This window comes from Ovis canadensis, chromosome 11, assembly GCF_042477335.2.
Source record: "Ovis canadensis isolate MfBH-ARS-UI-01 breed Bighorn chromosome 11, ARS-UI_OviCan_v2, whole genome shotgun sequence".
NCBI lineage: Eukaryota > Metazoa > Chordata > Mammalia > Artiodactyla > Bovidae > Ovis > Ovis canadensis.
The window spans coordinates 31,085,032-31,368,241 of NC_091255.1; the positions used below are offsets into that span (position 1 = coordinate 31,085,032).

The 283,210-nt window shown below is 48.2% G+C and overlaps 9 protein-coding genes, 1 long non-coding RNA gene, 1 other non-coding gene and 1 pseudogene across 25 annotated transcripts; 2 read left to right on the forward strand and 10 right to left on the reverse strand.

Annotated features, from left to right (window-relative positions):
* Positions 1–6,899: 6,899 nt before the first annotated feature.
* Positions 6,900–61,197, reverse strand: YWHAE (tyrosine 3-monooxygenase/tryptophan 5-monooxygenase activation protein epsilon). 3 transcript variants are annotated; one of them, XM_069603110.1, is made up of 7 exons: positions 58,887–61,197; positions 41,056–42,028; positions 18,742–18,941; positions 15,316–15,422; positions 14,465–14,671; positions 12,283–12,419; positions 6,900–7,856 (listed from the first exon to the last, which is right to left on the reverse strand). In XM_069603110.1, the coding sequence occupies exons 2-7, from the start codon at positions 41,117–41,119 to the stop codon at positions 7,804–7,806; spliced, it is 768 nt and encodes a 255-aa protein (XP_069459211.1). In that variant the 5' UTR covers positions 41,120–42,028; positions 58,887–61,197; the 3' UTR covers positions 6,900–7,803. The 3 variants fall into 3 exon arrangements, with proteins under 3 accessions (XP_069459211.1, XP_069459212.1, XP_069459213.1); XM_069603111.1 differs by having other exon boundaries at positions 41,056–41,485; positions 58,887–59,634; XM_069603112.1 differs by lacking the exon at positions 58,887–61,197 and adding an exon at positions 9,457–9,503 and having other exon boundaries at positions 41,056–41,824.
* On the reverse strand, positions 53,343–79,955 carry CRK (CRK proto-oncogene, adaptor protein). Of its 2 annotated transcripts, XR_011259799.1 has the most exons (4): positions 79,561–79,955; positions 71,757–72,122; positions 58,887–62,540; positions 53,343–54,724 (listed from the first exon to the last, which is right to left on the reverse strand). XR_011259799.1 is itself a non-coding variant. In XM_069603114.1 (3 exons), the coding sequence occupies exons 1-3, from the start codon at positions 79,799–79,801 to the stop codon at positions 62,403–62,405; spliced, it is 915 nt and encodes a 304-aa protein (XP_069459215.1). In that variant the 5' UTR covers positions 79,802–79,942; the 3' UTR covers positions 59,928–62,402. The 2 variants fall into 2 exon arrangements, 1 of the variants encoding a protein (XP_069459215.1); XM_069603114.1 differs by lacking the exon at positions 53,343–54,724 and having other exon boundaries at positions 59,928–62,540; positions 71,587–72,122; positions 79,561–79,942.
* On the forward strand, positions 69,828–69,900 carry TRNAE-UUC (transfer RNA glutamic acid (anticodon UUC)). Its single transcript has one exon. It is a non-coding gene; the product is annotated as a tRNA-Glu (tRNA).
* Positions 79,956–86,054: 6,099 nt separating the features above from the next.
* LOC138414820 (geranylgeranyl transferase type-2 subunit beta pseudogene) lies at positions 86,055–87,437 on the reverse strand (annotated as a pseudogene).
* A 2,973-nt stretch (positions 87,438–90,410) lies between these two features.
* MYO1C (myosin IC) lies at positions 90,411–114,429 on the reverse strand. 3 transcript variants are annotated; one of them, XM_069603033.1, is made up of 32 exons: positions 114,149–114,429; positions 106,240–106,395; positions 106,002–106,117; positions 105,172–105,370; positions 105,011–105,091; positions 102,983–103,162; positions 102,795–102,893; positions 102,462–102,575; positions 102,310–102,381; positions 101,811–101,930; positions 101,645–101,727; positions 101,327–101,432; positions 101,130–101,210; positions 100,803–100,894; positions 99,030–99,124; positions 98,902–98,948; positions 98,705–98,785; positions 96,761–96,866; positions 96,553–96,670; positions 95,581–95,694; positions 95,429–95,505; positions 94,859–94,927; positions 94,679–94,763; positions 94,422–94,581; positions 94,070–94,153; positions 92,942–93,035; positions 92,788–92,843; positions 92,534–92,669; positions 92,383–92,453; positions 92,197–92,294; positions 92,024–92,123; positions 90,411–91,671 (listed from the first exon to the last, which is right to left on the reverse strand). In XM_069603033.1, exons 1-32 carry the CDS (start codon positions 114,221–114,223, stop codon positions 91,645–91,647), a joined length of 3,192 nt encoding a protein of 1,063 aa, XP_069459134.1. In that variant the 5' UTR covers positions 114,224–114,429; the 3' UTR covers positions 90,411–91,644. The 3 variants fall into 3 exon arrangements, with proteins under 3 accessions (XP_069459134.1, XP_069459137.1, XP_069459135.1); XM_069603036.1 differs by lacking the exon at positions 114,149–114,429 and adding an exon at positions 113,187–113,583; XM_069603034.1 differs by lacking the exon at positions 114,149–114,429 and adding an exon at positions 107,774–108,290.
* On the forward strand, positions 109,988–112,156 carry LOC138447359 (uncharacterized). Its single transcript, XR_011259806.1, has 2 exons — positions 109,988–110,116; positions 110,663–112,156. It is a non-coding gene; the product is annotated as an uncharacterized lncRNA (long non-coding RNA).
* Positions 114,430–116,655: 2,226 nt separating the features above from the next.
* INPP5K (inositol polyphosphate-5-phosphatase K) lies at positions 116,656–136,133 on the reverse strand. 4 transcript variants are annotated; one of them, XM_069603068.1, is made up of 12 exons: positions 135,727–136,133; positions 133,528–133,635; positions 133,096–133,204; positions 129,719–129,835; positions 129,201–129,376; positions 128,488–128,599; positions 127,736–127,845; positions 119,985–120,168; positions 118,991–119,128; positions 118,672–118,755; positions 118,398–118,502; positions 116,656–117,971 (listed from the first exon to the last, which is right to left on the reverse strand). In XM_069603068.1, the coding sequence occupies exons 1-12, from the start codon at positions 135,771–135,773 to the stop codon at positions 117,912–117,914; spliced, it is 1,350 nt and encodes a 449-aa protein (XP_069459169.1). In that variant the 5' UTR covers positions 135,774–136,133; the 3' UTR covers positions 116,656–117,911. The 4 variants fall into 4 exon arrangements, with proteins under 4 accessions (XP_069459169.1, XP_069459171.1, XP_069459170.1 ...); XM_069603070.1 differs by having other exon boundaries at positions 133,096–133,197; positions 135,727–135,909; XM_069603069.1 differs by lacking the exon at positions 118,672–118,755 and having other exon boundaries at positions 135,727–136,114.
* Positions 136,134–137,126: 993 nt separating this feature from the next.
* Positions 137,127–172,773, reverse strand: PITPNA (phosphatidylinositol transfer protein alpha). The gene is made up of 12 exons (XM_069603104.1): positions 172,479–172,773; positions 168,520–168,550; positions 163,911–164,056; positions 160,542–160,633; positions 155,838–155,845; positions 154,684–154,758; positions 152,937–153,020; positions 151,671–151,748; positions 151,392–151,502; positions 150,230–150,352; positions 140,526–140,594; positions 137,127–139,602 (listed from the first exon to the last, which is right to left on the reverse strand). Exons 1-11 carry the CDS (start codon positions 172,496–172,498, stop codon positions 140,550–140,552), a joined length of 813 nt encoding a protein of 270 aa, XP_069459205.1. The 5' UTR covers positions 172,499–172,773; the 3' UTR covers positions 137,127–139,602; positions 140,526–140,549.
* An 11,988-nt stretch (positions 172,774–184,761) lies between these two features.
* On the reverse strand, positions 184,762–225,368 carry SLC43A2 (solute carrier family 43 member 2). 6 transcript variants are annotated; one of them, XM_069603059.1, is made up of 14 exons: positions 224,705–225,368; positions 223,134–223,351; positions 214,736–214,943; positions 212,921–212,976; positions 211,739–211,815; positions 198,654–198,746; positions 196,931–197,064; positions 196,645–196,847; positions 196,130–196,276; positions 193,237–193,375; positions 191,464–191,596; positions 188,379–188,452; positions 187,052–187,175; positions 184,762–186,392 (listed from the first exon to the last, which is right to left on the reverse strand). In XM_069603059.1, the coding sequence occupies exons 2-14, from the start codon at positions 223,291–223,293 to the stop codon at positions 186,231–186,233; spliced, it is 1,710 nt and encodes a 569-aa protein (XP_069459160.1). In that variant the 5' UTR covers positions 223,294–223,351; positions 224,705–225,368; the 3' UTR covers positions 184,762–186,230. The 6 variants fall into 6 exon arrangements, with proteins under 6 accessions (XP_069459160.1, XP_069459158.1, XP_069459161.1 ...); XM_069603057.1 differs by lacking the exon at positions 224,705–225,368 and adding an exon at positions 224,226–224,323; XM_069603060.1 differs by lacking the exon at positions 224,705–225,368 and adding an exon at positions 224,226–224,309 and having other exon boundaries at positions 196,130–196,273.
* Positions 225,369–230,260: 4,892 nt separating this feature from the next.
* Positions 230,261–241,796, reverse strand: SCARF1 (scavenger receptor class F member 1). 2 transcript variants are annotated; one of them, XM_069603048.1, is made up of 11 exons: positions 241,389–241,796; positions 241,090–241,151; positions 240,721–240,822; positions 239,347–239,872; positions 237,370–237,588; positions 236,842–236,970; positions 235,844–235,947; positions 235,106–235,226; positions 233,717–233,841; positions 233,484–233,630; positions 230,261–232,833 (listed from the first exon to the last, which is right to left on the reverse strand). In XM_069603048.1, the coding sequence occupies exons 1-11, from the start codon at positions 241,604–241,606 to the stop codon at positions 231,977–231,979; spliced, it is 2,610 nt and encodes an 869-aa protein (XP_069459149.1). In that variant the 5' UTR covers positions 241,607–241,796; the 3' UTR covers positions 230,261–231,976. The 2 variants fall into 2 exon arrangements, with proteins under 2 accessions (XP_069459149.1, XP_069459148.1); XM_069603047.2 differs by having other exon boundaries at positions 233,484–233,593; positions 241,389–241,697.
* A 1,638-nt stretch (positions 241,797–243,434) lies between these two features.
* On the reverse strand, positions 243,435–246,671 carry RILP (Rab interacting lysosomal protein). Its single transcript, XM_069603118.1, has 9 exons — positions 246,355–246,671; positions 246,188–246,281; positions 245,993–246,099; positions 245,659–245,904; positions 245,245–245,390; positions 244,738–244,860; positions 244,004–244,093; positions 243,666–243,752; positions 243,435–243,634 (listed from the first exon to the last, which is right to left on the reverse strand). The coding sequence occupies exons 1-9, from the start codon at positions 246,580–246,582 to the stop codon at positions 243,526–243,528; spliced, it is 1,230 nt and encodes a 409-aa protein (XP_069459219.1). The 5' UTR covers positions 246,583–246,671; the 3' UTR covers positions 243,435–243,525.
* Positions 246,672–247,334: 663 nt separating this feature from the next.
* PRPF8 (pre-mRNA processing factor 8) lies at positions 247,335–278,121 on the reverse strand. The gene is made up of 43 exons (XM_069603019.1): positions 278,032–278,121; positions 277,726–277,836; positions 277,034–277,202; positions 273,054–273,218; positions 272,749–272,967; positions 272,402–272,614; positions 272,064–272,189; positions 271,865–271,970; positions 270,569–270,759; positions 270,321–270,440; positions 270,045–270,234; positions 269,793–269,912; positions 269,548–269,682; positions 269,080–269,209; positions 268,509–268,705; positions 268,205–268,411; positions 267,912–268,075; positions 267,356–267,482; positions 267,062–267,254; positions 266,603–266,790; positions 266,211–266,449; positions 265,849–265,995; positions 265,476–265,686; positions 265,169–265,285; positions 256,145–256,392; positions 255,865–256,044; positions 255,528–255,663; positions 255,276–255,445; positions 254,820–254,949; positions 254,556–254,702; positions 254,195–254,355; positions 253,697–253,888; positions 252,838–253,075; positions 252,573–252,701; positions 251,556–251,669; positions 251,299–251,472; positions 250,859–251,052; positions 249,755–249,994; positions 249,515–249,656; positions 248,410–248,550; positions 248,148–248,287; positions 247,843–248,045; positions 247,335–247,669 (listed from the first exon to the last, which is right to left on the reverse strand). Exons 2-43 carry the CDS (start codon positions 277,823–277,825, stop codon positions 247,515–247,517), a joined length of 7,008 nt encoding a protein of 2,335 aa, XP_069459120.1. The 5' UTR covers positions 277,826–277,836; positions 278,032–278,121; the 3' UTR covers positions 247,335–247,514.
* Between the last annotated feature and the right edge of the window lie 5,089 nt (positions 278,122–283,210).

The following is a 283,210-nucleotide window of genomic DNA, read 5'->3' on the forward strand; positions in this document are numbered from 1 at the left end:
ATAGAGCTGCTTTTTTATGGGAAAAAGCTCTCTTTCAACGTTTCCTAAAGACAGTCCAATACACATATAGAATATTTTCCTATTTTTATTTGGGATATTATTTTCTATTCTATTCTCATTAACACTGTATGTAAACAAGTTCCTATATTAGCATAAATGTTTTCACTTTTTTTAACTTCACTTTTTTAAAAAAACAGCAACATAGTACACACAGAAAGGCCACACAATTCAAGCCACATTGATGGGTGTTTAGGTTATTTCTAATTTCCTATTATAATGCCTAAGTGAACATATTTTGCATATATTTGTAAATAAGGATACACACACAAGCAAAGGGTGCATTCATTTAATACTTTTTGTCCAGTCTCAGGATCTACATAAATCTGTTAGAATTAATGTTAGTTTAGCAAGGTAATAAAATACAAGGTCAATATATAGGCAGCAACATCTGGAAAATCAAAAAGATTAAATACGACTTAAAATAACATGAAATCAATACCTAGAAATAAGTCCAATAAAAGATATCACACCTCTACACAGAAAGTCACAAAACATGGAAATTTCCTGGTGGTCCAGTGGTTAGAACTTGGAGCTTTCACTGCCAGGGCTTGGGTTCTATTTCCGACGGAGGAATCAAGACCTTGCAAGCTGTGTGGCACAATTACAACAAAATACAACCCACAAAACACAGGAAAAAAATAAAAGATCTAAATAAACGGAATAGACTGTGTTTATGGATTAAAGAACATAATTGTGTGAAGATTGTGTGAATTCTCCCAATTTACAGATTCAATAAAATCCTCATCAACATACCAGCAGGTGGTTGTTGCTGTTCTACTACTGAAATTATCAAGTTGATTCCAAGGTGTATATGGAAATGCCAAGAGCCAAGAATAACCAATACAATCTTAAACAACAAAAAATGGAGGACTGACATTACCTGATACTGAATTCTTTTATACCTACAGTGTTACACAGGCACTAGGAAAAGACCAATGGAACAATAAATGTTGCTGGATCAGTTAAATATCCACATGAAAAATGTTTAACACCTTATTACCATGCACAAAACAGACTCTAGGTGCTAGATCTAGATACGACAGGTCAAAGATTGCTTCTAGAAAAACAAGTTTAACAATCTTGAAGTAGGTATTTATTAAATAGGACACATAAAGCATTTACATTACAGAAAAACAGATATATTGGACTGCATTAAAATTAAGAACTGCTCAAGACATCATTCAGTTCAGTTCAGTCGCTCAGGCGTGTCCGACTCTTTGCGACTGCAATCCCATGAATCGCAGCACGCCAGGCCTCCCTGTCTATCACCATCTCCCGGAGTTCACCCAAACTCACGTCCATTGAGTCAGTGATGCCATCCAGCCATCTCATCCTCGGTCGTCCCCTTCTCCTCCTGCCCCCAATCCCTCCCAGCATCAGAGTCTTTTCCAATGAGTCAACTCTTCCCATGAGGTGGCCAAAGTACTGGAGTTTCAGCTTTAGCATCATTCCTTCCAAAGAAATCCCAGGGCTGATCTCCTTCAGAATGGACTGGTTGCATCTCCTTGCAGTCCAAGGGACTCTCAAGAGTCTTCTCCAACACCACAGTTCAAAAGCATCAATTCTTCCGCGCTCAGCTTTCTTTATAGTCCAACTCTCACATCCACACTTGACCACTGGAAAAACCATAGCCTTGACCAGATGGACCTTTGTTGGAAAAGTAATATCTCTGCTTTTGAACATGCTATCTAGGTTGGTCATAACTTTTCTTCCAAGGAGAAAGTATCTTTTAATTTCATGGCTAAAGTCACCATCTGCAGTGATTTTGGAGCCCAAAAAAATAAAGTCTGGCACTGTTTCCACTGTTTCCCCATCTATTTGCCATGAAGTGATGGGACCAGATGCCATGATCTTAGTTTTCTGAATGTTGAGCATTAAGATACTAAAAAAGCAGGGCACAAAAAGGGAGATAACGATAGTAACTATGAAGACACACACTAAATATATAGATATTTCCCCCCAAAATATAAAGATGCCCTACAAATCAATGACAACCTACAGAAAAATAGGCAAAGATATCCAAATGTCCATAATCACATTAAAAAGTACTCAGTCTCATTAGTCATCAGGAAAATAGAAATTAAACCCAGAATAAGATATCCACCAGACGGCTACAACTAAAAACAGTGACTATACCAAATGCCAGGGAAGATTTAGAGCAACTGAGAGTCTCATACACTGCTGTAAAGCAGTAGTGTACTGTCAAAACAGTACAACCACTTTGGAAAACTGTTTTGTACTATCTACGAGGCTGAAGCTATGGTTTTTCCAGTAGTCACGTATGGATGTGAGTTAAGACTATAAAGAAAGCACCAAAGAACCAATGTTTTGGAAGTGGTGTTGGAAAAGACTCCTGAGAGTCCCTTGGACTGCAACGAGATCAAACCAGTTGATCCTAAAGGAAATCAATCCTGAATATTCTTTGGAAGGACTGCTGTGAAGAACTGACTCATTGGAAAAGACCAGACGCTGACGCTGGGAAGATTCAAAGCAGAAGGGGGACAACAGGTTGGATGGCATCACTGACTCGAAAAACACTGAGTTTGAGGAAGCTCTGGGAGTTGGTGACAAACAGGGAAGCCTGGTGTGCTGCAATCCATGGGGTTGCAGAGTTGGACACGACTGAGTGACTGAACGGATGAGGCTGAACACATATATTCTCTATGACCCAGCAATTCCATTTTAAGATATTTATGCAACATTAATTCATACACATACATATCAAAAGACATGCACAAAAATCCATAGCAACATTATTTGTACCACCTCAAAACTGAAAACACCACAGAACAGGTAATGGTATACTAATGTAACAGAACACTATCATACATGGCCATGAAAATACACAGGCAATGATATGTCCTCACCCCACAAACCTAATGTTGGCGGGGGGGGGGGGGGGGGATAAGCCTTTTCATTTATATATGTCTACCATTTACATTTAAGTTTCAAAACCAGGAAAAATTGATCAATAACAATGATCCAGATACTGGTTCTATTTGTGGGGATAAGGGGGTAAATTAAGGAACGGGCATGAAGCAGTCCTTTATGTTGGTCCTGTTGTCATTGAACGGTGTGTTCCCTTTGTAAAATTAAAATTCTAACATGTATCCTCACAATGAAGTATTCTACAAATCTGATCTTTGCTAACTATACTCTTACTCAAGGTGAAATTGGAATCTCTTGTTTTGGCTTACATTTCCTTAATGATCAATGAATGATGTTAAGTGGGAAAAAAAATGTTTTTAAAAATTCCTAAAATTCTGCTAAAAGCAAATTCTGAGGGAATTCAGCCAGTACTGTGGTCTGTTAAGGCTACAAATGAACCACTAAATAACGGAAAAGAAGCCTTAGGTGCTAAAACAAGGCCTACCCCAACTCTACAGAATTCTAAACGGAGGAGTGTCTTAGTGGAAGACTCACAAACCATACAGGACGGAAGCACAAGAGCTGAGCCTTTCAGCACAACTGAAAAAAGTGGTCACTGATAGCTTTAGACAGAGGAGTGCTCCTGGACATGACTCACAATGTATGGGTTACACAAGCACACATCCTTAACATCAACTGTGTGAGAAACAAATGCCTAAAACCCAGGAACTTTTTCTTACAAAAAAAAACCAAAACAAAAACAAAACACAGAAAACTTAGGTTATCTGGAAAACTCAGTCACAGCACTGCAGCAACCTGATGACCCACAATCACTACTTATTATCTGTTTGGACTATGGCTCTACTTGTCCAAGCTAACTTATTTTAAATTGGAAGAATGGCTCCACTTATACAAAAAAAAAAAACAAAAAACCCCCTAATTTTTAAATTTCTAAATTAAGCTACTAGGAAAAAATTAATCTAGTCATTAACACTACAGCTTAATTTCTACTATAGCTTTTCAAAAAGGCATGTATCAGTTGCAAACCATATACTGATCTCAGAAATTAAAGTGTATTTCAATAAAACATTAATAGCCTAAAAGAAAAAGAATACTTAAGGGTTATGAGCATGGGCTCTTCAGTCATACAAACCAAACTCTGAATTCTGTTTGACTACTACTATCCGTTTTCCTATTGGCAAAATGCAGATGGAAAACTCACCTGACTAAGGACCTATGCACTACCTACATTAGGTATGCCTTGAACACAGCTGATACTCAGTCTTAGCTGTTAGCTATCAGTTATCAATCACAAGTCTAGGATCCCAAAGAAATGAGCGCTACATGACGACAGCGTTTAATTTTGCTGATCTGGGTTGGATCCATTATCACCACTTCCTCTAAAAGCTCACAATTCCTTTTCACTAGTGGCGTGGGCAACAGGGGGAAGGGGCAAGATGGGTAGGGAATTTAGAGGTACAACCTATATATGTATATGCGCTACGCTAAGTCGCTTCAGTTGTGTCCAACCCTGTGCGACCCTATGGACAGCAGCCCACCAGGCTCCTCTGTCCATGGGATTCTCCAAGCAAGAACACTGGAGTGGGTTGTCATTTCCTTCTCCAATATATATAGTCAACACTGTAACTACAGATGGGAGTATAACCTGTGACTATGTTGCACATCCGAAATTCACATTATAAATCAACTATACCTCAAAACAAAAACAAAAAACCACTCCAGTGGGGAAGAAGAAAATTTTAAATTCAAAGAAAAGCAATTCCCTAGTGAAGCTTCCCAGAACCTTACCAGGGAACCCAGCGAACATGTTAAAAATTTCAAAGATTCATCTTTATTGCAAAATTTTCAGCGTGCTCACCCCTCTTAGTATCAATACCATAGCAGCTAATTGGGTATTTTTGTTTTTTATAACTCACAAACAGCATTCATCTGGAGCAAGAGTGGCAGTGTTTATACTACTCCATCAAGACGCCCTTACAACAATCTAACTTAAAATTCATTCTAGTCTAACTAGAATTGCAACAAAACTAGATTTTCTTTTCTGGCCACCCATCTCAATACCCAAGCAGGGGTATAAACCCATTTACTGTTACTACTAAGATTTCAGAAAACCTCTGGGTTTAAAACTTCATTTTTAAACCAAAAAATCATAATTAAAAGATTAATCACATTCAAGTTTGTAACGGTCAAGTTCCTATTTAAATCAACTGATCCTCACAGATGACTAAACCAAGAACTGAAAAACAAACAACACTGCACCTTCCCAGACCAGACACAGGAAGTGGCATGACACTGCCACACTTCTGCAGTCTCCACACTTGACTGCCTTCCAGTCTTTGACAGGATCTTTCTGAAGACCGATAACCAAACAAAAGTCTCCTTCTGATGTCTCTTCATTGTTTTCTTTGGGTGGCAAGCTCTTTTTCCTCCATACCTAAACTGTTAGGTCACTGAAAATGCTCACAGCATCCTGAATTTGCTGAATACCTAAAACGAAGTCTACATAGGCAACCAAGGAACTCTTACACTTAGCAAATTCATGTTGACAACTCAACTGAACAGAGAATCACCTCCACAAACCAGACTATTTTGTAAAAAGATTACCTATTGGTTCATGTGAACTCTTCCAAGTCCAGGCATCCACACATTAGTGTGGGAGCAGCCTGCAAAACCCTGATTAGCAGCTTCTTTAAAAATTTGCAGGAAGGGTTTTACAAATTCCTCTAGTGTTGGACTGAAATGCAGCATACAGTTGGCAAAAATACTGCTGGAAAAAGAACAAATCATCTGATTAGCTCTTGGAGGTAGCTCCAGAGAGCATAATTTGTATGTGATCACCTCCAACTATCTGATAGAAAAACAACTCACAAAAATGATTGTTCATTCTACATACTTATTTTAATAGGAACTACTAGTACATCACTCATCTATTAATTTCCCAAGTCTTACCGACAAAGAACTTAAGTCCAAGAAACACTTTTGGTAGATCTCATTTAGCAATGAGTTGAGCACAGTGAAGCTGGTACTCTCATATGTTGCTGACGTGGCTATAATGTGGAATAACTTGAGGGAAGATACTGGGTTGGCCAAAAGGCTCATTCGGTAAAAATAAGACATATTTTCACCAATAACTTTACTGATCAATGTAGTCACTAACAGAATCAATGTTTTGGCCAACCCAATAGTATTTACCAATTGCAAAGTTGTTTTTTAACACAGGGAATCTAGAAATGTTCAGATACTGCACAGGCAACTATTTAAGCAGACCATTAACAAAAACATTTACTGCAGCAGGATTTACAAATGCAAAGCTGGAAATAAGCTCAATGTTCAACAGTAGTCAACTCCACCCCCACCCCCGCCAAATCAGGAGTACATCAATGAGACAGTCAAATGAGATCAACCTCAATGCCTGACATAAAATGATCTATATTAAGTATCTGTACACACTGTTGCATAAATTCTCAAAGATATTACTTACATCGAGTGTTTCTAATAAAGAGGACCACTGTACTACTATTTCACCATGTGTACCTGTACTACTGAGAATCTATTTAATTCTTCTCTATTCCTGCCACTCATTGGGGCAGGCGGAGAGTAACCCCAGCCTTCAGTTGTACAACTCCAAAAATCGCATGTTAGATGATCCTTAAGTAATTTGGTATTATAAACAAACATTGGCACTTTAATGATTAAAATAAACATCACATTGTTACCTGATTTAGAGGACGGGATACTTGCACTATTTATACTCCCTGTTCTTCAGAACCAGGTTACATACAGGTAATTTTCCCCCCAGAAACATACATCATTTTTGGGAAGCAAGCGATTTATAGAAGGAAAAAAAAAAACAAAACGAGATCTTCTTCACATTCAGGCAAAAACTATAATCAATGTATTTAGACTAGAGATTTTATTGTAGAAGGAAAAAGGATAGAGGCACAATAATGTTTGGCATTTTTAATTTAGGTTTGTTTTATTTAAGTTTAATGTTAATCCATGCTGTGTTTCAGTAAGAACAATACAGATTCTGTATCTGTGGCTCCAGTCAGATATCCAGTAGTACAAATTAGCTTCAAGTTACACATACTGAACAAAAGAGGTTGAGCGAGCGAAGGAGGGGAGGGGCGGGGCCCTGGGGGAGAGGGGAGGAGAAGAAACAAAGAATTGAACACGCATGCAGGCTTTTCCATACCACCTTCAACGCTAACCTGCTTCAGAGGGAGAGTAAAAGTAGGCAAGAATGAGCAGCCACGGATTGTTGAACTGTTACCAGCACCACGCTTTTCAGCAACATTTCAGCAGAGTTTGAAACACTTTTTTACAGCAAAACCATTACAACAAACTCTCCAAAAAACCTTTTTACCACCTCAAGCTAACATCCAATTAAGTTTAAACATTGGTATAAAATTCAATTTAAACAATTAGAAAAAGGGAAAATGATACCACATACACCAATATAGTGTGATTAACCTTTCTCTTAGATGCTTGCATCATGTAAAATTCTAATGGCTTTCGAATGTAATTTCCATTTCTAATGGTGATCTTGCCACATCTGGCAGGAGACAATACAGTAATGCTGAAAAAGCCTCTATGCAGTCCTGTTAGTGTTCTTAAAGAACCTAAAAGCTGGGACCAGTAAAATCCACAGAAATTCACTCTTGCCTTTAAGAACTTTTGAAAACTGTTTAAAAAAAAAAAAAAAAAAACCAACAGGGCAGGAACCTAAATTCTGAGACCAAATGTAAAAGTCAGATTTGGTGGTTCTCAGTGACAATGGGGGAATTTCCAAGAGGGATGGGATGGGAAGGTCTAGGGTGGTCAGAGATGGTTTCTCTTGTTGGCTTTTATGTCTCACTGATTTTCATCTTCCACATCCTGCAGCGCTTCTTTATTCTGCTCTTCACCTGCAAAGAAGAATGACAATTTATAACCTACTAAACTAGGTTGCTGTGGGGACAGACAAAGGTATCATTCCAAGCATAAGACTCCTTATATTTAATACAACTGGTATAAACACAGACAGGCAAAGGACTTCTACCATCCTTGACACCTTAGATGCCTAAGCCAAGAGGTGCTGCTGGATCAAGGTCCTGAATGATCACAGGATGAAAAAAAAAAAAAAAAAATTTGATGCATAGTAAAAGTCAATGTTTTTATGCTAAAAAAGCTCTTAAGTAGACAGCCAAGGTAACCACATTATTAAAATGATTTTCAAGCTTTCATGTATATCTTGAGTCAAAATACTCTTTCTCAATAACCTCACCTCTTCAAGAACCAAGAGTATTTTATAAATTTTTGCAAAATCTAATTGATCTGAAGGTTCATGAGAACTGAGCAGTAAAATGATTCAAAGGAGTTGGAGGATTCTGCTTTTGTAAATGAATATTTTACACACTTTGTATCTTGGACAATTGCACCAAACCATAAACCAAATCTCTCACACCAGAGTGGAACAGCATGCTCAAAGTAAACCAGACCACTGAGGTTATTAAAGAAGGGCATTTGGACCAGTTCTCTCATGCCACTTTTCTCTCCCCTTTGAACATGATTATTAATTAGCCTGAGGAATTTCAACTGCACTATGACATGCAATCGAAAGCCAGCCTATTCACCAGTCATCTACCTATTAATAAGCATAAGACAGCCATAATAAGGAAGCATGCAGGCTTCTGCCAAAAAATAAACAGATAAAAGTTAAATTATTTTGTGCTGTAATAAACCATTAAGTCCTAAGTAGTTACTAGTTTGATCAAAATAAATGAAAAATCAATTAACTAATCCAACAATCACGATACTTCAGATAATTCATCCATTCACACTGCTTGTTAAATTACTCATTCAGAATGGAAAAATGACACTAAGACCAGCTCCCTACAGACATAAAGCAAAACTCTGAGGAACACTTTTAAATGGTCTTGTCTTAAAGACCTTGATACTGTAAATGCTGTCATTGCAGTAAGGGTAAAGATAGTTTTAGTCATTTAAACATTTTTTTTTGTGATAAAAATGTTTGCAATTTATTGTTTTAATAAAGTATTTAAGGTACATAAAGATTTTTTGACTCACATTTAGAAAGACATGCAAAGAAAAGACAAAAACAACCATTTACTGAGGGAAGAAATGATGGACCACCCAATTGTTCTCCCAATGAACAATAATGTATTCAAACTTAAGAAATGATAAGAACATTCACACTCATTTTCAACAGCAATACACTGCCAAAATACGGTTAACATACATCAATAGAGCACACTCTTAATTTACTTATAAGCAACCACTAGATTTGCCAAAAGTTCCAAGTAACTCTGGCGTAAAAACATTGTCAAAGAAGTCACACTCAACCAGAAGTAGACAGGGGTAGCAGATCATAAATGTCTTAAAAGGTTTTGCATCCTGGGATGTATAACAGGCAGTTTTTTAAGCAACAAGATGATGATATGCAGGCATGATTAGTGAAGAACCAAAACTAAAAGCAGAATTCACTGTGCCATGATGATGACTTACAAAGTAGAGTTTTTAGGAAAGGAAGAGTTGGATTTTCCTTTAGGAATCTATATTGTAAGGAGAAAGGGAGGGAGAACAATCATATGAAAGCAACATTACAAGAAAAATAAACCAAGAGCAGGACAAAGGAAAACACCAATGATTTAGGGGAATCAGATTTCAGAATCTTACTTTGTATGAACTTCACTCTAAGAAATAATCTGTTCCTTTTTAAGAGGATGAAATATCCTCTTAAAAGGTATACAGAAGGGGGAAAACGTTTCCTCAGATATGTATTTCCTTGCCCAGTTTCTGGATTGGGAAGGGAGAAAGGGAACAAGCAGAGATTCCTCTCTATGAACATGTGTATTAAACAGTCCTCTGATCATAGGTTCAAAGAAAAAGGACTGAAATTGCTTGATGAGAAAAAGTGGTGCTCCCTTTAAAGAATTATGTTTGAACAGACCCAGACAGACATTAGCATTCTGCAGGCAAAAAGAATACAAGCATGTATAAGAAAAGGTTTGTGAACAACACAAATTTCATTGATTTCTTTGTTTAGAAACCCTCAATTCAAATGGTTTTTTTATACCACTTTTCACATTTAAAGTAAAAAAGGAGAAAACAATCTAAATAATCCTTCAACTAAGTGCAAGTAACATCCTAACTTCATAACCCAAATTCTTCTCATTCAGCATTGATTCTAAATCACAAAACCAACGTAACATGTAATACCTTACACCTTTTAGCAAAACTGGCAAATAATTTTCTAGTATCAACAATTTGTAATTTCAGACAGCTTGTTTATTTTGCTAAGATTTCAACAGACCACTTGAATTTTTCAAGATAAACTATGTTTCCTAATTCCAAATATTTTGTAACACACCTCTTAAAAGGAAAATTATCTGTCTCAATGAAATTTAATTAATTGGTCGATCTATGAAACCATAAGGAATTGATGCAACTGAATTTCACTAGTTTAAGTGTTTAAGATTAAAGAGAAATCTACCCTAAAGTGTAATTAAACATTTTGTACAAAGAACATTCCCAACTATGAAAACATAGTAAATTTAAAGATATTTTATTTTTAAATAATCCATTTAATAAAACATGCTTGATAACCAAGAAAAAGAGTATCTTTGATTCTGTATAAATGGAATCACAATCTACCTTAATCGATTCTTGGTTATGAGTGATAACAGAAAATCAGACTTTTTTTTTTATTTTTGGAATCTAGCAACTTTACAGAAGGTGACATCTGTACCAAATAATGTGTCCAAAAAAACAACCCACTTTTCAAAATCACCTTTGTTGTTGGTGGTATTTTTCACCCTCAAAAAATATCCCGAGAGATCAAAGAGGTATAGCTTACTTTAGGTCAATACCGCTTACCAAACTCTCCACATGCTTTTTCCTTTTATCCCCTCAAACAGGCAGAGAGATATTAGTCTTCTCTGAGCTGGGGGTGACTATGAAGAGTCCACAGCTATCTGGCCATTCTTCTTAGTAGTTATTGTTAGAATACAATAGAATTTAAAGCTGGAAGGAACCCCAGTCATTAGTTCAGAGATGGTTTAGTTGGTTTTGAGTCCCACAGATAGTGGTTGCCTGCAGTGCTGTGCTGACGAAAAGTAACCTGTGACTCCATCTGGCTTTGTTGGTGAAGTGCGCAAGTAAGTCACATGCACCACAAATCTCAATCCAAAGCTCGTCAAGTTCTAAATGGTTCACAGAGCTACTGCATTTTAGCAGCAGTCCCCCCTAACTCTCACTGACCGTAAGATAAGATAATTCTAAAATCTGACTCTGTCCTTTCAGTGCCAATCTACATTTCCCTGACATCCATTTTCAGAGACATCTTTAAAAAGTTATGTTTCCAAATACAATATATGTTGGTCTGACCAAGAGAAACTACATCTAGCCTCAAGGAATACAAAACATGCTTCAGTTTGGGTAATATACTTTTAAAGGATCTGTAACTAAAAATGACAAATGTTGTTTCCACTCCCTGTATCACCAGAGCCAGTTACAAACACTCTTATAATTATCATGTCACACTAGTTTGGGTCCATCTCCCCGTCCAGTTCCCCCACCCTTTCAATGATCTATCATGGGTAAAAACAATTCTTTAGAAATGAGTAGAATAAAATATTCTTTAAAATCAAGAAATGTGGCAAATTTGGTCCCTTACAGATATCTGGAATAATCATTAAGCACCTACCCTACTCCCAACCACAAGATTAAATTTTATAAAATGCTCTAGTAACTATTTACAACTGCAACTTCTAGAAAACAAAGAGACTATATCAGATCTCTTAAATAAGGATCTATATGAGCAGGGTGTTTCATCTGTTGTACAAAATACAGAGGGAAATTAGTCTTTTTTTAGATAAAAGATTTCCACACAGAAAAGATACCATAAATATCTACTTATAACCATCTAAGTTTTAAAATGAGGATTGCCACTCAGCCAAAACAGTGACAACAACAGTAAAATATAATTAACCTTAGATCCCTAAAATTGAATCTGAGGAATGGTAATATGAACTGCTTCCTCTCCATCTTTCAAAACTGACAGAACAGAAAACTAAGTTTAGCCCATGTTATGACAGGTAAATCTTTAAATCTTTGATTATTAACAAAACAGGCCTTTTACATTATTATCTTACAGACCAAAATGTAAGGCTGTACTTTGATACCATTTCCTGTAAAGGTAATAATTAAAATTTGATAGTTTGGAGGGTAGGCTGAGTCTAAGTTATAGCATAATGTAAAGAAATCCCAATTTTCTATGAGTAAATAGATCCAACAACTGAAAGAGACACATTTTAACTTCAGTCTCCTTACCATCACCCTGCATGTCTGAAGTCCATAGTGTCAGATTATCACGTAACAACTGCATGATAAGTGTAGAGTCCTTATAGCTTTCTTCACTCAGGGTGTCCAGTTCTGCAATTGCATCATCAAAAGCTGCTTTTGCCAACCTACAAGAATTCACATAATGTATTATGAAAAAAAAAGTCTGAAATAAACTAAACAAGTCCAAAAACAGATTCTAGAAATGACATAGTTAAATCTCAGTCATGTCTTTAGTTATCACTACTAGACACTATTAGACACTGAATGCTTCGCACTGCAATGCTTTAGGCACTGAAAACAGGTGTCACTAATGAAACTCCTTTTTAAATTTTGTAATCCAGCAACTGTGCAACTAGTGAAACTTGTTGGAGTTCCACTTATTACTATGCTTCTGACAAGCAGACCCAATCCCATCCAAGCCACCATCAAAATATATGCATGTGAAAGGTATTTCCAAATTCTAGTCACTTTAACTTTATTTAATACAGTTTTAATGCAAAAAGAAAAAATTCTGGGACAGTATCTCACTATTTAATCCAATAAAACTTAAGGTTAACACAGCAAGAAAGAAAAAAAACCCACAAAAATGAGATCATATAAGCCATTTACTACAGTTAAGAAACAAAATTCACCTTTACTTTTTGAGTACTGGGTACTATGTACATCAAGTGATGCTGGTAACAGGTAGGAAAAAGAGCAAAGAGACATAGTATGAGTCCACAATGAACTTTTTAAAAACACCTAAAATAGAGGGAGTGACATAAATAGCTACTATAACATAAAAATGAAGTGCCAACCTAGAAAAGTACTTCAGGGACCCAAGAGGGTAAGCAAATTAGGAAGTCATACTTGAACAATCTTAATGGGTAGAAAAAGCACAAATGGCATACTTCACATTAAAGCAGAAGCACGGAAAGGACTTAGGTTGAAGCTGTGCGTTCAACGGCTAGACTAGAGAATGGCAATCAAAGAGTCAACCAATACTATCCCTGAACAGCCATAGCTTCTTCAGTTAAGATACATTACCTGCTTGGACTCACTCAACTAGCCATTTAGAAAGTTTTTAGATGAATTAATATTGATTTTTCATTCAAAAGAATCCACCTGACAGCTGAAAAATCTCTTCTTTCAGGGAATATCTGATTCCTACATACCCAAGAACACCGAAGTTATTTTGTAATGCGTACTCCTATTGTATGATTTATCTAAAATAGGCAAATTCATAGACAGAAAGAGATTATCAGAAAATCAGACAGAGGTGGATATAGTGTTATTGTTTAGTGGCAAATTTGTTTCAGGTGATAAAAAAGTTTTAGAAATAGATGCAACAGACGATACTGCGGGTGTATTTAATGTCTACCCACTCCAGGACTCTTGCCTGGAGAATCCCATGGACAAAGGAAACTGGCGGGCTTCCCTGGTGGCTTAGTGGTAAAGAATCTGCCTGCAGTGCAGAAGGAGACCTGGGTTCAATCCCTGGGTTGCGAAGATGCCCTGGAATAGGATATGACAACCCATTCCAGTATTCTTGCCTGGAAAATTCCATCAACAGAGGAGCTACTGTCCAAGGGGTCAGAGTCGGACATGACTGAGCATACATGCACACCCACTTAATGTCACTGAACTGCACACTGAAACACAGAATGATAAACTTCATGCCACGTATACTTAAATAAAAAACCATGCACATATATTCCTTAAATTTATGTATCAAAATTGGGAATAATCTGAAGTATAAATGGGGTAACACTTTTAAATATATCAATAAGATGGCAAACTTTACAACAGAAAATACAACACAGTATGCATACTAAGAGCGTAACTATATTGAACAGGAGACAAAGACTGAAAGCTAATATACAAAATTAAAGATAATTCTATTATGAAAATCCCTCATTCCTTACTCCTACTCTGTAACAAGATTCTTTTCACTCTACCAATCAAATTTTTCCTCATCACATAATTATCCTAACTACTATCCTAGTGAACTGAAATAGGTCTATCTTTGTATCATCCAAAACAGTTGTGTTAAGAGCCAAAATTCTTCATTACAGGGCCAAGTCAAGGAAAGCAGCCCCAGGGAACAAGACAGAAAAACAAGCAGCTATTTTTTGGGGGGGTAACCTTTTTCACTTTCACAGTCAAGTTTTTTTTCTCTTTAGAGACTTACCTGCAGGCACGGTCGGGGGAATTAAGAATTTCATAGTAGAATACAGAAAAATTGAGAGCAAGACCTAAGCGAATGGGATGTGTTGGTGGAAGTTCTGTCATTGCAATATCACTAGCAGCTTTATAAGCCACTAGGCTGTTCTCCGCAGCCTCCTTCCTGTCATTTCCTGTGGCAAATTCAGCCAGATACCTGTGGTAGTCCCCTTTCCTAAAGCAAAACAAAACAACAACAAAAACACAGCATTTAAAGTTGTTAAAAATTTTTCTCTATTACATAAAATCAAGTTGTGATAAAAAACATGAAACAACAGATGTATATATTTCAATAATTCAAAAACTTTCAGGAATGACTCAAATTTCACATTTCCAAGTATAAGCAAAATCCTAGAGAAATTAACTGAAAACGTTAAAAAAAATCAACAAATTTTATCACTCGATAGACCGGAATTAAACATAGAAAGTGGTTACAAAGAACAGCACAACAGTTTGTTAATGAAATGGAAAAAAAAAAAAAACTATATAAAATGTTAAGACTGTGTAAGGCATTGCTTACAGCTAGTGGGTATCCCCCACACAAACAAATGAATATATAAATAGGTTAACATAAAATTTAGTACATTTTTTATAGCTATTGTCTGACTATCTTAAATGTAGTAATACTGACTGTTCTTAGCAGTGAATTTGCAAATGAGTATTCAAAAACTAAGTCTTGAGAATCACTCCTCTTAACTATCCTTCCAACATTAAATAGAATGTTGAAAAATCTATATGAAAAATCGATGATTCTAAGACAGCTAACATTTAATCTGATTTATTTAATCTGATTATCTTCCCTTCTAGTATAGGACCTACATTTTATAATAGAAAACCTTGGACTCGCCAGTGTTAGCTGCTGGAATGAGGTGTTTGTCCAGTACATCCAGAATGTCACAACAGATTAACTTTAGCTCAGTCTCAACCTGAAAAATAAAAGGAAGTCAAAAATTATTTAAGAAATTACACAAATTATCACATTCTACCTCTGGTTTTAGAGAAAAGAACCATATTAAAGAGAACATATATATCCCTCTCCAAACCTCCTTTTCCACTCTTGATACAAAAGCAGAGAAAACCTGTCTCCGGTTCTGTGAAGTATTTCTTCCTACATGCCATTAGTTAAGTGATTGGGCGGGGTGGGGGTGGGGGTGCGCGACAACTCACAGTTCAGCTATAGAAGACTGTGATTACTATTTACTGAATGCAACATATTAACTAGCTTTTTTAAAAAAACTAGCTTTTGTCTCCACTTACATGGGAAAACAAAGATCACCATATTTGACCAAAGATAACTAACTTAAAGAACTTAGAAGCAGAGTGAAAACCTGAACCCAAGTAGGCTGCATGGCTAGGCTCACAGTTTCTAAGGGATGGAATAAAAACTTAAAGCCAGGCATTCTGCCTCCGCGACTCACATTCCTTAACCACTATTATAGTGAAAGTGAAGTCGCTCAGTCGTGTTCAACTCTTTGCAACCCCATGGACTGTAGCCAACCAGGCTTCTCCGTCCATGGGATTTTCCAGGCAAGAATACCGGAGTGGGTTACCATTTCCTTCTCCAGGGGATCTTCCTGACCCAGGGATCGAACCCGGGTCTCCCGCACTGGAGGCAGACACTTTAACCTCTGAGCCACCAGGGAAGCCCAACCACTATTATGCTCAACTGTAAATCACCTTACTGATAGATCCATAACCAGCTACGACATCAAAAGTCCACAGACTGAAGTAAACACTGCCACTCATTTCAATTCGTTTATCATGCCAAAAACACATACTACCTCTTAACACACATATACATTCTTCTCTCAATTTTGTTACTACAATGTCTTCCCTGGTGGCTCCAACGGTAAAGAATCTGCCTGCAATGCAAGAGTCCCAGGTTTGATCCCTGGGTCGGGAAGATGCCCTGAAATCCACTCCAATATTCCTGCCTGGAGAATTCTGTGGACAGAGGAGCCTTAAGGGCCACAGTCGATGGGGTCACAAAGGGACACAGCTGAGTGAATAATACTTTTACTCTTTCACAATGACATTGTTTAACCTCTCCAAATTCATTTTGTGCCCTCTGCAACCTTCTTTCCATTGTAAATAATTCTCCCACTAATCTTCTATAATCTTACTGATTCTAAGTAAAACCAGCTCTCTCCTGAATGAACTACCTTCTTTATGGCTTTTCAAGTAGAGATAGATTGCTCTAAGAGGAGGATGACTTCTGAATTCAGACTCTTAAGTCCTCACTGACTCAGGATGACTGTTTTAATACTCCAAACCCTTCCTCCCTTGGAAGCTCCTCCACTATGTTTTAAAATGTCAATTTCTGTCATCAATAGATCTCTGCAGGCCCTTCACCCACATTCACTAGTATCTACAGCTAACCTCTCCAATTCCTGGTATCACACATCAAGGCATTATCATGTTCCTTTCAATGTAGTTCTTGATCTCAACTCCATGACCTTTATTTGTGCACTCTTAACTGTGCTATTCTAGCCTGGAATTTTTAAGTTCCAATATTTTACTACTGGATTACAACTTCTTTTTTTAGTTCCTTTACTCCTGTTATTTATACTTAGAGACACATCAAGACCTCCAGTCTCTTTTCTTTCATCTTCTCCCAATTTATCAGTTCCTCTCTTTGCTTCCTACTTCCTTTCCTTCTTACCCCAAATCCCACAATCTAGCACACAGACTTCTCCCTTCAGCACTCTCAACCTCCTCCTTTCCTCATCCCTCTGAAACACCAACCTGAATACCGACAATCTTTAGTCTTCGTTCCAATGTGTTTGAAGGTAATGGTCACACTGGTACCAGCTCACCACTTTCTATGTGATCCCAGGTATGTTAATCACTCAGAACACCCGTTTTTATCTAGGAACTAGAATAATATCTACCCTTTACAGGGTCATTTAAAGATTAAATACAGTAACTTGCACACATATTTTGTAATTTAGAAATATCTCATGTAAGTCAGCAAATACTGTTTCCCCTTTCCCTCTATCCACCAAATTCACTCCATGCTAACTTTGTGACAGTTTTTTTAATTTCTCCCACTGTATTTTTTTGTTTGTTTTCCACTGTACTTTTAAAAGTGTGTTTAGAATCAGTTTCTCAACACTCAACGGGGGGGGGGGGGGGGCCTACTCTATGCCTAATAGGATGCTTAGCAGTAACCTCATCTCTACCCACTGAAGTTGTGAAAACCAAAAATGTCTCTACCAAATGTCCTCTGAGGAGCAAAGTCACTTCTGGTTTGAGAACCAGTGCACTAGATTAAACTTTCTTGACCAAAAGCCACAGCAAGAAAAACACTACACATCAGTGTAAACCCACATATAATATCTGAGACAATAAATTTACCAATACCTGACACCCTCTGATATTTTCTATTATAAAAACTGACTAGACCTATCTTCCATAAGGATATTAACTGTCTCATTTTTGTACCCATATTACCTATCAACTGATGTACATAACAGGCACATGAATATTGGTTAAGCTGTCCAGAATGGTAATTTCAAGGTACTCAATGAAGTATTTTGTAGTCACCACAATAGAAATAATGATTAAATTAGTTGTCTACTTGTGTGGTGCTCTCTGCAGCTTTCAGGAAAAAAAAAAAAAGTCTTCTCTCTCCTAAAATACTGTATAGCCTCTAATTCTCAACCCAGATGAGTAAAAGATGTAAATCCAGTAAAATATAAAATATACACTACACAGGTATACAACAATGTGTGTACTAGGCTAAGGTCTAAATAGTCTAACACCTCAGACATCAATCTTTGGGCTTCCCTCACAGCTCAGTCAGTAAAGAATCTGACTGCAATGCAAGAGACCTGGGTTCGATTCCTGGGTTGGGAAGATCCCCTGGAGAAGGAAATGGCAATCCAGTCCAGTATTCTTGCTTGGAAAATCCCATAGACAGAGGAGCCTGGTGGGCTACAGCCCATGGGGTCGCAAAGAGTCGGACATGACTTAGCGACTAAACCACAGGATATGACAAGATATGTCTAGGATATGCAGGCCACCCAGTAACTCAGACAGTAAAGAATCTGCCTGCAATAGAGGAGACCCAGGTTTAATCCCTGGGTTGGGAAGATCATCTGGAGAAGCAAATGGCAACCCACTCTAGTATTCTAGCCTGGAGAAGCCCATGGACAGAGGAGTCTGGTGGGCTACAGTCCATGGGGTCACAAAGGAGTCAGAACACAACTGAGCGACTCTAACACTAGGATGTAACAATCTCACCATTTGCCGATATTCCCGAATCATTTTTAGTTTGTCTTCTCCTCCCTTGTTTTCTTCTTTCTGTTCAATGCTGCTGATTATTCTCCAGGAAGCTCTTCTAGCTCCAATCACATTTTTATATGCAACAGATAGGAGGTTTCTTTCTTCAACTGTCAACTCCACATCCATCCCTGCTACTTTCTTCATTGACTCCACCATTTCTATAAGTGAAAAGAAAAATCAGACCTTAGAAACTAAGTTTTGTTAAAACATCCCTATCACAGTAAATCTTTTTTTCTGTCCAGCTAATGTAAAACAAAAGACACATTTTTTAGCAAAATATTGCTTTCACAATCATCAAACTAGCATGAGCAAAAAAACTAAAAAACATGTAAAAGACAAAGTAAATTAAGAGCTCAGAACAAGAGGATCTAGAATATAAATTGTATGGAACCAAAATGACTTCATATAGTACCAAATATAATTTAGTATGGCTTGGAGGCATCTCTCTCATGTAAGTAAGACAATTAGGCATGTACACCTAACCCATTTCCTAGTAAAAGTAATTCAGCTGGCCATTTAGGACAAAAGTTTTAAATTTACAGGCTCTAAAATGCATTTTCTCTCAAATTATTTCCCAACTAAATAATACTGAATTCCTACCCCACCCCCCCAAAAAAAGTCATGGGAGGAAAGGGCATTCATTTATATAGCAAACATATAGTGAGCATTTTCGTTAGTCACAAACTTATCTTTGGATTTTCCAATCCTTCCTCCTTTAGAAGGGGACTGTCCACCACCTATGAATTCATTCATTTGGGTGGTTTTTACTTGTTACCACTAGATGGCGAGCAAACAAAGGGGCCCAGATAAACATTGGGAGATCTTGAGTACAGGGGGAAAAAATGTAATAAAATGCATGTGAATGCAAAGGAAGAACCAAAATCCCCTCAAGAAACACTAACTGAACAAATAATTAATGAAGGGACTTCCCTGGTGGTCCACTGGTGGTCCAGTGGCTAAGACTCTGTGCTCCCAATGCAGGGGGCCCAGGTTTGATCCTTCATCAGGGAACTAAGATCTGATACGGGCAAAGAAATAAATACAAAGAATTGCAAAGAATTAAACAAATATATTAATTAAAACTATGGTTTTGAAAATGACTAAATGTCGTTACCACCATGTGACTTCCAACTTTACAGAGTAAGAACTTTTGGTAATGAGACACAAGGATCTGCATTTTACAAACATCCTTAGCATACATTCTATGCATAATACATAATAAGTATATGATGAAGATGGTGACTTTATGAAACACTGCTTAATGATATACTAAATTATGTGTAATCCCACAAAATGATGTTTTCAAAAATTGTATTTCCAGGAAGTATATCAGGGAGTTAATACAGTAAGTTAATACAAATATTAAGATGGTATGATCTCTAGAAAACAGTGTAGTTTCTTACACCATAAACTATACACATGTCCAGAGCAACTTTATTTATCACATTCAAAAGGTGAAAACAACCCAAATGTCCATCCATACAATGGAATACTACTCAAGAATAAAAAACTACTGATACAAGTAACAGCATGGATGAATTTAAAAAACACCAAGCTAACTGAAAAAAGCCAGACCTAAATGGACTATGATTCCACTTAAATCGAGTTAAGAGAAAAAACTGTAAAACTATAAAAGGAAGTGGCTATCAAGACATGGGGGTGAAGTGAGGGGCTGATGAGCAAAGGAGTACAAAGGAAATTTTGGGGAAATAGAATTGTTCTATGGTGGTTACACAACTGAACACATTTACTAAAACAGTTTTATGTGTAAACTGGGTATATTATAAAATCTTACTTCAATACCGCTGAATTTTTTAAGGCGATTCTGAAGCTTAAAAAAAAAATACCAGAGCATATACGGTAATAAGACCATTAATTCATTGTGGGAGCCTGAGAGCATTCACTTGAAACATCCAATTTTTTTTAACCACAGCCATGGAAAAATGACTGTGGCAGTGTTTAGGAGTTAAGGGGTATCATTTCAAGCTCACTGCCACACTAGTTCTCCAACAAAGCAATTTAAAAAGTAACCTAGGGCTAAGGTAAAGGTAAAAGCTAAGGTTACTAGGTAAGGAATCCACCTGCCAACGTAGGAGACACTGGTTAGACCCTGTGTGTTCCAACTATGGAACCTGTGCGCTAGATCCAGGGAGCCACAACTGCCAAGCTCTCTCACTGCAACTACTGAAGCCCAAGCACCCTAGAGCCCATGCTCTGCAACAAGGGAAGTCACCAAAATGAGAAGCGCAAGCACCACAAACTAGAGTAGCCCCTTCTCCCCGCAACTAGAGAAAAGCCTGTGTAGCAACAAAGATCCAGAACAGCCAAATATATATAAAATTTTAAATAAAATTAAATAAACAGTAACCTAGCTACACCAACAAAGGACAATAATTCTTTTAAATTACAGAGCTTTACAACATTATATATGGAAAAACATTACTAAAATATCTAAAAATTTGGATTCCCCGGTTAACTCAGCAGTAAAGAACCCACCGGCAATGCAGGAGATGCAGGTTCAATCCCTGGGCTGGGAAGATTTCCCTGGAGAAGGAAATAGTAACCCACTCCAGTATTCTTGCCTGGAAAATCCAAAGGACAGAGGAGCCTGGTGGGCTAGAGTCCATGAGTTCGCAGAGAGATGGACATGACTGAGCAACTACACAACTATATATATCTATGCCACACTTTATTCACCCGTTCAGTTAATGTACTTTTGTACACTGACTTCCCACTTTTTAGCTATTATGAATAATGCTCCTATAAACATTCATGTAAGAATGCACACAAGTCTCTTGAATATATACTTAAAAACTGACACTATAAATAGGGTCAGCAAGTGAGGATGAGTCTAATATCTCCATAATCTCACCAACACTGGTTAGTTTCCTTTTTTTTTTTTTAAAGTCATCCTAGTGGGCATCAAGAGGTACCTCAGATTTTGATTTGCACTTCCTTAATGACTAATGATGCTGAGTATCTTTTCATATGCTAACTGGCTATTTGTACATGCTCTTTGGAAAATATCCTTTTGATGCTTTGTCAGTTTTTGAGTTACCTGCTTTTTAATTACTGAGTTTAAAAGCAGGGAATCCCTGGTGGTCCAGTGGTTAGGACTCCAAGCTCCCAATGCAGGGGACCTGGGCTCAATCCCTAGTTAGGGAACCAGATCCCACATGCTGCAACTTAAAAAAAAAAACAAAAACACAAAAAAACCTACATGCCACAACTAAGACCCAGGGCAGTCAAATAAATTTAGTTACTTTTTAAAAGCCCAACAACTACTCACAGCTCTTTGCCTTCAGAAATGTCTCCATTCCAGGAGGAATAAGACTAAGGGTAGCATGAATAAGAAAAGGAAAGAGCTTCATGATGCTGCTAGAAGTCTTACAACCAGTGCTTTGTATCAATTTGTGCAAATTATGACTATAGTGAAATTCTCGTAACACTGGTGTCATCCTTAACACCTTTTAACACTTAGCATCCGTTTAACACCAGCAATAGAAACATAATCCTAACTACAATACACCCCCACCAAACCATGTGAAAACCCTATTTCTCCAAAATTCTAGACTAGTCACACCCTTAAAACCTCCAACAGCAGAGGATTAACATTTGTTGTATTCACATAAACTTCTCAAACACAATTAGCATTTCATGAAATCACCTTTGCAGCAACTATTTTTATCAATGAGATCTCAGCATTTCTTGCACGAAGGGAGGCTGTCAAATCTCTCTGCAGCAGATATGTTCACAATTTATGAACCAGAGAACAGCAATTTCACGATCAAATCACTATTTGTGGAGGCAGAGTTGGGTACATGAGGGGACTCTTGTACAATTCCTGGGACTCTTGATAGTTAGAGGGACAATGGGTAGCTGACTGAAAATCCCCACTGTTACAGAAACCCTGAAATATGTAATCCTCACAACTCAAAGGACGTCTGAACCAAATACTAAGCTTGTTTTGTTCCAGGTCATTTCTCCTTCATTAACAGCCTAGTCCATTACACTGAACCAGCTTGCCTCTGTTTGTTACTGACTACCCTGCTGTGTGCACTAAACCATTTCAGTTGTGTCCAGTTCTTTGCAACCCCATGGACTGTAGCCCTCCAGGTTCCTCTGTCCGTGGGATTATCCCTGCAAGAATACTGGAATGGGTTGCCATTTCCTCCTCCAGGGGATCTTCCCAACCCTGGGATCGAACTCTTGTCTCTTATGTCTCCTGCCTTGCCAGGCGAGTTCTTTACCACTAGCACCTCCTGGGAAGCAGTAAATGCCTATACTACATTCAAATAATATTCCCAATTAACAAGTCTACGGAGAGACTCATAGTATTATATGATCTGATCTTGAATCCTGTACATGAAATGACTAAAGACCAAAATTCTTTCATAATACAAAGTCAAGGCATCTGGGTATATTCTGAGAACTTGGTATACCGTATTCTAGAAGCCTTATGGATTCATCTGCTACATATTATTCAGAAGAGGCACAAAGTATGTGAATGTGAAGGCTATAGACTTGTCTTTTATACGGAAAAGTGACAGGCTGGTGGAAAAAAAAAAGGAGGGGGCAGGAAATAAACCCATCAAAGCAGTCTGTAACAGAGGATAGAAAAGTGTCATTTTAAATAATAACCAGATTTGATTTCCAATGGAGAGCACCTTAGGGTATAGGGTATGTTTACAGAAACAGTCAACAGGGGAAAAAAATCCAGCTCTTTATCTATTTAAAAGACTAAGATGACCTACCACTTCACACCCCTTAAGATGGCCACTATTAAGAAACCAGAAAACAGGTGTTGGCAAGAATGTGGAGAAATTGGACCCCGTGTCCTATTAGTGGACATGTAAAATGGTACAGTTGCTGTGTAAACAAGTATGGTGGCTCCTTGAAAATTTCTGAATAGAATTACCACATGACCCAGCAATTCCCCCTTCTTGGCAAATACCGAAAACAACTGAAAGCAGGGTCTTAAAGGGATATATTTGAGTATTTTTATAGCAGCATTATTCACAATAGTTAAAACATGGATGCAACCAAGTGTCCATCAATGAATCCATCAATTAATAGATAAGCAAAACATAGTATACACTTGCAATGGACTATTAAAAAGTAAGGAAATTCTGCAATATGCTACAACAGAGATGAACATTGAGAACAGTATGCTAAGTGAAAGAAACTAGTCACAAAAAGACAAATATTGTACAATTCCACTTGTATGAGATACTTAAATTAGTCATAAAGTATAATATTAGTTGCCAGAGGCTGAAGGGAGAAAGTGAAGTTACTGTTTAATGGATAGTTTCCACTTTACAAATGAAAAGAATTATAGGGGTGGATAGTAATGGCTACACAAAAATATGAATGTATTTATTTACCACCACTGAACTATACATTTAAAAATAATCAATATGGTAAATTTTGTTATTTTGTGTATTTTCTTTCTCTCTCACACATACACTAGCCCACACACACAATGAAGATAAACCAAGTAGCTCTGTCCCAAACTCTGTAGTCCCCCTTTCTCAATGAGAAGTAATCCAAATGACAGACATGATGATAATAGCAGAATTTCAATTAACTGGGGAGTGGTGAAAAGAAACACCTCCATAGACCCAACATGAGAATAAACTTAAGACAATAAATTTATTTCTAGCTTACATGAAGGCAAGCTTCCCAAATCACCATGTCAAATGGAAAGAATGCAAAGTTATTTCAGGGGTGATGCAGAACTATCATGGGGAAAGCCAGAGGGGAAAAAAGCAAAGTACCTCTGCAAATTGTAAAACTGTAAAATTCACCTTGTTGTAATGATAAAAATTCACCTCAGTAAAAATCTCTCTAGACCAATTTTTAATTATCAGGCATGGCTGTTTGAAATCATTAGTCTGGGATCTATCAGAATGTATTTTGTATGTATATATCTGAACTAACAGGCGTTTACGCCAAGATACATTAATATTTCTATTACACAGAGTACTTTTTCAAAAGAGAAAGATCTATTGTTAAAAGTAGCAGTGTAGGATCTGTACTTTTCAATATAATGCCACCATTTCCCCCTATTTAGCTTTTTTACTTTACCACACAATGACTATTATCTTACAGACACTTTACAAAATAAAAATCTGAAATAAGGATAATACAATAAAGAGAATCACCAACAGAAAAAGCCATTCTTCACTAAATGAGAACAGCAAGAGGGAGAGAATAAATATTTCAAGTAATTTCCAAATTGCTGAGAAAAAGTTTTGTTTTGTTTGACTGTGCTGCATGGTGTGTGATCTTAGTTCCCCCACCAGGGATCAAACCCACACTCCTGCTGTGTTAACAACTGGACCGCAAAGAAGCCCCCAGTGTCAAACAGTTTAAACAGTTTAGAACATTCTCATCTTATGATTATCAGGGAAAGGTAGGATATATGAAGATAAATGGCTCTTGTACCATACACAGAAAAAAAATGTGTGTCATCTGGGCTAAGAGAGGGAAAGAGAACACCAGCAAAGGAAAATCTGACGTCTGCGTTAGGGGGAGGGAGAAGTTCCCAAATGAATAAAAAGCAGAAAACCAGACTTGTATCAGCAACAGTATTTAGAGAGTAGCTAGACTGAGGACAAAGAAAGAACTAAAAAGCCTAAGATGAAAGAGCTCTAGTTGGCCAAAGAGCTTAATGTGATGAATGTCTCCCTTAAAATCTCAATACTTAGTTCTGAAGAGATATGGTTTAGAAATTAAGGAATGAAAAGAAGGAACTCCACCACAGACTCAGTTTGCACAAAAAGGGGAAGTGTTATACCCTTTAATTATTCATTCACATTGAGGCATGCCAAGAATGCAAAATGATCTTCATATGACAGCATGTATGTACTTAACCTAACAGCCAAAGGATGGTTTTATTCATCTTTAGAGAATCTGGCATATAATCTTGAGACAGATCAGCCTCCCCTAAGACTTTGGAAAGCAGAGAGGCCTGGATGTAATCTAGTTAACATCTCAAAACTGAAAGTACAAAGAGAAAGTCAACATGTTTTCACACGAACTGCAACTGATAATTCTGTATTCCCAAAGGATAGAACAGGTGTGCTTGGGAACCAAATTATTCTCCAAGTCTCAAGAGCCTTGACACAACAAAAGTTTCCTTCTCACTCAAATGTTTGGGTGAGGCCACCATCTTTAAGCTGTACCATTTGATACTTCAGGCTTCACTTCAGCCTTGGAACTTCAGTCCAAGAAGCAAGCGGAGAAACAGAAGAGATCAGGAAAGGGCTCATCACTGTCTCTATACAGTTTGACAGACAAAAATTTCTGCTCACGTTTCACTGGCCAGAACAACTCACATGACCTCACTGCTGAAGTACAAGAGGCTGGAAGAAGCGGGGAGGGCACACCACAGTGACTCAATATAGCTTTAAAGAAAAAGCCAATGAAACCACACTAAGATTTTTTAAAAACTGTCAAATCAGACATTACTTATAAAAGCATAGATATGCATTGGAATTACAGGCAATTAATTAATGCAGATAACAAATTTTGCCTATGGTTAATGACAACAGAGACAACAACTTAAAATTTCCCAAGTTAAATTGTTACTGTATTTGATAAAAATAAGTTTCAAGCGTGTTGGGAAAAAAATTTCCAAGGTACTAAATCTAAGAGGAATTTACCATATACTGCAGATCTTTAAGTAAGAGTCACAGAAAATGACCAATTTACATAAGAAGCAGTCTTTACTCAGATACTTCTGATCTCATGAAACCAATGACAGTATTTCTATAGAGTTACCTTTGTGAGAGGTTTCCCTGGTGGTCCAGTGGTTAAGAATCGTCTTGCAATGCAAGGGACACAGGTTCAATCCCTGGCCTGGGAAGATCCAACATGCTCAGAACCCACTAAGCTCGTGTGTCACAACTACTAAGTCCAGGTGCTACAACTACTGAAGCCTGTTTGCCCAGAGCCTGTGATCCACAAAAGAAGCTACTACAATGAAAAGAGTAGCCCCCACTCTCCACAACTAAAGAAAGCCTGCATTCAGCAACAAAGACCCACCACAGTCAAAAACATAAATCTATTTTTTTAAAGGAAGTTATTTATGTGAATGTCCAGGTATTACGCTGTTTTCAGATGATCTGATGGACTCATAACTTCTGTGAAGTTTCTATGATTCATTTCTTGGTAGCAATGACCATTAATATTTAGGAATATACAGACAGAGCCAAATTTTTTCTAAAACTATCCTTTTCCTGTGTCACAGTGACAAATACACTACTGGCACCAACAATTATGTACCATAGAGCATAGAAAAGAAATTTGACTTGCGTAATTTTAAGGACAGGTATTATCAGCTAACCATCAAACAAAGTCAGTATTATCCCTAGGGAACATGGTTTTTGACAGAGCTATATTTTCATAAACCCATCAGATTAAGCTGGTTGCAAAATATATTCTCAGAAAAAAAAAAAAAAATATATATATATTCTCAGAAAGCAAAAGTGACTTATATTGGCAATTGAACATTAAAATCCCTGCTGAATTTGACAATTTAGTTTTACCACTAATAATTCAGCTACGTCACAAAGTCTGTGATACATCACTTTAAAAGGTTTTTTGCACTTTTATGTGTGCTTCCAAATCACTAAAGAGTTCTATGTGGTGCCAAAACACAACTTAAGATTTTACATTACTCAAAATAGTAACTCAGTCCATTGAAAAATTCTTAACTGGGAACTCCCTGGCAGTCCAGCGGTTAGGACTCCATGCTTTAACTGTCAAGGGGCTGGGTTTGATCTCTGGTTGGGAAACTAAGATCACAAACTACATGTTGCAGGAAAAAAAAAATCTTTTTAATTCCAATAGTTAATGTGGAAAAGATCTAAAAACACAACAAGAAGCTAATGTGTAGTTTTAGGAGTCTTCTATCACTGACATGTTCCTAGAGAAATAAAAAGCTACAGTAATCCCTAGTTACCTTTCATTAAAACTGACCAAAATTATCGACACTTATCTTACACGTATTAAGAAAAAAGTAATCTGAGTAAACTGTTTGGTCAAGATTTGGAAGCCAATCCCGGGATTTTTCTTTAAACAAAAGCTCAAATGGCTTAAAGCAGACAGAATTAAAAATGTGACATCTACAAGTTCATTTTGTGTTGAGTACCAGGAAACAAGCAGGATGCTGAAAACAAAATAGGGGGTCTGGGAATACTCTCAAAGGGGTCTTATTTTATTCTAGTTATCATTTTCAATATTCTTGTCATAGCTACATATAACTTTGACCTACGTCACTCAACCTTTATGAACCTGTTTCCTCACCTGCAATTTGGAAGATAGCCACCACTTACTGGGTTATGAGGGTTAAAACGAGATTGCATCATTAACTCCCTGGCACCTAATAGGTAGGAACTCAATAACATGTTAAAATCCTTTTCTTTGTTTGCCTCTTGTAAGATTTAAAAACAAAAAGGAATCCAGGAGGATGTAAGCACTTGGAGTGTTGACAAAGCACTTGACACAGTAATGAGCTAAATAAAGAACACAGAACTTAGTCTTAACGGCATTTAGAATGGAGAATCCTTTCCAAATGGTTTTCAATTTACTTCACTCAGATCCTCCAGAGGAATCACTATCTTCATAAACAATAAGACTTTAAACTTCAAATGACTCCTCAATCCATGGGCTGCAGAATGTATGTTGTGTCAGCAGGCATGAAAACACTGTTAATTTCAGACTGCATCTCCATCAGAGCTCTTGGGGGACCAGGTGCATTGTCAATGAGCAGCAATATGTTGAAAGGAATCTTTTTTCTTAAGCAGTAGGTCTCAACAGTGGGCTTAAAATATTCAATAAAGCATGTCGTAAATAGACACGCTAAACATCCAGGCTTTTTTGTTCCATTTATAGAGTGCAGGCAGAGTAGATTTAGCATAATTTTTACAGGCCCTAGGATTTTCAGAAATCAAGAAATGAGGACTGGCTTCAACTTCAAATCACCAGCTGCATTTGTCCCTAATAAGCATATCAGCCTGTCCTTTGAAGTCAGGCATCGACTCTCTTTTTCCAGTAGAAGGCTATGAGACATGTTTGACACTGGTCTTCAAAGTTCTTCCACAGTAATTCAGTAACAACTGCCCACAGACGTAGTTAGCCTGATAATACATCTTTATTGGCTATCAGCTGGCCCTCAAGTTCCAACTGATGTTTCCTTCACCAACAAAGTAAATCACTGACTCCTAAATCTTTTGTTTCAGGGTCCACTTCTTGAGAAACTCAAACTAAGAAGCTGCAGTTGAAGAACATCATCTATAATCCTTGATACAGGAAGTGCAGTCTGCAGACAAGTAACATCAGACATCAGCTGGCTTATGAAAAAGCAGAATCCCATCCACCATCACAACCCTCTGGCTATCATCTCTACTTAAAGAAGACCTCTGGGTGATTTGTGTACCAATTAACGTAAAATTCAACGGTCTATAAGGATTACTCTTTCAAATTTGCAGAGACCTACTTTATGACTGCATAATGCATTTTTATAAATGTTTTATTTGTGCTTGAAAATAATGGATATTTTCTTACAGCTGGGTATATATTTTATGTCCTTTCATTCAAGCTTGTTAATTGTGTTCAAAGCTTCTACATTTGTTTTTGTCTGCCTGACTTACCATTTACTAAGAGATGTTTACTGAAACCTCCCAATACAGTAATAGGTTTGTCAACTTCTTCCCATAGTTCTGTCAATTTTTACTATATACACTTTGGAGCATTACGTGCATTGTTTTATACTCTTGCTGAATTAAACTTTCTATCATTACAAAAAATACACACAGAACTTAAATCTAGTAAGTAAAGCCTCTCGTATAATCTGGCTTCATTTTTTTTTCTTTCTGGCCCAGACATTTCCATTGTTAGGCCTCATATGCTTCAGCCCATATCGTACCTTTGATGATACATCTGAAGCAATCCCCCTCTCCCACCATCCAAATCTTATCCACCCCAATGAGTACCTCATCTATTAAAACTAGGAAAACTAAAAGTGAAAGTGAAGTTGTGTCCGACTCTTTGCAACCCTATGGACTGTAGCCCACCAGACTCCTTCATCTATGGAATTTTCCAGGCAAGAGTACTGGAGTGGGTTGCCATTTCCTTCTCCAGGAGGAAAACTAAACTCCTAGTAAACTCCTTTATATTAGGTATCATAAATTATTTTATCATTCACAAGGGCGAACATTCCTAAGAAATGTTAAATAAATACCTACTGATTAAAAAGTACAATGAAAGAAAAAAAAGTACAAGAATGGTATATAGGAGAAATCTTTAGGAATGACTGTGAAGAGGAAGAAGTGAACTCCTAATCCTATCAACTAATCAAAACATAGTATGAAAATACAGAGGCAGATACAGGGGAAAGTGACAGAAATCAATAAACTACATTAAATTATGGGGAAAAAATAGTCAGAGGTCCATGCAGTGCCACTCAAAAATAAGAATTGACAATTTTTTTTAAAACTTGATAAAAAACTATGCAGTATTACCACAGAAATTTCTCATATTCTCAAACTCAGGGTATATATATATATATAATATGTATAATATAATAATTATAATTAAATTATATTAATGATTATAATATTTATAATATTTAACTCTGGAAAAATGGCTGAGAAAGCCTCTGAGAAGTGAGCTCTACAAAGTCATCTAGTCAAATCCAACTATATACCTGAAGTCTGTATTACAGCTGAGTACCCATCAAATGCCTTTAATTTTTAACTTTTTTAAATTATGAAAGTTCACGGGAGACTAGAAAAAAAGAGGACAAGCTTACACATAGTTCCATTATATATCAAATGCTGTAAGAAGCATTCTCAGTGACCCTAATTCAGCAACATGTTTGAAAAATGATCTCTTCCAGAGGTTCTCAACCCTGGCTGTACAGTAAAATCTCTTAGAAATGTTTCCTTCCATAAAGGTAGACTGACAAAGGTGAACAAATGAGAAATTTTAAAATTTTCATGTTAGACTAGTTGAAATGGTCCAATTTTTATTTTAAAAACTTTTTTTATATTCAAAATGTTTTGTTGAGGGAAAAAGGTACATGGCTGAATAACATACGTAATAACTTTTCAATGAAAGAATGTAGCATATTATGTATATATACTATAAATACATGTTTTAGGAAATTTTACACATCTCTGAAACCCAGATTTTTCTTAATCAATAGTATGTCATGATGTAGTTAGCATCTTTATTACTTTATGTAAATAAAGTAATACATCTTTTACAGTTGTAAAAGATAAAGGAAGAAGGACCGTATTAACAGTATATATTAACTGTTGGAAAGAGGAAAAACTGACTTGACTTAGCAACTGGTCTAAACCCAAGGTCAAAAGACCCACCTGAAAAGCCAAAAACCAAAAAAACACATGAAGAGAAACGTCGTTATCATTAAGTTCCTAGAGCTTCCAAGCTTTAGTCTCATATCAAGAATTTATAAACAGTAGTATTTTTTCATGCTCAACACTGTTTAATTTCTTGATCCCTTGATTAAATAAAATACCATGTGAACACACTCAATGGCCACATGAAAAAGCTAGGGATTGACAAATTAAGCACTAGTTAAGACTCCAAAGCTAGAAAGAAACAAAGACTCTCACAATGGGTAATGAGAAAGGAGACACTTCTTTAAAATATAAAACAGTAAGAAAAATTCCAAATTAATAAATGGAATTCTACTGATTACACTTCAGGAATCATACTATATAATCTAATGAACCCAAACAGTCTCTTACAACTGAATTTTACTGTGCAGTGAAACACTGAGACCAATTCTTGTCTGGAAAGAACAATGAGGGTAGAGTCTTTCTAGATTCGCTTTATCCTTGACAACTAGCAAAAAAAGATGAAATTCCATTAATGTTATTTGCGGGGAAATGCAGGATTTTATACACCTCTTCTCCAACATGATCAAAATACCCAGAGTCCCTCTGTTGCATAGTTCCTAGAGAACTAGGTGACAGTGCTGCACTGAAAGAACTGCAAATGCAACAAATCTGAATCCATTATCCTGAGGAAAACACAGACCTAGAAAGGGGAAATAGGTAAAATCAGTTAAAGTACAAAAAGCAAAACCAATCTCTGAGGGAAAATATTCACAGACACTCCCTCACTAATCCTGGTGCTTCCTTAAAAGTTGATGTCACTTGGGGTATATTGAGGCCTCACCTTGCAAGCCTTCCAACCACCACTCACACTATGCTAAATTATATAAAATAAATATAATTAAGTGAACCAGTAGCTCAGCTGACTGGAGTAAAACCAAAAGTTACAGACACAATCTCCAGCTGAAATTAATTTGTTTCATAGCTACTTTCGTCTCTCTCCACTAGAAAATATACTCAAACCTACATACTATACTCTTCTCTCCTTCCTACATGAAAGGTAACAGAATTAAGCCAAAAGACTGTTCAAAGCAACCTCTGAGTCATCAAATTAAAATGTAAGGAACAAAATAGAGCAGCTGGCTTGAACTAATGTTTACATACCTATAAATATGAAAGTGAGTGGAATATCAGCCTGGAAATGAAAAGACTAGCTGAATCTCAGTGATCCCCTACTGCTGTCACTTTTCCTAAAGTTCTTAATCTTTATCTGTAAAATGGGTAGTACCTTCTCTGCAGGGTTGTTTTTGAGGACTGAGATAATGGTAAGCACCTGCAATAGCTGCCAATAAATCACAGATGGTATTAATATAGAATTTTACTATCACAGTCCACAAAAATAATTTTGAGGAAAACTTTTGTTAATACCACTTAACTCTAGTTAATTAATGAAGAAAAAATGTAGCTTTCTACAAGAGTCTTTGATATGGGACAGGAACCAGAGCCAGATATAATGATGCCTTACAATTATACCGAACACCAGTGTTGTTATTTAGTAACTCAAATTAACTCTTAATTACACACGCTAACAGAAGAATAATTCTAAAAAGCATTTATATAGGGACTTTCTTGGTTGTCCAGTGGTTAAGAATCTGCCTTGCAATGCAGGGACACAGGTTTGATGCCCGGTTGGGGAACTAAAATTCCACACATGCCACGGAGCAACTATGCCCATATGCCTTAACAACTGAAGCCACAACTACAGTCCTCTCACTCTGACTAAAGGTCCCGCATGACACAAAGATCCCATTCTGAGTGCTGCAACTAAGACCTGTCTCGGCCAAATAAATATTTAAAAAAATAAAAGCATTTATACATTCACAGCAAAATAACCCCCTTGAAAGGACTTTTTGTCTATTTTGTTTACTGATGAATCCCAAGTGCCTAGCACATACTCTGAATACTAAGGCTTTTCAAAACACAATAATCTTGACACTCAAATGTGTACCATTTTTCTTATTCACGCACCAGCCTAAACAGAGAAGCCTCTCACTCTAAAATTAATTTTTACCTTCTCTTAAAAAAAGAGTAAAAAATTTTTAGCCTTGGGAATTCCCCTTTCACTGCCAAGGGCCTAGATTTGATCCTTGGTTGGGGAACTAAGATCTGATAAGCCATGCAACCGGTCCAGTAAGAAAAAACTTACCCTTTAAAAAATTTTAAACATTTCTAATTAGTTTCTGGTAGGTAGATAAACAAGACATCCTTTTACAACGATTTTACAATTTTGACTGCAGAAAGGTTCTCTCTCCCATTACTCTCAATATTGATGAAGGGGGAAAAAAATCCCTCTTACTCTACTCAAACAGATTTCTCCTCTCAGAATTTAAGAAGATAATCCCCTCAGGCATGCATAACATGTCTATCTGTAGCAGAACCAAACAGATGAGGTGAAGAGGAGGTACAAACAGAAAGACTGGGGAAGTAAATGACCAAAGGTACACATGGGAGGGGAGGAAAAAAAGATCTCAAAGTCTAAATTTTTCCATAACTTCTGCAAAATTTCACACAAATCTTAACTTTCATAGTAATGTATTTTTATTTTATTTGGCTGCCCCGGGTCTTAGATGTACCACGTAGGATCTTTAGTTGTGGCATGTAGGATTTAGTTCCCTGGTCAGGAACTGAACCAATGCCCCAAGCATGGGAGCTCAGGGTCTTAACTACTGGACCACCAGGAAGTTCCCAGCGTTAACTGAGGGGGGTGGTGGGGGAGGGAGGAGTCTACTCTGCATCAAAAAAATTTTGTAATAATACCTTTTGACAAACTTATAGAAGCAAAATCATAACTGTCCTATGTGATATTTTCATAGTCAAAGGGCATATGTTTTGAAATTTTCATGGTAATCCTATCAAAATGTTTACTAATCTATAATTTAACCCATTATGAGCAAAGTAATTAATCACACAAACTCTTAAACAGGACACATTTCTACAACACAAAGGAAATCACAACAGCCATTCAAAGTCCTACTGTATCTTCAAATAGCTAACCACCAAGGATTTAGTAGTATTAATTCATAGCTTTCTTTTATCAGAACCCATTCACTGCCCAAGGCTTACACTAAGCCTTTAGAATCACTTCTCATGAAACTGGTAATAATTTTTCCTAGTCAGTAACCTGAGATTGTTAACATAGAAATATTTTTAACCCTGATCTATTTTTTTTAAAACTATGGAACCTTTCATCCCAAACCCATACACAACAGGTATTGTATTTGCTAGGTAGATCAGTATATCCTCCTGGATATTAACCTGAAATTAATATCAAAGAACTGCCAGGAAGTCCCTCTTACTTCCCTGGCAGTCCATTGGTAAGGGGCACAGGTTCCATCTTTGGTTGGGTAATGATCGCACATGCATGATAGGGCCAAAAAAGAACTACATGTCAGCTCATAATGGCCAAATAGCTTTATATCGCTTGAGAATAAATTTGGACAACCTTCATCTTCTGGATATGCAATTTTACAGAAGAATTAAGATTAAGGATTTTATTTTCAAAACCTTTATACAAATATAACTTGGACACCAAATCCATGAGAATACAGTTGCTAAGTATAACTCAAGAAAGGTTATTCTCTAATACATCTGTATGTAGTTCTGCAGCAAAAACATTCACATCATCTCTGACAATGGGTAATATAAAGTCTTCATAATTAATACTACTACCTTATAATTATACACTGTAGTGGTTCAAACCCCCACAAGTTCGTAACACCCTGTAAATTAGCAAGCAAGGTAGACACTATTAATTTCCATTCTACAGATGGGGAATTCAGAATGATTCCAAGGCCTCTGCACTATACCACATGTGCCAAAGTATGAAAGTCGTAATTCTCATAGTAATGTGTCTCCTTGAAATTTTACACACAGTTTAACAAACACATTTCATACTGCTTTAGCTAGATAAAATCCTGCCCTAATCACAAATCAATAACCGATCTACCCAGCTACTGTAATGGACCACTGGAAGAAAGACAATAAATTCAAGATTAAATTTCAAAAAAGATAAATCAGCATAATGATCATGCTTTCTAAACTATTCAGGATCTGGTGTTCTAAACATAACAGTCATGACAAGACTCAGGTGAAGACTTTAAAAATGTTATCTGGGCGACTTCCCTGGTAGTCCAGTGGCTAAGGCTCTATGCTCCCAATGCTGAGGGCCTGGGTTTGATCCCTGGCCAAGGAACCAGATTCCACATGTTGCAGCTAGGAGTTCGCATGCTGTAACTAAAGATCCCCTCTTCCACAACTAAGACCTTGTACAAACAAATAAATCATTTTTTTTTAAATGTTATTTGGAGGAGAAACTTCTGAACATAAGACAGACGCTGCTGTTAACACCTAAGGCAAGTATTTTTATACACAAGTCTAGCTCAGAGTAGACATATATAAAACCAACACACTTGGCTTTGACACTATCAGTCAAATTGACTAGTTGGTATGCCAGCAAGCTCTATTTTCAGCAACTACCATATCCATGACTTTTCTAGCTCCTATTTGGGGGAAAGGGGACTGAGAGGAAGAAAGCTTTCACTTTGCCTTTGTCAAATGTTCTGCCAAATGATAACTTCACTGGAAAGAAAACCAGTATTACGGGGGTTCAGATCTAAGGTCTTGGTGGTAGAGGGATGGACAAAGCTTCAGGAACTTTCTCAATGAGACAACTAGCAGCGCAGCAAGAAATGGTCTTAATTAGGATGATCATGGTATTCCCAAGTGGCTCAGTGGTAAAGAATGCACTTGCCAAGGCAGGAGACACAAGAGATCTGGAGTTCAATCCCTGGGTAGGGAAGAAATCCTGAAGCAGGAATTAGCAACCCATTCTAGTGTTCTGGCCAAGAAAATCCCATAGCCAGATAAGCCTTATGGGTTACAGTCCCTAGTATACCAGAAGAGTCGGACACAGCTGAGCGCACACATGCATGCACACACACACACACACACACACACACAAATGCACACAGGATGATCACAGGCCAAGTTTGCAGCTCAAGACAACCCATTCCAGCACAATTATGAATTTGCATCCCTTCATTCTCAAGGTATGTTGATTTGGATTATAAATTATGATGACCCCTTTATTATTATGGCAGTTGTTATCACAACTTGGTAAACTTATATGAACTTCTGAAACTGTTTCTAGGAATGTGACACGCATGAGTATTTCCTGAGCTCAAATAGTAAAAGTTATTTGAACCAAGTTGTCAGCTTCGATGTATCAGTATGTAACTGCATCAAACTGTTAACTCACCATTTCAAAACAGTAAATACATAACTTTGTTTCTGTTTCCCACTACCCCTTAACAGATTCTGTTTGACAGCTAACTAAGCTACTATTTGGAACATTTGTGAATCATTTGCCAACCTCTCTACCCTGAGATTTCTGACTGTGTCATTAATTTAAGGGTTGCATCCATTACGACTAGGGTGAGGGGCAGACACCTTTTAAAAGTACTTTATAGAAATGCATGGCACTAAGCTATATCCCAGTACAGACATTGTGATAAACCAGAAAATTTTTAATACCAACACTTAAATTACCTACAATCTCTCACTGTAGCTTCATTCACTGTGCCTTGTTTTTGAAAGAAAACAAAAGGTTACAATGGATATTAGTCAAGTCACAGATAACAAGACATATTATGTGAAGTAACTGCTTAAAAAAAAAGAATACTCCCTTCCCCCACAAGGCATCACCTGATTTAGTTTCACATAGGTCTTTTGTGAGTGGCTCAGGAGAAATAAGAGTACTGGCTGGTCTAAAGGTCAGACAGACACTTTGCTATACACTTGCCAACTAGTCATGAGATATAGAAAAAAAAATTTTTTTTAATCACTAAATCTCAAAATTCTCTTTCGTGGACATAAAATATAAATAACATTACCTACATCAGTATTACATGAATTACAAAATTTAAAATTTTAACCTTTATCCTATACCTGTCATTACTGTTTAAATACACACACTTTACTGATATGTAAGGCTGAAAACTTCTGCAAAATAGGCCTTACAGACCTTCAAAGGAAAAAATAGGTGCTTTCAGATCAACTTCTTAAAGTATTTGAAACTGATTTGTAAAATTAGATACATTAATTTACTATGATAAAATCTCACTTGCTTTATGAGGTTAAAGTCATGAAATTTTTAAAATATTTCATACTTCCTTGACCAACCTATTAAGTAACTATGAAAAGACTGCTTGTTTGTATGGGCTTTCAGTGGGTTTGCTTGTACTAAAATCCAAAATTCGCTCAGTTTGTGTTCTTCCTCATACTAGAATTCAAATTGAGACCTTTTCATACAAAGGTGAAGAGTGCCTAAAAATGCCCACAGTAAGAATTTACCCTATCACCATCTCAAACTGCAAAGATTCATAATTTCATTCTATCCCATAGTTTTGTAAACAAAATAGACTGAAATAAGGTCCAACGTGCACAATGCTGTACTGTGCACAAACAAAACTACATATAGTGTACGTGCACAGAAGTATCACAAAAGAGCAACTACTTTAAATACAAAGACCAAAAGGAGGAGGAATTTTCTAACTGCATTATCCAACTCTGTTTATGATTAGGTAGGAAGAAAAAACATATTCAATAAAGTTAGTTGAAACAGCAACAACAAAAATTACTTATAGTCAAAGGATTGATAATTAGCCTGTGCTTTTAATCTCATTACTAAGTTAATTTACCCACCCTTTTTCCCTAACAAGCTGGACATTAAGGAGTTGATTGAAAAACTGCACCCCATCCCTCAGAATAAGTCAGAGATGGGGTCTGGTGTCTTAAAAGGGGTGCTCTCAAGCACTCAGAATAGATGCACTCCTGGTATTGCAGTCACAGAGTGAATCAAACCTAACCCATCAAAATTTTACCCCTACCTCATGTGGAGCTAATCATCACAGGGAGAAGTGAGGAAAGGACAAAGCCAGCGACTACCCCACAACCCAAATGTAGTTTATGCAGACCCCTCTATTCTCAAAAAATGTAAAAAGTACTCATTCCCCCACCACTATCCCTCATATGGTTCATTTACATGATGCAAAGTTAAGACTTCAGGAATGCTAAAAGATGACCCGCTTACTATGGCTATGAATGATATAAAAACTGTCCCTGACACTACTGTTGTTATGTAACAGAAGGCTAGATTTAATCTTGAAAGTCGACCGTCTCAGCCCCAAACTTCTGTATTTTTTCTGTCTGCAATTTCAAACTGTCCTTTTCCTGAAGGCAGCTTAGTTCGTCCTCCAGTACCATTAAATTGTCTCTATCAATCGATTCCAATTCTCCAAAAAGTGTAGTGTTAGGTTCAACATAATGTGCAAAATAAAAACATAAAGTACTGCAGAAACAAGAAAAGCCAGTATTTATACCCAACTCCTCCAAACCAAATCATCAAATGTATTTTTCACCTTCCCCATACTTGATAAATTGTTTGATAACTAAAACCACGGAATCATTTTTTGTTGCCACAAACAAAACTGAATTATTACACCCAATTAAGGAATGGACACAGGTACAGACTGATTCCTAATGACTGTCTTCCTCCTCCTTTCCAATGAATCCCTTCCAATTTTGTGTCTAAAAATCAAAGGAGTTCCGCTACCTGGTAGATCTTATATCCCACCTGTCCCTCACACCACCTTTTGATCCTGAAGGACACCTCTAACAGTTAATCAACGTTAAGGATGTGGCTCTACAGTCCTGTGTTGAATAAGCAATTAAGCCTTTGGTCAAAAACGCTCAATACTCAATTCCAAAATATGATTTCACACTGAACTGTCACTTACTTGAAGTTACCCAAACAGTTTTTAAAACAAGTTCTTAAAAAAAAAAAGTGTAGTGTTAGGTTCAACATAACGTGCAAAACAAAAACATAAAGTACTGCGGAAACGAGAAGATCACCTTTCTGGCGACCACAGCAGTTTTACTCAGAGACGAAATCCCTAAACAAGAGAAAACATTCCAATGTAATTTCGAGTTTCTTCCCAAGGGCAGTGATAGATTAAGAGGTGAACTTGTTTGGGGCGAGAGGAAAAGAAAAAAACTTTCATTACAAGTACACCTACAGCTGTTTTGACTTTTAAATACCGACATAAAGACAAATCTGACCTTGAGCTGTACTTCCCCATCATATCCCCCTACGACTAACAAGAATCTTGTTCAATACAAAGAGCAATTTAAAGATTTATGAAACGAAATTTAGAGATCTTTACTAAATTTTGAGTTCGAGCTCTTTCCTCCTAATTTTCAAATTCCCAAATCCTAATGAATGACACACATGGACTAGCCCTGAGGCTATTCACGTGACCAAAGGCATTCAAGTAAAGTCCCCACGCCAGCATTTTGAAGTGGCTTAATTCAAGATCAATGACACCTGAATCCAGCCATATCTCATCCCACAACAGCATTAAAAACGTAAAAACCATATATATGATTTTTTGTTTTGATAATGCTAGTTTAACGGATGTGGAGTCAATTCAAGTAACCAGGTCCAAAATGGGGGGAGGGGGACCCAAGTCGGGAGGGGCAATTTAAAAAAGCAGCAGTTTGGGACTGACCGAACAGACACAAGGGCCATCTCAATAAAGTTCTGAAAAATGACTATGGCACCTTTAAAAACAAAGGAGCAATGAAAGGAGAAAAATTGTTCAAATCTGTACATAAAACCGTTTATTAAAAATGGAGGGAACAAAACAGGATCTGCCGAGATCCCTTACGTTCTTAATAGAAAAACCCAAGTCGCTGCTGAGTACCTTGGGACTGGTAAAGATCCCCAACGAAGGAAGAACACACATTCTAAGCCAGGGGAGTCAACCGAAATAGCCACTAAACGTTATTTGAAAACACTTTATTTTTCACCAGGTCATTCCATTTGTCATAATGCTGCGTATGAACAGGAAAGTCACCATTTTTAAATACCGGTGGACTGAGGCACAGGCATGGGAAAGGCACCGAGAGCGAGCCAGGGGCTCCTTGTTTCCTGTTCCACGTTCTACAGTTTACGGAAAATGCTAACAGAAACTTCGAGCTCTCCGGGCTAAGTCTGAGGAGAAGCAGCGTGAGGGACGTTTCTCTAGAGCTCCCTAGAAGAAAGCGAGATTGAACGGGAAACCTAAAAAACGCCACTACAAGGTGTGCCGGCCTAAGGAAAGGAAATCCGATCGTAGCATCTCAGCTGGCCTCCGCCCAAGGATGAACTGCAGTGATTCCCACTCTCTCCCTCCTCCCCCGACCCCCGGCTAAGGCTGCCCCCCACCACAAGCCCGGAGAAGCCCTCGGCTCGTAAGGGTCCTCCTTTGTGAGACTCCACAGCCGCCGCCCCACATTGGGCCTCCGGGGAAAAGCCACCGCCCCCACCCGCCATATTTCCCTGAAAGGCGCCCGCGCTCCAGCTCCCGGTTGCCACTCTCCCCCATGTGGCGGGTGTTTCTTCCTTCATCACGCCACCCAATTGTTCACCACGTCCCAAAACCGGCCCAGAAGCTCCCCTGGGGATTGCTCGCCCGGAGACAGCACCCGCCATCTCCTCCCCCTCCCCCGCCCCAGGACTCGCCCTCCCCCCCAGCCGCCATTTTACAACCAACTCCTCCACCCCATGGCCTTGGCCTCCTAGCTCTCCTGTGTTTGCAGATGGGGACGCCCAAGGGGTCAAATTCCTGGGCCTGGAGCTTCCTACCGCTCTGGGAGCCCACAGGCTATTTCCTGATTCCCGAACCCACGTCCCCGGGCCGGTCTCGGCGATGATGCCGCCATTTTGTCTCCCGCTCCCAGCCTCTGTGGGCGGCGGCAGAGGGTCCGAGAATTCCAGCCCCCCGTTGCCCCCCCAACTCACCGTCGTATCGCTCAGCCTGCTCGGCGAGCTTCGCCTGGTACACCAGATCCTCCCGATCATCCATAGCGGCAGCGGCTCCGGCAGGGTCTGCGCGACGGATGGAAGCGGATAGCGTCTCCGACTCTCAGCCTCTCGCTCCGCGTCCGGGCAGGAAAAATGGCGGCGCCTCAATCCGGGACTTCCGCCTGCGCACGCGGACAACTGCTCAGCTCTATGGCAACCGCTCCCTGGCAACTGGCGCGGGGGGCGGATCCGGGTGCTCCGCGCCCGAGGACGTTAGACACAGCTAGCCGCCCCTCCTCCGAGAGCTCAGCGGCCGCTTGAGGCGGGAACTGCTTCTGCGGGGAGGGAGAGCGCCCCGAGGGAACGAGGGAGGCCAGGTGAGGCCGGCCTGGACCGCTCCAGAAGAACGTGAGCGGCAGAGCCTGGACTGCGGGCAGAGAAACCAGAGGCTGTGAAGGTTTTTGTAATGACAAGCCATCCTCTCTGAAACTGACTCCTCCTGTTTTCTCAGCCAAGCTCAGCCCTGGGCCTCATTCAGGGCCCTGCTGTAGCTGATAAGGGAAGGTCCAGTTTTCACACTTCACCTTCGCACGTTGCAGTCTTTTTCTGTTCCTCTCCCTTGGCCTTTTTTCCCCCATAGGCCCACCATGGGGTAGGAACAGAGAAGTTCTTAGAAAAGTCTGGTCTGGAGTCCAAGGTGCAGAAGAGTAGGGCCGAGATCAGAATGAGATCCAGAAGGCAGGAATGGGAAAGAATCCATTGGTCTGTACTGCTTCCCAGTGGATTCCTAGCACCTTGTACTGAATACAGTATGCGGTATGTTGCAAGACTAAAGCTCAGGTAATCAGAACGTAAAATGTGTGGTAAAGTCTGCAATAAATGTAGAATAAGGAGACTTCCCAGGTGGTCCAGTGGCTAAGACTCCACACTTCCTGTGCAGGGACCCCGTGTTCCATCCCTAGCCAGGGACCTAGATCCCACATAGGACAATTAAGATCAGTGGCAGCCAAATATGTTAAAAAAAATTTTTTTCTAATTGTGGAATGAAAAGGTTGAAACTAAATTATGAAGAACCTTGGATGGCAAGCTGAAAGGTTTGCACTCCAGTGGGCACAAGGAAGCTATTTTTTGATGATTTTGCATGGAGGATGACACCATAATTATTTTTTAAGATGATTATTAAATATTGTATAGCAGTGATTAAAGAACAGGATAAATTATCAGGCTATTACATTAATACCACTGAAAGGTCATAGATGATAGCAGTGAAAATGGGAAGGAAAGGACAAATAGGAATAGTACTTCAGAGGGAAACCACAAGAGTTTGTAGCTAATCAGATGTGAAGATATTAGGAAGGGAAAAATATTAAAATTAACCTTCTACCTTCCCACCCTGAGTCATTGGGATAAGAAGTGGCAGTACCATTAACCAAAAAATAAGAGACTTAGACTTCTCTGGTGGTACAGTGGATAAGAATCCACCCACCGATGCAGGGGACAAAGGTTCAATCCCTGGTCTAGGAAGATCCCACATGCTACGGAGCAACTAAGCTCATGAGCCACAACTACTGAGCCCACGCTTTAGAGCTCATGATATGCAAGGAGAGAAGGCACCACAATGTGAAGATGGTATATCAAAACAAAGAGTAGCCCCCTACTTGCCCCAACTAGAGAAAGCCCTCGAACAGCAATGAAGACCCAGCTCAACCAAAAAAAAAAAAGATAGGAATGCTAGGAAAGTTTACTGATAGAATGCAGAGGAAGATGAGTTCCTTTTATTACATGTTGGTTCTAAGTTTTTCAAAGATCACTCAAGTAGAAATAACAGGCATGGAATTGGAAAGGGGGACTGGCATTTCAAGCTGGAGGAAGGCTACAGATGGAAGCAGCTAGAGAATGTGTGGAGGAGGAACAGGACAAGCAAAACCTTGAAGAATGCTTGCTTTTAAGTGATAGAAGAAATCAGAAGCCAGCGAAGTTCAGCTCCTTAAGCCCCTTCACTTTTGTCTTATAAAATGTCAACAGTAAATGATTAAGGGTCAAAAAGATCTGGACTCTAGCCCTAATTCTATAACTAAATAGATATGTGACCATCAAAAAGTTATTTCCACCTCTGAGCTTTATATCAATCTACAAAGTTAACTGGAGACCTTATGTTAGGCTACAAAACAAGTCTTAACATTTAAAAGACTGAAACTACACAAAGTCTCATATTGAAACTAGAAATCAATAAGAGAAGGAAAACCAGGAAAATTTCAAAGATGTACAGAAATTAAATAACATTCTGTTAACTAACTGATCAGCCGAAAAAGAAATCACAAGGAAAATTAGAAAATACCTTGAAATGAATAAAAATGAAAATACAATATACCAAAAAGTATGAAATGCAGCAAAAATTGTGCGAAGATGGAAATTTATAGCTGTAAATGTCTAACTTAGAAAGAAGGATCTATAAATGAAATGGGAGCACTGAACGTGAAATAGAAAAGTGAAACTAGATAAAAGTTAATCACATAGTCCAGTTGCTAGTTTATGTTTTCCAATTTCTTTTTATGTTGTCAAGCCTTTATCAAGTGAAGAAAAGCTTTTGTGTATATACATATATAAATATTATGTAAAAAATACATATTTTAGAAAATTTATGAATTTTTGCCTAGCTAAAAAATTCAGGACATTTTTATTCCACTTGTTTCACCAGAAATAGAATGCTAGATTTCTAATTTTAAAAATAGATATGCAACAAGCAACAAAGGATTACTGAATAGCACAGGGAACTATAGTCAGTATCTTGTAATAACCTATAATGGAAAATAATCTGAAAAATAATGTGTATAACTGAATCACTTTGCTGTGCACCTGAAACATTGTAAGTCAACAATACTTCAATAAAATAAAGAAAAAAAGATCTAAAAGAAATGAAAGATGTCCTTATTAGGTAGCCTTGAGTCATTGGTCCTACATTCACATACTTCAAAGCTTTATTAAAAATATCTGGATCCCCATGAAGCCCTGCTGTACCCAAGTTTACCAGGAGATCTGGGTAGGAAGGGAGTTGATGGGCTTCATCATTTATAAAATCAGGAGTACTGATAAAGCTTTGAAATCTTCTAGTTCAGCGCCTACTCATGGTCATCTTTAACCAGCTTTACTTGGAAAGAACATCAGTCTGGTTGTAGATTTTAGCAAGCTGCGTCAAATGGGAACCTGTGCTGTCCTGCCGGCATGAATAAATGCACCCGTGAGATGCACACTGCCTGCACCGGTGTTCCTGCCTTAGCCCCGTGCCCATCGTGCTCTGAACACACCGTTGTGATGCAGCAGGTCTCACTGAGCCATCCCATCCTTAGGGAACCTGAGGGATTGAGAAGTAAATATCTCAATTAGCAGGCAGGAGTTAGGGATCAGATCCAGGCACTCTGGTGTTCAATAAATATGCTAAAGGTGGGGGATAAATGGGAATTTCGATTTGGAATTTATAGATACTACTATATGCAAAATAGATAAACAAGGACCTACTGTGTAGCACTGAGAACTATATTTAATATCTCATAATAACCTATAGTGGAAGAGTCTGAATATATATTAAAGTTATATATATATAATTGCTTTGGCTTTGCTGTACAGCTGAAATATTGCACATCAATTATACTTCAGTTAAAAATATATTTGTTGCAACTTCCCTGGTGGTCCAGTGGTTAAGACTGCCTGCTCCCAATGCAGAGGGCATGGGCTCAATCCCTGGTCAGGTAACTAAGGTCCAGCATACCACACAGTGCAGCATATGTGCATGAAAGTGACCTAAATAAATGGAAGACAATCTGTGTTCCTGGATCAGAAGATAACCGTATTGTTCAGATAACATTACTACACAAAGTGGTCTACAGAGTCAATGCAATCTCTATCAAAATCCCAATGGCATTTTTTGCAGAAATGAAGTGAAACAGCTGGATTTGCTGACCTTTAGAAATCTCTCCATGGGCTTCTCTGGTGGCTCAGTGATAGAGAACTCACCTACCACTTTAGGAGAAGCAAGTTTGATCCCTGGGTCAGGAAGATTGCCTGGAGAAAGAAATGTCAACCCACTTCAGTATTCTTGCTTGGGAAATCCCATGGGCAGAAGAGCCTGGTGGACTACAGTCCATGGGGTTGCAGAAGAGTTGGATACTACTTAGGACTATACAACAAGAAATCACTCCCAGACACGTCAGAGCAGCTAAGGTGATGGGCTCTTCTTCCTTGGCTTCCACAGCTCCGTATCACCTGTGCAATGGGAATAGATTACTCAACTTCTTGACACCTCAGTTTTCTCCCCTGTAAAATGGCAATGGTATTTCCTTCACACTAATAAGAACCAAGTGGGAGATTGGAAGAAAAATGATACTCAGTGAATGTTAGCTATATTTATTAATGTTTCTATGGTTCAAGCTTGAGTGAGAACCAGAAGTTAGTGTCATAAAATACAAGTGAAAAGAGTTCAAAAATAAGGGGTGGTGGTAAAATGAAATTTTGCAAAGACATCAAGATTAGCACTGAGAAAAAGCCACTGGATATAGGAATGAGGTCATTACTGACCTTCATTCAAGAACAGTTTCAAAAGGGTGTTGGAAGCCAGACTGCATTTGGTTGAAGTACAAAGACAATAAAGTGGAAGCTGTAAGTGTAGGGTTCTCTTGAGAATAACTGTGAAAGGGTACAAGGTGATTATTTAATTGAGGTGATGACCCCAATAGGGGTGGCCAAATAACTGATTGAGTAGGTTCCAGGTTTGCAAAACTCACCCCACCTTACAAAGCCATCTGTGCTGCCAAGTTGACCACAGAACACGCGGAGATTAAGAGTAACATTTTTTTAACCACTGGGTCTTCTCCCTTGAACACTGTTTCCCACGACTGACTAAAGTCTATATGAAGGTGACACTTCCAAAACTGCTGAAAAGGCAGAAATCTTAAACCTTAGATCGATTCTCTGATCACATTGCCTGTTCTCTCAACTAACAGAACTAAAAGGGACAGAAATATAAACATAAAGGCAACAAAAATATAAAGAGAAACACTTCTGATATAGCACCTGGGATTATAAACAGATAAAAAAAAAAAATCATGGTTCTCTACTGAGGGTGGCCCCCGAGGTATGGCACTGCACTTCTCACGCTGCTGTGGCGATGGGCACTCACCAACATCACCAGGTCAATCGATCACACCCCTAAATAGAAGTCTCCCAACTTTATTGAAAAGTCTGCTTTAATAGAAACAAGATCTGTGGTAGTGTACTAACCACCACAAGAAGGAAATGAGACGTTAAAAAATATGATTAGTCATTGCCTCCAGAAGCTTGAAGTTTAGGACTTATTTTCTTTTTAAAGGTATGGTGTTTTTATTTGTAAAAATAAGTTACTTTTATTTTATACTTTTTTTACTTTTTTTACTTTTTTACCATATACATACACACACACATATATATAATCTTTACATTTTGATATAATAAATAGAATCAACTTTACAGTTTAAATCCGATGAAAAATTCTCACAATATATGGTTAAGTATAAAAACCAAGAAATACAATCACATATTTAGCATTATTGCATTAGTAAAAATACAGTCATACATGGAACAAAGATTAGAAAAACACATTAAAAGAATGCTAAAATAAACTTTGTTTAGGGATTACAGATGATTTATTTTTAGCTTGTTTATTTTCAAAACTTCTTGAATTATGTATTACTTTTACAGGCTAAAAAAGGTGAACTAAAAGAAATAAAAAAATAATTTACTGCTACAATATTGTTAGGCAGACTGCTTTTTCCCCTTAATATATCATGGCCATCTTTACAATAGTATCTATGAAGATACCTTATTCTTTTTAATAGCTTTATGATATTCTCTTAAATCAGTGTTACATCATTAACCAATCCTATATTGATTAATATTAAACCTCTTTAAAATATTTTGTTTCTACAAATAATATGCAAATCCCTATCTTTACACATATACAAGGATATTTCTAGAAGGGAAATAATTAAGTCAAAGAGTATGCACACTTTTTTGGTAAATTTTATACCGATTTATACAAACAGAAAAGGGTACAAAATTTAAGTGCACAACTGAATGATATTTCACCAAATGAAAGTAACTCACATAAACTGCATCCCATTCCAGAAGCAGAATATTGGTTAAGGCCCAGAAGTCTCCTGTGTATGCACACTTTTTATAATTTTTACAGTTGTTGTAAAATTGCTTTTCGAAAATGTTAAATGAATCTACACATACCCCAATAGTATTTGAGACTGCCTGGTTCTTACATCCTCTCCAACAGAGGATTTATCATACTTGAAATTTTTGATAGTTTGGTAGGTGAGATGAGAATTATGTCTCATTAACTTGCCTTTTTGGGGTTTTAATGAGGTGGAGGATTTTGTGTTTTTCTATAAATTGTCTATTACCTTGTTCATTTTTCTATTAGTTGTCTATTTCTTATTGTGTACAGGAATTATTTTATAGATGCTACCCCCTTTGGTTCTTATATATGATGCAAATATTTTCTCATTGTCATTTGTCCTTTATGCTGACTTTTAAACTGAAGAAGTTTCAAACTTCAAATATTTTGTTGTCACATCCTTCAGTCTTTTTCCTTTTGGGCCTCTCAGTTTTGTATCATGCTTTAATGGTCTTCTAGACATTCAACAGAACAAAAATATCCACCTGTTCTTTCTTCCTGTTCTATTATAATTTTGCTTTTAACATTTAGATCTTTAATATATTTAAAATTGTGTGTGTTGGAAAGGTCAGTTCAGTTCAGTATCTCAGTCGTGTCCGACTCTTTGCGACCCCAGGAATCGCAGCACACCAGGCCTCCCTGTCCATCACCAACTCCCGGAGTTCACTCAGACTCATGTCCACCGAGTCAGTGATGCCAGCCAGCCATCTCATCCTCTGTCATCCCCTTCTCCTCCTGCCCCCAATCCCTCCCAGCATCGAAGTCTTTTCCAATGAGTCAACTCTTCGCATGAGATGGCCAAAGTACTGGAGTTTCAGCTTTAGCATCATTCCTTCCAAAGAAATCCCAGGGCTGATCTCCTTCAGAATGGACTGGTTGGATCTCCTTGCAGTCCAAGGGACTCTCAAGAGTCTTCTCCAACACCACAGTTCAAAAGCATCAATTCTTCGGCGCTCAGCCTTCTTCACAGTCCAATTCTCACATCCATACATGACTACTGGAAAAACCATAGCCTTGACTAGACAGACCTTAGTCGGCAAAGTAATGTCTCTGCTTTTGAATATGCTATCTAGGTTGGTCATAACTTTTCTTCCAAGGAGTAAGCGTCTTTTAATTTCATGGCTGCAGTCACCATCACAGTGATTTTGGAGCCCAAAAAAATAAAGTCTGGCACTGTTTCCACTGTTTCCCCATCTATTTGCCATGAAGTGATGGGACCTGACGCCATGATCTTCGTTTTCTGAATGTTGAGTTTTAAGCCAACTTTTTCACTCTCCACTTTCACTTTCATCAAGAAGTTTTTTTTAGTTCCTCTTCACTTTCTGCCATAAGGGTGGTGTCATCTGCATATCTGAGGTTATTGATATTTCTCCCGGCAATCTTGATTCCAGCTTGTGCTTCTTCCAGTCCAGCGTTTCTCATGATGTACTCTGCGTATAAGTTAAATAAGCAGGGTGACAATATACAGCCTTGACGTACTCCTTTTCCTATTTGAAACCAGTCTGTTCCATGTCCAGTTCTAACTGTTGCTTCCTGACCTGCATACAGATTTCTCAAGAGGCAGGTCAGGTGGTCTGGTACTCCCATCTCTTTCAGAATTTTCCACAGTTTATTGTGATCCACACAGTCAAAAGCTTTGGCATAATCAATAAAGCAGAAATAGATGTTTTTCTGGAACTCTCTTGCTTTTTCCATGATCCAGCGGATGTTGGCAATTTGATCTCTTAAAAAAATCAAAAAACCTAATGCTATTATTTTTTTGTTCATCATTTCTAAGATTGAGGGGCTTCCCTGGTGGTCCAGTGGTTAAGAGTCTGCCTTGCAATGCAGGGGACACTGGTTTGATCCCTGGTCTGGGAAGGTCCCACATGCCTCAGGGCAACTATTGAGCCCACATGCTGCAACTACTGAAGCCTGCGCACCACAGAGTCCGTGCTTTGCCACAAGAGAAACCACCACAATGAGAAACCCACTACAACTAGTGAGTAGCCCCCGCTCTCCACAACTAGAGAAAGGCCTGCAGATCAATGAAGACCCAGCACAGCCAAAAATAAATAAATATTAAAGTTGATTTGAAAATGCCGTCTTTACTATATGCCAAATTTTCTTATATCTGATTCTAAATGTATTTAGAGCTGTTGATCCCTTATTTCAAAGCTACTACTCATTGCAACAGCTCAAGAGCAGTGTTTTCGTATCTGGTATGGTAAGTTTTCGCTACAAAATTTCACTTATTTTGTATTAGATGAACTGAAGAATTAACTTTAAAAGTTCTCCCAGGATTTACTTTGATTTTGATTGAGGTTGCCCTGAGTTTATAGATTAATTAGGGGAGAATTAGAAATTTTTTCAACAATGAGTCTTCCCACTCAAGAATATATTTCTCCCACTTTTTTCAAGTCTCTTTTATACGATCTTTTTTTTCTTCATCATGATGTGTCTTATAGGATCTTAGTTCTCCAACCAGGGATCAAACTCTGCAGTGGAAGCTCAGAGTCCTAACCACTGGACCTCCAAGGGAATTCCCTCTTTTAAATGATTTTATTTATATAGTTAGATTAATAGAGATTTATAGAGATCTTACAAATTTCTAGTTAAATTTATTTCCAAATATTTAGGAGGCTATTGGTGTCATAAATGATATCAATATTATCATTTAATGGGCATTATTGCTGAATTCCTGTTTTTAATGGGAGTATCTCTAGTATTTCACCATTAAGGGTGACCTGATAAATAGGTTTTTGAAAATCAAGTTAAAGAGATCCTTCTTCTTGTATTTGTTTTAGCTGCCTTGGGTCTTTGTTGCTGCCTGCAGGCTTTCTACATCTGCGGTAAGCCTGGACTGCACTCTAGTTGCAATGCACGGGCTTCTCATTGCAGTGGCTTCTCTTGCTGCGGAGGACAGGCTCTAGGGCGCACGGGCTTCAGAGGCTGTGGCTCTCAGGCTTAGCAGTTGCGGTGCCTGGGCTCGGTTGCCTTACAGCATATGGAATCTTTTTGAACCAGGGCCTGAACCCGTGTCCCCTGTATTTGCTGGTGGACTCTTTTTTTTCTTTTGGCAGGCAGATTTTCAACCACTGGACCATGAGGGAAGTCCAGATCCTTCTACCTGTAATCTGGCAAGAGTTTACTTAAAATCAGGGTTGATTTTCACTGGATGCTTTTTCGGGCTCCATTTTTATACGTATATATTGAACCCACACCCCCTGCAAAGGAAGCACACTCTTAACCACTAGACTGCCAGGCAAGTCCCATCAGGCTCCATTTTCAGGAACTATGGTTTCTTCATTAATTAGTACATATAGCTAATTGTTTTAATAGATTTCCTAATATGGAACCATGGTTGCAATGCTGGAATAACTTCTCCTTAGTTATATACATGATAGGCAGCCAGTGCCTGGATTTCATGGGGACACGTGCAAGAGTTCTTTGGCAGGTTCTCCAGGGGTTACAAGCAAGTTTCTTCAGCCCAGCAACTTACTGCTCTGCCCATTTTGTCCTTAGGAAAATACCCATGATCTTACTAAATCAGAGTGTATGCCAAAATAGGAAAGTATGGTGGCTCCCCGGAACCTTCCCTCACTACTGCCGTCTGCTCAGTCCTCCAGTCCAGGGCCCAGAGAGGCGTGGGAACATGAGCCATCCATCGCATCAGCATCCCTCTACTTCTATGGCTGATTCACGTCAAGATCCTGCTATTCTCCTGATCACTTGTAAGACCCATCACTTCCAAACCTCTCAAGAGTCCATACACAGGACTAAAAAAGGATTATTGTAAAAGTGGCTTGAGGCTAAGAGTATGTTAGAAGTTAGGTCTATACTTTATGCCATTCAGCAATTATTTTTTAAATTTAATAAAGTAGGTTTAAAGACCAGCTTATCAAAATGCTAGTATAAAATACAGTCAAATGTCTGTCAGATCTGAGGAAGAATGCTTTTTCAGCACTGAAAGGAAAAATTGACTATTTGAATAAACAGTAAATCCAATAAATAAAATATGCACAGGATATAACCTGATAATTCATATACGAGGAAGGTTCAAGGGGTAAAAACAAAATGGAAAGATTAATTTTTACTAGTAATAAAAAAAGTGATTGAGATATACTTTTTGACATTTTTAAATTCTTTAACTGAAAAACTAAACTGGGGTAAAATACACGTAACAAAGTTAACATCTTAACCATTTTTAAGTATACAGTTCAGTAGTGTTCAGTACATTCACAATGCTACTGGAGATATACTTAACAGCATACTAAATTATCTTTAAAATTCAATGGTGAGCCACACTTTCTAGTTTATTCTGTTAGCAGTGTCGAAAGTTGATAAATATCTTTTAGAAAGCAATATAATTATGGTGGTAACAGCCATCATCCAGTAGTCCTACTCCTGGGAATTTGTGCTAAAAATAATTCAATTGAACCAAAAGGCTATATTCATATCTGTGACTATAGCAAATTATCACAAGCTTTGTCATTTACAACACAGATTTACTCTTTTATGGTTCTGGTGGATAAGAAGTCCTAAAATCAGCAGGACTGTGTTCCTTCTAAAAGCTCAAAAAGAGAATCCACCTTTTGCCATTTCCAACTTCTATAGTCTGCCTGCATTCCGCTTCCTCCATCTTTGGAGTGCTTCATTGCAACTTCTGATTCCATTGTTAAATCTCCTTTTTTTGATTCCTCTTGAGTCACTCTTATGATTCCACTGGGCCCACCAAGATAATCCAGGGTAATTTCTCAGGTCAAGGTCTTTAATTTAATCACAACTGCAAAATCCCTTTTGTCATATACGGTAACAAGTTCCAGGGATTAGGATGTAATCCTGACAAAACGTGGTCCACTGGAGAAGGGAATGGCAAACCACTTCAGTATTCTTGCCTTGAGAACCCCATGAACAGTATGAAAAGGCAAAAAAATTGGACACTGAAAGATGACCTCCCCTGGGCGGTAGGTACCCAATATGCTACTGGAGATCAGTGAAGAAATAACTCCAGAAAAAATGAAGAGACAGAGCCAAAGCAAAAACAACACCCAGCTGTGGATGTGACTGGTGATGGAAGTAAAGTTCAATGCTGTAAAGAGGAATACTGCAGAGGAACCTGAAATGTTAGGTACATGAATCAACGTAAATTAGAAGTGGACAAACAGGAGATGGCAAGAGTGAACATTGACACTTTAGGAATCAGTGAACTAAAATGGACTGGAATGGGTGAATATAACTCAGATGACCATTGTATCTACTGTGGGCAAGAATACCTTAGAAGAAATGGAGTAGTCCTCATAGTCAACAAAAAAGTCCAAAATGCAATACTTGGGTGCAGTCTCAAAAATGACAGAATAATCTCTGTTCGTTTCCAAGCAAACCATTCATTATCACAGTAATCCAAGTCTATACCCCGACCAGTAATACTGAAGAAGCTGAATTGAACGGTTCTATGAAGACCTACAAGACCTTTTAGAAATAACACCAAAAAAAATGTCCTTTTCATTATAGGGGACTGGAATACAAAAGTAGGAAGTCAAGAGATACGTGGAATAAAAGGCAAATTTAGCCTTGGAGTACAGAAGGAAGGAGGGGAAAGGCTACCAGAGGTTTGCCAACAGAACGCACTGGTCATAGCAAACACCCTCCTCCAACAACACAAGAGAAGACTCTCCACATGGACATCATCATGGTCCATCACCATGGTCAATACTGAAATCAGATTGATTATAATCTTTGCAGCTGAAGATGGAAAAGCTCTATACAGTCAGCATAAATAAGACCGGGAGCTGACTGTGGCTCAGTAGAAGTGCAGAGTTTTATCCACTAGACTACCAGGGAAGTCCCTGGACCGTTTGTTTTATAGACTATCTCACATCCGGGATTTGTTTCTTCAGCTCTTTGTGGTGTTATGTAACTTGTTCCTCTATTCTTCCTATTTTCTGTAAACTAATAGCTGGATGAGAGTCAGGTTCAATTTTGGGGGGTTTGAATACCTCAGAGGTGGTGCTTGTTGTGAGCTTCCTGCTGTACCACATCAGAGACAATGTCCTGTTTGCTTTTAGTGATGCTCACACTTAAGAGACAATGTTTTTACAATGGCTTTATTAAGATATAATTTACATACCATAGACTCCACCCCCTTCAAGTATACTATTCAATAACTTTTATCTATTTACAGTTGTACAACCACTGCCACAATCTAATTTTAGAACATTTCCATCACATTAAAATGAAACTTTGAACCCATTTTGAGTCCATCTCCATTTCTACTCTCAGCCCCAGGCAATCATTAATCTATTTTCTGTCTCTGTAGATTTGCCTTTTATAGAAACAAATCATATTTTGTGTGCTTCAGTGTTCTGGTCTCTCTGTTAACTCTCAGTTGGTTTCTGAACTCAATTCAGACATGTGAACCTAAGTCTGTTTTTTCCTTGCTCCTGGTTCTCTCAATCCCTCACTCATTTTGATCCACTTCTAAGAACAAGTGCTTTCTTCATTTTCTTGCCTATTTCTATGCAAGAAATTTCTTCAGCTCTTCATATTTCTAGGCAATATTTCTCGTGCTTTCTTCATTTTCTTGCTTTGTGCATTTTGTGCCATCTCATGTTCCCCAGTAACCATTTCTCTGCTACCTTAGGTTGAGTATCCAGGGCCCTATTAGCCCAGAGGGAAATTTTGTAAGACATGAAAAAGTAAGTGTCCTTTCCACATGGATGCAGCCCTAGGGGCTCACTGCTTAGCAAGCAAAATGTACCTTTGAATTTAAAATGGTGCTTCTTGCAGGCAGACAAAACCAAGTCAGGGACTGCGACTGTTTCTTAGCTACCACAGTACAGGCTGGATTTCAACTTCACTCCTTGCCTGGTGTGTCCTTGGGAAAGGAATCGCCTGCACATCTACACGCAGCAGCACTGTTGGTTAAGATGAGATATTCAGCTAGCTCTCCTTTGTAACAGTAAATAGAGGTTTACTCTTACCCATTCAACATATATTTGCTGAGTGCTTTCCATGTCCTAATCAGGAGAGATGCTACAGATAAAAGTTAATCAAGTGGACACAGTCCCTTTCCATATGAAGCTTCCTGTCACTCTTCATTCTCAGTGACATTTTTCCAAGTGCCTTTCTTCCCAAACAGTTCCCATAGCCCAGTTCCAAACACCTACTTTAGCAGTACTAAAAATCATGATTACACAGGCAGTGTTCAAATTACAAAATAAAATGAAGAAAAACTATGGACATTTGGGTATTGACTCACCCAGTGATGATGCTTCCTAGTAATGTGTGCTTCTTCACATATTTTAGTCAAATAGTTTCTTTGGGGTAGCTGTGCATATTCCAAAAATGGCCGGATTTGGTCATTCTTCCTATATCCACACCCCTTTGCAATATGAACTTTACAATTTCTCCCATCAAGAAGAAGAGTCTATTTTTTCACTCCTTGAATTTGAGCTGGCCTTGGGACTTGCTCTGATCAAGAGAAGGCAGTGTGTTATAGACATTGTGTTGGTTCTAAGGCTAAGCCTTAAGAGGCCTTGTGTGATTCCATCTGTTCTCTTGGAACCCTGTCAATAGCCATGAAAACCAGTCTGGGCTACCCTGTTGGAGGATGTAAGATCACAGGAAGCAGAGATTAAACTCTGCTGGCTGAGGGCCATTCAAGAAACAGCCAGCCCCCAGCCAACTGGAAGCTAGATATGTCAGTTAGATCAGCCCAGACCAGAACTGTCCACCAGAACCAAACCGAAACTAACCTGCAGAATTGTAAAATAAAGGATTGTTCTAATTCACTATGTACTGATGCGGTTTATCCTGCAGCAAAAGCTAACCGACACTGTAACCTTGAATCCCTAGGAATATTACTACCCGCCGCTCCCACCTGACTTTTGATGATATCTAGCCCACCCATCCTGAGGTCCATTCTTTTGTTCAAAATACACACTCTGGGTATCTTGCTGTGTGTCAAGCAGGGCTGGGTGTCGGAAATATGAGATATCTTGGACTTGTGACAGATACATGCACAGGCAATTTCAATTCAGTGTGACAACTGTAGGCATATATTGCCAAGAGAAGACATGGAACAGAGAGATAAGCCAAATTAGAGTGTAATTAGTGTAACTGAAGGTGAGACAGATAAAGACTGTACAAAAGCCTTGAGGGCTGAGCAAGTGGATCGCTCAGGTAAAGAAAGGACACAGGACGCTTGGGGCTGGTGCACGGGGATGATCCAAAGAGATGATATGGGGTGGGAGTTGGGTTCAGGATTGGGAACTCATGTACACCCATGGCGGATTCATGTCAATGTATGGCAAAACAGTATTATAAAGTAAAATAAAGTAAAAATAAAAACTAAAAAAAAAAGGATACAAACGCAGCATGGCTAGAGCTCAGAGTAGAGAAGGGAAAGTGAGAGGAGAGGCTGGAGACAGGAGCAGGAACTAGAACATAGAGAGCTCTGTATCTTCTGTAGAGGGAATATCTGCTGAGGGAGAATATAATCTATTATAAATTACAGAAAGCTCACTAAGGCTGCAACAAACGTAACAAAGGGGTTGGAGGGGCCAGAATTAGAGGCATTCTAGTGACGTTTTAGGTCATCCAGATGAGAAACACTGGCAGTCTGAACTAAGGCAACAGCAGTGGGGAAGGAGATAAGTGGACTGATTTTAGATGGTCAGGAGTTAGGACTTAGCAAATGATTACAGATGGGATGAACTCTCCAGAGGAAGAATAAAAGATGGTCTCTGGGTTTTTGGCTTAGCCAAATGGTGCCATTGAGACAGGGGATATGGATGAGGGGCTGATGGGGGAAGGGACAATGAATTCAGTTTGGAATATATTAAAGAGTTTGAGGTTCCTTCAAGATCTCCAAAAGGTGTTCACTAGGCAGTTGGATATATCTAAGACCAGACAATATTCTATTCATTTGTTCATCATTGGGGAAAAAAAAAAAAAAATAGCAGGTGGCTAATAGTTGAGGAGCTTAGGGACTAGAAAGTGCCTTGAAATGGAAGAACCAGGGCTTTGGGAAGACAGTGAGAGAACAGAAAGGCTAGAAAGTAGTGATCAGAGAGTAATATGTTTTAAGATTCCAGGGATATCACAGTTTAAGATAATGGATTTGAGGTGGTCAACAAAGTGAGAGGCCAAGGTGATGAAAATGGTAACCCCAGATGACAGCAGATCTTGGCAAAATGAAACACTGAGAACCAGATGACCAAAAATAAATAAGAAATTTGACTGGGACAGCAAAGACAGTAGGAAGCCTAATAGGTTGGTAAATCTTCAAGATGAGAGTCCAAAAATGGGGGATGTGTGGTCAGAGAAGACTCAGGACAGCTTGAGGATGACAGTAATAAAATGAGAGGTCATCAAGAAGCCTTACATTTGGGACAGTTAGAAAGATGACAAGGGGAGCTCTGGAAGGAGCTGCTTGGCCCCAGCTGTCCTGGTATGGATTGTTTTTGCTTCAGAATTCAATTTCCCTGGAGGAAAGATCAGCAGCCCTGCAGCAATGTTTCTCTAAAGGGGAGACCAGGGATAGAGTTGCCAGGTTTAGCAAATAAAAACACAGGATGCCCAGTTAAATTCCAATTTCAGGTATTACATAGGTCATACTTACACTAAAATATTACTTATCGGGTATCTGAAGCATCTTATTTCTACAAAGCTTTGGCATCATGTGGCCCTAACACTCTGCCAGATGGTCAACCTCTCAACTATTCAATTCACCTCCCTTGTATTAGTTGGAGTAGGCTAGCTAATTCAACCTTAAAACATATGGCTGAACAAACGTTAATTTTGTCACCAGGCTCCCCAGGTCGCTCAGATGATAAAAAAAATCCACCTGCAACATGGGAGACCCAGGTTCAATTCCTGGGTCAGGAAGGTCCCCTGGAGAAGGAAATAGCAACCCACTCCAATATTCTTGCCTGGAGAATTTCACGGACAAAGGAGCCTGACAGGCTGCAGTTCAAGGGGTCACAAAGAGTCAGACATAAGTGAGTAACACTTTCACTTTTTCAAGCTGGTCATCAAGCCAAGGTGCCCCTCTCAGTGTAGTCACCTTGAGCTCATGTGGATGAAGGCTTTACCCTGGGTGTCATCTCCATTCCTGCCTGATAGGAAGAGCATGGAGGAGCTCCTAGAGGAGCTATCTAGAGGCCAGGCCTGAAAGTGGTGCAGGTGCTTCTGTGCACAGTCCATTGACTGCACTCAATCACACGGTCATGTGTAATGCAAGGGAGCCTGGGAAACAGTGTGCACAGGAAGAGAAGACTATGGCTTTGAGGGAGCAATCTGCCACACCCCTTATATCAGTTTATCCATGGATTCCCTAGGGATTAAGATATCTGGATCAATAATCTCTGCTTGAGAACAGGTACCCACACATAAACCATATCCTAACTGCTACTGAAAATGCTGATCAGGGACAGAGTTAAAGATCATTACATGCATTCCTTTTTCCCTAGACATCAGGTTTTTTTGATAGCTAAAAGCGGTACCTATCAAACAGATCTCACTAGAAAGAAGAAAGTCAACCCTGTTGGTCCAAATTCTAGCTGCTAGCCCACCAAGTTGTGTGTTTTATCTTGGCATTATGATGCAACAACTCATGTTATCCCCTGGTTCTTCCTTATGCAAATGTTGGTTGCTGTGAAAACAAAAATGCCTGCCATTGATCAAAGGGCAGAGCTTGCTAAGGAACAAGAGATGACGAGATGGTTCAGGCATAAACCTAACCCTGCACACGTTTATTTAACAAGGGATATAAGAAACGGGCAACTTCTTATTGAAAAGAAAAAGTCAAAGTAGAACTTGATTCTAGTAAGAGAAAAGATGTGGCCAAAGAATTTACATAAACTGTTTCCTCTGCTTGCACTCTTTTTGGAGGATGGTACCTGGCTTTTTTTTGTTGTGGTATCATAAGGCTCATAAAAGGATTTGGGCCTCAGACTTGGGACACTTTTGTCTACTTTCTACCTACTCTGACATTAGAGGGGCCAATGCAAGGAGATCCAACCAGTCTATCCCTCTAAGTGATCCATTCGCCTCTCCTATGGGGGGGAAAAGCAAAGCAAAACATGAAAGCACTGGAGATCTCAAGGCTGGGCTTTGTCAAGCATTTCACATTTCAGAAACAGAATGACCTACGGAGTTCGGTGTTACTTTAGCCAAAATTAAAAATGAACCTACGGCCTTGGACCATACCCAAGACCAGGGGTGCTGGAGAGAGCAGCTGAGAGGTAACCAGTCGGGTCCCTATTCCCCAGACTCAAATCCTGCCAAGGAAAACATTATTCGATCAACAAATATATATTTTCTGCTGTGAGTCAGGCTCTGTCCTGGGCTCTGGAGATGATGAACAAGTTAGACGTGGCTCCTGTCCTGAAGGAACTGATTTATAGTCTAAGGGAAGAGGCGGAATAAAATCAGAGAAAGAATAACAATCTGAGAGGAGTGCTGAGACGGGACTTAAGAGATCAGGGAAGACATCTCTTGACAAAGCAGCATTTAAGCCAGAACTGAGTGGAGGCAAGTTAAGCTTGCTTTCAACCTATATCCCAACAGAATCCTTAAGTCTTGCTCTTTGAAACTCGATTCTTAATAGCAGTTCTTCTTGGCCCCCTACCTTATCTCCCCATTTCTTTTTCTTCATATACGTAGCAGCCGAGTTCCAAATTCTTAGCTTCCTCCTGCAAAACTTTGGAAGACTATTTTCATATTTTCATCTGTGGACAGGGCCACTTCTCTCTTCACATCTGTAAGAGGAATAGACTTTAATCTGAAGATCAGGGTCACAAAATACAAGACTGTTATGAGTACTCCAGGCTATGTAAAGAAATCCAACTCCACCTATCACAAAGATTTTATTTCTAATTGATAAAAAAGTGGAAATATATTTAAATCACCTTGCTGTTAAGTGTGTGTACAGCAAACATGGCTCCCTTGCAGTGGCTGCCTTTATTTACCTCTGGGTTGATATTCTGCCATGTATACAGCAGTAGCTAAACTGTTCATTTGGGTTCAAGGCAGAATACCCGCTGAATGACTGACCACACTTGTCCTTATCATCTTAGAACTGCACTATCCACAGGAACATAAGAATAGGACGTATAAAGTGACCTTTTTAGGTGTATATATCTACACACTGTGCATATGCATCTAAATATACATGTGCTTTGAGAAAGCATCGGAAGAACAAACTGTTTAACTTTTTAAATTTATAAATTATCTACACTGAAGTAGGATCACTTACATAAAAAAAGGGGAAGTTATACTGAATATCTCCCCTAACATTCTAAAAACCTATTGTGTAACAGCCCACTTCTCACTTGCTTTATGAAGACCCCTACCACAGCCATATTTTCTGTGAACCCAAGTGTGATTTGGTATTACCTGCTCACATCATTCCAGCTTTCCAACCCTTATATAATCATTCTTCTTATATTCCCCTCAAATCATTATTTCTGGACTTCTGGAGACCCTTCAAAGTAACACCAATGATTGATCCCATTTTTATGAGTACCCACAGTGTGTGTAATTGTTTATATGATTTTTCATAGGCTGTTGAGTACTACACACAACTCTGACTCCCTAAGCATAAAAGATTCAGCTCTTTTGTGAAAAATATTCAAAGATTGCTTTCTTCAAAAGATCACCAAGCCAAACATTTGGCCATATTTTTATTTACTACATATACTATAAACATATACAATACATGCTACAAAAAAAATTTTTTTTAATTGAACTGTCAAGAAAGTGTATAGTGTTATAATACAATGGCACATGTTTCATACTTTATTTCAAATTGGTTTGCTTATCATCCATTTCAAACCTTTAATAGTGAAATGTTACTTATGGATAATTAAAATTATCTATTTGCATTATTAACAATAAACAATTCCAACAATTAATAAGAACTAACCATGTCAAATATTAGTATCCAAAAAAATGGGTTTTTGCAGAAATTATTATATAAAATATAGCAGCCAATTTCGGTTTATTTTGCTCAGTGACAATGTACATATGCACTTGAATAGGATTCTTGCATTTGCTTTTGGAAGATACTTATAAGAAGTCCTCTGAGTTCTTAAGGTCCAATGACTGCCAAACCCAGCCAAAACCAACCCGACAACTCGTGTAATGGCTCTGGACAACCGATCACTGAGAAAGTCTTCTGATTCGGGTAGAGCTGCATGTTCCACCAAAATTACACATGAGGAAGAGAGACATTACAAGCCAGTATCAAGGTCAGAGGCGAAAAAAAAACACAAACATTCAAATCAGCTGTGACAAAGCTTTTCTACAAATATTTTAGATGTCATACTTTCAGGAAAACAAGACTTAATGTGTATTGGGTTTTACAGTATCTATGCTCTAACTGAAAATTTAAGAGTCATCAGATGGAATTAAATCTAGTATTGCAAACCTGTCCATTCAACATTATTGAGCACCCACTATGTGCATAGCACTGTGCCAACATTTTCAAAGTTGAGTATTAATGTCTTTATCAAGCACTATCTTAGTGTGAGGTAAAAATATATTAAATTAGCGTCAACTCATTAGTTTGCTTGTGGTAATGTATGTAATCCTGTGCCAGCTGGCTTCCCTGTGCCATATAATGAGCTTCTGCACACCTCGCATTCCCTCTCACAATCTGTATGCCGGCTGTGCCAGGCACGGTGCTAGTCACGGGGATATCATGATTTGGCATACATTCAATGAATGCGAATTAATCTTAACCTAGGCAAAACAACTGGAAAAATACATTACTTTTCTAACATGAGGCCCAAAGCAAAGAACACGGTGTTTCTATTGGTCACATCACACCACAGACCAGTAAGTGCCTCTAGACTGGGAACTAAATTTGAAAAAGTTTCATACGGTAGTCTAAATAGCCTACATCATTTTTGGTCTCAGAAGTCAATTCTTTGGAGCCCCTGACCCTATATAAACCATTCCATATTTAAAAGGGTTTGTAAACTAAAACACAAAGAAAAAGAACCCCAAGTGAAGGCAGTTTATAACATAGTGTGTTTCAAGCACTATTCTGGCCATATGAAACAAATAATACAGAAGTAATTCATGATTGGTTCAAACATTTTTCAAAGCACTAAAACCCTATCCCCAAACTCATGTAATCTTAACTTGATTTTTATACAAGTTGTACATAAAGCAAAGGGCAGAATTTGGCCCCCCAACCATCCATGGAATATTCTAAGTGATTGGTCCTTCCACTCCAAGTAGAAGCCAAGAATTCCAAAAAGTCCCCTGACAGAACAATGGCACTCAGGAGAACGGCATGCTGGGTCCCATTAGCCAGGAGTCCACTGAACTGCGGTAGCAATGTGAACCTACTGTGACCCCTCGAGGGATGGCAGAGAGCTGGGAGTTTGGCTGTCCACGCAGTGAATCCAATACTGGCTTAAAGCTATGCACTGAATAAAGTGCTCTGCACATCCTGCTTATCATCTGGAATGAAAATAAACACTTATCTTGAGAATTAACCTATCTGCAGGTTTGGGGAAAAGGAATTACAAGGCTTGAAAGAATCCCAAGAAAAAGTATGAAGCATTGACTGGGAAGGAAGACAAATGCCTCTAGTAGTGTCCTCAGAATTCTCAGGATTTGAACTGTCAGAATGAGTCACACAATGGTCATGTTCCATAAATGAAAAAGCAATCCCACTGGGTACTATTCACACGTGCATGATTACTTCATGGGGTGGAAGGGAACAGTCTATTGCCATTTGACAGCATGGTTTCAGAATGAAAACCAAACCATTGAATAAATCAGGGTAAGTGGTGTGCAACACTTCTCTCCCGTCCATCAATTTTCCACAGGTTGATTTGTATTGCCTGAGAAAAGGGAGGCAAGATGCCGCTCCTTTCAGATACACTCAGGCAACGGTGCTACCACCTAAAATCACCAATTCAAAAGTTAACACACAAGCCCTCCAGTTTCGTACCCTGAATATGGTAAATAAGACCAGGGATGGAGTAGTTCAGTCTAAAAAAGATCACAGGCAACAGAATGCTTATATAAACTAGACTGCTTTGACATCTGTAAGAAAACTGTATAGATGGCAATTGGAAAAAAAAAAGATTGTTCCCATCTGTCAGCAAAACTGTTTGTTGAGCTATACTCAGCTGAAGTCCTCATCGGGATTCTGTTGATCCAGCAGACGGACATGTGTGAATGGGAAGTGACCTCGTTTGCCATTACACTCCCCTTCCCACTGACCACTCACATTAATCTTCGTAACCTTTACCAGCTCACCGACCTGCAGGAGGAGAATAAGGACAGCACTTTATTTCCAGTTATGAATGCAAGCTGAAAAACTCCATTCTCTGGTTAGCCATACCCTGCCCATGTGATTGCTCTAGGGCTGATATTACAGAAATGGCTATTTGCTGCCTCCCAAGCCCCAGCCACCAGACCGATTACTTATGGTTAATGCAGGCAAGAGGAAGAAGTGATTTTAGTAGTGCAGAGAATAACAGAGTACAGAAAATAGGAGGGATGCTAGAAAATGACCCCTTTTGGAAAGTTCAAGTGTCTCTGGAGCAGCAACCCTACCTAGGATGATCTATAGGCCCTGTCTTTGTACCCACTACTCTTAGCTTCCTGCCTGGTCCACACTGGCCCTCCCCTCTCTGGCATAAAGCAGTGGAATCCCCTAGCCCACTCTTAGACACACATCCTGGCCTGGTGTTGCTTGTAGAGCAGAAGGCAATCAGAGGAAGCATACTTCATTTGGTCCCAGAAAATGGAAGTGTTCCCATCACCGTCCTACCAAGGCAAGGCTTTCCCCACCTTGGTACAGGCCAAGACTCCAAATTCCATCAGCTTCCTGAAAGCCTCAACCTTCTTCAGCTAGTTTTACTTGGCAGGCCACTGCCTGCCAGTCCCCACCACTACCCACCCCTAGCAGGTACTGACAGACTTTGCTGCTCCCTCAATGCCACCTGGTACCGGTTCCTTAACAGTAGGAGGACATCGTGTTTCTGCTGTTACCAAAAGTTTTCCTGTTGCAACATGAAATATTTTTGACAATCTAGGATATACCTGTATCTTACTATGAAACTTAAAAGACAAGGTGTTTGATGAATGGATTCACCCTGTAGCAAAGTATTTAACAATGGTGAGGTAAGTTCCCAAATGTCACTAAAGAGCTTTATGACTCTCCTTGAATTATCAACATCTGAGTTCTGCACATGCAAGTGGTTTATAAACGTTACTGTTCATTTGGTTTCATTAATAACAATATTTAACTCCCATAAAGTACTATAGTGCTTTATATAAAATAATAATCATATAATCCTATAAAATAGGAATTCATTTTACATATGACATTCAGAACAACTACATGTTACATCTGAAGTCACAAAGCCAGCGACAGGGCCGAGATTTGAGCCCAGAAGTATCCAGCTCCCAAACCCACTTATGGTCTTCCACTATATTAAGAACTTTCAAACTATGCTCCCCTAGCCCTGCAGGTTCCTTCCCTAGGAAGGCCTGCAGGCTGACTACTGGCCAAAGCCAACTCAAGTTTAGGCCAGGGCCTTCTCTTAAACCAGCCTGATCTCACTCACAGAGGAAATAGGTTACCTACTGACCTACCTACAGTTTCCTAAAGAATTATATGAAAAGCTTAGAGGCCTAAAATGGCTGCAGGAATCATAAGATGCTGAGAAAAGGAAGAGAGAAACCATGGAATATTAGGGAGACAAGGGATAAGATACAAGGGTGAAAAAAGACAGCAGCTTGATGGGTTGATGATGATGAAGGCTGATGGGGAAAGGTGAGGAGAGAGGAAAATGACACTGCATATCTGTCTTTGCAAACAGATCCAACTCCTATAGGCTCTAGCACCCAGGGTTCTGTTTATTACCAGCAATCTTCCGATTCAATTCCTGATATCTGAGCAGACCAACTATGACAAGCAAAAGTTTTCAGTCTTTGTAGAGGAAGATCTGAACATCACAGGAGAAGTTCCTTGGTGGTAAAAACAGTCTGGAAGACTTCTTATATCTCCAATTCTAGTTCTCAAGACTACCTTACTGTTCTCATCTTTTAAAAATTCTTACAGTATTACAAGAAGTTAGCCTCTATATAAACTCCGTAACATGTAACTATTCCTTAGTGAATTTTCCTCCTTTCTGACCTGTTAGCCACCTTGACTCCCCAACCTTCTCTCACATACACATACAACACGTTACTGGAATTAATGGCCCTGCACTGCTAGCCCCTTGCTATGTTACAGTAAACTTTATTATAAAGTACAACGCTCTTCCCTCTCATTTTTATTATATACTCATGTTACACTCAAGTGCTATTCAGATAGCTGGACCCAGAATAAGTTCCTGACCTTAAGAAAGAAAAAAAAAAAAAACACTTAAAGGAATAGGTATGCTCGTGTCAAAAATTTAAACTGCCACTCATGGGACTTCCCTGGTGGTGGCCAGTGGTCAAGACTCTGCTTCTACTGCAGGGGCATGGGTTCGATCCCTGGTTGGGAAACTAAAATTCCACATATAGGAAAATAAATAAATAAATAACCTTGCCACACATGTTAGATTCTCCTCCAGATGAGGAGCAAGTGGCCAGTTTAAGAAGCTGGTCTGATGCCATTCTAGCTATCTGAATCCATCATTTTACTGATATTAAACACACAACCAAGGGACATGAGGGAACATTCTGGAATGCTGAAAACATTCTATACTTTCACCTGGGTGGTTGTCACATAGGTATATGCGCATGTAAATTCACTGATCTACATACATACTTCGGATTGGTACATTCTACCAAATGATTTCATAGCTAAATAAAAAGGTGAAAAGAATGTTATGTTTCTCCAGCTTTTCTTTGTTGCTCAGTTGCTCAGTCGTGTCTGATTCTTTGTGACCCCATACACAGCAGCATACCAGGCTTCCCTGTCCTTCACTATCTCTCAGAGCTTTTCTAGGTGTTTTGTAAAAGATGGGTCTTCAGGATACAAACTTAAGTCCACTACTCTACTTGACACCAAAACCCAGGTTTAAACACCTCTCTTTAAGACTGTCATTCTAAGAATAAGATTGTTGTTATTCTTAAACATTCAAAGTGCTGTCTCAAACCATGCCCCAAAGAGCTCTAAGCGACAGGTAGTTAAAATGTGGACCATCCACCCTCTCCATGTCATCAGTACCACAAAACCACACTAGCTTCTCCACAAGAGAGCAAAACCTTCTGCTCTGCCCTCAGACCATTCTTCCTGCAGAGCTCTAAATGAGAAATAAGTCAGGGCTCCCGTACAGCAAGATGCTAGGAGGGAGAAGAATGGAGTGCAAGGTAGGCCTTTGGACAGCATCAGGGTCATCTCTGACACACACTCTCTTGGTTCTACCCTGCAGAGAAAGACTCAGGAAAAGCAACCATCTTCTGGAATCCAGAATCTTTTCTTTTTAGTTGATTAGGTTCTTGGCAGAAAAGTCCAAACATCAAGGGGTGAAAGAAAGGTCGTGTCATGACTCTGAAATGATTCTGATTTTTAAATGGGTAGAAGAGGAAAGCTGTAAGCATTTAATAGGCTAATTAACCTGCCCAAAGTGGCCTTGAAGTACAAATACTTCGAGGTAGACCTTATTAAAATTAAATACCAATGCATAATACCCTATGGTTTCTTTCTCCTGAAACAGTCAAAGCACATAGGGAGTCTTGGGGTCAAGAAGGCAAAAACATGACTATCTTTGAGAAAACATAAGGCCCTCAAGTTCCCACCGTCTGGAAGATGGTGGGTATGGAGCCTAAGGCAGAGTGCAGGAGGGGATGGGGCAGCCTGGGAATACGGCACTCCACTAAGTGCAGTTCTTTCTCCAAGTCAGAAGTGACACCGGAATTTGTGGTCCTCTCCCTGTCAGGCAACAGCACTCTAAAGCAGAGTGCCCTCAGGCAAGACCAGGGAGGGTCAGGGGGATGCACACAGGTTTGAAGCTTGGTGCACTAACGCAAAGACAAAGAAAGCGAGACTGAGTGCCTGCCCTGGAAATGCTCCAATTTTAAGACACAAAGGAACGTACCTGCAGTAGTAACTGTAGTTCTCACATTACTGATTTCAAAATTCACGTTACAGATGGAAGAGAAAACCCTCATCTATGCACTAACGAAAACGAAAGAACTTCTAAAGGACCCGAAGCACGACAAGGCAGTCAACCTTTCTTCTCATGAGGCAGACTCCACTAACACCCTGTAAAGGAGAGACTGGTGATTCTTTCACCACCAAGGTACTATTTTAGTGCCGAGTTAGTTCCTTGTCTCTCAACCCTATACCACACCCTCAGGAGTAAGTCTGCAAGTAAATCATGGCATCATCTGTAAAGAGGACTGAATGTAGTTACTTTATTTTCCTCACTCCCAGGGAACTTAATGAACACTCACCTTTACCAGTGAGTTCCAAGGACAATTAGAAAAAATATGACGTCCAAATGGCATTAATTTTTGGTGTTCCCTAAACAGGAGACACCAGAGACTGTGTGACCTCCCCTGCCGGCGCAACCCCAGGCGACTGCTTTTCTAGTTTCTATCCCTGCTGTCTAACAGGAAAGGCATCAATAGCTGCCAGTGTTTCTTTGATCCAGATTTGCTGCATGATTCCTGTAAGCTCAGGGCAGGAAACACATCTAACTCACTTTATGTAAATAAAGCCAGGGAAACCAAGTACTGAGACAGACTACAAGGATCTTGTTTTCAAATACTTTCAAACACACCAAGACACATTTCAAGATTTGACTGAAGGAGGGAAAAAGGGGTCAGCAAACTAGGTGGCCCGTGAGCCACGTCCAGCTTGCTGCCTGTTTCTGCGAACAGTTCTGCTCTAACTCAGCAAGCTCAGGTGCTGTTTGTCTATGGCTGCTTTCTCGCTACAGTGGCAAACTGACAGAGGCTGCATGGCCTGCAAAGTCCTTTACAGAAAAAGCCTGCAGATCCCTGATCTGAGGAATACGTAATATTTAGGGCCCATCTAAAATCTCTAAAATCAGTGAAGACAAGTGAGGCCAATTCAGTCTTAATGATTCACTTGCCTCAGAGATGGACTGAAATGCCCATGGCTCATATTCGTGGATCATTGCAGGTCTTTGAGATTTAACTCGTAGGTATGCTTCCTGATGTCAAGCAGAAGCACCACACTGAAGACAGGTGTTACCCTGATTGTAGTCCAAGTCCAAAAAGATTTTTCTGTAGCTCAACAACTGATAGTAACTAAAACTAAGTTCCCCATCTTCTTGATGAGAGGTACACAGAACAGGTATATTTTAGCTCAACTTAAGGAATTTTCTAAGAACTAGTACAGTCAACAGGACCAGAGGTTCCCAAACTGAAGAGTCAGAGGCACTGCAGCAAATTCTGAGGGGTCCCACCAAGTATTTTGTATTTTTGAGGGAAACAGCAATACCTGATGTCTGTTATGCCATGTGAACTACTAACTCAAAACAGTTAACAATTTTGATATCAGATTACACTACATCCCTTTCAAAGATGTCACGTCTTTGCAAAGCTGGGCTTTGGCAGTTGCTATGATAAAAATCAAGTACGTTATGAAAAAACAGGTGTGGAACAGGAAATGAAGGTGGCAATGTTCCATATGATCCCAAGGTTTGAGAAACTTTGCTATTTAATGGGGGGTTAAGTAACTGAAACTATTTTATTAAAATGAAAATATTATTTTCTTTCAATTATGTTTATTATTTTTTCAAGTGGGTATGAAGTTATTACATATATAGCCAAGACCTGTCATGCAGTTCTTACACTTCCTAATCTCATTTTTTCTCTCTGGAACAAAGGGGAAATTAAGATCTTCACTTCACTTTTCCATATATAGGTCAAAAGGCCTAAATAACTTAAGGTTTCAGAGCTCTACATGGGGAGATGTAGAGTTAATATGGTCACTGCTGCATATAATCAGGGACCCATGGAACTTTACGTCTTCCCTATCTGCTACCAGAAGAACAGGTTCACACCTAAGTCCACCTGAAAAGCTCCTTGGTTACTCAGAAGTCTTATCTATCAAAGGCAAGAGGCCAGGCTGAATCAGAAAATGGAAGTTACATGATAGTACATTCCAAGATAATGTGATTGATCTGGACAGTCTACAGAGGCATGAAATAAACTTTAACACCTGCAATTTACAAGATAAGATTCATCACTATTCCAGCTCCCAAGGAGCCATGACTCATGAAACCAAAACCAATCAAACAGAAATCTCAGATCAAATCTAAGACCAAAAAAGTAAATGGTGCCTCTGCACTGTTCTAGTGCTACTTCCAGTGTTTCTCCTTCAAAATACATTTGTTTAAAATCTGTCTTTATTAGAAGCTCCAGGATGGAACAGATGGTGTCCTCCTGGTTCAGTTACATTCCCCCAGAGTTACAGTGAACCAAGGAATACCCTTACTTTGGTTGTTTGCTAGAATTAATGCCTTCTTTCCAACAACCTTCATTCCTACTAGAGAAATCTGACGGGTGGGAAAAGAGGAAGTAGTCATTGACTTATATTCTACTGGAGGACTCTGGTCACAGAAAATATACCATGCAGGAAACATCCATCTATAAGGGGAGGACAGGTGGATCCTGAACATACTCTTTAAGTACAGAAACCCTTCCTTCAAAAAAAAAAAACCTTAGAGAGACACCGATATATAACAGTAAAAACAAAGCTGCTTTGACTGAGAGAGGTAACCCAGAGCGTTGCATCCTCAGCTACCTTCTGGGAAATACTAGGAGTCTGAACCCTTATTATACCTGGGGTTCTGTCCACTTCTAAAATGCAATGATTTCAACATCAATTTCAAGTTAACCGTAAAACTTCACTGAAATGTGCCTAGCTTGTCTACAGATCTAAACCTATAATCGGTCAACTACAGCAATGAACTTTTTTCTCATCTGAATGCGAAGGTCAGAAAGTCAGAGCTTCCTAATCTTATCTCCTGGCTTCGTCTCCACAGGGACTAGGCATCAGCTCCTATGGAAAACCAGAAATAGGAAAGGAACACTGTCTCCCGGCACGGAGAGCACACGCGAGGACATGCTGCCAGTTACAACACACAAAACTGACGGGAGGGCAGCATCACCACTACGAAAGAGAAAGTGCCCCACATGCGATCTGGGCATGGCTGAAAAGGCCACTGTAGATCTGGACTCCTCATATCTCCAACTAGTTTAAACAACCCATTCGATCCATCTCTTATTTTTTTTCAATAAATGAATAGGGGTATCTAAGGTCTTTTCTAGCTTTAGATTTCTGTGATGCTAAACTTACATGATGTTTTCTTAAGTACATAAGGTGTTTTTAAAGTTATTATTTGGGGTACTTGTTCTAATGTGAAAGAGGCTATCATCATCAGTCAACACATGTGGCTCCAAACTAATACCCAACCAAAAAAGGAAACTTAGTGACATCATAAAGCACTCTTCTACTTTAGTCTTTATTTCACAAGATTTAGGTTTCACAGTAGGAGACCAGCTCAACCATTTTGGAGCACTAAAGCCTCTAATTAAGGCAAGCATCGTTGGGGCAAACAATTCTGGGAATTCCCTGATGGTCCAGTGGTTAGGACTCAGCATTTTCACTGCCGTGGGCCCAGGTTCAATCCCTGGTTAGGAAACTGCTGCTGCTGCTGCTGCTAAGTCAGTCATGTCCGACCCCGTGAGACCCCACAGACGGCAGCCCACCAGGCTCTCCTGTCCCTGGGACTCTCAAGGCAAGAACACTGAAGTGGGTTGCCATTTCCTTCTCCAATGCATGAAAGTGAAAAGTAAAAGTGAAGTCACTCAGTCGTGTTGACTCTTAGATCCTGGAAACTGCTCAGTGAGGTCAAAACCAAACCAAACCAAACCAATTTTCTTTGAGAAAGGAATTGCAAATGGAAGCAAAATTAATGTGGTAACTATTCTCTCCTGGGTGCTAGCTAGCTATTCCCACACTCCAGCCCGGCTAACAGGGCCTGCAATATGCGTCCAGAGTCACAGCTGTCACGGGCACAGCACCAGCTTGGCTGCTGCCGTCGTATGAACTTAAATGAAAACATGAAGCTAGAAACTTGTTTTCCTTATCCTCCAAATTCTAAGTGGGAAAAAGCAGTGTGACCTAGACAACATATAATTCCTTTCTCATCAAAAGCAGGACACAATACTTTTCAGTCACAACATGATCTCAAAATATACACATTTTAAAAGCACACATTTTTTTCAGTCAAACCTGTAGACCTAATCCTTCTTTGCACCCACTCTTCAGAATGCAAATGAAAAATTTTAAATCCAGTAATATCAGACTACTTCAAATAAATTTCAGCTTACTGTACAGCCTTTTACTTAGGCAACTCCCACTCCTCACTGTATAAGCATGATCCAAAGGATTTTAGAGATTTCCATTTACAAAAATATATTAATACTTTAGCCCCTTCTCTGCTAACCTGCACCCCTGAGTAACTTCAGCCTATGCTCATGAAATTTAGCTACTTGCTTAAAGTTATCATATCTGAAAGGCTCTGAAAGACAGGAAAGCATGCCACTTCTAGCTTTTATGCTGAACCACTATCTCTGCATAACTCAGAAAGAAAGGGAGGGAAGGAGGGAGGAAGAAAGAGAGGAGGTAAGAAACAAAGCTGTGAGCACTAAAGACGAGAATAAACAACGTGATGGCTGGCCAGAGGAGATGGGCTACCGAGGACAACTATTCACCAGTCAAGGTGAAAATTTACTCCTCAGGAGGAACTGGTTTCTCGAGGATAAAATGCAGCAAACAACCAAGACCAAGTAAACCTGCTGCTTCTTGGAACTGACGCTTTTGAGTATCTATCTCATTATACCTATACAATTAGTCATGGTAAGAAACCCCAAGCCCCCTAAAGTAAAAACACATTTCTATAAGAAAATTCATTTAAGTATTTTGATAGAGACCACTTATACTCAAATTTGTGGAGCCCACTTATTTTAGATAATGATAAACAGAAAGAAACAGGTTAGAATGTAGATGAAAAAAAATATTTTAGGTTAATTCCTGTGAATTCAGGTAGTGTTATTAAAGAAGTCAAAGTATGGTTTAGTAAATCAATCAGAACATTCAGTTATACAGTTTTAAGCTCACTCATTCCAAAATAGGTTTTCTATAAAAAAGAGAAAACCCAACATTAAGTGCCAAGATCAGTACTTAATGGTAAAAGTACCATTCAACATCTATAACAATGTTACAATGCTGCTGCTTATATTCAGCATTCCTACAAAGCTCTAAGAGGTCTGAAAGGGAGACCCTGTAGCAGATCTCTTCTTTCTACATTTTGCACATTATGTACCTCCAAAGCCAAGGCTGTCTTGTCGTAGGCATTAGGGACTCGCTTCTGGATTACCCTGGCATAAATGGGCCCATTCTGGAGGTTAGGGAGCGGAGTGTTGACGCTGGGTTGGGCATAGGGCCCAGGCTCCGGCCCACCCAGTGGCTGTGGGTGGGAACCCTCCTGGTTACCTCCAATCAGAGCCGATACTGAGGCGGAGGCAGGTCTATACTTCTCCACGTAAGGGACTGGAATCATCCCTCTCTTGCCTTCGCTGTCCTCCGCATTCCACCACTGCTCTTCAGGCTTATCCCGGATTCTCAGGATGTCTCCTTTCTTAAAGGGAAGATCTTCTTCATCATTCCCATTAAAGTCAAAGAGGGCTCGTACATACTCTGCCTCTTCCTGCCTGATAATCACTCCACTACCCTGCCTGGATCTGGAAACTGGTTCTATCAACGTTGTAGTGTCCAAATAGTGTATTTTGTAGAATTCCAGTAAAGCAGGCAATGAATCAAATTCTTGATCTCCTATTCGGAGTCTGGAGGGACTCACCCCTAAAAAAAAAACAGAGCAGGGTATTATTGAAAGATATACTGGAGATGAAATGCAGATTTTAAGCATCTCCCCGTACATATTTACTCAATATTTAACCAGAAAGAAAGAGAAGGAAAAAAATCATCTAAATAACCCCTTCTCCTAACAGTAAACTAAAATCATACTTTGTAGCTCAAATGCTCCCTGGGAAGAAGGTGAGCGATCACTACCTGCAGCAGAGAAGAGACAGAGGCTGTGAGAGAGCAACCACGCCCGTCATGACAAGCTCACATATCGGACCAAAGACAGAGCACCATGGAAACCTCTTGTTCATTCTCCCAAAACGTTCCGTGGCTATTCCATTTGCAGAGTACAAGGGTTCAAGGCTGTGTTAGTCTTCTTTTTCTTTTCAACCTCAGGAAATGTAGCAACCTCTCAGTTTTCATAGGTCCCAGCAGCTATCCCAACGAGGTGGGATATTTTATTCTCAATTTTTCACTATGCAAACAATGCTCTTATGAGTGCTTTTATTAATGAACATTTTTTATTACCTCCTTAGGATAAACGTCTTAAAATGCAACTGCTGGATCAAAGGGTAAGAACACCAAGATTTATGTTGCCTGTCGTCCAAAAAGTTTTATGATTTCACACTCACACCAGTGGATTATGAGTTCCCATTTCCCCCATGTCCTTGCCAGAACAGCAGGGATGTCTCTTCTTAAATATCATCTTTGATTGTTTGATGTTTTTCACATTTATTGAATATTTGTACTTGTTTTGTGAAAATTACTTGTTCGAGTTCTTTGTTAAAGAGAGGGCCTAAACTACCCTCACCACTCCTATTAAAACCAGTCAGTCAAAACAAAAACCTAGCCAATCCATCTAAAAACCCTTTGCTGTTAACGCTGCGAAACAGGAACACTGCGGTAGCCCAGCTGTCTAAATTGCTTCGCCACTCTAAAAAATGAGACCAAATTATTTTGTTCCGTGTTAGACAACACTCTGTCCAGATAGACCAGAAAAATACATTTAAAATTCTCTAGTGGGGAGAGGTGAAGTGATAAACTTTGGAGGTTAACCAAAAGTCCTCAATACAGAATGTATACTCATGAGTGACTTCTCTTTCCACCCATATGAAACAAAGGCCGAGACACAATGTAGAGGACAGATGCACATTTCTTACATTGCAAAAGTCCATCTGTGGAATTCATGGCTATAAACTAAAACGAGTTAATAGCCCACAGTCAGTAATGTTGGCTGTCTCTCTGACTCAAGATGTTGAAATACATGCTCATACCCAGGATTGTCCATCTATGGCAAACACTCCTCAGACACCAGCAGAATGCAACCCCAATAGCTCCAAGTGCAGAACTGGTGACTGGAGAGAGGATTTTGGTTATGACCATACCAGAGCACAGTGGTGCTACATTCTGGAGTTTCTCTTCTCTAAAGCTCAAAACTGATGGGTAATAATTCCTACTCCAGCCTGGTAAACAAGGAAGACGCATGGCTACCTCATCTATCACCTCTAGGCTACAGTGATCCTTCAGGCCTGTGGAACTATGTGAAGGACAGAGTCAGTGTGAGCTCCAAGAAGACCGACTTTGTACTGCCTGGTCAAGAAAGCCTTAAGGGCAGAGTGGTAGGGAGAACCTTCGAGAACCTGGCTTAGAAAATTGTCCTGGTGACACCTAGGAATAAAAGTTCCCTTCCTAGAATTTACCCAACAATACGCCAAGGTACAAATGCCAATATGGCTTTCACTAGTCACCCTTTAGGGACCGTGTTCATTAATAATGAACATAACTCTCAAGTGAGGAAAAGTTACATGAAAATCTGTCCCCAGGTTTGAGAAACTCACAGCACAGCTGCGCATACAAATGCAAACACAGTGTGGCTGGTGAGCAAGGAGCACAGCAGCGTGTTTCAGGAAGACTTCTTCTCCCCTGGCATTCACTCCCAATTGGGGATGTACTCTACAAAAATCAGTGGCAACAACAAGCTATGTTTTAAGATAGAACAAAATTACTATAAAAGAATAGCTCCTTCCATTCCTGAATGGTTCGTTCTTTCCTTCTTTCGTTTTGCCACATTGGGAAACTTGCGAGATCTCAGTTCTCTGACAAGGAATTGAACCAAGATCCCAGCAGCAAATGCCTGGAGTCCTAACCACTGAACCACCAAGAACTCCCTCTTTTCCTATTCTAATGATGTTATAATTATTCCATAGAGAAATACCTGTTTTTGTGTACCGCTGCAGCAATTACATGTTATATATATATATGGGGCAATCAAGCTTCAGGAGAGGAGGGGGAACAAAATATACATACATAAGTTCCAGATAAGCCCAAACCTCACCACAGCTATGTGCTCCGGCTCCTTTTCCCTAGTTCATCTCTTTCCAACCACAAACAGCTAAAGCCAGGAAATAGAAGGGCGGGAAAGGAAGGAGACAGTCAGTCAGTTTAGAGAACAGAACCAACAGCAGAGTTCTCCGAGCTGGGACTTGGAAAACCTCACTGACTTGTTCTCCATCAAACCTGTGCTGGATTCTAAATGTGCAGTTATGAACATAGTCAGCAATCAGAATCAAGGCAGTCAGAGCTATCTTTTAACCAACAGAGCTGTACACGCTCAACTCATCACTTCCAAGCATGTCCGCCCTCAGGTTACAACAGTTTTTACAATCCCCTGAGAGTTTTATGAAGAACACCCAAGAGCTCTGGGGGCTAAACAGGCCAAGGCACTTCTGGCATGGGCATCGCCACAGTGGCTCCATTATCAGTCTCTTAACCTCACACTTCCTCTCCTTTCCTCTTTCCTAGATTCTCATTCCCTCTCTTCTTTCTCCACTGCCTATGGTATTCATAGAGATTCCTTCAAAGCTCTTACCATCTGTCCACTACAAAAGACTAACAAGGCCACTGACTTCATTTGAGAAAGTATCCTGAAAAAGCTCTAAAAATGGTGGATATCCGCATGTGACTTTGCAGATTCAGACTTACAAAGTTTGAAGAATTCAGGCTGTGGTATTTCTAGCTATCTGAATTGTTATTTAACTTTTGACAGGGATCTACATAATAATAATTTCTATCTAATAATAGTAAGTTCCTAAAAGTAGCTGGTATATTATAGATGCCCAATAAAAGGCCAATCAGCTTAATTATACACCCCCCCCCCAAAACCTCTGAACACCTCTGTAAATTTTCAATTCTTCCCAAAGAAGATTCCATAGAATCTCAAGATGCTTCTCAAAAAGTTCTGTGGTCAGACTGGTTTGAAAAAACCACTGTCCAATACCTGCCTGTCTAGAGTCATAATTTCACATGAACATAGGGAAGGCTTAGAGAAGTCTGGCGATAAATAAACGCACTTTCTTTTACTACAGATTTTTTTGTGGGGGCAGGGTCTAAAATCTTTTAAGTAACTCACTAAAGAACTCCTCATAGAACCACTGAATATCTTTAACTCATTAAAGAGTAAATCATGAGGACCAGGTTTGAGAACTACAAGGATGAGCCAAACAAATGAAATAAATGCTGGATGTTCAAAAAGGCAGTAGTGGATAAGAGGCAGTCCCCTAGGATCTCCAGAAGTGGCCTGGCCCAGCACCACCTTGAAGAGGCAGCACAATCATCACCCTAGCATCTGCCTCCACTCCCAAAATGAGACAAGTTTCTATGTTCCCCTCACCCACTAGGGCCAACAGGTAGGAGGTTCTGGGCTGAGCAGGCAATGGAAGCCATCGTCTTGTTTCCACACACTGGCTCCAAGGCTCCTTCATACTGCCTGATGCACCCCCACCCAGCACTTACTCCTTCAGACATGCTGTGAGCCTCTCAAAGCTGAGAATTGTTTTCCATTCTGCTTCAGTTTTTCCCTCTCCACCACATCTGTTAATATACCTAATGGTAGTTCCATTCCTAAGCATTTAATATACTAAAACTCATTTAACCCTTGAAATAACCCTGTCAGTACTAATTCCCCTCTTTCACTGATGAGGAAACTGAGGCAGAGAGAAGTTAAAGAACTTGCCTATGGTTATATGAGCAGTAAGCAGAAGATAAGGAAGGTTCAACGGAGAAGGCAATGGCACCCCACTCTAGTACTCTTGCCTGGAAAATCCCACGGATGGAGGAGCCTGGTAGGCTGTAGTCCATGGGGTCGCTAGGAGTTGGACACGACTAAGCGACTTCCCTTTCACTTTTATGCCTTGGAGAAGGAAATGGCAACCCACTCCAGTTTTCTTGCCTGGAGAATCCCAGGGACGGAGGAGCCTGGTGGGCTTCCATCTATGGGGTTACGCAGACTCGGACACAACTGAAGTGACTTAGCAGCAGCAAGGAAGATTCAAACCCAGACTTCAGAACACAAGCTTTGAACTATTCTCCCAACTCATATTTACTGTTTTATCGACTGTTTATTGGACAAGGTCTAGTAAAACCTCATGTTCAAGAGGTAAAAACTAGTGGATCAATCAAGGATTGCAAAGTCTTCCCAAGAGGTACCCCTGACAGAGTGTGACCAGTAGACTTGATCAAGCCCTGCCCTATGGCCCTGGGGCACAGTCAGGGGACTTCAGGCAACGGCAGCACTGGCAGCCTGTGGGAGCTAAACCCAAGGTAAAACAAGCTGACTGGAAAAAGTGGAGAGTATCTGGTCTATTGTGTTCATATACCTCTAAAATGTATATCTGAGCCATTCTGTACAAATTCATCCTATGCATTATGCCCACAAAATACATTATATAATCCTAAACAAAAAGCTCAGTTACCATATTTAATCTGGCAGATAAGGTTACTAAAAACCTCTTCATCACTGACTCTAGATAGCAGCTGCATACCGCCTGAGCGCTGAAGCCAGTCTCCTGTCACCCTTTCCTTTGGTCTTTATCTAGGCCATGCCACGCGGCATGCAGGATCTCAGTTCCCCAACCAGGGATCAAATCCATGCCCCCTACAGTGGAAGCGTGGAAGTCCCTCCTTTCAGTCTATAAACAGAACCTGGGGCCCAGAACAGACTCAAGTGTTGAGGCTTCAAAGTGCACTACTGGGATCTCAAAAGTAAACTGGCTTTGACAGAAAGCAGTGCAGTATAACAGTGTCAGCTCTCAGGCCACAATTCCTAGGTGCAATTCTGGCTCAGTTGCTTACAAGCTGCGTGACTTTGCGGCACTTTACGGTATCTCTGACTCTGTTTCCTCATCTATAAAATGGAAATAGTTTAATAAGTGGAGGTCATAGTACTTTCCTCACTGGACTGTTATAGACAGTAAATGAGACAAGGCATATAATGTACTCAGCAAAGTGCCTGGCACAGAATAACCAGTCAATAAATGGCAGCTATTAATACTGTATATGCCTCTCTAAAATTCAAGAAATTCTTCTGTGTGGCTTCAAAAGAAAAGAGCTTCATGGGGGGAGGGGGAGAACAAAGATTAAGTAATCTTTATAAAGACAGCAACTGAATCAACTGTCCTATGCAGAAAATAGGGTACACGGCAGAAACAAAAAGGACCACAATGCCCATGAACTTTCCACACCCCAGCCACAAACTCTGGCAATCCTCACCTTCTCTCTGGGGCCAAAGATCTGAATTCATATCTGTTAACGAAAAGGTGGAGCTCAACATTAAGGTAACAGCTGAGATTAAAGTTATTAACACCAAGACGTGGGGAAAGCTCAAACAAAGCTGTGTGTTAGTCAGGTCGCATCCAACTCTTTTGCAACCCCATGGACTGTAGCCCGCCAGGCTCCTCAGTCCATGGGATTCTCCAGGCAAGAATACTGGACTGGTTTGCCATTTCCTTCTCCCAGGGATCTTCCCCACCCAGGGACTGAACCTGGGTTCTCCTGCACTGCAGGCAGATTCTTTACCATCTGAGCCACCAGCAAAGCCCCTGCTGCTATTTCCAAATTTTTCAACCAACAAAACACACAGAAGGTTGGGAACTTGAGTTTCAGTGACTGTCTGCCATCATGTCACTGCACAGTAATGCAAAAACCCAGACATCATGAAGGTGGTAAAAAGTAGAAAATGTCTGGTTTAGAGTAAACACATTCCCACCTCATGTTATAATGCTATTAAACCAACCAGGCTGAGAAAGACCTAGAATAATTTGTAAGCTTTATGATCCCTACGCTTTTTTAATTGGTATGTGTTAACAAGAGATTATCCCATTTCATTTCTGGTCAGAGAGAATAACCCCAAATTAGGACTCTCCTAAAAGAGCAAGTCTGCAAAGGCTGGTTCCAGAGTCTCTTAATTCAGGTGAGACTGGCCTGAATCTAGTCTCATGTGGTCAGGATTAAACTGCTTCCACCTGGAACAGCGAGGTGGCACTAAGACTCTCCGCACTGTTACACAGATAACAGTAACCTCAGAATTACTCTGTATACCACAAATCTCAAGTACCAAGTGCACAAATCCCCTTAACAACTCCAGTGGCCTGGGTGACTGTCATATCTCAACCTTTAGCAAGGAAGATCCAGTGCAGATCATTTAAACTTTCAAGAGAGTCACTTCAGTGGGATCTGTTTTCAACATCTAGAAGACTCAAGCCACAGCCCTCAACTTACTGAACAAGGAGAGGCCCTGGAGGACAAACAAGACTGATAACGTTCGAGTCCAGGGAAAAATGAACTTCCATTCACTTTCAGGGAAGGGACTGTTTCCACTGGCTTATTTCTGAATTATTTCCTGAAATATAAAAATAAAAATCTTTCCTCCACTGATTGCTTTGAAAACTATAACCCCCCTCATTGTGGAGAACAGTCTCTGGAAGCTCAGATCTCTTGGACACAGACAGCCGGACATCAGCTTATTCAGGGTTGGTCACAGAGGCTTTTCTTCTATAACCAAGGCACTTAGCTCACCACCTTCATCCTCCGCGGGGGAAGAGGAAGGTAAAAGTATTTTGGAAAAATGCCCAAGAAAGGAAAAAGCTGGCCGGTTTCCTGAGGGTGTCTCCATCCCTCTCGGCCAGTATGTGGTGACTTCCTACCAAAGGCCACCAGGGGAGTATGGCCAAACCCGGCTTTACAACACTGCAGGAAATGTTTCAAGCCTAAAAAGCCACTTGTAGGATTATCGGATTCATTCCCGGCACCGCTGCCAAGTGATGCCCCGCAGTGCCAACATCCTTCTCAGCTCTTTGTCCCCACGTTGCCCGGCTGTGCTCGGGCGCTAGCCCCACCCTGGGGCCGAGGCAGTTCCCCTTCCCCTGGGCTGTCCTCCCAAGTCACACCCAGAGGCCTGGGTCAGCGGCTCCTCCTCCCCCACACACTCGCGCTGGTCCGTGGGAGCGAGCCCCGGCAGAAGCTGCGCCCCGGCCACGCTCACTCCAGCCCTCTGCCCACGTCCCTCGTGGGGGTCAGCTCTCGAGGCGCAGCCAGCCAGGCTGGGGAGTTCCGCGGCCCTCACCCCCGCCCCGGGCCTCCCGTCCCGTCCGTCCCTCACCGGGCGGAGGCTGGGCGGGCGACGGTGGCACCGGCGGGCGCGGGCCGCTGCTGTTGATGATGTAGTGGGAGACGCGCGAGTTCTCGGAGACGCTGAGCACATAGTCCCCGGGGCTAGTGCTCGAGTCCCGCACCAGGAACACCCCGTGCCGCTGGCCCTGCAACAGCGCCACCGCCTCCTGCCGACTCAGCCGCCCCCAGTACCAGCTACTCCGCTCCTCCGAGTCGAAGTTGCCCGCCATGGCCACCTCCGTGCCTACACGCTGGGCCGCCGCCGCCGCCGCCGCGCGCGCCCCTCCAGCCCCGGCCCCCGCCGCCCAGCGGACTGGCTCGGGTCTCAGCCTCACAGCAGCGCCCGAAATGGCGGCGGCGGCCGCGGGCCTTCCCCACCGGAAATGACGTGCTCCTGGCCCCCGGGAGGATGCCGGGAAGGGGACCACCGCCCGCCATTGGGAGAAGGGCAAGTGACAGATCGTGAGCGCACTGCGCATGCGGCCTCTTGGGCGTCGCCGCCTGGCTGGGACTGGGACTGCAGAGGGTGAGGGGGAGTCCAGGACCGAGGGGCGGGGCTTCAGCTACCAGTAGGCTGTTGGCGACGCGGTTCTTTGCTCCTCCAGGTTTCAAGTTACTGGAAGGCCCAGGCTTCTAGGCAGCGACTAGGGTACAGAATTAGAGCAGAAAAGGTGATGTGGCCCCAGGGCCTGTGTTTCCTGAGATTGTCTTTTTCTGATGGTTCCTCCAGCTTCTCCCCACGCCTGCTGAAGTTCTTGTTTTCACTGATTCATTCAGCAAACAGTTGACACCACATTTGCCCCGAGGGTGCAAAGGTCATCAAGGGCGAGCCCTTCCCTCACCTAATTCGCAGACCAGTGGGAGAAACCAGGAAACAGTCTATGAAGAAGGCGTGCCAAGTGATACGATGGGGAAGGGGCAAGGGGCTTTAGGAACACATAACAGAGCCCCCTAATCCATTCTGTAGGGGAATCCAGGAGGGCTTGCACTGAATATTGAATGGCAATCAGGGAAGAGCATTCAAGACAAAGGGGACAGAGTGTGCCAAGCCAGGTGGAAGTATGGAGTTCCCTCTGTTTAGGCTCTCAAGACACCTACCCAGACTCTCTAAACTCTAACTGTGGCCATGGGTAGCCTCGGCTCTCCCTGCTGTCAGGACCATTTATACCTTTACATCCCATATCTATTTTTGTATTCCTGTGACAGCCTGCTCACTGGTGTTCTATAGTCTTGCTGCCCCTAATTGTATAGCACACATCTGCCAGTTTGCACTTTCTCAATTATAGCTCTGAGTCAGCTGCTATTCTGTATAAAACTTTTAACAACCTCCAGGTGTTAGAACTCCCCATTTACCTCACAGCATACAACCAAGCCACCGTCTCATCTTCACCACCTCTACATGAACCTTGTGTTTCTTCTCTCTGGAATGCCCCTCCACTCCTTTTGGGATCTCAGTGACAAAAGTCTCCCCTTTCCTGACCATCACATCACTCCCTCTCTGTATGTACAGCCCTATTTCCTTATTATCTTTATTATGGTTCTTAACCACTGTACCGTAATCTTTCATTTACAAGTCTGTATGCCATGGTAGACCTCAAAGGCCAAGCATCTACTGTAGGAGGCACTCCATAATCATTTCGTAATAACAGCTAACATTTATTCAGGAAATAGTACCTGCCAGGCATAGTGCTAACTGCCCTTAGATGGATCATTTCATTTAATCCTATCAACAACCTTATGGATTGGTCCCATTTAACCAATGAAGCTGAAATGATGCTGAAGCTGAAACTCCAGTACTTTGGCCACCTCATGCGAAGAGTTGACTCACTGGAAAAGACTCTGATGCCGGGAGGGATTGGGGGCAGGAGAAAGGGACGACCGAGGATGAGATGGCTGGATGGCATCATGGACTCGATGGATGTGAGTCTGAGTGAACTCCGGGAGATGATGAACAGGGAGGCTTGGCGTGCTGCGATTCATGGGGTCGCAAAGAGTCAGACACGACTGAGCAACTGAACTGAACTGAACCAATGAAGCTCAGAGGGGTTAGGTGACTTGTCCAGAGATAGATAGCTGCTGTTGGGATCTGGGATTCAAATCCTGGAAGGAGACGAGAGCTATGATCACTCTGCTGTGTCCTCAGACTTCTGAGGATAGGAAAGGCAGGAGATGGGTGGGGAGAGTAGAGGAAGGATGGCAGAAATAAACATTTTTTAAAAATCAGTCAGCCCTGGGTTTTATGGTCTTCTATGAATAACACACCTCTTTCAGACCCACTTCACATGCCCCTGGGCCTGCTCTGGGAAGGGGTGGAGAGCAAGGGCATCTTCCCTGATGTGGGTGACTCATCAGGACCCTGGCTTAGTCACAGCATGTCACCACAAGCCAGCAGAAGAAGCCAGGCCAGGGTGAAGTCTGGTCCTTTGGGAAGAGAAGTGCCTGCTTTTCATTTCCCCAGGATGACTGGCCTTTGGGGCAGGACCTTACCATGGACTGCCATGGGGGTCTGAAGCAGTGCCTCTAAGCCCCCTTTCTAGCACACATGGCATGACAAAACAAAATACCTTAAAAGAGAGAAAAAGAAAGAGGAGACGAAAAGAAAGAGGGAGGGAGGAGAGAACAAATCATAACTAAGCTGAAAAACAGGCAAGGATATTGGTAAGGAGGGGATGAAAAAGTGAAAGTGTTAGTCGCTCTTTGGAACTACATGGATTGTAGCCCGCCAGGCTTCTCTGTCCATGGAATTCTTCAGGCAAGAATACTGGAGTGGGTAGCCATTCCCTTCTCCAGGGGAACTTCCTAACCCAGGAAATGAACACGGATCTCCTGCACTGCACGCAGGTTCTTTACCGTCTGAGCCACCAGGAAAGGAAGGGATGCCTAGCACCAGGCAGCCGTTAAGTGTATTCTGCCTCGGATCACAGAGAACCTACAAATTCAGAGGCCAGTGAGGTGGGAGCGGGAGTGGCCTTGGGACAAAAAAAGGGCAAACGCTACTGCCCTTCCCTCCTTTCTCTTCTCCTCCTCCTCTCCCCTTAATTCAGAAAGATTTACAGCTAAGGTGGTGGCTTTTGCCCCTTGATAAGTCTGAGATCTGCCCTACAAAGAATGTAAAGAATGTGACCTTCTTGTGCAAGAAGATGCTCCTGGAGTTGCCTGAAGGAGCAGCAGAGATGAAAGGGGAAAAGAAAGAGAAGGCTTCCCTAGTTCAAGAGAAAACCACATCAAGGTCCTCCACTCCCTCCCCTCTAACCGAAGAAAGGCGTTCCTGGGAATTCCCTGGCTATCCAGTGGTTTGGACTCTGTATTTTCACTGTGGAGAAAGGCACTATTTTAGCAAAGGACCAGGAGCAGGGGTTCAAGGATCTATTTGCCTGCCTGTGTCTGTGTCTCCTAAAGTCATGAGAGTTGCCTCATACAGCTGTGCAAGTTGTGCCCTGCATAATTCAAGGGTGCTATATAAAATGAAACCCTCCGGAGTTGGGTTACTCACTCACTTTTCCTTTAAAAAAAAAAAAGTATTCCTGTAACAAAATTTGCTATATACAGAGAAAATGGCAGTATCACCTTGAAAAATGTGTATGAGAGAAAGGGAGAGATAAAGTTTGGTATATGTATAGGCACCATTTGTACTGGTGGGAAAATACATTTCTGCCTAGTTCTCATCCACAGATGGAGACAAGTAGAGAGAAAGGAGACAGAAAAACTCCCAAGTCTCAAGAAAAAAAAAAAAAATTCCCAAGTCTCTGCTGGAGTTTTTGAATTATGAAGAAGAGAGATTCCCCACCGCTCACCCCCTACCAGTGGGTAGCCCTTAGTTTTGCAAAGACAAGGATCTGTCTTAAGCTATGCAAAGGTAGGATCTAGAGGCAGCTCTGCAGAGGGAAGCCAAGAGATTGCAAGGCAGGGGGAGGGGAGGAGAGCATGCTGGGAACCAAGGCAGGAGGTGGGACCTTCCTTTTGTTGTTGAGTCACTTAGTTGTGTCCGTCTCCTTGCAACCCCATGGACTACCTACAGCATGCCAGGCTACCCTATCCTTCACCATCTCCTGGAGTTTGCTCATACTCATGTCCATTGAGTTGGTGATGCCATCCAACCATCTCGTACTCTCTCGTGCCTTCTCCTCCTGCCCTCAATCTTTCCCAGCATCAGGGTCTTTTCCAGTGAGTCAGCTCTTCACATCAGGTGACCAAAGGATTGGAGCTTCAGCTTCAGCATCAGTCTTTCCAATGAACACCCAGGACTGATCTCCTATAGGATGGACTGTTTGGATCTCCTTGCAGACCAAGGGACTCTCAAGAGTCTTCTCCAGCACCACAGTTGGGAGCTTCCCAGAGAGGTCAGTGAGATATTCCCTGGGGCGACGACATGCTTCAGGGCTTTTGAGACTCATTCATCTGCTTTGCTTCAATGTAAGTCCCTCTGATTGTCCCACTATTTAGAAGAGCTGCTCACACAGATACCTTTGCAGGGAGAAATCAAGGTGTCTGGAGTTCCCTGGTGGGCCAGTGGTTAGAGCTCTGTGCCTCCAGGGCAGAAAACTGGGATCCTGCATGCTATGTGACATGGCCAAAAAAAATAAAGAGAGAGAGGGAGAGGGTGCCATCTTCCTTGTCTCCATCTTCATGGAGCTGAGAAAAATCGCAGACATCTGAAGCAGGCGAGATGCAAGTGTGCCTGACTTCTCTTCTGCTCTTCTCCTCCTGCCCACTCCTTTCTGGCCCCACTAACCTTTCTCTTCCCCTTTGCTTTGATTTGCTGTTCTCTCTACCCAGTCGTCTGTGGTCATTCCCTCAGAGATCTCCTTCCTTGGTCTCTGCTCCCACGTTGCTTCATCACGGAGACCTTCCCTCACTCGCCCATCCGACACTGCAGACTGCCTACTCCACTTTCCCCCTCCCCCTTCTTTGCTTTGTTTTCCTTGTACTCACCTTCTCATTATACAGATTTGTTTCATGCATTGTCCTCTCTTCCCTAATATGTGTAAGCTCCATAGGAGCAAGAATTTTGGTCTTTTTGCTCCTGTTGTATCTCAAGCGCCTGGCAGAATGCCTGGCACGTAGGCCTTATGTGAATGTTAGTTGAATGACGAAATGACTGAAAGGAGAGTCCAGTGGAGTCAGATTTAGCTTCCTGTAATTGGCAGGTGTCTCCTGGCAAGCACTGCCCTTCCCGCAGGAGGTGAGCTGGGGGTGCACAATGTTTTTGGTTACCTCTCAAAAGGATAGGTCTGTGGCTGCCTCTGGACTGAGTCGGTGACCTCACTCTCCCATGTGCTTCCGCTTGCTAGAGGAAGGCATGTGGTTACAGCTGTAAAGCTGGTAATTGCACCTATCCGTTGCTTATCTTATCTGTCCGCTCCTTGGTGTCAGCTTCTCAGGGCACGGTTCCTACTGACAAGAATGGACAAATGATTGTGGTGCTTTCATTTTTCTGTAACTTATTTGTGGGGTGGTGTCTCAAATCTAGGTGTGGTCACAGGATGGTGTGAACCCTGATACAAAATTAGTTCAGTTAGCTTCAGTCGTTCAGTTGTGTCCGACTCTTTGCTACCCCATGAACTGCAGCACGCCAGGCTTCCCTGTCCATCACCAACTCCCGGAGCTTGCTCAAACTGTTGTCCATTGAGTTGATGATGCCATCCAACCATCTCATCTTCTGTTGTCCCCTTCTCCTCCTGCCTTCAATCTTTCCCAGCATCAGGGTCTTTTCAAATGTGTCAGTTCCTTGCATCAGGTGGCCAAAGTACTGAACTTTCAGCTTCAACATCAGTCCTTCCAATGAATATTCAGTACTGAATATTCCTTTAGGACTGACTGGTTTGGTCTCCTTGCAGTCCAAGGGACTCTCAAGAGTCTTCAGCACCACAGTTCAAAAGCATTAGTTCTTTGGCGGTCAACTTTCTTTATAGTCCAACTCTCACATTCATACATGACTACTGAAAAAAACATAGCTTTGACTAGATGGACCTTTGTTGGCAAAGTAATGTCTCTGCTTTTTAATATGCTGTCTAGGTTGGTCATAGCTTTTCTTCCAAGGAGCAAGTGTCTTTTGACTTCATGGCTAAAGTCACCATCTGCAGTGATTTTGGAGCCCCCCAAAATAAAGTCTCTCACTGTTTCCATTGTTTCTCCATCTCTTTGCCATGGAGTGATGGGACCAGATGCCATGATCTTAGTTTTTTATTTTTATTCCCAAATTTCAGCCATTTATTTTTGTTTCACCTTTTAATTCCTATGGGGTTCATCAACTCTTTATCAGTAATGTTCTGACAAAGACCAATTTACATTAACTATAGTTATATACAGCATATCAAGGGAGTACACAGGAAAATCAGAACACAAGACTTCATCAGCTAACCAGAGTTCAAGTTTGCTCTTATGAAGACATACAAGAAAACAAATACACTGAAGCATAAACAAAACAAAACAAAAAAATCAGAGTAACACATTCCCGAAGGAAAGATACAATAAAGATCTTAATTTATAATATGCATAATTATATAATTTATTAAAATTAATACAACTCATGTACATAATATTAACATGGTAGTCATTAAGTTTGTTAAGCACTTCAACTACTGAAATGTTAAAACACAATGAAAACTGTATTAACCAACTTCTCCATCAAGGGATCTAACCTAGCTCACTAGTTCAGGCTGAACATTCACTCTCCAAAGTACTTCAGGCATGCAAAAAACAGGGCTAACAGGTTTAATCTGTTCTTCTCTCAAAAGTGACAATCCAGCAATTCCAAACAGAGTATGAAAAGGATCTACCATATCTCCTGGCCTATCTGCAAATCCTCCTGTTTCCTCATCTTGACATGGGAGGATGAAACTGCAGAGTTTTTCTCTATCAATCCAATGAAGCCTTTCAATTATCTTTAGGAAAGCCAACACCCACCATGAATAACATACGTCTGGTTACTTCTCTGGGCCTTACATTGAATCTGCCTGATGGAAGCTGTCGTTCACAAAACCACCAACCGGGTAAATCAGAATTTACTTGGTGCAACTGACTAGTAATAGACAAGAATCCTGCCCAGCATGGGATTCAGAACCTGGCCTGCAACCAAATCCACCATCAAAGTTCATACATGATAAATTCAATTGCCTTTTCCACATTAATAGCATCCAACTTCCCCAATAGAGCCAAAGTTGCCATTGCACAAAAAGAGAATCTCGTATCAGTTTTCCCCCAAGTATCTCCAGCAAAAGCACCATCTTCTTTCTGTAGACTCTGAACATATTCCACAACTTTATTTATGTCAGTAACATTAATACTATCATAGAGAGTAAGTATCTGAACAGCACTAACAGTGTACAAAAGATGAGGACCACGTCCAATACTAACACTTATTCCACCACACTCGTGTTGACAAGACTGAATACATGTCAGAATTTCTTCACTATTCATGCAGTGTAGTTGTCCGATGAGATCTAGGTCAGACCCCAATAGATGACACTCATTCTCAGATACTCAGACACGCAATATTCATAATCATCTTTCTTTGAGCCATAGGATACAATATAATTTCCCTGCTTCTCCAGTAACAGGGTGTCAGGTGCATCTGACTGAATAATAACATCCTTCTGCCATGTACCCCTATCCACTCTCCTACTGATGTATCTAGACAGCAATACAAAACACGTCCACACTCACCATAACCCTGATCTTGGTTTTTCTAATGTTGAGTTTTAAGCCAGCTTTTTCACTCTCCTCTTTCACTGTCATCAAGAGGCTCTTTAGTTCCTCTTCACTTTCTGCCATGAGGGTGGTGTCACCTGTGTATCTGAGGTTACTGACATTTCTCCCGCCAGTCTTGATTCCAGCCTGTGCTTCCTCCAGCCCAGCGTTTCGCATGATGTGCGAGATAGTCATATGTCATGTGATATCTTGTTCTTTGGGGACTTCTGTCCCAGGTGATGAATCTAAACCCCTCAGTAGGTAGCCTGACTCCTAATTAAACCTTTCATGACCTTTAAACCCTGCCCGAGCCATTGCCATTCCTCCTCCCTACAAAGCCGCCTCCCTTTGGGGAAAACAGCCTGCGGAGGAGCTCTGTAATTGCAGCTTTTAACACTTACTCCCTTTCTTCCGGGGGCAGCATTCTAATTTTCAGGGAAATCATCTCTCCCTAGTCTGTGTCCTTGAGGTCAGATGTGGTTTGTGCTTCTGTCTAGAGGGGGTTCAGGCACGTGACCCAGGTCCAGTAGGCATATATCAGAATGAGCTCCGCTCCGAAATTACACCCACTGGGGAAGGGGAGAGCACCTCATCCAAGCTGGTCCACTGAGAATCAGCTCTGAGACTTTCTTTTTCATTTTAATTTTATTTATTTATTTTTGACTGTGCTGGGTCTTTGCTGTGTGGACTTTACTATAGTTGCAGCACGTGGGCTCAGCAGTTGTGACTCCTGGGCTCCAGGGCACAGGCTCAGTAGTTGTGGCGCGTGGACTTAGTTGCTTTGCAGCATGTGGGGTCTTCCTAGATCAGGGAATGAATCCATGTCTCTTGTATTGGCAGGCGGATTCTTCACTCACCACTGAGCTACGTGGGAAGCCCCGCTGAGACTTTCAAATCACTGAGAAAGAGATACTTTCTGTTTCCGAGGCTGAATTCCCAAAGCTGCTGCCACCACACCCAAGGGGAGAATGGGCCTGAGAATGAAGCTGCCACACACGTTCCTTAAAGTGAGCACCTGGAAGCCGACCCAGCCTGGGACTGTTAGGCTGCTAACGCTAATAGATGCCCTTTTCTGCTCAAGCCACCTTGCATTTGGTTTGTCATTCGCAGGGGAGTTCATAGACTGTCCTTTGAGATGGATGACCTCAAATGTCATCTTCTCTGTGAAGTGTTTGCAAATCCTCACCCCTACCTGAGTCAGTTTCTCACCAGTGTGCCCTTGAGGCCTGTACTTCCCAAATGGGCTGTGTTTCCATCTGCCAGCCCTGCCTGCGGGGCTAAGGGCCACATGGCAGGCGCTGTGTAATGTCTCCCCTGCCCCTGCCCCTTGGAAAGACCAGGTTGAGTGGCCCTTCCACAGACAGTCAGTGAAAGAGCAAGGCCACGTTGCAGCTACTGACCACTCCTGCCCTTTTCCCCGGGGAGGGAGTCCAGCCTCCTTCTGGGGACAAGGCAAAAATTATGATAATACAAGACCCCTGAAAGGATAGTTAGGGACTTTAGAAAGGTCATGAACACACTGTTCTATTCAAAATGGATAACCAATAAACAAATGGGACCTAATTAAACTTAAAAGCTTTTGCACAACAAAGGAAACTATAAGCAAGGTGAAAAGACAGCCTTCAGAATGGGAGAAAATAATAGCAAATGAAGCAACTGACAAACAGCTAATCTCAAAAATATGCAAGCAACTCCTGCAATTTAATTTCAGAAAAATAAACGACCCAATCAAAAAATGGGCCAAAGGAGTAAAGAGACATTTCTCCAAAGAAGACATACAGATGGCTAACAAACACATGAAAAGATGCTCAACATCACTCATTATCAGAGAAATGCAAATCAAAACCACAACGAGGTACCATTTCATGCTAGTCAGAATGGCTGCGATCCAAAAGTCTACAAGCAGTAAATGCTGGAGACAGTGTGGAGAAAAGGGAACCCTCTTACACTGTTGGTGGGAATGCAAACTAGTACAGCCACTATGGAGAACAGTGTGGAGATTCCTTAAAAAACTGGAAATAGAACTGCCATATGACCCAGCAATCCCACTGCTGGGCATACACACCGAGGAAACCAGAATTGAAAGAGACACTTGTACCCCAATGTATACCGCAGCACTGTTTATAATAGCCAGGACATGGAAGTAACCTAGATGTCCATCAGCAGATGAATGGATAAGAAAGCTGTGGTATATATACACAATGGAGTATTACTCAGCCATTAAAAAGAATACATTTGAATCAGTTCTAATGAGGTGGATGAAACTGGACCCTATTATACAGAGTGAAGTAAGCCAGAAAGAAAAACACCAATACAGTATACTAACGCATATATATGGAATTTAGAAAGATGGTAATGATAACCCTGTATGTGAGATAGCAAAAGAGACACAGATGTATAGAACAGGCTTTTGGACCCTGTGGGAGAGGGAAAGGGTGGGATGATTTGGGAGAATGGCATTGAAACATGTATATCATATATGAAATGAATCACCAGTCCAGGTTCGATCCATGATACTGGATGCTTGGGGCTGGTTCACTGGGACGACCCAGAGGGATGGTATGGGGAGGGAGGAGGGAGGCGGGTTCAGGATGGCGAACACATGTATACCTGTGGTGGATTCATGTTGATGTATGGCAAAACCAATACAATATTGTAATTAACCTCCAATTAAAATAAATTTTTTAAAAATGGATAACCAAGAAAGAATAAGAAAAACAAAAACAAAGATAGATAAATAAAATGGATAACCAACAAGGACCTACTCAGGGTACAGAACTCTGGAACTCTGCTCAGTGTTACGTGGCAGCCTGGATGGGAGGAAGGTTCGGGGGGAGAGTGGACACATGTATATATATGGCTGAGACCCTTTGCTATTCACCTGAAACTACCGTAACATTGTTAATTGGCTATTCCCCAATACAAAATAAAAAGTTTTGGGGAAAAAAAAGAGTAATATAAGACCCTTGGTTGCCTTCTAGGGGGTCGTCTCCCTTTTATTTATTATTTTTGGCCTCATCAAGTGGCCTGTGGGATCTTAGTTCCCTGACCAGGGACTGAACTCATGCCCCTTGCAGTGGAAGGGAAGTCTTTACCACTGGACCATCAGGGAAGTCCTTCCCTTTACTAACATTCACAAGGAGACCAACATTGGCAAACACATATTGCTTTATTTAGTGTTTCTCTGGACTGCAGAAGTGTCAGCAGTGGGCTGAGACCCGCAGAAGGGCAGAGGCAGCTGGGCAGCCCCCAGGCCCTCTGGGGAGTTGGGGGTGGGGGTGGGGGAGAAGCAGCAGAAAGAGGTGATGCCCCTGCAGCTCCTCCCAAGGCCAGCCCCTTCCCCAGGCTCCCAGGAGCCAGTGAAGGCCCTGCGTCCTTAACCTGGAGCCAGAGTATACGGGTAGGGTGTTTGTCATCCTAAGGCATGGACTCAGGTGGGCGCGCTCCTCCCACCTGGTGGCCCCCAAGGCTGATTGCTGGTCAGGAAGCCACATGCACCCTTAAGACATGAGCCTGTTTCACGGGGCCCCCAGTCCCTGGGAGACGCAGTGAGGTGTGCTGAGGACAGTCTGGTTTTGCCCCAACCTGCTGGATCACCTTGGGCAAGTCCCTTCCCCTCTCTGGGCCTCTATCTCTTGCTCCGTCACACCAGAAGACTCGACTAGGTGATCTCCCAGTCGTCCAAATCCTCTGCTCTGAGAGTCCCCCCTTTACTCCAGGATGTCCTCAGGCTGGGCTGATATTAGAAGGGCATTTTTAAGGCTGGACGGAGAGGCAGGCAAGGGTGGTTTTAGCCCCCAGGGGGATATCGGAGTGGGCTACAGGTGGACAGGCAGACAGACAGACAAGGTGCCAAGGGAACGGGGAGGAGAGGGGGACCTGGGCAGGGAAGAGGGCACCAGGGCCCATATCGCCCACCCTCTCGGCGACATTCCCTGCCCTGCTGAGTCAGGGAAAACACATCCAGTGTGTCCTGGCGGTGGTGGGGGTGGGGGGTGGGGGGTGGGCGGACAGGGCTGGGGGAACCGGTGGGAAGATGGCTTTTTTAAAAAATAGTTTCCTATAAAGCATCAAAAAAATCTCAGAGAAAAATCTCAGCAAAAGTTCCCTTCTCTCAAATATTTGGCATTGGCAGTGGGGCTGGCGTGGCTGCCTCTGGCCCCGGCTCTTCCTATTGCTGTGGCCCGGCCTGGCCCACTCCTGGGGCAGCTTCCTGCGCCCCTGCTGCCCCCTCGAGGGAGGGCCACGCAGGAGGCGGGAGTTTGTCGGTGGGCTTCGAGGTGTCCCTGGGTCCCTGTCTGGAAGCTCGAGTCTTTGGCAGCTGGAAGGGAGGAGGGGATGAGCGAAGCACTGGGGGGCGGGAGGGGTCCAGCAGGCGCCTTCATCACCGCGAGTTCAGCCGCGGAGCCACCTGCGGGCACCAGGGGAGAAGCCCAGTGGTGAGCAGGAAGCAGAGGTGCTCCGGGCACTGGTCTTCGTGAGTTAGACACCTGGTAGCATACGCTGGGGCGGGGAGGGGGCAGGTCCGGAGGCCTCGGTGCTGGAGACTCAGCCCTTAGATCCTGCTGCCCCAAAGAGAGTGGGCCTCTCTCCCCATGCTGCCCTCTTTATGACCCTCTGCACTGGTCTCTGGCGCTCAGTGGGCAATGGGATGAAGGGTGCCCTCTGGATCGAGACCCACAGGGAGGTGCCCAGGCTCTGTCCAGGACGGCCGAGGGAGGAAAGCCTGGCCCCCAGAGGCTCTGCCCCGGCCCCACACTCACCACAGCCAGGTGCCCGTTCTTGGCCTTGGTGATGAGCAGCTCTGAGCCGGGTGTGAAGTCAATGATGCCATCCCTGCCGGGCCCCCCTGCGAACGTGATGCTGCAGAGAAGCGGGTGTGTGAGGCCTGCCCCCTGCGCGTGCACGGCCCGCTCAGCAGCCCTCCCTGCCTCACCTGCCCTGGTTGATGTTGATGTTGTTTACTCGGTCAGCGCTGAGGGCCGTCTTGGTCAGGGTCTCGATCACGTGGTCACTCTGTAGCACCACGTCCCCCTGGGGGCCCACACAGGGACGGGGTCAGGCCCTGCCCAGCGCTTAGAGGACCCGTCCCCTCCCCGCCTCCCCAGACCCCGAGGGGCACCTTCTGCTTATTGTCCTCACGCTGCACGTGGAGCACAAAGAGGCTGTCACTCAGGCTGCTGACAGAGATTCCTGGGGGGAAATGGCAGAGGTCAAGGATCAAGGAGCAGAGCAGGGCCCCCTCTCTGGACCCAGCCTGGACTTGGGCTCACCGGTCAGGTTGGTGTACTCTATCCTCTGCTTGACCTTGGCGTCCTCCACGATGACCACGGCATTGGGCGTCAGCAGCAGCTGCCGGGAGCGCGGCTTGTAGCCCTTGCGGTCGTACTTCACGACGGGCACGGCGTACTGGGGACAGAGGGTGGGTGAGGGACCTCCTCACCCCCTGCCCAGGCCCCGACCCCCACCCACGCAGCCCTTGGGCAGCTGAACTGTGTGGGACTGAGGGCTGCCGGCAGGGTCTCACCTGAATGGGCTCCGAGCCCAGGGCCTGCAGCACTCTGGGGTTGATCTCATCTGCACCTGCAATCCAGATAGGGGAGTGAAGGGGGCGTGAGCGGACGAGAGAGGGGACCAGGCTGCTGATGGAGGGTTTGTGCACTGGAGGGGTGGGGGCTCACCGAGCCGCGTGCTGATGAAGAGTCTGGGGACACTCTGGGGGTAATTGTCCTTCTTGCCCTTGAAGATCTCACTCGCAACGGCCTTTTGCTGCAGCTGAGGAGACACAGCAAAGAGGGCGGGGGATGTCAGAGAGGTGGGGCCGTCACAGCACAGCAGGAGCCTGCTGAGACAGGAGCTGAGACCACCTCCCTCACCCTCTCTCTGGCCCTCAAAGCAGGAGGCTAAGCCCTGCCACCAACACTCCCCTTCAGCCCCTTCTCTTACCCCCATGCCCACCAACCGAGGCAGAGGCCTCTCCAGAAGGGTCATGACAGTGCTGTCAGGGTCCAGGCCCCACTTCGGGAGTTATTCCATCATCACAGGCCCTGGAGCCCCTGAGATTCCACTCTGGCCAGAGATCTTAAAGTTGGCTGACACTAAGGCTCAGAACTACTGTGGGGCTTCCCTGGCGGTCCTGTGATTAAGAATCCGCCTTGCAATGCAGGGGACATCAGTTTAACCCCTGATCTGAGAAGGTCCTACATGTCTTGGAGCAACTAAGCCCGTGGTGCGCCACAACTATTGAGTCTGTGCTCTAGAGCCCGGGAACCACAGCTCCTGAAGCCCTAGAGCCTGTGCTCTGCAGCAAGAGAAGCCGCCGCAACAAGAAGCCTGTGGACCACAACTGGAGAGCAGCCCCCACTCAGTGCAATTAGAAAAAATCCTGAGCACGGCAATGATGGCCCAGCATAGCCAAAAATACATGAAATTATGCCCAAAAAAAACCCAACTACTGCAGGTTAACTCTGCTGGGTGGGTCCTTCATCATCATCCGATACCGAGTTGGCAAATACAAGGCCCATCAGTCACCAATGTCTCTCTGGAACTATTCTAACAGACTGATGCTGCAGCCTTTTTGACACAGGACTCTGGGCAGCCTCGACCAGTCCAGTGCAGCTGCTCTACAAGATAAACTCTATTTGCCTTGCAAAATCTACTCCAGTCTCCGCTTCACATAGGAGGCCAGACAAGGGCCTGGATCAATTCAAGGTTGCACGGTAAGTCAGGGCAAAGGTCCTCCAGGCCAGCTCTCTTCCAGTACCAGCCCCCCACCCCGCCCCCCCAGTACCTGCCTCCCAGCCCCATACCTGCTGCTTCCATTCGGGGCTGATGCTCCGGCAGTATTTCCACACCATGTTCTTCCGGCACAGCTCCCGCAGCAGCTCTGAGGCCTGTGGGCGAGAGGGAGGTCAGGGCAGCCTGGCTCCCTTCCCTCTGCGGACAACAGGCACGTGCCCATCATCGGGTCTTGGCCTAAGTGGCACCCCCCTAAACCTGGACCACCCTTCCATTCCTGAATTGTTTCTCTGCAAAGAACTCGCTCTCCGTGGCCCAGCTCCAAGTCCCTTCCCTTCCCATGGATCCTCGGGTCACATGGTTATTAGGTCCCTCTGCTAGGTGAGTTGGTGGTCCCCCAGTCAGCAGGGAGAGCCCACGGACCTCACGCAGGGCAGGTGGGGGCGTGGGCCAAGAAGTGTCCAGAATATTCCGGGGCAGCTGCCGCCGAAGGTTGAGCAGAAAAGAGGTGCGCACATGGTCCACGAAGAAGGCATTCTCGGGGCAACGGGGCGCATGGCGCAGGATGAAGCCCTGGATGAGCCTGGGGGCGGGGTCCGACATGGGTGGAGGTGAGAAGCCTGGTGGTGGATCGGCCCCACACCCTGCCCTGCAGCCCCTGCGTGGCGCCCAGTGCCCACCGCCGGATGGTCTGCGCCGCCCACTTCCTCCTGGCCGCCTTCCTCCGGCCCAGTGTTCCGCGCCACCATGACTGGATGCAGGTAGCTGTGGAGACCACAAACAGCTGACCTCCTCTCTTCCCATGGTGGCCCACCCTAGCCCCAGCCCCCACCGTCCTGAAGAACTCTGGGCACCCGAACCTGATCGCTTCACCCGGAGGAACTTCTGCCGGCAGTGAAAGCCCCTCCAGGTGGCCTGGATCTTCGTGGCTGTGGTTGGGAAAGAAAGTCACTTGGCCAGAGCGAAAGGGACCCAGCTGGGGGCCCGGCCCTGTTAAGAGCTCACTGAGTAAGGGGAATGGCTGAACCAGCTTCGAGTGCAAGGATAAATAAGTGAAGGAGAGTACCAGAAAGGGCAAGGGCTGGTCTAGTGGTTAAGACTTTGCCTTGCAATGCAGGGAACATGGGTTCAATCCTTAGTTGGGGAACTAAGATCCCACAGACCGTGAGGCAACTAAGCTTGAGCTGTGCAACCAGAGAAGCCTGTGCGTTGCAACAAAGACCCAGAATAGCCAAAAGAAAAAAAAGAGCGAGCGAGAGAGGGAGCAAAGCAATGTGGGAACATGCTGAGTGCGTGTCCGGGAGCAGACGAGGCGGGCAGCCCGATGTGGGCGTGGCAGACGCCCTGGAGAAGAAGCCCGAATACAGTGATTTCTTTCCCACTTCCCAGAACGACCCCACTGGACAGGAGGGGTGGAGCCTCTCGCTCACCCAGGCTCTGCCGTCGGATCTCCAAGGCATCCTCTGTGGCAAACAGGGTCTTGGGGAAGCGGATGAAGATCTTGGTCCTGGGAGGGCAGCAGTGATCATCCCCTGGTTGCCACCCCTGTACCCCTCAAACCCCAGGCATGGGCGCCACTCACCTGCCCATCTTGTACTCTTCCGGCTTGTAGCCCAGGTGCCTGGCCAGCACAGTCACCCCATCCTGGGGCCGTCCTGGCCATGTGGGCCATGTCTCTGGGCACAGTGACTTGTACCTGGTAACAGGAGGAGCGGAAATGCACCCAGGGCCCCGCTCCCACCAGCTCTCTTCTCTGGGAGCCCAGATCAGCTTTCCTGATCCCACCAACTCTCAGATCACAGAAAGTCGGGGAGGTAGCTCTGTTACTACCCCTACTTTAAAGATGAGAAAATTGAGGTTTCTCATCTGAGATCCAGCCAGTCAATCCTAAAGAAAATCAATCCTGAATATTCATTGGAAGGACTGATGCTGACGCTGAAACTCCAATCCTTTGGCCACCTGATGTGAAGAACTGACTCGTTGGAAAAGACCCTGAGGCTGGGAAAAGATTGAAGGCAGGAGGAGAAGGGGTCAACAGAGGATGAGATGGTTGGATGGCATCACCGACTTGATGGATGGGAATTTGAGTAAGCTCCGGGAGTTGGTGATGGACAGGGGAGCCTGGCGTGCTGCAGTCCATGGGGTTGCAAAGAGCTGGACTGAGAGACTGAACTGAACTGAACATCTGCCTAAGGTCACGGGCCTAGGAAGACATGCCTGGTGACTCCTCAGACCCCTGACTCGGGATAACCACGAAGTTGCTTTCTGAGCTGACTGCAAACTCTGTCCCCTTCACAGGCTTTTACTGTCTCCACTGGTGATAGGTATGTGAATGCATGCCTCATTGGACCCCTGACCAGCTGCTCTGTGAGGCCAGGGCCTGGGTGTGGGGAGGGCTGGTCTTTGCCCTCTCAAGCTTAACATTAGGCCTGCACCATGGAGGGACCCCTGGCGTGGCTCCCACCACAGCTGAGGGCTGTCCTCCCGCCCAGGATCTCGGAGGCTCCCACCCTCCACCCCTTCCCCCTGGCGCCAAGCCAGGCCCCGCCCCCACCTCTGCAGGAAAGCCTCGTATTTGCGGCGGTAGGCAAAGCCGGCTCTGCGCACGCGCAGGTTCTCCATCAGCCCTAGGTACTTCACCTGGTGCCGGATCAGCACCTCATCAAAGCGGCCTGGGGGCAGAGATCACCGGCTGGTCAGCGGGCTTTGACCAGCCTCTGCAGGGGAGGCCCAGCCCCCACCGGCCTACGGGGTGAACCTACCGGGCTGCTTGGAGTCATTGGGCTTGATGCAGCGGACATAGGCAGGCTCTTTTGACTTCAAGATCTCTACCAGCTCCAGGAGGCTCATCTTGAATTGGGTGGCCACCTGGTCAGCCAAGATGAACAACAGGAAGGTTGGTGGTAGCTGGGCTGAGGCCACGGACCCCTGCAAATGCCCCTCCCTGCGCAGAACCCCACAGACACCCCTCCCCGGGGCAAAACACCACCAGTTCCCACAGCTACCCCTGCCCTTCGTAGACCTTTTTTTTTTAAAATTAACAATTCTTTATTGCAGCATCTGCAAAGGTCAGATTTCTGAAGCTGATGAAGATGGTGCAGCATTTCCAAGTGAAATATTACAAGTTTTCTTTCTGTGGGGTAGGGGATAGCAGGAAGGGTCTTCGGGAAATAACCCTTCAGCTGAGAATGAAAGGACAAGTAGGAGACAGCCAGAGGAAGAGAGGCAGGAACGGCATTCGGGCAGAGCAAGAGAGTGAGCGAAGGCTTGGTGTACACAGGGAACTACAAGCTGCAAGGATCTAGGCAGGGAGTAAAACAGAGCATCAGAGAGGCAGGATCATGGTAGGACTCGGGAACCACATTAGGGAGACTGAACTTTATCCTGAGGGAAAGAGGGAGCCAAAGAGGGATCTGGAGGGAGAGAGGAACAGGAACATATCTGCCTTTTGGAGTATCTCTATAGCACATGGGGGAGGGTGGTTGGTAAGAACAGGTGGGAAGACAGAAGACCAGGGAGGAGGTTGACTGGCTCAGAGGACTAGAACTGGAATAAGGGTTATGGGGAGGGGGTGAAAGGAAGGGGTTTTCAGGCAGCAAAAACTGGCAAGATCCAGCAGTTGTTAGTATGAGGGCAATGGGGGAGGCTAAGGAATCAAGCATGCGGCCCAGGCTTCTGTCTTTCAGGACCGGGTGGAGAGTGGTCCCTGCCTTGAGTTAGGGAAATAGGAGATGCATGCCTGGGACACTGGACAGTCAGGGTGCATCACAGACTAGTGGGGTCTGGAGTAGCTGCGGGTCCCTGGGAGGGGTCAATGGAATCTCTGGTTTGCTGGAGAGGCCGGGACAGGAGTGGGTGTGTCCTCACGAGGGTGGGGCTGAGAACCATCAGGGAAGGGGTGGGGTTGGGGAACCAAGGACAGGGTCCCAGGGAGTCAGACTCTGGGCAACACTGCCGCCACGGCCTCCCTGCCAGCATGTCTTGGCCTGCAGCTCCCTGGCTTCCACCTCTCCCTGACCTTGCTTGTCCTGGGACTGCCCTAGCCTCCGCCTGCCAAGCCTGGCAGCCACACCTCTGGGCACAGCTCACTGGATGAAGCATTCCCCTCGTCTGGTACCACTGGCCAGATCTGCCTTCCCCCGTTGCTCTCCTTGAAAATGGCACTTTGTGGTCTACTTCCTGGTCTTTTTTGGACTGCATTCCTGTGTGGGGCTCTGCAGGGCCCTCCCATACGTCTGACAAGCATCTATACTCATTCCCAAGTTACCTCAGATGCTTCCTCCTCCAGGAAGCTTTCCCTGACTCCCCTCCCCTCTTCCACTTCCACAGGCAATTTGCTGCTCCCTATTGTAAGTTTCCATAGCACCCATGCACATTTCTAGGACAGCATGTGTTCATTTTTATATCCTAAGCGCCCAGTAATGTCCACTACAAGTATCCTCTGCAGGGGAGTGAACGCAGGCAAGCGCCCACACAGACACAGGTGTGCATACGCGCATCCACACTTAGAGATGTTACATGCCCAGACACCCATCAAAGTGGCACAGATGCACCCAGGGGCGGCCTCCCAGACACACACACATGTGCACCCAGGCGCCAGCAAACACACGGACTCACACACACACTGCCAGCTCCCAGCTCAAGCGGGCACTGGGCCCGCTCACGTGTGCACGCACACAACCCCTGGGGTCCCCCCGCCTTCACACCGTCTCTGGCCGCTTCTTGTCGCTGAGCTCACTCCGGTCGAAGCACTGGCTCAGGATGGGATTCTCTGAGCTGCACATGGTCTGTGAGGGCAGGGCAGGGGTCATAGAGGAAGCACATGGACAGACTGGTCAGCTTTCTGGGGCAGAGATCATTCAGAGCCCAGACCCCTAGCCCTCTCCCTGGAGGTCCTCCTCACCTCCTTCAGGTTCCGGAAGAGAAGGTCGTTGTTTTTATCCAGAAACCCTGATGGGAGAGAGCAGCCGTGAGAGGAGGCAGAGCCCCTCTCCCAGCCCACCCGGGGGGACACAGCCCCAGGGTCCTCACCGGTCACGTTATAGGTCACCTCCCCAGCATAGTGCAGGAGGCGGAACTCCCCGCGGTCCAGAGATTTCCTGGTCCGCTGGTCAGCCAGCTTGTGCCTGGGGCGACAGGGAGAGGAAGCTGCCAAGGGCTGGCCTGAGCCAGGCCCCTGTCTGCTGAAGAGACTTTAAGAGAGGAACCAGGCATCCAGTAGGAAACCAGCAGGGCGGGGCCTCCTCCCACACAAAGGCCACCAGAGGCTCAGAGAGGTAGATGGCCTTGTCCGGGGTCACATAGTGCCAGGACCGGGACCTCAGCCTCCATGCTGCCAGGGCTCGCAGGATGGAGGGCTATTTGGTGTTACCTTTGGCTGTTGCGTGGCTCTGCTCAGAGTGCTGAGTGCTGCCCGCTACATTTTAAGAATGGAATCAGCCCCCAGGAGACTGCTGCTGCTGCTAAGTCGCTTCAGTCATGTCCGACTCTGTGTGACCCCATAGATGGCAGCCCACCAGGCTCCCCTGTCCCTGGGATTCTCCAGGCAAGAACACTGGAGTGGGTTGCCATTTCCTTCTCCAATGCATGAAAGTGAAAAGTGAAAGTGAAGTCGCTCAGTCGTGTCCGACTCTTCGCGACCCCATGGATTGCACCCTACCAGGCTCCTCTGTCCATGGGATTTTCCAGGCAACAGTCCTGAAGTGGGGTGCCATTGCCTTCTTGCCTTAAGCATGTTTATGCCCTTTAGCCCATTTTTCTACTTTCCAAGCAACTAACCAGAGAGACCAGGCAGAGATTTAAGGCCCAGGGATAGATATTCTGTTTTCCCAGCAGAAATCCAGAGGCTGGACAGGGCCCCAAGAGGCCGGGTGAGAGCAGTGGTGTGTCTGTGTGTTAGAGCCGCTGGAGGAAGTGTTTTGAGGAAAGTTTTCTGTTTGATGATACAGGAAGATACTCAGGATATAATATTATCCTGAGTCCTATATACAATAAGCTCTCAACCACAAAAAAGAAAAAAAATATATAGAAAAAGGCAGGAAGAAAACGTCTCGAATTATTAACAGTGGTGACCTCTGGGTGACAGGCTTACAAGTGGCTTTTGCACACCTTCCAACTTTTCTCTGAGAAGGGATGTTCTTTTTAAAAACAGAAAAAAAAGGTGTTTTTCTTTTTTTTTTTTCAGGCAAGGCTTTACTGCAACCCCTGTTGCAGCCCGTGGGGAATGAGAACAAACAGGTTCCTCGCTTGCTTGCCCCAGAAAAAAATTGCTCAGGAATTCCCTGGTGGTACAGTGGTTAGGACTCTGCTTTCACCGCTGGGAGTCAGGTTCGATTCCTTGTCAGGGAACTAATCTGTGGCCCTGGGCCTGAAGCCCAGCTCTGGACTTGATGTGAGATAACCTCCGGCAAAGGGCTGCACCTCTGAGAGTCTCAGTAAAACCTCCTCCACAGGTTGCTTCTAGTTAGAGGAGGTGATATGATCAAAATATGCAAGGCAAAGCTGGGATAGAGGGGCTTGTTTCTTTTCTCCCGTCATCCCGTTTTAGGGGATTCCTTAAATAAAAAGGAATTTCCAAGTAAGGAGGCTAAAAAAAACACCTTAGCAAGTTTCATTCTCGAGCGGCTTAAGGAGGAAGAAGCATTCCTTGCTTATTACTCAGGAGGCGCCAGGAGCCTCAGCTCTGTGTGCCTGGCCATCACTGGCACCTCCCCTGGCCACCTCCTTGTGGCTGGCACTTTATGGGTGAGGGGGTTCCCAGGCTTCGACAGGCTCTGGCCCAGGACAGCCCCCAGCCCCACTCACGTCAGGAAGTGTGGATGGTGCTTGACTGTGTCCTCTAGCTTCTCCAGGAAGGTCAGGTCCGTGGCCTCCCCGGGACGCAGACACTCCTCGTCCTAGGTGGGTGGTGGCAGAAGGTGAGGGGTGTGTTTTGGGGAAGAACCGGAGAGCACAGGGACTCAGGGGCCCCGGCGGGAGGCATAGACACTCCCTCACCCTCCACACACAGCCCTGTTCTGTCCCTCATCAGGCTCCGAGGATTCTGGCCCTCTGCGGACAGGCCGGCTGGGAGAGTGAGGGGAAAGGGGTGACGTAGTCCCGCCCCAGCCCCCAGAGGAGCAGATGGCTCACCAATATGGAGATGATGCCCTTGAACTTCTCCTCCACCAGGTCACAGATAATCTTGTTGTTGAAATACTGGACCGGCTCCCACTGAGGGGCACAAGGGGAGAAAGGCATTACCGTGGGGTCGTGGCACCTCCCCTGGGGACACCCAGGCCTGGACCTTGACTGCACGTGGGGCCACTCGCGGGTGGGCTTGCACTCACCGCAATGCCCTCGGCTTCATACTCCTCCTGCTCCGACTTGAGGGTGAGCTCGATGAAGAGCTGCTGCAGCTTTTCGTTGCAGTAATTTATGCAGAACTGCTCAAAGCTGTGAGGGAGACAGAGGCATCCTCAGTAATTTAGTCGAGGGGTGGGGGGCGGGGCGGAACAAGGCCCCAGCGCTAGCCGAGGGAAAAAACACAGAGCGGGACCCAAGCGGCTGGAAAGTCACTGGCAGGAATGAAGGAGGCTGGGGGAGAGGTGAGGGACTAGGGCAGGGGAGATGATGAGAGAGACAGGCAGAGTCAGGGGGTCACTGACCTGTTGTGCTGGAACACTTCAAAGCCGTAAATGTCCAGCAGCCCAAGGACCGTGGTGCTCCGCCAGCTGGGGCTCTCGGCATCCTAGGGCCAGCCGACCAAGAGTGAGGGTCCTCCCTGAACCACCCTCCCTGCCACTTGGGGAGCAGCAGGGGCAAAGCTCTCACCTTGGAGGCCAGCGACCTGTTGATCTTCGCGACCAGCCAGGTAAAGGTGCGACTGTACACGGCCTTGGCAAGGGCGTCCCGTGCATACGCAGCCTGTTCCAGGTTCAGCGGGCTCAGGAGCTGTAGGTGGAGGGTGAGATGGGAGATGAATGCAGTCCCTTCCCACCCCTGGCCCCTTTGACTCAGGAAACTGATCACTCTGCCCTCCCTGCCCCCAGTGAGCCTGGTGCTGGCCGGGGGGCGGCCTCCAGGGGAGGACACAGTGGCCCCACCAGAGGGAAACCGGTAGAGAAACAAGAGGTCTCATTCCTGGAGGTGAGTCTTCCTTCCAGCCTTACCCTCTTCCTGTGTGACCTTGGCCAGCTCCCTGTGCCTCTCTGAGCCACCTGCCTTATAAGCTTCCAATATTGCTAAGAGGACCAGCTGAGCAGACCAGGGCAATGGGGGATGATGGGAGTGGGGGCTGCCTTGGAACATCCCCCCCACCCCCTGGCCTCACCTCTTCACCCTTGGCGATGATCTTCCTGTGGGTCAGGGCTTCCCGCAACATTGAGCCTTCCACACCAAGGAGCTGCCAAGGGGGTGGGTCTGGTGAGGGTGCAGTTCCCCCGCCCCAGCTGCCCCACCCTCGCCTTCTGCTCGCCTCCTCACCCTGGTCAGGTACTTGAGCTGGTTCTCGGTGGTGACCTGAGCGTTGCTCTCCTCATTGGCGGCAAAGTGGGTGTTGCCCAGATGCAGGACGCTGGCCACAATGCTTAGCAGGTCCTGGGTTGGGGTGAGGGCACAGGGAGGGGCAGGCGGGGGTTATGGGAGGGTCTGAGAGCCCCAGGAAGGCACATGTGGATGGTCAGCAGGAGCTGGGAACGGTATGGGGCAAGGCGTGTGAGAGGAGACTGCGGCTAGAGTAGAAGCAGGCTGTAAAGGTAGCCTGGGATTTTCACGTGGTGACAGGAGGAAAGGGCGGGTCCCCGACAGAGGTCTCACCTCCACCTCGTCCTCAGTGAAGTCGATGACAGTCAGGGCCTTCCTGACCACCTTCCAATCACTCTTGTCGTTGATGGAGGAGACTTTGGCGCACTGGCCCTGTGGCACGGGCAGAGTGGGCTTAGAGCTCTGGCTGGGTGGGCTCCCTGGGTGGCACTGGGTCCCGCCCGACCGCCCCCTCTACTCACCTTCACCAGGTACAGGTAGCTCTGCGGGTTCCGTTCCAGGCCCAGCCTGCGCAGCGTCTCCTCCTCACCCCCCTCCAGCAGCTGGTAGAAGATGTGGAAGTTCCTCTCCCCGTGATTTTGGTGCACCACCCGGGACTTCTCCAGGAGGTAACTGAGGATGTGGCCGCCCACGGGGGCGCCCTGTGGGCCGGGCAGGATGCAGTGACTGCTCAGGGGGACTGGGGACACAGCCCATCTTCCCCATCTCCCCCTGCCCTCCAGAATATGAATTTCAGCTCTGGCTGCATGGGCTCAGGCACGTCGCCCCTCCTGGCCTCCATTTCTTCCTCTATGAAATGAGGATGCTAAGCCCTTTCTTGGGGTTCCCAGGTGGCACAAGTGGTAAAGAACCCTCCTGGCAACGTAAGAGATGTGGGTTTAATCCCTGGGTCAGGAAGATCCCCTGGAAAAGGGCATGGCAACTTGCTCCAGTATTCTTGCCTGGAGAATTCTATGGACAGAGGAGCCTGGCGGGCTACAGTCCATGGGTTGCAGAGAGTCAGGCATGAATGAAGTCCTCAGCACACGTGCATGCATGCCCTTTCTGCCTGGTGGAAATGGTATTTTCATCCATGCCCTCTTACACCTGGAGGCCCCAGAAGCATCTCAAACTCAACAGGTCTGAAACTCCAGTCCTGGCCTCAGCTCCCTCTTCCCACTCTGCTCACCCTTCTAGGGGTTCAGACCAAGAAGTCTGCGGTCCTCCTGGGAGCCTCCCTGTCTTTCACACCTCACGTCCAGTCAGATAGCCAATCCTGCTGCCCTAACCTTCAGAATATCCAGAATCCAGCCACGGCCACCAGACTGGGCCCAGCCACCGTCATCTGTCACCCAGATCTAATAATCATCAGTTTCCTAACTCGTTTTCTTGCTTGGCCTCAGTCTCTACTATTTATTCTCAACAAAGCAGCCAGAGCGATCACTTTAAGAGGAAATTGAGGTCATAATACACTTCTCTTTCAAACTTTTGGGACTTCCCTCGCGCTTCAGTGTACTTCCACTGCAGGGGGATACAGGTTCAATACCTCGTTGGGAGACTAAGATCCCATATGCCGTGAGGCCTGGCCAAAAAATTAAAAAAATATATATATATATATGGTTCAAACTTTCAGGAATTTTCCTGGTGGTCCAGTGGTTAAGGCTCTGCACTTCCACTGCACGGGACATGGGTTCAATCCCTGGTTGAGGAACTAAAATCCTGCAGGCTGTGAGGGCATGACCACACAAACAAACCAAAAAAAAAAAATCCCCCAAAATGTTCTTGCCTCACTTCCACTCAAGAGTTTAAAAAAAATTCTTACAAAGACCCAAAAGGACCCACACCATTGAGCCTCCTCTTCCGTTCCTTGGCCCCTTGCTCTCTTCTCCAGCCATTCTGGCCTCCTTGCTGTCTGTGAACACATCCAGCACCTCGTCCATCCGCACCTCTGCGCTGGTGGGGCCTCTGCCTGGACCCTCTCGGGTATATGCACAACTCATTCCCCTGTCTCCATCAAGGCTTTACCAAAAGCCACCTTCTCTATGCCCACTGTATCTGCATTATTTCAAACAGCCAATGCCCCTTCCCCTTGCCTCATTTTCTTTTTTCCTGTAACATGTTTTGGCTAATTTACATTTTTCTGTGGACTATCTCCCTGCTAGTCGCTCAGTCATGTCTGCTGTTTGTGACCCCCATGGACTACAGCCTGCCAGGCTTTGTCCATTGGATTCTCCAGGCGAGAATACTGGAGTGGGTTGCCATTCCCTTCTCCAGGGCATCTTCCCAACCCAGGGATTGAAGCCGGGTCTCCTGCATTGCAGGCAGATTTTTTATCTCCCTGGAGGCAGGATTTCTGTCTGGTTTGTTTCACTTCTGTGTCACTAGCACTTGCAACAGTGCTGGCACACAGAAGGTGCTCAATAAATGTTTGCTGGTGCCAAAGACCCGGGCCAGTGGGTGCCCACTACATGGGAATCCCATTCTCCCTGCCCTGCCCCGCCCATGGGTACCTTGAAGTCAAACTGCACGTCCATGTACTTCCCAAACCTGCTGGAGTTATCGTTCCGGAGGGTCTTCGCATTGCCAAAGGCCTAGGAAAGGGCTGGGGTGTGAGGGGTGCCTGGTGGCCTCTCCCTGCCCCTCCCACCCCCAGGGGCTGCTGTCCCCTCACCTCTAGCACCGGGTTGCTCTGCAGCAGCCGGTCCCGCACAGCACCACCCCGCTCAGGGGCTGGGCAGGTCTCGGCATAGAACTGCAGCAGCCGCTTGGTGGCCTCAGTCTTGCCTGCTCCGCTTTCCCCAGAGATCATCACTGCCTGGTCCCGGCGCTCCGTGCGTAGTGCCCGATAGACAGTGTCGGCCACCGCGAACCTGGGGCAGAGGCCCGTCAGGAGCTTAGGGGGCAGGGGGGCTGAATGGCTGCAGGGGCTGGGAATCCCACAGGAAGGACTTGGGGGTGTACCCTTGAGGACAGGTGACCCCTCCAGGATGCGGGTCAAGGGAGATCCTTCACAGTTGAGAATGAGAGTCATATTCTGATGGAAAATTAAGGGGATCACTCATGGGTGAGGAGATTGGAAGTTATTCAGGAGAAGATTGAGGTCACTCATGGGTAGGGCTGGGAAGTCCTTCAGAGGTGCAGGTCAGAGGGTCACTAAGGTGGGAGGGCCATGTCCAGGGAGTGTTGGGAGAATAAGTCACAGGTGTGGGAATTCCCTGGTGGTTCAGTGGTTAAGGCTCCACACTTCCATTGCAAGGGGCACGGGTTCAATTCCCAGTCAGGGAACTAAAATCCCGCAAGCCACACAGCAGAGCCAGAAAAATTGTCCTGGGTGTGAGTTGGGGTGGACGATAGGAGGATCCTGATGGGATAGAGAGATTCACCTTGGGTGAGGACTAGGGTATTCCTCAGAGATGTGAACTGTGATTCATCCCAAGTGGGAAGGTGGGTGGAATCATCTCAGGTGGTGATGCTGGGGGGCGGGGGGGGGATGTCACTCACAGGTGAGGGGGAACCTCATAGAAGCTGACGCCTCGGTAACGCTCCATGTGCTGCCGGCTGTAGATCTGCAGGTCCCGGTAGGGGTTGACGGAAACCAGCACGGGGCCAATGTAGGTCTGGGGATCGGAGGAGGAGGCTCAGAAGTTTCTCCCAGAGGCCCTGGCGCCTCTCCCCCGAGTCCCTGCAGCCCTGCATCTGTGGTCCCCGAACCCCCTCCGCCTTCCCACTCGGGCCTCACATAGATCAGGTTCTCCCGGAAGCGCCGTCGCAGGTTCTCAATGAAGGCGGCCTCGCTGGTGAAGTTCTCCAGCAGCACGAAGTCCTGTACCCCCACCCGATCACGGGCGGTCAGAGCGCTCTCCATGGTGACCCGCACCCCGTCACTGCCCAGGGCCTGCAGGGATGGGCCACGGGAGAGAGACAGAGGCGGCAGGGTAAGGGAAGGCCTCTTCTCCCCTTCGCCACAGCCTGGAGGACTGAGGGGGCAACCAGGGCACGCGGACACAGGGCACACCTGGGAACCAGGTGTACCAGGCTGGGTAGAGAGGGCCCAGATGGCAGAAAGCTGGCACATGGGACACTGAGGACACAGGTTCCAGAAGCAAGACCATCTGGGGCACATGGGGCCTGAACACAGAGGCCCCAGAGGACATGGGGCCAAGGCCACTGAATCCAGGGAGAGGCTGGCTTTATGTAGAGAAAGTTAGGGGTTGGGGGGGTGGTGATGTCATGAGAATAAAAGAAAGAATGCTCTGTTGACCTTGGACAAAACCCCTCCTCTCTCTGGAAGGCGTCCCAAGGAGGAGGACTTGAGGTAGACCAGGTGACCTCAAGTCCCCTAGCTCTAGGCCTTGTGTGACAGGTGCTTTGTAGGACAGACTGCTTGGAGTGAATTCTACAATCACGGTGGGGTTCTCTCCCTGTCTGACTCACCAAAATCTCCAGGGGGAGAGGGTCTAGGGAGAGGGTCTAGCAAGAAGCTGCCCCAGGAGAGAGATTCCCCTGGGGCAGGGGCAGGGGTAACCTCACATCCCAGCTGGGCTCACCACTCACCCCAGAAGGGGCCCCTCCCTCCCAGAGCGGAACCACACCCTCCCGCCAGCTGCCAGGCTCCCCAGACACCCTCCTCCACTGGGAGTCGTGAGAAGTCTCAAGGGAGCAGGGGTTTTACCAGGGAAAACCCAGCTGGCAGCTGGAGCCCATCAGAGGGCAGGAAGAAGCACAGGCTCAACAAGACCCTCACCCCTCACCACACTCTTCAAAAGGGTCTGAGAGCTCTAGGAAATTGACACCAAGAGTGTCAAGGGTCAGGGAAGAAAGAGCAAGCTGGCCGAAGGAGTAGGGATCCCCAGAGAGGCCACCAGGTCTCCTCCAACCGCAGACCGCCCAGATCTCGGGCGAGGGGCACCTCTTTGGGTCTGGCCGTGGCCCTGACTCTTCTAGGCCTGCCCCTCAGCGCCCTCCCCCTCACCCCTCTAATTCTGTCCCGAAGCTGCTGCCAAATCTGACCCAAGCCCCCGCCCCCTTGCCCTCTGGGTGGCGGGTCTGGGCGCTCTCAGCCTTCCCCGGGAGTTATTGGCCCGGCCCGGGTCCGAGCGCCTCGCGGCCCTCCCGGCCTCGGCCTCCACTCTCCTGCAACTTTCCGGGACGTTTTTCCACCCGAAATTCCTGGGCCGCGCCCGCTTCCTGGCGGGGCCGAGGCGGCGCCGCGAGGCCGGCAGGGATGCCTGGGACCCCCCCCCGCCCGGCCCTGCCCCGCACCCCTCGCTCACCGACGCCCGGTAGCGCATCCTGCCCGGTCGGCCCGGCGCCCGTCTCTGCGGCCCGCGCTCTCGGCCCGGGGCTCGGCGGCGGCGGCGGCGGCGGCGTCACGAGGGAGGGGCCGGCCCGCCCCCCGTTCCGCCTCCGCTAGGCTCGGAGGCGTGGGACTCCCCGGGCGCCCCCGCCTCGCTCGGGGCTCGGACTCCGGGGTCCCTCTCCAGTGGGCAGGGGTGGGGCAGGCGCTCAGTCGGGGGGGCGGGGGGAAATCTCGCGGCGTGGGTGGGGACAGGGCGGGGGCGGGGCTCCCGGCTGGGCAGGGGCTCCGCCTGAGTCAGGTTTTCCAGGAGGGACGTCGTCGGTTCTCCCAGGGGTGGGGCCCGGAACCCGCGCTGCTGCCGCGTCTACACCGACCCGGAACTCACTTCCGGGCTCGTGTCTACACTGCGCACTAGGCCAGGCTGGGGACTCAACTCACTAGGCAGAGAGGCCCGTGGGTCCCGGAGGAAGCAGGATTTCCCTCCCCCCCTCACCCCAACCTCGAGTCCCGGGAAAGTTAAAAATAGAACGAAATGTCCAAATACGGCCGTCGTGCCCAGCCAGGCGGAGCCTCGGTGCGGGGACACTGTCCATCCCCCACGCCGTACAGTCAGGAGGGTGGGTCCCACGTCTTTAAGTCCCAAGAAAATCTCTTGGGTTCACAGAACACGCGCCCCAGGGATGAAGACGGCCACAGGGGGCCTGTGCCTAGCGTCGTTAGTGCAGGGCCTCCACGGAGGGCTCAGCTCTCCATCTGGGAAATCCACGGCCCGATTTCCAGCATTCGGAGCAATACCCTTCCCCTACCCCGGACACTCTGACTAGGGCCACCCCCTGCACCCCCTCCCCTGCCCGTGCCCAGAGGCTCCTCACCTCTCTTCTTTTTCTGTTTGGTGGGGGGACTCCCTCTCTGGTCTCTCTGGATCCTTCCATATTTTCTACCCCGGACACCCTCCAGCTACCCAAACCAGACTCCAGCAGCCCCATCCTCGCTGAGCTCTAGGTTCGCAGTGGGCAGCAGCCTGCGGGACAACCCTAGCTCGGATCCCAGCGCAGGTGGGGGTGCAATGGCTGTGCTTAGTCACTTAGTCGTGTCTGATTCTTTGTGACCCCATGGACTGTAACCCTCCAGGCTCCTCTGTCCATGGGGATTCTCCAGACAAAACTACTGGAGTGGGTTGCCATGCCTGCCTCCAGGGAATCTTCCTAACCCAGCGATCCAACCCACGTGTCTTGCACTGCAGACAGATTCTTTACTGTCTGAGCCACCAGGGAAGCCCGGTGTGATGGCTAGTGCTTCCTGAAGGCTGGGCTACTTCTCACAAGCGGTATGACTGCCAGCAGATCATTTCACTCCTGAGAACCTCTCCTAGAGCCTTGAAATGAGACTAACCTCTGTCTCAAAGGGCTGTTGAAAAGTCTAAGATAAGGCGTCCAGGCACCTCCCAGACCCTCAGTAAATATCACTTCCCTCTCTGGCCAGACACTCTCTGCACAGGCTTGGAGCAGACCTTCAATGCAATGCTAAGTCCACTTCAGTAATGTCTGACTCTGCGACCCTTACGGACTGTGTAGCCCACCAGGCTCCTCTGTCCATGAGATTCTCCAGCCAAGAATACTGGAGTGGGTTGTCGTGCCCTCCTCCAGGGGATCTTCCCCACCCAGGGATCAAACCCGCATCTCTAATGTCTCCTGCATTGGCAGGTGGGTCCTCTACCACTAGTGTCACCTGGGAAGCCAGTGGGAACAGACACACAGAGCCAGGTCCTGGGTCAGACAGGTCACACTTGTTATCTAGCAGGGAAAGCCCCTGAGGCGGGTCCCTCGGCCAATTAGAAAGAGCTCCCCAACTTTACCTCCGCTGCACCTGACAGATAAGGAACCAGAGGTGCAATAATGCAGATGCTGACTTTGTCCTAGGGGGCAGAAGGCAGGGTTAGGACCCAAAGCCCTAGCCTACCCGACACTCCTGGACTTAGACTCCCCGGGGAGGGAGTGAGGTGGCGGCAGGTGCCGGCTGCAGCCTCTTGGGGAAGGCTCATTATTTTGAAAACAACAGCCCGGCCAGAGCCGGCGGAACCCCGTGGCGGGGGGCGCCAGCTGGGAGATGGGGCCCTCTGGAGGGACTGAGGGGACTCGAGCGCCACCGCGCGCAGCTGGGAGATGGGTGGGAACGGAAGGGCGGGGCTGGGTCTTAAATGCCACCAGCTTCGGGCTTTTGGCGAGAGGAGGCCCCCTCTACGAGGCCCCCAGGGTGAAAATGCAGAAAGGAGAAAGAGCGCGGAGAGGACAGCCTCCCGCTCAGCCGGAGTGGGGAGGTACTTGGGGTACGGGAGGAAGGGGGTCAAGCCGGTGCCCACCGGCAGCACAACTCCGGGGGCCGTGCGAGCACCAGGTTGTCGAGGTTGGCCGTGGCCCGCGGGCCCGAGGGGAGGGGCTAGCAAGGGGGCGTGGCCTCGCCGGCGCGGCTAGCGGCTGGAATGAGGGGAATCCGCGCACCGAGGGGTTTGGCCGGCCACCCCCGCCGGAGCCGCTCCGCCGCATTCCCGGGATGCCCGCCGACGCCCCCACAGCCGCCACTTGGTGGCGGAAGGAGGGGGCGGCTAAGCAGGCCAGGCGAGACCGCAGCCCCTGGCCAGCGCCACCGGCCATCCGGCCCCGCTAGGCGGAAGCGCCTGCCCCGGGGGGAGAGGAGTTAGAAAGGCGGGGGTGGGGTGGGGGGGTGGTGGGTGGACCGAGGGTGTGAGAGATATTAGGGCTGCAGCGCCAGGCGCTTCCTGCGTTCGGATCGCTGTCCTCTGGTACTACCTTCCATGCCCTCGAACTGAGCCTCTGAGGTCTGGATTATTACCTCCATTCTACAGACAGGGATACTGAGGCTCAGCAGACGAACGTCGTGTTCAAGATCCCAGGACTAGTGAAAGAACGGGTGGCATTGGAACTGGAAAGTCTGCCACTGTCTACTCCTGCAGGGCTGCCTGAGGGGAGACGCCTGCTTAGCCCTGGCAGATTTCCCAGCTTCTCTGTCAGGTTAACCTGCTGCCTGCCAGGTGTGACCTTCCTTAGTGAACCTGTGACTGCAGTGCCTAGTATCCGCCTTTGGCTGTGTTGTGTGAGTATTGGCGTGTAGGCCTTGGGAATAGCAGCTAGGGAGTGGGCCATGATCTTTGAGTCCCCAGCATGGCCCTGAACCTAGGGGCTGGCTGCAGGCTAGGATGCAGCCATGCCTCACCCCTGAGTGACCCAGGACTTATTTTCCAAGGCTGCCTCTAGGTTTCTTTCCATCTGGAGAGCGGTTTCCCCTAAAAGCAGGGATGGGCAGGCCCAGCAGACGTGGTTATTCAGTCCCTGTTACCTAGTATGGGCCAGGTGCCCCCAAGCCTGTCCTCTGGGAGGGTAGTGAGCATCTTCAGGGGTTCCTTCAGGCCAGGGCTATGGAGGTTTGGAGAGGGTGTTCTGAGGACCCTCATATTGCCGCTAGAAACTGATTTCCATTGGGGGTAGCCCCCTGGCCTGTTGGGGCAGCAGAAAAAACCATAGCCTATCTTAGAAAGAAAGTGGAAGTGAAGTCGCTCAGTCGTGTCCGACTCTTTGTGACCCCATAGACTGTAGCCTACCAGGCTTCTCCGTCCATGGGATTCTCCAGCCAAGAGTACTGGAGTGGGTTACCATTTCCTTCTCCAGGGGATCTTCCCGACCCAGGGATCGAACCCGGGTCTCCCGCACTGGAGGCAGACGCTTTAACCTCTGAGCCACCAGGGAAGCCCATAGCCTATCTTACCCCCAGCCAATGCTGGGCACAGAATAGGTGCTCAACTTTTCTTTTCTTTAAATCAAACATATGTTAGGTCTGGGCCCAGGCTGCCCCACCTAGGACTGTTCCAGAGTCAAGGGAACTGTTGTAAGGGGGAATGAAAAGGAAGGACGAGGACTTAGGGGTTCTACCTGATATCTCAGTGGAGCCCAGTCAAAGGTTTACACTCTGGCTTCAGAACCATGGGCCTTTTGCCTGCCAGATGCCTCTACCTGGGGGTCCAGTGGAAGTAAACAAAGCTCTTTGCCCCCTAACCTGTCCTCGTGGCTCAATATCCAGTCTGTTGAGAGGAGACAGGCACCTCCAGCTAGTTGTCACTGCCGGGCATCAAAAGCCCTGCCCGCCTCCCTCTACTCCTCACACGCAGGAGTCACCACTCGCCAACACACCCCCCCCCCCCAACTTTGTTCCGTCATCACTGCTCTTCCCCTGGACGAGGCAAGCAGCCTCCAAACTGGCATCCCTGCCTTCCTCCAATTCATTTTCCTGTAGCTTCCTGTGGTATTTACAAATGCAAATGCAATAAATTAACGTCTCATGTTAAGAGAGTGAAGGTTCCCTATGCCAAGCACACCCACTGCTTCTTGCCAGGCCCCTGTTTGTGGACTTCAGCCGCCCTCTCTGTCCTCAGTTTACCACTGCTCCTGAGTTCCTGTGTGGCCACAGGGGTACCCTCTCCAGTGCCTTCTCTCCCCACGCTTCCCTCACCACCCCACACAGCCAAGAGGCGCTCTGCGGGCGCCCCTGCCACCGACCGCCCGGCTCTGAGCTTCTCGCCTTTGCACCTACAGCTTCTTTGGCCCTTGCACCCAACCCCCTCCCCACCTGACTGACTCTTAGTCATCCTTGAAGACTCGGCTCAGGTAGCACTTCCTCCAGAACCCCTTCCCGACTCCCCGAAACACACAGCCCCCTGCTTGTCGCATTCCGTTCTAATCGAAGGTTTCCTAGTCCGTCGCTCCCAGGAGATTGCCCCCGCTCCAGGCAGGCACACAGTGGGCTCTCAAAAACTGCTCGCGGACGCCCGCGTGAATGAATGAGTCACAGAGCCCGGGAGTGTGAGCAGAAGGCCGGGGCGTGCCGGGCGTTGGATAGGCCGTGAGCCAGCCACTCATTCTTTCATTCATCTCGGAGCCCCCCAGCCGCCGCACACACGCAGGGGCTACTCGCGCGCCAGGGCCCGGAGGCGGGGAACGGGAAGGGGCGGGGCCCGGACGGCTTCTCCGGAACCCAGAGGCAGAGCAGGCTGCCCGAGGGCCCCAAAGGGCGCGCGGGGTGCCTGAGTCCCGCGGCCCCAGGCGCTCCTCACCGGCCTCACGTTACCCGCAAAGAATCGAAGTCTCCAATAAGCCGAGTTCCGGCGCCACCGGGTCCTGGGACCCCCGCAGCGGCCGTGCCGAGCCCACCCCCAGCCCCCGCGATTCCTGGGCCGGCGACCCTCGCCTTCCGCATGGTAGCTCCGGGACTGGGTCGCCGCCCGGCCGCTTACCCTCTTCTCCATCCTGCCTGCGAGCGGGGCACCCAGCTCCCCCGGGCCACACGGCTGCGGCCCGCCTCGCGCCCTGTGTACCCACCTTCTCGGCTTCTCGGGTGCGCGGGCGGGGGCCAGGCTAGGCGGCGTGGCCGGCTCCGGAGTCGGCGGCCCTGGCACGCTCTCCCCGCCCAGGGCCCGCCCGGGGCCGAGCCGCTGCCTGTCGTCATCCCAGGCAGGGCCCAGGCCCCGGCGCGCGCGCGCACCTTACGGCCCCGCCCCGGCCGGCCTTGGCCGGGCTCCGGCCCCGGCCCGCGTCCGTGTCCGCGGGGGGCTTGATGCAGCACACTCCGCAGCCCGTTCCCCGGGACGAGGCGCGTCACAGTCACACACACACACACATGCACGCACGCACCGTCCTCTGCCGACGACCTGGCCCACTTGCTGCAGTGCTGGGGTGGCGGGGTGTCTCATACGTTTCTCCTTCCTCACCCTAGGGCGCCTTTGCAAACCGGACTCTCCCCTGCTTACCAGGCCAAATCAGTTCTTCCCCATTTGCGCCTGCCTGACTCCCTTCACCCTCCTTCTCCACCCTCGCTACCGCTCTGAGCTGGCCAGTCTCAGTTTTTCAAGCCAGACGGGAGAGCCGGGCCGTAGTAACTGAGCCTATGCTATATGCACCTGGAACTTTACAGGCACTGTTCCTTAGATCTCGGAGCGGCCCTGTCATCTCCGTGTTGTTAACCCAGTTCATAGCCCGGCCCACTGAGCATCAGGGAGCTGGGGAAGGGAGTCAAACCCAGATCCCCACTTTGAAACACTCAGCCTCTGGTGGGCTTAAACCCATCCCCCTTCCTTCCATTTACCCCTTCTTGTCCCTTCTTGTCCGGTCCCTTCACATCCTACCAAGGACCCGAACGCTTCCCCACTGCTCACCTCTTCCCCAAGGAGTTTGCTTGAGAGGGGCTTCTGGGCACTGGGGAGACACTCCCGCCTTCCTCCCAGCCCAGACCATCCCAACTTACTAGTTTGCAGTGCCTGTGGGTAGGTATCAGCTCCACTTACTAGCTTGCAGGGCCTGTGGGGGTGGACCACGCGGATGATCTCCCCGGTGGGTATCAGCTCCACTTGCAGTGCCATCCCGCCTGTGGATAGCCAGCGCACCGAGCCCCAGGACCTCTGAGCAAAAGCCCGCCTGCCTGCCCGCCTGCCCGCTGGCTCTGGCTGTGCCCGGAACCAGGAATCTGGTCTCACGCTGGGATGGCCACTTGGTTCAGCTTCAACTCCAGCCCCAGGGGATGGGTCTGGTCCAGTGCCTCAGGACACAGCTGGAACAGCCCAGGTCTGATTGGGAGGCCTCTTGGCCCAGCGGGGTTGGGGCAGGAAGAGGAGGGGCTGAGGGATGGAGGAAATGCCTGTTGTCCCAGGTAACCAGAGGAGCTGATGCAGCCACCCCTGGGGGACCCTGGGCTCCAGGTCAAAGGGTAGGAGGCTTTTCCCCCCAGCAGCTCCATGACTGAGCCTCTCCTGATGCCCTCTCACCGATGTCAGCTGGAGAGCACAGTGACCACTCCCCAAATCAGAATGTACATCCTGCCCTGAGCCAAGAGGGGCCATCATTAGGCACTGAGCCTTCTGCATGTCCCTCCAGCTTGCCTGCCTCCCGGAGCAGGAGGTGAGCCGCGGGGGGTTGAGCGGCCAGAGCTGCTGGGGACTGGCCATGGTGGACAGAGGGAGTTGGCTGGAGAGGCAGGAGGGCACCGTGAGGAGGCCCCTATCCTACCCTCCTCTGGAGCCTCAAATGCTTGAGACGTTGGTCCCTGGGTTGCTTGGCCGGCCGTGGGGAACCTTAGTCTTGTTTGCTCCCTACTTTTCCATAGCACCCTCAGTGCTCCCCACCCCCAAATGTTCCTGTTTTTCTATCTTTATTGTTGCTAAATCACAGCTGACACTTTCCTGGCCTGGGACTGAGCCCTCCGGTCTCTGGCCGTTCCTTATAGGAAGAGCGAAGTGGATGGGCAAAAGCGACCTTTCCAGAGGAAGATGCTGGCAGGGGAGGGGTGGAGTCCCGTGGGCCTGCACCGGCCTTGACAGCTCCTCTCGGGCGGGCACCTTCCCCCAGGCACCCTTCCTTGCCTCCCCTCGGCTTCCCCCGCCCAGGAAAGGCCAGCAGAGCTTCCTTCCTTCCTCCGGGAAGCACATCTATCCAGGGCAGGATCATCCCGGCAGCCACACAATGGCCCTTATCAGCCGTGGAGCCAGGCGCAGAGGCCCAGCGCACACGAAGTCTCACATATTTCCTGTTTCCACTCGGCGGGTCAGGGCTGGGCCCAGAGCGGCCATATCCTGACTGGGGCCGAGGAGGGAGAGCACCCCCCCTTCCCCTTCCCGCCTCTCAATCACTGCTGGACTCAGCCCTCCTGGCCACAGGAGGCAGGGTAAGAGTTGTGAAGACAGAAGGGCAAAGGGGAGAGGTGGGCACGCACAGGACACGCATGACCCAGAGACAGAAGGAGAAACACGGGGATCCCTGGAGTCAGGAGCCCTGGCGTCCCCGCTAAGGGCTGCATCGATCAGTCTGAAGAGCTGGGTAGGATGTTTTGCAATTGTTCTCTCACAGTAATCTTGCAAATTGGAATGCTATTTGTTATTTTATAGAAACTGGGACTCCTGGAGTAGGGTAGAGGAGGGAACCCTACTCGTAGAGTACGGGGGAACAGGGTAAAGAGGGGACTCTCATTCGAGCCCAGCTCTTGGCCCCATTCCTGTGTTTCTGCATGACACCACAGTTCAGGGGATCACGCCATCTCCCTGGGCTCTTGCTCCCCCCAGCTACAGAGGAAAGGTGGCAGCATCCATGATGGCCGTGCATGTGAGAAGGAAAGACGTAGGGGAGCTCCAGGGTTGGGCTCCTCAGGTGTGTGTGTGTGTCGTGGGCAGAGAGGGAAGTTACCGTGGGGACCTCGGGGTAGAAGGATCTGGGGAGAGGTGAGGCAGAGAGAAGAGATGGTGACATTTTTGGAGAGCTTACCTGCACCACAACTACTGAGCCCGGAGTGCGGCAGCTACTGAAGCCCGCACGCACCAGAGCCTGTGCTCCACCATGAGGGAAGGCACCGCAAGAAGCCCGCACGCAACGAAGAAGAGTCGCCCCTCACTGCAGCTAGAGAAAGCCCAAGCAGCAATGAAGAGCCAGCCAGCCAAAAACAAATACATAGATAAAATGATTAAAAAGAAAAATACTAAGGTATGAAGGAGTGCCAGGTGAGAGGGATTAACTGGTTGAGAGCAGAGTGAACACCTTTTCTGAGTTCAGCCCCAAGAAGCCCACTCTACCTACTTAGCAGGAGTAAGCCAAGTGCCCAACAGAAACACTCAGCCCCCGGGGACCCAGGACCCAGAGGGCCACCATCTCAGAACCTCATTCTCCCATTCCCACACAGGCAACCTCTGTCACCCTCGTCAGACAGACAGGCTAGTCTGGACGACAGGGCCCTCATCCTGGAGTCAAGCAAGAGCCCGTGAACGTGGGCACATTCCCACCACTATCACAAAGGAGTCACACACAGGTATAAAAGCCACCGTTTCTAATTAACCCCCAATGCAACAGCCACAGAACATGGCCAGCCATGGCCCATCAGAGGCCAGAGGGACAGTTCCAGATGGCTCCCAGGGTGGAGTCAGGATACAGAGCAACTGGTGTCCCTCAGTCTCAGGTCCTAGGATGGGCCTGATGGTCACAGAGCAGGCTCCCTGAGGTGTCTTCTCCTGGAAGAAGGTGACCACTTCAGCCACTGTTGACTCAAGGGAGATGGTGGGCGTGGGGCCAGGCCGCATCCACACAGCGCCTGGAGAATGTTCTCTGAAGACCCCCAGGCCAAATTCTCCAGAATGTCTTGATTCCGGCTCCGCCTGCCCCCACTTCTAGGTCCCAGGGCAGAGAGAGAGGGCAGATCTCTGGCCAGTGACAGCAAGCGAGGATAGGGGCAGATGAGATGGACTGGACGTGGACCGCCCTGAGAAAGTTGTGGCCAAGCTCTTCTACCAACTGCCAGCCCTTCTCAGGAGGGCACGTTGCGGGCATGGAGCCCGAGCCATGAGCAGAAGCAAACGCTGGTGCAATCCTCTGCTCAGACCCTGGAACTTTCTGGGCTGGATTCCTCGAGCTGGGGGTGAAGGTGGGGGTATGTGTGCGCTGTTGGTAGGACACACCTCAGCCTGTCCGCAACAACAGGAGGAGCCTGGATGGAGTGCTCCTCCATCCTGCCTACTTGGCCACTGGCTTCTGCTGAAAGCAGGGATCTCAGACCCTCTGCCCACCCCTCAAGGGGACAGGCAACAAGATGTCAAGACTCCTGGGACCCAGTGCTCTGTGTGCCAACCAGTCTCTGCAGCCTGTACAAATGGGAGCATCTCCCCCACCCAGGAAGCCTAAGGCCCAGGGCAGCGTGACAAGAATGCAGGCCTGTGCCAGATGGGGCATGTGCCTGGCAGGCCTGCCCGGGCGGGGCTGGAAGTGTGTGGGGAAAATTCAGAAGTGAGATGCGGGAGGGAGGGTCCTTCCCGCATCCAGGGGCCTGTCTCTAGATCTTCACTGTTGACAAACTAGCTGGTTTCACTCACACCTCAGCAACAAAAACCTGTATTTAAGGGGCCCATTCCAGAGATCTAGACTGAAGAGAGCAGAGGAGGGTGGACAGGGTCCCCCTCGGAGGTGGAGGATGCTGCTGCCTCCTCTGGGGTCTGGGCTGGGCCCCCGGCTCCTGGCAGTGCTGGGCAGAGCTGGCTGCCAGCTCCGGCCTCCGCCCTGGATTCACTCTAGCCTGGCTCAGATCTGTGGCTGGGCTTCATCCAGTGGGTCCTCCTCCAGGAAGGAGAAAGGCTGGATCTGCAGGGATAAAACAGGTGGTAAGTGGAAGGGGCAAGGGCAGGTTTTTGCTCCATGCCTTCCGTCTCCCCCACCCCCCAATGGATGCAGCTCCACGGTGGCGGGGGTTGCGGGGCTCCTCGGCCCATGGCCTCAGGGAACCAGCAACGGGCTCAAGTCTCCTGGGCTAGCCTTCCTTTTGTGTTGTTGCTGTTTAGTCACTAAGCTATGTCCAATTCTTTTGCGACCCCATGGACTGTAGCCTGCCGGGCTCCTCTGTCCATGGGATTTCCCAGGCAAGAATACTGGTGTGGGTTGCCGTTTCCTACTCCAGGGGATCTTCCCGACCCAGGGGTCGAACCCAGGTCTCCTGCATTGCAGGCGGATTCTTTGGCGCTGAGCCAGCAGGGAAGCCCACCCTTCCTCTTACCCACCAGTATCTGTTACCTTGAAGGGTTTGCTTATCCCCACCACAGATTGTAGGTTGTTGCTATAGTAAAAAAGGAGAAACTGATCCTCAGTCTCAGGAATGTCGCTGATGTCGATGTACACCTGGAAAGGAGGACGGACAGATGCAGGTCAGCTCTATGGCCTCAGGCCCCATCCAGCTCTCAGCGACTATGTATCCAGCTCTCTGCTCCTTCCAGAGGGCAGATGAGAGCTCAGGCAAGCCCCTCTGCTGGCGAGGTGGAACACCTGTCTCAGGTAAGGGGGAAGGTACCTGGTTCAGCCTGTCACTGAAGGAGACCTGGTTGTCCTTGACCCAGACATAGGAGACATAGTCATTAATGTGGCGCAGCCCCACCTGTAGGAGGGGGGGAGCAGGCGGGTGGTCAGTGGTTTGGAAGGACACTGGACCCATGTCAAGTCCTGAGGAAAGGATGGTTCATTTCTACGGCTGGCCATCATAGCATTATCTGCCTCCTCCCCTTCGTGGCCTGCCCCTCCATAGGCAAGGACCCCGGGTGGTCTCTATGCCCAGCTCCCATGAGCCCTCAGAATGGATAAACCAGGGGGGTGTGGCCGACGGGCCCCGTCACCTTGTACAGGCCAATCCAGTCCCAGGCGCTGCTGAGGAAGTCTGCGGCCAGGCAGTAGCTGATCAGCAGGTCGCTCTCCATGGTGCACGGGCCCTCAGGCAGCAGGGTGATCAGCGGGGCAGACACCAATGGCTTCAGCTACACACAGGGGTCAGAGGGGGTTGAAGTCCCACAGCTGCATCCCCTTCCCTGGGATGAGAGTCCTGACTGTGCCCTTCCAACAGGTCAGGGTCACCACGGGGGTAGGGGGGCAGCCAGCAGGGTGGGGTTAGCTCTTGCTAGGCTGCCTGGAGGGTATCAGACCTTGGCTGGCCTGCCGGAAAGAAGGGCCAAAGGCTGGTGGGGGACGGCTGGCCCCGCCAGGGAGGATGGGCCTGGGGCCGGGTGGGTGGGTAAATTGGCAGAGAGCGAAGTACTTGGGGAGGAGTGTGGGGGTGGGGGAGACTGCGGGAGCTGCTGACAGGATGAAGAAAGCAGCCAGGGAGTCGCTCTCAGGATTCCACGGCTTCTGACCCAAAGGCCCAAATTCAATTTGGGGGCCTCTGGTGAGAAGAGCCGGAGGCACGTGGAGGGGCACAACGATATAAAGACACACAAGATGAGGGCAGCCGGCAGCTCAAAGCGGGCCGCAGCACCTCGGTCATTAGACGGCAAGATACAGGAGGAGGGGGCTCCCTCTGCAACCTGAGCCAGACAGGTTTAGCCCTACCTCACACGGCAGGTAAGAAGCATAATGGAACTCAGGAGTCCCAAGGGACAGTACCAGGAGGCAAGGGAAACCTTACTGACAAAGGGTTTGAACACGTTTTTGACAGACAGAACCAGCAACAGCTCCTAAGAACAGGGGTACACCTGACCTGGGAGGAAAGGCAATTGTGTCCTCCTACAGGTCTCCCTGGGGGCCCTACTGAGCTCTGAACCAGGGCAGGCGGGTCTGAGGTGTGGCCCGGCACAGCTGTGGCTCTGCCAAGTGCCAGGCAGCCTGGAGATCTACCTCCAAGTCAAAGGTGCAGGTGACGGGCTTATGGTCACTGATGGTGTACACCATGTGGCTGATGTAGCTCCTCAGGAACAGGGCGAAGGGGGCTGAGAGCGCGGGGGTATGGAAGTCGGTCTGGGACTGCCGCTTCAGCCTCCAAAGGACGCGATCGGTCCAAGCAGGCTTGCGCTTTTTCTCACTGGGGGTGGGGGGAGAGAAAGAAGGGGAGAGAAGGGTCAGCAGGCCAGCAGGAAGGTACCCCCCCAAGCTCCCTCGGAGCCCCTAATGCCAGGGCCTGTTGGCCGCCATGAGATGCCCCAGGACAGAGCTGGAGCCCAGCCTGGCAGCGGGCAGGAGCGTGCCCTGTGGAACCAACAACAGTACATTGGTCTGTGTCAGACTCAGCCAAGGACCCTCGGTCTTGTCTACATTTTTATGAATCGAATGGTGACTCAGAAACACTCTGTCTAAAACCTTCTTACTTCTTGAACAAAAGCAGCAGCAGATCAAAGAGGCTGAGGTTTGGAATGTAGGGTTAGACCTGAGCTGGGACTTGGCTCCCTCCCCTTCCCTGCAACTACAGATTGATCATGGGAAAGGCAAGGGAAGTATTTAGGGAATCTCCCCACATGCCTTCGACCAGAACCATTTATCCCCTCTTCACAGGTGGAGAAAATGGGTCTTAGAGGGGTTGGGACTTTCCCAAAATTGCCCAGCCACGGCATGGTGAAGCCAGGACTCCGGGCCAGCCAGCATGACCACAGGGCACATGCCCGTCGTTGCCAGGCTAAACCCTCTTAGGCCTCAGCTCCTCATCAGTAGAATGGAGATAACAGTAGTTACATCTCAGGGTTACTGAGATGGTTAAATGAGATAAAACACAAAAAAAGATAGCACTGTGCTTCACACAATGCAAGATGCCCACGGACACTGGCTCTCATGAGGCTTTGTTCTCAAGAGTCAACTGAAGACCTGCCACTCCCTTTCTGCACTCCCAGCTTCCCTGATGGGCATGAGAGACACCATACAGCCTGGTCAGATGATTCACTGCTTTAAAACTTTTAAGGACGGACTTCCCTGGTGGTCCAGGGGCTAAGACCCTGCACTCACAATTCCAGGGCCTGGGTTCCATCCCTGGTCAGTGAACTAGATTCCACATGCCGCAACTAAGACCCAGTGCAGTCAAATAAATAAATGTTTATTTTTTAAAACAACAAATCCAGCAAAAACCTTTTAAGGAGTCTTCACTGCCTCCAGAATAAAGTTCAGGTCTCCAAATGCGGCGTTCAAAGAGCCCAGGATTCTGACGCCCCTTATTCTACCTTATCAGCCACCTCCACCCCAGGCCCACCTCGCCCTGGTGACCCTCTCGAGCCTCTGGGCCTCTATTCTTGCAGCTTTGCTGCCTGGCACTCCCTTCACTGCAGCGAGAGGCCCAGTTCTAGGGCTGTCATTGTCATAAAGCTGCCCCGACCTCTCGGTTTCCAAAGCACATGACGCGAGCACGGCTGCTGTTACACTCTATTGTAGCTTGCTGTTCCCCACTCAGCCTGTCAAGTCAGTGTGAGCTCAGAAGACAAGGAAGGGCTCTTGGTGTCTCCTGTGTGCCCTCGGCATTAGCACAGAGCCTGGTATGCAGCAAGCACTCAACAGTACAGTAGTTAGTTCCTCACTTGGGTCCAGCTCTTTGTGGCCGCGAGGACTGTAGCCTGTCAGGCTCCTCTGTCCATGGACTACCTCCAGGCAAGAATACTGGAGTGGGTTGCCATTCCCTTCTCCAGGGGATCTTCCCAATCTAGGGATCAAACCCATCAATAAGTGCCCATGGAAAAAAAAAAGTGCTTGTGAAATACAAATAACTGGAAAAAAAACCCAAGCTCACTCTCCCTCCTCAAAAATGCCCAATTTTAACATGGATTTCACATGCTTATAGCTTGAAAGGCTATTTTTGTCTTCTGCTTTATTCACTTACTATTTTAAACAAACATTCCTGCCACACTTTCATCACTTCAATAGCAACTTGGCTCTCTAGCAATAGCAGCAGAATGGTGGTGCCCTGGTGGTGAACTTTGGCTCTAAAATCGGAGACCAGTTGGTGAAAAGTTCTGTTAATGAAGAGTTCTGGGTTGGTGAATTTGGGGAGTGGTGTGCTTGGAGAGGGTGTTGAAGCTCTGTGTCCTTTCCCACACCTTGTCCGACACATCTCTTCCATCTGCCTATTTCTGAGTTGCATACTCTTAAATCAGTGATCTAGTTTAAAAACAACAACAACAACAAAGTTCTGCCCTTGGCAAGTGATATCATCACTCCAAACCTCAGTTTCTTTAACTCTAAGATGGGGTGATAACAATACTTACTTCAAAAACCTTATCGAGGGAGCGTTCCAGAAGTGGTAACTGGCTACGTCACTTCCGCTCTGTGCTCCTGGTGTGTTTTGACCTTTCACACTTCTGAAGAGTGTGGGATGTCGGAATGTGGTAGTTCCATCCCAGAAACTACAGACACAAGATCTCCAATCCAACCTTGGACAATCAGTGCCTAGCAATTCTTGAGACTTAGTAGTGAACCGCATGAATGCACCACTCTCCCTTTCAAAGCATCCTCCTGTCCCCACTTCCCTATTATGGTCAGCAGCCCATACGTGCAGTCCCGTCAGAATCCTCCCCAAGTCCTGACCACAGCCCCACCCTCCTTCCCCCGCAGGACCTCCGCCTGCCTCCCTTTCCTCCTTTTCCATGGCCTGGCCCACACTCATCACTGGGCACCTGCACTGCTCATTCTTTTGAAGACCTTTGCTGTTGCTGTTCAGTCGCTAAGTCGTGTCCCACTCTTTTTCAATCCCCACAGACTGCAGCCCACCAGGCTCCTTCTGTCCAAGGGGATTTCCCCAGCAAGAATACTGCAGTGGGTTGCCATTTCCTCCTCCCGGGGCTCTTCCCAATCCAAGGATTAAATCCACATCTCCTGCTTTGCAGGTGGATTCTTTACCACTGGGCCACCAGGGAAGCCCTCAATCACCTTTACTGAGCCCTTATTATAAGACAGGAGACTGGGGAGGATCTGATAAATGGCATTGACAAACTTGTTGAGGAGCTCGTTTAACAAACAAAAGACAAAGGAACAAATAAGCAGAATAAATATGTACAAACTAAATATATTCCCCCAGGTCTCCATTCCCGGTGACAGCTAAACGCAGGGTCCCTCCATGCATCACGTGGCTGCGGCAGGTATCTCAGACTGTTCTCATCTTCCTAACCCTGGGAGGGCGCCACAGGCCATATCTCCCTTCCTCTCCAGGACACCGACGCTGAGGGAGCCACCATGTGCAGGGGGAGCTGGGTGCCGGCCCACGGTGCTGACCAGGGAGTCAGCTCTCCTCCACTGCACCCGTCTCCTCCCAGTCTGAACCTCAGTGGCCGATTCCGTGTGTAACCAGAGTGGGGCCTCACGAATGCTTTTTTTGGCTGAATGGTCATGACTGAGAACAAAAACTGCTTTTTGGGTTTTTTTAAAAATAATTTTTATTTATTCATGGCTGTGCTGTCTTGGTTGCCGCATGGCCTTTTCTCTAGTTGTGGAGAGCAGGGGCTACTCTCTAGTTGTGGTGTGAGCTTCTCATTGTGGTGGCTTTTCTTGTTGTGGAGCGTGGACTCTAGGGGGCGAGGGCTTTGGTAGTTGCGGCGCATGGGCTCAGGGGTCGTGGCTCGAGGGCTTTAGAGCACAGGCTCAATAGCTGAGATACACGGGCTTAATTGCTCTGTGGCATGAGGGATCTTCCTGCATCAGGGTTCAAAGCCATGTCTCCTGCATTGGCAGGTGGATTCTTTACTAGTGAGCCACCAGGGAAGCCCCCAAGAACTGTTTCTGGAGATGACAGGCACACCCCGGGTTACTGTGCTTTTCATACATTAACACTTAGGCTGAGATTGTGATTTTTACAAATTGAACGTTTGTGGCAAACCTGCATTGAGCAAGACTACTTGGAACCATTTTTCAAATAGCATTTGCTCCCTTCATGTCTGAGTCACATTTTGGTAGTTCTTTTAATAGTTCCAGCTCTCCTACGGTTATAACTGTTAAGTGATCTGTGACCTTTGATGCTACTATCACAGAAAGAGAGGACTTGCCAAAGGCTCCGAGACTGGTTAGCATTTTTTACTAGTGAAGTGTTTTAAAACTAGGTATGTACATTCTTTTAGATATGTTATTGCACATTGAATAGACTACAGGACAGAGTAAACCTAACCTTTCTGTGCACCAGGAAACCAAAAAGTCTGAGTGACTCTACTGTGATATTTGCTTTACTGTGGTGGTCTGGAACCAATTCCACAGTATCTCCCAGACATGCCTTTGATATGTCTTTACTCTCTAAAAATTAAGACCAAGTAGCTCTGTAAGATTCTCCAGGCTTAAGAGCCTAGAAAACTTGAGCCAATTTACTGGCCCCAAAGGAGCGATGTGTTCCATTTTCGGGTCTGGAAGCATTTTCCTCTCGGCTCCCTATAGATGGTTTCTAAGTGTCCCACTGAACTCTGGACTTGAGTCTTGCCTAGACTGATCACAACATCCTCTGCTCACTGCCGAGCGGGGAGGTGGCCTAGGTTCCTGTCGACTGTAACAAAACCCTACTGCAATCCCTGACTTTAATAGGATTTCCTGCCCTCAGCCCTTTCACCCTCCCCTGTAACGGAGCCGACCTCGTTTCTCGTTACATCTTGGCTCGGGTACGCTGCCGAGGCTGGGCGAAGCTGCGAACCATGCCCGGCACACAGCTCAGTCCTGTACAGCGGGGCAGCCCCACTCAAAGTGCCTCTCATCAGCGCTGCTGCTGACTGATGAGGATGCGTCCTTCTTTCTGTGAAACCTGCTGCCTCTCTGACAGTTCTCATTGACTCCTCCTGGCTTCAGCTGCCCGCCTCCTTACCATTCACCTCACTCTCTTTTACCACTTCCACACAGAGTTCTGGAACCTTCTACTGGCCAACTCCTGGACTCGAGAGTGTTTATTTGGCTCTCTCGCTCTGGGTGGGTCCCTCTACTAGACTGGCTGCTCCTTAAATATCTTATCTTTTCCTTTTGTCCTCTCAGGCTCTCAGTTCAAACACATGCCAGGCACACTGTGCTATATAACCAGGGACGGTCGTAAATCGGATCCAGCCTCTGTGCTCGGGGCATTCATAGCACAGCAAAAAAGGCACGCCATGCTTTAAAAGACACACCGAACGCACTATGTGCAAGGCTTGCAGGCAGCATAACAGCAGGAGAGCTCTTAGCGAAACTGGCAGGGGCCAAGGGAGATTTCCCAGCAGAGATGATGCCTCCACCAGGTTTTCAAGGATGAATAACAGACTGATCACACAGGAACGTTTCTGTTCCCTATGTGGGGCCCCTGCCAACCACAGGCACTACAGCTGGGATGTTTCAGTCGTGATGTCCCCCTGTAATGCCGTTGTTCCTGCCCAGACATTCCTTCATTTCCTGGGCTCCAGGCAAGGGAAGCATGAGTCTGGATTCACAGACCTCAGTTCAAATTTTTGCATCACTTACTCTGTTACTACCTTACTTAGACCTTCTGAGATACTGTTTCCTTATTTGTAAGAAGTCAGTATCAACACTGTCTACCCAACGAAGATACAGTAGGAATCAAGTGAAGTGATGCGGGCAAAGCCCTCTGCCCAAAGCCTGGCCCGTGGTCAGCACTCAGCGATGTCAGTCACAGTGTGGATTGTATCTATCACATAGAAATAGCACCTGCCTTCTCCTTGGCAAGCGTTTTGCTATCCTAGCCCTGACCTCCTTTCTGCTGCTAGCTGGTAAGACTGGCTGTGCGGACTTCCCTGGTGGCCCAATGGTTAGGACTCCACGCTTCCAATGCAGGGGGTATGGGTTGGATCCCTGGTTGGGAAACTAAGACCCTACATGTTGTGTGGCACAGCCAAAAAATAAATACACATTAAAAATAAATACAATTCATCAAAAGAAAAAAAAAAAGACTGGCTGTGAACTTGGAGGCACTGCGGGCTAGAGGAAAGCCTCATGGGCAACACAGTCTGGAGAGGTCTAGCCCCGGCTCCACTATCACGAGCACAGCCACCTGGGGAAGATCGTGAATGTCTCTGAGCCTCTCTACACCGCCTGCGTGACTTCCAGGCTCCTGCGGCTTCCCTCCCGAACCTGGGGTTATGAGCAGAGTGATGCCTGGCCACGTGGCCTGTCAGCAGCTCTCTTCCTGCGGGCAAGTGTCACCTGGTAGAGGATCCCGGCTTGTCCCACAGAGGCCTGACAATTTCCACGATGATCCTCATTTCCAATGGGTGGCCGGGGAGACGGGCAGTCGCGGACCTGGGCCTGTAGGCCAGTGGGACCCTGCCCTCTTCCCTACTTTCTGGCTTGTGCTGCGGCCCAGGCTGGCCCTCGGTTCCAGTGTCTGTGGCCTCTTCTTGTGTGCACAACCCGTGGCTGTGACCCCACTCTGTCTTGCTCCACACGCCTCAAATGGCTCACGCTCTCCTCATCGCTTGGCGGGGACATTGTGGCTCTGCCACATGGCTTCCGGCCCTGGGCCAGCAGGGCCCCTCTCATCCTGGCCTGGCTGTGGACAGATCTACTTACCGCCTAAATCCCAGAGGACTGGGCTGCCCTGGGGGCACCTCCTATCTCCCTCAGAAGACAATTCTGCTAGGGGAATACAAAGAGCCCCATAACATGTAGGGGGTTATTATTCTTCAAAGAGATGAGGGTCCCTGCCCTAAATCGGGTCAGGGGCTTTGGGTCCGAGCTACTTTTGCCCCACTGCCTAAGTCTAAGGTTTTAGTGGTTACCTATCCCTTTCTCAGTTCTTTAGAAAGGCTTTCAGTAAAACTCCTACCTGAAGACCTGAATCTAAAAACAACAACAGCAGTTATCATGGTGCCTACCGGGTGCCAGGCACTAGGCTAACATGCCGGGTCTTATTTATTTCTTTTTAAATATTCATTTACTTGGCTGCCCTGGGTCTTAGTTGCAGCACGTGGGATCTAACCAGGGATCAAAACTGCACCCCCCGCTTTGGGAGCCAGGAGTCTTAGCTACGGGACCACCATGGAAGTCCTTTGGTGGTCTCAATGAATCCTCAGTCCCATGAAATAGGTACTGTTATCATCCCCATTTTATAGATGGAAAAATTGAGGCTTAAATACCATGAGCAAGGTCATTCTGCCGATAAAGCACAAACTGTGCTTCTAATTTCTAACCAGGTGCCCTATCTCTGCATTGTTCCCCATTAACTGCCCCACTGACAACTCCTACTTCATCTTCCTTAACTAGTACTCAACCCACTCACAGCCACGGCAGGACTACTTAACACCAGTGGCTGGCTGAGCCAAGCTTTCTGTCCCCACCATCATCTGGGCAGGACCAGAAACACTGTGGGGGCAGAAGGGCAGGAGTCTGAAGGATGCTGAAGTATAGTCCCTCCCCGATCTCCCCTGCCCTGCCGTCAGCAATCAGCTGTCTTCCCTCCCCTTTGGTTCTACCTGCCCCGGCCCCAGCCCCTATTCTGGCCAGCACCAGCTCCCCATCCTGCTCCCTCCTGGGACAGCTCCCACAGGCAGCCTCTCATCAGGGGTACGGAGGCACCACTCCTGAGAGGTGATGGCTGGATCTAGTCCTGCTCCCCTGACACTTCTAACTGAAGGTGGCTCCCATGATCACAAGGGCCAGCATGGTCTGACTTTCCAGGCCCAGATCTGTGACAGGCACATCCTCTCCCGGTGGGGCCCTCTCACCTGGTGTCATAGTTGTTGGAGTTCTTATCAAACTTGTAGGTGGGTGGGAAGAGCAGGGAGCCTTCCTGGAATTCCCGCAGCAGTGGGTCGTGTCTCTTGGCGATGCTGAGCTGGAGGAAAAGGGATCAGCACTTGCCGTCACAGTGGGGCAAGATTCAAACCTGGCGGTGCCCTCCCAGTCAGACTGCTCCTCACTGCCCCAGCCCTGTACCCCACCCCCAGGACAGCAGCTGAATGCGAACGCAAACATCACCCCCTCACTCTCACCCTGTAGTCCCAGGGGAGGGAACCGCCTGGCACTTTCCAGTCCTTGAACCACAGGGACCAGGCTATGAATTCTATTTCCCTAGGGGCTACTAGCAGAAGTGTATCAGAGGGGAGGCTGGAGTAGGCAGATGTCCCAATGGGTGGCATCTCACCCTCCAGGAGTCAAGACAGGTTGGGAGTGGGAGAGACCACAGGGACATTCAGGGCTGGTGCAGGGCAGGCCAAAGCCCTTCTCGCTCCCTGACCTCACACACACCTGGTGCTGGAGCGCCTCCAGGTGGAGACCAGCCTGGCCAGACAAGCCTGGCTGCCCCGCTCCCAGCAACCAAGGCCTATTAGACTCTGCCCTGCCTGGGGTCAGGGACTTTTGAAGGCTTGGGAAAGGAGAACGGGCGCTAGGGAACCTCCCCACACCTCCTGCTGACCTCCCTGCCCTTGGGCTCAGAACTCTCCTCTCTTGGGCTCAGATCTCCACTCTCAGATACCTGATCCTTCTCCCACAGGTCACTGTAGCGCTGATTTTTTATGGATTCTCGAACAAAGTGCAACCCGAAGTCCTCGATCCGAAAGTTCATGTCTCCAAACCAGAGAATGAGGCTTCAGAAAGAAAGGAAGGCAGGCGGCCTGAGGGTCTGTGATGGGGTCAGAGCAGGCAGGAGGCCACAGGGGCTCTGACCGCTTGCTGCAAGGCTCGAGCAGGAGGCTCGAGGGGCGGGTCAAAAGCCAGAGGCTGAGGGAGGATCAGGTGAAGACAAGGGTGGGCTCCAAAGGGCCTGTTCTCCTGGCCCCACCGGCCATTCAAGCCAAAGGGACCAGCCCTGAGAGGCAAGTGGCAAATATGGAGCAGGCTCTAGCCCTCCCTCCCTGTCCCCCAGCTGGGTACCCGGCACCAGGTACCCCACAAGGCACACCTGAGAACCAGCCCTTCCCGGGGACCTAGGAACCACAAGGTTCTTGACCTGGGGGAAGCATCCAGAGTTTCTAGGCAGGACAGAGGGGCCAGGCAAAGGGAAAGGGTCCCAGACCCCAGGCAGGCAGAGCTGGAGAGGAGAGTAGACAGGGCGTCAGGAAAGAGGCTGCCAGAGGGCGGGAGATGGGGGCAGACTGACTCTGGCGGGGAAGCAGTGACCGGGCAGAGCAGGCTTGCCGGGGCTGGCCTGGGGAGAGGGTCGGGCACGGTTCACAGCAGCACGCTCACTCATGGTCCAGGATGTTGGGGGTATCTTGTGCCTCAAAATTCTGCATCTCCAGGATCCGGTCAAAGTGCTCCAGCCGCTGGTCATTGTTGGCCATGTGGGGGGGCAGGTGGCAGTTGATGATGCTGACATAGTAGCCGTAAAGCTTCAGAAAGATGTTGACACCCCCTTTGTTCCCCTGGTAGGTGGGCAGGAAGTGGGGGGACACACCTCTGTTTTCCCATCCGGGGCCTGAGGGCAGATGGTCTCAGTTCCTGCAGGATCTCCCAGGGTCAGTAGACACTCACCTCCGCACAGCCCAGCTCACCTACCTGCCGTCCCAGGGACACTAGGCCCCCCAGAGGAGGGAGGGCAGCTATGCGGGGCACTGGCCTGGACAGAGTGCCAAGATTCATTTCACCCCCTCTTTTCAATTCAGTCAATCCCTTTTTCAGTTGCCCAGCTTTAATGCCATCAGCCCTCCCCCATCCAGTGAGAGAAGGCCCCCAGCTCTTGACTCAGAAAACAGCTCAGTCCTTACCCAGTACCCAAAGAGGCCGGTAGGGGTGGATTTAGTAGACAGGACCTGGATAAAGGGCAAATGCTGGTACTTGGCAAAGATCAGTAAGAGGAGCCCTTGCATGCGGACACTGGAGACCTGCGGGCAGAAGGGTGACAGTCATTCATGTCCCTCCAGGGCCTGTGCTGGGCGCCCTTGAGAGCCCTGCCTGAGCCACACGGATGTCCTGCCCTAGGGGTCTAGGGCATCTCAGGGCTGATGGAGTCTCAGCTGCCAAATGAGGCAATCTGGGGGCTCCGCAGGGGGTGGAGACATCCCACCATCAGGAGGGCACTGACTCTTCCACCCCAGCCCACGTATGGCCAGGTGCCCTTCTCCCTAGTGTCCTCCTCAGCTCCCACGGGTACCATGCATGGAGGGGCTCAAAGAACTTCAGAGATGCTTTATGGGACAATGGCTAAGGGCCAGATCTAGGTTCAGAAACCAGCTTGGGCTGTTAGTATTTGATGCAGGACAAGTTTATTTTCTCATCGATAAAGCAGGAATCTATCTTAAAGATGCTGGATTAACTGGTAGCTCTTGATATTAATTTTTACTTTAAGGATTCTTGAAAGTAAATGCAGAGAAGGGACATGAGCATGAGAGAGCGGGAAATACTCTGTATCTTGATTTGATGGGTGGCAGCATGGCTACATATATGTATAAAAATCCACCAGACTCTACATTTCATTTCTCCATACATTATAGCTTAGGGAAAAACAATTAAGAAAACGCTACTGAAAAATAATACACATTATTATGGGCAGCTGGTGTCCGTGAACGCCACGCAGAGGGGATGAGAGTGAGCACAGAGGACACGTGTTCGCAGGTTGGGGGAAAACAGCTAATTCTGGCCAACTTTTGAAAGAAAGGTCCCTGTTCTGCAGAAGGACTGAGGCACAAGGAAACTAAGGAATCAGCAGGACCACTTTGAATAGCAACGTCAAAGGCCCAGGACTGCCAGAATGCCTGCGCTCAGCTGCCATGGAGGTGGAGTGGGAATGGGCCTGTGACCCTCTCACAGCTTCAGGCTGTCTACACCCACCACCCGAGTAGCTATTTCCGGAGCATGAGGTGCAGAGGCCAAGGAGGAAATCCCCGGGTGGGGAGCATGTACTGGGGCCTTCCAGGAATTATGAAACTTGATCCCACAGGCCAGGAGCTCTGGGATGGTGGAGGAGTCAAGGGAGGGGCAACCCTGAACCCAAGACCGAGGGAGGGAGGTGTGAGCACCCAGAGCTGGACACAGGTTGCTACAAATGTGTCCCCAACTTCACTTTCCACCCCTGTCTTGGTCTCTTCCCTTCGCAAGCAAATAGGACAATGGGAGTGGGGAAGGGCTGGCTCCTGGGGGTGGGGGGCACCGACTCCCAGGGAACTGAAAAAGATTTGGGAAGAGTTTCAAGATTAATCTGATCCCACAGAGCAGGTCTGGGTCACTGAGCCCGGCCCCACAGGCTAGAGCCCACTCTGAAAGAGCAGGGAAGTGGGGGTGGGGGAGGGAGGATGGAGGTGGGGGTGGGGCAGGAAAACTTCAGATTGGGAGAAAGGGTGGGGCTATGGGGAAAGGCAGGAGACTTGTAGGGGAAGTTCTAGTTGGAGGAAATGAAGGAGGAGGAGCTAAGGAAGGGACTAGAAGGAGGGAGGCTGGGAGCCTAGGAGCTGGCAAAGGGGATCAGCCCCAGGCTTCTCAACCTGTGGCCAGCAACTTCCGGCCTCAGGAACAGGCTGCAGGCAGGGCTTGCCCTTCACCTCTACTCTCTCCTCTCAGCCATGCAAAGGAGGGGCATCTGCTGTGGGTGCCTGCCAGGCCCTCAGGCTGGTCTCCCAACCTCGGGAGGCCCATGGAGAGAGTGAGCTGTGTCCCTGCCACAGGATGAGCTAATTTCCTTGGCTCAAGTCCATCCCACCGATCCCTTGCCAGTGAGCTGAGGTACAAGGAGGCCTCCAGTCTTGGGAAGGGAGTGGGTGGTGAGAGACAAGTGATTTTGCCCTCTGAGAGGGGCCAGCTCCAAGTCTGCAGGAAGAGGCCCGAGTTCAATCTGGAGGGAGCCAAGGGCTTGGGGACTGGCATCTTTTAGCCTCAGCAGCAGGATCACATCTGATGTGACCTCCTCCTGGCTCTGCCCTCCTCCAGAGGACTCACAGCTCTTGTCTCAGCACCTCTGGGCAGATTAGGGTCATGGTGTGAATTCTGAAGCAATCCAGTCACCCAGGGAAAGGGAAAAAGGAATTCTGGTATTTCTGAGAAGCAATGCTTTTTGGAGGTATTTTTAGTGGAACTATGTTTCATCTCTCAGCTGTGCAGGGCAGACAAGTAAGATCCAGCAATCTAGAGCATTCCTGCTGATTCTCCTATGGTCTAAAGATTTCCCAAAGAATACTGGCTCTATAGACTGAGAACCCTTCTCCTCCACATGTGTCTCTTCTAACCTCTGGGTCTCTGAGGATTTGAGGTACATGTCTGTTAAGATCAGAGGACAACCTCTGATACCAGCAAGAGTCACAGGATACCTGTCAGCCTTAGAGATCACCAGTACAATAATAAAGTACAGCAGTTAAGGACACGGGTTATGAAGTTTGAAAGATCTGCATCCAAATCTGTCATGATCTCTGAGTCTTGGTTTTATCCATATAACACCTATATTTCAGAATAATGTATATAAAGAGTTTGTTTATAATGCTGATGCTTTCAAATTGTGGTTCTGGAAAAGACTCTTGAGAGTCCCTTGGACAGCAAGGAGATCAAACCAGTCAATCCTAAAGGAAACCAACCCTGAATATTTATTGAAAGGACTGATACTGAAGCTGAAGCATCAGTACTTTGGCCACCTGATGCCAAGAGCTGACTCACTGGAAAAGACCCTGATGTTGGGAAAGATTGAAGGTGGGAACAGAATGGGGCAACAGAAGATGAGATGGTTTAATGGTATCACTGACTCAATGGACACAGGGTTACAAAGAGTTAAACATGACTGAGTGACTGAACAAAACACCACCACCAATAAGCACACCATAGATAGTGGCAATTATTATTGCACTCTGAGATTTCAGGCTGGGTCTCTGAGTAGAGATTGGAGGCTGAGGGTGGGGCAGGCAATCAGGTGTTACTAAGCCCTGCTGCACCTCCCCGAGGAATTCTCCCAACCTGAAAAATATCGAGGTGTTAAACTAGCCCCTGGGGTCCCAGCTCAGCTCCAGCTACTTCAGAAAGACACAAGGCAGGCAGGAGCCCCAGGGAACCAGGTGCAACTGGGGTTTGGGTCTAAGCATGAAAGCTGGACTGTGAGACAAAGGACTAGGGATTAGTAATAAGAGGTGAGACACATTTCCCAATTGCCCATGAACTTGCAAGTTACCTTGACGAAGCTCAGAGGGGAAAGCACGTCCATGAAGTAACTGCTCCATGGGTCTTCAAAGGCAGTGTCGGAAAGGAGGCTCATGATCCCACAGTTCAGTTCCTGCAAACTGCCCGTCCCAGATCAGAGGCCTGCCCCCTGGCCTGGAGGGCCCTGCCTCTGCTCCGACATCCAGCACTGCCCTCAGCCGACTGTCTAGCCCTGGGTTCTCCCTCCCCTGTGGCTGTCGCTCACCAGCCCCTTGCCACAGCTGACCCAGGACAACAGATGTGGCCTGGCTCTGATGCAGGCTGAAAGCTCTTGGCCTTCACACTCCAGGGCAAGGGCGAACAGGTTATAGTGGTTCCCCGTGGGCACAACTTGGGACTGGCCAGGCTTACCTGACCCTGATTTCAGACACAGGGATGCGTGACGGGTCCTGTGGACACCTACCCAATGACATATATGTCCAGGTTCAGGTTCAGGTTGTTCAGCTGAAGCAGATCACTGAGGTCTGGAGGGGGTGCGGCAGAGGCCACATTCCACGTCACGACATGTATGCTGAGAAGGGAAGCCATGGAGGAAGGAGAGTGAGACCTCGTCCAGGTAATAGACAGGGGGCTGCGCCTGCTAAGGGCTGGACCATAATCTGTTGTAGTCAGAATGGGAAACGTGTGTTTTTCTCATCCACTGGAGGGAACAGGGGCACTGAACTACAAGCCCTTCATCTTCAAGCCCTCTGTCCCCTGAAGCAGGAAATGCGCACCGTGGATCGGCTGCTCCGTGCAGGTATACAGCTGCCACGGCTGGCGGCACCGGTGCTGCTGACACCAGGAGAGCTGCCAACGAGCAGGGCCGAAGGTTTTGGAATCAGGCAAGGGAAGGGGTGTGAATGGGGTGGACAGTGAGGACTTTATTAATTCCAATAGCCCTTCATCTGTGGCTTGGTCAGAAACTTCCCACCCCCAACTCTTCAATCCATGGGGTCCCAGGACCACCAGAAAGATTCTGGATGTTCAGTTTTCACCTTGTGAGAGGCCTGAGCACAGCAAGACAGCGAATTTCAAAAATAACAGATAATGGCACCACTTTTCCTTCCTCCCTCATCCCTGGAGCACAACCAATTCTGCCAAGCATTTCAGAGAGGCTAACAAGATTCTACAGAGAAGGCAATGGCACTCTACTTCAGTACTCTTGTCTGGAAAATCCCACGGACAGAGGAGTCTGGAAGGCTGCAGTCCATGGGGTCGCTGAGGGTCGGACACAACTGAGCGACGTCACTTTCACTTTTCACTTTCAAGCATTGGAGAAGGCAATGGCAACCCACTCCAGTGTTCTTGCCTGGAGAATCCCAGGGACGGGGAGAGCCTGGTGGGCTGCCGTCTATGGGGTCACACAGAGTCGGACACAACTGAAGCGACTCAGCAGCAGCAGCAGCAGCAACAAGATTCTAAATAACAGGTTTCCCAACATATTTCTCAAGAGTCTACCCGATTTGGGGAAAAACCATCAGTTGGATAACATCCAACTCAGCTTCATATAAACCCCAGGGAAACAACAGATCTAATCAGCAGCTCTCGATAACATATGGCTTCCTCAGAGGCTCAGGGGAAAGAGAGACTTGAAAATCTCTTCATTTGAACAGTTACAGCAGTGCTGCTGGGAAGCCCCCAGACTGCCAAGTACACAGCAGGCAGGGGCTAAAACCCCACAGGGACCAAGAAGAACCAGCAAGCTCCAGGTAAGTCCTAGGCACACCATTAGGAGGAGGATCTGTAACAGCAGAAAATTTAGAATGGGGGCGAGAAGAAAAGGGCAGGATTTCCCCCAAACATCTTTTCTCCACCAGATCCCCGTTCTTAGAGGTTCAAGTTCTAAAAAGCACAACCGGAAGAAATTCTTGGCCAGCTTAAAGCAACTTCCTACCCCTCCCTTTGAATATCAACAAAACAATAGGAAAACCACCTTCCCAGGCACTCAGCCAGAGGTTCTGCGCTTCCTTTGTTTACGATCTCCCCCTGCTGTCCAATGGAGGATTAAAAGGTAGCTCTTTTACTCCAAGGCTCCTTGTTTTCCCAAGGACCTCCAGAGCGGGGATTTTTTGTTTCCACTGTTAGGTCCCACGATTAGCAGCAAATCCTTGCATCGTGACTGGCACTAAGTTGGTGATTAGCGTTGTTAAAGAGCAAGCATGAGACCAAGCTATTATCACTTCACTAAAGGATCTTATCTAAATCTGATTGTGGACTTCAGGAGGTCATAACCGGATCAGGCAGATCCCATGATGTATGTGCTGATCTAAAGAACAAGGTTTCTACTCTAGATCTAAGGAGAGAATGCTTTGTTATAGCTTTAACTTCAAACAGTCTAACACTGCTGCCTCCTCCAGAATCTAACTGGGACACCTGCTAGGGGCGCCGAAGTGGGAAAGAGCTTGGAGGCCTGAGTTTGGAGGAGCTGCAGGGTTTGAGCCCAACATAGCCCTCTTGGATACTGGCCTGGGAGAATGTGAGAGGCCTCTGAACTAGAAGCAACCTATTGGTCTGGCCCCTTCTCTTCCAGTCCGGTTCTGGCCCAGACCCGCAGCACGGATTGGGTCGGAGGTAGCGATCCCGCCCGGGCAGCCGGCCTGCCGGCAGCCGCCTTCCTCACCTGAGCGTTCTGCATCTCGGCTCGGTCCGTGGGCTCATGGCCTCCATCGTCCCCACGCAGTGGCCCGGCCGGCTTGAACCTCGTCGGTCCTGGCCCGATCGGCTCTCTGGGAAGCAGGTGCCGGTCCGCTCACACTCTGGATTGTTTTTCTTCCGGACTCCGACCCTCCGACTCGGCTTCCGTAAGAGGCGGGGCCGGGGCGCACGGAGGACTCTGGGTGGCGGGTCCGCAGGAAGAGGCAGGACTCTCCAAGGAGCGCGAAACGGGGAAAGGCGGAGGGAAAGGGGCCTAGGGGACCGAGGACGTAAGAGAGGCGTGTCCCCCTATCAGCAGAACCCGACGCAACACTGCCCGGCCCGCGGGGCGCGGCGGCCTAGACTCCGCCCCCGAGGCTCCCAGGCTGCCCCGCGCGAGGCTGGCCGGGAGGGACTGTCTTCCGGCGGAAGTCGACGTCACGCCCTCCCCGGCGCGTCTGTTTTCACAAGCGCCGAGTGGGGTGTCTGTGTTCTAGGGCACTGATTTCTACAGGTTCCCAACGCCCGGAGGGGCAGAGGGCGATCCGGATGGGACGCAGCCAGCCACTGTACGGCCTGTAATCCACTCTTACCCCCCAGCTACAGGTAACCTCCCTCCTCTAGGCCACTGAGCGCCTCCAGTTCTCCACTTCCAACGTTCAGGTGTTTTCCTCTTTCCAAACCCGTGCAGACTGTTACACCTCGGACATTTAAGGGCTTCTGGACTCAGAAAATAAGCCGTTGGTGAACGAAAAATAAGTCACTACCTCTATCTACGCCCAAACATGAAGATTATTTACTGTGCCAAAGATGATTTCCTTCAAATCACTGATGCGTTAGTCTTTTTGGGGTGTGGGGCAGGACCGCGCATGGGATTGCTTTGAAGATCTGATGAGAACCATGACTCTCCCAAGAGAAATGCACGACAATTTTACAAACAAGCTTCGTAAGGTTCAGACCCAGAAGCCAGGGTAAGAATTCCCTTAAATAAATGTTTTGCTTGGTAGGAAGGATGAAGGGAGATGTGGAGTAGGGGAGACAAAAGGAAGAAGCAAATACTACCAGTAGAACATGGCCCAGATACTTTCAGGTATGTGATGTTTTTCTAAGTAAAATGATGAGCGATTGTCTTAGTTTACAGAAATCCATGTGCCACAATTTCTAGAGGTATCTTGGATTTTTCTAATCCTTCCCTGGTAAAATGGGGGATGTCAGCAAGAGTTTGAGGATATCTAAGTTGTAAAATGGACATGAGAACATCACCAATAAGCTGGACTCCAGACAGCTCTGTCTAGGATTTTATTAGACTGCTTTTTTTCCCCCAATATACCTGTATTGGAAGATTGAGACAAAAAGGCACAAACTCACATTAAATAAACAAGGTAATCTAATCAGGTCTACAAAGTGTATTTTGTAAAAGTAGCACTAGGAACCAACCAAAATAAGTCAGGGAGTCCCAGCAGGGACTGTAAGAGAATTGGGGAAGATATACACGTGCCCACAATACTGACCCTGTCCCCTACGCCTCTCTGTGAGAAGGCCAGAGCCCAGCACCCCTCCTCCCCCCCAGAGGCACCGCTGCTTCCAACTGGGCCTGCGGCCCTGGAAATCCAGTGGAAGCAGCTGGTCTGAAGGGGCATGGCATATCCTCAAAGACTACCCTTGGAGCTAAGCCTTGCACCTGAAGCCCCTCTGAGTACTAGTCAGTTTGGGCAGGGTAAGAAGGGAAGGGAGGTACTTAAAAGGTATCATTGTCCAGCAGCGACACTCTCCACGGGGACAGAATAGTCCAGGCTCATCCCTCCTACGCTGACGTGGACTGGAGCCCCAGATCCAGCTGACCTCTGAAAATTCTAGTTCGGCTCACATGGATGCTGAGCTGGGGCAACTGGTGGAGGCGGGTGGAGCTAGAGAAAAGGCCCACAGAGAGCAAGCCCCGCTGCTCCCCAAGTTGGAGTGATATGTATGAATCTCAGAGAAGAACTGAAGGAAGGAGACCAACATCTGCTGACCCTCAAACCACGTAAACAATAGTCTGTATCACTGCTTGCTTCTCCCAGGCTAACACACATCTGGACTTCACTTAGTTGATGAATGAAGGGAAAGCTTTAAGCACAAATATAATTACACCTATTACAGAACTTGTAGGAAAACATTTACATTTTTCTCCAGTAGGAATGCCACTTCAACTTTCCCTGTCAAATACGACCAGCAGTTGGGCTGCTAATAAACCAACTGAATTGCCCCAGACCCATTACTATAGACCCCACAAGGTGTGGAGACTAAAAGGAAGGTGTGTTGGGGTATCTCGTGGTCCCAGAGGGGACTCAGTGAAGGCAGGAGCTAACCACGCTGAACCTGTCCCCCCAACCCCTTGCCCCAGGGGGCCACAGGGAAGCAGCCATCAGGAAGTCCCAGGCGTGACACTCCCTTATTGCACTTAGAAATCAGTAAGGCAAAACAAACTGACAAAAACCTAAGGACAGATCATCCCATTCTGCTTCTCGCTCCCCCAACAGAGATTTGGTCTCTCGTTAGCTTGAGTCACTGCACATTTGGCCAACAAACTTCACGAGGCTTGGGAGATGTCAAGTGACACCACGGCTATCTCAGATTCTCCCACCGGGAAGGCGTACTCCAGTGCTGCCAAGTCACAGGCAACTAGGAAACCCTCAGCAGCCTCTGCTCCTCCGCAGGCCTAGACTTTCACACCAGCCAACTTTGGTAGAATTCGCCGCTGCGATCACTCCTGGCTCTCAATTGTCCAGGGCAGAACTCTGGGTGGGGGCAGGGCAAGCTGAGCTCTTGATCCCCAAATTCCTTTCTGGCCACTAGAGAGGAGGGGGGAACATGTTCTGGGAAAAAGCTTTCTGCATGCTTGTTTTGTGCAGCATGAAAAGATCAAGACCCCTTGTGTCCTGATCAGCCTCAGACAGAGGACAGGAATCTAAGAAAGCACAGAGAGGAAGGGGTTATTGCTGAGTGGCAGCACCAGCCCAAAAGGGAAGAAGAGTATGAACACAGAACTCCTGGGGATGGGGGCAGGGGCTGGGCACACTATTAGGTATACAGGGGCAGACTCAATTCTAAGGGCCACGCTGGACAGTCCCCTCCAGGTAGAGTTGACCCAGGCATATTACAGGCTCTGCAGAGATTCAGAGAGAGTGGGCAACAGGAGGGCCAAGGAGCCATAGGTATTTCTAAGACGAGTGACCAGAGATGCGATGCCTGGGGCAGGGGTTATCTGTTGTTTAATTTTCAAAACAGACTGGCTGGGCCTTGGGCACTTCCATGGTGCCTAGAGTACTCTTAACAGTGGGTTCCTGGGAGCAGAGATCAGAGTTACAAAGCCACATTGATGTTCTGTGGAACTGGGGGGGAAACAAATCTATTTCTGCCTCATCCCCTCTCCCTCTCCCCCTGTGAGCACTCAAAATTGCAAAGACCTGCCCAGGAAGCCAAACATTTCAGTTTATCCCAAGATTGAAAACAAAGTAAATCATTTAAATCACCACATCACAAAAGGTAGCTATTTTCAAAGACTAAAAATGTCACTTGGAAATAAAGGGGGGGTGGGGAGGGCACACAGAAATGGGTCAAGAACACAATGGTTGGAGAGGGAGGCGCTGTAAATACAGCCGCCTACAACGCCACACATCTCAGAGGGGCAGGTTCCCGCTCACACGGGCTGCATAATACCAGACGGTCTATTTGTTCACAACAGTAAAGGGCATCTAGAATTAGCTACGGTAAGGGGTCAGAGTTGCCTGAAGAATGGGCACAGAAGGCTGCGTCCGGAGATGGCCTGTCACTCGGGAGCGTGGAGCTGCTGGGCCTTCCTGTTGACCACTGTCTTGCAAAACTGGAAGAGAAAGAAAACAGAAACACTAAACCATGGACGGGGAATTACAAAAGGAGGAAGGACGCCAGTGGAGGGTGGGGGGTGAGGCCAACACCCATCCTGTCCTACACTTTCATCTCCCTGAAGTTCTCCTCAAGCGTGTGGGGCAGGAAACGCAGAGGTTTGCAGCACAGCGGCTGAGTCCCGCCCCTACCCCTGTGCTAGGCAGCCAGATTTTATTGGATAACATTATTTTTCCTCAGAGCCAGATGGGGAGCAGGGCCAGCCAGGCCTTTCGTTCTGTGCCTAAGCCCCTCTGAGCTGCTGGAGTAAGAGCAAGTCTGGAGGCTCTGGGAGCTGACAGAAGGAAGGATCTTGGGAAGGGGTAACCACGTGCAACAAGGGACATCCCAACCTGGTCCTATGGCCTGGGCAGAAATACTCTCCCAGTACCTGAAAGGTGCTGTTTCCGATGGGGACAGTCTGGGATCAGAGGGTACAGAGAGGAAGGAAATGAAGCACCAGACCCAATGAGGACCACTAGGAAAAGCTGTCTGGCCAGCAAATTTTCCAAGGGCGGGGCAGGGAATGGCTCTGGTCCAGGGGGTAAAGGAGCAACCAGAAGACCAGCTTCCACTTGAAATGGCTCCCCTCACGGGAGGAAGAGTAATTAGGTGCAGATAAGCTTTGATTCTCATCCATCCGCTGCCCCCTCCCCAGCCCCACGTCCCACCACCCTGCCCGTCTCTAGTGGATTTGTATCCAGTTGCATGGATCCCTGAAATGTCTTGAAAGCCATCATCTCCTTCAGTGGAAGCCCGAGAGCTCTCCAGCACCACAACCATCATTACGACTAGAGGGCAGGATGAGCAAAGAAGCGAAGACCCAGACTGATGACTGATTTTGGCGTCTGTGATGCGCTCAGTGAGAAACTTGGTACATACGGTGCAGGAGGGGGAGGAGTGGCTTTAGTCATCTGCCGTCATGCCTTTCACTGGGTCCTTTTGTCTCATCTGCAACAGAAGAAAACAGGAGAAATGGGAGGTGTCTGCTGCTGCTGGAACTCCACCACAGGCACAAATTCCTCCTCCTCAAGCCTGCCAGCGGATAGTAGAGCATGTATTTTGCGCACAAAGCAAATCGGAAGAATTGAATTCTGCGTACACAGGGCCAATGCCACAGTTTACAGCTCTGTCACTGGTCCCACCACCCATGATTTCTAGTTCTCTCCCCTGCGTCTCAGTGTTGGGGTTTAGTTCTTAGGCTCCTCTCTTTCACTCATTCAACAAATATTTATGAAGCATCTTTTTTTTGGCAAGGCACAGATCCCAGCCTGAAGATTCAACCATGAACCAAAACAGACCAAGTTTCTTCTCAGGGAGCTTACATTCTGGGACAAAGTAAGGGGAGGACAGAGAAACTAATCCACGTCAGATGGGGCTGCAGGTTGCTGGGGTGGAGAATGGCTCTGGGGAGATGCTGTTTTATGAGATGCCTGGGGAAGGCCTCTCTGATAAGTGACGTCAGAGACCTGAAGGAAGTGAGGCAGGAAATCCTGTGGGTACTGGGGCGGCGGCAGGGAACATTTCAGGCAGAGGGAATAGCAATTCCCTTTCCTGGGCTCTGCTTAGAGGCTTCGCCTGGGACTTGCATGTTTCCAGGGCGGGGGTGTGTGTGTGTGTGTGTGTGCGCGTGCAGGTTCCATCCCTGGTTGGGGAGAACCCCACATGCTGTGTGACATGGCAAAAAAAAAAAGAGGCTCTGGCCAGTCTGCCCAGTCAGCCAAGTGGGCACAGGGATGGAGAGTGCAGGTAGCAGATCTCAGCTTGGCAGAAGTGCGAGGCTGCTGGAGAACAGGACAGGGTCTTCTCTGGGAGCACCGAGTGGTCCCTGTCCCCAGCACCTTTCAACAGCACTGGACACAACTTCTTGCTGGGAACACCGTGCGGGCGATTGCTATCAAATCCTTTCCAACTTGAAAACAGGTTCTAATTGCAGGATGTCTATAATATGTCTATTATAACTTCCCATCAGACATGTCTTCACTGTCCATGAATTTTCTGCACCAGGTTCAATCTTTACTCATTCAACAACTTTTGAGCCCCTCAGAGCATAAGCGCTGGAATCAGACTGCCTGGATCGCATTCTGGCTTCATCACTAAATTGTGACCTTGAACAAGTTACTTCACTGCTAAGCCTCAATTTCTGTAATAATAAAAATAGAGATAATAACAGACACTACATATGTCATGGGGTTGTAGTGAAGGTTAAGATATTCAGGGAGAGTACTTAGCACAGAGGAGTGCTTGGAACACTGTACCTGTTATCAGCCCTGTTATGTCTTTGTTCTAAATAGCATGGCAAACAGGCCATGTGTGCGCGTAACACTCAAGAAGCTGCACGTTTAAGCTACAGCCTACTCAGTTGTGCTTTATTCACTAGACTTTCAGCCACATTATTCAGAGACTCTATCTCATCAGTAGTAGCTCTCCACTGGGAAACATCTTTGAATATACTTCCCGCCACAGTTCAAACCCACGACCATTGTTTACCGCGCCCATCCCCCCCCCAACTATTATAAATCATTGAGCCCACATGGAACCTGAACATGAGAAAAACATCCTCCTGGTCCTCCCCAGAGGTTCCGATAGTCACTCCCTACTGATAATGATTACTGTGATTATATCTAAGCTCGTAGCTCGGTCTTTCAGGCTATAGTTTTCTCAAAATCTTTTTCTTTCCTTGGCTGTGCTGAGCCGCTTGTGAGATCTTAGTTCCTTCACCAGGGACTGAACCCGAAGCCACAGCAGTGACAGTTCCTAGCTCCCTCTTGGAATGCCTCTTCCCTGTAGATTTTGCTCAAAAGTCACTTTCCTGAATGGTAGCTTTAAATTTGTATTGCTCCTATAACTTCAGTTATCCATAGTAATTAATATATTACTTTATAAGAGCTTAACAAACTCGATTTTTCTTGAGTCAAATTTTTTAAAAGACAGAAAGTTACCCTTGTGGTGTGAGGTTGGAATTGGAAGTATTTGTGTGAACATAATAGATCAGAGAGATTTAAAATCCCTCCTCCTACGAGGTCTGGGGTCAGCAGCACCCCAAGAGTGATGACCACACCCAGGTGAACAAAGGTAACTTCACCGGGACTGGACAAGGAGGACAGTCTGTGATCCTTTGGTCTGAAATACAGACGCTGGATCTAATCATGCAGAAGCACTGGACTAACCCCAACTGAAACACCGTCTACAAGATGACTAGCCTATCACCTCCACGAATGTCAAGGTCATGGAACTCCCAGAAAACAGAGGTTGCGCCAGACTGAGACTAGAGGGTGCTCTGGTGGATGCTGTTTTATCCTTTTCTTCGTATTCTTGTCATTTTCATTAAGTTTGAAACTCTTTCAGAAAACAACAACAAAAAAGAAACTCCTTCAAAATAATTACAAACCCCCCACCCCACCCCCCAAACCAAAACTGGGAACGTCCCTGGTGGTGCAGTGACTAGGACTCCATGCAGGGGACCTGGGTTCGATCCTTGGTCAGGAAGCTAGATCCCACATGCCACAACTAAAGATCTGGAGTGCCCACAACTTAAGACCCAGCACAGCCAGCCAAATAAATAAATGTGAAAGAAGACAGAAATGGGCTCATTACATATCTGCTCACTAATGACCATTCACGTACATTTTCAATAATCAAAGAGGCTAAGGTTTAGTATCATGCGAGCAAAGCTCTTTGGGTCTCAAGCAGATACCTGTAGACCCTGAGAGCTCACTGCCTGACTTGAATTTACTAACGCAAAGCCAGGTCCTGTTCTCCTATTTCTTGAAATAAAATGCAACTTCCTATCAGGAAACACGATAGCTTCCTTTACTCTCAAAGACAAGGTCCCCCCACAGAGGGTGCACCGAAATAAAAATGCATTATTTCATTCTTATAATGAAATGTTCTACGAATGCTTATTTCCTGTTTCCTGGGGCCTAAAATGAGAGATTTTATCTAACGTTTGTAGTGCTCCTCGGATCAAGCCATTACCGGCTATCTATGTACATACAGTCGAGGAACGTGAAAACAGAAGCTCCAGTCCTGGAGGGTTTCTTTTTAGCAGTGCTTTGCTCTAGGGAAAGAGGCCAGGGGTCGGAAGAAAGGGACTTTTATTCATCTACTTATTTTTATTTATTTATTTGGTGTTTTTTTGTTTTTAATATTTTTTCCATCTTTTGAAAAGTGCTTTTCCTATAAGCATGAAATACACCTTTGACTTAAAGGAACTTGTAAAAGTATCAGTGTCAGTTTCCTGGGTGTGATATCATACTGTCATTTTGCAAGACGTAGTCACTGGAAGAAACAGATCTCTCTCTATTATTTCTTACCACTGCATGTGAATCTCACAATCATCTCAAAATAAAAAGTTCCGTAAATTAAGCTAGAAGGAAATCTAAAAAGGAGGGGATATATGTACAGACAGCCGATTCACTCTGCTTACAGCAGAAACGAACACAACACTGTGAAGCAATTATACTCCAACAGAAATTAAGTAAAGACTTAAGCCAGTAAAAAAAAATCACTTATGACACTGAACAGTAACCACAAACCTGTTCTGAAAGCACACAAATACAAGGCAAATGTGGAACTGTTCTTAGAACTTCTTTAGAAACCTCCTCTATAAACAGGTTCGGCCTTTTGGGGAAGAAATCTGGCAATAAGTAACAAGAATTTTAAATCCTCTAATTCTACTTGTAGGAATTTATTCTAAGTAAATAATCCTAATTATCCAAACAATGGAGTGCATAGAAATTTCTCATCGTGGCATTATTTATAAACAATGAAAACCTGCGAACAACACGAGGGAAAATCCAGCACGGGCAAGAGAGTACAGAGCGAGACGTAGCTACTGTGAGAAATGTGTATGTGAAGGAACTTTTTTCCTGGTTTGAATGCTGTTATAATGTTTAGAGAAAGGTGAGAGGACCACCCAGGCTCGTACAGTACCATCAGACCTAAGTAAAAGTGTGTAAGAATTCTTAAAATGTTTACAGTGGTTGTTTTTAAATAGAGTACAAGTGATTTTTTTCTATTTTTTTAGTTTCCTGAAAACTGTTTAATGCTTATATATTATCTTAATATCGAAAAATTTAAATATTTATAAAGAAAATAAAGCTGCTCCCCTATTTCAAGATGCTGGTCAATGTTCCAGGTGGTCTGCTCTGGGGTCAATCGCTGCTGGGCAGGGCGGAGGGAATTAAGACTCCAAGGACAGCATCAGCCTCCAGACAGGGATCCCTCGGCCTCAGAAGAACTAGCTCTGCCCTCTGCAGGCACTACGGGAATCTCAGATACAATCTTCCACAGCCCAGCACGTGAACCAGGCACTGAGTGTTTTAATCTGAAGACCCTTGTCTATCACAATCCCAAATGGGGAACTCTGGGATGTATTATCATGCACTTCACTGCACAGGGATGTTTAGGTAATTGAAAGGTAACTGCTCCAGTGTTTAAGACTTAAAATCTAGAAGTAATGGTGACTCATCAGTCAAAAAGCCAGAGGATGGAGCAAGGGCCCTCTTCATCCATACTAAAGGGATGAGAAAGAGACAGGCACATTCAGACTCAAGCAAATGGAAAGGGAGATTGTCTACAGAGATGCTCAGAGACAAGCCCGCCAGGTGAGCCCACAGAGCAAAGAGTGCCACGAAGCCTCTGAGCTCCATCCCAAAGCACAGAGTCCAGAAAGGATGGACAACGGAGGGATCAGAGGAGCCAAAAGAGTTAGAGAGGAAGACCCACAGGGGAAGACGACAAAAATGCTGCGGGATCTTCAATCACGTGTTCTTTGCTGTTCTTCAGCAAATGTTCTAGAGAGTCCTGTAAACAGGGAAATGAAGTTTTTTGGTTTTGGGGTTTTTTTTTTACAATTTTTAAGATGAATCCTCTTCTCCCCATCTCATTATCTCGAGTTAATGACCAAGGCCCAGGAGGTACCTGTTCTCTGAACTAGAAGGTATCCTTAACTTCTCTGCAAAGAATACCCGTGGCACAGATAGTCGAGAGGATGTCGTGACAGTGTGTGTCAGATGTCGGCTTACCACACGCGACAGGCACGTGGGAAGACCTCATAAATGTCAGCTTCTATTAATAACGGAGTATGTTACTGTGTGGGAATTCCCTGGCAGTCCAGGGGTTAGGACTTGGTACTCTCATTGCCATGGCCCTGGGTTCAATCCCTGGACAGGGAACTAAGATCCCGTAAGCCACAAAAAAGCAACTTATTGCAAATCAACTATATACTTCAATTAAAAAATATGGACAGATAGATATGTTTATGACTGCCATGTTCATAAGACAGGGAGTTCCCCATTACAGGAGGTGCTCAAGCACAAGCTAATGGGAAAGGGCAGAGAAGACTCAAGCACTGGCCACATAATTAGACTAAATGACCTTTAAGGTACTTTCTTCCACTTTTGAGATTATGAGTTTCTTAAGAGCAGGAGAGGAGGGAGGGGGACGGAGAGCCACTGCTCCCCCACAGGCACTCATTTCCTGACATTTTTGTTTTTAGGGCAAAGGACTAATCTCTTGATCCCTTGCTTCTCAAATCCTTGAGCCTCATCCAAGAATGGCGGGTTCACCTCCCAGAGGACAAGAGTTACGGCAGGGGTGACTGTGGCCTTATAGTGACCTCTTGTAACTCACAAAACAACCCACCCACACCAGACTGCTATGCCTTGGTTTAAAGAATAACAGTCATAATTTCTATCACAAACTTGCAGTTAATCATGGCAGGCTGGATGCAGTACAAGCATTTACTGCTATTTCTCCCCCAAAGAGTAGCATGATGACAGTAAAGGAATTTAAATAAAAGAAAGAAAAAAAGATGGAAAGATGGAAAACTACAAAGACAACAAGAACAGAGGAGACAACAGCAGGTAAGAGGTGGAAACAGCATTCTGGAAGACGAAAGGAGGACGGAGGAGCGGTGACTAACTGCAGAGCAGCAGGAGCTGCAGGTGAGGAGGGCAGCCCACAGGGAGCGGACCCATTACTGCCGCAGGTTCTCCAGAAGCTTGGGAGCCCGCAGCACCAGGTGCCTCTACATGGAGGGAGTGCAGCTGGGTGAGAAACGGGTGACATCTTTGCAAGTGGAAATAAAGAAGAGTTTGGCTCTGGCGTGCCCTGGTGTTCCCTCCCCTGGTTCTCAGTCTGCCCCCAGGACCTTTCCCTAGATCAGCTCCCAGAAGGCTGGCCTTAACCAGCCCCATGAAAAAAAAGGCTGGCGTGTCCTCTTGAAGCAAAACGAGCAGCCCAAGAAAAACAGACTCAGGAGCCGGAAGTGGGAAGCCCCAGTGGAACCATCTGACTACCCTTCAGTAAGCCCAGCCACTGATTCAGAACGTGGGTGAACTCCGAGAGATGGTGAGGGACAGGGAGGCCTGGCGTGCTGAAGTCCTTGGGGTCGCAAAGAGCTGGACACAATGGAGCAACTGAACAGCAATAACAACAACTGATGCAGAGGGCTTCATCCACTTTTTGGAGCTTCACTCTTCACTGTGAATGGATAGCCCAGGACCCCCAGTCATCGGAGGGAAGCCCCTAAGAGGAAACACAAAGTCCAACGGGAAGAGGAGCTCAGTGGAAATGATGTTCAGGGGGAAGAGAGACCTCAAAACCAAATGTAAGAACCAAACCCCATACTTCAGACAAGGAAAGTGATGCCAAGACCAGAACAAGCAGTGCTTAAGAATGTCTTCAATTCAATAGAGGAGACAAAGTTGACTTCAGAAAACCTCTCCTAGAAAGCACACAAATAAGGAGACAAAACATAAGAAAATTAGAAGGTTGATTCATGATGCCCAACTTCTAACAACAACAACAAAAAATTCCAGAAAGAGAACAAAGAGGACAGAGGGGAGAAAATGATGAAACAGGGGACACAGAAACATTTTCCAGAACTGAAGAGATCTTCAGATTAAAGTGTCTACCGAGTGGGAGCAAAGTGAATGAGAATGAACCAACCTCAACTACTGACACTGTGGCAACCACCCAACCACCCACCCCGGTGAGACTCAAAGACACAGCTTAATGATACAGACACAAAACTAAGCTAACAACAAGGGATGTGTTTACTAACCTCCTAAGAAAACCAGAAAATTATCCACGGAAGAAATGAAAATCAGAGATGACAGGGTTCATATATATATATGTATATGTATGGCTGAGTCCCTTCACTGTTCACCTGAAGTGATCACAGTATGTATTAACTGGCTGTACCCCAATACTAGAGAAGGAAATGGCAATTCACTCCAGTATTTCTGCCTGGAAAATTCCATAGACAGAAGAGGCTGGCAGGATACAGTCTATGCAGTCGCAGAGTTGGACATGACTGAGCTAATGTATGTATACCCCAACACAGGAAGTTAAAAAAAAAAAAAAAGGATTGCAAGGGGCTACTTCCAGAGGCGCAACCTTGGGGATGGGGCAGAAGAAGCCAGTGTCTTCCTCCTAAGTGTGGGATACTACCTGAGTGTCAAACCAATAAAAATACTTGTGGGGTGATGGTACTGACTGTGGCAACAGTTTCACGAATGTCTGTTTATCTGCAAACTCCTTGAGATGGGCACATTAAATAGGTGCAGCTCTCTGTATGTTAGTCAGACCTCAGTAAAGTGGCTTTTTTTAAAAATGGAAAGAGAAAAAAAAAACTCTGAAAGTAAAACTTTGATAAAAATATTTTTAGAAAGAAGAAAAATAAGAAAGGAAAGCGACATGTGAGCCAGAAGTACAGTCAGCACAAAGGTCCCATGCAGTTGCGAACAGGGTCAGAACACGTCTCCCCCAGCGGTTCTGCTTTCTTTTCCACCACCAACTATTTAAAAAATTCCAGTTCCAAGGCGGGATTTCTGCATCTGCAGTTATCTTGGACAATACAGATCATCCAAACTTTTGGCACAATTATCCACAGAATGGAGAAACAAAGACGAGGGCTGGGGACTGAAAAAGAACTCTGTGAGGACGAGTGCCTGTGAGCTGTGGACCTAAGGGAGGCAGCTCAGCAGATCCCCTGGACAGCCTGCCCAGCACCAAGAATTCGAATCCGACCCCAAGAGTTTTTAAACATTGGCTGTTGGCCAACATCTCCATGACCCTGGGGTATGCTGGCCGGCTTGGCAGCAACAGGCAACTGGCACTCAGACTAAAACCTCAGCGGCTCTGTCCCTGCTCCTCCATTTGGTAACTTCTTTTTTTTTTTGGTCAGGACTCAGGTGACCACAAGATTCAAGGCTTCTCTCTTGCACTGTTAGAATCGCCAGAGCTCTGGACATTAAAACCTACCGCTTCCTGAAGATCTTTAGCAGAAGCAGGACATGTGTCCAAAATCCTGCCACTTCCCTGGAACTGCAGCTGAATGAATAACTTAAACATCTGCCTTCAACAGGAACTCACTCAGCAAACCGCTGCAACCAGTGAGTCAGCCCGGAAGTGTCATCCTGGAGGGTAGAATCCATTCCCCACGGGGCTCCCCCTCTAAAGAAGAGCTCGTGGGCCCACTTTCCATCAAGACCAGCACAGTGAGTGGGAGCACCAGTGTAGTGGGGGTAGCTTGGACCTGGGTCTGCGTCTCACCTGAGGGCCCGCTGGAGAGCCAGGCACGGCTGTGCAAAGCTCTGTCTGCCAGACACCAGGCTCCGTGCCAACCCTCCCAGGGCAAGGAGGGAGAGATGGATGGCAGTTCCTATGAAACGGAGCTTCCTGCCTTATTTTTAGCCCCGAGAGGCAGGAGGGAGACCCCGATGGCATTTAGACGGAGGAGAAGCGGCCGAGTGACTGAAGTGCTAAGGCTCCTCCTCCCTTGACTGTGTCACCTGCAGGCTCTGTGACCCTGGGCCCGGCCTTGAACTCTCAGGGCCTCTATCTCCTCACCTGAGTGTGGGTAACAGCGGCACCCCCTCACAGGGGTTGTGAGAACCACAGGAGATGGGCCGAGACCTGGAGAAGCCCTCCGAATGATGCCTCACACTGGTGGGTGCCTGAGTGCTATTTACTAACAGTCTCCTCAGAGGGAGTCTTGTAGGCAAGCAGCCCCAAATTCCTCAAAGGAGGCAAGAGGGGTGCTAGGTCTTCAGGATCACATGGAACAGCAGGTAGCTCTCCTTCTGGGAACCAGGCCAAGCCAGGAAAAAAAAAAAAAGGCAGGGGCAAAGGCTCCAAACTCTATAATAGCTCCAACACCGTTAAAAAGGGGTTGTGGTGTGCATTCCACCGCTGTCCTCTGTGGGTTCCGTGCGTGCTATTCGTGGACCAGCCCGGCCTGCCTCCGCCTCCCGGGGCCACCTCCGCCTCTGCAGCCCAGCACGGCTCCCCCACGCGGCTCTGGAGGGCCGTTGCGGCAACTGTGTTACTCACTTGGCGTTCAGCACAGCCCGCCATATCTGTCTCTCTGGATATGCCAAGACCTCGACTAGACTGCAAGTTCAAGAGCACAGGCTGCTTTCTTCCTTGTAGTTCCCATATCGCCTGGCATTAGACCTTACCCACAGTGGACGCTGACATGCTCCTAGAACCACAGGACGGTGCCCTCAGTGAGCTGCCCAGCACGACAGTCTCCTAGCGGACAGCCCCGGAGCCTCCTCGGGCCTCCCACGTACCTCATCCAGCTGTCTCTTTGTCTCGTCTTCCATCCTTCGAATGTCATCCATCGTCAGGTCGACCCACTTGTCCAGCCAACAGAACAGCTGCCGGTGGAAGTTTGTAAACAGACGCCTCTCTTGCTATAAAAAGGAGGGACCCAAGTTAGAACCGGAAGGTGTGGGCTGCTGTGGCAGCCCTCTTGCCCACACCCTCCATGCCAGCACCCACACTGTACTGGGAAGGTTGGGGGAGGAGTTGTAGGTACCCTACTGGCTGATCTGGATCGGTCCTCCAATCCCTCAGGTCAGTGACCCTTGCCTCCACATTTCTGATGGGTATGGCCTCAAGTCAAGCCCCCGGGGAGAGGGTGGTGCCTAGCTTGCCCCAAGACAAGGCAAGCGCCTTGTCAGGCCAAGACAGGCAATCCATGAGCCAAGATCCCCAAACGACTGTGCCAAGTTTCTTCCTTGTCTCTGGAGCCTAAAGACCAGGTTAAAACTGACTAGCAGCAGAAGGATTCCCTGGCAGTCCAGTGGTTAGGACTCTGTGCTTCAACTGCCAAGGGCTTGGGTTCGATCCTTGGTCAGGGAACTAAGATCACGTGTGCTGCATGGCATGGCCAAAAATAAGTAAATAAAACTGGCCAGCAGCTATGAAATGTTGCTCAATTTTACCAGACTCTCACACATCAGAGAGAAGGATATAGAAACTTCTTAGGTGCCACTGGGGCAAGTTACTGTTTTCCTGGGTCTCCCATTTACACATGTTATTATTTTTGTCTGATACTCTCTTGCTAAGAAAAAAAAAGGGAAAAAAAAAAAAAGCCTTAGATTTATCTAGTTCAGTAATTCAGGGTACTGGAGAATTTGGTCCATAGTACTTTTTGCCTTTTGATGTCAAGCAAAGATCCTGAGTTTTATTTGCCATTTAATCATAACAAGCCCCCTCCTATTTCCTTCTTTTGCCTCAGTTGCCTTCCCATTTGCATGTGGTTCCCCTGGATGAACAGCGTTAATCTCTAAGAGTCTGGTGCAAGAGGAAGTGGGGGTCTGGGAAATCAGACCTAAACATCCTGATGCTGGCCAACCTAGGATACAAGCCACATGGGTTGTATGATCTTCTCTTGGGCAAAACACCCCCCACCAACACACTGGAAGGCCTCCCACCCTGGCCACTTACCTTATGTATAAAGTTTTCCACTTTGTTCTGCAGGCCCCACCACTTGAACTTGACAGTAACCAGTTTGTATGCACACATGTATGGGCAGTCTTTCTGATTTACAAGTTCTTGCTGTATTAGAAACACACCCACAGGCAGACAGGTAACTAAGAGAGCCGACCTCTGGCTCTCCCTTGCGCGACACCCCCCCCCACCCCGCCCCCCAGTTCCCCACCTCCAGGAGGGAGGCCCAACCACACTGGCCCCAGCACCCCCTGGTGGTGAGAGTGTGAACTGCACCTTCCAATTGGGGCCCAAGGGTCCTCGGCCTGTTTTGATAGATTTAAATTTTGCTGGGTCCTCTTCTGCCTTGTAATCCTGTCAGAAGTTGGGGGAGGGGGTGGGTGGAGAAGAGAGAAAGAGATCAGATTTTCCACCACAGTACAGTTCATACCATTCTTGATGCTTCTGGCACAAAGAAAACATGGGAAAGTCTATAAACAAGATATAGAACTGTTTACTTTTGCCTCTGAGGAGAGCTCTCTGTGATTTTGTCTGCCAGGGCTTGTTTTCAGTTTTACCAGACTGTGTGAGCAGGCCTGGATTTCCACTGGTTAAGATGGGGATTTGAAACCTGGAGTGAACATCCAGAGCACCAGGGAAGGTGTTTTCAAAACACAGCTGACCCTTGAACAACGCAGGGTAATTTTAAAAAACAGGTAATTCTAAAACAGCAGCTGGAGCTGAGAGCAACCAGCCAGTTGTTTCTGAAATCTTCCAGTCCCACCTCTCTCTGGCTTGTTCTGTTTTTGTTTTTAAACTGCCTTGTTTTAATAAAATCGTTATTGGAAATGTTTAATGTATTGACTTTATCCTCTTGTGTACTACTGTCTATCTCCCTTCACTGATTTAAATTGCAGTCAATGCTGTGTGTTAATTAACAGTAACAAAAGTTTACTCTTGGGCTGTTTCTCTGCATTAACTAATGTGGGCAAGGGAAAAACCAAACTCCTTATAGTATCTACTTATCAAAAATAACAAAGATATCCAATCACATGCATACACATACAGTGGTAAAGCATCTTCCAAAGTGAAGGAGATTATTTATTAAACCTTCCCTACCTCTGCTTCTCTCCACTCGCATGAAACAACAAGAATTGACAAAATACTCAAAGGGCCATACTCTGGGCTAGTGTTTCTGTCTGAGAAACATCTGGGGATGTTCAGTGTGAGGTATACAGATGCACACTTAGGATCTATCACATTGCTATATATGTTATACTTCAATGAAAAGTTTTTGTTTTTTTGTTTTTGTTTTAAATCCACTCATCTTTTGAGGATAGCAGTGGGGATATTAGGCCAAGAAGCACAAGACTGTGTATCTGGGCCACTATTTGCCTGGTGGTATCCCCAAGTCAAGATAAGGTGATTGTTAACACTCATTTAGAAAATAAAATTCTCAAGAGAGAACTTCCCTTTGACTCAAGCTGGTATGATTCCTTGGTTTCTCTGACATAAGTGACTTCTGCATCTCAGAGGCCACCCACACAGCTGAATAGTCCCTACCTTGCTAAGCACTTGGCTTCGATCTGCAATGTCTATATACACAACTTCCACATGTTTCCACGCCTCAGGCTCCAATTTATGCACCTGCAGGAACAAGGGTGACCACTCGTTATGCACAGTTTAATAGCTACCACAGCCTTTACCCAGAATGGACATCTAACAGCAGCTGTTCCCATAGCCATAGTCATGAGATTCCTACCAGTACATATAAAACTATCCAAAGGAGTGGGAGGGTGAACGAATTTTAAGTGGACATACCTTTGAGAACTAATGCTCTGATTTTTCAAGCTAAATATGACTGCAGCAGCCCAAGACACTCTCCAGGCTCCCCCAGCACCTTCTTTATTTCCCTATGTTCCCCTTTTGTAAAGACTGCATATTCCTCTTGTGAGGATGCTGCCTGCTTAGCCATATACTGCTTATTTTGATGCTCTTAAAAATTATTAATAACTAACTTGGAACTTCCCTGTGGGCCAGTGGTTAAGACTTTGCCTTGCAATCCAGGGAGCTAGTATCCCTCATACCTTATGGCCAAAAAACCGGAACATAAAAAACAACAGAAGCAACACTGTAACAAATTCAAGGAAGACTTCAGAAATGGTCCACATTAAAAAAAAGTAAAATATCTTAAAAAAAGATAAAAATTAACTAACTCAAAGAGGTGGTATGAGATACGAAATTCTGATACAAGTTCAAAGGGTACAAAAGGATATGATAAAAAGTAACTCTTTCTCTTGCATGTCTCTCAGTCAGCTCCCAGGCACCACCACTGCAGAGATTTTCTTTTAATACAGAAGGTAGCACATATTTTACATCCTTTTTTTCCCCACTGAACAATATCTCTTGAAGACTGTTCCCTATGTGCTCTTTTTAATGGCTGCATAATAAACAGCTACATGGTTGCACAATGTTTAACAGGATCCCACTGGTGGGCTCTTATGTTGTTTTTAACCCTTGGCTACACCAAGAATGGCTCAGTCGTAAAGAATCCCCCTGACAATGCAGGAGACTTTGGTTTGATCCCTGGGCTGGGAAGAGTCCCTGGAGGACGAAATGGCAACCCACTCCAATATTCTTGCCTGGGATATCCCACGAACAGAGAAGCCTGGCAGGCTACAGTCTGTGGAGTCACAAAAGAGTTGGACATGATGTAGTGACTGAACAAACACCAAGAATGCAGCGATGAATCTCCCTGTATATTGTTATTTCACATATATGAAAATATAACTATAGTATAAATTCCTAGGTGTGGAATTGCTGGAGTAAGGGACAGGTATATTTTAAATCTGAGGAGTTACTGGCAAATTGTGCTCTACAGAGGCTGTAATTTTGATAGGCTTTTTATCAGGGGTGTGGGGGGGCACTGCACAACGTGGCTCGTGGGATCTTAGTTCCCTGACCAAGGATTGAACTCAGGCCCAGGCAGTGAAAGTGCCGAGTCCTAACCACTGGGTGGTCAGGGGGTTCGCTCATTTTGATGTTATAAAACTTCAGCTCTTCTGTGCCAGGAGTTGCATTTTAGACCAATCTCAGCACTAGCAGAAGGTCCTGGAAAGCATCTTGGAGATCATATTTCTCAGAGTAGAGACAGAGCAATCCCATGCTGGTAGGACAGATCTAGGCACAGGCTGCAAGCTTCCTGGCCAAGAAAAAGGAGACCGCGGTGAAGACCCTTTGGCAGGGATAGAGTCTCAGCACCCTGTCCTGAGCCCTGGAGCCCTCGGGGGGCTTGGGAAGTGCTACTTACGTTCTCCAGGGTCCCAAGATCGGGCTTGTGCCAGGTTTCAATTTTAATCAGAAAGTCTTCTTTCATGTACTCGTTCTGTGGGAGGTGGAGAGGACACCTGCAGCCACTCGGCTCACAGCTGCAGAGCAGCCACCCCTCGCCACCCGCTCAAGGCAGGCAGGGACCCCGGCCTCTGCCTTGTCCTGACAGCTCACTGTACCAGGAGCCCGCAGTAGGCCAGGCGCACGGCACCTCACTCAGTCCTCACCCCAGCCTGTGAGGACCCTCACCTCACATCCGAGCAAAGTGAGGTTCCGAGCAGACTTCCCAAGGCCACAGAGATAACCACAGACCTGGGCCTCAAACTCAGTTTCGTCTGACTTCAAAATGCACGTGCTTAACCCACGTATCTCTGCCGTTCAGCTCATGCGCAGGGTGTGCAGGCTGGCTGGCAGCGTGGGAAGAGCACGGGAAGACTTCCTGGCCGTCCAAGCGTGCTGCCCCCCTTCCCCCGCCACCAGCCAGCCTTTTGCTGAGCCCTGAAGTTCTCAGCCATTTAAGCCTTCATTCCTAATTACCATCTTCTTCCCTTAGTGCTTTTTAAAACCTGGAACTACTTAAAGGAAGAACATGTTAACCCCCTACCTCCTCAGTGGGAATCAGGCTCCCCGACACTTCCTGTGTTTCCCTAGACGAGGATGCTGCAGGTAGGACAGGAGGGGGCACTGACAGAGGGGCTGGGCAAGGAGAAGAAACCAGGCTGATGCCACAGTTCTGCCTAGCGCCAGTGCTCACTGGGTCAACAGATGCCCAAATGGGAACGCCCTGATCGGGTCAGCGGCACTGGAGTTTTCTGTGAAGCCTTGAGGAGGCCAGGCCCGGGGCGAGCAGGGGAGAGCCATGCGTCACTCTGTACATGGGGGACCTGGGGCTGGGACTCCACAGTCCTGACTACTGCAGCACCTACAAAGACACCTGCCAATGCAGCTTCAAGAAGGAGGGGACGGTGCCAGTTAACAAGCTCCTCATCAGGACCGAAAGGATGAAGCCTCAAAAGCCCCAAACGTCACCCAGGACAAAGACAGGAATATCCAGGAGGCCCCAGGGCAGCTCCATTTTTCTTTCTCCTTTCCTTATAAATCATCTACAGTCCCAATGCCCCTGAAAATACTTACTGTGATAACTGCTCCACAGCAAGGACATGGAAAGAAGAGAGAAAAAGATTAATGAAGATGAATAAAATATCCACCCCTCACCCTGGGACCATGGAAGCAAAGACTTTTGCACTCCCTGGGGCTTATGCCACAGTTACCCTCCAAATCCCAGCAAGTGCATTTGGGACCTCAAATGCACCAACCTCCGAGTTTTACTCATACACAAGTCCCTGAAGGCTAAATATGGGATTTCACTAAAGAGATGCCACTATTGGCTCCTCGGGACCATTCCCGGCTGGGCAAGGACAAGGAGCAGCCCTGATGAGCTGAAGCACTGAGATCCACGGCTCTGCTGTCAGACCATTCCCTGCTGTCCCCCTCCTCCCGCCCGCCCCCTGCTTCCAGGGGTACAGGGCAGGGCCCTGTAGGCCAGGCACTGTCTATCTGCCCTCTGCATCCTTCCTGTCACGGTAACCAAACCTCTCACCCGCCACACTCCTGCTCATTGTAATGAGACCCCCTCGGAAAGCACCATTCAATTATTTATCAGAGAAAATGACGGCAGCTCTAATGTCACTGGGGAACGGACTTGCTCTCCTCCTGACCGCAGCTCAGATCATTCTGTACTCTCTGAATTTAGGAGTTGGTGCAATTTCGGACAGATGCCACCACTGCCCCCTCTGACGGCACACGGGGGTAATAGTCAAGCTCCCTGACTCCAAAACTGAAACTAAGGTTACCTCTGAGACTGAGATGAGGACAAGTTGAAATATAAGGGATAAGATCCACCTCCTATGGAAACAACCCAAGAATAACCAACAAGGACCAGGTGTATAGCACAGGGAATGTTACTCAATATTCTGTAATAACACGCGGGAAAAGAATCAGAACAAGAAAGAGTATCTGTAGATGTATAACAGAATCATTATGCTGTACACATACCTGAAACTAACACAGCACTGTAAACCGGCTACACTCCAGTAAAATCAATAAGGGGAAAACTGTTTAAAAAGGAAGGAGAGAAAGAAAAAGAAACAACCCAAGAGACGATCTCAGTAACCTCCCTGAATCCAACGGAAGTTACTTGGAAGAAAGCAACAGATCAAGATGATAACTAAACGGCTTATTGAAATAACTGCCCTGTTACTCGTTTTAAAAAAAGGAAATGATGGGTGTAATATCCATCAAGGGTGAGTCCAAAGAGGCCAGCTTGGCAGCAGTTCTCTGGCGCTGTACGAGGCCTGTCTAGCAGCCCCACCCTGAGTGTCAGGTTGGCCTGGTCTGATGACACACATCACCAGGGTTCTCCGACAAACCACCCGATTCTGAGTCTATGCTCCCTGAGCAGCCTTCTCCTCGTCTGGCCTCTGCCAGGATGGAATGTGCTGATCAATAGACATGAGGGTCTGATCACTTGAGCAAGTGGATGATGTTCTCCACTACACGCTGGAATTTGGTTTCCCGAGTAGATGAGCCCACTAGACTTTGCCAAGAAAGTCCTACTTGGCAAACAGGAATATCTGGTTTCATTAGTCATTTTGTATTTCAGTATAACTTAATATTTTGGCATTTTGGGGAGGGCAGGGGTGGGGGATGTCTTTGGATATCAGCTCTTTCTAGGATCCTGAGAAGCAGATCCACTCAGTTCTGACAAATTGTGAATGTACAAGGGTGATGACCCCCCTTAATGGCCTTTCATGCTAACGTGGGTGAACAGACAATCCTCCCTAATCTTTTCCATCCTCCCTGCTTCCAAACACCTCTGCACTCAGACAGTTCTCTTTTCTTCAAACTGCAACCCTAGGTAGTCTGGAAGAGCCTCAGGAAACCCTCTGCAGTTGGAAAACAGGGCTCTCCAATGAGACCAGTAAGGTCCTTCCCATGCTTCCAAGGCAAGGGGCACAGGTTCAACCCCAAGACAGGGAACTAAGATCCCACATGCTCTGTGGTGTAGCAAAAAACAAAACAAAGCAGAAATTCTCCTAAAACTATGGCTTTATTGAGACTGTATTCAGACAGGGTTAAGGCTGGAGGGAGAGGCAGGAGGAGAAACATTCATTTCCCTCTCCCTACTTTCCTTCCTTTTCTCACGGAGTGCTTCATGAATCTGCGTGTCACTTGCACAGGGATCATGCTAAACTCAGAATCATTCTGGTTTCAGTTGCTGTGCTGCTGAAAGCAAGTGTCTCTTCCTGCTATCATTCACAGGCCCCGGCCCATCTTACCCTCTCCTCACGTCCCAACTCATGAGCATCGGGGGATAAGACATAGAGAGAAATAAGGGTAAGAGGACAGAAAGAGGTGAGAACAAGCAGAATATTGCAAATCCATCTTCCTTCTACTCAGAACAAGGTCAGAACCTTCCAAAAGGCATGTGGAATCTCGCTCCATGCTCCGTTACCCCTCTCACTTCAAACTCTGATCTGCTTAGGCCAGCCTAAGAGTTCTAAACTAATAATCTTTCTCCCACCAGTCCCCAGCAGGAACTGGACACAGCCTTCCTTGTTCAGAGCTCTTTTTAAAAGACCCATGTCTAACTGAACAGATCTAAGATTCAAGCCACTCACAGTGCATGATGGTGGGTTCTGAATGTAAAGTCAGCACCCACTGAAGAAGCCAACCTCCCCTCCCTCAATCCCTGCCTCTCCTCTCCATGGGGTATTTAGAAATTGGTTTTCTTCTTTTGGCCACGGATCAGAACAAGATGCTAATGAACATAAGGCGTCTAGAAAAATGCGCCTGTCAGCCGTAGCTCACTTTCCCCAGAACTACAGAGGACAGCAGCGGCTCAGCGGGCACAAGCTGTGAACCCAGAACCCCGCCCCAGGCACGCAGCAGTCCACACTGCCCACTTGCCTCCTTTATGCCAAGCTGGCCAAGGTTCTTATGACGCATGCTCAATGCAACTCTCTGAGACATCAGGAAAATTCACCCTTGGCCCCAGGCCAGACGCACGCAGCCATGGTGCACACTGTGTGTCTTTTAAAAAAGTGTGCGTGTGCCTCTTTTCCAAGAATTGAACAGCTTCCTGTCTGATGCTTAGGGAACATCGATGTTTGCGTTTTCAGCTATAGCAATAAAACTCTAAGCATTCCACATGCCAGGCCCCACCAATGACTGAGCATCTCCTGATACAAGGTTCTTGAATGAACAATGACCAGAGAGCAATGACCCTGTCTCTAGACGGCAGTCATTCCCTCAACAGGATGAGGACCACACACATTTTCCTCATCAGATACAATCTAGGGAGTGCTGGGTCCCCACAAACGAGACAGATAAGTGTCATAGTACATGTAAGCAGGGGCTGGCAGGAGGACCCCACAGCCAGACTGTCTTCACCAACAAATGCAGACTGGCTGAAGGGAAATCCTCGTAACTCACAGTCAAGTTCCAGGGACCTCAAGGGAACCCCCACCTAGGATATGCATCAGTAACAGCATGGGCTATCCAAGAGGTCTACTTCAAAACAACCCTTATGACTTAGGAATTCTGAAAAGGGAATCCCAGAATGTCTAGAAAACCCAGAGACGCGACTAATGAAGATTAAGAGGAGCCTTCCGCTCCCACTCCCACCTTCAACTATAGCACATGCTGGTCGAGGGGAAGGTGCTGACTCATGGCTCTTTAACAGCGATCTCCCGCTCGCTGGGCCTCCTCTCCTCAAATCTGGTGTGAGGATGGCAGGTGTTACATAACATACTTGGGGCATAGCTGTTTCTGAATCCTTTGTCATCACACATTGGGCTAATTTTAAAACTTCTCCAATAATATCAGGGTTTTCCTTGCTACGTTTTCTGGTGTACAAGCCTGTTCCTTCCCCCAGGCAAGAAGGTAACCCTAACAGGCTCTTTTCTATGACTGCCCCTCTCTTTAAAAAAAAAAAAAAAAATCTTTTGGCCACACGGCACGCAGGGTCTTACTTCCTACGATCAGGGATTGAGCCCATGACCCTCACAGTGGAAGCACGCAGTGTTAACCGCCGGACCACCAGGGATGTCCTGGACGGCCTCTCTCAAGAGCCCCTGAACCTCATTGCTGCTTTCAAGCCAAACATGAATATATACCATTAAGACTGGAAATTTCAGCCATCTAACAATAAGGGAGGGGTGTAAAAAGACCCTAACATGTTCAAACAATGGAATTCTGTGCAACCATTAACCAATTTTTAAAAATAGACTATGGGTAGTGACAGAAAATAGGTTTTCCATTTACTGAGTAAAAACGGGCAAGTTGATAATTAGTAAAATTTGACCCAAAATTTGTCTGGAAAACATGTCTGGAGGCTTTATACACACACACACACACACACACACATACACACACACGTATATAAAAGCATTTTAAAAAAGGATAGGAAACAAAGACACTAAAATGCTAACAGTGCCTAGGAAATGGAAGGACACAGGTGATTACTTTCTTCTGTTTGTATGTCTTCTCCGAAACCCACCCAGAGGACATTACTTTTGCAATGAGTAAAAACCATCCCCAAATAGGAGGGACTAGTTCCGTGCCACCTTGGGCTGAGGCTACTTGGTGGTTCCCACCCAGCTGGCTGCCAAATCGCGCTAGACAACACTGCCACTCACCACCAGCCTGTAGAGAGACCCCAAGCTCATCCTTCCACTGGCTTAGTCTGGAAAATGAAGACAGGAGACAAAACCCCAATTCACTGCCACCCAAGGCCTACTTGACCACACCCTGCATCCACGGTGGGTCTACACTCACCGGTTCTGCAGTAAGGGTAGGCATTCCATGCTTTCTCATGTATATTCAGGGCTCCCTCTGGGGCCAGCATTCGAACAAACGTGGGCACTTTGCTGTAGTGAGAACAGGGTTACGAAGAGAAACGGAGGAGAGAGTTAAAGACGGTGGGCTTCTGTGGCACACCCTCCAGGCCACAGTTCCAGTCTCTTCACTGGGGAGTTGACACTCAAGTTCTCACGAGACCAGCAGGTTACTCCGGTTGCATGCGAAGAGCCAGCGGTCAGAGCCCAACACCCCAGCTCTGCCGGCTACCAACATGCACCTGCAACCTGCCCCACGGCCTGCCAGGAACAGCACGGCGGAGGCGGCCCCGGGCTACCTGCCGCGGCTCAGTCCCCACGCTGTCCTTACACACCCTTCCAGAGCTCCCTGGGCCCAGGGCACGACACTACACCCTGCAAGGATGACATGCCTGAGACTGGACCAGAATGACTGGCTGACTGACTTGGAATAGGGGATCCAAGATGATCTGATATGCTGGGGTCATTTCTAGATGGCCAGGAGGGCCCCAGGGCCACCTGCCTTTCAGGACAAAATAATTTCTTCTATTCAGTTCTTATCTCAGGTTACAGAACAGCAGGTATATAAAGTATGAGCACTTTTTATTTTTATTTTTTTTAAGGTAGTATATTCCTTTGCCTTAGTGTTATTAGTTTTTTTTAATAGTTATTTATTCGGCTGCATCAAGTCTTAGTCGTGGCATGTGGGATCTAGTTTCCTGACCAGGGACTGAACCTGGGCCCCCAGCATTGGGAGTGTGGAGTCTTAGTCACTGGTCCACCAGGGAAATCCTCTACTTTAGTTTTTAACTGGTCATCTATGCAGTTTAGCAGGTGCCAATGACCTCATCAGCCTTGGTGCCTGAGGCCTAAGAAAAATGAGCTACCCCCAGGAGAGAGCAAACTTCGAATACAAGTGAGCGGCCCACTGAGACCCACTCACTCACAGCCATACTCATTCAGGCGTCTGTGTGTGCCAGGCACCGGCTACACGCACAAATCACACAGCCGGGGCCGCTGTCCTCAGGGAGGTTCCGTTCCAGTGCGGAGTGGAACTAATCAGGCAGAGCACTGCGAGAACACATGAATGGGGAGGTTCCCCAGGGAGAGGAAGGTTTACGTGAGAACACAGAGTCGAGAGTGGGTAGGGCTGAGCTAGACAAGAGCACGGGGGTGGGATGGGAAAAGCTGGGGGGAAGAGAGAGAAGTTCAGAGTAACTGGCATAAGGCATGCGGTGCGGAACACAGGAGAACGAGCAGGGGCTGAGTCACAGAAGATCTTGCATCTGCCCCACAGAGGACGGACTTTGTCCCGGGGCAAAGGGCCATCTATAGCTTTAAAGCTGGGGAGCAACAGATCTGGACAGAATCCTAGGAGCTGTGCGGAGAAGTGGCAAGTGACCAGGCAAGGGATTGGAAGGAAAGAGAAACACTGGGCATAACCGAGGACATGGACCCAAAAGGACTTGATGTGATATGATGAAGAAGAGCGTGTGGTGAACCCGTGGTTTTTGACTGGGAAAACTAACAGCTGACAGGAGGGCTTTGGTCCTCATGAGGAGAGGCGGCCATGGCGTACAGCACTGTTGGTTTGGTTTTAGTTTTCTTTTATAGCAGTTGGGTGTCTTGGGGTTAACAGCAGTGGTAGGGAGGGAATTCCCTGGCGGTGAAGTGGTTAGGACGTGGGCTTTCATTGTCGTGGACCCGGGTTCAATCCCTGGTTGGGGGACTAACTCTCCACAAGCTGCATGGCCTAGCCAATAAAAAGACTAGTGGTAGGCAGGTTCAAAGCTTCTACCCTCTCCATAAGGAAGAGGGAGAGACAGGGCCTACCCTCTACATGTAGACCTTCTTTGACTGAGTCTTGAGGAACTAACCGGCCTCCGCTACCAGCCTCACTATCTCTTTTCAAAGTTCGCATTAAAAAATGTTGGGCTGGCCAAAAAGTTTGTTGGGTTTTTCTGCAGCATCTTATGGAAAAACCCAAATGAACTTTTTGGCCAACCCAATACAAATGCACTACAAGGAAGGTTTGTCCTGAACCTGACTCTCATTAATGGCTCAGAAAGAATGGGTTGGCAGTCAGCTCAAAGGTCAAAGGGGAGGCGTAGAGGGAAAAGAGCACAATGGAGAGGAAATGGGATCTGGTGAGATTTTTTTCCCCCACTTCAGCTCTCCACGCTCTGGCACTCACAGAACTGTGGACCACCCCCCAGGCTGGCGCTTCTACATCCCTAGAGCAGACTTCCATTAGCAATTTTACCAAATGAAAATGGAACTGCTTTGTTCAGTTGAATTAACTAGAGATTGAGGTTCAGGTCTATGTTGCACAGCAATGCAAACGTACTTAATGCCACTTAACTTAAAAATGGTAAAAACAGTGAATTTTGTGTTGTGTACATCTTCCCACAACTGTAAAAAGAAATTGAAGGCTTATTTTTCCCAGTAGTGGGCTGTTTCTAAAACAAGCTTGATTCAACATCCACTTGAGCTGGTCCAAGTTTACTATGACTTTCAATGTTCTTTTGGGCCAGTTTACAGTTTACTGAAAAATTACTGTCTTGGTTAGGGATTCACCAATTGTGTGATTTGCAACGGATTCTGGTACCCAAATCAGTTTGTGCAATACTTTTAAATACTTAATAGCTTTAGAGTAAAGAGAGGTACCAAAATTTCTCCAGGACCCGATTTCATAACATCAGAATTTAAAATACTATCTGAAGCCACAATTCTACTTTTAGGCACACTTTATTATACACACTAAACTTATCAAAGGATCTGTGCAGAAGGAGTTTTAGTGGAGGACTGCCTGTGAACATGTGGAAATAACAGTAAATGTATTTCAAGACTGGCAAAACCACTGCCAGCACGTCTGTTCGTAGACTGCATGTACTTTAAAAGAGGCCAAATATGCTGACAGTGAAACAGCTATAAGAAAGAAGAGATCCCATCTCTATCAGATAACATAACAATAAAGGAAATGAACACCCACTTACACACACACACACACACACACACACACACACACACACACTCTCTCTCTCTCTCTCTCTCTCTTTCTCTCTCTTTCTCTCTCTCTCTCTTTGTACTCACAGACAATGAAAGGGCCCACAAGAAGGTAAGCACTATCCCTTCTGGGGACCAGGAGCCTGGTGGGGCCAGTAATACTTTAAAAACAAACAGCCCTTAAAAGAGCAAAGAAGAACCACCTCTACCCACTGTCACAGGTGAAGCAACTTGAGTAACCGGCCAACACTAGGAACACCCACAATGAGCCACCGTCTGCACTCCGACAGCAGGCCCCACCCTGGCTCTGCTGCAGGGCACCCACCTCTGTAAATGGTAGATCTTGTGCGTGTATTGGCCTTTCTCTCCATCCTTCTCATAGGGCTCGTTCACCAGGACCTCCACGCCTTCACCACCACCCGTTTCATTTTTGCTGGCCTCAGCCACAGAATACAGCTGCCCTACTTGATACTGAAGGAACAGAGAGGGGAGTTACTGGTAATGCAGAATCTTCTTGAGGGCTGCACAGTCCTGTTGCCGGGAGCTGTCCAGGAGATGGCTCTGGGATCCCTGAATCTGGAAGCTCATCCTGCAGTTCCTAACGTGACCTGGCCCAAATCCCCCCCAGAGCCACTGACAACACTGCTCTGTGGCCCTTCTTTAGCCGTCAGAGGTATCTAATTTCGTCCTTCCCTTTTTCACATCCTCCTTCAAGGTTTAAGGAGGTAGGTGAATATACTTCATTTCACACCAGTATCCAGAATACAGATTATAGAATCAAGGTAGTTTTTACTCTGTCCCTGACTCTGGTCCCAGATCCCCAAACAAGATCGGGCTGGTTGCTGGAAGCCTCTTTATCTCATCCCCCTTAACAGACGTGACTGCCTGTAAACAAATGCACCCAGTGCTCCGCGAAACCCACAACGCCTGCTGTCACACGGGCCCATCTTTCTGTTTCTGCTCCAGCATTGGGCCCCTCCTCCCCTGCCAACACCTCAGGGAGAGGTCTTGCAGACAACCAAATCTCCGGATGCTTTCCTGATTCCTGGTGGGGCTGAAGCAAGTGCCCTGCTTCTCGTATTCCATAGCACAGATTCCTATCCCATGGTGCTGGCCAGATGCACCCTCTAGGCTGGCACATATTAGGTGGCCAAAGCCTAGTTTTCCTTTATTTGGGTCACATGCCACCCTATCAAGTCACCAGTCAAGACTGCTGGCCTCCTCCGATCCCCTCAGGACAACACGGTATGAGGGCCAATGACCTGGGCAGTGCCCAGGCCTGGCCCTTCTGTTTAGAGGGGAAAACAAGGTGAGAAGAGAATAGACAGCAGCTGCTAAAGCAGGAAGTTACACCAGACCAAAGGATGCCTCTTCCCTGTCATGGCCAATGCCACGAGCCACAGCAGTTTAGGGAGTATGAGGAAAAGAGAAAAAGGTTCTCGATTACAGCTGGGGGGAGACGTGGGGATCGAGGTTTCCCTCACCCCTCCACACTCCCTCCCCAAGCTCCTGGTCTTTCTCTCCTTGAGATTAAAGCAGAAAAGCTGTGTCTCTGGGCAGCTGCCGCGGGAGCTACTGCCTGCAGCAGCAAGGAGCAGTGCGGCTTCCCCCACTCCGCCTCAGCCTTGGAAGGCCGCTCTAGCCAGCAGCCTCCCGAGCTCTGCAGGGACGTTTCTGGGCAAAACCTGCAAGGTGAAGCAGCACTCCAGGACACACTGTTCACCACGAGGCTGGAAGAACCCACCTTCCAAAGCAAAGACATAGTACAGGTGCCAAGGAAAGACCCAAGTTAACCGGCAAGGCTCAGTAGATCCCGTGAAGAGGCATGTCTTGGTGAGAGCCAGTCACCTTGACCTTGCTACTCCAGAGTTACACCAGGGCTGCCTCAGTGCCCCTGGGAACCCCAAGCTGTCCCGGTGCCTTCCGAAGTCCAACTCCTAACAGAGGCATCCATAAAAACCCCTAGCAAGTGGGTCAGGGTTTGGCTGAGCCAGGGTATCCTAAGCAGTAGCAGTGAGTCTGTTTCAGAGTCATGAGAACATCTAACCACTGACTCAGCAATCCTGAAGGGCAGGCCGGGGAAAGGGCCCGGTGGAGGGGACTGGGTTGCTGGCCGGTGGTGTTGCCTGGGGAGGGGCCCGCACATTGACTAATCCCCTTCTTTTGGTTCCTCTTCAGCTGCAGGAATCAGAGGGCAGGCTCTAAGAGGATCAGTGTGCTGGGCTGGCATCTTTCCCTTTTAATCTCTCTTGATATTCTGATCCTTTAATCCCAATGAGACATGTGAAGGCGGTTTTGTTAATCCAAAGGGGTGAGCAAGACTGGCCTCCACAAGCCATCAGCGAGGGACACTTTTCATGTCAGAGGGTTCCCTGTGGCACCGGGGCTCCGCACCTTGCAAAAACGGAAAGCAGCCAGACTCTGATGGGATAGAGGTGGGGGCTCGGGGTCAGAACATTAAATCAGATAAAGAGCCTTGGAGAGACCAGGACTGCAGCCTCCTCTGGCCCAGAACAGTGCTCCCTGCCCTGGAGAGCTGCTCCTTTGCTCCCAAGAACTAAGGAAAACAGAGGCCCCACCACGCTGGCAATCTGGAAGTGGGAGCCCAGGAAGATGCGGTGGGTGGGCCTGAAACATGTCATGAAAAACAGCGCAGCTGTTGGTCCCACCCCCACGGCCCTGCCAAGCCAGGTACCAAAGGGGCCTGGTGCCGTGCATCTCTGGAAAGGAGAAGTAAAACAGCCCTATCCACAGGAGGGGGAAAAGGCGGGCTGGACTGAGTAAGAAACCACTGGCGGACACTGCGCGTTAAAGGGCCAGGGCTCTCTGGCTCTGCTGCAGAACATCTAGAAACCCTGCCCAGTTAGGCCAAAGGCTCTGGCCAGCCACAGCCAATTTCACCCCAAACATAGACTCAAGCTGTCAGGATGGTCATGAAGACAGGGTCTTCTCTCTTCTCTTCCCCTTCCCAACTGATAAAGCTCCAAGGGCCTCCAACTGGGAAGTGAATCCAACTGCCACGTGACACTGGGCTGTTTCCAGTCAGGACGGGTTATCGATAGACTCTGAGAAGGCTGGTCATTACTTATTTCTTCTAGGGCTTCCCCACCCAAGATTTTCTGATCTTCTGGAACTAAGGTTCAGCCAGCCAAAGAACAGCTCCTGCTTCTCCCGACACAGGCCAAGCACCGCTTCCTCATTGGTGGTTTCTGGCTGGGAACAAGTTGACCATCATCAGGCTTACAGATGAATCCTAACCTGTGCTTACTTCCCAAGCTTCTGCTTTCAGGCTTGGTTCACCCCACCTTACCACTTCCTCAAGCTCCAAAAAAACAAAACAAACAAACAAGCCATCACAAACTGAAAACCAGCAACTGCAGACATTCTCAAGGTGTCTTCCCTTTTCCCGCCCTTCGTGGCCCCACCATGAACAATCGGCCCAGAGCTGCCCTGGACAGTGCCGGACCTCCTGCATCTGCCACCTCACTCAGACACTTCCACTTGTCATTAAAGTCGAGAAACTCCCTGGAAGAAAAGATCCGTTTCACCCCTGAATGCCACTTTGAGGTGCTCCTGAATTCCCAGGGGACATTTGCCTCACTGGGATAATGGGATCTTGCTGTACAGCAGAGAGGGAGTCACCAGACCCCCAAAAGCAGAGTTTCAGGGCAAGTGACATGCTGGGCCTTCTTGCCTGGTTTCCTGGTTTGGAAAATCATCACTTGCTATTTTTCATAAAGAGAACATGGATCCCAGAAGAGATAGGTTAGCAGGGACTGCCCCCCACCCCCAAAGCCAACAGCTATCAGCCCAGGCACGTGATTCCCAGGCCCCCAGTACCTCTCAGGGATCACAGCATACACCCAGCCATACCCTCGCCCAGCCTCTCAAGTCTCATTTCTCTTATCTTCCTCTCCCAGAACTCCCCTGTCGTGTCCGAGGTCCACCCCTGAGCCCTCCCCCAGGTCTCTACAGCTCTCAGTGGAGATGCAGCCCACCCCGGGAGGCCGATGCCTGCCCACCCTCCCTCTCATCTCAAGTGTGCCACGGGCTCTCTTGGCCCGGTCTCATCTTGCAGAGGACCATGTAATATGTGGAACCAGGTGGAAGTGCTCACAGGAGCTGACACTGCAGCAAAGAGCGGCTGCGGGCAGCACCGTGGCTGAGCAGCTTCACCCTAAGTTCAGCTCAGCTGGAAGCTGAGGGCTCTGGCAGTTCCGAAGGGATCAAAGAACAAGGCTGAGCTGGGAGAGGAGCGCGAAGGAACTTCAGAGGAAGGGCGGGACAAGGGAGGCTCCGGGGCAGTGTTCTGCTGTTCCGGAGGCCGACTCTGAGTCAGCTCGGCCTATGAACCTTCGTGAGGTCAATCCTGCCAGATCGCCATTCACGGGGACGTCGGGCCCAAGAACCATAAAAGGACAGAGGCCAAGCCAAGCCCATTTGTCATTCTCTGCCCTCCGTAAAAGGAGGGTTCTGGCCTTGGCCTTCCTAGCAGTCACCTAAGTGTGGCGAGGAAGGGCCTTGGAGATTTCAGCCCTGCTGGTCTGCTGCACAACCAGAGAGGGCTAGGCACGCCTCCCTGTCAAGTCACGGAGGTCTCAGAAATGCACGTCCTTAATCTCCTCAGTAACATGTCCCCAGACGGGCAGAGTTCCAGCAGGTAGGGGGTGGGGGCTGGTTTTGTGTCTATCCACAGTTATCTTGCCTGCCAACAGCTCGAGGCAGGTCACACACAGTTGGTCAGATACATTAAGTGCCTTCCTGCAACTGAATATCGCACCAGGAAAATTCACACTGAGTACCGACTATCTCCATGCTAGGACAAACACGAAAACCATGCGGAGATACTAGCGTGGGCTGCCTGGAGCCCAGCTGAGCTGAGGGTCACAAGCAAGCGCCTCCAACTCTGGGTAAAAAGAGGAAAAAGGACTTACCTCCTCTACAGACACAGGTAGGATGACTCGACTGCAAGAGAAGGGAAACAGAGGGTCAGCCTGGGGCTCTGAAAGCACCGTCCTGGAACAGCACTGAATGTGTTGCTGCCTGTGACGCTGCACTCACTCTTAGAACCCCAGCAGAGAACGGCCTCCTGAGTGCTTCAGGCAGGACCCTTGGTCCCTTCTGGCACCCCATTCAGAGCCCTGCGATTCAGCGCACACCCATCCCCTCACCAGGTGCTTCCTAGGCCCCTGGCTCATGTTTGGATCTGTCTTCTCCTCCCTCTCCCCAACAAATACCTTCCCCAACAAGACTTGCTGATGAGTCTCCCTCTCTCTGTTAACACAGGAGTGTAACACAAGAGGACCCATCCCTGTACACTCCGAAGCCAAGACGGGGATTCAGGCCCAAACAAGCAGGCCCTGGAGATTGACATCTCTGGGGACCCCACCTCCCAACAGCAGCCCTCAACATGAAAAGTCAGGCAGGGGCCAAGTTCCTTGGAGCATTAATCACCCTAAGAGCACGTGCCAACCATCTCAGGGCCAGCTATTACATGCCACTACCACAAAGCCACCAAGAGATGACACCTAAGTCGTGTTCTGACCTCCAGAAGCTGTCCAAAGGCACCCAACCCATCACTTTCTTTTCCTTCTTCTCCATTTCCATGGCGACCGATTTTGCTGGGGGAACCGCCAGTCAGTCACCTGATGGAGAAGCCATGACCAGCAAAGCCCCAGACCGGTCAGAACTCCACACACATGGAGAAGTGCGAGGGCCAGGGCCCTGCTCAGGGTGGCTTGCATTTGTAACGCAGAGCAGTGGCCAGCCCCCAGCTCAGAGCCCTGGGGTCTGAGAGTTGAGACAAAAATGCTTGGCTGTATTCCTACCAATCAAGCCAGCTCCCAAGCTCAGATTCTCCATTTCCAGACCCTAGCTGGGAGCCCCTGGAGCCTCCTGCATCTTGCGTGCTCCACTCTCCTTCCTGGGCCAATCGGGACCCTTGCTCCAGGCTGGTAATAGCCCGCTCACTATTCTCTAGTCCCGCAAAGGTCCTCAGACAGCAAGAGGCACCCGGAGGGGTCTGAGAAAAACATCTCAGTCAAGGCAAGGCACGGAGCAGGAAAGTAGCAGGAAAAATAATATGGGTTCCAAGTCTTTACTGCCGGCTAACTCTCCTCCTCTAGGATGACTCAAATAATGTAAACCCTGCAGGTTTTTGGAAGCTGCCACTAATGCTCTCCTCCCATCAGGGAGAGCTGACAGCGCAGAGAAATATTTCCAACGTGGAGGCCACAATTTCTGCACCCTCAGAAGAAACTTCCTAGAAAACAATACACCTTTTATCTTCAAGAACAAGGGTTAAAAAAAAAAAATCACATCCAAGAATTTGCAGAAATCAAATCAAGGAGAATTCTGCGAGAGGAAGTGTTGGGCAACCTTCAGACCCTGGGTGGGCACTGAATCTCCACCCGAAAGAGACTTGCATCAGTCAGTTCCTGACAGGATGCTCTAACACTGTGACAGGACAGCAGCACACCCAGATGCTTCTCCCTGGCTCCCTGGGAGCAAAACCACTTTAGCAGCAATAGGGTGCAACTGCAAAGGATGGGGCCACTGAGGCTGTGCGGGGCTGGGACTGGAGCCTTGCTCACTTCAGTGTGACCTTCACTCGGAGTCTCTCTAGAGCTGCAGCGCTGCAGCCACAGCCAAGCGTCTCCGATGCCCCCCTCTGGGCACCCTCCATCCAGGGATGCGCGCGCACACACACACACACACACACACACACATGCCCGAACACACTCAGGGCACAAGTTGAGCAGGAAGGAAATGCAGATGCCAAGCGGGCTCTGCATCCCTGGCACCTTGGACCTTTCCCTGGCGGGTTTCAAGGGGAGGAGAACAAAGACTGGGAGGGGAGGCTCTCTCTTCAAAACTCGCTCAGATCTCTTCTGAAGGTCCCTTCCCTTCCCTGCCTGACCATTTGCACAAAAACTACAGGTTTCTACAGATGCTAGGATTCGACTGGGAATAGACAAAAGAATCAGGACAGTGCGAAAAGTCTGTCATCTGGACAGTCAAGATTAAAATTCAAAGTGCACCCGACCCTCCTCTTGCTGGCTTCCCAAGCAAGATTCTTCCTCCTCACCACACAAAACTGCGCTCTGGCTGAATCAGCATCAGATTAGATGTCAAGTAACAGAGTGGAGGGACTTCGAAATAAAGCTCTTCAGATGAGGTGTCAAGCTGCGATGACACCTGGGTCTCTTCCCTTTGCTATCCAAAACTCCACACTATGTCCTAAACGTCCTAAACACGTCCAAGGAGCAGGCCAGCTAGAACGGGGCAAAGTCCTTTCACTGACAAAATGGAAACAGCTCTCAGCACACCTGCCTGGCTACCAAGTGAGGTCCACCAGTTGCTCTCTACCCCGACATCTCCCACTTCCGGACACCTCCCACTTCCTGACTTCCTGGGCTTCTGGCTCAATGCTGTCCACTTGTCCTCCACTCCAGGAAGTATGGTTTCCCTGAAAGTTCTGCACGTATATATCCAATCGCCCCTCTTCCCCCATCCCCCTGTCCCCAGTATGGTTTCCCTGAAAGTTCTACACGTGTACATCCAATCTGCCCTCTTCCCCCATCCCCCTGTCCCCAGTCTCTCCTCTTGGAAGAAGGGAAAAAGAAAAGTCCTAAGATGTTTACTTGGAACCATGAGCTTCTGGAACAGATCACCTCATATTTGAAAGATGTAGCAATCCAGACACCCCGACCTGTCATCCAATCCCCTGGATTTCACAAGCAAGCCCATCTCCCTGCAACTCCTACCAGAAGGCACTCATGCCCCCCACCCTACCCACCCTCACTACTCCCTCACTCTTCACTGATTTTCCTCAGTCAATGGCTTGATGACAAACACCAATTCGTCACAGCAATTTCCCCATCTCTTTGTACCAAGACTAAGAATCCTCCAGAGACAGGCTGGCCCTGCCCGCCCCCCACCCCCTCAATTCTAACAACATGTACATTTACTCACAATCATACTTTTTCCAAACTGTCTTCCTCCCTAACACCCTGGCCCTCTCCATCATCATAATCCTCTCACTTTAGGCCCTGCCCAATATTTTCTGAATTCCTCACCCTAGTGTCCCTAAGTCCCAAGCAATCATCCTTTTTCCTTGAATATGAAGACACATGTCACACGGCCAGTCCCCTGCTATCTCCTCATACCCTTCCCCTGTCACTCAGCCTGGCCGGGACTCCCTAGTCCATTTCCTGTGTCTGCTTAACACAGTCCTTGCCCTGATGCCTAAGGCAACACTCCTCACACCCCAGGTGGCCCTCCACACTCCACCCGTCATCTCAACTCCATTCCAGAAGCTGTCTTAACCTGATCTCCCAGTGCCCCTTGGCAGTATTCCGGCCCAAACCCCCCTCCCCAACCCCGGCCCTGTCTGCCCTTGTCTAACTGTTCCTGGGCCACTCGGACAAGTCCTCCCTCTCCCGGGGGTCCTCTCTGCCACTCCTGCAGCTCTGGCTGGCCCCTTCCTCCCTCAGCCTCCACTCCAGGACCACCCCACCTCTCATCCAGAGCTCTCGTTTCCTCCTCATCCCCTGTCCCGCTCTCACTGTCCCCTTGACCTCATCCCAGGCCTGCCTGGCCCTCTTTGTCCCCTCAGCCTCTCCTCAGGCCTACTCGGTCCTCGCTGCCCCTTGGGCCCCACCTCAGGTGCTGTATCCCTCCCTCTCTACCCCCGTTCGGCCCACCTCCGGCCCTGTCCGGCCCTGGCTGTCCCCTCAGCTCCTGCTGGGCCGCCCAATAACCATCCAGCGCTCTCCATGCCGTCGGGCCCCGTCCGGACGCAGCATCCCCTCCGCCAGGCCATCAACCTCCCTGGTCGTCATCCTCGACTCTCCCTCCCTCCTCGCTTCCGCACGGCCGGCTGGACACTCACTACTCCTTGAGCAGCACCATGTCGCTTCGCGACTCGGCGGCTGCCTGCTGCCCGTCCAGCCGCCCGCCCGCTTCCTGACGGCCGCTCTCCCCGTGGCCCGGCCCGGCCCGGCTGCCTGTGCGCCTTCGTCGTGCTCTGCTCTGTCCCCGCCGCTCTTGCTGCGGTCGCCGCGCCGGCTCCTGCCGCCCCGGCCTCGCCGCCTCCCGCGCCGCTGCCGACGCCGCCCGGAGCTCCGGTTCCGCAGCGCCGCGCGGGGGCGGGGCGTCTCTGCGGCAACCAGAGCGTCACGCGCAGCGCTGCGCGCTGACCTCAGCGCGGAGGCGGAGCCTTCTCGGGCCCGCCCCCTCCCGTCCTTAAGTGGGCCGCCGAGGCGGCCTGCGCGTCCCGGGTGGGTCCGCGCGTAAGCAAGACCCGAGCGGTAGGCGGCGCCGACACCCAAGTGTCCCGCAGGGTCCTAGGGTGACTGTTCATCTGCAGGCGGAACAGATGCCACTGTGCGGTTGGGCCTGACCTGTGGTGTGGTTTGAGATCTAGGAAAGGTTGTATTAAAAAATGTTAATAATGGCCAAGTTTATGTGCACGTAAGAGCTTGACTCCTCACGACAGCTGTATATCAGAAATGTATTATTACTGCCCCCATTGACAGGTGAAGGGGCGGCAGAGGTCAAGAGACTAGCTCAAGAGAAAAAGAAGAGAAATAGAGAGACACTTGCTCAAGTCCAAAGCTAGCATGTGATGGAGCCGAGGTTTTTACCCTGCAGTCAGTAGTCTGATATCTTTTATCCAAAAAGTTATTTGCTGAGGGTCTGCTGTGCATCAAAATCTGTGCTTTTGTTGAGTAAGCAAGTGAAATGAAAGTGTTCCTTTCATTTCAGTAGTGTCCGACTCTGCAGTCCTATGACTGCAGCCCACCAGGCTCCTCTGTCCATGGTATTCTCCAGTCAAGAATACTGGAGAGTGGGTTGCCATTTCATTTTCCAGGGGATCTTCCCCTCCCAGGGATTAAACCCAGATCTCCTGAATTGCAGGGCAAATTCTTTACCATCTGAACCAACAGGGAAGCTTGAGTGAGCAAGGCAGATATCATCTTGCCCTTAGGGAACTCAAGATCACCTGGGGGTGGTAGGTAGGTGGATAGAGGGGCAGCCAGGCAGTTAGGCTGAAAAGGACTTCGAGAGGTGAAATACAGGTTTGGTGGGGTCCACTAGAGAGGTGTAGTCAGCAAAGGCATTCTAGAGAAAGAAGAGGAAGAAGTTCTAAGCTGAACTCTGCGGGGGCTGAGATGGGAAGAGGGATGGGGCAGAGGTGATGCAATGGCTGGGGGCCAGAGGGCCAGCATGTACTTCAGGGGAACTGAAAGAAGTGACTGCTGCATAAAGTTTGAGGGCTGAGGAGCTATAGTGTGGTGGGGCAGGCAGAGTATGCAGTTCCTGGGGGTGCTAAGGTGTTTGGAGTCCATCCTCAGGGCATGGGCAGGCATCTATGGGCTTTAACCAGGTCTGTAAGCAGGTCTGGCGTTTGACAGCTGGGAGAAAAGGGCACTCAGGGAACCGGAGATGACACAAGGAGAACCTGCGTGAGGAGGCCTCTGCAAAAGTCCAGGTAGAGCTGGACTAAGACAATGATGGTGAAGGGGGAGGAAAGAAAGACAGAGATGGATTCAGAAGCCACTCAGGAGGTAAAATCAGCAATACTCTGTTGACTAATTAGCTAGGAGGGTGACAGGGAAAAAGGAGGGATGAAAACTTCTTGGGTTTCTGGCCTGGGAATCTGGGTGGATGGCATTGCCTTCAGGAAAAGAGAACAAAGGCAGATTTGCAGATGGGAAGACAATGGCTGAAACGGAGCAGGACCCTATGGGGCCCTCCTAGGAACAGATCCTTTTCTGTGTCTCCCGTTCACTGTTTGTAAGAGACAGGTGTTACGCAGCCTTGCACACCTTTCCTCGAGTTCCAAAGGGCAGATTCAAACAGTTGCTAATCCAAGAAGGGAGGGAATGCAGAAACAAAGGTGAAGCAGTAAAACAATATCTTTGAGTTCTTCTGTTGGAACTAGGGCCCCCACCCAAGTGGAGGATGGTAACTCCAGGCTGAGCACAAGATTCCTGGAATACCAACCTGTTAGCTCATCACCAATCAATTAGAAGAAAATTATTTAATAATTGCCATGTGCTGGCTCTCTCCAGGAAGCAAGTAACCTGGAGCTTGCAGTCTAGTTGAGAAGACTACATCTACTCATTCACTCTGTAAAATATTGATTGAACTCTTTGCCCTCTCCTGGGCCTTTTTCTAGGCACTCAGGACACAGGAGTGACCAAGAAAAACAAAATCCTTTTGAAACAGGAGGGAAGGGGGCAGGACACAAGCTTTAAAAGAATGACATAGCGCATGATGAAAACTGGTTAGAACCAACCAGGTCCAGGATGGCAGAAGATTGGACTTCTGGTGGACCTTGAACCTCCTTGTATGCTCATTATAATACATTACGCGCTCAGTCATGTTTGACTGTTTGCAACCCCATATAGACTGTAGCTCGCCAGACTCCTCTGTCCATGGGATTCTCCAGGCAAGAATACTGGAATGGGTCACCATTCCCTTCTCCAGGGTATCTTCCCAACCCAGGAATTGAACCCGGGCCTTCCGCTTTGTGGGCACCAGGGAACCCATCTGAGCCACCAGGGAAGCCCTTTGTAATTAATGGCGCACCCACCAGTACATAGACAGCTCCAAGGCTGACCATCAGAGACCAAAAAGTGGGCAGTTGCCCAATTCCCGGAAATCTCCCCCAAACAGTTGGAATAATCCTCCTCCTCATTAGCCTATTAAATTACCCAGCCCATAAAAACTACCAGGTGATACTTCAGGAGCTCTCACCTTCTGAGATGACCCACTCTCTGTTTGTGGAGTGTGTTTCTCTCGAAACACATCACTTCTCTTTCATTCTCAGTTGTGTTTGGTCTCCATTACTGTGTGCAGGCTTTTCTCTGGTTGTGGCCGGTGGGGGCTGTGCTTCCTTGCAGTGTGTGGGCTTCACATTGTGGTGGCTCTTGCTGTGGTGGAGTACAGGCTCCAGGCTCCAGGGCTTCAGTGGTGGCAGCGCAGGGGCTCAGCAGTTGTGGTGTGTGGACCGCTGCGCCACGGCACGTGGAATCTTCCTGGGCCAGGAATTGAGCCCGTGATCCCTACAATGGCAGGTGGATTTTTAACCACTGTGCCACTAGGGAAATCCAATAAATCCACTTCTTACCTATCATTTTGTCTCTCACTGAATTCTTTCTGCGTCAAGACATCAAGAACCTGAGCTTCATGAAGTCCTCAAACCAGGTGTTGTTGTTTAGTCGTGTCCAACTCTTTTGTGACCCCATGGACTGTATTCCACCAGGCTCCTCTGTCCATGGGATTTTCCAGGCAAAATACTGGAGTGGGTTGCTAATTCCTTCTCCAAGGGACCTTCCCAACCCATGAATCGAACCCATGTCTCCTGCACTGCAGGCAGATTCTTTACCCCTGAGCCACCAGGGAAGCCTGAGACCTATGTGATCTCAATTAAAAGACTGTGAGTTTAAGTCCCAGTCTTAGTTCTTACCGAGTTTGAGTCTCAGCATGTGGGCTCAGGTCCCAAATATGAGTTGTACAGTTTCACTTGCTTTGTTAGATGGGGTAAGACAGAATATAAACAAATGCAGAAACAACTTCCAGTAGAGCTCTCACCTTCTGTTACGAAGATGCTGAACAAGGTGACTGTGGGCAGTGAAGGTGGCATTAGATGTGTGGTCAGGGGAGACTCTTAGAAGAAGCCATGTTTTGGGACTTCCCTGACAGTCCAGTGGTTAGGACTGAGTGCTTTCACTGCTGGGGTTCACGCTCAATCCCTGGTTGGGGAACTAAGATCCCGTAAGCCACGCTTTGCCACAAAAGAAAAAAAAAAATTTAGAAAGAAGAGATCATGTTTAGACAGAAACCTGAATCAGAGTTGAGGTGAGGGAGTCTGGAGGGCCCTGCAGGGCAGTGAGGGAAATATAAAGCAACGCAACCATTAAATTACCCTAGAAACACCTTTCATGTGGAGGAACTCACAGAGAGGAGGCCTCGCACTTGCCAAAAACTGCATTGAGTGATGGAGGTAGCTGGCCATGAAGGTGAGACACAAAGAACAGTGCTGGAAAGGGTCCGAGGAGAGGCCTCCTAGGCTGGAGAGGTGAAGGAAGTGTCGGGGACAAGGTGGTGATGGATATTTGGCTAGAAGAGGGGAGTGTCATCTTTGTAGGGAAAGGAACACGTGCAAAGGGGCAAGGGTGCACAGAATCTGGGGAGTGGGAGGCCAGGGTAGAGCCTTCAGTCGGAGCATAAGTGGTTCGTTTGATAGACATACGCACAGCCAGGACAGAACGTGGGGACCTGAGAGACAAGTTAGAGAACAGACCTTAAGGAATCCGCATTCCTCATCACTCAGGATCAACTTGGAGAAGGAAATGGCAACCCACTCCAGCATTCTTGCCTAGAGAATCCTGTGGACGGAGGAGCCTGGTGGGCTGGTGTCCACAGGGTTGCACAGGGTTGGACACGACTGAAGCGACTTAGCATGCATGCATGGATGCATTGGAGAAGGAAATGGCAACCCACTTCAGTATTCTTGCCTGGAGAAACTCAGGGACAGAAGAGCCTGGTGGACTGCCGTCTATGGGGTCGCATAGAGTCGGACACGACTGAAGCGACGCAGCAGCAGCAGCAGCAGCAGCAGAATCAACTGCTGGCCAGATTTTTACCACACCTGCTTCATTTCTTTCCTGAAACATCATGTCATCTCTGCCCTCCATATTCCCATGTGCATTCTAGAAATAGGGATATTTTCTTCTGAATCCACAATGCCATGATCATACTGAACAAAACCGGTCATTTCTTGATATCATCTCTTACCCAATTCATATTCAAACGTCCCTAATCATCTAAAAATATTATTTTAGAGTTTATTTTAAATACATTTGGTATCTGAACAATGTCTGCCTTTTTTTCCCTCCACATTTTATTTTCAGGTGTTCTGTTTCTTATATCTCTTCGTCTAGCAAGCTTTACTTCAGGGGTACATAACAGTTAGGCCTTGGAATTTCCCTGGTGGTCCAGTGGCTAAGACTCTGCACTCCCAACACCTGGTCAGAGAACTAGATCCCATATGCTATAACTAAAAGAAAAGATCCCACATACCCACGTGGTGCAACTAAGACTTAGTGTAGCCAAATGAAAAAAAAAAGAGAGAAACCTTACATGCAGGGCCCACAGCACTCTCCAGGGTGCCTCACTGTGAGCCAACGATCCCACTGTGGAAATGAACCCCTGGTGCCTGATGCCCTGGAGTTCCAATCCTACCACTTCCTACCTGTGTGACCTCATGCAAGTTGCTTAACCTCTCTGGGCCTCAGCGCCTTCATTTGTAACATGGAGACAATGGTAGTGGCCGTCTTGTGGACTTGCTGGATATCGGTAGATGAGGCAATGTGCATAAAGCAATTTCATGCAGGGCGTGGCACATTTCTGTATGGCCATTCTGGAGGAAGGGGGGCCTGTGAGGAAGGACCCCTCAAGGCTACGTGTATATGCTCCCGGCTGAGCCGGCGAGAAGAACGTGAATCTCCGGTATCACAGCAATCTTTCTGTCTCACGTATCTCTCTGTATCTCTCTTCCTCTATCTGTACCCATCTTTTCTCCATCTCTCTAGCTGCCCCTCTCTCCTTCTGTCTCTCCTCTCCATCTCTGTTGACCTCTCCTTATCTCACATCTAGAAGTTTCTCTGCATCTGTCTCTCCCTTTCTCTTTTTGTTCTCTCTGTGCCCCTTCTGTCTCTCTCTGTTCCTCTGTAACTCTCCATCGGTGCTCTGTCTCTTTAATCTCTCTTGCTGTCTCCTCTCTGTGTTTCTCTTTGCCTCTTCCTGTCTCACGTCCCTGCTCGGCTCCCTCTCTCTGTCTCTCTTCATCCCCCGCCATCTCGGTCTTTGTTCCTGAGCTCTGCGTAGTGACCTGCTCTCTCTTGGATGCCCCCCCCCATCTCCTTTGCATTGTTGGTGTCTGCTCACAGTCCTGGCCCCCCGTGTGGATGCTCCTGGCTGGCTGGCCCTTCTTGCCGCCTCGGTCTCAGCCACACCTGTAACCCATCTCTGGGTATCTCGGGGAGACTGTGTTTCACTGTTTCCATCCTCAGCTCGGTCCCTTCCTGCTTGCTGAAAGCATACTCTTCTCCCAGCCTTGGTCTCAGCCAGTTTCAGCCTCCTTTTGGTTTATTTCTCTCTTGCTCACTCTTTTTTTTTTTTAAACAATTTTACTCATTTGTTTATTTTTGGCTGTGCATGGGCTTTTCTCTAGTTGTGGTGAGCGGGGGCTACTCTCTAGTTGCGGTGTGCAGTCTTCTCGTTGTCGTGGCTTCTCTCGTAGAGCGCAGGCTGTAGGGTGCACGGGCTTCAGTAGTTGCGTATGGGCTCAGTAGTTGTATTTCCCCAGCTCTAGAGTGCAGACTCAATAGCATGTGGGATCTTCCCAGATCAGGGGTTGAACCCTTGTCTCCTGCACTGGCAGCCAGATTCTTTACCACTGAGCCACCAGGGAAGCCCTCTCTCTCTTTTTTAAACTTCATCCTCCAGTATTTATTGAGCATCTGTTCCATGCCCGGCACCATTCAAGACTCTAGAGGTTATCGTGGCAAAGCAGCATCCATGCTAGCTCTCAGGGGGCATTTGTGATATTGGGGAGACAGACAGATAGGAGAGCAGACAAAGCATGGCTCTGCCTTGGCCTTGCCCCCCTGAGCAGAGGAGTGCATAGGCCAGGCTGGGCCTGTGAGTTTGGCTGGCTGTGCCCTGCGCTGGGCCTGATGATTCCTTGTCCCTAAACAGGGCTTGAGGGTCACTCTAGAAGCGGCACTAAAGGGTTTAACCACTTGCTCACTGGACAGCATTCATGATGCCCCAGGCTAGGGGAGACACAGGTAGAAAGAGAAAGTCCCAGCCCACGTGGGGCACAGTCCAGACAAACAGTATCAGTGGGAGGGAGGGAACAGGGGCGCCCTGGACTTGACCTTCTCCCTCCCTCCCCGCCTCCAGCAGAGTTTGGCCTGCACACGGTGAAAAGCCATTTGAGCAGCCGTGATCTTTAAAATGTTTCTTTGAGCCAACATCTGAAAATAGGGATGTTTTATATAAAACTCAGAATTCCCAGCTTCCCTTGTAAAAATCAGGAGATCGGGCAACAGTGGGCTCGTTCCCACAGGGCCTTGAAGGGTTAGAGCTGTGTCAAGGCTGGCTGTGGCCTCCAGGTCCCTGTGGTGCCCCCCAAGTCCTCTTGTGTCCCTGGCAGAGAGGTCACTGTCCAGCAGCCCTTACGTCATCTTGCTGGGGTTCTACTTATACTGGAAAACTAGTTCTCCACTGTGTCTGCATCAAGAGCGGGAAAATGGTCACAACACAGGGATGTGGTGGAGTGTGGCTTTTTAGCTTGCAATCCTGATGAGTAGAAGCCCTCATGAACCTCCATTTACCATCTCTGCCCTGTGTGCCATGCAGGGGTCCTACCCCATCCCCAGCTGGCTCCTGAGGCCACCTACCTCCCTGCCTGGGGCCTCAATGCCCTCCACCCTAGAAGGTTGGGAACCAAGCTTCAGACAACCAGGCTGTCCTCTCTCCCTTCCCTGGCAGTGAGGGTCTCCCTGGGGCTTCTCTGAGGAAGCCCAGTGGCTCTTCTTTCCTGCTGCCTCTGCCCAGGGCCCAGCTTCATGGGAAACCCATAGGAGGAGCAGGTGTGCCCATGACTGCTGACTCAGGACAAAAGCCAAGGGTCAAGGATGAGCACCTGCCTTAGAACCGGAATTCCCAGCTGCCTTGGGCTCCCCCCACCACCCAGAGGTCCGCTCCTCGTTCCCTCCCCCAGCTCTGGGGTCAGGGAGCACATTTCAGACAGGTGATGGGCAAGAGACAAGTGGCAAGTGAATGTGTGACTCAGAGAGAAAGAGACACAGGGGCCAAGGACGAAGCAGTTCTTAGCCACTCTCAGCAGACATTTATTGAGTGCTTACTGTGTGCCAGGAAGTAAGCCAGGTGCTAGAAACAGCAAAGGGCCAGGAAGAGTCAGGGTCAGCTGCTGAGCTGTCAGTGACAACACATTGACCCTGGTTGACACGGGAACAGATTAACCCTTCAGGCACCACTCTGAGGGCCTGGGCTGGGTCCTTGGACAGAGCCTGGGCCTTTCCACCCACCAAGAGAGATTCAGCGAGGCATGACCCTCTCTCTTTGTCCAAGGAGAGGTAAGCTCCCACACCCTCCTCTAAACACATTCACACCCGATGTGCCTGGAATTATACCCCAGCCTTCATCACACACATGCACACACACACACACAGAGGCACACTGAGCAGTTTTACAAGGAGGTGGCGTGACGGTGTTGTCCACAAGCTGTGCTCTGAGACACCCACCTCAACATAAAACTGTCAAGAGTGCCTGAACATCTCCCATTTAGAGATTATCTTGAGAAACTTTTTGGCCAAGTCTCTCACCAAAACGTGAAAGACATCAAAGTGAACAGGGGGACAACTTCTTAAGGCTTTTGCTGAGAGAGGGTAGTCCTGAGAAGGGGAGGGATCAGAAGAAATGGACTTCACTTCCTTTACTTGGCCACATGTCCCAGGCAGAGCTGCCTGAGGTCTGTCCTGTTACATGGGCGGCGGAGGGTGGGTGCGGATGATCCTTATCCCCTGTGCTGTCTGCCCCGCTCCAGGGTCATAAAATTAATGCTGTCACTGGTTAAGCGCCTACTGAGTGCCAGGTACAATAACATACAACTGCTTAACATCCACGTCCACTGAGTCTCCCAGGGCGGGGGTAACACTTCCATTTTACAGATGAGAGACTGAGGCTCAAGACTTGTCCATGGTCACAAGATAAATAGGCATGGTGGGGCCTCTAACCTCTGCCCTTCCCTCATCACCTCCTCAGCACAGGTAGATAGAGTCTCACTCTGGGAAGGGCTGAGCAGCCGGAGGCCCTAGCTCGGTCTTGGATCTGCTTGGGAGGCTGAGAGGGGCTGACTCCAGGGCTGGAAGCACTGCCTGCAGAGGCCAAGGGCACAGATGGGAGAGGCCTGCCCGGCGGCGGGCCACCCGCGTGGAGGATGCTGCGCCTCCTCCCTGATGTGCACCCTCACCCCAGGGTTTGGGGCGAGGCAGGGCCTGGTGCGGGGGACAGGCTCCCAGGGCCGGCCTGCTCATCCTGACCCCACTCCCATCCCAGGCGGGCCCCACAGCCTGTGGAAAACCCACCTCCTCACTTTCAGGGTCCTGGGCTCCTAATCCTAACCCCACAGTTAAGACGCCTTCCTGCCCCAGAACTCACGAGAATCTACTGTATTACCCCTCAGAGGGAGGGAAGCTGTGGATTAAACAGCCCCAGAAGCCTGACTCTGTTCAGAAGACTTCTCAGATCTCAGAGACGGGAGCCTCTTGCCATAGCAGGCCCACAGCCTGACCCCTCCGGATCACCTGGCCCTGGTGCATCTCTGTTTTAATTCACACAGATGGACATGCAAATGCCTTCGCCGCCGCCCGCACCCCTGAGGACTTTCCTGGTGGTCCAGTGGTTCCAATGCACGGGGTGTGGGTTCAGTTCCTGGTAGGGGAACTAGGATCCCGCGTGGTGCGTGGCGGGGCCAAAAGATAAAACAGAAACAGCTCCCTTGCAGAAGGAAATGGCAACCCACTCCTGTATTCTTGCCTGGGAAATCCCAGGGATGGAGGAGCCTGGTGTGCCTGGTGGGCACAGAGTCGGACATGACTGAGCGACTAAACAACAACATGGATTTGTCAGTTTCTATTGTGTGAGCACTGTGAGAAGCTGAAAAATAAAAGCATTATCGTGATATAAGAAAAAACAAAGCTCCACTGGCCTGACTGAACGTTCGAGCAGTTGTCTGGGATGGTGCTGCTCGTGTACTCCCAACACTGGCCACCTCCCCGCCTTCAGCGTGCTTGGGGCCTAGGGCCGTGGGAGGCCCTCATGCTTCACAGCTCAGGGCCAGAACAAGGAAGGCTGGGGTTCTTTTCACCAGGCTGACACTGAGTACAAGAGGGAATAGGAGATGGAGCAAAACAGAAAGGAACCCACAACCGCAACCCCACCTGTGGGCTTTACAAGGGTGGGAACCTTCCTGACGACAGGCCCAGGCAGCGAGAGCCGCAGGCAGAGGCCAGGAGGCTTTGGAGGAAGTCAGCCATGACTGAAGCGACTTAGCAGCAGCAGCAGCCACAAAGTCCAGGGAGACAGAGAGGAGGGGGCTCCTGGGAACACTCCTGAGGCTGGCGTGACCCTGCTTCTTGCTCCAGTTGAACACCTTGGACTGGGCACCACTGCCTGCTCCTTCCTTCCCACCAGGAACCTGGAGAACCAGGGGGATGATGGAGGGCCCAGGCCAGTGATGACCACTGCCTTTGACCGGCCCACGGTCCCTTCCCCATCCCAGAGCACTCCTCTCATGGCTGGGGGTGACCAGGGGCTTCCTCCCCCAAGTTACCATCAGCCTCCAGGGCCAAGATGACTCTACTACGACGTACAGCTCACCCCACTCTCTGAGGAAGCTCTTTCAAGAGAAGGAGACGTCGCCTGTGTCTGGTTCCCTTCCTCAGGCTGTGATCTTAAGGCCTGGAGGCCCTCAGGCTGCCGTCCGAATGAACTATCCTGATCTAGAGGGCCGTGGCTGCTCCTGTGATTAGGATCATATGCGAGTCCTTGGCTTTAACCATGAGCAAGTTACTCCACCTGTGCAGGCCTGTTTTCCCAGCTGTAAAATAGGGAAGGGAGTATATCAACTCTTGGCTTCTTAGCATGCCTCAGTGATGGTAATGGGAAAATATGTAACCCATCAATCCTGCAGTCAGAGTAAAATGACTGGCAAGGGAGTGGGGGTGGGTGTGTGGCACATGTGGCACCCAAACTGCCTGGTACCCTGCTCTCATTTTCGCATCCCTAAGCCCCATACACTGTTGGCTCTGGACTATTTTCCACCCTGAACTCTGGTTTCTCAGTGCCTGCTCCTTTCCACAGTGATAGAGAGAGGCGAAGCTCCCACTTCGGCTGGGCTGGGGGCTGCTGGGCACAACACAGGCTGTGTCCGTATAGCCTCAATACACTTCCCAGGGGGAAGGGCCCTTGCTAATCAGCACTGCCCCAAACTGCACTCCATTGTCAGTGGGTTTCAAATGTTGGGGGGTGGGGTGGGGTGCGCGGCTGCAACAGAATCACCTGGTGGAGCTTAGCAAAGAATAGACTTTAGTTTCCCTCTAGGTCAGAGGCAAGACCCATGGGCTATGTTATTAACAACCACCCTGAAAGCTCCTGCTGCAGGTCGTAACTGGGCCACACCCGGTGGGGGGTGGCTGGGATTGTTAAAACCATTCCCCAGCTGCCCACCACACCCCTCTGGAGAGCACAGCCCACCAGCACTGAGCTAACTTGACCTTGCCCAGCATTTCCCAAATCTGACTATAAAACTTTTTAAAAATTATGTATTTGGCTGCACTGGGTTCTTAGTTGGGATCTAGTTCCCTGAGCAGGGATTGAACCCAGATCCCCTGCATTGGGAGTACAGAGTCTTAGCCAATGGACCACCAGGGAAGTCCCAAAACTTTAAAAATTAAAATAACCTTAACATCCCCCAGAACTAGCATTTTTAGGAATGCTTTGGGAGAAATGTTCATCTCACGCTCTCTCCTTTGGAAAAAAAAAAATTGTTTAAAACAAATATCTGCTTTTGCGTATTTGAGTGGATGAGGTCTAGGGAGATGAGTTTCAGGGGCTCAGCTGTGACCAGAAGCTCAGGTCTGGGCCTGGGTCTGCCCTTTCCCGTCACCACCCATTCCTCCCGCCACATCCTGCCCCTGCTGCCTTTGAGGCTGCGGCTTGTCTGGGGTCACCCTGCGTCCTGAACCCAGGAGGAACCCTCGGTGTGGCTGACTGGTGACAGGAAGCCTGAGCAGGGATGAAAGGGGGTCAGGATTAGCCTGTCTGGCTGGGATAAGCAGCAGAGGAGGCTATGACCACACTTCTAAGGTGTCTGCACAGGCTTGATGTGTTAGGGCTGGGGCAGGGGCGGAAGGTCTTTTCCTGCCCCACTGCCCCTCCCAAGACAGCAATCACACCCAGAGAGAGAAGGTACCGAGTCAGCAGCTGGGGACAACTGGGGCTCGTCAGTGGCAGAAAACTTTATCCTGCCTTTTCTTCTCAAGCTCAAAACAGGCACATGGAGTCATGAATTGATATGCTAGAAGGGGGCATCCCTTACCAGTAGGGAAATGGATTTATTGCTTTATAAAAAGAAGTCTGATAAAACTTAAAACAAATAACCTAAAAATCCACCCACCCCTCTCAGAACTCCCAGGAAGCCTCAGACACATTTCTGAGCGCAGTCAAGGTGGGTGGGTTGGTAAGCCAGGCCCGCCTGGCAGAGGAAAGGTGGCCTTGCCCGCGTAAACAGCTCCAGGGCCCCTGGGAGAGTCTGCCAGCAGGGGGCGCTGTGGCCCCGCAGCCTGGAACAAGCTTGGCCCTGAACGGGGCTGGCGCCAAGGCGCTGGGCTTGCCGGGGCCTGGCCAGCTGGGGGCAGCTCTGGGAGGACAAGTGTAGACACCCAGAGCCCACAACCTGCCACCACCCCCACACACAACTCCCATACAGAGCACATGCACACACAGCCCACACATCCACACCCCTAGGCCTCTCACAAATTCACCTCCCCACCCAGGCCTGGACCTCCAGGACTGTCAGCTGCAGCCTCACTTCCACCCCCCACAAAAACAGCTGTGTGTGTGTGTGTGTCTCTGTGTGTGTGTGTCTGTGTGTGTGTGTGTCTCTGTGTGTGTGTGTGTGTGTGTGTGTGTGAGATGCCCTATTGGTGCCCCCTTAATTCCCTTCTGGTCACAGCCTGGACAGAGGGTGGCAGTGGAGACATGCCCCCACTCAAGTCCTGAGGGGAGAGGGAAAGGACCGCTGCCCAGCCTTGTCCATGGTTCTCACGTGACCATCCAGCCCTCCAGACCCTTCCCAGGCTAACCTGGGGGTGGGCGGGGGACGGGGGGTGGGGGGGCACTTCCCCACAGGCCTCGAACAGGAGGACAGGCCATGGACAGGCCACAGGGGGCTGGAATCACAAAGGAGTTAGCACCAACAACAGGAAGCGGGTCCTTCCTTCCTCAGGCAGCTCAGACTGGCTGGGGGAGGAGTGAGGGGCCAGGCCGGGGGTGGGGGGGCTGTGCAGACAGTGCAAGCCTTTGTCCTCAGGCAGGTGTGGTCGGTGGACATGCAGCTGAGGGGCGGGAGGCGGGCAGTGGATGGCAGACCCCTCTGCTTTGGCTAGAGGCAGAATCTGGACACACTTCGGGGGAGAGGGTCTGCCAGCCCAGGGGGTCCTCCTGGCTCCTCCTGCAGGTACCACAGAGCCCTGAGGCTCAAGGGCCCCTCGAGGGTGGCAGAGTGAAGTCCAGAGCCTCCCTGCCTCCAGCAGGAGGAGAAGCGTCTGTCGAGGCCCTCTCCCATCCGTCTGTCCACCACAGAGCTCCGAGGCAGGACCAGGGCCCTGGGAGGGAGCGTGGACTCCAGCACAGTGGAGAACAGGATCCTGGGGTTGGGGGTGGGCGGGAGTGCGTGGAGGTCCTCTGGGGTGGGGATGAGGACACCTCAAGTCACTGAAGCGAGAGGGCGGGAGGCCGTGATCCGAGACGGCAGGCGCTACACAAAAGCCTCCCGGTTGGACGAGCCATTGAGCTTGAGGAAAAGCTTGTCGTCCTCTCTCTTCCGCTCCAGCTGCCTCTCCAGCTGGCGCCTGTAGCAGATGAGGTAGAGGGGGAGGCAGAAGCCCAGCATGCTCAGGACCAGCAGGCCCACGTTCACCTGGGGAGGCAGGGACGAGAGCGGCCGTCACGAGGGGCAGGGACCACAGCACGTGTGGGCTGCCGTCCTTGTGCAGCCAGACTCTTCCGATTGAGGCGAAGGTCACAGGAAAAACAAAGGAGGAGTTTCAGGAGGTCTGAGGGCCTGTCGTCCCACGTTCTGGCATCAGGATTCCCCAGTGGCCCACGGGCCACACTAACGTGCTGATCTGAAGGTCCAGGGGCGTGGTGGGACTGGGACAAGCTCCCAGCACCTGGATATGAATCCCAGCCTCTGGCAGGAGGGACAGGGACAGCAACTCAGTTCCATTTACCCCAAAGTCAGGTCCAGAAAGGACACTCTTGGGAATTCCCTAGCAGGTCCAGTGGTTAAGACTCTGAGGTTCCAATGCAGGAAGTGTGGCTTTGTATCCTTGGTTGGGGAACTAAGATTCCATATGCCACACAGCATAGCCAATATAAATTTTTTTTAAGAAATGGATAAAAAGGACTCTTCCCCTCTTGCTCCCCAGCCTATTCACAAGGGATCCCTGAACTGACCCTAACCAAAGTTCCAAACTGCCTGTCCTGGGGTTCTGGAACACGCTGTGATGCCTCCCAGCTCCCACTCAGCAGAGTAGAGTGGATGCCCATAACCCGGCGCCCCCCGACCCTTCTTACCCACAGAGGGTCTCCCTGGAGGGGACCCATCATAGCCAGAAACAGGGGCTGCTGCAGGAGAGCGAAGAGGGCGCTGATCAGGGACTGCAGGCCCGTGAGGCTGCCAAACTGTGTGGAGGGGTACCTGCCAGGACAGGAGAGAGCCTGTCACCGCAGGGGCCACTGTCCAGCTTCCCAGGTGCTCCTTGGCCTCAGCCTGGCCCCAGCTGCCGGTGCCCCCAGGCTGCAACTTGCGGTGTCAGAGGAGATGTGGGAACAGCTTCAGAGGACAGTCTAGTGTCCATCTTCGGACTGCTTCATGCTGAGCAGTTCCACACAGAGAATTTCCCTTTTGGACCAGCATGAAGGCCCTGGGGCCCACGGGTGTCTGGCTGAGCCGAGTGGACAACATGATTCCGCAGGAGTCTGTGGCTCGGGAACTAGGCCCAGGGAGCAGGTGGGAGGCTGGGCCGGGCTTGGCTGCACCTTCATCCAGAGGAGCATTGTATAATCACGGAAACAGCATCATAGCCCTCGGCTGACTCCCTCAGACTCTGCCAGGGTGGCCTCAACTTCCTCTAGGCCTTGGGGCGGGGAGGGTGGCGTAGGCAGGGGTGGAGCATGCAGACCTGGGATGACCCCCATGGGATGCTCTTGGGAGCGGGGAGAGAATGCTGGCATAGTCTCAGGACATTAGGCATCGTGGCTTAGCAAGGAATGGCTGCAAGAATGAGCCTGTCTTTAGTCAGAGAGAGACAGAGGATGGTGTTTGAGCTAAGCCCCAGCCTGAGGAAGAGGAACAACTATGGTTCCTTAGGTGTGTGTGGCCTCTTGGAAAAGGAGGCAGGTTTCATTTTAGCCAAGGCCTGAGAAAACTAGGGCAGACCAGCCCTCTGAGGCCCTGGGTGGGCTCTGTCAGGTACATTCGGGGCTCAATCACTTATGTCGCTGCTGCCACTGAAGGCCATGTGAAGGTCACCATTCTGGGGCACGCAGCCAGAACTCACCCCTGTGCTTCCCGTGAGCGGCCAGTGGCAGCCCCAGGACTCAGCTGAGCGGCAGCCCCTGAGGCTGTAACGATACGGAGCTGCACCCTGGCCGGGGGAACTGGCTTCGTGTTAAATGCCAAGGCTTGTGGGCACCCAACTGTCTGCCCACTGACCCGCTCCCATCGAGTACGGCCTTCTCCTGACACACCCCACAGAAACCCTAATATCTAAGGCAAGAGGAGGAACCTCAGGTGGACAAGATGGTCCCCTTCAAGCCCTCAGCCCCACCTGGAACCTCCCTCAGGTCATCAATCCCCTCACCCTCAGCCACCAGGCCACCTGCAGCCCCCAGGACTTACACGGCGGCGTATAAGCCCCCGACGGCCGAGTGGATGAATCCTCGCACGATTGTGTGCAGGATGAAGGAGAGGATCTGAGGTGGGAAGAGCAGAGTGTGAGCAGGAGGCATGGAGGGTCTCCCTTTGTCCCCCTGCCCCAGAGCTCCCAGGGTCCTGAGTGGTGGGAGTATTGGCACCCTGGAATCGGCCTGGCCAGCTCGCCACGGGCAGCTCCTGAATGCCAAAAATCCTGAGCCAATTGTTCAACACAGTCATTACTAACAATTCCATTGCATTAAAGGTACAATTTAATGACAACTGACCCTTGGACAATGTGGGGGATTAGGGATGCTGACCCTCTATGCAGCCACAAATCCACATTAAACTTATAGTCTGCCCTCTGTATCCATGGTTTCATATCCTCGGATTCAACCACCCATTCAACCATTCATACGGACCATGTGGTACGTATTTACTATTGAAAACAATCCAGGTATGAGTGGAACTGCACAGTCCAAACTTGTGTTGTTCAAGGATCAACTGCACACTGAAAACAAAGTTCGTGAATCTCAAAGCCCATCACATCTTAATTACTTTATTTTGTTGTACTATTACCTCTAGTCTGAAGGTTTTTTAAGTCTACTGTAGATACTGGGTTGGTTAGGGTTTTCCCCTGAACATCTTAAAGAAAAACTCTAACAAACTTTTTGGCCAGGTGGCACAGTGGTAAAGAATCCACCTGCCAATGCAGGAGATCCAAGAGACGTGAGTTCGATCCCTGGATTGGGTAGATCCCCTAGAAGACAAAATGGCAACCCACTCCAGTATTCTTGCCTGGGAGATTCCATGGACAGAAGAGCCTGGAGGGCTGTAGTCCATGGGGTCGCAAAAGTAGGATATGACCTAGCAACCGAGCACACATAACATATATATGACGGTGTGTTATCGTGTGTCTTTCCAACTCCACAGTGACGATGGACAATGCATTGTTTGAGACTAGCCATGATGAACGCACTTACACCATGGAAATTGCCAAACACGACAAACCAAGGCTCCCGCTACCCCACTCCCATCTAAAGTCTGCTATTAAGTGTATGTATGGACACGGCACTAGGTAGGAGGTCATCGATCATCACTCCCGCCTTTTCAGACCTGAGGGCCGTGCCCTGGTCTCCCAGCCTGGTCCTCCAGGCCCTACAGGCAGATGGCTGTCCCCCTCTCCTCTCACTCTGCTTTCCTAAGGAAAGGCCACTGTTGGCAGGCTGAGCAGGCCCTTGTTAACGATTCCTGAGAGCCACGAGCTGTCTGCTTTGCTGCCGGGACCCTTTGTTTGTTCTCTGCACACAGCCCTGTCATCAGGCGCAGTAGCCAAGCCTTATTTCCGGGAATGTGGGCGGCGGAGGCAAGGGGACTGCTCTCTGCGGCGCTGTGAGAGGGCTGTGCCCGAAAGCACACGCATCCCTTACAGGCTCCCGCTTTCCACCCCAAATGCCGTGCTGCCTCTTCACAACTTGTCTTTCAGTAAGAACTGGTTAAAACAAAAAGCAGATTGCGGTCCTCACTGACCACTGCCCCGTGACTGGACAAGATGGTCAGGGCAAGGGTCTGCCGGTCTTGCAGAGAGGGCCACCACCGCCAGGAGGCTGGGAAGGCAGCAGGGATGTGCCAGCACTCCCATCTGGAACCGGCATCAGTCTCTGGGGGTTTACGCCAGCTGCGTGCAGAGTTAGCACAAAGACACGACAGTACCCATGGGTGGTGCGCACCTGGTGTTCCCTGTATTTCTGCATGTGGCCACTTGTAGAAAGGAAGGGACTCTTGCTTTCCTCCTGGACTTGGTCCAAGATACCACCTGGACTCGGGTCACACCCATCTGGGAGCAATGCTGTCACTTGTATCCCTTCCTTCAAAGTTCAACTTGAGGACTGGAACTAGAACCCTTCTGTGGACCTAAGGGTGGAGCCAGGCAGGTAACGCAATCTGCCTTTCTTCAGCTCTCTGCCAAAAGTCAGGTTTCAAAAGCACTGGAAATCTTGTGTAAAGGAATTAAACTTTTGAACCGGGATACCAAGAGCTCATCATCAGAGGCTTTCTCCTGTGGCTGTCCTGAATCAGAAGAGCAAATGCTCCCACCAATGCCACAGACTGGCCAGACCTCTTAGGATGTCAGATCACAGCCGTTTAAGCAAAGGCAAAACAATTAGCTACACAAATACACCACGTGACTCCAGAAATGGTAAGATGATGGTATTCATGGTGTGTAAGATGCCCTAAGACCAAGAAGAATGATACACTTTCACAGGGAAGGGTCTACTGTGAAAGGAAATCTCAGTTCCATTTACAGCTTGCTCTTAGAACTGTGGTGCTGGAAAAGATTCTGGAGAGTCCCTTCGACTGCAAGGAGATCAAACCAGTCAATCCTAAAGGAAATCAACCCTGAATATTCATTGGAAGGACTGACGCTGAAGCTGAAGCTCCAATACCTTGGCCACCTGATGCCAAGAGCCAACTCATTTGAAAAGACCCTGATGCTGAGAAAGATTGAGGACAGGAGAAGGATGAGATGGTTGGATGGCATCACCAACTCAATGGACATGAGTTTAAGCAAACTCCGGGAGATAGTGAAAGACAGGGAAGCCTGGTGTGCTGCAATCCATGGGGTCACAGAGAGTCGGACATTACTTAGCAACTGAACAACAACTCAGCATTGCGCATAGAGCCTAGCAGATAGAAAGGAAAGGAAAGGAAAGTGAAGTCGCTCAGTCGTGTCCAACTCTTTGCGACCCCATGGACTGTAGTCTACCAGGCTCCTCTGTCCATGGGATTTTCCAGGCAATAGTACTGGAGTGGATTGCCATTTCCTTCTCCAGCAGATCTTCCCGACCCAGGGATGGAACCCAGGTCTCCTGCATTGTAGACAGACGCTTTACCGTCTGAGCCACCAGGGAAGTCAGCAGATAGAAGGCCCTTGGTAAACCAGGGTGGGCTGGTTGATCGGTTTTTCTGGTTGGATTAAATGAATGAAAGGTCACTGTTCTCTTTGCTAATGGCTCCCCCATGAGACATCAGACCCTCTCTCACGCATCATCCCATCCCCCACACCCACCTGGAGAGGCAGGTTGGGAATGAGGCAGGTCACCCCGAAACCCACGAGCAGCAGGTTGGTGAAGGCGAAGGCCCGCATGGCGTTGGTGATCTTCTGGATCTGCCGGTCCCGCTTCTTCTTCTTCTTCTCACCTCTGTAGGGGCACAGGGCATGGAACACAGGAGCTGGGGTGGGGTGGGGTGGGGGGCCCCTGGGGTGGGGTGGGGGGCGGGTGCCCCTGGAGAATAGACTCTCCCAGGAAGTCAGGCCCAGGGAGTCACAGCTTGTGGACAATGCAAGACTTAGACACCACCACCAAGCGAGTGCTAGCTGGGGACTGTGGGGGCTAGACCATCACGAGGGACACTCCCCACAGCTACCCTCTGAACTGAGCACGGAGTGTGAACCTTAGTGGAGAGGCTGGACATGAGAAGATGGGCATCAGTACCCTGCATTGGAAGGACTGATGCTGAAGCTGAAATTCCAATACTTTGGCCACCTGAAGCGAAGAGCTGACTCATTTGAAAAGACCCTGATACCGGGAAAGATTGAAGGCAGGAGGAGAAGGGGATGACAGAGGATGAGATGGTTGGATGGCATCACTGACTTGATGGACCTGAGTTTAGGTAAACTCTGGGAGTTGGTCATGGACAGAGAGGCCTGGCGTGCTGTAATTCATGGGGTCACAAAGAGTCGGACACAACTGAGTGACTGAACTGAACTGAACCCTGCATTATTTCAGTGAAGACTGAGGTCAGATCCCCAATGATGGGGAGGGAGGAGGAGAAGGCACCCAGGTCAGGATGTGGCAGAGCCTCCTTCACTGTTGGCTCCAGCTTCACCCAAATCCTGCAGGGAGCTGATGCTAAGCCAGAGAATAAGCCAAATAAGGGAGCAAGTGGGTTTCCCCTTGAGGGGCAGGGAGGAGGGAAGAAGAAATGAGCATGTGGCAGATGGAACTGGAATGGGCATCAACCGCTTTCTGGCTGTAGGACCTGACCTAGATAACAGAGCATCTCTGTAATTATCTCCCTGTGAATTCACTACTACTGATTCGAGTCTCACCACCCACACAGATGCCCCACGGACAACTGCACGACATCCAAGGGCTCAGAGATATGCAGGGAGGCCCAGACCCACCACTTTCTCCCTGTGTGACCTCAGGTGAGCCACTCCAACGCCTAGTTTCAGTTCCCTCATCTGTAAAACGGGTATAACTCATCAAGGTGTTGTGAGGCTTCCCTGAGAGATTGTGCATTAAGTGCTTGGCACGGGGCCCGATACAATCAAGAGTAGCTTATTATATTAAGGTGGAGTCAGAGAAGACACCATTTAACTCATCCTCTGATCTTACAGCCCAACCCTTCTATAAAGAAAGGGCTCCGGTTCCTCGTTTAATTCTCACAGTCATGAACAAATCTATTAACACGTCGTAAGGTTATACCTGTTTACGACTCACACCCAGTGAAGCAGGCCTTGCAGGCAAACGGACCCTCTAAGGCTCTCTGCCCTTGTGCTAATTGTGCTGAGGATCTGAGTGTGGTCCTAAAGCCAGGTGTTTGGTAGTTACTGATCTGGTTTCTCTCCTCTCTTCTAGCTCGGCGCTTCCCAAACTGTTATGTACAAAAGGCTGTTTCAGATAGAAGCGACAGACCAGTATGCAGAGTAGCTTTGAGCAAGGCCCCTTCTCACCTCTCCTGCGGACTTTACAACCCAATGTCCCACCCACCCTAGAGCTGCCTAACACCCGCCTGCTCCCTCTGGGGACACGAGGCACGGGTTCGGCCTACGCACTGGTTGGCGTCTTTCTCCTCGGGCTCCTCGGAGGCATCCTCACACTCCTTCAGCCTCCAATCCATGATGTAGCCAATGACAGGGGCGGTGAGCAGGCAGAGCAGCTGGAGAACCCCGAAGATGGAGGTGTAGAGGCTCACTGAGGGGACAGAAGGGCCGGGTCACGGAGTGGGGTCGGGGGGCTGCCTGCTGAGGCCTGGGGAGGGGGCCGGGCAGAGTCTATGACCCCACAAGCCCTGCTGGTTTCTTTTCCCCAGAACGCCCCCCACCCCACCCGTGGCACCGTGAGTCACGATGGGAGACAACCTCTGAAATCAAAGTCTGAGCAAGGGGCAGGACACCCTATTCTTTCCTCTGAATCCCTCGCCTATTTCCAAGAAACAGCTACCAAAGTCCAGTATGTCACAGTGACCTTCCCTAGAAGCTCCAGGAGGTCTCTGTGACTCTAGGAACCACAAGATTACCGAGGCCCAGGACAGAGCGAGGTTTCGTGTGCCAACAGCCTCGTGTGTCAGTGTCCTGCCCCTCGAAACACACTGAGAAGGCACCAAAGGGCTCCGGCCTTCAGAGAGCCTGAAAATCACGATGAGACTTCTCATCAGAAGCTGAAGGCTGGCTGCGCCAACCCCACCCGCAGCTCTGGCTGGGGGGGAACGTGCAGAGTGCAGGGGGCCGTCTGGAGTTCAAGGACAGGTGCTTCTCAGTCGGGCAGGCTCTGGCCAGGAGCGGGCGTCCTGTGTTCCCTGACGACCCCCTCCCCCCCGGACCTCACGGGCTTACCGGTAGCCATCACTGCACCAAGAAAGCAAAAGTGACAAAGCAGAGAGGAGCGGGGTTAGCAGCAGCAATGTCAAAGGCTGTTACAGAGAGAGGGCTGCGGGGGCGGCATGCTCTGGGCCCAGCACCCACACCACTTCCCACGGAGCCCTGACTCTCAGAGTGCCCCACACGGGTGTCTGCTGGCGGTTTCCTGCCTGCTGGGGCCTCGTCACAGATGGGCTGTGAATCAGGCCTGCAGCACTTGTGGGGGGACCGCGATGGGGAAGTGGCAGGGGTGTAGAAGACCCAGCAGAACGAGGGCCGAGAATCCACCCCACACCCAGCCTGAGTGTCTGACCAGCCAGTGCCGCAGCCCCCTGATCCTGACGTCCAGATGTCCGTGTGTGTGTGTATGTGTGTGTGTGAGCTCTCAGGCGCAAGTGCTCAGAGGAGCAGGATGGGGAAAACCAATGCCCTGTCAGCTGCGGACCGAATTTCCTGGCCCAACTTCCTCTACTTCTTGAAACTGACTTTTGAAAGAGGGAAACAGAAGGGGGAAAAAAAAATGCCTCTTGGGCAGCAAAAGATTTCTCAGAGAAAGCAAAAGAGAAGGCCATGACTCAGCAGGAGCAGGGAGATTTGCCGTCCAAGGGCCAGTAAGGGGCTTTTCTCTGTACTCATCAGGGTCTCTGCCTGTCTGGGCCTCAGGGTTTGTAATAAAGGGCCTTTAGACAGGCTAGATCAGCTCTCCCCAAAGTACGGTGGACAGATTTTAATGAATGTTACATAATAAAAGGGTTCCTGCGGTTGAAATTCAGGGGATTATCATTGAATGAAATGAAGCTAAACAGGTTATTTTTTTTTCCCCCATCTTCGTGTTTGCTATGAATTTCTGCAAGGGCACATAATAGGGTTTTTCCATGTTGCTTCATGTCCGAACACCCATTTTCAGAATAGACCCTGCATTGTCTGTGTCCCTTAGTCTCCTTCCCTTTTTGCTATAGCTGAGTTTCTTGTCCTCTTTAAAAACATACAGGACTTCCCTGGTGGTTCAGTGGTAATGAACCCATCTGCCAACACAGGGCAAAAGGGTTTGAACCCTGGCCAGGGAAGATTCCACATGCCACAGAGCAATGAAGTCCATGTGCCACAACCACTGAGTCTGCGCTCTAGAGGCCATGCTCCACAGCAAGAGAGACCACCACAGTGAGAAGCTCCTGCACTGCAGGGAAGAGCAGCCACCGCTTGCCACAACTAGAGAAAATCCTCGTACAGCAGCGAAGACCTAGTGCAGCCAAAAAATAAATTTAAAAAGAAAAACAACAACAACAACTAAAACCCTCACATGGCCTGGCATATCTTCCCGTGGAGAAAAACAATTAAACCAACTCCAAAAGTTGCACACCAATGAGACTGCCAATAAAAAGGATTTACCCAATGTGTTTGTCCTGATTTCGCATGACTAAAGCTGACTCAGCTCAGGCCCTGAGGAAGTACGGACTTTCTTTGCAGAATCAAAACCTCTAATCAGCTTGTGTGTTCTTTTGGGAAAGTGGGCAGGTGGGTTATCAGTTCTGTTTACCAGAAGTAACAAGCCTGGACTGGATTACATAAGAGGAAGGCTCCACCTGGCCTCGCTTCCCAATTCAGGGCACAGTTCCCAGGAGACCCCGTGTCCAGCCACAGCGGCCCGGCCCCCACCCCAGCCTCTCCACGCGCTACCCCTGCGGTTTCCCAGAGGATTCTTGGCGTTGGGTTTGACAGATTGTCTTTCAACAAGCTCTCAGGTGGAGTACCGTGTTCTGTGCAGTGTCTCCTCTTATAAACACACACGTCAACCGTCCCCCTCAGGCAACGAAAAACACACCCCACACCCCAAACACACATAGTTATTTCAGTCCTCTCCTCCCTCCTAAACCGGGAAACTCTGGCGGGGACGTGAAAGAACAGTCGGGCCCGGCTGTGGTGAAACGGCTCTGACGCACCATCAGGCCCTTGGATTCTGCCATCTCACCGCCCCGCTGGCCTAGCCTAGCCCCACAGCCTCTGGCTGGCCAGGTGGTGGACTTGACCTTGGGCGGGTGGAAGTGAGCACCGCGCGTAGGCTGTGCCCCAGGGCTCGGGAGCCACCTACCTACGGCCTGGTCTCCGCTGACCAGGAACTGGAGGATGCTGTTCATGGCACCCATGTAGAAGATGAGGCGCAGCTGTGTGACACACATGGTGACCAGGCTGAGCAGCAGGATGGGGCTGAACACGCTGTGCATGAACGAGGGGGCTGCTGCGGGGAGAACCGGGGGCTCAGGGAGAACCAGCGGCACCCCCAGGGCCCACGGCCCACCTACCATCCAGGGCACACCGCGCACCAGATGAGGCCAGCGGCTGGGTGCAGGAGTCGGGTCACCCAGCTGTACAAAACAAGCTGGGTGAATCCCTCACCCTCTCTGAGCTTAGGCTATAAGGCAGGGTAGGTGGTGCCGCCTGCCCTTGTGGGATGACATGGGGATGAAGGGAGGCGGTACCTACAGAGCCCTCAGGGGGTGCTGGACCCCATCGGGGTCCCCATCTGGACTGGACGCCCCCTTGTCTCTGGGCTGTTGATGGCTCAGGGCAGGCTTGGGAGGTGAGGGGCCGCGTGCGGGGGGGTACCTGTGGCATCAGGCTGGCACTTGAGCTCCAGGTCGACGGTGGACAGGCACAGCTGGCGGCCTTCCTGCAGGGCTGCCTGCTCCTTGGTGCTCCGCATGGAGCTGCCCACGCTAAGGCGGCGCCCCACTGTGGTTACCTGCTTGTAGAACTGCTTCCCTGTGATCTTGTGGTCAAAGCCCAGCCAGCTGAACTTGATCTTCACCCTGGAGCCCACGGGAGAGTGTCTGTCACGCTGCCCACGGCCCTGGCCGGCGCGGGAGTAGGGGCAGACCGCAGGTCCACTTACGTGTAGTCCATGTCCTCTGGCCCCGGGAAGGGTTCCAGGGGCCAATTAAAGAAGCAGTTGAGGAAAACCAGCCCGGAGCAGCCAGCCCAGACCACGAGGATGACGATGAAGGAGGCACCGAAGTCATAGATGACCTGAGAGGCACAAGGGGGCAGGGGTCGGAGTCAGGGTGGGGCAGAGTTAGCAAAGAAAAGCCGGAGTGGGCAGGGGGCAGCTGGCAGTCCTGGCCTCCCTGTGCTGAGCCTTGAGGCAGAGGCGTGGCCCCTCAGGCTGGATGTTCGGTCACCAGGCACCTGCATTTCAATCATCTCTACTCGCCCTGGACCAAACGCCTGCAGCTTGGACCAAACGTCACCTCCTTGTAGAGGCCTTCCCGAACTGCCCATCACTGTCACAGCACCGGCTCACAGTGAACAGCCCTGGCTGAGATTTTTTGACTTATGATTCATTTCTTCATCCATTATTAGTCCAGCTCCCTGAAGATAGGAATCTCTAGACTTGTCCACTGATATTTCTCTGGCACCTTGAAGCATATACATCAGTTCAGTTCAGTTCAGTCGCTCAGTTGTGTCCGACTCTTTGCAACCCCATGAATCGCAGCACGCCAGGCCTCCCTGTCCATCACCATCTCCCGGAGTTCACTCAGACTCACGTCCATTGGGTCAGTGATGCCATCTGCCATCCAGCCACATGGTAGGTGCCAAAAATATACTCAAGGAATGAACAGTTGAATGGCTCACTTTGCTCTTCTGTGAAATGGGTGTGACACGGGCACGTACCTTCTTGGTGCTGAGGGGCAATTCAGCAGGTGTGACCCCAGTAGAGGGCCCAGTACAGGGCCTGTTAGGTGGGAAGCCTGCCAGACTGTTATTGCAATTTTTGCCATTTATTTCCAGCCCAAGGGTCCCCAGGGCAGTGGCAGACAGCTGCCCAGCTCCTCAGGGAGGGGACCAGCAGTCAGACACTGAGATGAGGAGGAGGAGGAACCTGAGGGCTCCTCCACACTCCAGGAACTTGAGGATCCCTAACATCCAGAGACGGTGGCCCCTGCCTCTCCGGACACCTCGATGCCCGGGTGGCCGGCCCGTGTCTATGACTCCTCCTCCTGCTCTGTGGCCTCTTCCCCTTGGACCTCAGGAAAGGGGATTTATTGGAGCTGGGGCCACCACAGAGAAAAGCTGGTTCTGAAGCCCTTTCAGGAGCAACAGGATTTAGAGCAGGAACCAAGACTGATGAGCAGTGAGATGCTTGCTTCATCCTGACCCCGTGTGACTTCCACGGGCTCAGAATCCTGCCTGGGAGGGAAACAGCTGAACCAACTTGGCTGTGAGGAGCGCTCTGGCAGTGGGGAGCAACAGCCCAATGACAACAGACCTGGGGGCAGGGTGGAGAGGGGACTGGAGCTGGATTCAGGATGGGGGACACTCTCTCACCCCCTTTCTTTCCCCCTAGCCCTGAAATGCAAAGGCAGCCTGCAGCCACACCTTGCAGAGATATGCTTGACTTTACCATCCCTACTCTAACGCCTCCACCCCCACCCCACCCCACCCCACCCCTGGCCCAGCAGGTCTCTTTTCTTACTCCCAGAGGTGCCCAGGTGCATCCTCCCAGGTGCGGGTGGGGGGAAGGGCAGGCACTAGCGCCCACAGTGACTTCCCCCTTCAGGGAGGGCAGAAGGAGTCTCGGGAGAGGCCTCTGCTCAGACACCAGCACACACCCTCACCTTGACTCCTGGGAAGGTGACCGCCGAGGAGGCATAGGATCCAATCATCAGGGCAATAAATGTGGACCGAAGGTCACCAAACATGTTGGGCAGCTGAAAGACAAGAAGCAAGGGAAGCTTCTGCTGAAAGAGGGACAGACAGGGAGGGTGAAGGAGGAAGGGAAGAGAGCATGAGGGCATCCTTGGGCACCTCGTCTTCTCGGCTCTCCTCCCTGTGTAATTCACGAGGCATCAGTCCAGGGATAATCACTGCTAATTGCAAGTTTTTTCTTCCCGGACTGAGGGTGATAAAGGAAGAAGGGTAGAGTAATGCAGAATTCAGACTCTTCACGTGCAGACAGGACTTCCTGGCTGGCAAGCGACCCCTTTCTCTGCTCTGGCACAGGCCAGGGCCTTTGGGCTCTGCAGAGTTACAAGGAGATGCCATTGAGTAAGGCAACCCTCAAAGGGAGCAAGTCTGTTAAAAATAAGAATCTATTTGAGGATGCAAGCATAATTTTATAAATAAAAATATCAGTATTCCAGAACAACCAGATGTCAGCAAAAGCTGCTTTTGATTTTGAGAAGAGTAGGTCTCTGGAAGGTGCCAATCAGAATTCTACAGTCTCTGGGGTGGATGAGGCGACTGGCCTGGGAGTCCTGCTTCTCAATTTCTAGGTTCAAGGAGGGCTTTCTCTTCCCACCTAGAAAGATCAATGACAAGAAAAGCTCAGGCTTTCTTTGCCATGAGGCCACTCTTCCCATCTCACAGGAGCTTGTTCTGGGCCCATTCGACATGACTGCGAAGCTAAAACCCTCAGTGGATTCCATCAAATTTAGGCATGGTAAACTATGACAACGAGGTCATGGATTCTGACAGGCATGGGGAGAAGCGCATCCTCCCCTAACTGCAGCCTCCTGTGCTCTCGCTAACCTCAGGGGGAGCTCACACCACTTGCTCTGAAGGTTCTCCATCCACACCCACACAGTCCCTGGCACTGAGACTCACTCTCTGGATCTGCCAACCTGTTTTATTGAACTCAGGCTGCTTATACGGACCTAAACTACGTCCCCCTCCGCCAAGATGTCTGGAATCATTTTGGGGTTTTATCAAACATGTACCACATGATGGCTGCCTGCAAGTTAATCCATTTGCTGAACACAAGCAGTGTGAATGTATTTACCTACCTGCCCCTCATCATTTCTGCCTGTTTTGACCACAATTAAAAGTGAAAAAGGGACATCATCCAAGTGAAAAATGTTTGCGCTTCAAAGGACACCATCAAGAAAATGAAAAGATGATAAGACAAAGGGAGAAAATTTTTATGAATCATGTATTGGATAGGGCACTCCTATCTGCAATATATAAATAACTCTGACAACTCAGTAATTTTAAAAAAAAATCATTTTTAAAATGGGCAAACAGACATTTCTGAATAGATGTTTCTCCAAAGAAGATATACAAATAGCCAATAACCATTATGAAAAGATACTTAGTATCATTAATCGTAGGGAAATGCCAATCAAATCACAATGAGATGCTGCTTCATACCCCCTGTGCATGCTAAGTGGCTATAATAATAATTTTTTAAAAAAGAAAACAGAACACAACAAATGTTGGTGCTGATATAGAATAACTGGAACCCTCCTACACTACCGGTGAGAATGTTAAATGGTGCAGTCACTTTGCAAAACCGTCTGGAAGCTCCTCATTTAAACACAGAGCTACCATATGACCCAGACATTTCACTCCTAGGTATATACACAAGAGGAATAAAAACATATGTTCACACAAAAACATGTATGTACACGAATGTTTACAGCAGCATTCTTTATAATATACAAAAAGTGGGAACAACCTTCATGCCCATCAATGGAAGACTAGATAAGCAAACTGTGGAAGATGCACACAAGGGAATATTACACAGCCACAGAAAGGGATGAAGAACTCATACATGCTACAACAGGAATCAACTCTGCAAAATTATGCTGAGGGAAAGACACCAGTCACAAAAGACCATGTAACTGTATGATCCCATTCATGTGAAATGTCTGGAACAGGCAAATCCCTGGAGACAGAGACTAGATGAGAGGTTGCCTAGGGCTGGGGTAGAAGAAGCTGGGAGGGACAGGGAGGAAATGCTAATGGTCCAGAACTGTGATTGGGGTGATATGATTAATTCTGGTGATGACTGTGTAACTCTATAAATACACTAAAATCCATTGAATTATATAGTTCAGGTGAATTGTATGGTGTGCGGATTATGTCTCAGTGTCATCGTTAAAGAAAAAAAAAAACATGAGTAAGAGACTTGAGATGTTTTGGGATCCCAGGATTAAAAAGGAGCATGAATAAATCCATAGTGTGTGGCCAAGAAAGCCATCTTGTGGCATGAGGCTAGGTTGCCTCTCCAGCTTCGCCACACACAGAGTTCTTCCAGCCCCCTCTGCCCACTCAGGCTTCTCAGAGAGGGTCGGATGGAGACAAGGAGCATGTGGAAACTTCCCCAGCAGGAGAGAGAGGAAAAGGTGACATGCTCATAGCCACCCAAGCACACTTAGGTGAGCATGAAAGGTGCCCAATTTCACTTTTTTGCAGACCTGCCTCCCAGGTATGCTGTGGTTCAGAGGACACCCCTCGGATCCTGGGCTCACGTATTTGGGCTGCGCCTCACTGGCTATTCCACCAAGGCAGCTTCAGGCATCTCCAGGCCCATATCTGCCCCAGGGAGAATCCAAAGATTATCTTTGCTTGTATGGAAGAAGGAAACTGTTCCAGCCTGGAATGCATGTGAAGAAAGAAGGGATCAAAGATGGCTTAGAGGGATTTCCCTATCAGTACAGTGGTTAAGACTCTGTGCTTTCAATGCAGGGGAAAGTGAAAGTGAAGTTGCTCAGTCGTGTTCGACTCTTTGCGACCCCATGGGCTGTAGCCTACCAGGCTTCTCTGTCCATGGGATTTTCCAGGCAATAGTCCTGGAGTGGATTGCCATTTCCTTCTCCAGGGGATCTTCCCAACCCAGGGATCGAACCCGGGTCTCCTGCACTGTAGACAGACGCTTTACCATCTGAGCCACCAGGGAAGTACTCAATGCAGGGGGCATGGGTTCAATCCCTGATCGGGAAATTAAGATCCCATATGCAGGGCAGTACGGCCAAAGAAACAAAGCACAAAACAACAGCAACAACAAAAAAGAGCGCTTAGAACCCAATCAGAAAAGCAGACGGAGGACAAAAGCCACTCAGCACAGCCAAGCCAGGAAACGCTTCTGTCGTGGTAGTCACCCTTGGGTGCAAAGAGTGTTCCCACCTTTTTGACAGGGCAAGGCGATACTTCTGAAAAGCAGACAGTTTGCTCACCAGCCCTTTTTCTTCTACCCTAACCCAAGCTACAGGCCAACGAAACCACAGAGCCTGGGGCTAGTGGGCAACTCTGACCTCATTTCCTGGAGTCTGCTCCCCAGACTGCATCTGGGACAGGCAAGAATAGGAAGCTGGGAGAGGGTTCTGACTTTCCATCTGACCCTGGATGAGATCCTTGCCCTCATGTCTGGACAAGGGCAGTAGCCTCCCAGCTGCCCTCCTGGCTTCTCTGCCTCTCCCTGACTGGAACATTCTTTACAACACCCTGAAAATCCTCCCCCTCCTTAATATGTTCTTTTGGTAAGCATTTGGTATACATTCCCAGGGCCTCCCAGCTGCCCTCCTGGCTTCTCTGCCTCTCCCTGACTGGAACATTCTTTACAACACCCTGAAAATCCTCCCCCTCCTTAATATGCTCTTTTGGTAAGCATTTGGTATACATTTCCAGGGTGTACAGAGCCTCAGGGCAAACCATACTATACAGCCTCCTCAGGAATGTGTACATCTTATACTTTACCTTACAGTTATTTTTTGCTGATTAGGAAAGCAATATATGTTCATTGTAAAATATCTAGAACAAAGTACACATGAAAAATGAAATAAAAATTCCCCTTGAGGGAAAAAGAATTCCCCTGATATAGCCACATTATCATTTTGATGTAATTGCCTTCAATCATTTTCCTATAAATACCTATAATTTTTAACCAAACGAATCAGATACTGCATATTATTTTTAAAACTTTTTATTTTTTTATTTTGTATATTATAAATACCTCCTAATTTATTCTTGTATTCATCTTTAACATAATTTGTAACAACTGCCTGGTATTTCCTTTTCTGAATGGTCTATAATTTATGCAACCATTTCTCTGATGTTCTCAGATCCTTTTCAATTTTTATCCTAAATAACATTTTATAATGAACATGCTTGAAGATAAACATACATGCAAATAGCTATTATTTCCCTAAGGTAAATTCCCAAAAGTAGAATCATTTGGCAAAAGGGAATCCATGTTTTTAAGTTTTTTTGTGATACTCTGTGACAAACTACCTTCCAGAAAACTTACACCAATTGGAATTGAAAAAACTTACATTTACTGATTGCTAATGACTTTGAACATTTTTTTCTACAGTTTTTAAAATCAGTCAGTTACATTCCTCATTTGTCCTTCCTAAGAGGATGTTAATTCGTTCATAGTAATTTGGTATAGGCTCTTTATACATTAAAGACCTTCACAGGTTGTTCCCATACTGTTAGGTACGTTTTCCCAGTTTGTCCTTTAATGTCATAATTGATGGTAGGGTTTTTCTGGCCAATCTAAAAGTTTAAATGGGTAGTCAAGTATTTCAGCTTTTAGTGACTACCTAACATTCGTGTCAGGGTTTCCCTGGTGGCTCAGTGGTAAAGAATCCGCCTGCCAATGCAGGAGACAGGTTTGATACCTGAGTCGGGAAGATCCCCTGGAGAGGGCAATGGCAAACCCCACTTAAGTACTCTTGCTTGGGAAGTCCCATGAGCAGAGCAGCCTAGCAGGCTGCAGTCCACGGGGTTGCAAAAGAATTGGACATGACTTAGAGACTAAACAACAACATGCGTGTCAGATGAAATTTCTCTGAAAACAGTATCAAGGATGACCTTGACCAGTGAAAGCTAAGGCATAAACATCCTGGCAGTGGTCAGTGTGTGGTCTCAAAACAGCAAACACAGGCGAAGAGAAGTTTACCCTGGGGGCACTAATTATTTTTCAAATGTTAACACTAATTGTGTTTTATCCTTTAAGCCACTTCCTTCCCTTCCTCCCAAAGCTGTCATGCCTGCTAGAGGAAATTTCCCCCATTTACTTTGCCCAGGAGCAGCTTGATCAGAGGATTCTTCCTTATTATTAAGTTATAATATATGACAGCATACATGGTTATGTTAATGTACTGAATAATATAGTAGCATTGTTACTATAACAGAAACTATTATTATCCTAAAAACCCTCATAACATCCTCACCAAGAAAGTGTCACTCATTACCCTCACTTAATGGTTCCAAGACTTTAGGATTAGAAAAGTCAAGGGGACTTCCCTGGTGGTCCAGCAGTTTAAGAGTCTGCCTGCCAACGCAGGGTACACAGGTTCGATCTCTGATTCAGGAAGATCCCACATGCCGTGGGGCGACTAAGCCTGTGTGTGCCCCAACGACTGAGCCTGTCCTAGAGACCATGCTCCGCAACAAAAGAAGCCACTGCAAGTGTGGGCCCCGCCCGCCGCAACTAGACAAAGCCTGCACACAGCAACGAAGGCCCAGCGCCGCCAAAAATATAAAAGTTCTTCAAAAAAAACAGTCAAGGGATCCTTAAGCTGGTAAGGGCCAAAACTAGAACTCAAAGCAGGTCAAGTTGATGTGCACAGCCACTGGGCTACTCTGTCTCCTGGAAAACACACATGTGGCCCCTGAAGGGTCCACACTCGATTTGGAGGATCAAGACAATTATCCTTACCTCTCATGCCTCTCTCTGCTCCTTATTAAGCACTCTGTTTGCTCTCCCCACTAGAGATTTCTTACATCCTTTCCAAAGCTCCTTTTAGACCTACCTGCCTCCTCCCTCCCCGAACTCCCCAGGCGACCTCCCCACAGTCCAGGGCAGCACTGTCAGGGGGACCTGCCCTTGGCTGCGGACTCTCCTTTCATCTTGTCTGGGTCTCCTCCCCGCCCTGGCCTCCACCTCCCCCTCCTCCCTCCCTCCTTCTGCCTCTGCCCGACCTCAACTGCACATAATGGCCACTCAGAAGCCCTGGTGATGGAGTGAGTGATGGCTGAGGACTGAGCAGAGTGCCTAGTGCCGGCTGGAAGGCCGGGCGGAGGGGGAAGAACCATGACTCCTGCCAAGTAGGAAGCTGCAGCTGAGCTGCAAAGACAGATGCTAGGAAAACACTCAGCAGGGCGGTTTCCTGACCCTGGCTTCCCAACTGCTCTCGCAGGTTGGGTGTGGGGGAAGTGCGCCGGCCCCCTCCCTGGCTCTGGGGGGCTTCCCACCACCACCGCCATTAATGCTGTTGCTGCCCCGGGGTAGGAGGGGGCCTGGAGTGGGCTCAGCCAGGCAGAACCCGTCCTCCGAATGCCATCCCCGCGCGAGCCAGTGGTGACTCATTCGCTCAGCCCCTGGGCTGCACTGTAAACAGGCCCTGGCTCTGTGACCTTCCCAGAGGGGAAAACAGCAGCTGCAGACGGCCCCTCCCCTGGAGTGCTGGCCTCCCAGCCGGCTACTGGCCGAGAATCGCCAGAAGCCCAGGCTCCAGCACAGTGAGGATGGGCAGCCCTCCTCAGAGGACCTTCTTTAAGATGTCTCTCTTCCCAGGAGCCCCCAAGACAGGCCTGGGGCTTGCTGGCAGGCAGGGACAGAAGAAGCACCTGGCACCCTCTTTCCAAATCAGTGATCTTCGGAGCCCACCAGCTAGGGGGGCTCACCCTGGCTTTTGGGGAGATGCCATGGGCCATCCAGGGTCAGGGTGGGGGGCTGGCATTTGGGCCCTCAGGCCCCTTTCAAAGGTGACCCTTGTCCTCAAGTGGCTGCTGCACACACCCAAGAGCCCTGTGCAACCTGAACAGGCCAGGATCCAGGTACCAGTCTGGACAAGTGGACTCAGCATAGCTGGGCTCTTTTCTAACCCTTCACGACCGGCAGCTCCAAGCACACGCTGCCAGGTAAAAGTCCTTGTGGTCACCTTTCCGCTTCACTGCTGAAGGGGTGGGGAGGAGGGGCCCCACTTCCTCAGCCACTTCGTTCACTTTCCCAGCCAGGTCCAGCCCTTCCGAGGCCCCCACTACACGTTCAGTCCACCCCTGAATGAGTCACGTGCTAGGGCAACTTCACGGGGTGGAAACCCTCTGATGAGTGGATTTTTCCCAGGCCAGTGGTGATGGACCGATGGCTTTGGGCTCTCAGAGCACACAACCAGAAACCCAGAGGCAGAGCTGGCTGGGGGCAGCAGGTGAATCCTGCTTACCTGGCACATGGGGCACATGGGATGCCATGGGGACCCTCTCCTGGGCATAGAAACAGGTCACCCGAGCAGGAATGCTAAACTCCACACACACCCCTGGAGGGGGCCATCTGTTTCACTGCTATATCCCGAATCCTCTCCCTCCCCTCCTCCCAGGTGTTCGAAGACGGACATTTACTCTGTTCACTTCAAACTCAGATCCCAACTCCCGTGGGATCATTTCTTCCTCAGGCTCCACGTAAGACTCCCATGAGTCAGACAGGGAAAGCCCACAGAGAAATTTTTTCATTAAGGAGCCTGGCAGCACTTTGCAATCACTTTTCTGGGAGGGTTTCAGCTCAGAACTCCCCGTCCCACCCACGCTGACAGGGGTCAGAGTAATGAAGTGGAAAAGACATGTTCACAATGTTGGCGGCATCCACTCCCATCTCTAAGCAACCCCGGCCCCAGATCGCTGGGTGGTGGCCCCCAGACGCCACCTCAGCCGCCGGCCGCTGTTTTCCTCCAGCCGCTGGAGCGAGTTAAAGACTTGAACAAACGCAAGGCAGTGAGCAAACAGAGCTAAGTGTGCTGTCCAGATGCCCAAGAGGAGGCTGAGGCTTGGCACCCTGGGGTAGGTCCTGACCCCTGGTGACCTGCTCCCTCCTCCTCTGAGGGTGTCACATCGCCCAGGACCCTCTGAGGCAGGGACCTGGGAAAGCCAGCCCACCTGGCAGGAGGTCTAGCCTCTGCTCATGGGGGCAGGATCACCCATGGGTACACACACCTCTCTGGCTCTGGAAAGGGGTCTACAGGCCAGTGGGGAAAAGGTATTCTGTGAAGTTAAGGCCCCTTCGCTAGCACCAATGGGGATAGCAGTTCACAGTCCCTGGTCATCCTTACTTATACCACAACCCCTTGAGACTCAGAAAGTCCCCCAGTTAAGGTTTCCCTGGCAACACAACCCCCCTCCCCCCAGATTCCTAGGTTGTCACTGAGTCCCAAAGCTGTTGATTTAGGAAGCTCCTAAAGGTGACCCTGAAGACTCCTTTGTCCCCCAAATGAGAGCACGGCTGGGAGATCCAAACAGAGTGCCATTGTGCTGCTGGTCTGGCACCTCCGGGAGCTGATCCTAACGGTTCTGCTTTTTAAAAGGTTTGGGCTGTGTCAGGACTAGATTTGGCTCTGCTCAGCAGAAGCCCCCACGGCCCAAGAGCATGGCCCAAGAGCCGCAGCCTGCCCTCACTGACCTGCTTCTCAGTCCCCTTTCGAGGCCTGATCTAGAAAGGCTCCTTATCTGAAGCCTTGCGGGACAGAGGACCGCCCAAGGACGTCCCTCGGGCCAGGGCACAGAGGAGGAAGCCGACGGCATGGAAACTGCTTGAGGAGGAGGGTCACATAACTAGAAGGGAGAGGGTCAGCTGGGGCTGGGGGTGAGCCCCTGACTCTGACAGGAAATCATGATTGAGCAGCTTCTTGTGCTTCTAGACCTAAGGTTATCAGACTTTTTCTGCCAAGGGCCAGAGAAATTCTAGGTTTTGCAGGCCATGTGGTCTCCATGCAGTGAGACTCTCACTGTCATTCACTCCGCTGTCATTAGCACAAAAGAATCAAGTAGGAGCGGTTCTGTGCCGATAAAACTGTGTTCACGGCAACCTGCAGTGGTCTGGATGTGACCTGGAGGCAGCCGTCTGCTGACCTCTGCTCTAGACCCAAGAATGGGAGCCTTAGAGGGACAAGCCACCAGGCTATCTTAAAACAGATGCCTGCTAACGAAATGCTCCAGGTGATGATCAGACGGTTTTCTTGTCTGGTCACCGTCTGGCCTAAGCAGCCTTCACCTCCCTGTGGGAGAGCAAGGAGTTAAGAGAAACACTCCTGCTACAGTGCGTTCAGCTTCGCACAGACCTACTAGGAGCGGAGGAAAGCAACAGACCCCAAAAAACGCACCTGCCCAGGCACACAACGTGCAGTTTGCTTTCGGAGAATTTCAAAGGAATGCCCAGCCTTCCGGAAGCTTATTCGTGGACCACATAGGGACCTAAAAAACTTAGGGTAAGACCACTGTTCACTCAGATAGAGAACTATTTTTTGTGTGTGTATGAAAGAGGGCTTACAAAACACAATTAAAGAAAAAAGAGAGAGAAAGAAACAACCCTAGAAAAATAGACAAAAGACACAAAGAAGCAATCCCAGAAGAAATACAAATTATCATCAAAAAGAGGTGGAAAGATACTCCATCTCACTAACAATTAAAGAAATTTTAAATTGTAACGTATTATTTTTCACCAGATTGGATTGGCTAATGTTTACAAGAATCTGGACAGGGTGTTGGAAGGGGTGTGGAAGAAAACTTCTCAGATATGGTGGAAGGCCAGCATCTGTGTATACCCTTTTGGGAAGACCATTTGACAGTCTACATTAAAATTTAAAACATGCTGATCCTGGGGCCTGGCAATCCTACTTCCAGGAATTTATTTTATAGAAACACACATACAGAGATGTTCACTTCGGCAGAATCATAAATCAGAAAAATTGGAAACTAACCCAAAAGTACATTAGCAGGAAACTGGTTAAATAAATCATGGCAATCTATATTAGAGAATCACATGGAACTGTCTAATAATGAGATCAATCTCTAGAGTTTAAAATAATAAGGTAGATTTCTAAGGACAGGCAGGAAAACATAAGAGATACACTGTCAAGTGAAAAAGGCAAGTTGTAACAGAGTTTCTTTTGAAAAGAACTTTAGTATACTTAGATTCCTTTTTTAATATAAAGAGCTACATTCTAAACTGATAAAGTTAGACTTACAAGATCTTACAGTTCACATTGTACATTTCTCAAATAGTTTACTTTTTAAAATCAAACCATTTTGTTTTATAATCATTAAGAAGAAAAGAAAACGAAAAGAATTCTTATGACCCTCCTAGCCACCCCGAAAGGATTTGTGGACCACAACTATGATCTCATTTTGAAGACTTCCCTAAAGGGGATTCATGGTGAGGGGGTCTTTAATCTGTGTTAGGCTTATAACAATAGACCGTCTTTCTGTATTTCAGAGCATATACTCAAGTTCAAGGACCATCTCTTTCTTTTATCCTGAAATTCAGAACTGCCATGACATAGACACAGTGTGGCTCAAATAATGGGGGTGATGGCAGATTTTCATTTTTCATTTTGATGGAAAAGTTGGTCATGTTTACGCTGTCAAAGAACAAACAGAACTGGGCTCCCGCTTCACAGCAGACACAGCTGAATGGAATCGGTGCGTTTGACAGTTCTAACATACTTTGTATAGCTTCAACATGTGTCTTACCCCAGGAATTTGAGAGGGAGGGAGATACACCCATTCAAAAAAAAGCTATCTGGTCGGGACTTCCCTAGTGGTCCAATGGCTAACACTCCTTGCTCCCAAAGCAGGGGGCCTGGGTTTGACTCCTGGTCAGGGAACGACATCCCATATTCTGCAACAAAGACCTGGTGCCGCCAAAGAAATAAACCATCTACCTGATTAAAAAAATAAATAAAAATAAAAATGCACAAAAGAGTACAAAGTCAGTCTCCTTCACACTACCAGGGCAAGGCAACCAGAGACCCTGGGTATTTGAGTCCCCCACTCTGGAGCACACCATGTGTGCGGTCCTGGGCAGTAGTGCCTCTCTCAGCCTAACACAGACTCCACAGACTGCTCCATTTCCACGGATGCAGGCCCTGGTAGCTCACCCTTCCCGCCAGGATAAAGTTAATAAATTGAGAAAGCACAGGAAGGCTGAGAAGAGGAATCGGGCCCAACTGGGCCTCTGGCTCACAGCCTGCAGGCTAGGGGTCACAGGAATGTCAGCACCTCTTCAAGTTCCTTAGGAGAAGACCAGCAAGGCTCCAGGGCTCCCTCAGAGCTAAACGAGGGCCCTTCAGCAGCCTGATGCCTGACTCATTAGTGGAAAGAGAAAGCAGAGACCAGTGCACTGCAAATAAACAGGGCTGGGAGGCACTGTGTCACTCAAAACCTTCTTGAGGGGAAACTAAGGCAGGAGAGACTTTCCTGTTGGACAGAGAAATCCCTTGGGAAGCTTCACTTCTCTCTTCTTTCCCAATGGCCAGCTCTGAAAGGCACACCTGCCTGGCCAGGTGAACCGGCAGATAACTGCCTTCTCCCTTCTGGGGAAAGATTCTTTTGGCTTTTTTTGGACTTTGTTTCAACCTAGATCTTCATGCAGTCTCATTCACTTCCAAAAGAAGCCCATTCTACGGTGTTCTGGGGCTCCCGTAAGAGAGCGCTCAGCATCCCAAGAAAGGATCTCCCTCCCTTGGGAGAAGGGCTCCCTGCACCCTGGCATTTAGAAAACCAAGCAGGGCTTCGCTGGAGGCTCAGGAGTAAAGAATCTGCCTGCCAATGCAGGAGACACAGGTTCGACCCCTGACCCGGGAAGATTCCCACATGTGACTGGGCCTGTGTGCCACAACTATTGAGCCTGTGCTTAGAGCCCCGGGGGCTGCAACTAGAGTCCACGTGCCACAGTTACTGAAGCCTCTGCAACAGGAGAAACCGCCGCAATGAGAACCCCAAGCACCGCAGCTAGAGAGTAGCCCTGGCTCGCCTCAACTACAGAAAAGTCCGAGTGGCAGTGAAGACCCAGCATAGCCAAAAATAAAAAAATAAATAAAAATTATTTTTAAAAAAGAAAGAAAGAAAACCAAGCAGAGGGGCAGGCTCTGTGATTCTCCAGAGTTTTTCATTCAGTTCTAAACAAAGCAACAGTTAGGGGCAGGGTGATTCCAAGAGAGGTCTGTTTTTAGGTTTCACTGTTGGCCAGAGCTGCCATAGAAAATAAGAGAAAAGAGAGTAGGTGGCAGGTTATTTTTCTTCCACACAGCTACTAAGCTGGCTTCCCTGGCGCCTGAGTCAAGGTCAGGAGGCAGGAGATAGGCTGCTCTGAGACTGACTCTGCTGCAGGACTTCCCCAGCTTGGGAGCCGCAAATAGGCTTTGCTGCCACAACTTCACCAACAACAACCTTTACTGCTTCGGATAGTCCAGCACATGCAGGTGAATGGAAGGCAAGCAAATTAGAGTCAATAAAAGCTGCCTCAGATTTGCAAAAAGGTGACTGAACTAGAAAGTGAAAGTGTTAGTTGCCCAGTCATGTCCATCTCTTTGTGACCCTGTGGACTACAGCCCACCAGGCTCCTCTGTCCTTGGGGATTCTCCAGGCAAGAACACTGGAGTGCGTTGCCATGCTCTTCTCCAGGGAATCTTCTCAACCCTGGGATCGAAACCAGGTCTCCTGCATTGCAGGCAGATTCTTTACCATCTGAGCCATAAAGGGATGTCTATAGCTGCTAAGTCACTTCAGTCGTGTCCAACTCTGTGCGACCCCATAAACCGCAGCCCACCAGGCTCCTCTGTCCCTGGGATTCTCCAGGCAAGAATACTGGAGTGGGTTGCCATTTCCTTCTCCAATTCATGAAAGTGAAGTCACTCAGTCGTGCCTGACTTAGCAACCCCATGGACTGCAGCCTACCAGGCTCCTCCATCCATGGGATTTTCCAGGCAAGAGTACTGGAGTGGGGTGCCATTGCCTTCTCTGATGTCTATAGAGATCTTCTCAAAAAAAACTAGTACTGGGCCTTTTCTGACAGTGCAGTGGCTGAGACTCCATGCTGCCAGTGCAGGGGGCCTGGTTTCCATCCCTGGTCAGGAAACTAGATCCCACATGCCACAACTAAGACCCAGCAGAGCCAAATAAATATATGTTTTTTAATGGTACTTACTGTTAATGAGGTAAAAGTCATGCACATCCCACCAAAGCCATTCAGAGCCAGGGCGATGAAGATGAGCACAGAGAGGGCTGGAAGGAAACAGAAGGCTGGTAAGAGGGGAACCACGACTGAGCTTCAGGGAGGCTGGGGCCTGACCCACTGCTGACGAGGAGCTTGCTTTGAGCAATTGCTGCTAGTGATGACAGGTCATCAGGCATTAGTGCCGGACACCTGGGGAGCTGGCCCAGCCTCTGCCTCATCCTCCTCTTCACTATTTTATGGAGTTTGGGCTTTTGCAAAAGGTGTATCCTCGTCCCCCTTTCTTCACTAACCTTACCCACAAGTGGTGGTTTAGTTGCTAAGTCGTGTCTGACTCTTGCGACCCCATAGACTGTAGCCTGCCAGGCTCCTCTGTCCATGGTATTTCCCAGACGAGAATACTGGAGTTGGTTGCCATTTCCTTCTCCAGGAGATCTTCCCGACCCAGAAATCAAACCCAGGTCTCCTGCATTGCAGGAAGATTCTTTACCAACTGAGCTACAAGGGAAGCCCTTTACCCACAAGGGAGAGGTCTAAAAAAGCTGTTCGCTGAAATAAAAAATACAGGTACCCCTCAATTAGGAGAGGCGCCTGGATAGAGTCTAGTGAAACACGGGAGTCCCTCGGTGGTTAAGACTCTGCACTCCCAATGCAGGAGGTGCGATCCCAGGTCAGGGAACTAAGATCCTACATGTCGTGCAGTGGAGCCAAAAAAACCCCAAGATTTTGGTGAAAGTCAAGCCCTATTTTGGTGTTTGTTCCAAAAGTCCTTGAAGCATCAGCTCCACCTGAGCAGAGTTAGGGACCAGGTGGCTTCTGAGCCATCCTAAAGTGCAGGCCTGGGCTGCTCCAAGCAGTTCAGCTCATGACCTCTGCACATACTCCTGCAGCTGGCCTGTTCTCAAGCTGGCATCAGTGAGTCCATCAGGGACTGGCCTGGCTCAGCAATGAGATGAGCTTCTCTCATTTGTTTGGGGCCATTTGCTTATCCACCCACCATCTGAATTAAGTCAGTGGGTAAAGGTCTAACAAGTGTCCTAACTCAAGTAGTGAGCACAGGCCTGGCCCAGCTTCCTAGAGTAGGTGGGCCTTCGAGCACCTCTGGGTGCTGTCTCCCCAAGCCCTGACAAAAGGGTAGAGGAAAAGCATACTCACAGTTTGGGTTACTTGCTCCATACGCAATCAGCAAGCAGGAGACAGCAAAGCAGGCACTAAAAAGAAAGAGAAATAGTACAGTACTGGTTATCATCATTATTGTTAATATTGTTTATATGGAGGTATTTGCTACATGTCAAGATGCTTTCAGAAAATTTACATACATTCTTTTGTTCAACAGTTCTAAGGAGCATAATTGGCTCTATTTTACGTATGAGAAAAATAAGACTCAAAATAACAAAAATAAAACAACAAGGTCCTACTGTATAGGACATGGAATTATATTCAATATACTGGGACAAACCATAATGGAAAATAATACAGAAAAGAATGTACACATATAAACAGACAACTGAATCACTTTGCTGTATAGTAGAAATTAATAAACACTGTAAATCAAGTACATTTCAATAAAATAGATTTTTTTAAAAAAGCACACAAACACAGGTATTCAAATACCTAAAAATACATAGATAACAAACCCAACATAGAAACAAAAATGAAATTCTCCAGTGTCCTAGCTAGCAGGTGGCTAAGCTGGAATTCAAGCCCCAAAGCCAGACCCAGTAAACACCCCACTGCACTGCCCGCTCCATTCCCGACTGGACAGAGCCAAGGCTGTGAAGCGAGAAAGGACACAACCCATCCCCGAGGCTCCTGTGTCTGCTCAGCCAGGGGACAGAAAGAACCCCACGGGGCAAGGGGTGATGAGTGGCAGCTTTCAAATCCCCTCTACTTGGCTCTGAGCTGGGGACCAAGCCTTCGTAAGCTCCAAAGAATGAATGACACTGATCTTCCCGGCTGATTCCCTTCAGGGCCACGGGCCTTGCTCATGGCCAACCACTGCCCTGCACAATGCTCATTCCCAGTGGGACTGGCTTGGGGAGGACCCTGGCCAGACAGGGCCAGCTGCTTGGCAGACTCACCCTGAGACTGGTAGACTGGAGTTTTATAGCCTAGGAACACACCCTAGGAGGCGCATAAGATGACCCACTAAGGTGCCTGGGGTAGGGAAATACTGTTTTACAATTTTAGAAATTTTATAATTTTCCATTTTGTAATTTAAAATCTCAGCCATTTTCTCTCTTTTGTATATGTATCATAGGGCACATAAAATACTATATGAGATGGTGGATGTTCCCTAAGCTCCCTGTGGGATTCATTTCATGACGTATATAAACATGACCATTATGCTATACCTCAGTCCTACACAGGGCTGTACATCAATTAATCTCAATAAAGATGGAAGAAAAGAATAAAGCACATTAAACATTAAGAATGACATATGTAGAGGCCTGTGTGCTTAGTCATCCAGTCGTGTCCAACTCTTTGCGACCCCATGGACTGTAGTCCGCCAGGCCCCTCCACCTGTGGGATTCTCCAGGCAAGAATACTGGAGTGGGTTGCATTCCCTTCTCCAAGGGATCTTCCCGACCCCTGGATCAAAGCCTGGTCTCTCGTACTGCAGGTGGATTCTTTACCATCTGAGCCACCAGAGAAGCCCGAAAAATGTGTAGATTATTGACAATTCCATGTGCTTATATTAGCGGTATGTGTTCAAAATCTTTTTTTCTCACAGAGATGGAAGATGAAAAAGACTAGAAGTCATAATGACAAGCAGGTCCTCCCAGGCAGGCCTGTGACTTTTCTACGCAGATCAGAATAACCCAAGATCACAGCAGACCCATCCCAGGTGGGCATTCAGGGAGCGCCACAGTGCACCTGACAGCAGATACCAGGATCCCCTACAGTGGGGAATCGTGGCCCAGGGTCCCCTCTGCCCACCCTGCCCACCTGCCTCCCCCCAGAACTGACCTGCCCAGCAGCCTGAGCTTCCTCGGGCCATACTTGTCCATGACGATGCCCAGGGGCAGGGTGATGGCACTGAGCAGGAAGGAGCCCACGGTGAAGGCCAAGTTTAGCATCTCATCCTGGGCCTTGCAGCTGAGCCAGCCATTCATCCGGCTCACCTCCTCATGCTCCAGCTCTGCCGTGGCCCCCACTGTGACGTTGGTGACATTCTCTGTGTGTAGAGGGAGGGGAACCTGATCACAGGGTCAGGGCAGGGATCTCCGAAGACCAGAGGGGCAGTTGCCCATCCAGAGTCAGCCCACTGAGAAGGCCAGGGCTAGCTCTGGGCCCCTTCAGAGCTCTGAATATCCCCAGCAGGCTGGGATGTCCATATGGCCAAAGCTCCCTGGAGTGATAATACAGAGATTCGTAACTTTTCTGTTTTTGGAGAGGGGAGTCACCTTCCCTTTGAAGAATCCAATAAAGTGCGTGCCACGCTTGCTCCTTAGAAAAGTCTCAGGGGCTTCTTGCGTCTTTGCAGCACCCACAAGCCCCAGGTTGGGATTCCCATTTATTTATTCGGCTGCACCAGGTCTTTGTAGCGGCATGTGGATCTATTTCCCTGATCAAGGATCAAACCTGGGCCCCCTGAATCGAGACCTCAGACTCTTAGCCACTGGACCACCAGGGAAGTCCCAGGATTCCAACTCTAGGGTAAGCGACACCTAGAATAGCAGGCTTTGGGATCCAGCCTGGGCTGTGGGTCCCCCATCTGGCTAGAACTTAGCTGCAGCTCTGTCCATGGCAGCAGTCTGTGGCCAGCATACAGGGGGGCGACCCTAGACCACTTGGGAAGGACAAGCTGCTGGGCTCAGCTGCTGTGAGTCAATCGAGGGGAAGGGTGAGTGGGCTTCCTTTAATGCCTAATACATCAGGTTTCTCAAACACATATTCCCTGTGCTAAATTCTCTCTCATGTTCTCACAGCATCAACTACTACATATACTGAGTCACGGAACCCCCTTGGGAAGGGTTTTTTGTTTAAAAAGAGTGCCAAATAACTTGCTTTCACTTGTTGAAGGGCACCTGTCTTCTTTTTCTCACTGGGGTCACGATGTCACCGTCTCTGGTGGCCACACCTATGCCATAATCCTAGTCCTTAATGATCCTCTCCAAAGTCCACCCAGCCCCTAGACAGCAAAAAGAGGGAAGGGAAAAGTGCTGCGGCAGCGAGGGGCGGGAGGGTGGAGGACGGGCTGGCACGCAGTGGGGAACGCGCTCTGTTCCTCTCGGGACTGCTAGTTAAGAGATGCTGACTAATCCTGCAGGGAGAGGAGCAGCCTCTGATTAGACGTGAGGAGGTCACGCTGGGAGACTCAAGGAAATACCTCTCAGCAGATAAGTGCTGTCTCCTGCACGCAGCCCTCTGGCGCCAGGGCCGTAAAGCTGAGGTCGGCAAGGCCTGCCTGGGCCTCTCTTGGGGGGGGTGAGCCAAGGTCACAGAAGAAGATGCACGTTGGGTGAATCACGTTCTGTGCCACCTCTGACCAACAGGTCCTGGTGAGGAGCACATTGAGGGTGGGGGTGTTGGGATCTGGGTTCCAATTCTGGTTTCTCTACTTGCTATTTTATCACCTGGGAGAAGTGACTGCCTCTCTATCTCAGTTTCTTTATCTGTAAAATGGGCATAAGGTAATAAATATATCTATCTCTCTAGAATTTGGGGTAAAAGGGAAAATCCAGATATTTAGAGCTCACAAAGGCATAGGAAGTGCTCATAACCAATAGCTAAAAGTTATTACTATTATTAGAACCTTACTAGGTGGTGCCAGTGGTAAAGAACCCACCTGCCAACGCATGAGACATAAGACATGGGTTCAATCCTGGATTGGGAAGATTCCTAGGAGGAGGGCATGGCAACCCGCTCCGGTGTTCTTGCCTGGAGAATTCCATGGACAGAGGAGCCTGGCGGGCTACAGTCCATGGGGTCGCAGAGAGTCAGACATGACTGAAGCAACTTAGTATGCATGTGTTATTATTATTGTTACTACTACTACTCTGATGGGAGACTTGGAACGGGGATAATGATGCAACTGGCAGGTAGCAGAGCCGGATGCTGTAACTGGAAGCAGAGTTCCGTAACTGGTCATTAATCCATAGCATGAATTCATACCTGGCCTCCCACTGGGCTAGGACAGGGACTGTGTTCCAGCCACCCATGTCCCCAGCACCTCCCCTTGGTCCTGGCGCACAGTCGCTGTTTGCTGAATGAATGCAACAGTGGCGTCAGATCACCTTGACCAAAAGGATCCAGAAAGAAGAAATGAAACAGGATGCATGGCACCAACTTGAAGCCAGAGGGGACTGAAGGAGATCACAGCCACAGTGTCAGCCCCTGAAGCCACAGAGGCAAAACCTAACAAGCCAGATTTCCATTCCCCTCATCTCTGCCACCTTATCCCGGCTTCCCAGAAGATGTCCGCACCACACTGGCAGCCAAAACGCATGACAAACAGGGTCAGCTGAGCCCAGGAGGTTCCAGCTCAGGGCCAGCGGGCCGGAGCTGCCTGTTCACGGCGGGGCCACTCCTGGAAGAGCAGAGCTGCTTCACAGGTCGGCACTGGTTTCGGGTGTCAGCTCTGCTAGCAGCAACAGGACCTGAATGTGAAGCAGGAGGGACCAGGCAAAGCAACGGTCACCTCCGGGCTGGTGTGCAGGTGTGAGCAAACCAGCGCAGGTGCAACAGAGTGGATGGAGTAGGCAGGGACAGCTGCGGGTCCCGGGTCGCTGGCTTGTGAGACCTAACTGTGGCCATGCAGGGTCTGGGGCGCAACAGAGAACACAAAATCACTTAGGGCTGGCAGTGCTGCGGGGTCGGCTGCTCCAAGCAGGGAGCCGCGACTGAATGGGGAGGGAGGGAGGCACTGTCTCTGATCAGACGCACCGGGGGCCCTGCTTCTGTCGTCCCCAGAGCTGGACCTAAAACCACGGCTGTACTTCTCAAGAGAGGGAAGATGAAATCCCAAGGCAACATGTATACTCAAGGCAGACACCCTGGTTCGCTCTTAGTTGAAGGTGGGGACAAAAAAACATCTTGAATTGTTTAGCTATCTGGTCACCTGTAACTAGACAGGAGGGGCTCCAGGAGAGAGAAGGCAGAGTGGAGGGAAGGGAATCTGTCCCTCCCATCTTTCACCCTAGGGCCACTGCAACAGAGCAGGACCCTTACACGTTGGGCCACCAGCCTTCTCTTAAATCTCTGCCAACGGGGCCACCTGGCTGTCTGTCCTCCTAGCTCCGGGCAGTGATGTCCAGAGACAGATGAGCCGGGGGTGGGGAGGCCTGAGTGGCCTCTCACTGGCCCAGGGAGCAACGTGAGAGTGCCCCTTGCCCCAGACGGAACTCAACCTTCTGTGAGCCCAAAGCTTTGTTGGCAGTAAACAGCCCACACGAATAATCACAGATCCAGCAGATGCCCAAACACAGTCACACCCAGGCTGCTTCTCTCGCTCTGCTCCCACCTGGGCCACTGTGGGCCCGAGAGACACAAAACAGATAAGCGCCCAGGAAGTGCCGAGCCTCTGGGGTGCCCCTCTGCTCCCAGCCTAGAGCTCAGCCCTCACCCAGCCCAGCCTGCTCTGGGCCTCACCTGCACCTGTTTATCACAGATGCAGCCAGAGTGGCCCAGCCTAACTGGGGAGGGTGAACCAAGAAGAAACAGGCAAGGAACTGGTGTGTCCAGAGTGTGCAGGGAACGAGCGTGAGGCTCCTTAGGAGGAGACCCAGGGCAGGGAGCAGGGAACAATGCCTGCTCTGTTTGGCCCCACTCACAGAACCCGGCACTCAGAACCCTTAGCGAGAGAGCAGGGGAGAAAAGAAGGTGCCATGACCCCACTCAGACTCCCCTAACCACCCTGGATCAAGGAGGGGGGTCCCCCTACCCTAGGGCAACAAGCCAGAACAGCTGACCAGACAAGGCTTCTTGAGGAGCAAGGGGCACCGGGCTGGAGGCCCCTCTAAACTTGAGTAGCCCCCTGCCCCACCCACCCAATACTGGCCCCTGGACTTCCCCGCTGATGGTCACTGCCCCAGGACCTCCTGTCTCTCTCAAATCCTTAGTCTATCCGGCAACAGGAAGCAGCATCTCCGTCTGGCAGGGGGTATGTAGGCAAGAGGTCAGCCTCACACACAGCAAGCCCGAGGCAGGACACAATCAGAGGACCGCGCTGGCCAGGCCAGGGTCTGGTCCCCTGGTTGTGGTCACAGAGGGCCGGTGTGCGCTGGCCGCTGTGTTCCACGCTAGCGATTCCTGTGTCACTGAGCACCTCCCTCTCCACCCACTAGTTCACATCTGGCCATCTGGGGTATCCAAACAGGTACCTGGGGCCTCACAGACGGTACCTGGGGAAGCCAGACTTGAGTCTAGGCGGCTGGACCTCAAAGCTCCTCCTAACCTTCAGGCTGTACTGATGCTGTACCACCTGGGTCAGAGGCAGTTCAGAGAGAAAATGCTGAGAGAATAAAAGACACATAAGGCTGACAGTGTCAGGGATCATGCCAGGTGGCCCTTCATGTCACCTAGCGAGAACGGGAACCTCCCCCGAGATGCTCCCACGAGGTCCCCGAAAGCCAACCAAGCTGGACAGGACCTTCATGGGATGCCAAGAAGGCAGGTGGGGGCGGGAGGCTGTGGAGGAGGAAAATTAGGTCACGGGAAGGAGGAAGGCGGTTGGTGGGGAAGGCCGAGGGCATCAGCTCCTCTGTGACACATCCTGAGGCTGGAGGCCCTGCAGGCCTCTCACCCCGGGTACAGAATTTAAAAAAACAACATCTAAAATAAACTAAGGTTGCAGGGAGTGGGGAGTGAAAAAAGGCCTATTCACAGCAATAAAAGTGAAAGGACGGGTTTTCCAAAGGTACCACCAGTGACGTCTGAGACACACCACCGGTGGAAGAGACATAAAATTGGAGGGCCGTGAAGCAGTGGGGACTGTCTCATGTCCACTTCTTCAGCTTCAGCCCAGTCTGGTGGGGACCAGGCCTGGCCCTGCCCTCTCACAGTCCCAGGGACCAGCTTCCTGCTTTGTTTCAGTGAAGGGTACAGCCCCTGGTCACCGAAACGGAGTCACTGAGGAGGTCAAGAGCACAGAGCTGGGGGCTGCCTTGGGGTCCATGGCTGGGCTGGACCGTCGCTTCCTCATGCAGAAGCCACGTCTCCCATCTCCAGAGCCGCCCCCCACCCCGCCATGATCCCACCCAGCGCCCGGCATGTGGCAAACCCTCAGTAATTCCTAAGAGGCTAATAGGTGAATCTGACCGTCTCTTCTGCCTCAGGAGCTTCTTCCTAGCTTGAAAAGGAGATCCAGTCTCCCCAGGGCCCTGCAGGCGCCTTCCCATCTCTCCAGCCATCATCTGCCCTTCTGTCCTTTCCCTCCTCTCTCTCAGCACACAGCCTGCTGCAGGGGCTCACTGCCTGTCTTCTTCTGACCCACTCCTTCTGGCCCTCCACGCTTCTGCCTAAGCATCAGAGAGCCCCCCACCCAAGCTGAACCAGATCCCCATGGCTGCTCTCCCCGCCCCACCTCGGCACACTGCTCTCTGTTGGGGTCTGACCACCGTGTGGGATCCGGTAGGTCCCTGTGGTAACTCTTTGATGCTGGCTGACTGCAGACCGCCTGAGGGCCTGGATTACTCTGCGCCCAGCACAGCATCTCAGAAAATGTTTCCTGAGGGTGTGGGTCAGATAAAAGAGATTAAACATCCACAGGGAGCACCAGCCCCCTTAGCTGAGGGAAAAATGAAGAAACAGGTTGGGTGGGGGGTGGGGCTGGTGACAGCGGCCATCCAGAGGCCAAAAGGACACAGGTCTGGGAAAGCCGGGGCTGGGAACCCAGCTGGTCTCCTGCCCACACCAGGGGGCTGGGGAGGCAAAGCCAAGTGCCAGCCCAGGTCCCCAGCCCCTGTCATCCACCCTGACCATTGGGTGGACAGGGATTAAAGAGCTGAGGGGAAACGGAAAACCCAGCTCTTTGTTTCTTTGTCCCACCTCGCCACGCTGGAACCCGACACTGTGTCTGTGACCGGATCCTGGCTGGAGTCCCGAGCAAGAGTTCTGAGGACCTTTCAACAGGTTCAGGCAAATTTTCCAAACCAAAGCATGGGTCCTAAAAGCCACAAAACGCTGACAAATTTGCATCTCAATCAGCTGTAGACTGGTCAGCTTTTCACAAGCCTCATTCAATAAATATAAAAAACAGCCAAACTGTTTCTCTGCAATTCAGCTGTCCCCCAAGTATGACAATATTAGGCTTAAGCAGAAATCTTGATCCTCAAATCCTCCAGGTACTCCCAGCCAGGCCAGACCCGGGGATGCCAGGCCCTGCAAGGCAACAGGCTGCTCAGACTTCCAGAAACAAGGAGGCCAAAAAGAGATAAGCCCTGTGGAATCAGCAAGCCTGCCCGCCACGGATGCTGGGTCAGCGGGTTTGCCAGATAGTCAGAAAAACCAAAATCAGAGGCAGGAACAAAAGGCACAGGATAAGAAGTTGATGTTCAACCCACAATCCTGACCCTTCACCTTCACTTGATTTACAGGAGGGACCAGGCAAGCCTCAAAAGGGCTTAAACACCAACTCAGCACTGCTCTTGGCACAATCGCTGGGACTCCTCCCACTTCAATGAAGGAAGCAGCCAAGGCTGAGGCAGGAATGAAGTGACCAGCCCCGGCGCTGCCAAGACCATAAAATAAATTAAATCAGTGGGCAACGTGGGGGGAAAATAAACGACCCTAGAATCTGACCTTCTGACACCTCAGTAGGACAAAAAAAAAAAAAAAAAATTGACCACCTCAGTCCTCCAGTCTGGATGAGATGCTAAAAGCTTCATCTGGAGATGATGGGGTTTTTTTCTGTTCTTTAACCCCTCTATGCAGCCAGAAGGAAGTTGTCAGAGGCAAGTAGGAAGGGTCATGATCCACAAGAGAGGAGAGGAGGTGCCAAATGCTCCAACCTGTTCCCTTCCAGTCATTAATTTCCTAACATCTCTCGGGCAAAGCAGAAAGCTTGTTCAAGGAACAAGGTCTGAGTGACTCTCCCGTCTCCCAAGGTTTCTTGCTGATGTGGGGAAAGGTCTGCCAAGAACCCTTAGGCTATTAGGAAATATTCCTGAGTGGCTAAAGGCTAAAGGTCATAGACGATATACTCTCTGCCCTCTCTCAGGCAGTCTCAGCACCTCCTCCCTTTCTCCTGCCTTTAACCTCTTCCCGCTGAAGCTTTCCTAGTAGCTGGAATGCTCAGCAACCTCCCGGGAAGACCAGAGTAGGAAAACAAGGATTCTACACCGGCTTACATGCAGCATGAGCCAGTCCAAAGCTTTCTCTTCCCTCAAAGTTAGCAGTCTTGGGAGGAAAAAAATGGCAAGCTGGTGGTGTGATGCAGGAGGTCAGACTTGGGTTATTTCCATCCAAGGGAATTGAGGCGGGGGCTGGCTGTCAAAGGTACTGGGGAGAGACGCTACTCACTTCAACCATTAGGAAGTGACAGAGGACAGAAGAAAACATTTATTATCAAGGTTGCTGAAGAAGGGGGATAGAAGTGTAGAGAGTGAGAGCCACTTGGGTCCCACCCTTAGGCTGAGTCCCACTGACCTTCAGCAATCAGAATCCTCAAACAAGGTAATCGGGTGTGACCACGGGGGTGGGGGGCGAGATTTCTTGTAGACAGGTATCCTCAGCTTTCATTCAGTTACACCAACGTGTGGCAAAGAGAGAGGACAGCCCTAGTGTCATTTCCAGAAATACCCCCTTCCCCTCCCCCTCACAGGGGAAGAAGGCCACTGAGATGTTCTCACAGCCTGTGGGAGGAAATGTCCTTTGGAAAATTAGAAAGCAGCAAAAATAGAAAAGAAATTGTATCCGACAAGCCCTTTAGAGACTCAAGGCCTGACTGAAAACCATCTAGATTCTAAATGAACCTTTCACAGGGTGGAGGCCAAGCCACTTCCTCTCTCTTGCTGCACCCCAGCCACTGAGTCAGGAGTTCCTCTTTCTTACAGTCAGACAGCAACATGTTTACTGCAAGGCAAGTGATGTGCCAGGCACTGGGAGGAGAGGAGTCCAGTCATGTTCCCGGGTGGTGGAAAGAACACCCTGGACTTGGGGGTTCTGGATCTATGACAGTCTCCAGCTGTGAGGCCTCATGCAAGTCAGAAGATCTGTCTGAGCCTCAATGTCTTCAGCCAAAAAAACAGGGACGATGATCTGTACCCAGCAGAGCTGGAGGGGGGAGGAGGTTTAAACAGGCCGTCTGCTAACGAGGAGGAGTTGCGCAGTGAGGTGGTCTTGCTGGTTGGGTATACACCGCCCTCCGTCCCCTCCCAAAGCCCCCATTCCCGGAACGACCCCCCAGCCAGGGTATCCGTCTCACCTGGCTCAGTACACAGGTAGGAGTAAAAGCCCTCCGACTTGAGCATGATGAGCAGAGAGCCCCAGCCCAGGAGGACTGCCGAGAAGAGGAGGTTTTCCACCACGGCGGTGCAGGCCATCCACCAGCGGCGCCGATGGGCAGTGGCCAGGGTGGGCGCCATGGCGAGGCGAGGCGCGGCGAGGCGCGGCGACCCGGCTCCGGCTCCTCTCTGCAGCCACCTGCGCGCGTACCTCGGCGTCAGCGCCCGGCCCTATTCAGCCTGGGCGGCCAACCCGGGCCGCTGCCGCAGCGCGCGCAGCTTGTCACCCCCTCCGCAGCGCGGGAGGCAAGTGCGCGCAGCAAGGAAGCCCCAGCCCTGCCTCGGCCCTGGGCCACCCTCTCCGCCGCTGGCTCATTCGCCAGCCTGCAGCTCCGGGAGAAGCCGCCCGGGCCAGACAGGGAGACTTCTCTCTCAGCTCACTCGGAGGGAAACTGAGGCATAGAAACACGAAGGGACAAACGCGTGCTCAGGGACGTGGAACTAATGCAGGCTCCCAGCAGAATTGACGCAGCTTGGGAGCTGTCAGGAGAGGCAGCCGGAGGTTCGGATACCTGGGCAGGGGCACACCTTACGGCTGCCACTCCCCAGGACCCCCACCAGAGCCCGCCCGCCCGCACGCACTGGAGACCCTTCCCCAGACCTGGCTCCCTTAACCACAAGATCAGCGCACGGAGCTCCGGAACGGCCCGCCCGCGGCCCGCTTATTGGCCTGACGGCACAGGAACTGCCACGCCATTGGTCGCTGTCTAGGTCGCTAGGCGCTGCGGCCACGCGAGCCCCGCATGGGCGAGGCGAAGCCGGTTCAAACCGGCGGCGCCAGCCTCCCGCGCGACCCCCGTCTAGGGCCGTTTCCTCGGCAATTGGCTCGTTTCTATGGAAGCGAACCCTGCTCCTCCATCCCCTAGCTCTCTCCTGGACCTCTTCCCCGGCGGCTACTCATCCATTCAGTCTCTCCTCCCTTATGCACACATCTTCTCCCTACGCCCTTACTCCTGCGCCTTCCTCTCCCCAGCACTCAAGCTCGGGACCCGGGTCCCCAGGATCCAGCTCACCCAGCTCCTACTGGTGTGTATCGGGCCCGGCCGGCGCCTTTTCTGCCCCCCCTTTTATTCCAGCCCTTTTATTCCGACCCCTAGTAGAAAACACTGCCGCACGCTGATTGGCTGAGTCGGGGCTGGAAACAGGCATTAACCAATCGGCAGCCACCCGCCCGCCCCGCGGCGAGCAGAAGCCGGTTCCGGCCGGACTGGGAGACAAACAAGAGAGCTGGGGGGGCAGGGGCTGCGTGTGGCGGTGCTGTAGGTCTGCGGCTTAAAATTGGAGTCACAGTCTGGCCGGGAAGCTCCAGGGGCATTCTCCCATCGCCTCTCCAGAGTCTTACCCGGAAACCCTGTCCCTGGATTGGGTCCTCTGCTCGCTGTTCCGGAGCTCTCGGACTTCCCCCTAACTGCAAGCGGGTCTCCCTCCCGAAGCCCGCATAGCTCCCTGGCTCCGTTTTCCTCCGGCCCGCTTCGTAGTTCCCAGCTCTCACTGTGTGCTGAGCACCACGCCCGATGCTCTGGCTCCGCGTGGGTCGTTCTGCCTCCAGCCACCTCCCCACGCGATGCTGCCATCCTGTCTTCCTTGGGCTTTGTGTCCTGAATCCTCGCTCTCTCGCCTCCAGTACCCCGTCCAAGCGCTGTCTGCACATTCCGGATCCCCGGAGCTCTGTCCAGGCGTGGTGTGCTTCTTCCCTTCTTTCCTGATTCATGACCCGCACTTCTGGGTGTCATCCGTCCGGTCCCTGGAAGGTGTCCCTCGGGGATCTCCACGTGGGAGTCGGGGGTTTTTCTGTCTCCTAAGACGTCAGGTACCCCCTCCAGCCTCTGACCCCCCAGTCCATTCCCACTGCCTGGTGCCACCTCTACTGCCTTACTCCCCTTTCTCCTTCCTGTTAGGGGCTTCTCTGCAAGGTGACGAGGTGGGCAGCGCAAAACTACTAGCAGAAGTCAGGCCTCCGGGAAGACGCGTGGGGTCGGGAGAGCTCTAGGCTCCTGGTCTGATGAGCGACCTGGACAAGCCCCCGCGGAATTGCCAGGGCAGGGGGATGGCGCCTGGGCTCCGGAATTTTAGCTCCAATTGGAGGTTCTCCCCCATCGGAGGCACAACCCGGCGGAGGGCCCTCTTGTCTCCCGCCGATTCAGCTTGGTCTCTCTGACACACTGTGGGAGCTGGTTTGTCACCCCAGGGCTGTGAGAGCTCCAGCAGCCTAGTGCTCCTAGACCCTGAGTCCGAGTGCGCCCCCTGCCGCCATCAACCCGCCGCTGGCAACCTTGCTCAGACCAAGCCTGACACTGCGGTCTTAGAGGATCCTGGCTGGTTGCCTATCTGGTGGACCCACCCTGAAGAATCTCACCCGCTCACTTGACAAACTTCAATCAGTCTTTCCCTCCCTCCCTCCTAGAGCCACCTACTTGAGGGCTGTCTCTCAGGCAGTTGTTCCACACAAATTTCTAAACTGTTTCAAACACACCTGTAAAGTAATTCACTTTCTCCCCCCACGAAAAACTGTACCTCGAAGATCATAGCATCACTGCCTACTTGAAGTTAGATACCGTGAAACATCATCCTTTCAATATTTGTTGGTCACCGGCTGTTATTGTCCCTCTCCATCCACCCCGACCCCACCCATAGAGTCTGTATCTCCTAAATGTTTATCTGATTTGCCCACGTGTGTCCACAGGACGGCAGCTGCTGTTCATCGAGGTTCCAGTCTCAGCCACTCAAATCCATCTCTCCACCCCCATTCCATCCCAGTGATCTTTGGGAAATGCAAGTCTAACCTTGGTAAATCTGACCTCTGCTAAAACGCTAAAACTCAACCATTGGCACTGCAGGATAAAGTTCAAATTCTCCAACCTGACCCACACAGGCTCCTCCCCCACGGTGGTTGAGCTGCCTGCTCTTAGTTGCTCCAGTCACATGGAATTGCCTGTGGTTTCTGCAAGTGCTGTTCTCTCACCTGTGACCCTCAAACATAGTCCCTCCTGAAACAGCATGTCCTCCAGGAAGTCTTCCCTAACTACTCCCGGTGATTGTCTCCATTATCTTTGTCCATTGACTGTTTTGTAGTTATCTATTCATCCGTTTGACTTCCATTTTTCCCATTGACTATGAACTCTTTGAGGACATGCTGCTGCTAAGTCACTTCAGTCATGTCTGACTCTGTGCGACCCCATAGACTGCAGCCCACCAGGCTCTCCCGTCCCTAGGATTCTCCAGGCAAGAACACTGGAGTGAGTCGCCATTTCCTTCTCCCATGCATGAAAGTGAAAAGTGAAAGTGAAGTCGCTCAGTAGTATCCAACTCTTAGTGACCCCATGGACTGCAGCCCACCAGGCTCCTCCGTCCATGGGATTTTCCAGGCAAGAGTACTGGAGTGGGGTGCCATCGCCTTCTCTGTGAGGACATGAGCCATGCCTTATTCAGCTTGCTGTAACCAGCTCTTGATACAGAAGTAAGTACAAAATAAATGCACAATATGAGTTTGTTGAATGAAAACATAAATAAATGAAGAAGTGAAAGGTGTCAGCTTCTAGGAATAAAGGACTGAAAGCTGGGAGAATGATGTAATGTGGATAATAATGACCCTTTATTGAGGGTCAAAAATTTACTAGGGGCTTTACTTACTGTGTCATTTAATCCCTACGGTAACCCCGGAAGATAGCCACATGCCCATTTTCCAGATGAAAAAACCAGCTTTAAGTAACAAGTATGTCAGAACTGAGATTTGAATCCAGGTCTAATTTGAATGAAATTCTTGGGTCTTTTTTGTTTTGTTTTCTGTGGGTTTTTTTTTCAGCTGTGCCTTGTGGCTTTAAATATTTTAGTCCCCCTGTCAGGGATTGAACCTGGGCCGGGGCAGTTGTAAGCACCAAGTCCTAACCACTGGACCACCAGGGAATTCCCTGGGTTTGGGTTTTTTTTCTCCCAGTCTTTTTGTCAGGAATGTTAAAGACCCCACATCAGCACTGCTGGCAAATTGTAAACAAATTATTATACCTAAAATAAGCTACAAGGATATGTTACTCAACACCGGGAATATAGCCAATATTTTATAATTACAATTTAAAAATTGTGAGTCACTATAGTGTACATGTGTAACATAAAACATTGTACATCAACTATACTTCAATTAAAAACTCATAAATAAAACCACTAAAGTACTAAAAAAAATGTAGAAGATGATTTTACTGATTTTAAGGTAGAAAAGGCTCTTCCATCTTTCCATTACACATGACATTAAACCCAGAAGTCAAAAAGAAAAAGACTTGTCTAAATTTAAAATTTTAATTTCTGTAGGGAAAAGGAGAAAGAAACTGTAAATAGCATTAAAAGACCAGTCACAAACTGGACAAAGAATTAATATCCTTGATATAAAGTCACTTATAAATCAATGAGGAAAAGATGAACATCTCAATTGAAAATTAGGAAAAGAATATAACCAAATCATCTATAGAAAAAAATACTAATAACTGATAAAGATATGAAAAGAAGTTTGGTCTTAGAATAATCATAGAGATTCACTCTAAAGTTTTTCTAATGTGGGCCATTTTTAAAGTCTTTCTTGGAGAAGGAAATGACAACCGACTCCAGTATTCTTGCCTAGAGAATCCCATGGACAGAGGAACCTGGTGGGCTACAGTCCATGGGGTCGCAGAGAGTGGGACATGACTAAGTGACTAAACAACAATTGAATCTGTTACAGTATTGCTTCCGTTTTATGTTTTGGCCCCAAAGCATGTGGGATCTTGGCTCCCCGAGCAAGGATCAAACCCACACCCCCTGCCTTGGAAGGTGAAGTCTCAACCACTGGACCACCAGGCAAGTCCCAGAAATTCACACTTTTTTTTTTGAAATTCACATTTTAATGATACTATTTTTTTTTCATTTTTTTAGTGATTCCATTTTATATATATATATATATATATATATATATATATATATATATATATATATAAATTTTTTTTTTTGAGTCACGGAGCAAAGCATGTGGGATCTTAGTTCCTTAACCAAGGATCAAACCCATGCCCCATGCAGTAGAAGCATGGAGCCCTAACTACTGGGCCACTAGGAAGCTCCATATATGTATATATGGAGTTATATATTTTTCATTGTGGTTTATTACAGTTATATCTTTCTCACTGTAGTTTATTACAAGATATTGAATATAGTTCCCTGTGCTGTATAATAGGTCCTTGTTTATTATCTACTGGACATGGAACAACAGACTGGTTCCAAATAGGAAAAGGAGTACGTCAAGGCTGTATATTGTCACCCTGCTTATTTAACTTATATGCAGAGTACATTATGAGAAATGCTGGGCTGGAAGAAGCACAAGCTGGAATCAAGATTGCTGGGAGAAATATCAATAACCTCAGATATGTGGATGACACCACCCTTATGGCAGAAAGTGAAGAGGAACTAAAGAGCCTCTTGATGAAAGTGAAAGTGGAGACTGAAAAAGTTGGCTTAAAACTCAACATTCAGAAAATGAAGATCATGGCATCTGGTCCCATCACTTCATGGGAAATAGATGGGGAAACAGTGTCAGACTTTATTTTTGGGGGTCCCAAAATCACTGCAGGTGGTGACTGCAGCCATGAAATTAAAAGATGCTACTCCTTGGAAGGAAAGCTATGACCAACCTAGATAACATATTCAAAAGCAGAGACATTACTTTGCCAACAAAGGTCCGTCTAGTCAAGGCTATTGTTTTTCCAGTAGTCATGTATGGATGTGAAAGTTGGACTATGAAGAAGGCTGAGCGCCGAAGAATTGATGCTTTTGAACTGTGGTGTTGGAGAAGACTCCTGAAAGCCCCTTGGACTGCAAGGAGATCCAACCAGTCCATTCTAAAGGAGATCAGTCTTGGGTGTTCTTTGGAAGGACTGATGCTAAAGCTGAAACTCCAATACTTTGGCCATCTCATGTGAAGAGTTGACTCATTGGAAGAGACTCTGATGCTGGGAGGGATTGGGGGCAGGAGGAGAAGGGCACAACAGAGGATGAGATGGCTGCATGGCATCACCGACTTGATGCACGTGAGTTTGGGTGAACTCCAGGAGTTGGTGATGGACAGGGAGGCCTGGCATGCTGCAGTTCATGGGGTCGCAAAGAGTCAGCTACGACTGAGCGACTGAGCTGAACTGAATATTTTATATATGTTAATCCCATACTCCTAATTTATTCCTCCCTCCCTCTCCTTTGGTAACCATAATTTTGTTTTTTATGTCTGTGAGTCTATTTCTGTTTAGTAGGTAAGTTCATTTGTATCGTTTTTTTAGATTCAGCATATAAAGCAATCTCATGTATTTGTCTCTGACTTACTTAGTATGATGCTCTCTAGGTCCATCCATGTTGCTGCAAATGGCAACACTTCCTTCTTTCTTATGGCTGAGTAGTATTTCATTGTGTATGTAGACATATCTTTATCCATTCATCTGTTGATGGATACTTATGTTGCTTCCATGCCCTGGATATTATAAATAGTGCTGCTATGAACATTGGCTGCATGAATGATAATGGTTTTTATATCATTCATATCAAAATATCATTTTTTTGAGTTAAAAACCTCTAACCTCTAACAAAACCTCTAACAAAAAACCTCTAACGAAAAACTTTTATCTGGGGAATTCCCTGGTGGTTCCGTGCTTAGGACTGTGTGCTTTCACAGGTTCAGTCCCTGGTTGGGGAACTAATCCACAAGCTGCATGGCATGGCCAAAAGAAAAAAAACCTCACAAAAACAAAACACTTATCTGTACAAAGAGTTTGACTTTTTAAGAAGCTTTAACATATTATTGCTTTAGAGATTTTTGTGTGTGTGCTAAAATAATAATGAGATGCCACCTCTAACCTATCAGATTGGGTGTGGGGAAACAGATACCAATATAATTTATGAGAACACAGAGCCATTCTTTTTGGGGGGCCATTTGGAGTAAATACTCAAATGTTTAATATTCTTACCCCATAACCCAGCAATTCCACTTCTAGGAATCTCTTCTATAAAAAAAGTAGCACTGATACAGAAAGAAATGCAGACCGAGTTGGCTACTGAATCATTTATTGGATCAAAATAATTAGAAACAACCCACATCCCCATAGGTAGGGGATGGCTTAAACAACCTGTGTTATTTCCCCATGGTGGAATCCAAGTTTTTATAAAAAGAGGTAGTTTTATATTAACTAACATCAAAAGATAGCCAGGATACATTGTTAAGTAAAATAGCAAACTGCAGAATGAGACGCTCTTCTCATGCGCGCAGAAAAACATCTGAAAGGAAGCATCTAAACTGTTCATGAGCTTCTCTACACACTGGGACAGAGGGGTTTGATCTTTATTTCCTGTCTGGGTAATGCAAGTATGTGAGGAAATAATTCAGGACTAGACCCACAGGCATTCCATGCAAATTAAGTCTGGCCCCTCCCTCATCCCACAGAATCCCTTGAGGAGAAGGGAAATCTGATTTTCACTCTAGACACGTCTATAATGTTAGTGCTTTTGTTCATTTCTAAGCTTCTATTTATTGCGGCTGGGCTAGGTCTTCATTGCTGCACAGGCGTCTCTCTGGCGGTGGTGAGCAGGGGCTTCTCTCCAGGGGCTGTGCGCACGCTTCTCATTGTGCTGCCTCCCTCATCGTGGAGCACAGGCTCTAGGGCACCTGGGCTTCAGGAGCTGTGGCATCTTCCCAGATCAGTGACTGAACTCGTGTCTCCTGCCTTTGCAGGCAGATTCTTTACCACTGAGCCATGGTACTAGGGAAGCCCAGTCCTTTTTATTGTTAACAAACAACATTGCTTGTTATAATTTAAAAAAAATTCAACCTAGTGAGAAAAATAAAAAAAGAATGTAGGAAATTTGCAAATTATGTGTAAATTTAAGAAAATAATCTGCCGCACTCTCCTCTTCCAGAGAAAAATGCCGTGTGATCCCTTTCTTTCAAATGCTTTTTACGCACGTCCATCTTTTTCATTTCTTTAAAAGTAGTTAGGTACTCGGTTATGTCGGGCCTTAGTAGCAGCGCGTGGGACCCAGAGTGGGCAGGCTTCAGTAGCTGCTGCGCTTGGGCTCTCTAGTTGTGGTCCGTGGGCTTCGTTGCTCTGCAGCATGTGGGGTCTCATAGGTCTCTGACCAGGAATGGAACCCAAGTCCCCTGCATTGCAAGGTAGATTCTTAACCACTGGACCACCAGGGAAGTCCCCCTCATGTCTTTTAAGTCTATAAACCAGTCACAAAATGGAAGAATTCTAAACATGTATTCTGAGGCCAAAAGGAATGAAATTTATAAAAAGGAAACATGATTTACATGTAACAGGATAGCATGAACAAGCTCCCATATTCTTACACAACCTGATTTAGTTGGTTGTTTAGGAACCTTTCATAAGGAATATCTCTTTAATTTTTTATCATCCAACAGTTAGGTTGTTTCCCATTTCAGAAAAATGTTTTGCAAATGAAGGAAAGAAGAGACTGGGACTAAACAGAGCCCAGGACAACAGAGAAAAAAGTCCCTGCAGTCATCTCTTCCCTCTTCCTGACCCCATCCGGTGGGGTCTCTGCCCAGGCCTTCCAGACCCACTCCCAGAGCTTGGCTAGGACCCAGAGCCAGCTGGCCTCCAGCACTGACATTTCCCAGTGAAAGCGCAAGGGGGCATGTCTTTCTGGCCCTGGGATATTTTCTCAGCACAAAACACAATCTGATCGGGGCAATCTGAGGCCTAAGCCCCATCCACCATCTTCCCACTCACGAAATTCAAGATCCTCAGGGGTCCAGTGGCCCAGAGATGGGTACAACATTTTCATACTGGGGCTCCTCCTGCCCTTCCTCGTCAGCCACCTTCTGGGGATCCTGTCCTAGGGGACCATCCTCAGGGGCCACCTCCTGGCCACCCCCTGAGCTCTTGATGCCGCCCCCCAGGCTCCTGGCACCCTCCTCTGACCCAGTCCCTGCAGACTCCAAGGCCCCAGTCAGCTCCTCCTTCATGGCTGAGCTGGGGCTCTGATGGGCAGAGCCAGAGTCCAGCCTGGGGCTGCCCCTGTTCCGACTCAGGGCCCGACGTGGAGGCTTGGGGATGGCACTCTTGACCTTGGGTTCTGCCTGGCCTCTCTGGAAGCTACCAAAACGGCGGAGGACAGACCGGACAGGGCCCTCAGGTCCCCGCGGTGTCCCTGCCAACATATAGATTGTGCTGACAGAGCCTGAGCTCTCCTGGACGGTGCCCTCGATGGCTTCCACACGCTCAGCCACTGTCCGGCCACCAAGTGGGAGCCGGCGGCGACCAGCAGCTGAATCCCTGGGGCTGGCAGTGCCAGGAGGGGCCCCATCTGTTTCCACTTGTGGGCCTGTGGGCTCCTCAAGCTCCTGGCTTTCAGGACCTGGCTGGGTCCCCCGGGAGAGCCTCTTGGGCTTTCGGAGCGGGCTGGAGAGCTCCCCGGAGCCTCGGCGACTCTGCGGTGCAAACTTGGTGCCTTCAGCAAAGGAGACTGATGGCCGCTTGGCCCTGGCGAGGCTGGAAGTGCGCGGGATGGCAAACGGTGTGGAGGCGTCCTCAGGGGGAGGGAAGGGACCTCCAGCCAGGCTGGCCTCTGAGGATTCCGCTGGGGCCGCAGAGACCATCCCTGGAGAGGAGACAGAAGTGCTTGACTGAAGCTGGGCTGGGCTCCCCAGTCCATCTTACCCAGCTCAGCATCTTTTGGGAGGCCCCCAAAATGGAGCAAGGGAGAGGGTGAGGATGCAGAGGGCCAGGGGAAAGGGCTATTCAGGCAGGGACTACCGCCGCTACCCTCTTCTCACTGTTCTCCCCAACTTTGTGATAATACCACACTCCAACCACGCTAAAACTTTCAGTGCCACGTGGCCATGTCCTTCTTCCTTACTGCCTTTTGTGTACACTGCTCCCTCTTCCTGAAATGTCATTGCCATTTCTCTCTGTCCCTGGGCTAACTCCTACTGATTCTGCAAGATTCAACTCCAATACCGTGAACACAGAGACATCGTCTCTGACCCCTGTCACCCCTGACATGCTGGATTATGAGCCCCTACTCGCATGTCCCCCGGGAAAGCATGTATCACTTTGTCCTACCACCCGCTGTCTCGTAGACTATAAGCTTGGGCAGGGCAGGCATCTCTCTTGTTCTTGACTGCATCCCACAGCCAAGAACCGTGATGGGCACAGAGTGGGCGCCTGCTACATGTCTGCTGAAGGAATAAACAAGAGGGTGTGATGAGCAGGCTGGCTCAGGGCGTGGGGGCGCTGTTTGGGGGCTACCTTCTTGGGGTGGTACGCAGTAGGCAGGACCCTCATCCTCTTCTCCAGACTCGGAATCCGAAGAGAAGGAGTCGTCCGAAGCCCAGCCGGCAGAGGGCGGCTCGATGAAGCTGTGGTTGAAGGGAATCTCCGGGTCGTGGTGCAAGACTGCAGGGGATGGGCTCCAGGTCAAGTGCAGCACCCGAGGGGACGCCTTGTCCCTTGGCAACCCCTGACCTTCAGCACCCACTTACCTGTCACCCAGGGAAGCTTGTGGCTGCTCAGGGAACCACAGGGCAGCGCAGAGCCCAGGCTGGAGGTCAGGGCCTCCCAGACCTGCAGCTTCATCCTGGACATGGCGGTTCCATCTCTCACTGGCCTGAGGGCAAGGGAGAGTGGTCAGTGTGGGAAAGCCCTGACTGGGGCAGGAGAAAAGGCCCAGGACCATTCTGACTCCGTGGTTCAAGTGACAAAGTGACTATGTCTACCTCAATCACTCTCTGTGACTACAGAGTAAAACCCAAACAGATATGCAGATGTATGTATATATATAATATCGACCCCGAGAGTCAGGCCTGACCCAGAGGCCAGCATGGCTCCAGAGTCACAAGGTGGCCAATCTGGCTCTGATTTAGCCTCTCTGGGCCTCAACTTCCTCATCTGTAAAATGGGGACAACAGCTCCTATCTATCAGAGCTTTTTTTCCAGGACCCAGCATAGCACCAGCTACACAGAGGGCTGCCCCCAAATGCAGTGCTGTGTGATTATCATCCTTGCTGAGCCCCAGCTCACTGATCTTTCTGGAAGTGACACCACCTCCGGGAAGCCCACCCTTGTCCCCACCCCCAAGCTGGAAGCGACTGCTTCACTCATTGCCATTCCTCAGAGAGACTGTGCACACGTCCTGGTTCCCGAGTGAGGGGCTTCTCCTTTTCCCTGAGAACTAGGTCCCCAGGGTAGGGCCTCCTAGGTCTGGGCTCTGATGACGCCCCCACAGACAAGAGGGACATGCTCAAGGGGCAGTGAGTGAACCAACAGCACACCAGACAGAACGGAGTCCAGAAAACAGCATGGGCTTCATGTGGGCCAGTGACTAGCAGGGTCACCTTGGGTCTGTGTCCTGGGAATTGAGAAGGCAAATCTCCTGCCCCCGAGTGCCTTGCTCAAAACCTCTGTCCACACTGCTCTGAGCTTCCAAGGGGCCGAGAAGTACGAAGAAGTTTCATAAAGGAACAAAGCTCTTGTGTGAACAGTGTTCCCCGCAGCAGCCCCCAAGCCTCAATCCCTCCTTGCCTCTCCTTTTCTCGGAAAACCACGCTCTCTGCTGAACCCTTGCACAGGCTTTCACGGCGCTCTCCCTTCACGTCTCTTTGCCTCCCCACCCAGAGCTATCTTGCTGCTTCTGCCTTCTGCCAGCCTGGTGCCTGCTCCCCCACACCCTCCACCCCTGGAAGCATCTGAGGAGGGCAGGTGGCTGAAGTGGTGTCTCCAGGCCACAGCCATGGCCAGCTACCTCATTACCTCTGACCTACATGTGTGACAAGATCAGCCTATCTCCATCCCAGAAAGGAAACCATAGATACCACCTTGCTTCCACCCATGGCCTGAGCTGTGGGGTTGGGAAGACAGGGGCCTGAATTCACCTGTCCTTGGGGTCCAGCCGGGCAGCCCAGCAGCAGCAGGCACAGCAGGCGATGGCCAGCAGGAGCAGCAGCAGAGGTACGAGGATGCCCGCGATGAGGGCGGCGTCCTGACTATGAGATCCTAGGGAGGGCGGGGGACGGACACATATTCGGGGCCTTCTTGTCTCCCGCACATCACGTCTCATCTCTAGCTCTGCATTGCCTTCTCCTCAGAATCTCCCACCTGTGGGGCCCTCCCCCTCCTCTGAGAGATGTAGACTCAGCTCAGCTTGGAGGCCCCCTCCTCCAGGCAGCCTCCCTGCTGGTCTGTCCCTTCCTGATGGTCCACGGCCTGTTCCACAAACTCTTGCCCCAATTCTCAGGCCTGATGAGACACCTCAGTGTCCAGCCCTGTGTACCTGGTGCTAGCTTGTTTTCTCAGGGGGCCAGGGCTCTGTCATGTGTTTGGGGGGCTTCAAAGCACCCATACAGATTTCAGATAGAGAGAGCATCTCTGAAGTGGGCTTAGCCTTTCTAGCAAGTAAGGAAGTCCCAGAGCCTGTGTCAAGGGCCATTCTTTCATGACTTCCCTGGCAGACCAGTGGTTAAGACTCCCAGCTTCCACTGCATGGAACGCGGTTTCGATCCCTGGTTAGGGAACTAAGGTCCCACATATCACGCAGTACAGCCAAAAAAAAAAAAAAAAGAAGGCCACCCTTCCCCCAGCTACTTCACCCTGTACTTTTTGTTCCAGCTTACCCAGCTGGCAGGCCCCAGAGACAGGGTCGCAGCTTCCCTCTGGACATTCGCAGGGAACAGAGCAGTTGTTTCCATGGAAGCCAGATGGACACGAAGTATTGCAGCTTTGGGGGGGACAGGGGAGATAAGTGGGAGGCTGGCTGAGAAGGCATGGAGGTGGGCAGGGGAAGGTAGATTTCTGGGCACTGCTCCCCACCCCCTGCCACACAGACTTCCCCTGAAGCATGCCCAGCCAGACTCCTCTGACCTCTGAGCCACATTCTAAGCACCCCACCCCTGGCAGTGTTTATAAGAATCCCTTAGCCCCTAAGTCCATCTTCCAGAGAGACCATCCACAAACTGCCCCCTGGCTCCCAGGCCCCCCAGGGTGCAAGCCTCAGGCAGGGTCCACCTCTCACAATCTTCACTCCATGTCCACTTGGCGCTATCATTGAAATAAGCAAGATGCCAGTGGAATCCAGACTTCCTCGGGGTTGGAGGTCTGGGCAAGGCCCAGCCCTGCCCTAACTCTCTGGGCCTGGGTCCTCTCTGTAAAATGAAATCTCTGCCAGTTAATTCTCTCTTCTGTCCCACGGGTGGGAGAACCTGACATTGGCGATGCTGACATTCCCAGGTGGCTCAGTGGCAAAGGATCCGCTGCCAAGGCAAGAGGTGCAGGAGATGCGGGTTCCATCCCTGGGCTGGGAAGACCCCTTGGAGACGGGAATGGCAACCCGCTCCAATGTTCTTGCCTGGGAAATCCCATGGACAGAGGGGTCTGGCAGGCTACATACAGTCCATGGGGTCACACAGAGTCGGACACGACTGAGCTGGTTCTACTTCTGCTACTGAGCCCCCTTTGGAAGATGCAGAGGAATACCAGAGGAATTCCACAACCAGAGGAACACCTTCCTAGTTATGAGTATGCTGGGTGGGCGGTGGAGAAGCCCAGGCAGGGAAGTTTAGGGAGCAGACTGCACAGAGGCCTGACCTAGGCCCCTCCTCCTCCCAGTCCTCACCTGGGCCCCCAGTAGCCGGCGTTGCAGACACACTCCCCAGTCACAGCATCACAGGTCCCCTGGACACAGGTGGGGCAGGTAGAGCCACAAGCTTCCCCAAAGGTGCCAATCAGGCAGGGGTCTTCGCACCTGAGGTGAGAGGAGACTCAGAATGGAGAAGAAGGCCAGCCTGACCGCCCCTGCGAGGGCCCCGCCCTTATTCCCCCACACGTCTAGATTCAGGGGCCCAAGCGTCTACTCATTCAGCAGTGAAGCTCAGGTACAAGCAGGGCCTTGAATCCGAGGCCAGACCCAGTAGCAGACAGACTACAGATCCCTGGAGGGAGATAAGGGCGGGAAGCCTGAGCAGTGGAGGGCCTGCCCGGGGCCACATCATCACCCATGTCTCCTGCCTTAGTTCTCACCCAAAGGTGGGCCCCATGGGGTTGTGTGACTATATGCTTGGAAGAGGGGGCAGCTCTCCGAGAGGGAGCAGCTGGAGCAAGCATCTAGAAGGTATACCCCTCCCTGAGCAGGCTAGCCCCTCACCTGGGCCCCCGCCAGCCAGGCTCACAGTGCTGACAGTGCCCAGTGTCTGGCTGACAGGCCTCTCCAAGCCGGCAGTGGGGGCACTGCTGCCTGCAGTTCTCCCCAAAGGTGCCAGGAGGGCAGGGCTGGTGGCACTGGGTCCCGTTCCAGCCTGGCTCGCAGGCCTCGCAGCTGCCTGTGTCTGCAGAGCATGGCTTATTCTGCTTGCACTGGCCACAGCTGGGAAGAGAAGGAGTCCAGGGAGCCCTGGGAGGCGGACGGATGTCGCAGCCACCCAGGCCTCCAGGGTCTAGAGAGCATCTTGGTTCCAGCAGGGCCATTCGGGCAGGTTTGAGCCTCAGTTTCCCCATGTTGTACAACAAAGAGGCTGGACAGACTGTCTCTGAGGCTCTAGTAGGATTCCAGCCCTTTCCTAAACCAACCCCCCCCCCCATTCTGAGCCCCAGCCTTCCCTGGATCCCAGGGTCCCCAGGAGTTCCCAGCCCAGCCAGGAAAACCAAGTTACCGTCCCAACCTCTGCCTCCCCTCTGCCCAGGGTCTCCTTCCTTCCCCTTTCCCAGTCTTCCCCTTTCCCCTTCCTCCCTTCCACCCTTGCCACCTCAGAGGTCTGGCGTGAACAGGCCTCACTAGCTTAGCTCCTCTCCTATTTTGTGCATTTAAAAATGCATCAGGCGCCTGTTTTACCACTAGCATTTTATCTTTAGATTTTTTTAAGGTTTACTGGGTTATCATTGACATAAAGCACTATTATGAATTCAAAGTGTGAGGCATAATGACCTCATATATATAGTGTGAAATGGTTACCAGGAAAAGTCTAGTTAACACCCATCATCTCATATGGAAACCAAAAACCAAAGTGTTATTTTTTTTTTTCTCCTTGTGACGAGAACTCTTAGGATCTACTCTTTTAACAACTTTTCCAGTAAGGCTTATCTTATCTTAATATCACCTTCATCCTTATTTGAACTTTCTCCCTCCAGGGACTTAATTATCTGGGATCATGCACGTGGATCAGACTCGTTAGTGGGAGAAGGGGAGTTCATAAAATCAATTTAACAGATCCTGACCAAAAGTTAAAAAGAGAGAACAGAAAACATTTGGGTGTATATATATGCGTGCATGTGTGTGTTGTCAGCTTAATTTTTTACTTCAGTTAATATACAGCCCATCATATACATGTATGATATATATGTATATCATGTGTATAAATAAAGAAATAAACGGACCAGAAAGAAAGCTGAGAACCAAAGAATTGATGCTTCTGAATTGTGGTGTTGGAGAAGACTCTTGAGAGTCCTTCAATTCTAAAGGAATATTCAGTCCTGAATATTCAATCCTAAAGGAATATTCAGTCCTGAATATTCATTGGAAAGACTGAGGCTGAAGCTGAAGCTCCAAGACCTGGGCCACCTGATGCGAAGAACTGACTCATTGGAAAAGACCCTGATGCTGGGGAAGAGTGAAGGCAGGAAAAGGGGATGGCAGAGGATGAGATGGTTGGATGGCATCACTGACTCCATGGACATGAGTTTGAGCAAGCTCTGGGAGTTGGCGATGTACAGGGAGGCCTGGCCTGCTGCAGTCTGTGGGGTCGCAAAAGAGTCGGACACGACTGAGCGACTGAACTGAACTGAATACATACATGATAGAATGTAGAACGTTTCTTACAGTGGGCGGACCTGGTCAAAGTTTGAAAGACCCTGAGTGGCAGAGAGACCCTGCAATAGCCCTTTTGCTATGTGATTCATTGTGTTTCTTTTGTCCTGCTTCTACGACTTGCTAGGAGTATTTTATTCAACTGTACCCAGATGAAAGTGGTGGGCGAGGCTGGACTTAGGGGCATCGAGGGTCTCTTTGCCCCCTTTCACCCCACCCTTGTCTGTTTCTGCGCAAGTCTCTCCCAGTGCCCCCGCCTGCCCCTCTCGTTCTCTCCTGCTCCTTCGCATGCCCTCCTCCCTCCCTCTCACCCTGGCTCACCTGTCGCGGCACTGGAGCCCGTACCGGCCGGCGGGGCAGGGCAGCTCGCAGCGCACGCCACGGAAGCCTGGCGGGCAGGTGCACTGGCCGGAGGCGGCGCTGCAGCGGCCGCGCACGCATTCGCACGGCTCCCGGCACTCGGGGCCCCACCAGCCCGGCCGGCAGGCGCAGCGGCCCGACTCCTGCGCGCACGGCGAGCCGTGGCAGGCGCAGCGGAAGCTGCAGCGGCGGCCCCACCAGCCTGGCTCGCACAGGCAGGAGCCGGTGGCCTGATCGCACCGCGCCGCCGCGGGGTTGCACTGGCACGGGCGGCGGCACGTGGGCGACCACCAGCCGGGATCGCAGCGGCACGCGCCGGTCTCGGGGTTGCAGCGGCCGTGGGGACCGCAGGCGCACGGGAACTCGCAGCGGTCGCCCCAGCGGTCGGGTTGGCAGTGGCACACGCCGGTGGCCGGTTCGCACTGGCCGTGCGGGTGGCAGGCACAGACCTCCCTGCAGTCGGGACCCCAGTACTGGCCCGGGCAGCCTGCGGCAGGGCAGGGGGGAACGGAAGAGGGTCAGCGGGCTCAAGCCGGGCACGGATGCTCTCTGCGCGCCCCCTTGTGTGCCAGGAGGGGCCCTGGCACAAGGAAGTGTGTATTGGGGGGGAGCCGGCCCACCCTCCAGGAGCTGGGGACAGCCTGTCCCCCTGGGGCACAGCTCACTTCCTGCCCCCAACTCTGAACCACAAGGCTCAGTTAGCACTGGCCTAGCCTCCCACTTCCACATTCCAGAACACACTTAAGAGTGGAAAAGGGGCCTGTCCAGAGCCACACTGAAGTGGGTGGGCCTGCACTGGGGCCCCTCCTCCCTCTCTTTGGGTTCTCCCCCACAACTGTGTCTATCCAGGCCTGGAGGCTGCCCTTGGGGTCATGGAAGAAGCCACACACCCCCAGAGTCTCCTCTCAACCCCATCCCCTGGCGGCTGGCTGCCCTCTGGCTAAACTGCCCACCAACCACTTTGCCAAGTCCCTCTTTGTGCCAGAGAAGGTAGACACTCCAGGCACCCTCCAGACTCGCATAAGGTGTACGAGACTAACAGCACATTCACTTTGCAGTTAACCGGGATCTCCAGCATCTTTCAGGAAGTTGAAAGGGAAGATGAACAGCCCAGAAATGAACCTGTGGGAGGACTTAAAGGATGGCATAGAAACCAGATGACTCAGGGCATCCCCGGGAGTGCGTCACTTCCTGTCTCCCGACCTCAGTTTCCTCAGCGAAGCTTGGAGGGACTCTGGCCCTGCTCTTGTAAGATTACTTTGCTACCTGCTTCACCTCCCCTCTCCCCCAGTCCTGCCCGGCGCCTTCAACCTTCAGGAGACACTCAGGACTCACGGGAGTTGCACTGGGCTCCGAAGAATCCAGGTTTGCATCGACAGAGGCCTGGTTTCACACATACTTCGTCTTCCCGGCAGGCGTCCAGCCCCTCGCAGATGGCTGAAAAACACCCCACCCAGGTTGGAAGGACAGGGGTGCGGCCAGGGGACACTCTGTCCCTCTCACTGGCTCCCGCTGCCCTTGCCTCCCTCAAGGGCTGTTTCCTTGGGGCTGGGGGGTTGGGTCACAGGAGGGACCCTGGCACAAGGGCTCAGGAGGACAAACAGACCCCAGGGTGGGTAGGAAGGAAGGGTCACTGGGCTCTGTCCTCCTTTCTCCTCCAGTGGCGGGTGGGGTGGGGCGGGTGGGACCATCCTCGCTACTCACGGATGGTGCATTCTTGATCTTTCTGCCTCCAGCCTGGGCAGCACTGGAGCTCAGCAGAGGGGCTGTGGGGCAGAGAGGGGTCAGCCGGGGGGCAGCCTGGCCCTGCAGGTGGATCACTGTCGCTGGCCTCAGCCCCATCTGGTAGGCCTGGCCAAGGTTCACAGCCCCACGTCTGCAAACCCTTTCCGCTCTGTCCCTGGCCACCCCACTGCCTTCCAGGCTGTCCCCGAGCCCCTCCCGCTTCAGCCCCTCTTTCCTCATGTCCTCCTCCCCCCTCATCAGACTCCCACAAGACCCACCTGCTGGCCTTGCAGACGTGCCGCCCCCCGGCGTCCAGCTCAGACCCCGGGGCCCCCAGAGCCCCGAGCAGCAGCAGAGGGAACAGCAGCCCCGGCCCCATGGCGGCCAGTGCAGCGGGAGGGCTTGGGTCAGTCTGGCCCCCACAGCGCCCAACCCCCTTCCTGCTTCCTCCCCAGGCTTTTCCTGAGGAAACCAGGCTAGAGGGGCGGGCTGCCATGAGGCACCTCCCTGAGACAGTGGGCAGGCGCTGAGACGCAGACACCAGAATAGTGAAAGGAAAGGGAAGGCCAATGGTGAGGGTTGAGTGGAGGCTTCTGGGCTGGTCTGAATCCGGAGCAGGCAGGAAGATGAGGCTGTAAGTCCCAGATCCCAGGACAGGCGAGCGGGTGAGACATGGGAATCTGTTAGGTCACATTCCCCAAGGAAAGTGGGAGAAGGGAGAAGGCCTCCCCACCAGTGACAGCCAAGGGGCCATCCTGGCAGAGCTGGGCAGGGGGGATCACCGGCAGACAGACGTGGAGCCGTTTCTGGCTATCACAGGCAGTTGCTTTATTCCAATAGCTTAGGCCATCTGTACAAACACCTGGGAGGAGGGCAGTCAGCTCTCCGTTTCACAGATGGGGAAACTGAAGCTCAGAGAAGCGGCACTTTTATCTGGCCCCCAAGGCTTGGCACAGAGATATAGGAAGGACAGCATATTAAAAAGCAGAGACATTACTTTGCCAACAAAGGGCCATCTAGTCAAAGCTATGGTTTTTCCAGTAGTCATATATGGATGTGAGACTTGGACTATAAAGAATTGATGCTTTTGAACTGTGGTGTTGGAGAAGACTCGTGAGAGTCCCTTGGACTGCAAGGAGATCCAACCAGTCCATCCTAAGGGAAATCATTCCTGAATATTCATTGGAAGGACTGATGCTGAAGTTGAAACTCCAATAATTTGGCCACCTGATGGGAAGAACTGACTCATTGGAAAAGACCCTGATACTGCAAAAGATTGAAGGCAGGAGAAGGGGACGAGAGAGGATGAGATGGTTGGATGGCATCACCAACTCAATGGACATCAGTTCAGTTCAGTTGCTTAGTCATGTCCGACTCTTTTCAACCCCATGAATCGCAGCACACCAGGCCTCCCTGTCCATCACCAACTCCCGGAGTTCACTCAGACTCACATCCATCAAGTCAGTAATGCCATCCAGCCATCTCATCCTCTCTCGTCCCCTTCTCCTCCTGCCCCCAATCCCTCCCAGCATCAGAGTCTTTTCCAATGAGTCAACTATTCGCATGAGGTAGCCAAAGTACTGGAGCTTCAGCTTTAGCATCATTCCCTCCAAAGAAATCCCAGGACTGATCTCCTTCAGAATGGACTGGTTGGATCTCCTTGCAGTCCAAGGGACTCTCAAGAGTCTTCTCCAACACCACAGTTCAAAAGCATCAATTCTTCGGCACTCAGCTTTCTTCACAGTCCAACTCTCACATCCATACATGACTACTGGAAAAACCATAGCCTTGACTAGATGGACCTTTTTTGGCAAAGTAATGTCTCTGCTTTTCAACATGCTGTCTAGGTTTGTCATAACTTTTCTTCCAAGGAGTAAGCATCTTTTAATTTCATGGCTGCAGTCACCATCTGCAGTGATTTTGGAACCCCCAAAAATAAAGTCTGACACTGTTTCCACTGTTTCCCCATCTATTTCCCATGAAGTGATGGAACCAGATGCCATGATCTTCATTTTCTGAATGTTGAGCTTTAAGCCAACTTTTTCAGTCTCCACTTTCACTTTCATCAAGAGGCTCTTTAGTTCCTCTTCACTTTCTGCCATAAGGGTGGTATCATCTGCATATCTGAGGTTATTGATATGGACATGAGTTTGAGTAAACTCCGGGATGGACATGAGTTTGGACATGTCCATGACTCGATGGACATGAATTTGAGTAAACTCCAGGATGGACAGAGAGGCCTGGTGTGCTGCAGTCCATGGGGTTGCAAAGAGTCAGTCACCACTGAGCGACTGAACTGAACTGATAGGAAAGAAAGTAGGCTGAGCTCCTATCAGACTCGGACCAGGATTAGAGAAGAGCCAGGGAGGAGGGCAGGGAAGGAGGGAGCCTGGTCCTTTGAGGTCACACATCCAACTACAGACAGACTCCAAAGTCAGGCCTCTGGGGCAGCTGAGACCCCAGACAAAGATGTTCATTGAGAGCACAGCAGGACCCGTCAGGAGTTGGGGGCTGTCGGGCTGCCCACTGGTTCCAGGTGGGGTAGCTGCGGGGTCTCCTCTCCTCCCTGTAGCTGGCTGGGAGCCACACTGCTGGTCTCAGTCCCAGGGGCCTCTGTTTCACCCCGATACCACTGGCCAAAGCTGGGGGGAAAGCCAAGAGGTGCTTTGAGCCTGGCTGCCAGGGAGGTCAAGTACAGGGGCTGAGGGGAGCAGGGGGTGCTGCAAAAAGGGGACCCAGAGCAAGAAAGGGCAGCACGAGGCAGGGGACGGTAAAGGGGCCACCAGGGGAGCAGGAGGGTACGGGCATGCTGCTCGCTTAGGGCAGCAGGAGGGAAGGTGGGCCCCTCCACCCTCCACCCCCACCACATTTGTCCTTCCCTTCCTCAACATACAAACTCCGTATTCTGGACTCAGGGGCTGGGGGTTCAGAATGGTCTCCCTTATCGCTGGAGAGCAGGAGCCATGAGCCATCATCATCGTCACTGAGGCGGAGAAGAGCAAAGAGAGGAGAGGAGACGTGAGGGTCCTTTATCAAGGCCCTGAGGGCCAAGGGGAGTCCACTACGTTCAGCCTTCTGTGCAGCCCCCAGGAGCAGGAAGGGGAGGACAGAGCGACTTTGGGGCCCCCAAAGCTGGAGTGAAGGAAACTGGATCACTCTGCTGTGCGCCTGAAACTGTCACGCAACACTGTTAATCCACGATACGCCGACATAAAATAAAAAGTTAAAAAAGAAACTGGAGAGAAGGGAAATCTGGGGAGACAGAGGACATCTTAGGGCTTTCATTTTCTAGCCAGATACATGGCAGGCCGTGGACAGGGCCTGCAGCTACAGCCTTACCTTCACCTGCCTGGGAACAAACAGATGCAGCCAAGACAAGAAACCAAAGAAACTGAAACCGACTGTGGAGAAGCAGAGTCAGGATGCGCAGCGAGCAGGGCAGGCGGGAGCAGCCGTGACCCAGCGAGAAGGCGGCGGGCTCAGCACGGCAGGCTTGTGGGTGGGCGGGGGGGGTGACCAGGCCAGGTTAGCAGGTTCCAGAGGTGGCTAAGCTAGGTGACAAGCGCAGTCTGAGGCAATGGGTTCAGAAGGTGACCAGGCTCAGTGGGAATGGAGGCCGGGACTTACCTGCTCTCTGCTTCCTCTGGAGTCCCTAACATTTTGGCCTTGATCTTCTTCCGCTGCTTCTTGACAGCTACCTTCATGGCTCCGAGCAGAAGCCCAGGGACCCGGTGGGCTGTCAGCAGCTCCCTACAGAGGAGGAGGAAGGGCAGAGACAAAGCAGTGGGGATACTAAGAATAGGTCTAGACTCAAGTACCTGTGCATGTTGTTTCCCCTTTTGGGAACACTCTGCCTTGCTAACCCCTCTGCCCCTAAGCTTAGGTGTCACCCCTCCTGGGAGTACTTCCTTGACAGCCACTGCTGCTGACCCTCAGCACTGGCCCTCCCCGGTATGAAAGAAGATCCAGGAGGGCAGGGACTATGTGACTCCCGTCCTCCAGTGCCCAGCATGGTGCCTGGCACACGACACCGTAGATGTATCAACCACTCAAAGAATGAGGCGGGTGAACCGAGGCCAGGGAACAGGTGCGCCTGGCGCCCCCGAGCCTCTGGGCCCTGCCTGGCGCCCTCACCGCTGGAAGTAGGCCAGCTCCTCCTTCAGCAGGAACAAGTTGGCTTTGAGCTCATTCCGCTCCTGAAGGATCTGCTGAACCTCCTCTCGACTGAAGCCGCACTGCCCTGCCTTGGCGGGGAGCCCTGGCGGCAGCGGGGCATCCGCCTGTGGAAGGACAGGCTTGGTCAGTGGGCGCCTAGGTTGGACAGGGACGCCTTGGGCAGTGGGCGCCTCGGTTGGGCAGGGAGCCTTGGGAGGCCAGGGCGCTACCATGGGTGCCAGGCCGGGGCTCTGGCTGAGTAGGGGCGGAGGCCGGCTGGTGGCGCACACTCGTAACCACCTTCTAGCTAGCCTGTTGGCCCTGCCACGCAGTACGGCAAAACTTTCCCGAGTGCCCACCAAGAGCCGGACCGTTCCCTCATAGGGCACTCACCGGGTCCTCGGGGGTCCCCGGGGCTCTTGTGCCCGCGGTCGCCCGCTCGGACTCCCGCCTCTGCTCGCACTCGGGCCCGGCGGCCTGGCCCTGAACCGGTTCTGGAGGCGGCTCCACGGCCGCTTCGCGCGGCTGCTCTCGTTCGCTCTCGCGGTCCCGCGCAGCGCGTATCTGGGTTTGTACCGCGGCCAATTTCTGCCGCAACTCCGCATTCACCAGCAGGAGGCGCTGCAGCTGCTCCTGCAACTGTGGGCGGAGCCAAGGGGCTGGTGGGCGGGGCACCTGAGGGCCGGCAGGGTCCCGCCCCCGGCACGTCGCCCCGCCCCGCCCTCACCGCCTCGGTCTCCTGGCTTCGCTGCAGCAGGTCGCGGTTGTACGCCCGGAGTTCGTCCCGCTGGCGGTCGGTCACCTCCTTGAGCTGCCGCAGCAGAGCGCGCTCCTCTGAGGAAGGGGCGTTCTCAGCGGCGGGCCCGCGAGAGGGGGAGCCCTGCGCCGCCCCGACCACGGAGCCCTGCAGGCCCGCACTCACCCTGTGGTCCAGAGCGCAGCTCTCTGCGGAGGCGCTCGTTCTCCTCTCGCAGCCGCCGCAGCTCGAGTTCCGCCTGCTGTGCGGATACCTGCAGCTGGGAAGGCCGCGCTGTTAGGCCAGCCCCCGCTGGCCCAGGCGGGCGGCTGGGGAAGGGCGCCATGACTTACCGAGTCCGGGGCGGGCCCCACGGCAGCCTTTTCCAGGAGCTCCAGCGCCTGCACCACCAGCGGAACGAGTCCGGCTGCGGCCTCCGGCCCGAAGCGGCGCGCCAGCTCCTGCAGCTCAGCGCCCAGGGCCCCCGCTAGGTGGTACACGAGCTCCGCGGCCGTCCCCGATCCCGCGGCCACCCGAGGCCCGGAGCCATGCGCCCCAGGCGCCGCCCTTCTGGGCTCCATGTCCCCCGAAGGCGACCAGGGCTGCGACACCCTCCTCCCCCAACTGAGGCAGGAAAAAGCCAATCAGTCCTGGCCCAGGAAGCGGCTTAGGACAGTAGAGGGCGGGGTAGAAGCGACAAGGGAGGAGCGATTCAGGGAAAAGGCTGTAAGAGTCTCAGGGCCCTGTTAAAGCCCCCAAGGTCACAGGAAGTAGGACATTCCAGCCAGGCGTCCAGGAGCTGAGGCCCAGGGCTGTAAGTGGTCACTTTCGTCAAGCCCTCCCCAGTGTCCACACCAGGCTCCACCCCTGTGTCTAGAGTCATGGGGCCTGACTTGGCTGCCAACTCTCCAGCCCAGAGGTGAGAGGTAGGCGGGCTGTCACTGACCTCAGCCAGCGGCAGCCAACTGTCCAGCCGTGTGCCTATTTCCAGGACAGGCTGAGAGTGACACGGAGCTTAAGGGGCTAAGCTGGGCTCTACAGCTACAGAGAACAAGCCAGGAGCTTCTACACTCAAAATAGTGACTGCTGCGAGAGATGCTGAAAAGCGGTGAGCGTTTACAAGTATTTGGGATAAATCTGGCAAATGTGGTCATAGCAGCAGGGGTGTGAAAGCCCAACTTCCCTTCAGCTCACTGAGCTTAGAGGATATTTATCCCCACAGCTCCGAACAGGGGGACTCAAGGCTCAGTCCAGCAGCTTGCAGAGAACACGTCTGGCTTCTGCCATCCCTACATCCAGAATCTGAGCTCAGGGGAAAAAAAGCTTCAAAACCTCCTATTTATACAAAATTTATTATTATACTTTTTCACAATTACAAGTTACCAGGAGGTCAACAACATCACAAGCACAGAAGAGAGAAGAAGGGGCCAAGCTGCTGAATGTCACCAGCTTGTCTGTGGGGCCACAGGCTCTAGCCTTGACCAGAAGGCTGGAGCAAGAGGTGAGGAGACAACTACGCATAGAGGTCCTCTCGGTCCGCAGAGTAGACCTCGCCCTCCTGCAGGAGAGCGAAGTTGAGGAAGTGGGAGGGCCGGTGCACCTCGTGGTAGAACTCTTTGGGGTTTGCCAGCTGCAGCTCGTACTTCATGTTGGGATCATGCCGGACACCTTGGAGGAGAAGGAAGAGGCCAACGTTGGCAAGGTCCACCTGCCTCACCCAGCCTGGGTCCCTGGGCCATCTCTAAACCAGAATCTGGGCCCAAGTGCTAAGGGCGGTGGCCTAACCTCATCCCCACTTTCCTGTGCACCCCTGCCCTCAGCCCACACCCTGCCCCACACACCCATGAAGTTGTAGTTCCATGAGGACTGGGCAGGGACCATAAAGAAGCCAAGGAAACGGTCTGACAATAGCATCTGGACCCTCTCGTAGTGCGAGGGTAGGTAGCCTTTGGGGTTGTTGCCCTTGTCTGTGTTCTGGCGGCCCCATTCATAGCCACTGGGGGTCAGCTTGTAGGCTGTCAGGGTGCAGGAGCCTGGTGTGAAGCTGGAAGAGAAATGAGGACAGAGTCAGAGCTCAGGCCACCATTCCAGGCCCTAGCCCACAATGCCTCCCATCACCCTTCCTCCCAAGGGGGCTCAAGCCCACCTGCAGGTGATGATAATGGTCTTCTCGCCATCCCAAGATGGGTTGTCAGCCATGATCTTGGCATGGGTGGTGACATCCTGGGGTGACAGCTGGGGAGACTCGTTGGGCTGAGTATGGATCCAACCTAAGGGTTCCATCTCCTATAGGAAGAGTAGTGGAAAGCTCTTTAGGGCCCAGAAATCCCACCCATGAGAGTAAAACCTCTGCCTTCCCTCCACCACCCTGAGAGCAAGATGCCGCACTTCCCACTTCCTCCACTAACCTTGAGGTACTCATGCTGGGGCAGCTGGCCAGGCAGGTGCACAGTCTGGTGAGTGCCCCACTGTGGTACCATCACGATGCAGCGGATCTCCTTCACCTGGGGGTTATCTGGTGGGCTCACCCCATACAGGTATCCTGCAATCTGGAGACAAGGGGGTCAGAAACCAAAGAGATTCTTAGAACCAGCTTAATTCCCTTCTCCAGGAACAAGGTCAGAGTTCCCCAAAATGTGGCCAGAATCTCCTACATCAAAAAAGCCTGGGAGTACTTATTCAAAATGTTAAACATGGACCTCATCTCAGACTTAATCACATCAGAATCTTGAGTGGGGTCCAGGAATCGGCATTGCTCACACATTCCCCAGTTGATTATTTAAGTATTTAAGCACAGTATCCATAAACAAATGAGCACATGAGCACACAGATCAGGCATTCAACAAGCAGTGCACATCTTTAAACCCAGCACTCCGCAGCACTTTTTCCACCCTCGGTTTCTCCTCAAAACTACCTTCTTTGCCTAATCTTTTAGTTATCTTTTATTTCTTCCTGTTTTTGTCTTTTGTGGTACTCTGTCACACACAAGTTAATCATTTTGATGATGATTATTTAATAAATAATAATCTTATTTAAGATTATTCCATCACTAAGACAATAAATACTTTCTTCTAATAACTACTGTTTAGTATTTCACATCCAGATTTTCATTCCACCTGGATTTGCTTCTGTAAGTGCTACGGAGTAGGGATCAAGTCTCCCTTTGCTGATTATTTCAATGTCATAAAACACACTTCATCCCACAGATGGAGTGGAATCCTCAAGTGATACACCTGATTTACTGTATACACATGAATCTGTTTCTGACTATATGATACTTCTTTCCAATAACTTCTAGGCCAATCACACATCCTCCTCTCAATTGCCATAGCTTTATAATGCTTTGGTATCTGGTGGGGGCCAAAACCTTCCTCCGTTTTGGCTATCCTTACATACACTTTACTCATCCATGAATTTCAAAACCATCACCTCCAGTTCCAGGAAATCTCAGGTGAGTTTTAGGCTCATAAATGCTTAGCACACACTGTGGCCTAGATGGACAAACATACTCACTTGGGCCCGAAGGTCAGATATGCAGATAAACTTCTTAAGCACATTCTTGGGAAGGATATAGGTGTACCCAGTCTCCTTGATGTCATCAGATGAAACATAGATGTGATTGGTCCTTAGGTGCAGGTTGGCAGCAGAGATGGCCCTAACAACAGGCAGGGAATGTTGGCATTTTTCAACTCAAGCACTTCATGCGGCACCAGCAGGCCTTCCCATCCCCACCCGTCTTGCCCTATGCACTACCTGACCCTCCATTCAGTCTTAGAAGAGAAAGTCTGGGTCTCGTAGTTGCTGGTGGTGGAGGTGATTATTTCGTCGCCATGCTTGTTGACAGTGCGAGTCTGGGTTGCAGTGAGCTGCGACTGTTCCTTCGTCTGCTTCTCAATCTCAGCGATCTGCTGCCGCTGCTGTGATGGCGCTGAGATCTCCATCCCCAGGATGATGTCCCGAATTTCTGACTGTGTCAGTGATGCCACATTCACACTGTGGGGACAGTGTGAGTCACACCACAATGATCTTTTCCCTTGGTCACTTATGCCCCTAACTGCAAGCATGTTAACTGGGTGAGAAACGGAGCCCATGTGTACCCTGACCCCTGACAATCCTAAGTGATACTTATGCAGCAAGTGTGAGGTGGAAATACACTAATATGGATCAGATTTGTCACACCCCAGGCTGACCCTGTGCCTGTACACCTTCTGACCATGCTCAAACCAGATTTAGCAACCACACCCCCCACTCCACCTCAACAAAAAGTGCCCTAAAACTGGAAAAACTTTCAAAAACTAAAATCCTAAAATCCTGAAACAAGTTCTCAATCAGAGTTGACATGTCAGTCACCCTTACCAGTATCTGGAAAGGACATTTTTGGTTGTAAAAGTGACAGGGAGAGAAAAAAGGAGTGTGTGTGTGTTATTAGCTACTATTAGCTGTTATGTGCTACTATGGGGTCTGGGATGTGAGAACTCGTGTGTGTGTGTGTGTGTGTGGTCTGGGATATGAGAACTCGTGTGTGTGTGTGTGTGTGTGTGTGTGTGGTCTGGGATATGAGAACTCGTGTGTGTGTGTGTGTGTGTGTGTGTGATGAGTGGTGGTACTGAGGGGTCTGGAATGTGAGAACTTCCTGGACTGCATGGGCAGTAAAGAAACACCCTGCTCAAGAGTCAGCTTGAGCCCGGAGACACGGACACTTCCTGTACCATCAGAAGATACTGCCTATAAGCATCCCCATGACAATTTCTTGAGAATCGTCTCAGCTTAAAATGTTTCAAAAATCCCAGAAACCATACACTGAGCCACCTGTTTCACCCCCTGCGGCTCTCCTCTGTAGCCCCCACCCCTGCTCACTTGTTTTTCTTGCCATAGTCAGCCAAGATAAGGTCCTTGAGCTGCACCTCCACCTTGATCCACTCCTCGTCCGTCAGAGTGGGCCAGATGTGGTGCGGCTCTGTGATCGTGGTCTTGTCTGGCTTCAGGATCACCTTCGCGCGGTCGTTGTTCACATGCAGGGCACGCAGGATCAGGATGAGGCGGGAGAAGGCCTGCGGAGAGGTGTGGTGGCGTGGGGTCAGCAACTGGACGCTCTTCCCTCTCCTCCAGCCCATCCCTTTGGAGACTGACCCCTAAGGGGTCCCCCTCACCAAAGACAGGGGCACTGGCTCATCCACAGGTGGATGAGGTGAAAATAACCCCCCAAGAGGCCTGTGAGAAAGCTAAGGCACAGGACTTTCTTGTGATCCCAAACCCACTCTTCTCAGAGTGACGCTTCCAGCAAGCTGGTTTCATACCGTGTAAGATGAGATAGTCTTGAGCCAGTCGTCATAGAGGTTAAAGAGAACCATCTGCGGCTCAGTGGCTTTAAGGATGAGATCCCCAAACTTCTCCACCTTGAGGCAAGCCTGGAAGGGGAGCTGGAGCTCTGATCCTTTAATCACAATATTGGGGAAGTCCAACAAGTGCACCTGAGACAAGATCAAGTCCAAGTTTAGAAACAGAGCCAGCAGGTCTCAGCCCTCTTTCCTCCTACTCATTCACCACCTCTCACCTCCAGTGGATCCAGCATGCCTTTCCTAGTGACAATGATCTGCTTGGGCTGCTCTTCCACGGGCAGAGATCGGATCAGAGCAGCCACCTCCTCAGCTGTCTTCCATTTAGCCAACTAATAAATAAGAAAAGAGGACAGGGAAACTGAGTCTCTGCCCTCCCAGGTCAGATAGAACAGAACATCCCAGTCTTGAAACACTTACCCTTACCTTATGTTTCTACTGTATGCTACTAATCGTTAGGTACTCAAGAGCTATAGAAAAAATGTCCAATTGTCTTGCCCCAAAGGATGTTTCAACTTAGCTGGCCAGAGGAAACTCACACAAGCTAGTGTTTGACTATATACACACTATGTCAGGGACAAAAGAAATAAAGGCTAAAGGTCACAAAAAGTTGCACAAAGAAGGAAGTCTTGAGGATTGAGCGAGACAGTGATTAACAGAGCTAAGAGAAGAGTTCATTCCAGAAAAGCCACAGAGGCGGAGATGTTCACCAGGGTCTGGGATACCAGGATCCTGGACTGACTGCCAGAGGGGCATGCTGCAGAGGACAAGAAACCGTGGCTGGACAGATGACAGCCTGCCTAGACATCAAGCACCTAGAAAACCAGAGCTACCTTAGCAAGAAGTAAGGGTCACCAAAGGCTTTGAGGCAGAGAAGAGACTTGGTGAAACCGACATTTTAAGACTATGTTCCCTTTAGAAAGATGATTTTTCATAGCCCTCTTCAAGACAGGTTAGAGACACAAGATCCAGATAAATAACAAGGAACTACTGTACAGCACAGATAACTCACGAAGCAGAAAGCCCAGTTAGTGGGTGATGAAGGACCTCAATTATTCTTGGACTTCTTACAAGAACACTTCCCAAGTTAAGTAATTCAGGGGGAAAAGTGTAAATGAGATACCCTCAAACTTGCAAAGAGAGAAATAGGGAGATTCTTTCTCACACATCCACCCAATACCAAAGAATAAGAGGCAGCACGGTTCTATAGCCTCTCTACCCTTTAACAGGCTCACCTGCCCCAAACGCTTCTGTCCAGCCCACACAGATGTGTGAATTATCTTGAGAAACAGCTGCCCTGTGCGTGGGTTGAAGATGAAGATGGCCCCATTGATGGGTTTGGTGGTCAAGTTCCCTTCAAAGGTCTAAAGAATGATTACATCAGTTAGCACAGTCTAGACACAATCAGCCTGCTTTCCTTCCAGTATGCACACACTTGCCCAGTCACCCTCCCATAGGCATATACAAAGCCCCACACCCCCACATGCGTCTAACTCTCACCTTATGGATAGTCACTCTGTAGACATTAGTGTCATCCACAAACCAGATAATCTGGTTGGAGAAGAGCTCACCGTAGTTCTGAGAGGACAGATAGGGCTCAGTGGGCTCAGATGAATAGAGCTGCAGCCCCTTACGGATCCGTTCACGTAACACATACAAGGCAGGATTTGCCTTCATGATCTTGGCCATGGCCTGCTGTATGAGAGGCTTGCTGCCAGGGAACCAGTTTCCATAGGCACTGTGAAGAGGAAAGAGGCAAGAAAGATTAAGACCAGACTAGAATTCCCAGGAACAAGGCAAAATGCAACTACAGAGAAAAAAAAAGCCTGTTTGCCAGGCTGAAATGAAAGTGTCTGATCATCTACACAGAGGCGAGAAAGAGTCAGTGACCCAGACGAGCAAACCGGCAAACCTTAGCAAACCAAAAAGCACATGCATACTGAAGTATGGGGTGGGTGGGGGGATGAATTAGGAGGCTGATAATAACATATACACTACCATATATGAAACAGATAAATAACAAGGAACTACTGTATAGCACAGACAACTCAATACTGTGTAATAACCTATATGGAATCTGAAAAAAAAAACTGATACAGGTATAACTAAGTCACTTTGCTGTGCACCTGACATTAACACAACACTGTAAATCAACTATAATTCAAAATTAATGGGGTGGGAGAGAGATTCAAGAGGGAGGAGCCATATGATATACCTATGACCAATTCATGCTGATGAATGGCAGAAATTAACACAATGTTGTAAAGCAATTATCCATCAACTAAAAATAAGTAATTTTTAAAAATTAAAACAAAGTATGGGGCTGATGAAAAATACATGCTTTTGAGCCTCAACTTACCTATGCAGGTTATATGCCAGGTCAATGGCAATGAGCACACCAGTGGGCGAAGGGTAGATACTCATGTTGTCTGTGGTGTAGTCCAAGAACTTGGCCCGGGCATAACGCTCGATGTCATGGGAATCGTAGTCCCCCCAGCGCAACTGTATGTCAATCCAATACTTCTGAGTGGTGGTGCTATCCATCACATCCCTGAAAGTGGAGAGGGCTCAGGAGTCTAGGCTTCCAGGAAGACACTGGTACAACCAATATCCCCAGAACACCAAGAACTCTCAATCACTCTGTCTACATCTTAAAACCAACCCCTCTCCTATTCCAGATCAGCAAGATGCACCAGACAATCAGCAGACCTGGCTGAAGGTGTTGACAGAATCAGGAGGTAACACTGGCTTCTTATCACAAAGAAAGGCAGCCAGGGACAATTTCAAAGTAGTGCTGCTAGAAGAACAGTAAAATGAAGGTTCCCAGATGCCCAGGGCCCGGTCAGAAGGCACTTACTTAGAGTCAGCCAGCAATGAGGGCCGGGAGACATTCCACTTATAGGATGCAAACAGCAGGATATCTGCACAGGAAGAATTCATCTTATAGGACTTTCGGGGGTGGATTGTCTCCTTCTGAACTGTCTCGATCTCCAGTGCATCCAGTTCCTGATCAAACACCTGGAGGCGAAGGTGGAAAGGTTATGACTGATTATGGAAGCCCACTTGCAGTGGGGGCTGACAGAACTGAAGATAATGGGGCAGCTGGGACCACAACAGAAGTCTCATCCTTGGAGCTCCGAGGGTGGATCTCCGCACCCCAAAGAGCGAGCAAGCAAACTGGACTTTCTGTGGCGCCTTTCCCCTCAATTCAGGCGCACCTGACACAAGTCCATAACGATGCTCTCGTGGATCTTCTGCCACAAGTGAGCTCGGAAGATCTGGATAAGAGAGATCTTCAGGGTGGGGATCTTGCCGTGCATGAAGATACCAGTCAGGTCCAGCTGCACCTGAAAGCCCACGTACACCTGATGGGAGACAGAGAAGGACAGTAGAGACTGAGAGACTCTGGTTCTCAGGATACAGTTAAGGAGGGAGAACCCTTGCTTCAGTTTCCCATTCCCATTTCTACCAATCACACTCACGTTGGCTCGGTTGATGGTTGGGGACCACCAGAGGGTGAATCTCCGATTGGGAATCTGGTTCAATCCTGATCGCTGAGCATTGGTGAGCTTCTTCCACTTCATGGACTCCTCAAAACCACTGGCTTTCTCCCTGGGAAACAGAGGAAATCAGGTAAAGTGATGTCCTACCATCCCCCCCCAGAGCACTGCTGACCTCCTGGAGTGGCTGTCTGGGAAACACCACAGTAGAAAACAAAGGCACACAAGGGATGAATTCAAGAGAGCTGTGACATGTGAGAGACCACTGTAGAGAGAACAGGGATTTCCCTGGTGGTCCAGTGGTTAAGACTCCACATGTCCACTGCAGGGGGTGTAGGTTTCATCACTGATCAGAGAACTAAGATCCTGCAAGCCCTGTGGCACCGCCAAAACATAAAAACCAACTAGCAACCGTTAAGAAGAGAATAGAATCCTCACCAGAAAAGCCCCTCCCAGGTAGGGAAGTAAGTGCCCTTGAAGAGGGTGTGTTCCAGAATGCCTTCCACGCCACCCAGGGCCTGGATCATGTCAGTACGGTAGTTGTTCAGGTTCCAGAGCTTCCCATCATGCCGCTGGTGTGTCCACCAGAAAGGGTTCTGCTTCAAAACCTAGAAGGCAAGGCAGGTCCAGTCAAGCTTCCAAGAGCCCACTGCCCCAGGTTCCCAGAACAACCACAGTCCCCTCCAGTACCTGGTACTGCTTAAAGTCAGTTCGAACACGCCAGCCCTTATCATAAGCCAGTGTGTGCCTGTCCTTCTGGAAGAGAGTGTTGATTCGGGGAATGCCACGATCCCATGAATCTTCTAGATCTTCTAGGGTCAGTCGTCTGCCAAGGAAAAAAGATCAAACTTAAATACATGTATGAAAAGTTCAGCATTCCTCCCTAGCCAAGGATAAATATTGTCAGATATAGAACCTACTTCCCTGACTCCACAGAATACAGCATGCTCTGTCCTGACCTCTAGACAGGGCTCAAAGGTCACCCCTCCACCTCCGACAGAACTGCTACACCCCTGTGGATACCCACCTGTTCTGAGCAATGGCCTCTTGTCTCTTGAGTGCATACTCAGCCCAGACCCGCTGAGAATCAATGAACTCACTCTCCCATGGCTGTATGTAGCGATACAAATTGGGAATCAGCTGGTCTTCTTCATGGCTCATTCCTGAACGGAAGTGTGTGATACCTACATCTGTCTGCTTGGACCACCTGTTCAGGAGCACAACCAAGATTAGAAGAAAAACAAAGGCTAAAAATAAAGAAACATCCTTTTCCTCAGGGGCTAGCAAGATTCTTAGCAAAGTCCTACCTGAGGTCAGACTGGGGAATGAGCACATGGCCCATTGAGAGCATGCCAAGTCCACCCAACTCCTTAGGGGTGTAGAAAACGACAGGGGGGAATCGACTCGGCATCTTGGAGTTGAGGCCAATCTTGATTCGTGTCTGGATCTTGTTCTCACACTTTACCAGCAAGTCCAGGAGCTCCTGGGTGTTTACCACAGCCTCTCGAAAGTATGTCATAAGACCAATAAGAGCTGTGTTCCACTTATTCACAATCTGAAGACAGTGAGGAGAAAGTAAATTATCAATAAGTCCTTGCAGGGAGAGGGCATGTGGCTGGGAATCACTAGATACAATTGGCTAAATTCTCTCTAGTTCTCAAGAAAGAGCTGAGCTCAATGTCATTAGGGAAGTGTGTATACATCAAAATCACTATGAGATATACTTAACACCCATTGAAATGGCGATGAGTGAGTGACAAGTATTAGCACGGATGTGAAGAAAATATTATCATATACTGCTAGTGGGAATATAAAACAGTATAGCCACACTGAAACAGCCTGGCAGTTCCTCAAAAGATTAAACAGAGTGACCCAATAATCCAGGTATATACCCGAGAAAAATAAAAACTTATGTTCACACAAAAATGTGTACATGGAGTTCCCTGGTGGTCCAGTGGTTAAGAATCCACCTGCCAATGCAGGGCACAAGGGTTTGCTCTCTGGTCCAGGAAGATTCCACACGCCACAGGGCACCTAAGTCCATGTGCCACAACTACTGAGGCTGAGCTCTAGGGCCCAAGCTCCTCAACAAGAGAACAAGAGAGCCTCTGCAGTGAGAAGCCCACACACAACCAGAGAGTAGCCCTCGCCTGCTCCAACTAAAGAAAGACCATGCACAGCAGTGAAGACCCAGCACAGCCTAAATAAATACATTAATTAAAAAGTCACATTAAGAATGTGTACACAGATTGTTCATAAAAGCATTAGTCATAATAGCCAGAAAATAGAAAATCCCCAAATGTCCATCTACTGACAAAATGTGATACATTAACAAAATATTACGAAATATTATAACGAAATATTATTTATCCATGAAAAGGACTGAAATACTCATACACGCTATAACATGGATAAACCTTGAAAACATGCTAAGTGAAAGAAGCCAGATGAAAAAGGTCATATCCATGGGCCACTTATATTAAACGTCCAGAACAAGTCCATATAGACAGAAAATAAGACGGACTTCCCTGGTGGTCCAGTGGTTAACAATTCACCTAACAATGCTGCAGATGCGGGTTTGAATCCTGAATGGGGAACTAAAATCCCACATGCTGTGGAGCAACTAAGTCCCAGTACTGCAACTACTGAGGCCGCATGCTCCAGAGCCCATAGGACATAATATGTGCACCACACGAAAGAGCCCGCATGATGCAACAAATCTGCCGTGTGCTGCAGCTGAGACCCAGGAGCCGCAACTACTGAGCCCGCATGATGCAACTACTGAAGCCCACACGCCCTAGAGCCTGTCCTCCACAAGAGAGCACGCTGCAATGAGAAGCTCGCCCGCCTCAACTAGAGCAGCCCTCGCTCGCTGCAACTAAAGAAAGCCTACACAGCAACAAAGACCCAGCACAGTCAAAAATAAACAGAAACAACAGACGCTGGGATTAGCAGATAGACCTACAGCATTTATAATTATGCTTGAATATATAAGAAAAACATGAACATAATGAGGAGAGAAATTGTTGTTAAAGACCCAAATGAAACTTCTGGAGATAAAAATTTCAGTATCTGAAAATTTAAAATATATTGATGAGATTTACAACATTTTAAAGCTTCAGAAGAAAATAATGAAGGCAAAATAAATACTCTTCCTGACAAACAAAAGCAGAGCATATTCACTGCCAGTAGACGCTTATTACAAGCGGTGTTAAAGGAAATTCTTCAAGCAGAAAGAAAATACCAGAGGGAAATTTGGATCTACATAAAGTCATGAAGAACACCAGAAACAGTATGTGGGTAAAAAGACATTTTTTCTCATTTTGTAATTTCTATAGAAGATTAAAAGGCTGTTCAAACCCCAAAGAGCAACAATGTATCACTATGTTTATAATATAGGTACAGCTAACACTACAAAGAATGAGGGAAAAATGAAAGTAAACTACTTACTGTAAGGTTATCATACGATATGTGATGTAATAGACCAGTGCTCACAGTAAGACAGAGATGTACACTGTAAACCCTAGAGCCACCAAAAAACCAAAGAACCGTAGCTAATACTCAAAGAGTAGAGATAAATTAAAATCATACCAAAATCCCCACTTAATCCAAAAAAAACTTGGAAAATTAGTTACTCAAGTTTTCCTCGGTCTCTTTCACAGATCTATGTTATGAAACCTTTTTCTCATGTTTAAAAAATAAGTTAAAAAGAAGGCAGGAAAAGAGGGAAAAAACCAGAACAACGAACAGACGGCAGATTTAAACTCAACCATACTGACAGTTATCTCAAATTTAATTGGAGTGTTTAGACTACTTGTATGGCAAAGACTATTCAAATGAATTTAAAAAGCAAGAACCAATTAAGTGCAATCTGTAAGAAGTGAACTTTAATTATAATGACATAGCTTAAAAGTATAAAGATGGAAAAAGACATCCAGGCACACACAAGACAAAGCTAAAGGGGCAGTACTGACACCAGACAGTGTAGACTTTAGAGCAGAGAGGACTACAAGGAACAAAGGGCATTTCATGATGATAAAGGAGTCGATTCATTAAGAAGATATGATAATTCTAAAGATACTGCCTACTTAATAACACAGCCTCAAAATATAAGAAGCAAAAAAAAAAAAAAAAAAAAGGATGGACCTGTTGAAATACTAAGACTCAAAGAAAACAAAGCATATAACGATGCCCAAGGGTATGGACTCTATATGCCTTGTCAGGGTGCCAAGAATGCTGCTTCTACCTACTGAAATGTCTATGTGTGCACCAGCTGCAAAGTTAACTCCTAATTCCAGCTGTGTCTTCAGGTACATGATAACAGCATTCCACCCGGCACACGCCTTGGTCATCACTCATATGCAGGTTTCTGAAGAAAAAAGTTTGTCTCAGTGAGATGGCTCCCTACTCCCCTAAACCTGCTAATCTCCTGATGACTCACTGGTTTTCCATCTGCAAGCCAAGTACGTTTGTCCAACTTTCACTAAATATTCAAAAGATACCAGAGCAGTCTAAATTTCAGACATCCTTTCATGCTCAAAAAAAGTATAAATTTCTGGGAAAATGTCATGTGTCTTTATATTATAAGCTTAAATGAGTTTAATAAAGTGAATGGTATCTCTGAAGCCAAAAATAAAAAGAGGAACCTGGAAGGGGAAATAAATCCACTACTTCCAACACTCCTCTTTCAGTAATTGACAGAAATAGGCAAAAGAAAAAAAAAGACATTAAAGGACTTGAACACCACAACTTACAGAACCTAAATGACATCTGTAAAACCCAACAATAGCAGAATACAGATTCTTTTTCAAGTACACAGGAGACAGTCACCATATAGGCTAAACCATAAAACAAGTCTACATTTGAAAAACTAAGATCATAAAGATCTGACCATAATAGAATTAAACTAGACACCAATAACATAGAGGTATCTGGAAAAACACCTCAATATTTGAAAATTAAACAGCATACTTCTAAGTGTGGATAAAATAAAAACTCACAAGGGAAATCAGAAAACATTTTTAACTGAACGAAAAGGAAAACCTATCAAAATTTGAGGGATGCAGCTAAAGCAGTGCTTAAAAGGAGATTTTTCAGCACTGAATATGTCCATTAAAATGAAAGGTCCAAAACTGTCATTTAACCTTTAACAGACTAGAAAATGAAGAGCAAATTAAACCCAAAGTAAGCAAAAGAATAGAACCAATGAAATAGGAAAGAGAAAAAATAAAATTAAACAAAACCAAAAGCAATTTTTGAAAAAGATCAATTAAAAAAGAGAATAAACTAAAAGTTTATTCCAAAAGATATAATCAAGGTTTTAAGGCAAGGAATGTTTGTCAGACAATTGAAGTGGAAGATCACACTGGCTGGAGTTATCATACGTATGAGCCTTGAGCGAACAGTATTCAGGACAGGCAGTACAAAGTGACCCCAGAGTGAGGTAACAGCCTGAACCAAGTCACAAAAGCAAAACCGAGCATCTGAGCAATAGACCTACAGAAGCACCTGGGGGCCAGAACGGGCTAGATCTGGGAGTAAAGCAAACAGACTTCAACAGGATACCTGAGGCTTAGTAATAAGTTCTCTGACTGTATTTGGCCCTTGGAATCACAAGCTGCATGGTTTGTATCACAGAACACCCCAGTTCTGCTGTAGCTACCAGTGCTGTATTGCTGGTAGGCAATAAGTATGAATTCCCAGACAGCATCGTGTTTCTTTAAGAACAGCAGCAGTTTCCGGGGATGAGTGGAAGCAAGAAGGAAATTACACTGATTCCATGTACCATGGTTAAAAACTTCACACGTTATGTCTTCATAAATGAGACAAATTCAGCGTACATAACCTGCACATCGTAATACATGACCAACTTGGAATGTAATGTGGAAAAATAAAACTGATGTTAGGACAATGGGTTGCTGGTGTTTTATGGATTTTGTATTTTTTTTTTTTTACTATAAATGAAAACATAACTTAGAGAAATTAATTATAACTTTTACTGTTTCCTTTTAAACCACGATATAGTAGAGACCAATTTTTTTTCTATTTAAAACTAAATGTATGGTTGGGGTAGGGGGCAGGGGAGACAAAGAGGCAGAGAGGGTTTTTTACGGCATGAAAACTGTATGTTATTTTAGCAATGGATATGTCTTCCTATCGGCTTCCCAAGTGGCGCTAGTGCTACAGTCCACGGGGCTGCAAAGGGCAGACACAACTGAGTGACTGAGCACAAGTATTCTACATTTGTTCAGACCCAGAGAATATATGCCACACCAAGAGTGAACCCCAAGGTAAACCTGGGACTTTGGATGGTCACGATGTGTCAACGTAGGTTCACCTGTGGTAAAAATGTACCACTCTGCTGAGGAACGCAGGCGCACGGATTTTATGGGAAATCTTGGTACCTTCCTATTTTATTATAAAACTAGAACTGGTCTAAAAAAATGTTTATTAAAAATAATGTAAAATAAAAATCAAAACAAAAAAGGACAGAGAAACACACCTACTGCTGGGCAAAGATGTTTGTTTCCTCTTGGCTTTAGACTTTAAATCATCTACACATGCTTATAGGGACTCCCTGGTGAGAGGGAGAGAAGACAGGGAACTCGGCGGGAGTTCCTGTCGGTCCTCCACAAGCTAAAGTTAGGTAGGTTGTACCTTATAGGTCAGGTGCTCAAACGTGGTATGTTGCTATTTTCCTTCTGTTATTTCTGGCACTTACCAGAGTCTTGTTTAAATGTTCCAGTCTTATTTCATAGCCACTACTAGGACTGAAGGCCTCCTGGCTCCAAGCTTGGGAGAGCACACTACCCATACATAAAGCAAGAATGCACCTAAAGCTGTAGCATCAGTAATGACTACAAATGAGTCCCCCATTTTACAGATGAGGGAACTGAGGCCCACAGTGGGTGAGTGACTTAACTCAGATCCCAACCAGTAACGCGGCAGAGCTAGGACTGAACCTAGTCTGACTCCCGAACCATTATTCTAACAACTACATCACACTGCCCCCTGACCTCTGGCTCTAACCTCTCACACATCTATTCCCTTGAACCCCGCCTTTCTTCCCCCAGGGCCACTCGTCTCTTCTGGTCTCGTCCTTCTCCCCGGCCCAATATCCAGGATTCCAATGGGGTCAGCACCTTTGACTCCCTGCATCCAGTCCCTCACGACGCCCCAGCAGCCCTCTGACAAAGCCCCTATCCTCAATCAGCACTAGAATCGATATACCTTCTCCAGCCCCTGGCTGAGTGCCTGAACAGCTAAGTCCTGGGAAGAGGCACTCACAGTTGTCTTCAGTCTCTTAAACCCCTCAGTGCAGTTTCTTCAACAGCTGAATCACACCCTCACTGCTGTGCTCAAGTCCAACATCCTATGCCCCTCACTCCAGCCCTGGCAAAACTGAAAAAAGCAAGATTTGTTACAGCTTCCCACTATACTTATCTACATTCACATCAATACCGACCTCCTCCTACTAGGTTCAGAGGATGCTTCCCGGTACCTACTCCTGCTGAGCGGACACCGCTCCATCGCTTATCACCTCTCTGCTGCACTCAGAACGCTGCTGGCTCCCTGCTGTGCAGACTCCCATCACTCCCATTTAAAATACCTGCCCTGACTTCTATCTCCCTCTAGATGGCGTCTCTACGTTCCTCCTCCTCCAGCTGCTCTGGCAAACTGACAGTCCTTGGTGTCTCCACTCCCTCACTTCCCATAAAGCCTCACCCACTGCAATCTGGCATCTCTCCCCACTATTTCTGAAACAGCTCTTGCTAAGGTCACCAATGACGTCCTGACTGCCAAATCCAATGGCTACTTGTCAGGCCTTATCTGACTGAAACACTCTTAGGCAACTGACACTGTTAAGTGCCTGTCCCGATTCTTGACAGGCTTGGCGCCCGTGGCCCGGCACTCGCCCAGTCTGGCCACACTGATGCTCAGTGCTCCCTAAGGTTTCAAACTCATCCCTCTGCTCTTCTTGCTCCTTCCACTTTCCCCAGATAATCTTGCTCATCTTGAGCTTTCAACCATCGCCTTTATGCTGACAGGCTCTTAAACCTACATTTGCAATCCAGACATCTTCTCCAAGCTCCAGGCTGCAAAGTTATCTCTACCTGGACATCCTATAGGAACCTCTAAGTTCCCCCTAACCTTTTACTTTCTCATCTCATTTCTCTCCCTGGAGCTTCAAACCTGTAATACTTTTTTTCATCAAACCTAAGAGGTACTGCTAAGAGGAACAAAATACATACACTTATATATGGATACATTTACCTTGGAACTGAAGAAATGTGATTTCAGGAAGTGTCTGCTGGAACCTCTATCTGGATGCTTTTAGGAACATCAAACTTCTTACACCCTAAACTAAATCCTTTTATCTTCTCTCCTAAACACACTCTTCTTCCTGTAGTCTTCCAGTTGGTGGCTCCATCATCCATCCAGTCACCCATACCAAAAACTGAATGTTATTTTGACTTCCTTTCCCTCTGGCATATCACCACAATGAAGCTCTGCTGACTTTTATCTACTAACTACTTATCAAATTTGTTCCCCCCATCCCTCTACATTCACTGTTCTCATCATTTTTATCTGGCCTTCAGCAGAGCCCCCAAACCTCATCTTTCTTCCTACTCTTCTGAATCCACCTTCCCCACAGCTGCACGAGTGAACCACCTAATACAGAAACCGGAACAGTCACTCCCACGCTCAGGATCCTTATGGGATTAATGAGGCGGTGATGACCTCCATCATCTAGCTCTTACCTATTCCGCCTCCATCTCTTCCACAATTCTATTGCCCCAAACTTTTTATGGCCCCAGACACTATGCTTGCTACTCTTCATACCTCTGGCTGAAAGAAGGCCCTCCCTCACCTGTCTCTCACATCTTATTTCTTTTGGGAAGTCTTTCTCCCTTTCCCAGACTGGGCTACAGTCAAGAACGCGAGGACTTTCACTGATCCCCAAATAACACGAGAGCTCTAAAAACATATGGTACTACAGTTCTCTTGACTATGCATGTCTCTCCAACCGGGCAGTGAGCTCGAGGAAAGCAGAGACTCTCTCACAGGCAGCGTGTGTGTATGCCTTGAACACATGGAAATGAACGAGTTAAACAATTCCTATCATCTGACTCTAGAGGATATAAACCAACCTAAGAAGACAAATACTGTTTCCTTGCACTATACCCCCCAAAAATGTACCATGAGGGATTTGAGATAAGGAATATCATTTTTAAAAAATGTATCCTTCACAAAACTATTAAAAAAACTCTACTAAAAAACTGAAAGCCTTCTTTATTACATATTTAAAGGGACAGGAAAGCCAGAAGGGGAGAAAATGCTACAGCTAAGAGTTACTCTAAGACAAGTCAGGAGAAGGTGATTTTTTTTTTTTAACCCACTGGGGGATTTTATTTCTATATATGCGCATTGACAAAAAATCCCAGGTTATCCCCCCATGTGTTTTTATGTCTTGCTTCTTTGCGGTCCACGATGCCAACTGAGTTGTCAGCACAATGAATCCAAACTGATGGGGCAAGAACAGAATATACCGCCACTTTTCTAGATCTTTGAGTTGCACAGCAAATCTGGGGCTGATCACCTCACGACAGTTGTTTAATCTGCCCGTAAAGTTCACAGTTTTGCCTGCTTTGTGATCACTAGTGATTTCAAACTCACCAGTATCATGCTGCCTCGTCACCACAGCTAGAAACTGGACAATGACTTTGAAATACAACCTGATAAGAACCTAGACTTCCCTTTCTTTTTGGTATAACTGATGCTCTTGAGAGCAACAGCCAGGACATTCACGTGCACCATTTCTAGAACGGGAAAACAGCAGAAAGAGCAAGGCGACTTTTTAAACCTTGATAAAACATAAGCCCACACAGTTAAGTAATCTTCAGATTACTCTTTCTCAATTCCAGCTGCCTTCCAAAGGGGTGGAGTGGGGGGCTTTGGAAGCAACTGAAGAGGAAATAAACAAAGATACCTTGTTATACTTGCTTTTTAACATGCATGCTATATTAAAGGTCAAAAGATTAAATGTATGACCTGGATAACAAGCCTTCAAATTTTTTTTTTTTTCAAGCCTTCAAATTTAAAAATCCCACTTCTACTCTCAACTTAGAAGCATCACAACTACACGGATGTAGGCTATAGAATTCCTACAGGGAATTCTCAGGAAACCACTGTAAATTGATCTGACACTCTAAGCTGCTGTACCATGAAGCATGGAGACTGTACTCTGAACACAGCTGGGAAAGAAGAACAATAAAGCAGGGAAGGACCGAAGGGATGAGCTGGACAGAGGCCACGACTACTGTGCGTACCTTCGTGAAGGTGGTGGAGCCAGAGGCCATCAGGATTTGGCGCACGCGGTTGTGGAAGCGCTGCATTGACTCATCATCCACACGCAGGAAACACTGAGCTGTCCGCTCTTTAGTCACCTACATCACAAGCTCAAGGTTAACCACCTCTGGAAATGCCAGTGGAACAAGAAACAACTCTGACCACCACTAAGCCCTAGGCTCCCAGGAAGGCCCAGCTGACAATGGAAAGTGTGCTGCGCCTTTCACCCCACACCTGTGAGGATGCAGCTGGGCCTACTCCTGCCCCCGGCCCCACCTGAGACTGTACCTCGTTCTGTAGGTTCCAGACCCCGTCCTTGTGGGTGAACTCCTCATAGCTGGTGCGGCACTTAGGCAGGATGCGGCACTCAAAACCACACATGTTGAACAGCAGGTTGGGGTTGTCCTTACTGTACACGGATACGAAGCTGTTCTCCCACTGAACTGTAGTCACTGAGCGTGGCAGACGGTTCTTGATGTCCCAGAACACTGCCCGACCCCTGCCCACAGAGAACACAGGGTCACATAGGTCTCTTCGAAGGAGCTTCCCTTCAAAGGCCAGCTAGACTGATGACGTCCTGACAGAACACGCCCTCCCACCCAGGACACCGTCTGATCAATTCCCTTTAATCATCCTCTGGGTCCCTCAGGCTTAGACTCACAGGTTGACATCATGCTTCATTAGGCGCATGCGGGCGTCTCGGGGCCAGCACTTCTTGTTATTGTAGCCAACGATGTTTTCGTTGTTGGGGTCAGGGTGCTCTGTCAGGTAACGCTGGATAAGGTCCCGAGCCTCATCTGCTGTGAACCTACAGAGACAAGGTGCGTGGCTGAGGCCCAAGGACACTGGATCTCATGAGGCCTATGGCTCCACAGGTGGAGGCCACTCCCAATTCCCACCCTACTCACAGGACTTCATCCCATTTCAGAGCGCCAACCCAGCAGCAAGTCAACTAAAGTATAATAGCTGCTTCAGAAGCTGGGCAAGGACCTCAACACAATAAGACTCCAGGCAAGCACTCACCTGAAGAATATATGGATGCGATCAATGTATCTGCAGAAGAGACGGATGGGGTGGGCAGCCTCGGTGGCTATGTCTTGGAAACTGAGGAAATCATTTGGCATTTGAGGTGGCCCGGCCATCTCACTGGCTCGGTGCAATCCCAACACAAGCAAGTCCATCACCAGGCCATAGTATTGTACGATGAAAGAGGCAAACTGCAGGCCTCTGATGATCCCATATGAATTTGTATGGTTCATGTCCTAGAAAGAAAGACAATTCTTAACCACAGCCAAATCCCAGGGTTTTCAGGGCCCATCCTCTTCTGCCTTCCCCTCGCCACGGAAATCCCAACTCAGTGGGCCCGACCACCTCCCGCTTCCCCCAATTCCTTGCCACCCTGACCCAAGACACACCTTGTAATTGATAACGACGTTGTTCTTGGCTGTCATGTAGTCAGCTATGTTGTGGTCAACGATGAGACGCAGCAGCCTATTGAGCAAGGTCAAGTCAATCTTCTCATACATCTTCTCAAATCGTGACTCCAGCATGACATTGCACTCACCCTCGCTTGTCTCCCACACATCCTGCAGGTTATTGATGCCTGGGGGGGAAGAAACACAAAGCTCTGGCAGGTTAGAAGTTCCCTTTCAGGACTAGAGCCTACAGAGCCGTCACATTCCTATCCAGATCTTAAGACCACTCCATTCATTGGATTGCTAGCTAGCAGAGTCAAATCACTCAGTGTAACATCAACACCATTTCTTTGGTACCAGGCATCAAGAAAGTAAACTAATTATGCTATCTGGATGAGAATTTCAATGTAGAAATTAAGGTATCTGCCTTCCTTAGAGGCAACCCCAGAAAAGTTTTACCTTGGCACCACTTGTAAACAAGCAGAGGAGGTGGTTCTGTGTCTGCAGGCTTGATCCAGGGTGGGAACAGGCGGCGCTTGTCAGCTTCGTACCATAGGTACTGGTCCAGGTAGGCATCAGTGATCTTCTCCAGCGGCTCCACATCATACACTGGCACCAAGTGGCTATAGAGGTCCATGAACTCAATGCCCACCTGTGGGACAAGGAAGCTGGCTCACACCAACCCACCAAACACCCTGGGTGCCATGAATGAATCACACAGCCAAAAGAAAACGTGTGGGGCATCTCACTCACTTCTTTAAAGGCTCTCTGTGTGAGGAGGTGACGCTTGATGCGGGACAGCGCCTCATGGGGGTTGTCATAGGCCTGCTCGATCAGACCTAGCTCCTCCCTCTGAGACTGGTTTAACCGAGACTTCACACTGACAAGGCAAAAGAAAAGGTGAATGAGGGCACTTCCCTGCTGGTCCAGTGATTAGGAATCCACCTGCCAAAGCAGGGGACATGGGTTCAATCCCTGGCCTGGCCAGGAATATTTCACATGCCGTGGGGGTAACTAAACCCATGCACTGTTAACTTCTGAGCCCAAGCTCCAGAGCCCATGCTCCACAAAAGAAATCACTGCAATGAGAAACCCACACACTGCAAGTAGAGTAGCCCCTGTTTGCTGCAACAAGAGAAGGCCCAAGGGCAACAATGAAGACCCAGTGCAGGCAAAAAATAAATTTAAACAGTGTGAATGGGAAAACCAAGAGGAAGCCATCCCCAGAAAGGCCTTCTGTGGACTCTAAAAATGATGCCACTCTGTGTCCATCACCTCCCTACAGGGACCTGTCGACTCTACTCCTCACCTGTAAGCTTCCTTGAGCCGCTCCAAAGCCAAGATCAGCAACTTGGTGTCATGCTTATAGGAGAGCGGGGGGAAGGGGATGGGCGAGAATCTACGGCTTTCCAGCCAATGCACAGTTGTGGTATACACTGCCACCGCTTCCTCTGCTGTGATGTAAGGACCATCCTGCAAGGTGGATATGAGAGTCAGCTTCCCACTGCAGCCTCATCCCACCAGGGCCAGGCACGGTCCCAACTCTGCAGTCTGCCCTCCTACTCGCCCCCCGTGCCCCTAGCCCAGCCTATTCCATCCAACCTTTAGGTAGTTGTGCTGCCGCTCCTGCTCGGCCTTCAGGTAGAGCCGAGTCAGGCGGCCCAGGTTCTTTTTGCACACGGTCTTGTCTACAGTGGCCCCGCGGCGGATGCGTTCTCGGTTGTAGTGGGCGGTGTTGGTCCACCAGTCAGCCTTGGCCTTCACATACCGAAGAATCATATTCTCTATCGGTGTTGGCAGCCCAGGGACCTGAAAGTGCAAAAGGCACGATGAGAAAGTGACAGGGGGCTAAAGTCCAGGAGTGGTAACATCCAGGCCCCTCTATGAGCTGGGGAGACCTCCCCACCTTCCACGGAATGTTGGCCTTCCAGCAGCGCCAGGCCTCACTGAGGTGCTGCAGGATCGTCCGGGCCTTATTCTGCTTGATCCCCTCAGGCATCATGTCCAGGATGTCATGCATCACAGCGGCCCGAAGCTCAAGGTCAAAATGCGACTCCACTCGCTGCTTTGTTACCGTCTTGGCCACCCCCTTTGAGTGTCGGCCTAGAAGCGAAAGTGGTTAAAAGCAAGATTGTTGTTCCTACTAAAGTCTCTACTTTCACGTCCGTTGATAACCACAGTTACAGTGAAATCAGTTAAGTACGAATAAAGCCCAGCACATGCAAGACACAATATGTCTGAAAAGATTCCCAACGAGGCTTCTGAGGCATTTCCATCCTGTAGATGCTCACTGGCCTTAAGGCCCCACAATGAAGCCCAAGAAAACAGAATACTAGGTCAGACTCATTAGATACTGGGCCTTAGAGGTGATCAGACAGGAAGGGATGCTCAATCTCAAACAAGGACAAGGGAAGGATCAGGCACACACGTGACCTATTCTTGAATGGGAGAAGTCAGACATGGAGAAAACCACTCACCTTCAAACTGCCGGGCCAGGAGGTTGCCCAGCCATCGCTCCAGCAAAGGGGTGATGCCACGCATGAAAAACAGCCAGACCCGCCAGCCAGCAGCCCAGAAACCACAGCCAGGGCCCTTCCCTACAGGACCCTAGGATGCCAAGCAAAAGTCAAAAACACAAGTTAGTAATTCATTCAGACAACAACAGAACACTGGGCAGAGATGGAGCAGAGAGCAGAGGTATGGCGATAAAGGGGGAAGAAAGAAAAGACTCTTCTAAGACCTCAATATTTAAAATGGAGTTAATGAGGAAACCAGCAACTGAGATTTTAAACTAAAGGTGGGCTCTGGAGAGAAGCGATGAGATCTACAGGACAGCAGTAATAACACTCAGAGCCTCTCGCCAAATAGGCCCTTGGAAAGAGCCCTGACCGATGGAAAGATTAAGATGGATCTGAGAACATGAATGCACAAGGGCAGGGTCCTACCGTGTTAAAGCGATAATAGATAAGGTGCTTCAGGTCCTTGCACATACGAATCTGCCGCATCAGCTTGTATTTGTAGCGGTACATGCCCGTCAGCTGCCCCACGTGGGCGAAGATATACTGCAACCCATCTGCCAGCTGCAACACAGTGGCCCCAGCAGGCTTTAAGCTAGAGCCAGCTCCATGATCAGCCCAGGCTTCACCCAGCTTCCCTACATGGGGCAGGGACTGGGGATTCCTAGCCTCACCTGGAAGGCATCCACATTGCCCAACCGATACTGTACATGACTGTCCACCACCAGCTTAGTTAGACGCAGAACTTCTCGACACAGATGGAAAGCATTTCCAAAACGAGATTTCTTTCTTTCCTGGAAAAAATGCCAAGGAAGAAACAACATTAGGTCAGCAATGCTCAGGACTGGATGCACACCTTCCCAAGAGGCCAGGGCAAAACCAGTCCGTCCTCAGCCCAGGACCCCCTTAAGGTCCAATGCAAGTACCTTGGTGGTGAGCGTCTTAACAGGTTTAAGGTTGAAGTTGTAATCCAGGTGCAGATAGTTGAGGTTCTTACGGTGAATGAGAAGGTTGAGCATGTTGTAGCCCTGGCGGCAAACCTGCAGCCCCACCTCCACCCAATCCAGCTTGGTAGACTGGAAGAATTTGGTGGCTTTGAAGGATCGGAATAGATACCTGGGATGGGAATAAGGAGTGAGAGTGAGCCACCTGATCATCTCTGGAACAGAAGAAGGCTGAGCAGGGGCCCCAGGGCACCTCACCTCTTCTTTTGGGCTTTCGGGGGCCGGTGCTTCAGGGCATTCAGCACATAGTACTTAAGCAGCTTCTGGTAGGAGACCCTCACTTTCACAGGCTGCCCAGCAGGACAATGCTCCCGATACCTGAAAAAACACACCCATTAGAGCTTGGCCCACCTCTCCCTCCAGCTGCCCTGTTAAAGGCTCTATGCCCACCCAGCTGGAGTCTTTAATCCTATACATCTGCTACTCTCCCCAGGTAGAAGCCTTACCAGTTCTTGACAAGGGGGATGTCTAGGGCCCGGCGAGTGCGACCAGAGCGTAGGTTGAAGGGCCGGGGGGCCCAGAGCAGGGCGATGCCATTGGCTGTATTGTCTGTGTAGAGGGGTGTGTCCTTCAGAAAGGGCTCCACAAACTCTGGGAGCTCGAACTCCTCATCGTCATCTGGCAATGGTTCCTGGCTCTGAAAGAAGAACCCCCAAGGGTTTAGCTCCTGCTGAACTGGGCAGAGACCTGGGATGATAGAGAAACTCTCTGGGGCCAAACACAGTGGCTACATCTGCTATGGAAACTGGGCTGCCTGACAAGAGAAGCCCTGAAGAACCAAGGCAAAGGAGGCCAAGGGAGCAGAGAACAGGGCAGGACCAACTGGGCAAGTAAGCAGCACTCCTCTCACCGCAACTGGCTCCACCAAAGGCCTCCCAGAGGAGCCCCCAATACCAGGGAGAGAGAAACATGCAATCACCTCCTGTCCAAGCTCCAAAAACTGGGCCTGGGGAAGGAGATCTGTTTATGTTAAGAACATGATGGAACATGAATCAACATCAAAAACACTGTGCCAAGTGTAAGAAGCCAGCCACAAAAGACTACATACTGTACAACTCTATTTATATGACATGTTCAAAATAGGCAAATCTACAGAGACAGAAAGCAGATTAGCAATTCCCTAGACATGGAAAATTTAAGAGAAATAGACGGTGACTAACATGGGTGCAGGGTTTCTTTCTGAGGAAATGAAAATGTCCTAATAAATGGAGTGATGGTTACACAGCTCTGTGAATAAACTAAAACCACTGAATCATACACTTTAAATGGGTGAATTGTGTGGTAGTGAATTACAGCTCAAAAAAAGGATTTAAAGACACCCTGGAGAGACTTTCCTGGTGGTCCAGTGGATAAGACTTTGCACTTCCAATGTAAGGGACACAGGTGTGATCCCTGATCAGAGAACTAGATCCCGCATGCCACAACTAAGGCCTGGTGCAGCCAAATAAATAATAAAATATTTTGAAAAATAAAAAATTTTTCTGGAAACAGACCAGAATAAGATTAGAGTCCCAGAGGAGAAACAATAAAGCCCAGATGAGTAATCATAGAAACCAAGATAATATCAATAACTTGGTTTGAGCCAAGTGCCAAACTCTCACATTACAGTTCCCCTCTTACAGCTTGAGGGGACCACTTAAGGATGGAAATCATGTCTCCCTCTAGCTGGACTTTTATCTAGTCATGCTTCTGCCCAGTCAGGAAATTTCTCTTGAAGAGCTGAGAATGTCCCTTCCTCTCACCTTGACAGAGTGTCTATGGGAAATTGGGTTGATCAAAGGATCAAAGTAGAAAGCTGGCAAATCAGGATCCTCAGTTTTGATGAACACAACATTAGGAGTGTGGTACCTGAAATGAAACAAGAGTCAGCCAAGGTGCTCCCCGCTGGCCCAACCGAAATGCAGCCACCCCTTTCACCCAGCTGGGCTCCAGCTCTCTCACCAGGTGAGGTGGACATGGTGCGGCAGGTTGTTATACAGGTAAGGAAACGCAATCTTGTACTCGGTGCGGATAGGCTGCCGGATGATGATCTTGTTAATGTCGTTGAATTCATTCCAGTCTTCATCCCTAGGGCACAGAATCAAGGGTGAGCAGCTGAGTTGGGCAGTCTGGAAACTACAATGGGATCTAAAGGATCAAGATTAGATTTTACAATGGCTGCTTCATGTTGATGTTGGGCAGAAACCAACACAATTCTGTAAAGCAATTCTCCTTCAATTAAAAAATACATTTAAAATTTACTTTTTTAATTTAAAAACATTCTACTCTCTCTAACTTACTGTAGGTTGATGTCTCGAACAAGAGGCTCAAATTTGGGGCCTCCAGGAATGGCCATATTAAGTGCCTTGGATGTAAAAAAGGCCTTCAGATCAAACAGATAGAAGTAATTGTCATCAACCAAGTCTGTCAAGAGCTGATTGGCCAGGCGGTAGAGAGTGGACATCATAGGCAATGTGAACTGCCAGCGCTGGTAAGTGGAACCATTTACATACCTAGGGAAAAAAGAGAGGCCCATATAAGTTCAAGTAGGTGTACCAGCTAGCCAGGTCATGCTACCTACTGGTCTCCCAGGACCGCTCTGGAGTTCCAAACCCTCACAGGAGTGGTAACTCCAACTATCACTCACTTCCGGCTATCCCTTAATGGCTGGTGGTCATAGAACCAGTCTAATACAGGGGCATCCTCCTCAGGGTCCAGCTCTAGCTGAATGGCTTCCAGTGGCTCAACATCTAGGATATTGTCAGCATAGTCCAAAGGTGGCTCTTCATCATCAAAAGGGGGGAAACGCATCCTCTTGAAATGCCTCCTGTCTCTTTTTTCCCGACGCATCATAATCCACATTGACCTGGAAGTCGACAATGTCACGCAACAGTTTCTGCACGGTGTCCCCTCAACTGCCACCACCACACCCCACATTCCAGCCCTTCTCACCCCCACTGGGAGATGTAGACAGGTTCAATGACCCAGGGGATCTCATTGACAAAGGAAATGGCTCCGGTGATGTGGTACAGCACAGGCACATCCCGGATCTGCTCCCAAGGCATAGGCATGTTCTCCAGGAGCTTGAGGACTGCATGTGGCATGTACTTGAGGGCACTGTAACAACAGGAAGAGAGATAATTAGAAACAACAAGGTGTTCTGCTACCTGAGCCATGCAGAGAAGTAACAAGGTACCACAGTATCCGGCCTTACAGTCTAAACTCCTAAGTACAGTACACAGGCCCTCCACAGTATCCGGCCTTACAGTCTAGACTCCTAAATATAGTACACAGGCCCTCTGTGACCAGGAACTCTGCCTCCCCACCTCCAACAGTGCCACTTTTTTTTCTTAAACATCACTGTCCCACAATACTGGGTTTCAGTCCCTCTAAATCATCAGCTATCTCCCTAAAAACAGCTTTTAGGCTATCTCACATCCTATCTCTATGCAGTGAAGTCGCTCAGTCGTGTCCGACTCTTTGCAACCCCATGGACTGTAGCCTACTACGCTCCTCCGTCCATGGGATTTTCCAGGCAAAAGTACTGGAGTGGGTTGCCATTTCCTTCTCCAGAGGATCTTCCTGACCCAGGGATCGAACCCAAGTCTCCTGCACTGTAGGCAGATGCTTTACCGTCTGAGCCTAAATAATAAAATATTCACTACACTTTATTTTAATCATTTGTCTGTTATGTCAGTAGGCCATAAGCTCCAGAAAAACTGTTGCTTCCTGACTGTTGCCATATCCCTGGCACCTAGCACAGTTCTCAAATACTTTTGAAATAAACACAACTTCCGTTGCTGTCTTGGACTAGTTCATGAAATGGCTAACACTTTTGTGTAAAAATGAAAAAGGATCTGCTAAGGTATTTATACCTGTACTCACCCACCTTGGGAAAACAAAAGGACACAAAGACCTCAGGAAGTAACTACCCTCAAACCTGAAGATTCTTGTCACTTAGGAATTACAGGCAACAAGAATGTATGCTTTAATTCACTCAAAGATAAAGACCTCTTATCATAGTGGCAACAGGACAAATTAAAAACTCCAGTCCCAGATCAGGGAAAAGAAACAGAACAACAAAGAACATAACTGAGAACATCTTACATTGTTGGTAGTAACATAAATTGTTACAGTCACTAAGAAGAACAATATGGAGGTTCCTTAAAAAAACTAAAAAGCAGAGCTACCATACGAGCCAGCAATCCTACTCGTGGGCATATATCTAGAAAACCATAATCTGAAAACAAACACAAAACCCAATGTTCACTGCAGTACTACTTCCAACAGCCAGAACGTGAAAACAACCTGGAACACAGATCAACAGATGAAAGGATAAAGAAGACGCAGCACACGCACACTCAGTCCAGTCCAGTCGCTCAGTCGTGGCCGACTCTGCGACCCCATGAACTGCAGCACGCCAGGCCTCCCCGTCCATCACCATCTCCCAGAGTTCACTCAGACTCACGTCCATTGAGTCGGTGATGCCATCCAGCCATCTCATCCTCTGTCGTCCCCTTCTCCTGCCCTCAATCCCTCCCAGCATCAGAGTCTTTTCCAATGAGTCAACTCTTTGCATGAGGTGGCCAAAGTACTGGAGCTTCAGCTTTAGCATCATTCCTTCCAAAGAACACCCAGGGCTGATCTCCTTTAGAATGGACTGGTTTGATCTCCTCGCAGTCCAGGGGACTCTCAAGAGTCTTCTCCAACACCACAGTTCAAAAGCATCAATTCTTCGGCACTCAGCTTTCTTTATGGTCCAACTCTCACATCCATACATGACTACTGGAAAAACCATAGCCTTGACTAGACAGACCTTTGCTGGCAAAGTAATGTCTCTGTTTTTGAATATGCTATCTAGGTTGGTCATAACTTTCCTTTCAAGGAGTAAGCGTCTTTTAATTTCATGGCTGCAATCACCATCTGCAATGATTTTGGAGCCCCTCAAAATAAAGTCTGACACTGTTTCCACTGTTTCCCCATCTATTTCCCATGAGGTGATGGGACCAGATGCCATGATCTTTGTTTTCTGAATGTTGAGTTTTAAGCCAACTTTCTCACTCTCCCCTTTTCACTTTCATCAAGAGGCTTTTTAGTTCCTCTTCACTTTCTGCCATAAGGGTGGTGTCATCTGCATATCTGAGGTGACTGATATTTCTCCTGGCAATCTTGATTCCAGCTTGGGCTTCATCCAGTCCAGCGTTTCTCATGATGTACTCTGCATATAAGTTAAATAATCAGGGTGACAATATACAGCCTTGACATACTCCTTTTTCTATTTGGAACCAGTCTGTTGTTCCATGTCCAGTTCTAACTGTTGCTTCCTGACCTGCATATAGGTTTCTCAAGAGGCAGGTCAGGTGGTCTGGTATTCCCATCTCTTTCAGAATTTTCCAGTTTATTGTGATCCACACAGTCAAAGGCTTTGGCATAGTCAATAAAGCAGAAATGAGATGTTTTTCTGGAACTCTCTTGCTTTTTCCATGATCCAGCGGATGTTGGCAATTTGATCTCTGGTGACTCTGCCTTTTATAAAACCAGCCTGAACATCTGGAAGTTCACGGTTCACATACTGCTGAATCTGGCTTGGAGAATTTTGAGCATTACTTTACTAGCGTGTGAGATGAGTACAATTGTGCGATAGTTTGAGCATTCTTTGGCATTGCCTTTCTTTGGGATTGGAATGAAAAGTGACCTTTTCCAGTCCTGTGGCCACTGCTGAAATTTGCTGGCATATTGAGTGCAGTACTTTCACAGCATCATCTTTCAGTATGCTATGTGTGTATCATATTTCAGTATGATATGTACATCATAATGTACATATACATTAGTACAATGGAATATCACTCAGCCATAAAAAAGGAAATAATGCCATTTGTAGCAATACAGATGGACCTAGAGATTATCACACTGAGTGAAGTCAGACAAAGGAGAGATATTGTATGACATCCCTATATGTGGAATTTAACAACAAATGGAATCAACATTTCCAGGAGAAATATCAATAACCTCAGATATGCAGATGACACCACCCTTATGGCAGAAAACAAAGAACTAATAAGCCTCTTGATGAAAGTGAAAGAGGAGAGTGAAAAAGTTGGCTTAAAACTCAACATTCAGAAAACTAAGATCACAGCATCTGGTCCCATCACTTCGTGGCAAACAGATGGGGAAACAATGGAAACAGGAGAGACTTTATTTTCTTGGGCTCAAAAATCACTGCAGATGGTGACTGCAGCCATGAAATTAAAAGATGCTTGGTCCTTGGAAGAAAAGCTATGACCAACCTAGACAGCATATTATAGAGCAGAGACATTACTTTACCAACAAAGGTCCGTCCAGTCAAAGCTATAGTTTTTCCAGTAGTCATGTATGGATGTGAGAGTTGGACCATAAAGAAAGCTGAGCGCCGAAGAATTGATGCTTTTGAACTGTGGTGTTGGAGAAGACTTTTGAGAGTCCCTTGGACTGCAAGGTGATCCAACCAGTCAATCCTGAAGGAAATCAGTCCTGGTGCTGAAGCTGAAACTCCAGTACTCTGGTCACCTGATGTGAAGAACTGACTCATTAGAAAAGACCCTGATGCTAAGAAAAATTGAAGGCAGAAGGAGAAAGGGACGACAGGATGAGATGGTTGGATGGCATCACCGACTCGATGGACATGAGTTTGAGCAAGCTCTGAAAAATTGGTAACGGACAGGGAAGCCTGGTGTGCTGCAGTCCATGGGGTCACAAAGGATGGGTCACGACTGAGTGACTGAACTGAGCAACAAAAGACACAAATGAACTTTAAATGGATAACCACCGAGATGAGCTGTCTGAGAACATTAAAAGTCCCAAAATGACAGCAGCTCTCCAGGACTGAAACATAAGAGACAGGCAGAACGAAAAGGGACCAAATTCCAAATGAAATAATTCCAGGATAGTCTTACCCCAAGTACACCCTTTTATCATGCCGAAACTTCCTGTTGGTCATGTCTCCATGGTCTCGGATGATCTTCCTGACATGTTCTGGAGGCATGTCTTCCTTCTGCGCATCCACAAATCCAAACTTCCGCTTTTCGGCATAGCGCTTGGCCTGCAATTGTTGCCATTTTCGGGCTGCAAAGACACCTCAGTTTAAAGATCTGCACACCATTCGCTTCATCTCCCCCCACCTCTCACCCTAAACTGAGTTTCTGTCAGGATGCGTGACAGTGGGTGGGCATCCAGAAGGAACACTCCCTGCCAATTCTCTTGTCAACTTGCTCTGCTTTACCTTTTTAAATTTTTGCCAGCCATTTATCATTGACTGGTATTTTTGGAACAACTAATGAAACCGGTTTTGTTTTATAAACTATGTCCCTTTGCAATTTAAACCCTGTAAGGGAAGGGGTTTTGTCTGTATCACTATTGTATCCCCATTGTCTGGATCAATGCCTACAAGTAATAGGCACTTAAAAAAAAAAAAGGATGGTTTCAGATACTCGATTAGATGAAAAAATAAATGGGGGCTAATAAGTGCACTAACCTAATGTTTTGACACCTGACAAAACCGGGGAAGGGGTCAAACCCGCTACGCGCACGCGCACGCGCACACTGGCACACCCGCCCCCAGGCGCCTCTACCGCCCGCTTTTCTTCACCTTTCTCCTGCAGCTTCTCTTCCGACATGTAGTCTGGCAGCGGGGCTAGTGGGCCAGGCACCGGGTTACCCGGCCCTCGGTAAGGAAATACTCCGGCCATGCCCGGAGAATCTGGGGAGCAGCAGAAGAAAAAAAATTTAACGAACAGGGCCCAGGCCCTCAAGAGGGGCCACAGAAACACGTCGAAACCCCCCGCCTGCAATTCCGCCTCGCTCAGAGTGCGCCGGCCCAGTCCGTCTGGCCGCTCAGCCCCAACCTAACCTCGCCTCGCCTCCCGCAGCCTGGCCCTTACAGTCCGCCACGCACCCCTTTAGCCCCTCACACAGACGGCCGCTTTTCAGCAAGGCAATGGCGGCAAGCCTACGTCCGCTCCGCGTTCCCAAAGCCAGGAAGTACGCAACCCAGGTTCAGCGGTTGACCCAATAGGCGCCAAAGTACTCAGGCGGTTTGGCGAACTCACCAATTACAGTTGCAATTCGGGCAGGAAGGGGCGGGACCAAAGATGGAAGTATTGAGCGCGAGGAGGTGTGGTTGGAATGGATGCAAGCCCCTCCTTCCGCTTTTTTAGAACAGTTTCTAGGGCCTCAGCTGCGACTGGCCTGAAAGTGAAAGTGTTAGTTGTTCAGCCGTGTGGAATTCTTTTAAACTCCACGGACTGTAGCTCGCCAGGTACTTCTGTTCATGGGATTCTCCAGGCAAGAATACTGGAATGGTTGCCATTCCCTTCTCCAGGGGCTCTTCTTGACCCAGGGATCGAACCCGGCCTCCTGTATTGCAGGCAGATTTTTTACCGTCAGAGCTACCGGGGAAGCAACTTTGCGACTCGCCTGGGGCCACAGGAAACCCAGGCTTCCAGAATTTTAATAAATTTGTCGAAATTTGGGGCTTCCCAGGTGGCTCAGTGGTAAAGAATCCGCCTGCCAATGCAGGATTGTCAGGAGACACGGGTTTGATCCCTCGGTTGTGAAGATCCGCTGGAGGAAATGGCAACGCACTCCAGTATTCTTACCTGGAGAATCCTATGGTCAGAGAAGCCTGACGGGCTACAGTTCACGGGATCGCAAGGAGTCAGACACGACTGAACACGCATGCACGTGGAAATTTGTACTTTACTCTGTGTCTAGTCTTATGTATTTAGACTTGACTTGACGTGCAATATTAACTCCGAGTCAGTCAGTCTTTTGTTCATGTGTTCAGTCGTTAATTCAGCCATCATTTATTGAAGGCTCACTAATGTATCAGGGGTTGGGGAGAGGGGAAAGCCAACTGCAAGGAGCTCAACAGGTAGCCCTGAGGTAGACAAGAACCGGAGCTCTTGTGATGCTCTGTGATAGGAATTCGGGGGCAGGGTATTTAACCCTTTGTTGTCAAGGAGGAGTTAGTCAATGAACCGTCAAAATAAAAGAGGTGGTGGGGAACTACATTGCAGAAAATTTTCTCCCCCTCCCTCTTCATTCCTATTTTCTGTCTCTGGCAACCCTATGGAGGGTATAATGAACACCCTATAACTCCTTCTGAACTCTTTAGTTGTGTCTTTCTGCTTGAATTGCCCTACATCTCCTTGACTTCTTTGTTTTACGTTTCATCCTTCTTGCTCCATTTTTGGTAACAACGTTGAATCTGACTTAGATCAGTTTGTTCAAACACTCACAAAGTTTATTGTGGAGGATGTAGAGGACTTGTAATCCTTACAGCTTCTTCATCTAGATGGTAATTTAGGACTCACAGGAGAAAGTGACACCTATGCAAAGGAGAGTCCAGGCCATTGCAGGCTGGTGTGGAGGTTTTTGTAGTTCAAAGAAGAGAGGAGCAGTATTAGAGATGTGTTGGAGATGGGTGATTTAAGGGATTTGAGGAGGTGAAGAAAGAAGAAGGGAAAAGGAATCCCAGGTGGTGGTAAATTCTAAGAGAGTTTGGAAAGAAAAAAAATATGGCATGTTCTGAAAGCAACTAACAAATCAACCTGGCTGCAATAGAAAGTCCAGTGTCATCTTTATTATGTTCATCATTGTCAGTGTCGTGAAGTCCTTAGCACTTGTATAAGGTTCACTGTATGCCAGGCATTATTCTAAAACCTGTTAAAATTCTAATATCGTCTGTTTTAGTTAATGGTATTGTACCAATGTCAGCTTCCTAGTTTCGATTGTCCTACTACTGTTATGTCCTGTTGCTAGGTAAGAAGTTCTCAAGTAGGTGAAGGGTACACAGGGACTCACTGTTCTAAATGGCATTATTGAGAAATAATTTGCACTCCATAAAGTTCACCTGTTTAAAGTATACAATCCAATGGCTTTTAATATATTTACAGAGTTGTGCAATTACCACTACCTAATTCTGAAACATTCTCAAAAGAAACCATGTACCTATTAGCATTCACACCCCATTTCTTCCCACCTCCTTCTCCTCAACCCTTCAGTTCAGTCACTCAGTCATGTCCAACTCTTTGAGACCCCATGGACTGCAGCACACCAGGCTTCCCTGTCCATCACCAACTCGCAGAGCTTACTCAAACTCATGTCCATCGAGTCGGTGATGCCATCCAACCATCTCATCCTTGTAGTTCCCTTCTCCTCCCACATTCAATGTCTCCCAGCATCAGTCTCTTTTCTAACGAGTCAGTTCTTCACATCAGGTGGCCAAAGTAGTGGAGTTTCAGCTTCAGCATCAGTCCTTTCAGGGAACACCCAGGACTGATTTCCTTTAGGATTGACTGGTTGGATCTCCTTGTAGTACATGGGACTCCCAAGAGTCTTCTCCAACACCACAGTTTAAAAGCATCAGTTCTTTGGTGCTCAGCTTTTTTTATGTCCAACTCTCACATCCATACATGACTACTGGAAAAACCATAGCCTTGACTAGACAGACCTTTATTGGTAAAGTAATGTCTCTGTTTTTTAATATGCTGTCTAGGTTGGTCATAGCTTTTCTTCCAAGGACCAAGCATCTTTTAATTTCATGGCTGCAGTCACCATCTGCAGTGATTTTTGAGCCCAAGAAAATAAAGTCTCTCACTATTTCCATTGTTTCCCCATCTGTTTGCCATGAAGTGATGGAACTGGATGCCATGATCTTAGTTTTCTGAATGTTGACTTTTAAGCCAACTTTTTCACTCTCGTCTTTCACTTTCATCAAGAGGCTCGTTAGTTCTTTGCTTTCTGTCTTAAAGGTGGTGTCATTTGCATATCTGAGGTTATTGATATTTCTCCCAGCAATCTTGATTCCAGCTTCTGCTTCATCCAGCCCAGCGTTTCTCATGATGTACTCTGCATTTAAGTTAAATAAGCAGGGTGACAATATACCCAGTTGTGGATGTGACTGGTGATGTAAATAAAGTCTGATGATGTAAAGAGCAATATTGCATAGGAACCTGGATTAGGTCCATGAATCAAGGCAAATTGGAAGTGATCAAACAGGAGATGGCAAGAGTGAACATCGACATTTTAGGAATCAGCGAACTAACATGGACTGGAATGGGTGAATTTAACTCAGATGATCCATTGTATCTACTACTATGAGCAAGAAGCCCTTAGAAGAAATGGAGTAGCTGTAGGGTAAGGGAGTTAGAAAAGGCGAGGTTTGGAAAAAGAATGAGACTGGCACTTTCCAGGAACAGATACCTTTGATGAGGTGAGAAGGGGCAGCAGTCAGATTAGTGAGCTACTGCACTAACCCAAGAAAAGAGTAAGTATATTAGACGTATATGTGGAACTCTATTGTCTTAAGGGGGCCTGTTCCTATCCCAGGTTGTTTGGAGTAGTTATCTCTTAAACGGCTAGGACAAGGAATTCTGGAGATCAGCCAGAGGCTGGACAAGCTGGGAGCTAGGTGTAATCAACCTTAAAGTCCATTTTCCTTTCCTTTGGGTGAGAGAGTTCTTTGTTTTGCATAGAATGGTGGGGAGGACCCAGAGGGGAGTTTTAACTCCAGGCTATTTTGAGTCTTGTAACTTTCCCTCAGTAGCCCTTATAGTAAACAAGAGTCTGAAATGCAGTACATGGATGCAATCTCAAAAACGACAGAATGATCTCTGTTCGTTTCCAAGGCAAACCATTCAATATCACAGTAATTCAAGTCTATGCCCCAACCAGTAATGCTGAAGAAGCTGAAGTTGAACAGTTCTATAAAAACATACAAGACCTTCTAGAACTAACACCCAAAAAAGATGTCGTTTTCATTATAGGGGACTAGAATGCAAAAGTAGGAAGTCAAGAGATACCTGGAGTAACAGGCAAATTTGGCTTTGGAGTACAAAACAAAGCAGGTCAAAGGCTAATAGGGTTTTGCCAAGAGAACGCACTGGTCATAGCAAATACCCTCTTCCAACAACACAAGAGAAGACTCTACACATGGACATCACCAGATGGTCAATACCAAAATTAGATTGATTATATTCTTTTCAGCCAAAGATAGAGAAGCTCTACACAGTCAGCAAAAACAAAACCAGGAGCTGACTATGGCTCAGATCATGAACTCCTTATTGCCAAATTCAGACTTAAATTGAAGAAAGTAGGGAAAACCACTAGACCATTCAGGTATGACCTAAATCAAATCCCTCCTCACCCCTAGGCAAATACTAATCTACTTTTTTTCTCTATAGATTTGCCTGGTCTGGATATTTCATATAAATGGAATCATAAGATAGTGACTTTTTAACTTTTGTGACTGGCTTCTTTTACTTAGCATATCTTTGAGGTTCATCCTTGTTGTATCACATATGTTTTCTTTGGAGAAATGTCCTTTCAGATCCTTTGCCTGTTTTAAAATGGAACTGTCTCTATGTATTCTAGATACAAGTTCCCTGTTATATATATGATATACACAATTTTTCTCCTATTCTTTGGATTATCTTTTCACTTTCTGGGTGATATTCTTTGAAGCACAGACATTTTTAATTCGTATGAAGCCTAACTTATCAAATCTTCTATTGCTTATGACTTTGGTGTCATATCTTAGAAATCATTGCCTAACCCAAGTCACAATGGTGCAATCCTGTGTTTTCTTTCAAGAGTTTTATAGTTTCAACTCTTACCTATTTATGATTCACTTTGAATTCATTTTGCATAGGGGTCCAAATTCATTATTTTGCATATAGATATCCAATTGTTTCAGCACCCTTTGTTAAAAAGACTACTCTTTGTTCTTTGTCAAAATTCAACTGACCATTTGTTTGTTTCTGAACTCTCAATTCTGTCCCGTTGAGCTATATGTTTATCTTTATGCTCTCTCTGCTATTTTTGCAACTTCCATGTGAGTCTAAGTGAAGTGAGGTCACTCAGTCGTGTCCGACTCTTTGCAACCCCATGGACTATAGCCTACCAGGCTCCTCCCTCCATGGGATTCTCCAGGCAAGAGTACTGAAGTGGGTTGCCAGTTCCTTCTCCAGGGGATCTTCCCGACCCAGGGATCAAACCCAGGTCTCCCGCATTCCAGGCAGACACTTTAACCTCTGAGCCACCAGGGAAGCCCAGGTGAGTCTAAAAAGTAT

Bases quoted from the DNA above. Each gene is read 5' to 3' on its own strand.
- YWHAE (XM_069603110.1), bottom strand. From the start codon at position 41,119: ATGGATGATCGGGAGGATCTGGTGTACCAGGCGAAGCTCGCCGAGCAG. The intron at 15,423-18,741 runs GTGAGATTGTTA...TTTATTTTTCAG, and splicing joins TTCGGGAATATCGGCAAATG to GTTGAGACTGAGCTAAAGTT. The intron at 7,857-12,282 runs GTAAGGAGACTG...TCTTCTTTGCAG, and splicing joins TTCAGACATGCAGGGTGATG to GTGAAGAGCAGAATAAAGAA.
- CRK (XM_069603114.1), bottom strand. From the start codon at position 79,801: ATGGCGGGCAACTTCGACTCGGAGGAGCGGAGTAGCTGGTACTGGGGG. The intron at 72,123-79,560 runs GTGAGGGACGGA...TTTTTTTTTTAG, and splicing joins GCCCGCCCAGCCTCCGCCCG to GGGTGAGTCCCTCCAGACTC. The intron at 62,541-71,586 runs GTACATAATGTG...CTCCTCCTGCAG, and splicing joins AGACAGCCTTGGCTTTGGAG to GTCGGTGAGCTGGTAAAGGT.
- MYO1C (XM_069603033.1), bottom strand. From the start codon at position 114,223: ATGGCACTGCAAGTGGAGCTGATACCCACCGGGGAGATCATCCGCGTG. The intron at 106,396-114,148 runs GTAAGTGGAGCT...CCATCCCTGCAG, and splicing joins CCCACAGGCCCTGCAAGCTA to GCCCTGGGCAGTGACGGGGT. The intron at 94,582-94,678 runs GTGGGCACTGGG...CCCCGCCCCCAG, and splicing joins GCGGCGCAGACCATCCGGCG to GCTCATCCAGGGCTTCATCC.
- INPP5K (XM_069603068.1), bottom strand. From the start codon at position 135,773: ATGGAGGCCATGAGCCCACGGACCGAGCCGAGATGCAGAACGCTCAG. The intron at 133,205-133,527 runs GTAGGTGTCCAC...TGGGACGGGCAG, and splicing joins CTGGACATATATGTCATTGG to TTTGCAGGAACTGAACTGTG. The intron at 128,600-129,200 runs GTGAGCGTGCTG...TTCTTTCTGAAG, and splicing joins CCCAACATCCTGGACCATGA to CCTCATTCTCTGGTTTGGAG.
- PITPNA (XM_069603104.1), bottom strand. From the start codon at position 172,498: ATGGTGCTGCTCAAGGAGTA. The intron at 168,551-172,478 runs GTGAGTGTCCAG...CTTCTCTTGCAG, and splicing joins ATGGTGCTGCTCAAGGAGTA to TCGAGTCATCCTACCTGTGT. The intron at 150,353-151,391 runs GTAAGTGGCCAG...TCCTTTTTATAG, and splicing joins TGGAAAACTTTATACATAAG to CAAGAGAGGCGTCTGTTTAC.
- SLC43A2 (XM_069603059.1), bottom strand. From the start codon at position 223,293: ATGGCGCCCACCCTGGCCACTGCCCATCGGCGCCGCTGGTGGATGGCC. The intron at 197,065-198,653 runs GTGAGGGTGTGT...TGTGCCTCTCAG, and splicing joins TCACCTTCCCAGGAGTCAAG to GTCATCTATGACTTCGGTGC. The intron at 187,176-188,378 runs GTAAGTCCTGGG...CTGTCCTGGCAG, and splicing joins GGGGGCTTATACGCCGCCGT to GTACCCCTCCACACAGTTTG.
- SCARF1 (XM_069603048.1), bottom strand. From the start codon at position 241,606: ATGGCAGCCCGCCCCTCTAGCCTGGTTTCCTCAGGAAAAGCCTGGGGA. The intron at 237,589-239,346 runs GTGAGCCAGGGT...TTCTCTTCCCAG, and splicing joins GGGCTCCAGTGCCGCGACAG to CTGTGGCCAGTGCAAGCAGA. The intron at 233,631-233,716 runs GTAAGTGGGTGC...CATCCCCTGCAG, and splicing joins CAAGCTTCCCTGGGTGACAG to TCTTGCACCACGACCCGGAG.
- RILP (XM_069603118.1), bottom strand. From the start codon at position 246,582: ATGGAGCCCAGAAGGGCGGCGCCTGGGGCGCATGGCTCCGGGCCTCGG. The intron at 246,282-246,354 runs GTAAGTCATGGC...CGGCCTTCCCAG, and splicing joins TGGGGCCCGCCCCGGACTCG to CTGCAGGTATCCGCACAGCA. The intron at 245,391-245,658 runs GTGAGTGCCCTA...GTCCTTCCACAG, and splicing joins CGGGGACCCCCGAGGACCCG to GCGGATGCCCCGCTGCCGCC.
- PRPF8 (XM_069603019.1), bottom strand. From the start codon at position 277,825: ATGGCCGGAGTATTTCCTTACCGAGGGCCGGGTAACCCGGTGCCTGGC. The intron at 267,255-267,355 runs GTGAGTGAGATG...CTTGTCCCACAG, and splicing joins CACAGAGAGCCTTTAAAGAA to GTGGGCATTGAGTTCATGGA. The intron at 266,791-267,061 runs GTAAAACTTTTC...CTTCCCCCCCAG, and splicing joins TGTTTACAAGTGGTGCCAAG to GCATCAATAACCTGCAGGAT.